This window comes from Scyliorhinus torazame, chromosome 15, assembly GCF_047496885.1.
Source record: "Scyliorhinus torazame isolate Kashiwa2021f chromosome 15, sScyTor2.1, whole genome shotgun sequence".
NCBI classification, from domain to species: domain Eukaryota; kingdom Metazoa; phylum Chordata; class Chondrichthyes; order Carcharhiniformes; family Scyliorhinidae; genus Scyliorhinus; species Scyliorhinus torazame.
The window spans coordinates 204,665,456-204,912,918 of NC_092721.1; the positions used below are offsets into that span (position 1 = coordinate 204,665,456).

Below are 247,463 nucleotides of genomic sequence, written 5' to 3' on the forward strand. Positions count from 1 at the left end.
TATACCACTGTGCCACCACCTCTGCTGGGTCTGTCCTGTACCCCACTGTGCCATCACCTCTGCTGGTTCTGTCCTGTATACCACTGTGCCATCACCTCTGCTGGGTCTGTCCTGTATACCACTGTGCCAGCCCCTCTGCTGGGTCTGTCCTGTATACCACTGTGCCACCACCTCTGCTGGTTCTGTCCTGTATACCACTGCGCAGCCACCTCTGCTGGGTCTGTCCTGTATACCACTGTGCAGCCACCTCTGCTGGGTCTGTCCTGTATACCACTGTGCCACCACCTCTGCTGGTTCTGTCCTGTATACCACTGTGCCACCACCTCTGCTGGGTCTGTCCTGTACCCCACTGTGCCATCACCTCTGCTGGTTCTGTCCTGTATACCACTGTGCCATCACCTCTGCTGGGTCTGTCCTGTATACCACTGTGCCATCACCTCTGCTGGGTCTGTCCTGTATACCACTGTGCCACCACCTCTGCTGGTTCTGTCCTGTATACCACTGCGCAGCCACCTCTGCTGGGTCTGTCCTGTATACCACTGTGCTGGCCCCTCTGCTGGGTCTGTCCTGTATACCACTGTGCCACCACCTCTGCTGGTTCTGTCCTGTATACCACTGCGCAGCCACCTCTGCTGGGTCTGTCCTGTATACCACTGTGCTGGCCCCTCTGCTGGGTCTGTCCTGTATACCACTATGCCACCTCTGCTGGGTCTGTCCTGTATACCACTGTGCCGGCCCCCTCTGCTGGGTCTGTCCTGTATACCACTGCGCAGCCACCTCTGCTGGGTCTGTCCTGTATACCACTGTGCCGGCCCCCTCTGCTGGGTCTGTCCTGTATACCACTGCGCAGCCACCTCTGCTGGGTCTATCCTGTACCCCACTGTGCCACCACCTCTGCTGGGTCTGTCCTGTATACCACTGTGCCGGCCCCTCTGCTGGGTCTGTCCTGTATACCACTGTGCCGGTCCCTCTGCTGGGTCGGTCCTGTATACCACTGTGCAGCCACCTCTGCTGGGTCTGTCCTGTATACCACTATGCCGGTCCCTCTGCTGGGTATGTCCTGTATACCACTGTGCAGCCACCTCTGCTGGGTCTGTCCTGTATACCACTGTGCAGCCACCTCTGCTGGGTATGTCCTGTATACCACTGTGCAGCCACCTCTGCTGGGTATGTCCTGTATACCAGTGCTGCCACCTGCTGGGTCTGTACTGTACCCCACTCTGCCACCTCTGCTGGGTCTGTCCTGTACCCCACTGTGCCGCCACCTCTGCTGGGTCTGTCCTGTACCCCACTGTGCCGCCACCTCTGCTGGGTCTGTCCTGTATACCACTGTGCCACCACCTCTGCTGGGTCTGTCCTGTATACCACTCTGCCACCTCTGCTGGGTCTGTCCTGTATACCACTGTGCTGCCACGTCTGCTGGGTCTGTCCTGTCAATGGGACAGGACATGCCCAGGAATTGTGATAGTGCCGTCCGGGACGTATGACGATGTCAGGTTGCAGCTTGACTAGTCTGTGAGACAGCTCTCCCAACTTTTGCACAATTCCCCAGATGTTAACAAGGTGGACTTTTCAGGTCAACAGGGCTGCATTTGCTGTTATTGTGGCCGATGCTTCGGTCGTTGCCAGATGATCCATCCGGTTTCATTACTTTTAGACATTTTGCGGTTTGATACCGCCTGAGTGGCTTGCTACTTGCTGGCTTTGAGGGAAGTTGAGAGTCAACCACATTGCTGTGGGTCTGGAGTCACATGTAGGCCAGACCGGGTCAGGCCAGATTTCCTTCCCTAAAGGACATTAGTGAATAAGGTGGGCTTTTACGACAATCGATTCATGGTCATTGTACTTTCCCTCACTTCCTAACTAAATTCAGATTCCACAATCTGGGCCGGTGGAATTAAAACCCGGGCCCCCTTGGTCTCTGGATTACTATTCCAGTGGCAATACCTCAACACCATCAGCTCCCCACTTTGAATATTCATCCAATTCCATGTTAAAAAGTTACTGATGAATCTACGTCCACCACCGTCAGTGACTACCTTATATTTGTGGACTCCGGTCTGGTCTCCCAGATAGGTGGAAATATTTTCCCGAAATCTACCCCATCAAAACCCCCTCCATATCGCGTCACCTCAACCGTCTCTTTTCCAAGGAAGAGAACCTCAGCCTGTTCCATTGAGCTACTATGATTTTCTGGATCATTAGCGGAACGCGGCTCTCCCTCAGTCCGGCATGAAACAAGAGGCCGATACAAAAACTAGCTCTGAGAAAGTGAATACAAACTCAATCTGTGATGTTAAAAAGAGCTTTAGTTTTCAATACTATTATACAGACATAATTAAGTCATTAAAAATACAAAACCTTACTAAACAAAAGGAACACACACAACACACACGCGCGCACACACAGAAGCACGTGTCCTTGTCACCTGATTTTGCTGTTCTTGCCAGGAATGTGCAAGTAAAACAGCAACTCAGTTTCTCACCAATGCACATCGCAGCAAGAGACAAGGCGCAGGAACGGAGCAAACAGGGAAGGCGATAAAAAAACTTGGCATAATGGCATTAAATATCACAGATTAAAGCAAATACACAAACTCCAAATTAGCCAGTTACAATACAGTAAAAGCAACAAAAAAAGATTAAACAAAGACTTGACACACAAGCTCTCGGCTTCTGGCAGTTCACACATTTTAATCCATAATTATTCGTTTTTTGTTCAAAACAAACACCTGGAGAAAAAACTTGGGGGCGGGGGGGGGGGGGGTGGGAAGCAACATTGAACTGGACTCAGCACCTCTGAATGAGGGAATGTCAAAACAGAATGAATGTCACTGTATTCTTGGCACCGGACAGTTTCAACAAGACAAAAGTGCAAATAGCTCAGTCCCTGCCCCTGATGTGTTCCACATTCCTACTACCTGTGTGTTTTTCTCACACAAAGGGTGTTGCCACTCTTTCCTCCTGACCCCAGAAAACACTGTTGGGAGCTAACAGGAGCCTTCAAGGCCGCGATCGATAAGAGGTTTGTTGGGGAAGGGAAGGGTTTCCAGGGATGTGAAACAATGGCGGGAAAATGGGAGTTGTAAATCAGCCGGGTTCTACCCAACTGTGGGAAGATACGAGGGTCTGAATGCCTGCTTCCTATTCCTAATCTAACTGTGGTCTGTCCAACCTTTCCAGGCTGCGAATTGAGAACTGTGCAGAAGCTGACCAGGCCACACAATGCTACCTTGGACAGAATTACCTCAAACCATCCAGGGCGAGAGATACACATTGTCAAAGAGAAGCCCGGGAACTAATTAATCTCCCTGAAAGGACTTCTGCAGAGTCCCTGTGTTGTGAAGAGGGGTTGAAACCACAGCCTCTTTCCAGGAACAATGAGATTTTCCTCATATAGGAGCTCCCAGTAGCTGCAAAGCATTTCTAACAACTCTGCATCGTCAACCATTCAGTACTAAAACACTGCATACCATGGAGGTGTTCGTAGAGGACATGGCAAATTATATTAAACAGCAAAAGTGGGTGTGGATTTTCCTTCAGTTCCTTTCTTTCTTAAATTGGGGTTGACATAGAACCCACATTCAGGTCACTTATGGCACTTTGGTTAATCTGGGAAGAGGAGAATGCGAGCTGTGGGAGACAAGAGAGAGGCAATGAGGGCTAGATAGTAAGGATAAAGGGGAAAGAAATAAAAACTTACATTTCTTTAGCGCCTTCATGACTTCCGTGTCTCGAGGTGCTCGACAACCATTGAAGTACCAAGAAATGCATTCACTGTTGCAATGTAAGAAGCAGGGCACACAGATTGACTGCTGTAATCAGGAAAGCTGATCGCGAGTCAGAGTGTCTTAGATGTTGGTTATGGGAGAAATATTGGCCAGGACACACGGGAGAACTCCACTGCTCTTCCTCCAATACTGCCAGGAGATCCTGTACATCTATTCGACAGGGCTTAACACCTCATGCAAAAAGGCAGCACTTCTGGGCCGGGGGGGGCGGTCAGTCTACACAGTGCACTGAGGTCCCTGCGATCAGGCTGGAACCGATGAACTTCAGGTTCAGAGGTGAGAGTGGACTTCCCACTCAGCCAAGTTTGGGGGGGGTGGGTTTGATTGAGTGACGCTGGTATAGAATCTAGACAGGACACCATTAACTCCCAGCAAGCAAAAATAACCAGAGATTGTGCAACAGAGCCAGCTGTTCCAGATTTCAGTTGTATCCAGTAAATGCGAATTAATCAAGATATTTCGCACAACAAGGAAACAAACTTGTGGGAATCCTCACCCGTTCTGCTTTCCAGGAACAACTTTCCCTTCATCCTGCTGCTGTTACAGCTAACACCGCAGACTGGTGCTCAGCCTGGCAGAGTGCAGAGAGGTTTGCTGAACGGCCAAACCAGTGACGTGACCGAGTTCCAGACTCCTGCCGCGCTTTGCTTTTCTGCACAAACTGCAGTGGGAATCCGGCATTCTTAGATCAGTAAACTGAAAATGTTGCCTGATCCAGAATGATAGGAACCGCACAGGCCTGGGAGACCCAATCTGGGTGATGGAGGTTCCTGGGAGCAGCCAAAACTGGGGCTGACTGACCTTGAAATAACGAAGGGGGGGGGGGGGGGGGGGGGTCATTTCTCATGTTGTGGCTTGGGAGATTCATGTCAAATTTACATTGCAGGTGCAAATCCAACACCATAGAGAACAATCAAACTCATTTCACCGTGGCAACTTCTGAATTGCGTCCAGTCCCACCAGGTGACTCGGTGTGTCTGACCCAGATTATTTTATCCACACGAGGGCTTCGGGTAGAGGAGAGGGAGCTCCGATAAACAGGTAGAAACACAGTGTGACTGAGCCAACTCCCATTTCCATTCGCTCATAGGCAGCCACTGTATAAAGGGTGTATGTGACCACTTGCAGGGTCAGCTACAGGCCGTGAGCAGGTTCAGGCCTTTCCTCACTCCCTCTCTCAGCAGGATGACCAGGACGTGAGGACGAGGAAAAAAAAAAAGCTGAAGAAATGCAGAACATTTCCTGACTTCCTTCTGCCTCTGGCAGGGTGAAGCTGATTGTCATCCATCCCAGTCCTCACTGTGCTGTCAAGAGAATTAAACATTTCCTTTATTGGTGAAAGGGGGGGGGGGGGGGAAACAGATATCTCAGCACATTCTAAACTCAATTTCTCACCCATCTGGTCTCTCTTTCTTTCACCCTCCCGCCCCCACCCTGCCCCATAACAGATCACCCACAACGCCCCCAACCCTCCCACACCCCGGGGCCTACTGACCACAATCCAAACAAAGCGGTCCCATTACGATAAACACGAGATTCAGGCCCTGAACGTCTGCAATATTCAGACTGAGTTCCGCACTCTCGCGACCTGCCCTTCTTTCCTACATTCTGGTTCAGCACACAGGTGCACAAGTTCTATCGATGAACGTCTCGATGTCCCAGCATCAAGCTGGAATGATTGCCTCCCCCGCGCTACAGGAAGTCAAAGGCAATTGCTGGACGCCCAGATGACGACATCATCGCCCCTCTTCTCTTGGGCAGACAGACCCAATGACAGGCTGTACTTCAAGCGGCAGCAGACTGCGCACTGTTCCTGGAGCTATCACTGCCCACCTCTCGTCTACAAGCTACAGGAGTCACATTAAGATGACCCGTGGTTTTCGAGGGATTGGCTTCATTTGATTGCTTTTCTGTGACCCGGCAGAGAACATGATGGAGATGGATTTGACTTAATGTTTTCATACAAAATAAAACAAAATGCACTGAATACCCCTGCGCTAATTGCAAGGGCGAAGGCACCCATTGGTGCGAAGGGAGGAGTGGATAAACAGGAGAGAGAGGAAGAAATGGCAGGTTCTGTACTCCACAGTATGGTTAGTCCTACAATCAGTGCTCGGAGCAGTAAATGCCCTCCTCATTCGGACAGGTCAGTTTATGTTTTTCCTTTTTAATATTGCATCTGGAGTTTCAGAGCTACTGTTTATGAAGTGAAAAAAAGTCTTCCTAAGGCACTTAAAAAAACAACACAAAGCCCCAGTTGGTTATTTTCCAAGTTGCTGCAAACTTGCCAGCAGAATGTTCTGATGACTGGAATCTGTAACTCCAGCTTCTTCCAGGTCATCCTTTGTTATGTCGCTGTCGATGGACCAAAAAAGAAAACGGGACAAGAGTCAGTTGGAGGCGCAGCAAGTAATTAAGAAACGAATAGAACAGTTTAATGCGATGGAAATTAATAATAATCTTTAGTATTGTCGCAGGTAGGCTTACATTAACACTGCAATGAAGTTACTGTGAAAAGCCCCTAGTCACCACACTCCGGCGCCTGTTCGGGTACACGGAGGAAGAATTCAGAATGTCCAATTCACCCAACAGCATGTCTTTTGGGACTTGTGGGAGGAAACCGGAGCACCCGGAGGAAACCCACGCAGACACGGGCAGAACGTGCAGACTCCGCACAGACTGTGACCCAAGCCGGGCATCGAACCTGGGACCCTGGCGCTGTGAAGCAACTGTGCTAACCAGCGTGCTGCCATGAGTAGGGCGGTTACGCTTCATTAACACAAAGCACTACTGAGGCCACATTTGGAGTACGGAGTATGGTCTCCGTGTTTAAGGGAAGATGTAAATGCATTGGAAGCAGTTCAGAGGAGGTTCATTGGTCGAGTACCAGGAATGGGCGAGTTATAAGGAAAGGTTGGACAGGTCAGACTTGTATTCACTGGAGTTTAGAATAGTAAGAAGTGACTTGATGGAAACCTTTAGGATCCTGAGGGGTCTTGACAGGGTGAATGTGAAGAGGATGTTTCTTGTGGGAGAGTAGGGGTGACTGGGGTCACTCATTTAAGGCAGAGAGGAGAATTTATTTTCTCGGAGGGTGGTGAGTCTCTGAAACTCTTCCGTCAGAAGGCAGTGGGAGCAGAGACTTTGAATGTTTTTTAAAGCAGAGCGATATAGATTCTTGATTAACAAGGGGGTGAAAGGTTATTGGGGGCGGGCAGGAATGTGGGGTTGAGGTTACAGTCAGATCGGCCATGATCCTTATTGAATGGCGGAGCAGCCTTGAGGGGCTGAGGAGGGAGAGGGAAAGGAAGATGCAATAGGCCAGTCAACCTAACTTTTATCATTAGGAAAATGCTAGAATCCATTTTTAAGGAGGCAGGGCATTTAAAAAAAATCATGATAAAATCGGGCAGAGTCAACATGGCTTTGTGAAAGGGTACTTGTGTTTGACTAACTTAAGAGCTCTTTGAGAATGTAACAAGCAGAATGGATAACAGGGAACCAGTAGATGTGTATTTGGATTTCCAAAAGACATTCAATACAAAAGTAAAATACTGTGGACACTGGAAATTTGGGGGAAAAAACAGAAAGAGCTGGAAAAAACTCAGCAGATCTGGCAGCATTTGTGGAGAGGAAAACAGAGTTAAGGTTGTGGGTCCAACATGATTTCTTCAGAACACTTCAGCCATTACTAAACAAGAGCTCATGATGTTAGGGGTGATACATCATGGATACAGGATTGGTTAACGAACAGGAAACAGAGTCAGGATAAATGAGTCATTTTCCGGATGGTAAACTGTAACTAACTGCAGTACCACAGGGATCATGTGGGGGAGGGGAACTCAACTATTTACAATCTATATTAATATCCTGGATGAAGGAACAACTGCAAACTTGGTTACAATACAAAGATAGGTAGAATGCAAATTATGAGGAAGACACAAAGTGTCTGCAAAGGGGTGGCATGGTGGTTAGCACTGCTGCCTCACAGCTCCAGGGACCGGGGTTCAATTCCAGCCTTGGGTGACTGTGTGGAGTTTGCACTCTTTCCCCCGTGTCTGTGTGAGTTCCCTCCCCCAATCCAAAGATGTGCAGGTGAGGTGGAATGGCCGTGCTAACTTGCCGCTTAGTGTCCAGGGATTTGCAGGTTAGATGGGGTTACAGGGGTAGGCTGGGGGAGTGGGCCTGGGTAGGGTGCTCTTTCGGAGGGTCGGTGCAGACTCGATGGGCCGAATGGCCTCATTCTGCATAGTAGGGATTCTATGAATATAATAAATGGGTGAGTCAATGATTAAAAAGTTGCCAAATGGAACTTAATGCAGGAAAATGACAGATTGTCCATTCTGGCAAGAAGAATAGGAAATCAGATTATTTAATGGAGAGACTGCAGAATGCTATGGTACAGAGAGATCAGAGTGTCCTCGTACATGAATCATCAGCATTTAGATACAGCGAGTCATTAATGCAAACAGAATGTTGGGTCTTTATTGTAAAGGCGATGGAGAATAATAGTAGGGAGTCTTGTTACAACAGCACTGGTAAGCCTGCACCAAGACTGCGGTTACAGTCTTGATCTCCTTACTTGATGCGCATACTTTCATTAGAGGTAGTCAGAAACAATTCACTAGGCTGATCCCTGGGATGAAGGGGGCGCCTCATGAGGGAAGCTTGAGAAAGTTGAACCTATACCCATTAGAGTTTAGAAGAATGAGGGGTGATCTTATTGAAACATACAAGGTTCTGAGGGGGCCTGTCACGGTGGGTGCTGAGATGATGCTTCCCCTTATGGGTGATTCTGGAACTAAGGGGCACAGTTTAAAAACTCTCCCATTTAAGATGGAGCCGGTTAGTCTTTGGAATTCCCTTCCCTAGACAGCAGTGGAGGCTGGGTCATGGAATATGTTCAAGGGCGAGTTACGCGGGTGTTTAGGAAGTGGAGGATTTATGGGGTACAGGCATTACGGGCAGCACGGTAGCATGGTGGTTAGCACAATTGTTTCACAACTCCAGGGCCCCAGGTTCGATTCCCGGCTTGGGTCACTGTGCGCAGTCTGCACGTTCTCCCCGTGTCTGCGTGGGTTTCCTCCGGGTGCTCCGGTTTCCTCCCAGTCCAAAGATGTGCAGGTTAGGTGGATTGGCCATACTAAATTGCCTTATCGTCCAAAATTGCCCTTAGTGTTGGGTGGGGTTACTGGGTTATGGGGATAGGGTGGAGGTGTGGGCTTGGGTAGGGTGCTCTTTCCAAGAGCCGATGCAGACTCGATGGGCCGAATGACAGCCTCATGAACTGTAACGACTATGATTCTATGAATAAGATCAGGCAGGATCTGAACAGGCTCGAGGGGCCTAGTGGCCCACTCCTGCTCCTATTTCTTATATTCAGATTGTTAATGAGCTGGGGGTGTGGCCAGGGAGAGGTGGTGGTAATGAAGGGACAGTGAACACTGAAGCAAAGTGGAGCTGTTTACTTTCCCTCACCTATATCCCTGTGGACTGTCCTCGACAAGGTGGGAAGGGGGAAGGCACATAATCGCTGATAACCCCAAAGATCTGCTGGCGCAAATAAATAGAATTGAACAGTGCTGTTCTGATCGGCATATGCAGCTGAATGTTGTGCGAAAAAGGATTTGTTTGGATATGTATAAGGATTCCTGTCCCCAGCATTGCACAGATACCTACCTGAGAAACTCCAAATCATCCCAGCCGTTATGGACCAGCCCGCCTTCATACCTGTCCAAGCCCAGGCGACGCAACCAGTTTCCTACACTGGAGTCATAAGACAGGCTGGAGCTGGTGCTGTTTGCTTGGCACGAAGCCTATAGGGAGGAAAGAGACAAGGTTACCGACACCATGAAATGGCGAAGCTCCCTTCCCGGTGATCTCAGCCGAAGGGCTGCCACTATCTTCTCTGTAATAAATCTCACAGCACGAGCATGGTAGACAGCGGTGAACGGCCTTCTCACTTTCCTACAAAGGTCTAAACACACATGAAACAAATGGACCCAAGTGGATTTGGGATACAAATCAGCCATGATCTAACAGCAGAAATGGCTTTGCGGGTCAAATGGCCACTTATGATTTTAGAATCGGGGCTAAACATGCAGGTTCTTTATATCTGGGTATCTTGGAGAATCTGCGTACTTGGAACCAATTATCGCCCACATCCCTTGATTGACTCATTTGCATACTCTGAAGGTATCACTCAAGGTTTAAAAAGACACTGACTGTTATTGCGATTCTGGCACCAGAAAGCCCCAACGCTCCCCTAACGCTTACCTCTTCGGCCATGTCCTCTTCGATACTCTCCTTTATAGAGCGTGAGGGGAAGTTGGTGGGCCTGCTGTAGTCTGGCAGCAGCCCTCGGGGAGGCTGGCCTTTCACCGGCAGTGGAGGGTTCCTCTGCAGGGGCTCGGTCCTGCCTGCCTGGTAGTCCACCTCGCTGAGACTCTTGGCCATCTGGAGGGCGGAGTAAGACCGGTCGTCGACGATGCCTTGGTACGAAGTGCTGCATTGATCAGCCAGGAATGGGCTGGCCAAGTGAGGTGCGCCGGAGACCAGCTGCGGCTTGGGATGGGCTTTTGGTGGAAGTGAGGCCTTGCCTTCCGGAGGGTCCGAGGGAGTCCGCTGTTTGGCACCAAGGTTCCTCAAGTCGGGCTCGTCCATGGCCGGCCCAGCTTTGAGTCGCTGGAGCTCCTTTGAGGAGGCGTAGAAAGGATTATCGATCATATCCATGTCCACCGCCTTGGGGAGAGGAGGAGGGGGGTAGTCAGGTGGCGGCCGGTTAAGGGTCAAACCTTCATCATCCGAAAGCGACCCCTCCTCACTTGCCAATGGAAGGCGCCCCGAATGATGGTGTTTCCTGTCATGTAGGCCAAGTGTTGCCTGGCCTTTGTTTTTCTGCATTGTCTTGGGAAATGCAGAGGCCTGGTGATCTGGTGACAGGAGTGCTGCGTGCTGATGTGGGACACCCTCCAGGATATAGTAAGCCGGGTTGTTGAAGCTGTTCTTGGTACATAGAGCATCTGCATCGGAGTAAATCTCTTGTTGCTTTGACCTGAGAAAAACACACGCAAGATTGGCTGTACCAGTCAACATATAAAGGAAAAATAATATTTCAATTTAAAATATCCACTGATTCTCATTGGTGTACAGGAATCAGTAGGTACTGGCCTGCTCCCATTACCTCCTCAGTGTATCAGTCAGGGCTCAGTGGCAGCACAGAGTCAGAAAGTTGTGGATTCAAACACCACTCCAGAAACTGTGTGCTCCTAGGGTGGTACATAAGTAATGTCTTTCAAATGATAGAGTAATTCAAGGTTCCACTTGTCATGATATACATCAGCATATCATGGTGCAATCACACACACACTGATGGACATACAGCAGAACCAACCAGCATACACAACATCGCAGCCAATCACCAGTGAGAGCACACGCACTATAAAGACAGGGGACACCAGAGTTCCCGCTCATTCTAGCAGCAGCCAGCTCAGAGCACAGAGCTCACAGCCTGCATCACAGACATTCATCATGTGCCGAGTGCCTCACCTAGATAGTGATAGGACAGGGTCCACAGATAAGCTGGTAATGCACGTACCCAAGCTGACAGTATGTTATTACAGTTGAGTTGTTAATAAAATAGTTACACCATCTCCAGCTATGTTGACCTGTTTGTAGACCAGAACACCCAACATGGTTTCAGGAGTGGACGCATACTAGCCCGTGAGACCTACCTGCAACTTATCAGCAATCCGCCATCCTGTAGCATGGAGAACATCAGCCCGCCGCCGCCGCTACGCATCGCTGGCAATCTCGGGGTGAATTGGAAGCTTTTTAAACAGCGCTTCCAGCTCTTCCTCGAGGCCACAGACAGGGAGAATGCATCGGACACCAGGAAGATTGCCCTTCTTCTCTCCACGGCAGGGCAACACGCCATCCACATCTTTAACTCCCTTACATTCGCGGATGGTGAGGACAAAACCAAATACAAGACGGTGCTCCTAAAATTTGATGAACACTTCAGTGTTGAAGTCAATGAAAGCTTCGAAAGGTACCTGTTCCTGCAGCGCCTGCAGGGTAAGGACGAACCTTTCCAGTCTTATTTAACGCACCTCCGCATCCTCGCGCAGTCCTGCGGCTATGGGCCCACCTCTGACTCCATGATACGCGACCAGATAGTTTTCGGGGTCATGTCGGACACCCTGCGCCAGCAGCTCCTTAAAATCAAGCAACTCACCCAGGTGACAGCCATCGAGACCTGCGTCCTGCATGGGAACGCCACCAGCCGGTACTCACGCATCCAGGCGGCTGAAATGGCGCGGCAGGGGCCCCACGAGGCGGAGCGGGTCCAGACGATAGAGTATCTCCCGGCCCGCGGCCAGAGGAGGGCGGCCGTTTCGCGCGCTTTCCAAGGCCTCCCGCGCTTGTACGCGCCAAAAGAGGGGACGTTGACGCGGAGGAACGTGATGCGCAGGCGCGCACTACGCAAAACCGCACCGCGCATGCGCGGTGGCGCAACGAACGCACTGACGTCATGACCTGCGGCAACTGTGGCTTCGCCCATTTAAAGCGACAATGTCCGGCCAAAGCGCGACAATGCCTACGCTGTGGCAGGCTTGGCCACTATGCTGCCTGCTGTCGAGCACCTCAGCCTGCCAACTCGCAACAGTTTAACCAGCCTCGCAGAAATGTTCGGGCAATTCTACCCACGTTTACCGAGTCCAATCCTGACATCATACAGACCAGTGACACGGAGGACAGGGAGCCTTTCCGCATTGCAGTCATCAACAAGAATAAGCTGTCCCGAGTCGAACGCACCAGCCGCTGTCGGTGGACAGCATTGATCCGGACGAGTGGTGTGCCACCCTGACGGTCAACCGATCCCAGATCACATTCGCCTGGACACGGGTGCTTCCGCAAATCTCCTCGCATGGTCAGCACTTCAAATCCTGAGGGTCAAGCCAGCAATTCTTCCATCCATCTGTCAACGATCGACCATAATAGCAACGTCATCCCCGCCACGGGGTCGTGCCAACTCGAAGTGACGCACAATTCGCGCAAAGCCTTCATACCCTTCGAGATCGTGGGCTCTTCAAAGGACTCTCTGCTAGGCGCACAGGCGTGCAAACTCCTCCACCTCGTTCAGCGAGTACACTCTCTCTCTCTCCAGAAGGCACATCTGACTTCCAAGATGCGGAATTCAGGGCGCAACTAAACTCAATCCTCTCTCACAACCAGGATGCTTTTGAGGGCATGGGTACACTGACCTACACATACAAAATCCTGCTCAAACAGGATGCCACCCCGGTAGTTCATGCACCTCGCTCCCAGCGCCCCTCAAGGACCGCCTCGCGCAGCAGCTGCAGGACCTTCAGGACCAAGGAGTGCTTTCCCGGGTGACAGAGCCAACTGCATGGGTCAGCTCCATGGTGTGTGTCAAGAAGCCTTCCGGTGAGCTCCGGATCTGTATTGACCCAAAAGACTTAAATCGCAATATAATGAGGGAACATTACCCGATACCCAAACGTGAGGAGATCACGTGCGAGATGGCTCGGGCAAAAATATTCACCAAGCTTGATGCCTCAAAGGGCTTCTGGCAGATTCAATTGGATCAGTCCAGCAGGAAGTTGTGTACCTTCAACACTCCATTTGGCAGATACTGCTACAATAGGATGCCATTTGGAATCATATCCCTCTGAAGTTTTCCATCGCATCATGGAACAGATGATGGAGGGCACCGAAGGCGTGCGCGTCTATGTGGACAATATCATTATTTGGTCTACCACACCGCAGGAGCATATCAGTCGCCTCCAACGCGTCTTTCAACGGATACGGGACCAGGGCCTGCGCCTTAACAGAACCAAATGTTCTTTTCGCCAAACCGAGCTCAAGTTCTTGGGGGACCACATCTCCAGGTTGGGTGTGCGGCCGGATGCCGACAAGGTGGCAGCCATCACGGCCATGCAGAAGCCCACAGACAAGAAGGCGGTGCTACGCTTCCTAGGAATGGTCAACTTCCTGGGAAAATTCATCCCTAACCTCGCTTCCCACACCACAGCTCTCCGGCACCTTGTCAGGAAGACAACTGAATACCAGCGTGAATGGGAGGAGCTCAAGGTCAAGCTCACCACCGCCCCGGTACTGGCGTTCTTCGATCCTGCAAGGGAGACGAAGATCTCGACTGACGCCAGCCAATCCGGCATTGGGGCGGTCCTCCTGCAACGAGATGACGCCTCATCATGGGCCCCTGTCGCCTAAGCGTCACGTGCCATGACCCCCCCCAGAGCAGCGCTATGTGCAAATTGAGAAGGAGTGCCTAGGCCTGTTGACTGGCGTTGACAAGTTCCACGACTATGTGTATGGCCTTCCCCAGTTCACTGTGGAGACCGACCATCGCCCACTGGTTGGCATCATCCAAAAGGACCTTAATAACATGACCCCTCGCGTCCAGCGCATTCTGCTCAAATTCCGGAGGTACGACTTCCAACTTGTATACACCCCGGGTAAGGACCTGATCATAGCAGACACTCAGTTCAGGGCAATCAACACTCCGTCCGACCCAGAGGGGTTAGTTGGCCAAGTCGACGCACATGTAGCCTTCACTTCTGCCAATCAGCCGGCCACTGACGAACGCCTTGCCCACATTCGCCGTGGGGCTGACCCCCTTCTACAACGTGTAATGCGCCACATGACGGACGGGTGGCTCAAGGGACAATGCCCACAGTTTTACAAAATTCGGGCCAACTTGGCAGTCGTGGATGGTGTCCTCCTGAAGCTGGACCGCATTGTGATCCCACACAGCATGCACCGGCTTGTTTTAGAACAGCTGCACGAAGGCCATCTCGGCGTTGGGATGTGCCGACGGAGGGTCCGAGAGGCTGTATACTGGCTGGGAATAAATGAGGACATTGCCAACACTGTGCTCAATTGCCCCACCTGTCAGCAGTTCCAGCCAGCACAACGACGCGAGACCCTTCAGCCCCATGAGTTGGTCACGTCTCCCTGGTCAAAAGTGGGCGTGGATCTGTTCCATGCGCTCGGCAGGGACTACATCATCATCATTGACTACTTTTACAGCTATCCTGAGGTCATACGCCTGCACGACACCATGTCATCGGCTGTTATCCGGGCCTGTAAGGAGACCTTTGCTCGCCACGGCATTCCGCTCATCGTGATGTCAGACAATGGCCCCTGCTTCGCGAGTCAGGAATGGTCTTCCTTCGCTAGTGCATACAACTTTGCACACGTGACGTCCAGTCCCCTGCACCGTCAGTCAAATGGGAAAGCAGAGAAGGGCGTCCACATTGTAAAAAGGCTCCTCTGCAAGGCTGCTGATGCAGGATCTGACTTCTGCCTCACCTTGCTGGCCTATCGCTCGGCCCCACTGTCCACGGGCCTATCGCCGGCCCAACTGCTTATAGGTCGCACCCTCAGGACCATTGTGCTGTCCATTCACGTCCCAGACCTCGACCATGCTCCGGTACTTCGGCGGATGCAACAAGAGCGTGAGCAACACAAGGCAGTTCATGATGCTCGGGCGACTGATCTTCCTGCCCTGGTGCCTGGAGATCATGTCCGCATACATCTTCCGGAGGGTGGCTGGTCGGCAACTGCTGAGGTTCTTAGAAAGGTGGCTCCCCGCTCGTTTCTGGTTTGTTTGCCTGATGGCTCCATTCGCCTCCGCAATCGGCGTGCCCTTCGTCTGGTTCCACGCTCGCTACGAAATTCTGCACCGGTGCCATGCCCTCCTGTTGTTCCTGACATGGACTTTGTTGAGCTTCCGGATACCCTGCCTCCTCCTCACTCGACCGTGGCCCGGCCCATTCCTCAGCCGGTGGATCCTGAACCACCCTTGAGGCGGTCAAACCAAATTCGTCGCCCACCCCAAAGACTTGATTTATAAACCTTGCACTATTGGACTCACTGACTTGTACTGCCGTACTGTTTAAGAGTTTATCATCGTTTGTTAATAGCATTTGTTTCGTTCTTGGTGTAACATAGTTTTCCTCTGCACCTGGCACCTTCCCGTGTATATCGCACAGCCACATGTACATATTGATGTAAATAATGCACACACATGATCAGGCACACTCACTACACTTTATTCATTCTCATGTAGGCACATATTCTTTTCAAAAAGGGGGGGGATGTCATGACATACATCAGCATATCATGGTGCAATCACACACACACTGACGGACATACAGCAGAACCAACCAGCATACACAACATCGCAGCCAATCACCAGTGAGAGCACACGCACTATAAAGACAGGGGACACCAGAGTTCCCGCTCATTCTAGCAGCAGCCAGCTCAGAGCACAGAGCTCACAGCCTGCCTCTCAGACATTCACCATGTGCTGAGTGCCTCACCTAGATAGTGATAGGACAGGGTCCACAGATAAGCTGGTAATGCACGTACCCAAGCTGACAGTATGTTATTACAGTTGAGTTGTTAATAAAATAGCGATACACCATTTCCAGCAGTGTTGACCTGTTTGTAGACCAGAACACCCAACACGACACCACTCTCTCAGGCGTATGTTAAATATCCTAAGGCACCATTTTTAAGAGAAAGGGAGTTCTCACTGTGTCCTGGTTTTTTTTTGGGGGGGGGGGGGGCACTATTTATTCCTCAACCAACATCCCCAGAACAGACCCGTTCATGGTCTGATTACTGTTTGAAAGGGCTTGTGCACGTGAATTAGCAGCTGCGGTTCCTAAACTAAGGCAGGCGCAAGAGCAAAGAGAGCTCTTCTCTGACACTGAGAAATTAAGCTGACAGATGGTCTGAAAAATCAAGTCACATCTTTCAAGGAAGAGCTGCTGCTCACGTTTGGTCAAGGCAACTCTAGATGGGCAATGAATGCGATCTAGGTTTTCTGGTGTCGGATGACAAACTGAGGGAATACATAATAGCTTGGGGAGACACGTGGCAGCAATTGAAGTTGAAGCAAGGGTCAGGTACCAGCTGAGAAACTGCGACAAGGTGATTCAAATTAAATTACAAATAGAGAACACTATCCCCAGTCAGCACGGTGATTGGGTAATTGCTTCATCATTTATTCCTGGATACCACACTGTTGGAAAGTTTTTGACTCATTCATGAGACGTGGGTGTGGCTGTATAGGCTAACCATCTGTTGCCCATCCCGAATTGCCCTAGAGGAGGTGTTGGCTGCAGTCCATGTGGTGTAGGTACACCCACTGTGCTGTTAGGGAGGGAGTTCCAAGATTTTGACCCAGTGACAGTGAAGGAACGGCGATGTATTTCCAAATCAGGATGGTGTGTGGCTTGGAGAGGAACTTGCAAGTGATGGCATTCCCATGACTGTCCTTGTCCTTTTGGGTGGTGGAGGTCACAGGTTTGGAAGGTGTTGTCAAAGGGGTCTTGGCATGTTACTTGCAGCGCATCTTGTAGTTGGCAAACACTGCTGCCACTGTGTTTTTGGTGGAGGGAGTGACTGTTCATGGGGTGCCAAGCAAATGGGTTGCTTTACCACAGATGGTATTGAGCTTCGAACGTATTTGACGTTGCACTCATTCAAGCAAGTGGAAAGTACTCCATCACACTTCTGATTTGTCCGCTCCCAGTAGGTGGTGGTGGTGGGGGGTGTCGGTCAGGAGGTGAGTTACTCCACCTGGAGTGGTGGATGACACCACCTAGTGGGTCGGATTTCAAACAATGACGAGACAGAGTATAGGAATGAGATAATCTGGTGAACTGGTGCGGTGACAATAATCTCTCCCTCAATGTCAACAAAAAAAGGAGATTGTCATCGACTTCAGGAAGCGTAGCGGAGGACATGACCCTGTCTACATCAATGGGAACGAAGTAGAAAGGGTCGAGAGCTTCAAGTTTTTAGGTGTACAGATCACCAACAGCCTGTCCTGGTCCCCCCATGCCGACATATAGTTAAGAAAGCCCACCAACGACTCTACTTTCTCAGAAGGCGAAGGAAATTTGGCATGTCAGCTACGACCTTCACCAACTTCTACAGATGCACCATCGAAAGCATTCTTTCTGGTTGTATCACAGCTTGGTATGGAGCCTGCTCTGCCCAAGACCGCAGGAAACTACAAAAGGTTGTGAATGTAGCCCAGTCCATCACGCAAACCAGCCTCCCATCCATTGACTCGGTCTATAATTCCCGCTGCCTCAGAAAGGCAGCCAGCCTAATTAAGGACCCCACGCACCCCGGACATACTCTCTTCCACCTTCTTCCGTCAGGAAAAAGATACCAAAGTTTGAGGTCACGTACCAACCGACTCAGAAACAGATTCTTCCCTACTGCCATCAGACTTTTGAATGGACCTACCTCGTATTAAGTTGATCTTTTCTCTACACCTTGCTATAACTGTAACATTATATTCTGCAGTCTCTCCATCCTTCCCTATGTACGGTGTGCATTGTTTGTACAGCAGGCAAGAAACAATACTTTTCACTGTATACTGATACATGTAACAATAATAAATCAAATCAAATCAATACTCCCTGCAGAATTCCCACCTCTGACCTACTCTTGTAGCCACAGTATTTATATGGCTAGTCCAGTTCAGTTTCTGGTCAATGGTAACCCCCAGGATGTTGACAGTGGGGGATTCAGTGATGATAATGCCATTGAATGTCAAGGGGTGATGGTCATTCATGGAATCCATACAATGCAGAAAGAGACCATTCGGCTCATAGAGTCTGCACCAACCCTCCAAAGGAGCACCCTACCTGGATCCACTCCCCCAGCCCAACCCGTAACCTAATCTGCGCATCCCTGGACATTAAGGGGCAATTTAGCATGGTCAATCCATCTAACTCACACATATTAGTGAAACCAGAGCTCTCAAAAGAAACCCACGTAGACATGGGTAAAACGTACAAACTCCACACAGACAAGGCCGGATTAGAATCCCTGGAGCTGTGAGGCAGCAATGCTAACCACTGTGCCGATTAGATAATAATACTAATCTTTATTACTGTCACAAGTAGCCTTACATTAACACTGCAATGAAGTTATTGTGAAAATCCCCTAGTCGCCACATTCCGGCGCCTGTTTGGACACACAGAAGGAGAATTCAGATTGCCCAATTCACTTAACAAACACATCTTTCGGGACTTGTGGGAGGAAACCGGAGCACCCAGAGGAAACCCACGCTGACACGGGGAGAACGTGCAGACTCCACACAGACAGTGTCCCAAGCTGGAATCGAACATGGGACCCTGGCACTGTGAAGCAACAATGCTAATCACTGTGTTACCGTGCCGCCCGATGCTCTCTTGTTGGAGATGGTCATTGCCTGGCACATCTGTGGCGTGAATGTTACTGATCACTTATCAACCCAAGCCTAGATACTGTCCTGGTCTTGCTGCAGATAGACAGACTATCAGTGTCTGAGGAGTCAGGAATGGTACTGAACATTCTGCAATAATCAGTGAACATCCCCACTCTGATGTTACGATGGAGGGAAAGTTATTGATGAAACAGTTGAAGATCGTTGGGCCTAGGACACTCCCCAGAGGAACTCCTGCAGTAATATCACAGGACTGAGGTGATTGACTTCCAACAACTCCTACCATCTTCCTTTGTGCCGAGTATGACTCCAACTAGTGGAGAGTTTCCCTCCTTTCCCCCGACTTTGATTTTGCTAGGGTTCCTAGATGCCACATTTCAAATGCTGCCTTGATGTCAAGGGCAGTCACTCTCACTTCACCTCCAGTGTCCGTGTTAGGTCCAAGGCTGTAAATAGGCTAAGGAGCTTAATGGCCTTGGAGGAACCCAAATTGATGATGGGTGCACAGGTTAGTGGTAAGTGCCACTTGACAGTACTGTTGACCACAACGTTAATGGGAGATAGTGGTGTAATGGTAATGACACTGGACTCGTAATGCAGAGGCCCGGGCTAATATTCAAATGACATGGGTTCAAATCTCACCACGGCAACTGGTGGAATTTAAATTAAATTATTAAAGCTGGAATATAAAGCTAATCTCAGTACTATGAGAACTTGTTGTAAAAACCCATCTGGTTTGCTAGTGTCCTTTAGAGAAGTAAATCTGCCATCCTCATCTGGCCTGGCCTATACGTGCCTCCTGAGGCAACGCAATGTGGTCGACTCTGAAATGCCCTCTGAATTCATCCTGTGTTTTGTGGACAGGGCGTATCTGGGAAACTTTCCACATTGCCAGGTAGCTTGGCAAAGGGAGTTCTGGAGCCCAATCTCAGTTGTTTTTTTTTGTCAGGGCTTACAGCCTTTGCAGTATCTAATGCCTTCAGCTGTTTATTGAGTTTGATTGGTTGAAGACTGGCATCTGCAGTGACCTCTAGTTTCTCAAGGTGTCAAGGGGTATGGGGAGAGTACAAGAGTATAATGTTGAGATAGAGGATCAGCCATGATCATACTGAATGGCGGAGCAGACTAAAAGGGCCAACTGGCCTACTCCTACTTTTAATGTTTCTATGACCTCAGGAGGAGGCCAACATGGATCATCCATTCAGCACTTCTGTCTGAAGGTGATTGCGAATACGTCCACCTTATCTTTTGAACTGACATGCTCAGCTCTCTCCCTCTCCCATCCCTGAATCATAGAATTTACAGGGCAGGAGGACATTCAGCCCATCACGTCTGCACCGGCCCTTGGAAAGAGCACCTGACTCAAGCCCACACCTCCACCCTATCCCCGTAACCCAACTTAATCTTTTTGGACACCAAGGGGCAATTTAGCATGGCCAATCCGCCTAACCCGCACATCTTTGGACTGTGGGAGGAAACCGGAGCACCCGGAGGAAACCCACGCACACACGGGGAGAACGTGCAGACTCCGCACAGACAGTGACCCAAGCCGGGAATCAAACCTGGGACCCTGGAGCTGTGAAGCAACTGTGCTAACCACTGAGCTACCATGCTGAAAATGGGTGTGTTTGTGGAGCCTCCTCTTCTCCTTAGTTTAATTGTTTACCACTATTTTTAACAGGATGTGGCAGGGCTGCAGAACTTTGATCTAATGGGATCGTTCAGCACGGTCTGCAGCATTGTCCCGTATGCAGGTAGTCCTATTTTGCAGCTTCATCAGTTTGGGGCCTCATATCTGGGTATACCCGCAATCCCATTCAAACAGCTGGTTCGCTCACTTGATGCTAAGTGCGGGATATGTTGGGCTACGAGGTTGTAGACTGCAGTGGAATAAAATTCTCCTCTTGCTAATGGCCCACAGTGCTTCTGTAAAAGTGATTCTCCCTCAACCCCATAGCACCTACCTGTCTTCAGCAGCCACTCCAGGAAGTAGAGCTGGTGCACGCCCCGTGGCGATACAGCTGGCTTTCTCAGTCTCGTCACAGTGCTTCCCAAACTGCATTCCCACGTTCTCCACAGAGGCCAGCTTCTTCGAAGTTGTCCTGAAAGGTCACAAACTAAATGTTAATGCTAAAACCATTCAACCACGCCACAACCACCTCTGTGCCAGGCCACCACGGTACTGCTGCTGTGCTCCCAGTGCAAAGCAGTGAGGAAGAAAAGAAAGTTCGGCACAAAGCTTGCAAAGCAACGGGAAAGAAAATGACATTAAATTCAGTTTATTAATTGCGCTTACACACTGGCCCATCCATAGGAGATTTTTTTTCTTGCAAAAAAGGTCGAGGAGAGGGTGCTGAAATTTACGAGAATGACATTAGGGATTTGAGATACGTGGAGGCGTTGGCATTGCCCCCTTTAGAGCAGAGCAGGTCTAGGGGAAAGTCATGAAGGGTTTTAATTGAGTAAATAAGCAGAAACTGTTTCCATTGGCAAGAAGATCAATAACCAGAGGGCACAGATTTCAGATAATTGCCAAAAGAGCCACAGATGGGGCAGCACGGTAGCATTGTGGATAGCACAATTGCGTCACAGCTCCAGGGTACCAGGTTCGATTCCCGGCTTGGGTCACTGTCTTTGCGGAGTCTGCACGTCCTCCCCGTGTGTGCGTGGATTTCCTCCGGGTGCTCTGGTTTCCTCCCACAGTCCAAAGATGTGCAGGTTAGGTGGATTGGCCATGATAAATTGCCCTTGGTGTCCAAAATTGCCCTTAGTGTTGGGTGGAGTTACTGGGTTACGGGGATAGAGTGGAGGTGTTGACCTTGGGTAGGGTGCTCTTTCCGAGGGCCGGTGCAGACCCGATGGGCCGAATGGCCTCCTTCTGCACTGTAAATTCTATGATTCTATGACTTTTTTTTAATGTTTGAGAGGACGGTGGCACAGTGGTAATGTCACTGGAACAGTGATCCAGAGGCCTAGTCCACTGCTCAGGGCCAGATGCCCAGTAATTTAAATTCCATTAAAAAAATCTGGGACATAAAGTTAATCTCCGTGATGGTGACCCCAAAACTATCAATTGTTGTAAAAACCCATCTGGTTCACTCGTGGCCTTTCGGGAAGGAAATCTGCTGTCTTTACCCGGTCTGGCCTACATGTGACTCCAGACCCACAACGATGTGGTTGACTTTCAAGTACTCACAAGAGCAACAAACCCTGGCCCCGCCAGCCATGTCCACATCCCATGAACAAATTTTGCAATAGTTAGGCTGATCTGCTTGAAAGGGCGGTGGCAACAGCTTCAATAGTAACTTTGAAAAGGGAACCGGATAAATACACATAGTAAATACTTGCAGGGCCTACGGAGAAAGGCCAGAGGGAGTGGGACTAATTGAACCTCTTACAAAAAGCTGGCACATGCTAGACAGGCTGAATGGCCTCCCTTCTGTGCTGCATGATTCTATATACAAGTATCACAGAATTTACAGTCTGCACTGGCCCTTGGAAAGAGCACCCTATCCCCATAACCCAGTAACCCCAACCTTTTTTGGACACGAAGGGCAATTTATCATGTCCAATCCACCTGACCTGCACATCTTTGGACTGTGGGGGGAAACCGGAGCACCCGGAGGAAACCCACGTAGACCCGGGGAGAACGTGCAGACTCCACACAGTGGCCCAAGGTGGGAATCGAACCTGGGACCCTGGAGCTGTGAAGCAACTGTGCTAACCACTGTGCTACCGAGCTGTGAGTGAGTAAGTTGCCGTGAGTGAGTAAGTTGGCCCATTGATCAAGAACGGTTGAGTTATCCCCTGATGCAGCATCTAAAATTGATAGATTTTTTTTGTTGCCACCATCACGATATTAAAGTCCATTTCATATCCTGATTTCTGGTGTCAACTGTTTCCGATCTTTAACTGAAACTGCTACAAGTTCTCCATCGATAAAGGAACTTCATTGAACTCAATCGAGTCTCCAGCAAATATACACACAGATCTGCTTTCCAGTCAGAATTATTGGATATTGATCAGCGGCTAGAACATCAACGGATTTTCTCCTTCCTTAACCAAACAATCACACCTAATGTTTAACTTCGTAAACAAGGGCAAGGTGTCGGAAATACACCAGGAGTTGAAAGAAGAGGGGGAAGCGCTGGTAGAAGAGTTGAAGGGTAAATGGGAGGAGGAGCTGGGGGAGGAGATCGAGGAAGGTCTGTGGGCGGATGCCCTAGATAGGGTTAATTCCTCCTCCTCGTGTGCCAGGCTCAGCCTGATACAATTTAAGGTGGTCCACAGAGCGCACTTGACGGGGGAGAGGTTGAGTAGGTTCTTTGGGGTAGAGGACAGATGTGGAAGGTGCTCAGGGAGCCCGGCGAACCATGTCCATATGTTTTGGTCATGCCCGGCACTGGAGGGGTTCTGGAGAGGAGTGGCGGGAGCAATATCTCAGGTGGTGAAAGTCCGGGTCAAGCCAAGCTGGGGGCGAGCAATATTTGGAGTAGTGGACGAACCGGGAGTGCAGGAGGCGAAAGAGGCCGGCATTCTGGCCTTTGCGTCCCTAGTAGCCCGGCGAAGGATCTTGCTAATGTGGAAGGAGGCGAAGCCCCCCAGCCTGGAGGCCTGGATAAATGATATGGCTGGGTTCATAAAGTTGGAGAGGATTAAGTTTGCCTTGAGAGGGTCTGCGCAGGGGTTCTACAGGCGGTGGCAACCGTTCCTAGACTATCTCGCGGAGTGTTAGAGGGAGGTCGGTCAGCAGCAGCAGCAACCTTGGGGGAGGGGGGGGAGGGGAGGGGGGACTGCCTGGGAGGGTGGATGAGCAAGAGATAACATGAAGGGTTGGGGAAACTGGCACGTACGGGTGAGGGCCAGTGTACAAAGCTATGTAAATATATCATTTTGCCATGTATATATCTTGCTCTGCGCGATTTCTCGTTTTTTTTTGTTATGAGGGGGAGGGGGGGTTATTGTTTGTAAGGGAGAAAAATGGTGTTAAAAAACTTTAATAAATATATATTTTTTTAAAAATAAAAAAAACTTCGTAAACTGTCCAAAGGTGCATCACAGAGGCAATTATTTCACACCTAGCCCCAGAGGGAATTACTAAAGCAGGAAACCCTTGGTGAAAAAGGTAGACGGTACACTCTCTCCTCTTAAAGAGACTTAGAAAGGAATCTCAAAGGTTCAGCACCCAGGCAGCTGAAGGTACGGCTACCAATGATGGGGCAATTAAAATCAGGGATGCCCCAGAATGGGGGAAGTGCAGGGATCTCGGACGGTTGTAGGGCTCAGAGGTTGCTGCGACAGGGAAAAGTGAGGCCACAGACAGAGTTGAAGACAAGGGAGGAGAATATAGAATTTGAGGCATTGCTGAACTGGAAGCCAATGTAGTTCAGTGACCACTGGGGTGATGGGTGGATGGGACTTAGCATGCGAGCAAATGTTTGAATGACCGGTGGTTAGCACTGTTGCGTCACAGAGCCAGGGATCCGTGTTCGATTCACAGCATGGCAACTGTTTGTGTGGAGTCTGCACGTTCTCCCAGTGTCTGCGAACAGGCGCCGGAATGTGGTGACTAGGGGCTTTTCACAGTAACCTCATTGCAGTGTTAATGTAAGCCTACCTGTGACACTAATAAAGATTATTATGAGTAGTTTATGGAAAGTGGACGTCAGTCAGCGCAGTATCGGAAGAGTCAGGTCTGGAAGTACCAAAGGCAGGGATCAGAACCTATCGCAGCGGATGGGCCGAGACAACAGTAATTAACATTTTGGTTTTGAATAAAGTTAAAGGATAGTAAATATCCTATTGATTCTTCTCTAAAAGCAGCACAGCCAATCGCTTACATTCTATCACAAGCTTCTCCATCATTGCTCTGCGAAACACCAGCATCCACCTGGATGTTTCCCAAGGCTGCTGTTGCCTCCCCTCAGCTATGGAGGAAGAGGCAATACAAACGGCAGGCAAGACGGTCAAAGCAAAAAAGGATCAGACAAACAGTGACCTTACTTTAAGTCCTGACTCGATCTGGACGCTGGCTTCCCCTTGGCCGCTCCAGTTTCATCTTTGTCGACTCTAATCCATTCTGTGGGACACAAAACAAAAGGGGAGAGATTCAGCTGTGCTGTGATCAGTGCAATATTCTGTCCAGTCAGGATAAATAGACTTAATGAACTACAAATGTGTGCTTAAAAATCTAAACCATTGAACAAGGCAGTGTGGGAATAATGTGGAATTTGGTGGAGATGTTGTACTTCATTGGCACCACCAGATGGTGCTGGAACACAGTAACCAGCACAAAATAATATTTTTCAATAGTATCAGGCAGTGAATCAGCCCACTTGACAAATCAGTGCTTTTCAAGTTCAACGACCTATGCAGCCAAAAGCAGAAAGCAATCTACAAGATTCCACAAACAACATCGAGAGACACTGCCAGCAAATCGAAGGTCCAAAATTAGTGACCTCTTCCTTTCCCTCGACTCTCCGGCCCTCCACAGGAGGTCTCGGAACTCACAGAACTGCATTATTATTCTCATCTGGCCCAAGTCAGAAGGTTGGGCGAGAAAGATGTGGCTGCATTTCAGAGTAAGTAACTAGATGCAGGGAGAGAATCCGACTGGGAACACCACTCCACGGAGATTACAGCATTATGCTGCACGATATCGTCAAGGTGTCAGCCATAGCTCAGTGGTGGCATTCTCACCTGTTAGGAAATTGTCAGTTTAAGCCCCACTCGAGAGATGTGGCGGCAAAATTCTAGGCTGACATTCAGTGCAGTACTGAGAGTCCCAATGATGCGGGTAATTCTCCCAATGCCCCAGCCAGCATTTAATCAAAGTCAGACACATCGAATGATCATTCCACCAAAATGCTGGAAAATTTTAATGCATGCAAATTGACTACCAAATGCCAACACAAAAATTAATGGATTTCACAGCAATTAATTTGATACAAAATGTTCTGAGAATCTTTGAAGGACACAATCAGGCACTTTGTGCTTTGTACTGTATTCCAGCTACTCGATATCTTACGGTGACATATTGATAACGTTACTGGACCAGTAATCCAGAGATCATGGTTCGGGTTTTCACAGCAGGGTCGGGAACCCAAAGTCCAGATGGTTTCCAGCTTGTGATCCCATGCTGTAATTACCCCTGCCTTGACGAAGAGAGGAAGCAGTTTCTGCGAGAGTCAGCAGAACAAATGCTCATAGAAGTGGCCATACAGCCAGAAGGGTAAGAAGCACGATCCAGCATGAGATCCCAGGCCCCGATAACTTTCACTGCATAAAAACTTTCACCTCTCCCTGCTTTGAACCCAACACTATGCTCTAACATCACCATACTGTGGATTCATCAAATTCACATTTAAAAACTGTGTTCTTACCCTCTCCAGCCTGTTAACAAGCTCAAGGAGCTTAATGAGCCATTGATTGGAAGCAAATGGGTTCCACAAACTATCCCTTCCTACCCTCCATTTGAAAGTCGAAGCCCGTTCCAGAGCTCTCAGGAGATAGAGACGTCCTCCTGTAATGCAATTTTGAAAACACACACGCACCCATTCCCAACCTGCTGACAAGGAAAGTTCCCGCCCCACGAGTTCAAATCCTGTCCTGCCATTTCCAAAAAAATTGGAAATGAAAAGCTGGCATCATCTATAAGCAATGTTAAAATAATCGAACTATTCACAAATGTCCTCGCGGAAAGGAAATCCCCCGCCTTTCCTGTGTGTGTAAACTCCAGCCCCACACTAACTTGGTTGGTCCAGCAAGCCCCTCAGATGCAACTAGGGTTGGTTAAAAGTGCCAGGTTTCCCAGCAACTTCCACAACCATAGAACACATTGAAACACCGAAACATGTAACACATGTCCATACATCTATAACATGAGCACAGGCGAGAACTGCTCACTCAATTCCGGGGCTGGTTTAGCACAGGGCTAAATCGCTGGCTTTGAAAGCAGACCAAGGCAGGCCAGCAGCCCGGTTCAATTCTCGTACCAGCCTCCCCGAACAGGCGCCAGAATGTGGCGACTAGGGGCTTTTCACAGTAACTTCATTTGAAGCCTACTTGTGACAATAAGCGAATTTCATTTCATTCTTTACCTCCAATCTTGTTTCACAACTGTGTTCTTCTCTTGAAATAATACAATGAAAAGCTCCAAAGCTCTGCATTTGCAACAAATGTCAGCCTGTTTTATTGTTTTTTTTATGCATTAAATATAAATATTAAAAGTCTGCATATATTTCCTATCAATTTTTCCACTATAAAGCTATGTTCACATTCATAATGAAAACTGCTATGTAAACCTGTCACACTGCTCTGCTGTGGTGATGTGACAAGTTTACATAGGTAGTTTTCATTATAAATCTAGCCAAAGGAAATTCCAATGACAATGAGGGACAGAATGAGGCAGTGTTATTTTTAAAAGCCCCCAGAGAATTTTAAAGTCAATCAAGAGGGGGTAGTTTTCATTATAAATGTGGCCCAAGGAATTTCTAATGATAAGGAAGGACAGCATGAGGCCATATTATAGTTCCCTAGTCCCCTAGTTCCCAAGTCCCTAAAGAGCTTTTAAGTCAATTCTGAGGGGCCAGTAACTCATTGTGTGCGGCTCTCGTCGACGTTTATTCATTAGAAAATGCTGCATAGATGCAGGAGTTTCAAGAGAGACAACGCAACGCTGGTGAAACATAAAACTTATAAAACTGACATGGACAGAGCCAACTGAGACAGAGCATTTTTAAACAGAGTTCAAAGTGATGCCACATCACGAGTCTTTCAATCATGGTTGGCTGGTTTCCCAGAACTTGGGGGGGGGGGAATAACTGCCAGGAAGTGTCCTCTGCTTCTCCTGTGGGAGTGGGAAAGTGACACTTGAACTCATTCATTCACAATAAAAAATCCACAGAATGCAAAGAAAACCAGGGTTGGTTCCAATGCCATAGAATTTCACAGCATTGGAATGGCCCATTAGACTTAGTTGGTCCATGCAGTTTGTTTAGGTTTCAAATGAGGCTGCGCCCACCCCGTATCCTCTACCTATCAGCATACGCTTATGGTTTGGCCTACTTTCTCCAACCTGGTAGTTTACCCCATACATCCCGTAACCTGAAGGTACAAACTGATGCAAGGGCAGTTCTCCAGTCGCTGGCCACCTTCCTATTAACTCTCACCGCCAGTCCCGCCAACCCCCCCAACCGAATGGCGACTCGAGCCTGTGAGCCGTGACAGAAAAGCAACTGCAGAGTATTGGAGCCTTGTCCTCGCCTGTCAGGACAGGCAGCTGCCAGAATAGAAGCACAACTTCGACTGGTTAATCCTAGATGTTGAAAAAGAGAACGTCACACAAACCACTCTGCCCTTTACAAACAAAAAGGACAAACACCTGAAACCATTCAGAATCAACACACAGCTGACAGTCAGCTATAACCACAGTCTTCCTTTTAAATAGGGCAGCTTCAGGCCCACTCAGACAACAGAGCCTACAGACTCATCAAAAGCTGTATTAAACACGGGCTTCTAAACCAAACCACACAGATTGCTGGGGCTGTTGCACTACGCACCGTAAAGGCGCTCCCGAGTTCCAATTCTCTCTGCGGGCACTCGAACCTTCATGGACCCGCGGATGTTGCCCGTTTCCTCGCCCCTGTGTGACAGTGAGGTCAGGAACTGTTGGGCGGTGCTGCCAATCATTGACTTCAGTGCAATACAGCATTCTCCTGCGGGGGAACAAAAGGCACCAGGAGATGGTATTAAAATGAGGGACATGGCATCAAATAGAAGAACGTAATTGAACATCAATCACACCTTCAGCTGGGGCTCAGGCTGCTACCGCTCTCTGCTCACAGTAAGAAACTCTTGGGTTCTAATCTGGGCTGGCACTTATCTGCAGTACGGAGAAAGTGGAACAGAAGGCATGCCACATGGTTGGGGGGTTAGTACGGAGGGTGCGCCACACGATCGGAGGGTTAGTTTGGGGGGGGGGGGGGGGGGGGGGGGGGGGAGGTGCGCACTGCACTATAGAATTAGCCATCTTTCGGGTCTGACAATAAACAGAAACACTGTTTGCCTTTTCTGGTGAATGTAAAAGATGCCATGACACTATTTAGATAAACAGGAAGCAGTTCTCCTGGTACGTGACAGAATCTACCCCTCAAACAACCTCATCAGAATGAGATTAGCATGGGGACAACCATGCAGTTGAATAGTGTGCTTAACATTGAAGAACACAAGGTACTTCGCAAGGGAAATAGCAACCAAGGTAGAGAAGGCGACTGTGTACAGGTGACTAAAAGTTTAATCAGAGACAAATCCCGAAGGGTTCGAGTAAATTCTAGTCAAGAGATCCTAGGTAACAGAAGGTATGGTTGCCAATGGTGGACTGAGAGGTGGGACATTACAAAGAGGTGAGAGTTATTGAGCAGAGTTTACAGGTATAAAAGGAGGTTACAGATATTACACAGGATATACCAAACAGAAATAGGCCACTTGGCCGAAACAATCCTTGTTGACGTTTGCTCTCCACTTGAGCCTCCTCTCCTTCCTCATTTAATTCCATCAGCAATATTCTGGACCCTCTCTTCCCTCATATGGTTGTCCAGCTTCCCCGTAAATGCAAACTATTCCCTGTGGTAATGAATTCCACATTCTCCCGGTAAGGACGTTTCCTTTGATTTACCTATTGGATTTCTTGGTAACTATTGGTGGCCTCTCATATCAACTGATGCCCAGAAGAAGGGTTTTTCTCCACAAGGGACAAGGTACAAGAAAGCAAGGCGGAGAGTTATGCTCTTGTCGTAGCATAAGCTGCTTCCTTGATGTGCACTCTGACAAAGGAAGGTTCAGACTTGGAGATAGCTTTAACACATTTATTAAACTATCAACAATTCTCCTACTTGGATTCAATGCTACAGTTAACAGCCTGATTTGGAAACCCTCTGGAGTAGCCCAGCAAGCCACTCAGTTCAAGGGCAATTAGGGATGGGCAATAAGTGCTGGCCAAGCCAGCGCGCCCACATCAGTGATTGAATAAAACAAAAAAGTGAACCACGTAGTGTGGGACTGGAGTCACATGGAGGCCAGATTGGGTCGGGCTGGCAGATTCCCTTCACCCACATTCCGAGCAGCACTGTAAAGGGGTGAAGCAGAATGCCTCCAGTTTGCCCCAGTGCACCCTCCAACACTGGCACCACTCACCGTAAGATTCGTAACCATCCACGGATTTGACTGTGAGGAGGAGGTGCTGGTCCTGAAGGTACTCGATATCCGACAGAATTGGCTTCAGCTTTAAAACAAAATAGATGCATCATTCCTGTTCTGAATGATAACTTGGCCATATGTTCCATGATATATTATAATTCTGCCCTGTCACTAGATATAGTTAGTACGCTGGCATCTATATCTTTCAGGGAAGACAATGGCATTTCAAGTCAGTATAGTTTAATGATGGAATATACTCAGAGTCAGAAGGCTGTGGGTTCCAGTCCCGCCCCAGCGACTCGAGCACAAAATCCAGGCTGCTCTCCAGCGAATTACTGAGGGAGTGCTGCACTGTCAGAGGTGTACCGTCTCATCCAAAACACGATATCCAGGTACTGGATGGAACATATCCCATGACCATAATTACGAACAAGAGCAAGGGAGCTCCCCCAACATTCTGGCCAACATTTATCCCTCAATCAACAGCACAAAAAACAGATGGTCCGGGTCATTGTCACATGCTAATAGGGAGCATGCTGTGTGCAAATTGGCTACTGCATTTCCCACATTGCAACAATGACTACAATTAATAAATTACGACATTGTAAATCGTTTTGGGTCGCTGCAAGGGGTTTATGTAAAAGCAAGTCATTTCCTTCTCAACCCCATCTACCCATCTTCTCATCATAAATCTCAAATCCCACCTACCCACTTTCTTCCCATATCTTGCTGCTGTTTGTGGAAGCTTTCAGATGCACATCAGTGCTACTGATGTGAGCTGCAGCAGTGACAACACTCCCAAGATCATGAAAGGCATTGTTACAAAGGTAATTCTTTTTTCTGCCGTAAACAAGCATTAGATACAGCAAGACAGCACATGGCCTGCAGAAAGAGAAGCTGCCTGTTTGAGTTACCGTTGGGAGTTGCCTTGAAGACCAGCCAACCTTCAGAAACTTGATGTTGTCACTGCTCTGTGTATCGTTTTCTGAACTTTTCCTGAATTCTGCAACGGAACAAGGGAACCAGGTGGTAAGTTATTTTCCTCCACTCCTGATCTTGTGGACCTTTCATCCTAGCTAGCAAGCAACGTGAGCCTGAATAGTGAATGTTGGCAGGATATTCTACTTGGGTGGGAGGAAAGGTGAGCCGGAGGGAGCTGGTGGAGGAAAATGGAGTGGGGGGTTAAGGGAAGTGGAGAGGAGCAAGCACACATCAAAGCAGTTCCCACCCTCTCCAGTCTTCTTCCAACATCCGGGCCCTCTATGCTCTGGCAAAGAGCCTGTCATTCCAGATGTCAAGCCTCATTTCGCTGCTGCTTCATTGGTATCAAGGTCAACCACGGTTAGGAGCCAAAAATTACATTCTACAGGACCAGAGGGTTGCAGTGTGCCTAGCAGCAAGATGGGATACTGCTTTGAGAATTTGTTATTGAGCAACAAAAGAACAAGTATGGGGGCCAACGATAAGATGGGTCACACTGTGATTGGGATGAGGGAGTTAAGATGATCAGCTACAGTAAGGTCAGGGTCACATGTAGAGATAGAAATGGAGTTAAATTGGTCACCTCACATTTGTTTAGAGAAGGGGGACTACAAGGTGGTAAGTTATTTTCCTCCCCTCCTGATCCCAACTGGTTGGAGTGTTTTGTGCAGGTGGGGGAACTGGACAGGGCTCGTGTTTCCTACGGCTGAACAAGAAAGGACAGCTGAAAGGAGGGACATTGGAAGAGTAGTTGCAGCTATATCGTAATGACTGAAGTTCTCTCCGAAACATACAACCTCTGCATACAAACAATATAACAGGCACAGCATGGTATTTATGAATAACGCAGCAAAGTTGGTTCGACCAAGATATTAAGCACGGTAGCACAGTGGTTAGCACTGTTGCATCACAGCGCCAGGGTCCCGGGTCGATTCCCAGCTTGGGTCACTTTGCGGAGTCTGCACGTTCTCCCCGTGTCTGCCTGGGTTTCCTCCCACAAGTCCCAAAACAGACACTCTGTTAGGTGAATTGGACATTCTGAATTCTCCCTCTGTGTACCTGAATAGGCGCCGTAGTGTGGCGACTAGGGGATCTTCACAGTGACTTCATTGCAGTGTTAATATAATCACAGAATCATTGAATTTACAGTGCAGAAGGAGGCCATTCGGCCCATCGTGACTGCACCGGCCCTTGGAAAGAGCACCCTACCCAAGCCGACACCATCACTCTATCCCCATAACCCAGTAACCCCACCCAACCTTTTTGGACACAAAGGTCAATTTAGCATAGCCGATCCACCAAACCTGCACATCTTTGGACTACTTGTGACACTAATAAAAAATATTATCATGCTTACGCTGATTGCTATTCAAGTGTGAGTGATGCTTACGTGAACATAGAACAATACAGCACAGAACAGGCCCTTAGGCCCACGATGTTGTGCCGAACTTTTGTCCTAGATTAAGAACAAATCAATCTACACCCCAGCATTCTACCGTAATCCATGTACCTATCCAATAGCCGCTTGAAGGTCCCTAATGTTTCCGACTCAACTACTTCCACAGGCAGTGCATTCCATGCCCCCACTACTCTCTGGGTAAAGAACCTACCTCTGACATCCCCCCTATATCTTCCACCATTCACCTTAAATTTATGTCCCCTTGTAATGGTTTGTTCTACCTGAGGAAAAAGTCTCTGACTGTCTACTTATCTATTCCCCTGATCATCTTATAAACCTCCATCAAGTCGCCCCTCATCCTTCTCCGTTCTAATGAGAAAAGGCCTAGCACCCTCAACCTTTCCTCGTAAGACCTACTCTCCATTCCAGGCAACAAGACTTGCTGTTATCAGATTTAGAAACCTCAAGTTCACAAAGAAAAGTACACTTAATGAAACAAATCACCAAATTGCAGTTCCAATTCAAAAGCAGCTTTCAGGTCACAGAGCAGACAGGATTTGGCTCCAACTCTCAGTTGCACTTCAAAGGCATCATTTTACATCCCCTTCACTCCTCAGCCATCCCACCAGAGTAAATTACTGTGTCAGCCAGTTTTCTTCTTCTAAAAAAAAATTCAGTGTACCCAATTCATTTTTCCAATTAAGGGGCAATTTAGTGTGGCCAATCCACCTACCCTGCACATCTTTGGGTTGTGAAGGCGAAACCCACGCAACCACAGGGAGAATGTGCAAACTCCACACGGACAGTGACCCAGAGCCGGGATCGAACCTGGGACCTCGGCGCCGTGAGGCAGCAGGGCTAACCCACTGTGCCACCGTGCTGCCTCAGCCAGCTTTCTATCCATCTCAAGACACTTGTAGTTTTAATTTACGCGAATTATGGCAGACAGAGTTTTACATGTAACATCAAAAACAATTGCAATCTCTGAACTTCGCATCAAACTACGTTAGTCTCCTTAGCCCAGCAGGACCATCTCCAGCAACAATAAAGTAATTATAGAATACACATTATGTGCATGCCACGATCCAAGTTATTTACAGCGATTAACAGGGAAATGCCCCAATCATCTCCATTATGGCACGGTCTAACCTTGTAACTTTGGTTATATTATTCATTTTCAGAAACATTGGCATTGTTGGTATTAATGGTCCAATCCCTAGCTACCCTAACAAGGTGAGAGTGGGCCACTGCTGTCTTGAGCTGAGCAGCGATTTGATACAACTCAGGTATTCCGCTAGAGCAGTTCATAGGGAGGGGTGGTTAAGAGTCAACTATGTTGTTGTGGGGCTGAATTCACGTGGCTCGGATCAGATATAAACAACACGTCAAAGGTCCAGTGAACCACTTGAGGTTTTTATGGCCTCAGTCCAGCAGCTTCATGGCCACTTTCACTTTGAAGATTGAGGACTTTTGATATAAAACGCATCATCGGTTTCAAAGATCTGCACCTGGGCCTCCGTATTCGCTGATTTGGCGTTTTTAATGTGGAACCTGGAACTCGGGGAGACACCTGACTAAATAATAAGAGGATCGGTAAAAATAGGTTAAAAAAGGAGGGCGACCTGAAATACATAGAAACATACATCGGAAAAAAGGACGGGGCCATTCAGCCCTTCGAGCCTGCTCCGCCGTTCATTATGATCATGGCTGATCAAGTTCAATACCCTGATCTCGCCTTGCCCTCCATATCCCTTTAGTCCCAAGAGCAATATTTAATTCCTTCTTGAAATTACACAACATTTTGGTCTCTACTTTCTGCAGTAGTGAATTCCACAGATTCACCACTCTCTGGGTGAAGAAATTTCTCCTCACCTCAGTCCTAAAATGTTTAAACTCCAATGAATATAACCCTAACAACTTAGTCTCTTCCTCATACGAGGCTCGTTTAGCACAGTGGGCTAAACAGCTGGCTTGTAATGTAGAACAAGGCAGCAGCATGGGTTCAATTCCCGTACCAGCCTCCCCGAACAGGCACCGGAATGTGGGGACTAGGGGCTTTTCACAGTAACTTCATTGAAGCCTACTTGTGACAATAAGCAATTATTATTATCCCAGGAATCAGCCTGGTCAACTTTCGCTGCCCTCCCTCCATAGCAAGAACATCCTTCCTCAGGTAAGGACACCAAAACTACACACAATACTCCAGGTGTGGCCGCACCAATGCCCTACACAATTGCAGTAAAACATCCCTATTCCTATACTGAAACCCTCTCGCTACGAGGGCCAACATACTATTTTTGCCTTCTTTATTGCCTGCTGTACCTGCTCGCTTACTTTCAGCGACTGATGCATGAGGACACCAAGGTCTCACTGAGTGTCCACCTCTCTCAATTTACAACCATTCAAATAATAATCTGCCTTCCTATTTTTGCTACCGAAGTGAATAATCTCACATTTATTCACAGTATACTGCATCTGCCATGCATGTGCCCCCTCATTCAGCCTATCCAAATCAGGCTGAAGTATCTCTACATCCTCCTTGCAACTCACCCTCCCACCTGACTTTGTATCATCTGCAAATTTGGAGATTATACAGTTAGTTCCCTCGTCCAAATCATTAACATATAATGTGAACAGCTGGGGTCTCAGCACAGATCCCTGCGGTACCCCACTAGTCACTGCCTGCCAGAAAAAGTTCCATTTATTCCAACTCTTCGCTTCCGGTCTGCTAACCAGCTTTCTATCCATCTGAAGGCACCATCCGCAATCCCATATGCTTTAACTTTACATAGTAATCTGCTATGAGACCTTGTCAAAAGCCTTCTGAAAGTCTAAATAAACCACATACACCTGTTCTCCCTGGTCAACTTTATGAGTTACATCTTCAAAGAATTCTATTAGATTTGTCAAGCATGATTTCCTTTTCATAAATCCATACTGACTTAGTCTGATTCCAAGACTGCTTTCCAAATGCTCTGCAATGAAATCCTTGAGAATGGACTGTAGCAACGCAACGTCCCTACTTCCGACGTTAGGCTCACTGGTCTATTGTTCCCAGTTTTCTCTCTACCTCCTTTTTGAATAGCGGGGTTACATTCTCTACCCTCCAATCTGTAGGAACCATTCCAGAGTCCAAAGAAATTTGGAAAATGACCACCAACGAATCTACTATTTCTTTTTAAAAATAAATTTGGCGTACGCAATTAATTTTTTCCAATTAAGGGGCAATTTACCTGCACATCTTTGGGTTGTGGGAGCGAAACCCACGCAAACACAGGGAGAATGTGCAAACTCCACACGGATGGATCTACTATTTCTAGGGCCACTTCCTTAAGTACTCTGGGATGAAGATGATAAGGCCCTGGAGATATATCCGCATTCAATCCCCCATTAATTTCCCCAAAACCATTCCTCTACTAATACTGATTTCCTTCAGCTCCTCACTAAAATTTGTGTTTCTCAGAACTTCCAGTACATTATTAGTTTCTTCCTTTGTGAAGACAGAAGCAAAGTATGAATTTAGTTCCTCAGCCATTTCGTTCCCCTTTTGAATTCCCCCGTTTTTGACTGTGATTATTTTTTGTCAATCCTTTTCTCTTTGCACACTTCTATAGTCAGTTTTTATGTCCCCGCTAATTTACTTACATATTGTATTTTCCCCTTCTTAAACAATCCCTTGGTCTGCCTTTGCTGAATTTTAAACTGTGTCTAATCTTCAGGCCCAATGCTTTTTCTTGCTAATTTGTATGCTTCTTCTTTGAAGTATAGCCATCTGGGATGGCCACTTCCAGAATACAAAATGGACGCTCGCAAATAATGTAGGGAACTGTGAACAATGTTAGGAAAACAAGCAGGCACAGAGCCTATATCCATAGTGGAGATCCGAACAATGGCCATTGTTCCTCTGACTGAGTGGGCACCCAAAGCTAAGTATAGGCGTTAGCATTAGAGATAGTTTAGTTTGTAGTATTTTGTGTATGAGTAGATATTACTGTGTGTGTAAATAAATAGTATTGACTTTGAACTAACTAACTGGTGTATTGGCTCTTTGATCAGTATTCGGGTTTGAACCTTGTGGCGGTATCGAGAGATACCTGGCGACTCTAAAGCAAACATAATTAGGGTTAAGGAAGGCGACCATATTGACCGCCATATTCAGAACCAGAGAAACAGAGCAACAGAAGCAAATAGTATCGCCAACTTCCCTTGTAAGCCATGGTTTGGCCACAGTTCTCTTTCTACTCTTGCGCCAATAACCAATAAACAACTTTTGGAGTTCACCTGTTCGTTGCTTGAATTCCTGCCATTGCCTGTCCACTGTCCCTCCTTTCAGTAATGTTTCCCAAACCATCATACCCAACATCATCCTAGTTACTTTTATTGAGATTCAGGACCCTGGTCTCAGAATCAACCAACTCACTGTCCACCTTGATAAAGGATCCTATCATATGGTCACTCATCCCAAGGGTTCTCTCACAACGAGATTGCCAACTAATCCTTTCTCATTGCACAATGCCCAACCCAAGATTGGCTCCTCCAATAAACCAGGGAGACCATTTTTGGCACATTTCAAAAGTGGCTGTTACTTTTCGAAATGTATTTTTTCATGGGGTGCGAGTGTCAGTATCAAGGCCAGCATTGTTACCCATCCTTAAGTTCCTCCGAATTGAGTTGTCTGCCAAACCGTTTCAGGAGGGCAGTTAAGATTCAACCACACTGCTGTGGAGCTGGAGAGATCTAGGCTAGACCAGGTAAGGACGGCAGATTTCCTTCCTGGAAATACATTAGGGAACGAGATTGGTTTTATGACAATTAATGATAGTTCCCGCAGTCTTCATTACCGAGGCTAGCTTTCAATTCCGGATTTATTAATTGAATTTAAATTCCATCAGCTGCCTTGTTGGGATTTGAACCCATGTCCCCAGAGCATTAGTCTGAAGAGTCTTTGGGTGATAGCGCAGGGACATTATCATTATGCCACTTGTGGGTCATGGGAGCAAGAGCTTCCATTCACTGTTACTCACCTTCCAGACAGGTGGAGTAGAACTCAATGAAGAACTTCGTCCTGCTAGCAGTTTTCACGATGGCTTCGATGTTCTCAAAGTCAATGTAGGCCTGGTCAGACGTCTTGGAGAGACCTGCATTTAAGCATGAGGCGGGAGTAAGTAATAAGCAGCCAGATTTTGTCAATTTCTTGCCTTGTTAATAAAATCACTGGAGTCAGGGGTCAGGCCAGCTCAGAGTGTTTTCATTAAACAGCTCGCTGGATAGGACAACTGGCGTAAGAACCTAAGAAACATAAGCTTAGTCTGTGTGGCCCCTCAAACGTGTCCGACCATTCATGATCATGATCATAGCTGAATCTCTAGCTCCAGTCCAATTCCCTTCATGCTCAAAAGTCAATTAAATCTCAGTCTGGCAGCAACTGTCCCCGTCAGTGCTGACTGGAGCTGAGCAGAAAGAATATCCAACCTAAAATCACTCACTCACACATTCATATACCCCACCAATGCACAATGGATAAATAAATGCATTACTACAATGTCCAGACCACCTTCCACCTTTTTAAGACAATCCCTCGGGATCGAGGATGACCTGGTTCCACGGGTTCGGAGACAGCTGATAAAGTACGATTCGCAGACTCTGCCACATGCGGGCAGGTGGCGATTGAAGAGTTGGGCAGATGAGTTGCTTGGAGGTTTGTGCGTGCTCTCCGACTCCTCGACTTCACCTCTGCCTGTTACTGATAAAGTGTCTCCATGTGTTTGGTGCCTGCCCAAATGAGCCTCGCCTATTTAGGTTGGTCAAAGGTCAGGGTCTCCTATGAGTCCACCGAGAAGTTTGACTTCTCAGGGATCCATAGAATCCCAGAAATGCAGAAGGAGCCCATTCAGCCCATTGAGTCTGCACCTACTCTCCGAAAGAGTACCCTACCTAAGTCCTTTCCCCTGCCCGATCGCTGCAACCCCACACAATTGACTATGGCCAATCTACCCAAACTGCACAACCCTGGACACTAAACGGCAATATAGCATGCCCAATTCACCTAACCTGCACATCTTTGGACTGTGGGAGGAAACCCACAGAGTCACAGGGAGAACGTGCAAACTTCACACAGACTGTTACCTAAGGCCAGAATTGAACCCAGAATTCAGTCCAAGATGTCCGGGGTAGGTGGTTTGGCCATGCTAAATTAGTGTCCTGGGATGTGAAGGTTAGGTAATGGAGTTGCAGGGGCAGGGTGGATCGGTGCAGTCTCGATGGGCAGAATAGCCCCCTTCCGCACTGTCGGGATTCTATGAACCCCGGTCCCTGGCGCTGTGAAGCAGCAGTGCTAACCATGGTGCGGAGGTCATCCCGAAAACATTTCCAAAGTCCTGCTGGGAATCTCCTGCTGTGGCCAAGTCCCAAGTTAAATCGTTGCTTTGGGAGTCCGGTGTCAGGCGCGACATACGAGCGACATGCCCTGCCCAATGGTGCAGGTTATTTAAAGCAATTACTGCCTTGATGCTGGGCATGTTGGTTTGGGAGAAGCATCTCCGAAAACCAGACCTTTCCCAAGTGTGATCCCTCATCCATCCATAGTTTGCAGATCCCAGCCAGGGCAATGGGAGATGAATGTCACAATTGGCCTCCATGGGAGAAAATAGAGAAGCAGAAAGTCAGGGACAATGATTTAGGATTTGCTACTCCTGATAATTCAGAATGACACTACAGTCCTGTCTGTGCGTGTTTGACAATAGCAAAGTCAGGTTCAGTTCAACCGTTTCCCTGTTACTGAAGCAACTTTTTAATCCAGTTTGTCACTTTGCCCTGTATCCCAGGAACTTTCACTTTCTTGACCAATCTATCAAGTGGGACCTTGTCAAACGCCTTGCTAAAATCCATGTACACCACATCCACTGCACTACCTTCATCTACCCTTCTTGCCACTTCCTCAAAGTATTCAATCAAATTTGTGAGGCAAGAGCTTCCTTTAACAAATCCATGCTGACTATCCCGGGCAGCACGGTAGCACAAGTGATTAGCACTGTTGCTTCACAGCACCAGGGTCCCAGGTTCGATTCCCTGCTGGGTCACTGTCTGTGCAGAGTCTGCACGTTCTCCCCGTGTCTGTGTGGGTTTCCTCCGGGTGCTCCGGTTTCCTCCCCCCAGTCCAAAGACGTGCAGGTTAGGTGGATTGGCCATGATAAAACACTCTTAGTGACCAAAAAAATGATGGGGATAGGGTGGAAGTGAGGGTTTAAGTGGGTCGGTGCAGACTCGATGGGCCGAATGGCCTCCTTCTGCACTGTATGTTCTATGTATCCCTGACTATCTATGTGACAGTTAATCCTTTCTCAGGATTCATTCTACTAATTTGCCAAGGTGGGTTATGATGGCAATCCAATAGTTTCAGGGTCACCATTACTGATGTCAACTTCTTATTGCTGTATCTTGTTTGACTGAACTTCATTTAAATTCCCAGATGGTATGGTGGGATTGAATTCATATCTTCTGGTCATTTGTCTTCTGGGTTACTAGTTGGGTAAGATAACCATTATGTTGCCATACTCCTTCATTGCAATGGCGATCATATTCTGATAAAGCCTGGGAGACCATGCGATGCTGATCAAGTCCAGAGTCCAACCTATTTTCAGTGACCAGCTTCATTATTCACCGTCTACAGTAGCCTCGAGTGTAGCACTCGCCAGAAGCACCTTTAATAGACATCGGAAGCATGAAGGGCAAAGGGTCGCATTCACAATCACTGCTGCTGTTGATTTCTGTACTCACATCGGCTATGACCCCAGAAAACACTCCTAACTGCTTCAAGTTACACAAAACAGGTCACAAAGAACAGGCCCCTCACATTCATAATGACTGACAAAGTTACTGTATAATTGCGTGCAACACACGTAATCACAACCTTGAGCAACGTGTGCAGCTAGGGATACGAGAGACATCAACTAACCACTCAGCTGAACCGGTCTCTCTCTCAGGCTGCTGAACGGTCAGAAGTTTATTGTTGCCTCTTCACTTCTTTGCATTTCGACAGTCCATTTGGCTCAACAGGGTTATGTCAGTGTTTGTTCTTCACATTCCTCCTGTCCCTCCTCAGCTCTCACATTCAACATAGCCCTCTATTTCTCCGACATTCACGTATTAATCTATGCAATATGCCTCAACCGCATGGTGGCGAATTTCACTTTCTCACCATTCGCTGGGTGAGCAGGTACCGAAGTAGTCATTTTTATAACATACGGAATGGTGACAGTAAACTTACACAGAGCAAGGTTCCACAAATAGCAATGTGAATGACCAGAGTCTTGGTTTTTTTTAAACAGATGTTGATTAAGTTATAGATATCAGCCAGGACACTAGTGTACAGTCCCATGGGATCTTTTGGCATTCATCGTAGAAATAATGCAGTGCGCCTTGGTTTGAATTCTCATTCGATAGATTGACCCACTGACAGTAAGGCGCTCCCCCAGCCTTACCCTGCTGACAGTCCAGTATGACCCCAATCTTGACCCTCTGACAGTGTAGCACGCCATCAGTACTGACCCTCTGACAGTGCAGCACTCCCTCATGACTGAGCCTCTGACAGTGCAGTGCTCCCCCAGTACTGACCTCCGACAGTGCAGCCCTCCATCAGCACTGACCCTCTGACAGTGCAGCACTCCCTCAGTACTGAACCTCTGACAGTGCAGCACTCCCTCAGTACTGACCCTCTGACAGTGCAGCACTCCCTCAGTAATGCAGTAGAGTTCTGCCTGGATAATGAGACTGAAATCTGTACCCGGAGGCTTGCTCGTTTACCTTTGAACCGACTAGAGTCACCAGCCACGCTGAGCAATGATATTACATTATCCAGTGTGCGACAAGTCACACAGAGCAGACTCTATCCGTGGGTTAGTGGATGTATGCAGTTGCGACAAGTAAGTTTACTATAACTGGTGTTAGGCTTTGGAACCAAGAGCGAAAAATATCTTGCGTTTATTTATGCCCCTGCACCCCCCCCCCCCCCCCCCCCCCCCAAAAAAAATAAGCACCGAGTTGGACAGGGGTATCAAAATATCTGGATCAGCCCAGGTAAATGGATTTGAATGACAGAACAGCAACGAGGGGTTGAACGGCCTCTTTCTTGCACCAATGCTCCCGGTTGAAACACTATGTGAAAGCACTCACCTTTTTTAGATACAAACTGCGATGTCACACCAACTTCGAAAGTACCAAAAGCTGGTGAGTGGTCACTCGTCACAATATCGTCCGTGCAGCCTGAGGGAGTGGAAAAAAAAATGTTTTTTATTGATTCGGGGGATGTGGGCGACACTGGTTTGGCCAGCATCTAATGTCCACCCCCAATTGCCATCGCCTTGTTCTGCCATTTCATAGGGCATTTAAGCTCATCGCTATCTGCCTGGAGTCAGAGGTAGGCCAGACTGGGTAAGGGTGACAGATACCCGTCCCTAAAGAACATTAGTGACCCAAATGTTTTTTTAATATGAATTTAGAGTACCCAATTCATTTTTTTCCAAATAAGGTGCAATTTAGCGTGGCCAATCCACCTACCCTGCACATCTTTGGGTTGTGGGGGCGAAATCCACGCAAACACAGGGAGAATGTGCAAACTCCACAAGACAGTGACCCAGAGCCGGGATCGAACCTGGGACCTCGACGCCGTGAGGCAACAGTGCTAACCGCTGTGCCGTGTTGCCCGATGGGTTTTTTAAACAATAAACAATGGTTGCCTGGTCATCATTCGACTTTTAATTCAAAATTTTTATTGAATTCAAATTTCACCATCTGCCATGGTTGGATTTGAATCCAGAGAATTACCCTGGATCTCTGGATTACTAGCCCAGTGACAATACACTATGCCATCACCCTCCCTACTTCACTAATGGGTGTGGTCTACATCCATGATCAACAGAAGAAACACACTTGATGGGCCGAATAGCCTTATTTTGATCTGTGCATTATTTAACTTGTGTTCCGATGATTTGTTTTGAAGTTGGCTTCTGCAATTCCAATCTTGGAGACATCTGGCAGGGCAGTTGAATAAAGGTAACCCATCGTCCCATAATGCGAATGTCCACTATTTGTTCCCGATTGCAGTCGGCAAAGTTTACATTTGAGAAAAACAGAGGAACGTGGCTCAGGAGTAGGTCATTGGGCCTTGAGTCAGCTCCGTCATTTAATAATATCATGGCCGATCTGGCTATGGACTCATGACAGCTCAAGGGAGATATTCAAGATCATACAAACACAACTTTGATAATTGTCTGGTATCATAAAATCTACAAACGAGGTCCTGACTCAAGATTAGATTAATTAACATTCAACTTGGCTTCTGACTGAACCAGTTCAAATGACCATATTTCCAAGGAAAGTGTGCTGGAGCTGTGAGGGGAAACCACACAGGAAGATGACCCGTGTCTAAATGCAGCAGATAGACAATATCCAGGCTTGGGCTGACAAGTGGCAAGCACATTCACAACACACAAGCGCCAAGCAATTACCACTGCCAACAACAGAGTCAACTATCGTCCCTTAACATTCAATGACATTAACATCACTGAATACACCACTATCATCAGCACCCTGGAAAATGAACCAGCTGTATTCTTTATAAATACTGTGACTAAAAGAGGTCAGCAGTTGGGAATCCTGTGGCAAGTAACTCCCCTCATGACTCCCCAAAGCCTGTCCGCTATCTGAAAGGTACAAGTCAGGAATGTGATGGAATACTCTCCACTTGCCTGGATGAGTGCAGCTCCAACAACGCTCAAGAAACTCAACACCATCCAGGACAAGCCATCACCATCGCACAGTGGCAGTAGTGTATATCACCTGCCACATGCAGAGCAGCAGCTCTTCCCAGACTCGTTCGACGACACTTTCCAAACCAACAACCTCTACCACCTAGAATGACAAGGGCAGCAGATGCACAGGAACACTACCATCTGGAGGTCCCCCTGACTTGGAAATATAATCGCTTTTCGTTCACTATTGCTGGGTTAAAATCCCAGAACTCCTTCCCTAATAGCACACTGGATGTACCTGCACCACAAGGATTACAGCGGTTCAAGAAGGCAGCTCATCACCAATTTCTCGAGGGCAATTAGCGATGTGCACTAAATGCTGGCCTAGCCAGCGACACCCACATCCCATGAACAAAAAAACAGATTGTGTCAGAAAATTCAAGAGAACTGCAGAGATGGTTGGCAGAAGAAGTCTTTGAGGAAGAGGGAAAGAACGAGTTTAACATGGTTTCGAACTGCAATTAACGCTGTGCCGTGTCAACTAGGCTACATGCTGGCCTGCTCACCTCTGATTCACAAGGTTGTGGGTTCAAACTCTGCTCTGGGACTTCACCACATAAATTAGGCTGACATTCCCATGCAGTACCGTGCATATCAGGTGTTAAAACAAGGCACCATCTGCCCATTCTGCCAATGTCAACAATTACATGTGTGAAGAAAGATGGGATTGTATTTAATATTTGTGGGGTTGGTGATACTCTGTGAAGCAAGTTTGCATGTCTGTGTGCGTGACTAATTTCATTAATCTGAAGACAATTGGGCTGTAAGGTTAGGACATCAAAGGCGTGTAGGTGAGGAAAGCAAACACATGAAGTAAATATGGCTAAGTTGACTTTTCTACAAGGAAATAAGTCATGGGTAGAAAGCTGCTTTAGAGACAAAGGAGGTTTGTTGTGTTCAGTTGTATTATTTCAGAGGGAAGTAAAAAAAAAAGGTTTACAACTTGGACAATTTCATAAATAAATAAGGCACGGTTCATAGAATCATAGAATTAGAATCATAGAATTTACAGTGCGGGAGGCCATTCACCCCATCAAGTCTGCATCGGCCCTTGGAAAGAACACCCTACCCAAGCCCACTCCCCCGTCCTATCCCCGTAACCCATTAACCCCACCTACCTACAGACCTTTGGATACTAAAAGGGGCAATTTAGGATAACCAATCCACCTAACCTGCACATCTTTGGACTGTGGGAGGAAACCGGAGCACCCGGAGAAAACCCGCGCACACACGGGGAGGATGTGCAGACTCCGCACAGACAGTGACCCAAGCCGGGAATCGAACCTGGGACCCTGAGCTGTGAAGGAATGGTGATAACCACTGTGCTACCATGCTGCCCATTAGCACAGTAGATAGCACTGTTGCTTCACAGCACCAGGGTCCCTGGTTCGATTCCCGGCTTGGGTCACTGTCTGTGCAGAGTCTGCACGCTCTCCCCGTGTCTGCGTGGATTTCCTCCGGGTGCTCCGGTTTCCTCCCACAAGTCCCGAAAGACGTGCTGTTAGGTAATTTGGACATTCTGAATTCTCCCTCTGGGCATCCGAACAGACGCCAGAATTTGGCGATTCGGGGCTTTTCACAGTAATTTCATTGCACTGTTAATGTAAGCCTACTTGTGATAATAAAGATTATTATTACATTTTAATTTACCCAAAAGTGGGGGCAGGAGGAAGAACAAAGATTTTCATGTTCTGGGAAAGGGGTGTTTCAAAGAAAGAAAAGGTTAATAGAATCAAAGTGCAGGAGAAAAAAATTACTTGTGGAGAGAGGCAAGAGCTGTGTTGGGAACAGCCATACACTCCTCTTGGGAGTGTCGCTCTGTGCTGGAAAAAGGACTGTGAAGAGGCAAAGTGAGGCAACTTTAAAACTAACTCAGAAAAGTGTCTGTTTTTTACAAAGCAGGATTTGGTTTTAAAACTTCTTGAATTTTCACAGCGAAGTGGGAAAAAGAGAGACGCCGCGTGACATACCTTCCCAGAGAAACAGTGCGTTTGCCTTGTAGTAATATCCTGGAATTTATAGATTATACATCGATAAGGAACTGTTGCCTAAATGCTTCTTTACTTATTAGTCTAACCAAATAGGGAATAGTTTTGGGGGCATTATTCTGTAAGACTACTTTTAACTGTGTAAATGTAATCTTGTTTACAAGTTTTCTTGTCTTATCCTACTAAATGTTTTAATGTAATAATTAAAATCCCCAGAAGTGTTAATGGAATTTGTGGCTTCTGACTTCAGTATCTTCTCATAATCAAAATACAAAAAGAAAGATATGTGATAAGCTTGCCACGTTTGTGGGGCGGCACGGTAGCACAGTGGTTTGCATGATTGCTTCACAGCCCCAGGATCCCGGGTTCGATTCCCGGCTTGGGTCACTTGTCTGTGCGGAGTCTGCACGTTCGCCCCGTGTCTGCGTGGGTTTCCTCCGGGTGCTCAGGTTTCCTCCCACAGTCCAAAGATGTGCAGGTTATGTGGATTGGCCGTGATAAATTGTGTCCAAAAGGTTAGGTGGGGTTACGGGTATAGGACGGAGGTCTAGGCTTAAGTAGGGTGCTCTTTCCAAGGGCCAGTGCAGACTCGATGGGCCGAATGGCCTCCTGATGTACTGTAAATTCTATGATTCTATGAATTACCACTTGCCAGACCATAACACACGGCAGTACTCAGAGAGGAAAGGGAGTTCTCCCATCAACACTCGCCTTTCAATCAAGGTCAATGACAGCTTTATTAGACAGTCATTCTATTGATGCTAGTGGTATCCTACGGCGTATAAATGACAATATTTGCTTCCAAGTCAGCAGTAACCCCACTTCAATGGTAGCTGATGATTGTGAAATGCTATGGAACATAAGAAGGATGAGTATGGTGCCATAGAAATGCAAGTTCTCTCTTCCTTCTTTATCTCAAAAACAACAGAAAGTTATCTTGGAGTGCCGCCAAAGTGGCAATGAGGAAAGATTGTGTTTTTTTTAAATGAAAGAAATACACAAGGAGGGAAATCAGAACAGTTCCTGCAACGATCGACATTACAATGGATGCGAGGACCAGAAAACCCACATCCAAGCTGTGTGACCACACACCCGAGGCAAGATAATGTTCGATTCCAAGGAGTGGAAGGGAGCAAGCAACAAAATAAATGAACCTCTATCCTTCACCATTTTTGAGAACACGGGCTGAGACACACAGACATGCATCGATTGTCTCAGATTGTGCACGCGGAGATTCCAGCAGGCTCCTGTTTGAAGGCGCAGGGAAAATGGTGAGGGAGGGGTCACTTGGCCACACATGCTATCCACGAGACATACAAATTGAAGCGTCAGCTTTGAGAGCAGTTCTGAGTCGCTGAAATTCCAATGCTGAATTGCAACAGCTGGCTCCTTGTGGTGTTTTGGATCTGATCCCTTGATTACTGGGTATCTGATTTCATGGAGACACTGATGAAGACCACATGTTCTTCTTCTTTGCTGTGGTTTGTGATCGAGTTGAGATGGATTTAGAAGGGGGGTAGGGAGGGGGCGCAAAAGAGAGGGGAATCATATATATGAAAAACAAAAGTAAAAGAAACATCAGTGTAAAAGAAACTGAACAATAGGCTTGAATTTATACCTTGCTCCTCTCAAGCATTTATATCACCTTTCCCTCATGTTCCACATGCAATCATGTGGTGGCTGGTTTAGGTGATTTTAGGCAAAGATGATAGCGATTTGGACACAGCAATATCCCAGAAAGAAAACCCCAAGACAAATAACCAAAGACAGGGGAAGGATAGTTAGCTCGGGCACTCTGGCTCTTTGAGACGATCTCAGGGGTCTTTCACATCACAGGCAGATGGAATTTCAGTTCAACTTGTGGAATACTGAAGCCTCCATCATTTTAATATCCTCCAATTGTCTGATTTACAAATCAATTCTGCTATTCAGATAATTTGGCGAAATCCCACATCTGCGACATGCAGATATCTGTTCCCTTCAATATTCTTCCCCAAAAACTCTTCAGCTTTAAACGAAAGGAGATTTTGTAGACTAGGAATGGGCAAACTGCAGTCACATCCAGCTGGTGGGACCTTTCGATATGACCCACAGCTGTGCTGAGGATCCAATAAACACAGGAAGCAACATTTGGTAAGTTAACCATACAGTAAATTAGCCAATTATCGGTGGTCAGAGGTTGTCGTTATTCAAGGAATATATGGCCACCCACAAAAGAGAGGAATGCACTCTGAGAAGCACGCAGAGCAGTACAAACAACTGGATGCTTGCAACAATGTTTGTAGTCCAGCTAAGGACGGTGGACGAAAGAAGTCATGCTGATTGATTCAAGTCTAATGTTTGGACTTCAGGATTCCAAGGCAGACTGGCACAAGTGAAACATCAGTGAAAGGCAGAGATAACGGAGATGTTGGGGTCATGGTGTTTAGAGTGGTTTCACAGGTCGGCGCAACATCGAGGGCCGAAGGGCCTGTACTGCGCTGTAATGTTCTATGTTCTAGTGGTTATTATACAACCTCTATTAACCTTTAGCCCAGCTCATGGAAACAAGACTTTACTCATTGGAGTGTAGAAGGGAAAGGGAGTTATCAAAGAACAAACAAAGAACAAAGAAATGTACAGCACAGGAACAGGCCCTTCGGCCCTACAAGCCCGTGCCGACCATGCTGCCCGACTAAACTACAATCTTCTACACTTCCTGGGTCCATATCCCTCTATTCCCATCCTATTCATGTATTTGTCAAGATGCCCCTTAAATGTTACTATCGTCCCTGCTTCCACCACCTCCTCCGGTAGCGAGTTCCAGGCACCCACTACCCTCTGCGTAAAAAACTTGCCTCGTACATCTACTCTAAACCTTGCCCCTCTCACCTTAAACCTATGCCCCCTAGTAATTGACCCCTCTACCCTGGGGAAAAGCCTCTGACTATCCACTCTGTCAATGCCCCTCATAATTTTGTAGACCTCTATCAGGTCTCCCCTCAACCTCCTTCGTTCCAGTGAGAACAAACCGAGTTTATTCAACCGCTCCTCATAGCTAATGCTCTCCATACCAGGCAACATTCTGGTAAACCTCTTCTGCACCCTCTCTAAAGCCTCCACATCCTTCTGGTAGTGTGGCGACCAGAATTGAACACTATACTCTCCTCATACAACAATCTTGCCGTCCCAGAAACCAGTTTGGTGAACCTTCATTGCACTACATCCATGGCTAGTATATCCTTTCTTTGAGAAGGAGACCAAAACTACATACGATATTCCAGGTGTGGCCTTTATCAAGGCCCTGTACAGCTGCAGTAAGACATCCTTTCTCCTATACTCATGTTTCTGGGGGACGGTGGCATAGTGATATTGTCACTGGACTAGTTAGGTGATTTGCCACGTGCTGCTCTATTAGACCGTCTCATGATTAGCTCAACAGGAATTGGAAGAGGCTGAGATCGCCAATCATCATAGAATTTACAGTGCAGAAAGAGGCCATTCGGCCCATCGGGTCTGCACCGGCTCTTGGAAAGAGCTCCCTACCCAAGGTCAACACCTCCACCCTATCCCCATAACCCAGTAACCCACCCAGTAATATCCATTATAACATGTCCTTTTACAATCCTTGGTTTCATTATTGTACTGCATCATTAGGACACTGCAGGGATGGGGCAGCGCGGTGACGCACTCCTGCCTCACGGCACCAAGGACACCGGATCGATCCCGACTCCGGGTCACTGTCCGTCTGGAGTTTGCCCATTCTCCCTGTGTCTGTGTGGGTCTCACCCCCACAACCCAAAGATGTGCAGGGTAGGTGGATTGGCCACTCTAAATTGCCCCTTAATTGGAAATGTTTTTTTTGAAAAAAGGAACGGCCTATTTTAGATTATCGTGTAATGTAATAAGAAAGGGATTAATTATAATTTTATAAAGGAGCCTTCGGGAAATAGTGACCATAATATGATGGAATTTTACATTAAGTTTGAAGGTGGTACAGTTCATTCCGAAACTAGGGTCTTAACTTGAACAAAGGAAACTACGAAGAGATGAGGGGCAAGTTGGCTATGGTGATTGAGGAAAACATTAAAATATTTGACAGTAGACAGACAACGGCTAAAGAAGCATTGCATGATCTACAACAAATATACATTCCTCTTTTACACAAACACCCACCAGGAAAGGGGAACCATCCATGGCTAACAAAAGAAGCCAAAGATTGCATTCGATCAGAAGAAGTGGAACATATGGATGGCAGAAATGGTGGTAAGCCCGAGGATTGGGAGCATCTTACAATCCAGCAAAGGAGGAGCAAGAAACCGAAAAGGAGAGAATATGAACACAAGCTAGCGAGATACATAAAAGCAAAGTCCAAAAGTTTCTCCAAGTATGTAAAAAGGAAAAGAGAAGCAAAGACAAATGTGGGTCCATTGCAGGCAAAGGCAGGAGAATTTATAATGGAGAATAGAGAAATGACAGAAAAACTAAACAATTACTTTGTGTCTGTCTTCACAGAGGAAGATACGAACAAATACTAGGGAACCAAGGGTCGTGTGAAAATGAGAAACTGAAAGAAATTAGTAAAAATAAAACGGTAGTACTTGAAGAATTAATGGGATTGAAGGTTGATAAATCCCCTGGATCAGACCTACCATCCCAGAGTGTTGAAAGAGGTTACTATAGAGATAGTGGGTGCACTGGTGACTATCTTTTAAATTCTAGCTTTTCTGGAAAGGTCCCTGCAGACTGGGAACTGGGAAATGTAGCCCCATTATTTAAGAAATGAGGCAGTGTGAAAATAGAAAATGAGAGAACTGTTAGTTCGATGTCAGTAGTGAGAAAAATGTTATGATATCTGGACATTTAGAAAATATGACTGGGTAGAGTCAACATGGATTTACGAAAGGGAAATCACGTTTGTAGGAATTTGTTTTGAGGATCTTACTTACAGGTTAAATAAAGGAAAACCAGTGGGTGCGGTCTATTTGGATTTTCAGGAGGCTTTAGATAAGGTCCCATAAAGAGGTTAGTAAATAAAATTAGAGCACATGGGATTGGGGGTAATATACTGGCATGGATTGAGAATTGGTTAAGACAATACAGAGTAGGAATAAATGGGCCATAATCAGGGTGGCAGGCTGGGACTAGTGGGGTACTGCAAGAATCGGGGCTTGGGCTACAGCTGCTCACAATCTACATAAATCATTTGGATATGGGGATCAAATGTAACATTTCTAAATTTGCTGATGACAAAACTAGGTGGGAACGTAAATTGTGAGGCTTCAAGGGGATTTGGGCAGGCTAAGTGAATGGGAAAGAAAATGGCAGATGGCAAATGTGAATAAGCGTGTAGTGATTCACTTTGATAGGGGATAAAAAGGCAGAGCATGTCTTAAATGGTGAGAGACTGAGAAATGTTGATATCCAAAGGGACCCGAGTATCCTTGTTCATGAGTCACGAAGAGCTGGCATGCAGGTGCAGCAAGCAATTAGGAAGGCAAATTGTATGTTAGCCTTAATCACAAGGAGTACAGGAGCAAAGATATCTTGCTGCAATTATATAGTCTTAGTGAGACCACACCTGGAGAATCGTGCACAGTTTTGGACATAGAGGGAGTGGAATGGAGGTTCACCAGGCTAATCCCTGGGATGGCAGCATTATGGTATGAGGAGGCTGGGCCTGATCTCCAGAGTTTCAAAGAATGAGAAGTGATCACATTGAAACTTCCAACTTTTTACAGGGTTTGAGAAGGTGTAATGTTGTTCTCTCTGCCATGTAAAGACTATCTCTTGATCATTTGGTGAATTCAGAGTGATAACTGTTCTCAGTAGTGAATTTAAACCTGATGTGCTTCTGTTAAAAGTTTTTTTTAATGTCTTATGGGTGTTAAAGGAAAGTTTAAGGATTACTTAGTGTTGTATTCTTTGGGGGTTGTATTTGAATCGATGGTTGCTAAGGTGTTCACTGTATATTTAAAAAAGGTTAACTTGAGTTCATAGAATAAACATTGTTTTCCTTTAAAAAATACTTGTAGATTTCTGCTGTACCACCTGTAGAGTGGGCCGTGTGCTCCCCATACAACAATCTAGTAAAGGTTGTGGGTCAGGTGAACTCCATGATACACTTTGGGGTTCTCTAAACCCTGGCCCATAACAATATTGAGAGGCCTCTATGTTCCACTCAGCTGCTAACATATAAAGGATGATGCCTGCACAATTACCAGATTACGTACGATTGCATTCAATTCGATGGTGCAGAGCTTAGAAAAGATAGTTGAAAGCTGTGGCGCACAAAGACTCCGTGAGACAAACAGAGTGAAGTCGATGAGGCTTTATTAAGCGTGTCTGTTCCCCAGCAGCCCGATAGTAAACTGGCATGCGGGGGAAGGCACCGGCTTCTTATACTTCGCCTTCAGGGCGGAGTATGAGGTCAACGGCCAACCAGGACCCGGGATCTGTCAGCCAATGACATTAGGGCTTCCAGTCCCACATGACCCCCAATACATACTACCACATTCACCCCTTGTCAAAAATGAACCCGGCGGGGTGATGCTTCGTATGGTGGTAAGGGTTTACAGTACTGGTCCTGGGAGGAGAGAACAGTTACATGGTAGGACCGTATTGGACAGTATCGTCCTGTTACAACTATTTACAGAGGATATAGGAAAACAAAATGTTCATTGGACAGTCCATCTTTGTTTTACATCGACGCCACGAGTCGGTCGGGCGGTCTGGTCGTCCGTGTCGATCGCCTCGGCCCCGGCGGTGGTGGTAGTGCTTGTACCAGCGTTGTCGCCTCCGGGAACCGCACGGTTTTAGCTGTCGGTGCAAAGGGGAGGGGGACTGATCCTCCTGGGAAGGGGGCGGTCGCGGGGTGCGGCGGTGGCAGGAAGGGGGGCGGTTGGGTTGATGGTGCCGGGGGGGTGTGCGTGGTGCCGGCGGGCGCCAGATCCCGCAGGGAGACCGTGTCCTGTCGGCCGTCGGGGTACTCCACGTAGGCGTACTGGGGGTTTGCGTGGAGGAGGTGAACCCTTTCGACCAACGGGTCCGCCTTATGTGCCCGCACGTGCTTTCGGAGCAGGATGGGTCCTGGGGCCGCCAGCCAGGTCGGCAGCGACGTTCCAGAGGAGGACCTCCTAGGGAAGACAAGGAGACGCTCGTGAGGCGTTTGATTAGTGCTCGTACATAGTAACGACCGGATGGAATGGAGAGCGTCCGGGAGGACCTCCTGCCACCGTGAAACTGGGAGGTCCCTGGACCGTAGGGCAAGTAGGACGGCCTTCCAGACCGTGCCGTTCTCCCTTTCTACTTGCCCGTTCCCCCGGGGGTTGTAGCTGGTCGTCCTGCTTGAAGCTATACCCTTGCTGAGCAGGAACTGGCGCAACTCGTCACTCATGAAAGAGGACCCCCTGTCACTGTGGACGTATGCGGGGTAATCGAACAGTGTGAATATGCTGTTCAGGGCTTTAATGACTGTGGCCGCGGTCATGTCGGAGCAGGGAATGGCAAAAGGGAAGCGGGAGTATTCGTCCACTACATTAAGGAAATACGCGTTGCGGTCGGTGGAGGGGAGGGGCCCTTTGAAATCGAGACTGAGGCGTTCAAAGGGACGGGAAGCCTTAATCAGGTGCGCTCCATCTGGCCTGAAAAAATGCGGTTTGCATTCTGCGCAGATGTGGCAGTCTCTTGTGACTGTACGGACCTCCTCTAAGGAGTAGGGGAGATTGCGGGACTTGATGAAGTGGTAAAACCGAGTGACCCCCGGGTGGCAGAGGTCCTCGTGGAGGGCTTGGAGGCGGTCAATTTGTGCGTTGGCACATGTCCCGCGGGATAGGGCATCAGACGGCTCGTTCAGCTTTCCGGGCCGGTACAAGATCTCATAGTTGAAGGTGGAGAGTTCGATCCTCCACCGCAAGATCTTGTCGTTCTTGATCTTGCCCCGCTGTGCATTATCGAACATGAAGGCAACCGACCGTTGGTCAGTGAGGAGAGTGAATCTCCTGCCGGCCAGGTAATGCCTCCAATGTCGCACAGCCTCCACTATGGCTTGGGCTTCCTTTTCCCCTGAGGAGTGGCGGATTTCTGAGGCGTGGAGGGTTCGGGAGAAAAAGGCCACGGGTCTGCCCGCTTGGTTAAGGGTAGCCGCGAGAGCTACGTCAGAGGCGTCGCTCTCAACCTGGAAGGGGAGGGACTCGTCGATGGCGCGCATCGTGGCCTTTGCGATGTCCGCTTTGATGCGGCTGAAAGCCTGGCAAGCCTCTGTCGACAGCGGGAAAGTCGTGGTCTGTATTAGGGGGCGGGCCTTGTCTGCGTACTGGGGGACCCACTGGGCGTAGTATGAAAAGAACCCCAGGCAGCGTTTCAGGGCTTTTGGGCAGTGCGGGAGGGGAAATTCCATGAATGCGCGCATACGTTCGGGGTCGGGGCCTATTATCCCATTGCGCACTATGTAGCCCAGAATGGCTAGCCGATCGGTGCTAAAAACGCACTTGTCCTCATTGTACGTGAGGTTCAAGGCTTTGGCAGTCTGGAGGAATTTTTGGAGGTTGGCGTCGTGGTCCTGCTGATCGTGGCCGCAGATGGTTACATTGTCGAGGTACGGGAACGTGGCCCGTAACCCATGTTGATCAACCATTCGGTCCATTTCCCGTTGGAAGACCGAGACGCCGTTTGTGACGCCAAAAGGGACCCTTAGGAAGTGGTAAAATCGCCCGTCTGCCTCAAAGGCTGTGTACTTGCGGTCACTTGGGCGGATGGGGAGCTGATGGTAGGCGGACTTGAGGTCCACGGTGGAGAAGACTTTATACTGGGCAATCCGATTGACCATGTCGGATATGCGGGGGAGAGGGTACGCGTCTAGTTGTGTGTACCTGTTGATGGTCTGGCTATAGTCAATGACCATCCTTTGTTTCTCCCCTGTCTTCACTACTACCACCTGCGCTCTCCAGGGACTATTGCTGGCCTGGATTATGCCCTCCTTTAGTAGCCGCTGGACTTCGGAGCGAATGAAGGTCCGGTCCTGGGCGCTGTACCGTCTGCTCCTAGTGGCGACGGGTTTGCAATCCGGGGTGAGGTTCGCAAACAAGGACGGGGGTTGCACCTTGAGGGTGGCGAGGCCGCAGATAGTGAGTGGGGGTATGGGGCCGCCGAATTTAAACGTAAGGCTCTGTAGGTTACATTGAAAATCTAAGCCCAGCAAGGTGGGGGCACAGAGTTGGGGAAGGACGTTAAGTTTGTAGTTTTTGAATTCCCTCCCCTGTACCGTTAGGGTAACTATGCAGAATCCCTGGATCTGTACGGAGTGGGATCCTGCGGCTAGGCAAATCTTTTGTGCGCTGGGGTAGGTAGTTAAGGAACAGCGTCTTACCGTGTCGGGATGTATAAAACTTTCCGTGCTCCCGGAGTCGACTAGGCATGGCGTCTCGTGGCCGTTAATTAGGACCGTTGTCGTCGTCGTCTGGAGAGTCCGGGGCCGAGCCTGATCGAGCGTAACCGAAGCGAGCCGTGGTTGTAGTAGTGGGGTGGGGTCCGTTGTTGCCGTCCAAGAGGACGTCGGGGATGGATAAAATGGCCGCCCCCATACCTCGCCCGTAGATGAGGGGTCACAAGATGGCGTCGGGGGTGGACAAAATGGCCGCCCCCATGCGTCGTACAGGTCGGGGGCGGTCCAAGATGGCGGGGCCCCTCCTCCCCTCGTGGTGGTCGGGACCCAAAATGGCGGCGTCTGCGGGTCGCACATTGAGTGCTGGGGGGCGCTAGGACCGCGCGGAGTCCCCGGGCCGCGGGCGCTAGGACCGCGCGGAGTTCCCGGGCCGCGGGCGCTAGGACCGCGCGGAGTTCCTTTGGTGCGAGCGCCAGGGCCGCGGGCGCTAGGACCGCGCGGAGCTCCCTCGCTGGGGACCGGCAGGTCAGTAGTGCGAGCGCTGGGACAGTGAGGAGGTCCCTCGCCGGGGACGGAGATCGGGGTCCAGGTAAGTTGTATTGCCGGCGGGTCAGGCGTGGGGCGCGGGACGGGGGTGAGGGACCAGGTCGGCGGCGTTGGCGGGTCAGGCGTGGGGCGCGGGACGGGGGCGAGGGCCCAGGTCGGCGGCTCCGGCGGGTCAGGCGTGGGGCGCGGGACGGGGGCGAGGGCCCAGGTCGGCGGCTCCGGCGGGTCAGGCGTGGGGCGCGGGACGGGGGCGAGGGCCCAGGTCGGCGGCTCCGGCGGGTCAGGCGTGGGGCGCGGGACGGGGGCGAGGGCCCAGGTCGGCGGCTCCGGCGGGTCAGGCGTGGGGCGCGGGACGGGGGCGAGGGCCCAGGTCGGCGGCGCTGGCGGGTCAGGCGTGGGGCCGCGAGCGCTGGCACCGCGCGGAGCTCCCTCGCCGGGGACAGCGGTGGTCAGGGTCAAGGTAGGTGGCGCCGGCGGGTCAGGCGTGGGGCGCGGGACAGGGGTGAGGGTGGCGTTCGGGATACGGAAAACCCCTTCCTCTCCGTGGAGAGTGTTGGCCGGCACCCAAATCGGGAGCGCCGGCGGCGGGTCATACATGGGCTGCGGGGAGGGGGGTTGGGGAGCGTAGGCGGCGTGCAGGGCTCCCAGTTCTCCCGGGGCCGCGGTGGTCGGGACCCAAAATGGCGGCGCCTGGGGGTCGCACATGGCGTGCTGGGGGGGTTGGGAGGCATAGACTGCCTGTAGGGCTCCCTGTTCTCCCGGGACGGCGGCGACCACGCGGGACCGGCACACCACCGCATAGTGGCCCTTTTTCCCGCAGCTTTTGCAGATGGCTGCGCGGGCCAGACAGCGTTGTCGGGGGTGCTTCGCCTGGCCGCAGAAATAACAGCGGGCGCCCCCGGTGCGACTCGGCGTTTGGACTGCGCAAGCCTGTGGGGTGTCCGGGGGGGGGGGGGTAGGGGGTTTGCCGCAGCGGGTACGTACGGGGCCCAATGGCCTGCCGCGCGGTCGGGGCCGTAGGCGCGGGTATTACGCGCGGCTACGTCCAGCGAGGCTGCCAGGGCCCGTGCCTCTGAGAGTCCTAGTGACTCTTTTTCTAGAAGTCTTTGGCGGATTTGGGAGGATTGTATACCTGCAACAAAAGCATCGCGCATTAACATGTCCGTGTGTTCGTTTGCGTTCACCGACGGGCAGCTGCAGGCTCGTCCCAAAATCAGCAGCGCGGCGTAGAACTCGTCCATCGATTCTCCGGGAGCTTGCCGTCTCGTCGCGAGCTGGTAGCGAGCGTAGATTTAGTTAACTGGGCGAACGTAGAGACTTCTCAGTGCTGCGAACGCCGTCTGGAAATCGCGGGTGTCTTCAATGAGGGTGAAAATCTCCGTGCTCACCCTCGAGTGCAGGACCTGCAGTTTTTGTTCATCTGAGACTCGGCCTGTGGTCGATGTGATGTAGGCCTCAAAGCAAGTCTGCCAGTGTTTGAAGGCTGCTGCTGCATTCACTGCGTGGGGGCTGATCCTCAGGCATTCTGGAATGATCCTGAGCTCCATAGTCCTTTTTAGGCACGCTTAATAAATTGTGGCGCACAAAGACTCCGTGAGACAAACAGAGTGAAGTCGATGAGGCTTTATTAAGCGTGTCTGTTCCCCAGCAGCCCGATAGTAAACTGGCATGCGGGGGAAGGCACCGGCTTCTTATACTTCGCCTTCAGGGCGGAGTATGAGGTCAACGGCCAACCAGGACCCGGGATCTGTCAGCCAATGACATTAGGGCTTCCAGTCCCACATGACCCCCAATACATACTACCACAAAAGCATAGCACTAAGCTTCCTCAAATTTATATCTCCCTATAGCGTGGAACAGGGACAAAAGAGGCAAATGGCTTACTCCTGTCAATGTTGAAAATATTTCAAAACTATTTGTGAACTGCACTGTTTGTAACATTCATGTCAATAGAAGAGAACGCGCGCTAACAAAGCAGTGTTATCAAAGTGGAGGGGTCAAGGCCACGATACTCACCGTATGAATTACAAATGATGTGAGTCTCAGGGTACGATTTCCACAAAATTCTGTCACACCACGACGGAACATTTGTGCGGACCTGTCGGCAGAAAGAACACCTACATTCACACTGCCATCACATGTATTCTGGTAGGGTCTTAGGCTGCTTCGTCCTGCTCCATTTAGCCGGTTTTATCTACTTTAGTTCTACCTGCCTTCCCGTCACCTCTCAGCATCTTTCAGAGAGCCGGCACATAAACGATGGTCCGAATGCCCTCGGCCTGTGCTGAGAATCGTAGCATTTACAGTGCAGAAGGAGGCCATTCGGCCCATCGAGTCTGCACCAGCCCTTGGAAAGAGCACCTTACCTAAGCCCACACCTCCACCCTATACCCGTAACCCAGTAACCGGACCCAACCTTTTTTGGACACTAAGGGCAATTTAGCATGGCCAATCCACCTAACCTGCACAGTTTTGGACTATGGAAGGAAACCAGAGCACCCGGAGGAAACCCACGCAGACACAGGGAGAACGTGTAGACTCCGCACAGACAGTGACCCAAGCCGGGAATTGAACCTTGGACCCTGGAACTGTGAGGCAACAGTGCTAACCACTGTGCTACCATGCCGCCCACGTTTATATGTAGGCTGTGAAATATTGATATTCTATAAGGTTAAGGGGGATACAGGTGTCTGCATGTGCGTGATTTTACCTCTTCTTATATTTTTGTTCCATTTTAACGGCTGGACATTGGAAATAGCTTGCAGTTCTGAGGAAGCGAGCCATTCAGTCGCATTAAAAAGCTGCTCATATCCCCCGAATTTAAAAAAAAAAGTCCCTTTGCACGAGGCAAGGCTCATGACCAGCAAGCTGAACAGCCAGCTGTGGCATCGGGAGAAATGTTGGTCAGAATTTAAGTATTTTTCCCCTGAGGTGGTGGGGAGGGAGAAGTGAAAAGGAACAGTTGTCAAACTTCCTGAAAGCTGAGCCTGACTCAAAGAAAGGTCACTTGCATTTCTTTGAGTGCAAGGAGGAAACGACTAAACGAGCATTCGGACAAAAGAACCGTCAGCCATTTCCCTCCCCACAGATGCTGCCTGACCTGCCACGGGTTTGCCAGCATTTACTGTTTTTATTTCAAATTTCCAACATATTTGCATTCAAATACGGACCTTGTTTCTCGAGCGTCAGCTGTGTGGTATAAATAGGAAATGACAATTCAAAAGCTTTTCTTGATGGGGTGTTGAAAGTTCGAATTTAAATGGACATTAGTTGCTATAACCCAATTCAAATGTCAACGTTACTCAGTTCCCTTTTCTTGAGCAGAACTAATGGAACCATGGAATCTGATCCCAAATAACGGATTAAAAGCATTTGAGGATGCCATCACAGAACGCAACTTGATTTATTCAGTTACCACTAATCACTGCCCCCGATTAAAGAGCAATCCCAGGTCTCAAAGCAAGGCTACCGGCTTCCCATGGAAAAAACAGGCAGGGGTGTGGAATGGCACCCTCCAACCACAAGTCACAACCCAAAGCAACCCAAAGCACGGTAGCACTGTGGATAGCACAATTGCTTCACAGCTCCAGGGTCCCAGGTTCGATTCCGGCTTGGGTCACTGACTGTGCGGAGTCTGCACGTCCTCCCAGTGTGTGCGTGGGTTTCCTCCGGGTGCTCCGGTTCCATTCCACAGTCCAAAGATGTGCAGGTTAGGTGGATTGGCCATGATAAATTGCCCTTAGTGTCCAAGGTTGCCCTTAGTGTTGGGTGGGGTTGCTGGGTTATGGGGATAGGGTGGAGGTGTTGACCTTGGGTGGGGTGCTCTTTCCAAGAGCCGGTGCAGACTCGATGGGCCGAATGGCCTCCTTCTGCACTGTAAATGCTATGATAATCTATGATAACTTCTGGAATGGGCTGTTCAGCACAGGGCTAAATTGCTGGCTTTGAAAGCAGACCAAGGCAGGCCAGCAGCACGGTTCAACTCCCGTAACAGCCTCCCCGAACAGGCGCCGGAATGTGGCGGCTAGGTGCTTTTCACAGTAACTTCATTTGAAGCCTACTCGTGACAATAAGCGATTTTCATTTCATTTCATGAACCGTCTGATAGAGCGACGGAAGCAGTTTGAAAAGTAATTTTCAAAGGAGAACACAGAACAATACAGCACAGGAACAGGCCATTCGGCCCACCAATCCTGTACCAGTCATACCACCCTTGGCCAAACCCTCAGCACTGCCTTGCGCCGTATCCCTCGATACCCATCCTATCCATGTGTTTGTCAAGATACTTTTTGAACTGGGCAGCACGATGGCGCAGTGGGTTAGCCCTGCTGCCTCACGGCGCCGAGGTCCCAGGTTCGATCCCGGCTCTGGGTCACTGTCCGTGTGGAGTTTGCACATTCTCCCTGTGTTTGCGGGGGTCTCGCCCCCACAACCCAAAGATGTGCAGGGTAGGTGGATTAGCCACGCTAAATTGCCCGTTAATTGGAAAAAATGAATTGGGTACTCTAAATTTATTTTTAAAAGATGCATTTTGAACGTAATGTATCTGCTTCCACAACCTCCCCTGGCAACGCGTTCCAGGCACTCACCACCCTCTGTGTAAAAAACCTGCCTCGCACATCTCCTCTAAACTTTGCCCCACAGACCTTAAACCTATGCCACTTGATTTATTCAGTTACCACTAATCACTGCCCCCGATTAAAGAGCAATCCCAGGTCTCAAAGCAAGGCTACCGGCTTCCCATGGAAAAAACAGGCAGGGGTGTGGAATGTCACCCTCCAACCACAAGTCACAACCCAAAGCACGGTAGCATTGTGGATAGCACAATTGCTTCACAGCGCCAAGGTCCCAAGTTCGATTCCGGCTTGGGTCACTGACTGTGCGGAGTCTAACCTAATCTGGGAAAGAGTGCACATCCACTGTATCCATGCCACTCAATCTTGTAGATTTAAAACTGGAACCGGATAAATCCTTCAAAAAGGGAACATTTTCAGATCTCTGGAGGAAAGAGTTTGAGGGGTAGGATGGTGGGGGGTTAGGACTAATTAGGTCGCACTATCAAAGAGTCGGTGCAGCCACAATGGGCACGGTAGCCGCATCCTCTTCTGAAGAACTTATGATAAAAAGGAGTAGACCGAGCCTGCTCCATCACTTGATATCATGGCTAATCGTTCTCTTTTCCACTCTAATCCCATCTCCCTCAATTCCACGAATACCCCAAATCCTTTTGATCGCTGAGTATCCACAGTTTCTTGGGGTAGAGCATTCATAAGATTCGCAGCCGTTTTTAGGGGCTCTAGTTCCAGTCTCTATGGTTCCAAGACTTAAAATGTGCACGGAGCTACTCATTAATTGCAAACCAATGGCCGTAATAATGCCATTACAGCAGCTTTATTGTGGGTGGTGACAAGAGGAGTGGGAGAAATGACGAGCAGTCTGCAAGATTAGTAACGTGTAAAAGACTAGGAAAGCTGTTACATACCCCAGTAGGCTTCTGCTTGTGGCAAACGTAGACATCCCGGGAACCTCGCTCATATCGATACGTTGGAGGGAATGTGATTTCCTCTTCATCTACCGGTAGACCAAATATGAAACAAATGAATCAAACCTTCTGGACCCAGCCTTGGTCATGAGCAACGGATAATATAACACGAGTACTTACAAAATCGAAGAAATATTTTACTTTTCTCTTTCTCCAGGTTTAGTTGGTCAACTTTCTGAAGAGGTTCAAACTCCTTCCTGTTAATGTAATTGAGTATGTCCTGAGTGGAGAAACACAGAATGAAAAGGGAGCAAAAGCAAACGAGGTATTGAGAAATGATGCCAATGAGGCCAAGTTAGCCGATGTCAGCTTGGGATTAAAGATGGGACAAAGGGGGGCTGCTACTGTTCACCTCACTGACATTGGATACAGAAGGGGGATACCTGTGTAACTGTGGCTGTAACCGAGGGAACAGTTGGCACGGAGACGGTTACAAGTCAGTCTATTTGGTTTACCTCATCAAGACCGAGCGTGCCTTTGGCTCTTTTCTTTAATATAAACTCTTTCATAATAAAAGATGACAACAGGGCATCAGTGAGAAAGGATCCTGGTTCAGAAGATCATGAAGTAGAATCACTAAGTTTGGAGATTAGAAATAGCAAGATTCAGAAAGCTCCGGTGGGAGTAGGTTGTAGGCTCCCGAACAGTAGTTACACCATTGGACGGAGAATTAAAGAATAAATTATTAGAGCTTCTAACAAAGGCAATGCAATAGTTGTGGGGGGCTTTAATCTTCATATAGATTGATCAATCAAATTGGCAAAGGTGGTGTAGACAATGAGTCTATGGAGTGCTCTCTTGACAGTTTCCTGGAGGAATATGTTGCGGAAACAACTAGGGATAAAGGTAAAGAGATAATTAATGTGTTGGCTGTTATTTTCCAAAATTCCCTATATTCTGGAATGGGGTGACAAATGTAGGAATTTCAGATGTATATTATATGTATTTGGTACAGTAAGGGTTAAAAGTCTGGGTTAGCGTGTGACTGCTGCACTCGTGTGTTTTAAAATCCTGGTTTGAGTGGCAGCAGACACATTTTGGAGAGAGGTGCAATTAAAGCATCGTAAAGGAAAGATCATAATTCATCCAGCCAAGGATATTGTTTGCTGAAGTTAGGCTAATGGACTTTTGTTTAAATTAAGAGGGCACCATGGAGAGTAGATAATTAGAGATACTGTGTTTTGTTTTAGTCAAGTGATGTAGTTAATGGGAGGAGCCAGGGGCTGAGGCAGTCGGGTGTTGAGATTGTAGTTGAAGAAATTCAATTTTAGATTGGGATGTGAACAGAGAAGCAGCTGCTCTCAATACAGAGAGTTTAGTTCCGTCTGTGGACAGACTAGCAGTTTCTGGGGGAAAAAACAGTTCAGTTAAAGATTTGACTGGGACCAGACCAGACAAGCATCTGTTCTCAAGACAGTGAGTTAGGGTTTGCCTGTGTACAGGACAGAAGCAGTGTCTCAGGCTGGTGGTTTAAACAGTAGCTTGAGACAGGCAAGGACATGCAAGCTGTTTCCAGGAGGATCTCTTTCTCAAAGTGGTTTATCCAAGACATCCCTTTACAGCGAGTTGGCCAACTGTATTTAAAAGTGGATTGTGACCGGAGATGGGTTTTGCTTGTGTGGAGATAAAAGAAAACAGTTAGGAACTGATGCTTCGTTGTCATTGTTAAGCATTGTTTAACAGGTAATTGTAAGCTATTTCTCGTGGGATGTTTAAATTATTTTAATTCTGTGTTAGTAATATATTATCCCTATTTGTGCGTTGAATCACTCCTGGAGCGAAGTATCCATTCCTCACAGTCTTACAAATGAAACAAAATATTGGAGTTCTGTCCAGTATCCTAGCAACAGTTGAGGTCCGGGATTGTAAGAATGGTACCAAGAGATTAGAAGTTAGCAAATGTGACACTACTATTCAAGAAAGGAGGGAGAGGAAACAAATTAGCCTGACATATTATTGATGCCAGAATCTATTATTAAGTCTTAACAATGCACTTGGAAAAGCAAAGAATGATTAGAACAAGTTAACATGGTTTTACAAAAGGGAAATCCTAGAGTTTTTTGTTTTTTTTATTAAAGGTGCATTTCGTCAGATAGGTAGAGGAACCAGTAGATGTTGTGTGCTTGGATTTCAAAAGACATTTGATAAGGTGTCACACAAAAGGTTAATACACAATATAGGGCACATGGAGTCAGGTGGTAGATCAGCATGGGTGGAGGACTGGTTAACAACAGGGAGCAGAAAGTAGGGCCAAATGGGGCATTTCCAAGTTGGCAGGGTGGGACTGGTGAAGTGCCCCGAGGATCGATGCTGGGGTCTCAGCTATTTACAATCTATATTAATGTCTTAGATCAGGGGTTCACAACTAGTGTAACCATGAAGGCCTCACATGTGGCGTAAAATAAGGTTCAAAATGATTACACATTAATGTAAATAAACTAAATTGAATCTTAATTTTCAGCTCCGTGGTCAGCATCTCCAAGTCCCGATGAAGCTCGGGCCTCCCACACATACATCGGCTGGGAATGGGCCACATATGCATGGTTCGGATTGTTTTATGTTGGTAATCTGAACCGTGCATGTGCTGGTCGGGAATTGGCCACACTTACACAATTCGGAATTTTTAACAGCAGTTCGGCCCATGCGTACGACCAATGTAAAAAAATCAGAACTGCGCAAAAGTGGCCCTTTCCGGCTGGCACAGGCATGGTTCGGGTTACCAATATAAAATATCCCGAACCTCGCACACTCAGTTCTTCCCTGGCTGATGCATGCACACGAGTTCCTAAGTTCTTTGGGAATTGGAGATGTCGACCACGGAGTTGAAGGCAAAGGCCTTGTAGCGCCTGCGCAAAAATTCAAAAGCCTGGATGAAGCGAGGGAGACAGGGAGGGGTAGAAAACAGGAGAGAAATATTCCCAGTAAGGAAAGAAGACAGAGGAAAGAAACAGGAACCAATAAAGTTAAGAGAAGGAGAAATAGGCTCCAATATTATATTTGACTTGCAAATGGCTTTAATTATAAACTTCTTAAACTTGTGAAAATTGTATTAAATGGTGGCTTTACACGTTTTTAAGAAGTTTTAGAGATACATAGTTTTCGTGAGAGGGCAGTTCAGTTGGAGAAAAGTGGTGTGCCTCAAAATGTTTAATAGGATAAAAGTGCACCATGACATAAAAAAGGTTGGGAACCACTGACTTAGAAGAATCGGAGAGTAACGTATCTAAGCATTCTGATGGGAAAATAAGCTGTGAGGAGGCTGAGCTTGACGGGCGGCATGGTGGGTTTCCTCCGGGTGCTCCAGTTTCCTCCCAGTCCAAAGATGTGCAGGTTAGGTGGATTGGCCGTGCTAAATTGCCCCTTAATGTCCAAAGTTAGGTGGGGATATGGGGTTACGGAGATAGGGTGGGGAGTGCGCTTAGGTAGGATGCTCTTTCAGAGGGTTGGCGCAGACTCTGGCTGAATGGCCTCCTTCTGCACTGTAGGAATTCTATGGGTCTATGGAGACAGAGGCTGCAACGAGATATATATATATATAAATGAGTGGACAACAAGATGGCAGATGGAGTATAACATGGGAAAGTGTGATGTTTGGTCGCAAGAATAGAAAAGCAGAATTTTCTTTTTAAGAGGAGTGAAACTTGAAAATGTTGATATTCAAAGAGACTTGCTTGTACACGCAGGCACAGCAAGCAATTAGGAAAGCAAATGCTGTGTTGGGCTTTATTGCAAGAGGATTGAAGTACAAGAATTATACAGGCTTCACAGCCCCAGGGACCCAGGTTCAATTCCTGGCTTGGCTCACTGTCTGTGCGGAGTCTGCACGTTCTCCCTATGAATGCGTGGGTTTCCTCCGGGTGCTCCGGTTTCCTCCCACAAGTCCCGAAAGATGTGCTGTTAGGTAATTTGGACATTCTGAATTCTCCCTCTGTGTACCCGAACAGGCGCCGGAGTGTGGCAACTAGGTGCTTTTCACAGTAACGTCATTGCAGTATTAATGTAAGCCTACTTGTGTTATTAATAAAGATTTTTTTTTTTTTTAAATGCAATTATACAGACTAATAACAACATCTGGAATACTGGGTGCAGTTTTAGTCTCCATATTGAAGGAAGGATATGAATGTATTAGAGGTGGTGCAGCAAAGGTTCACTAAAGTGGTCCCCTAGGCTGACAGGGTTGTCCGATGATGAGATGCTGACTAAATTGGTTTGATATTCTTAGGCGTTTAGAAGAATGAGAGATGATCTCATTGAAATATTCAAGATTCTGAAGAGGCTGAACAGAATCGATACCGAGACATTGCTCCCCCTCGCTGGGGAATCTAGCGCAAGGATAAAGGGGCTAGTTTTTAAAAACTGGGATAAGGAGAAACTTCTTCATTCAAAAGGGTTGTGAAGTTTTGGAATTCTCTACCACAAAGGATTGTGAGGGTGCTCCATCACTCCATACATTTATGGTTGAGACACCCTGATTTTTCTTGTCTCAGGAAACCAAATGGGTTATGAGGAGTGGGCAGGAAAGTGGAGTTGAAGACCAAGATCCGCCATGATCACACAATGGCAGAGCAGGCTTGACAGGCCATATAGTCTACTCATCCTCCTATTTCTTACGAAATTGGAGCGTTGCTGGAAAGGACAGAATTTGTTGCCCATTTGGAATTTCTCTCGAGCAGCTGGTGGTGGAGCTCTCACTTTGAACTGCTGCTGCAGTTCATCTGGTCTGGACACACTCACTGCTGTTTGCAGTTATAGGTTTTTGACCCAAGGGAAGTGAAGGAACAGTGATATTGTCCCCAATCAGGATGGCGTGCATCCCGAGAGTAAGCTTACAGGTAGTGATGTCCCAATGTGTCTGCTGCCCCTCCAGGTGGTAGCAGTTGGTGGTTTGGAAGGTTATGTTGAGGATCCTTGGAGATTGGCTGTAGCACATTTCTGCCTGAAGAGTGAAGAGGCTTGGGTGCTTGAACCCTACTCCAGACAGCCCGTTGAGTGTCGACTGGAGCCACAACTTGGGATTCCAATTGAATCCAGCAGGATTCCCGTGCCCAGTGGCTGTGGGTGACACCTCCTCCCAATTGTATGGGATGGGAATTCCCGATTGTCAAATAGGACTAACGTCTTGCTATTGGCTGGTTTTGGCCATGGAGGACAGCATTCACCTTGCCTCAGCCTGGTAATCAGCCTAATAATCCTTCCATTGTTCTCCATGAGCGGAATGTGAAGGTGTGAAAACAGCCTCATCAGCAGCACTCTACGTGCGGCTATCACCCATGTTGTTCCATTTCAAAATAAATAATTTGGTGTGGAGGAAGGCTGTGCAGAACCGTTGATGAGCTGCTTAATCCCTGCCGATGAGGTGAGTTACTCAGCCAGAGAACATCACTGCAGGATTTCCTCGGTCTAACCAAACCTTCTTCAGCAGCTGCTTCAACAATAACCTTTCCTCCATCATTTTTTTAAAATATAAATTTAGAGTACCCAATTCATCTTTTCCAATTAAGGGGCAATTTAGCGTGGCCAGTCCACCTACCCTACACATCTTTGGGTTGTGGGGGTGGGACCCACGCAAACACAGGGAGAATGTGCAAACTCCCCACGGACAGTGACCCGGCACCAGGATCGAACTCAGGTCCCCAGCGCCATGAGGCAGCAGTGTTAACCACTGCGCCACCCACCCCTTTCCTCCATCATAAGCGCAGTGCTCAACTCCTCACATATTTCGGCATTCTAGGGCCACATGCAGCAATATCTGGACAACATACAGGCTTGGGCTGAGAAGTGGCAAATATCATTTGCACTGCACATATGCCAGGCAATGACCATCTCCAATGAAAGAGAATCTAAACATTGTCCCTTGATGTTCAATGGCATTACCACACTGTTGAAACTCCCACCACTAACATTTATTGGACCAGAATATAATTACTGTGCTAACAAGAGCAGGTCAGAGGCTGGGAATTCTGCGGTAAGTAACCCACTTTCTGACTCCACAAAGCCTGTCCACTATCTACAAATCACAGATCAGGAGTACGATGGAATACTCTCCATTTGCCTGGATGAGTGCAGCTCCAATAACACACAAGCTCAACGCCATCCAGTACAAAGCAGCCTGCCTACTGAGCACCCCATCACCACCTTCAATATTCGCGCCCTGCACACCCAGCGCATACAGCAGTGTTTACCATTTACAAGAGGCACTGCAGCAACTCTCCAAGACGCCTTTGACAGCACCTTCCAAAGCCGTGACCTCCCATCACCCAGAAGGACAAGAGAAGGAGACACATGGAAACACAATCACCACCTCCAAACTCCCCTCCAAGTCACACACCTTCTCGACTTGGAACTATATCGCCATTCCTTCACTGTCGCTGGGTCAAAATCCTGAAACATCCTTCGGAGCAGCATTGTGGGTATACCTACACCGCATGGACTGCAGAGACTCCTCTCAAGGACAAATAGGGATGGGCAATAAATGCTGGTTTTGTCAACGATACCCACATCCCATGGGAAATAATTTAAAAGAATAAGCCCAGATTCCCGATGACTGGAAAGCTAACTGTCTCAGCTGTGCAGACAGTACCCAACATCGAGACAACGACTTGCCCGGCTGGCTCAAGAGCCTGTGGAAAATCAATTAAGGACACTTGATTGCATTTCTGTTGGCTGATGCAAAAGCCTGGGTGCCTGCAACCAGCCTTTAGGATAACAGATTTTACTGCAAGTACATCAAAGGAATCTCCCTCATCTCCCTCTCCCCCCTCACCCCCAATTTTACTTAATGCCACCAACAGTGAATGTGACAATGAAGGTTGCTCTCCCTTCCACCTAGATAATGTGACACAATTCCATTTTGACATAGTTTATTAATAATAGTGTATTTTATTGTTGCAAGTTAAGATCACCTGAATAAGGCCAATCCAACCTCTGTATCTATCACAGTAATTGGACCACATACTGGCTGCAACAGAAAGTTGAGTAAATCAAAGGGCCTACAATTTATTTCTCAAGACAACCAGCACGTGCTCCGTGCAATGACATTGTCACGTACGAAACGGTACCATCCCGGGCAGGAAGGCCCCATGCTTGAGCCTGGGCCAGGACAGGTGACTGAAGGTGTGCTGATTGGGTTGTGTCATTAGCGTCAGCAGTTCTGGGCTACAGAGAGAATGGCAAAAAATGGCAGAAAAATCAGGCAGGTATCCCCAGCAGAAAGTACAGGCAACATAGAAAGGTACCGACACCATGTCTCACCTGATCAAATTGTGCAAAGATAGGCAGCAATGCTTCCTTGGGTCTAATAGTCAGCCAATGCTCTCTGCCTAGGCTTGGATGAATCAGTGAAAGGGCTGTTCGGGGAAGACAGGATGAGTGCCCAATGCCTGTGGATCTGCACCCCTGGACGAGACCGCATGCTAAGAGGCAATGTCACCTACCTGCAGCTCCATGTCCAGCCGATAATTGAGGTCCCCAAACCAAAAGAGATGCGTGAAACGTAACGAGATGTCAAAGGAGCTCAATTGCTTGTCACCAAGAGAAAGTAACCGCAGGATATCCAAGTAATTCTGATTCCGCCTGAGTGTGACAAACAGGATTGGAAGAAGACGCATTTCAATCTGGTTCCCTGCTTCACTTCACTCTTAATTTATCTCTTGCTTGGTTTCACTTGCCCAAATTAGGAAAGTCTCTTTACCCTTTGAATGGAACCACTTGCTCCCACAACTAAAGGCCACAAGATTTCCCCAGCATCACCGCCAAATATGTTACATATAACAATAGATCAAAGCTTTGCTGTGGGGCAAGCTGCAGAGAAGGAACACAAGACCCTGAAGGAGGCTGCTGGCTCAGCATTATCAAAACAAACCAGCTAGGTTACAGCTCTGCTCCTTACCCCACCCCCACCGATGGTAAAACAGCCAGGAGAGTCAACGACATCGCTGTGGTCCTGGAGTCGCTCGCAGGCCAATTAAATGATTTCCCTCCAAAAAGAAAATGCTGGAAAATCTCAGCAGGTCTGGCAGCATCTATAGGGAGAGAAAAGAGCTAACGTTTCGAGTCCAATGACTCCTTGTCAAAGCTTTGTAAATGATTTCCCTCTCTGCAGGATATCAGAGTGATAGTTTTTAAATATGGATTTATACAACAATTGATGATGAGATTCATGGTCACGAAGAGTAGCGTTCAATTCCAGGTTTTTTTAATCATGAATTGAATTGAAATGCCACCATGGTGAGATTTGAACCCATGCCCCCAGAACACGTGCCAGGGCCTTTGGATTACTAGGTTGAGTGACATTACCACTTCCACCCACTTTCTAGGGAAAGTGATCCTTCTGAATATTGGTTCAGGCTTAAGGGGCAATATGCTTTTGCTCCTATTTATGTTATTCATCCCTCATTCTTGGGAGTCAACAGAATATCAATTATTCATCCTGCAATCAGATTCTGTTTCAAATCCATTTGAATCGCTTAGTAGTCCCACTTACTGCAGAAGTCCTGAAGCATTTCCTAGTAATGTCTTGCCTCCAACAGTTGGATTCTATTTCTAGGTCCCTCTGCTCCTCTCATCTTTAGCATGCTTCAACATATTCCTATATTTTCCCCGCTGAACCCTTTCCCCTTTCTTCCCGCAGGTTTGTAGAGAACTACAAAATTATAGTATGTCTACAACATTTTGGTATCATTTCAGCTTGGCTGTGACGGTGCCTGGATTTTCCTCGATTACAACTTTTGATCAGCTTGTTAGTCATTCCAGGCATCATGGAACAAAATCCAGAAAATGACTTCTGTGACACTAACCCAGGATATGCAGGCCTACTGAAAAAATAAGGAAAACTTGATTTGCCATGGCCAGAGGCAGCTTTCCTCCCGAATCACATATTTCCGAATGCTTCTCTTAAGCGAACACCAAAAAAAGGCTGAGGGGTGACCGAATGGAGGTCTTTAAAATTCTGAAAAGCTTTGATAGAGTGAATACAAGAAAAATGTTTCCTCCTGTGGGAACGAGCATAACTAGAGGCCCTCAATGTAAGATCGCCACCTTGAAATTCCCACAGGAAATTCCCAGGAATAGCTTTACCCAGCGAGTGGTGAGAACGTGAAACTCACTACCAAGGAAGAGGTTGAAGCAAACAGTGCAGATGAATTTAAAGGGGAGATCGACATGCATTTGAGGGGAAAGGGAAGGAACGATTACAACCATAAGGAGGAGGCTCGAGTGGAGCACAAACCCCAGCATGGACTGGCTGGGACAAATGACCTGTTTCTGTGCTGCATATCCCATGTAATTGTCACATTTGTTTAGCCTGCATTTGTTAATTGTAAATATGTATATGTCCTGCATACTCAGCATTATGTCTTTAAAGGTGTTTCACCTGACATAAGGTATATAGATGTGTAGATGTTCGCTGACGACTTCACAATGTTCAGCACCATTCGCATCTCCTCAGACACTGAATCAGTCCATGTACATTTGCAGCAAGACCTGGACAATGTCCAGGCTCGGGCAGACAATTGACAAGTAACATTCACGCCACACAAGTGCTAGACAATGACTATCTCCTACAAGAGAGGATCTAACCATTGCTCCATGACATGCAATAGCATTACCATTGCTGAATCCCCACTAACTACACCCCGGGGGGTTACCGTTAACAGAAAATGAACTGAACTGGGCGGCACGGTAGCACAGTGGTTAGCACTGTTGCTTCACAGCACCAGGGTCCTAGGTTCGATTCCGAGCTTGGCTCACTGTCTGTGCGGAGTCTGCACGTTCTCCCCATGTCTGCGTGGGTTTCCTCCGGGTGCTCCGGTTTCCTCCCATAAGTCCTGAAAAAAGTGTTCGGTAATTTGGACATTTTGAATTCTCCTCTGGGAGATCAGGCACCGGAGTGTGGCAACTAAGGGTTTTTACAGTAAGTTCATTGCAGTGTTAATGTAATCCTACTTGTGAAATGAAAATTGCTTATTGTCACAAGTAGGCTTCAATGAAGTTACTGTGAAAAGCCCCTAGTCGCCACATTCCGGCGCCTGTTCGGGGAGGCTGTTACGGGAATTGAACCGTGCTGCTGGCCTGCCTTGGTCTGCTTTCAAAGCCAGTGATTTAGCCCTGTGCTAAACAGCCCCTATAAAGATTATGATTATTAATACTGTGGCTGCAAGAGCAGGCCAGGGGCTGGGAATCCTGCGGTGTGCACTCACCTCCCCCCCACTCCCCAAAGCCTGTCCACCACCTAAAAGGCACAAGTAATACTCTCCTCTTGCCTGGATGAGTGTAACTCCGACAACACTGAAAAAGCTCAACACCATCCAGGACACAGCATCTCGCTTGATTGACACCCTATCCACATTCGCTCCCTCCACCTTCAACAGACAGTGACAGCCGTATTTTCCATCTACAAGATGCACTGCAGGAACTCTCTAAGCTTCTTTAGACAGCACCATCCAAACCCATAACCACTAACATCTAGAAGGAAAAGGGCAGCAGGAACTTGGGAAAAACACCAACTGCAAGATCCCCATCAAGCCACTCACCATCCTGACTTGGAAATATATCACCGTTCCTTCAGTGACTAGGTCAAAATCATGGGACTGCCTTCCTAACAGCACTGTGGGTGTACCCACACCACATGGACTGCAGCGGTTCAAGAAGGCAGCTCACCACCACCTTCTCAAGGTATGGGCAACAAATGCTGGCCTAACCAGTGAAGCCCCCATCCTGTAAAAATGAATTAAAAAATTTACTCCCACAGTTTAAGTGTTGCTGAAAGTCCTCAACAATTTGCTCCAATCGGTCTCCGATGCTGTGCAGGACATTCACATGGTCTGACACTTCTCGAAGGAATGCTGCACAAGTCATTAAACAAATTGGCAAGTCATGTTGCAGCTGTATAGAACCTTAGTTAGGCCACACTTGGAGTATAGTGTTCAATTCTGGTCGCCACACTACCAGAAGGATGTGGAGGCTTTAGAGAGGGTGCAGAAGAGATTTACCAGAATGTTGCCTGGTATGGAGGGCATAAGCTATGAGGAGCGATTGAATAAACTCGGTTTGTTCTCACTGGAACGAAGGAGGTTGAGGGGCGACCTGATAGAGGTATACAAAATTATGAGGGGCATAGACAGAGTGGATAGTCAGAGGCTTTTCCCCAGGGTAGAGGGGTCAATTACTAGGGGGCATAGGTTTAAGGTGAGAGGGGCAAGGTTTAGAGTAGATGTACGAGGCAAGTTTTTTTACGCAGAGGGTAGTGGGTACCTGGAACTCGCTACCGGAGGAGGTAGTGGAAGCAGGGACGATCGGGACATTTAAGGGGCATCTTGACAAATATATGAATAGGATGGGAATAGAAGGATACGGACCCAGGAAGTGTAGAAGATTGTAGTTTAGTCGGGCAGTATGGTCGGCACGGGCTTGGAGGGCCGAAGGGCCTGTTCCTGTGCTGTACATTTCTTTGTTCTTTGTTCTTTGTTCAAAGGGCCCGACTACCTCGTCTGGTGGAAGTTGAAGATTCCCAGACACAACTCCAAGAGGAGCAGAGGTGTTCCTCCTGATATTCTAGTAAACATTTCTCCCTTCAATTAGCAACTAAACCAGATTAACTGCATGGGATTTTCCAAGCACAAAATGCCTCTCTTTAAAAAATCTACATGTAATCTCGTTTTGAATGTAATTTACTGTGCACAGAATTCTCAAGGGCAACGGGGTAAGGGGTGAGTGTACACGTTTTTGCCTCTTGCTTCAGCCCACATTTGCACACTGAGCATCTAATTCATAAGGGCTGTACATCAATCTTTGTATTGTAGAAAGAATCTGCATTTCTATTAACAGGATGTCTCCAAATGTTTCACCCAGTCAATGAACTACTTCGTATAGTCCAGTCACTGCTGTAATGTTGGAAACATTGCAGCCCTGTTGCGCACACCAAGCTCCCACTATCAGCAATATGATGAATGACCAGATTCTGTGATATTAATTGAGAGATGAATGGCAGGCAGGATTTTGTGGAACAGTGCCATGGGATCTTTTATGACAGCTGGGGGCAGATATGTCCTTGGTTTACTATCCTACCCCTTAGATAATGCACCACGGCACTGGATGATCAGCTTAGATTTTGAACTTGTGAGAAATTTTACAGATACAAATGGAGGTACAACCCGGCTGAAATAAAGGCAGAAAATGTTGGCAATGCACAGTAGACCTGGCAGCAGCAGAAAAGGAGATGATTACATTTCAGATGGGCACCCTCCATTGATCAAACTGTAGGTGGACCTAATGCACATTTCTACCAGTTTTGGCTTTTTTACTACTTCATGTATAGCAGTAATTTTCTCTTTTCGATTGCAGCCAGACCTCGGGAGCAACATCCTCTAAGCGCTGAGCATCGTTGACACAATAAGCATAGTTAGAACACATTCTTCTTGTGAAAGCTTGATCTTGCGGAATACTTTCTGGAAAACTGAGATACAGCAGCCTTGGAAGCACCCTGTGATCCCCAAAAATAAAGACTAGAAGTAGCAAAAACAGAAAGTGCTGGCAATACTTAGCAGGTCTGGCAGCATCTGTGATGAGAGAAATACAGTTAAGGTTTTGAGTGGAATATTACTTTTCTTCAGAACCTTCTGCGCCAATTTTTTTTTTTTTTTTAAATTTAGGCTATCCCATTTTTTTTTCTCCCCAATTAAGGGGCAATTTAGCGTGGCCAATCAACCTACCCTGCACATCTCTGGGTTGTGGGGGTGAGACCCACACACACACGGGGAGAATGCGCAAACTCCATATGGACAGTGACCCAGGGCCGAATTTGAACCTGGGACCTCAGCGCCGTGATGCAGCAGTGCTAACCATTGCGCCACCATGCCGCCCTTTGAAGAGTCATTTTCAACTTGAAACATTAAATATTTTTCTCTCTGCAGCTGCAGTCGGATCTGCTGAGTACTTCCAGCATTCTGCTTTCATTTCTGATTTCCAGAATCTGCTTTTAATGTATTTGCTTTTATTTTAATGATTAGAAGCACCTTTGTCTCAGCTTGCTCCACGTTAAACAACTTTCTATTTACACCCACCTCGCAGACTTCTCATTACCAGATGTTAAGTGACAGTTAACGAATCCAAATGAAGTTCCATTAAACATAAAAGAAACACCAACAGCGCCTTTGTTACCTATGGATAATGAAGAAATACTTTTATAAACATCATATGAAAGGATGTGCATTTTACAGTGTCTTTAACGTAGTGAAATGTCCCACGGGATTTCCCATAATCAGACAAAATCTGACACTGAGTCAGGCAAGCAGATATTAGGGCGGGTTGGTTAAAGAGGCAAGTTGCAAAGGGTGCAGTAAAGTAGAGAAAGGTAAAAAGAGGGAGCGGTTTTGGGAGAGAATTCCAGAGCTTAAAGATTCAGCAGTCAAAGGCACAGCCGCTAATGGTGGAGCGATTGAAATCAGGAATATTGCAAGAGGTCAGAATGAGAGGAACCCAGAGAAGGAAGATTAGGTGGTGCTGGGCAGGAACAAAAGATGCAGGGGAGGTGGAAATAAGCAATAGACGAGTTTCAAGAGCATTCTGAAGACATGAAGTGAGCATTGCAGGCGAAGCAATTTTGGGTGGAGACTCCAGAGGAACAGACTGATTGAGGCATCATCCTCCAGTGACAGAATGGAGGAACGGCGGTTAGCAGGATCTGGAAGAGCAAGAGGCCATGTCCAAGGAGGTACAGCCACAGAGAACCGCTCAAAAACACAATGAAGATAATGGAAATAAGTACCACATGCTTGTAAGCAATGCTAGAGGACTATGAAAATTGGTATGGATGTAAGCCACAAAATTGGGACTGAAGAGTTTGGGATAAGCAAACTTCAAAGTTAATTCTGTAGCAGAAATATTCCAACACTTTGAGCCTTGCTTGCGATTTGATTGTCGTAACTACTTCTTGCACCCAAGGGCTCTGCATTACTCCAATCCCAAATTGGTTTTTAAAAAACTCATTTATAGGATGTGGCATCGCTGCTTGGGTCAGCAATTATAGCCCATCTCAAATTGTCCTTGAACTGAGTGACTTGCTAGGCCATTGAAAGGACAGTGTCAACCACATTTCTGTGAGTCTGGATCACATGTAGGTCAGACCATGCAAGGATGGCAGCTTTCCTTCCCTAACGGGCATTAGTGAACCAGATGGGTGTTTACGACAATCGACAATGGTTCCATGGTCATGGACTTTTAATTCCACATTTTTATTGGATTCAAATTTCACCATCTGGCATGGGGGGATTTGAACCCGGGTCCCCAGAGCATGACCCCCAGGTCTCTGGATTACTAGTCAAGTGACAATACCACTATGCCCGCCTCCCAATTTTCAGCACTCCAGTGTTCCATAAGCCCTAAATTACAGAATTCCTAGCCTAAACCTCTCTTTCTTCCTTCGAGATGCTCCTTCTAAACTACCTCACCTGTCTAAATATTGGCTGGCGTGGTTCAATGTCCAATTGAGTTTGATAATGCTGCTCGTCAAGCAACTCGAGATGGGTTACAACGTTAAGGTGCTACATCAATTAAAATGGTTGTCTTAATCACTAATGGGTGATCAATGACCCTCAGACTAGCATGCCGCAATAGCTGGTGACCAATGACCCTCAGACAATAGCTGGTGATCAATGACCCTCAGGCTAGCATGCCGCAATAGCTGGTGTTATCTGGCTACTTACCCAACGTATTGGCGATTCCGGTTTTCACACTCGAGGTACTGATATGGCTGATCCGGTTCTCATGCTCCGGTTTAACCAGGACTACAATTTTAATGTTCCAAAGTGTCTGCATTGCAATCTGCAAACAAACAAAAATATTTGCTGCACAAACAAAATTGATTCTCTTCAAGCGCCCTGCGAATTTAAACGCAGACCTTGATTATGTAGATTGGGAACATCTGACTGAGGAGCAGGAGTCGGCCATCGAGCGCTTTGAGCCTGGTCCCAACTCCATTTTGCCATCTGTCCCCAATAATCGTTGGCTCCCTCGTCTATCAAAAATCTGTCTAAATTTGCCTTGAATAAATTCAACGACCCAGTCTCCACAGCTTTCTGGGGCACAGAATGCCACATACCAACGACCCTTCAAGACAACCACAAACTGAGCGACACACAGTACATCTTACCGGTTTGAAATCTAGGTCAGTGCACTCTTTCAAACTGCCCCGTACAAAGTCCACCCACTCCTTGTCTGCGACAGAGTTTTCCTGCGTCCCGATGACATAGATGTCGTGTGGAATGGTGACTGTGGTTTCATCCAGTGTTTTCCCGAGGCCCTTGGATATCAGCCAGGACGCCATGATTTTTGGAGGGGGTGCACTTCCTATTCAGATTATTTTTTTTTAAGAAGAAAGAGAGAAACATGATTGAGAATTGCACTCGAACACTTAAAATTCTTCGTCTTACTAGTTCGTGGAATATGGGAGAAGCATTCGAGTCCAGCGTTTACTGCCCATTCCTAAATATTCTGGAGACGGTGGTGGAGAGCCGCCTTCTTGAACCCTGCAGAATGTGTGGTAAAGGTGCGCCCAGTGTTGTGAGGGAGGAGGACCCCAATAACGGCCAATAGGTCGGAACGCTACCTTGCAACTCAAACAAGGTGGTCATTCGGCCTATTGCGGCTGTGCCAGGGTGGCAAGGTCCCATCTTCACATTTGGGGTGGAACTCAGGAGGTGATGCAGTTCCCATGTACCCGCTATCCTTATTGGAATGTGCAATGTCATCAGATAGTATGCTCCCCCCCTCATCACCAAGGCACTGACTCGATAGCTGGGGATCAGGTTCCATGGTCAAATGCGCCTACAGCAGATCACCCAACTCCCCTTCTTTGCAGCAGGAAAGGAATTAACATTTGTAGGAATTTTGGGCAAGGACAAGAGAAGCTCCTGGCAGGAGTCACCAGCTAAGGGCCAAGGGAGGGGACTCTGGTCGAATTCCCCATCATCCCACCTCAGCCGAGGGAGAAAATGAGGCCAATTGTGGAAGTCCGAGTTGCTGCCAGGCTGAGACCAGCTAACTGAACACAGGTCAAGGACTGAACTGGAGTCTTCCTGGCCTTTATGACCAAATTCATGACTGAGTCAAGGAGAGAGCTAGTGCTTCGGAACGATCAGTATTATTTATCAGTACTTTATTGTTCGACTTCCTGGGAGAGATGTTTATTTTTTAGAAAACATTTTATTAAAGCATTTGTCATTTTAAGTTTAACAAATTAACATTCTAAACAGCCTAGCGGCCCAACACACTCAACAATATGACAATATCATAACCAACTACCCCCGCCCTAGCTCCTAACTACCCGTATATTAGATTCCCTGTCTATTATTTTACACTGCCATGCCTCTCATTTTTCTCCCCCCCCCACTCTCTTTATGCTGACGTTCAATTTTCCTTAAAATAATCGATGAATGGCTGCCACCTCCGAGCAAACTCCTGAATTGAACCTCTCAAGGCGAACTTAATCTTTTCCAGCCTGAGAAACCCTGCCATGTCACTAACCCACACTCCTGACTTGAGGCTCGGAGTCCCTCCATCCCAGCAAAATCCGTCTCCGGGCCACCAGGGAGGTAAAGGCCAAAACATCGGCTTCTCTCCCGCCCTGGGCCCCCGCATCCTCCGAGACCCCAAATATTGCCATTTCAGGACTCGGCTTCACCCTCCCTTCCAGGACCTCTGACATGATGTCTGCAAATCCCTACCAGAATCCCCTCAACTTCGGACATGCCCAGAATATGTGTACGAAGTTCGCTGGGTTACCCCCACACCAACCTCCACTTCCTCAAAAAACCTACTCATCCAGGCCACAGTCATACGAGCCTATGGACCACCTTGAATTGGATCTGGGAGAGATGTTTGACATACGAGTGCAGATTTTCGAAATATTTAAAACCATAAGCAGGGAAAACAACAAAATCTACACACTACCTAGTAACACAAAAAACTTATTTTACATAATGGATTAACGTTATAAAGATAAAACAAACAGCTTCTCCTCTCATCACTTGACCAAACGTTTACTGCGATAAGGACAGATTGTGAAAACCCGAACTTTATAATTGCAGTCCCTGCTGGAACCAATTTTATTTTGACAGCCATCCCATAACTCAAAGCAATCTCAGTCTTTTTTATTAATAATAATTTTTATTAGTGTCACAAGTAGGCTTACATTAACACTGCAATGAAGTTACTGTGAAAAGCCCCAAGTCGCCACATTGCTGCGCCTGTTCAGGTACACTGAGGGAGAATTCAGAATGTCCAAATTACCTAACAAGCACGTCTTTCGGGACTTGTGGGAGGAAACCGGAGCACCCGGAGAAAGCCCACGCAGACACGGGGAGAACGTGCAGACTCTGCACAGACAGTGACCCAAGCCGGGAATCGAAAGCGTGGTGACAGAATGAAGTAAATGTTTCAAAAGTAAACATTTTAAGGCCCGAAGGCAAAGAGCAGGGCTGAGTGGGTAGCTCCTTCAAAGAGTCAGCACGGCGCAATTGGCTAAAAGGCCTTGTTTTGTGCTGTGGGATTCCACTGCAGGATTCTGCTTTAGAGGAGGGAGAATTATCAAATGAGCCAAGCTGTCACAGCTAACAGCATCTAGGGGGTCACACTGACCAGAAACTGAAGTGGACTAGCCATATAGATACCGTGGCTACAAGATCAGGTGAGAGTCGAGGAACCTTGTGGCAAATAACTCACCACTGGACTCCCCAAAGCCTGTTCACTATCTACAAGATGAGGAGTGCGATGGAATACTTGCCACTTGCCTGGGTAAGAGCAGCTCCAACAACACACACCATCTACAACAAAGCAGCCCACTTGATGGGAGTCCCTTCCACAAACATTCACTCCCTCCACCACTGATGCACAGTAGCAGTCGTGTGTACCGTCTACAAGATGCATTGCAGGAAGCTCCTTAGACAGCATCTTCCAAACCCACGACTGCTACCATCTAGAAGGACAAGAGCAGCAGATACCAGGGAACCCCACCACCTGGAGGTTCCCTTACCAGTCACTCACCATCCTGACTTGGAAATATATCGCTACTGTGGGTGTACCTACAACGCAGGGATTGCAGTGGTTCAAGAAGGCAGCTTACCACTACTTTCTCAAGGGCAATTAGGGATGGGCAAAATATGTTGGCCTGGCCAGCGATGCCCACATCCCAGCAATAAATAAATAAATAAGCGAAGAAAGAAGTGAGCAGCTGGCCTGCGTGCAACATCAGATAATTTCACTCTCGTTTTTACCCATGTTCCAGGTGCCGATGAAGATAGAGATCATGTCCGGTTCATCCTGCTTGGAATGTTTGTTCTTCATTAACTGTAGGAGTTGGCAAAATGCCTCTCGCTTCTGAAGGAGGAAGAAAAGGAGAAACAAAAGTTTCAAGGATGACAGGGTCACTGCTAAAACTGCTTCAAAGATTTTTTACATAAAGACTGATTAATCGTAACCTCATTCCCAGCTGTTTTAGTTTAGGTTCGGTTTGTTGCTGAAATGAAGATTAATTGCTAATTTTATTTAAATAAACATCCCCAACTTGCAATTATTAGATTTTATTGATCCATTCTCCAGAAACATCACTGTGCTAATAAATTCTGAATGGAAGCTCAGGCACATGTATTTTTAAAAAATAAATTTCGAGTACCCAATTCATTTCCAATTATGGGACAATTTAGCGTGGCCAATCCACCTACCCTGCACATATTTGCGGTTGTGGGGGCGAAATCCACGCAAACACAGGGAGAATGTGCAAACTTCTCACAGCCAGTGACCCAGGGCCCGGATCAAACCTGGGACCTCGGCGCAGTGAGGCAGCAGTGCTAACCACTGTGCCACCGTGCTGCCCATCTCAGGCACATGTATACAACTGCCAGAAGCCCTAGAACATAGAACATAACAGCACAGTACAGGCCCTTCGGCCCTCGATGTTGCGCCGACCTGTGAAACCACTCTAAAGCCCATCTACACTATTCCCTTATCATCCATATGTCTATCCAACGACCATTTGAATGACCTTAATGTTGGCGAGTTCACTACTGTTGCAGGCAGGGCATTCCACGCCCTTACTACTCTCTGAGTAAAGAACCTACCTCTGACATCTGTCCTATATCTATCGCCCTTCAATTTAAAGCTATGTCCCCTCGTGCTAGACATCACCATCCGAGGAAAAAGGCTCTCACTGTCCACCCTATCTAATCCTCTGATCATCTCGTATTCCTCAATTAAGTCACCTCTTAACCTTCTTCTCTCGAACGAAAACAGCCTTAAGTCCCTCAGCCTTTCCTCATAAGATCTTTCCTCATAAGATCTTCCCCCCGCATACCAGGCAACATCCTGGGAAATCTCCTCTGCACCCTTTCCAATGCTTCCACATCCTTCCTATAATGCGGCGACCAGAACTGCACGCAATACTCCAAATGCGGCCGCACCAGAGTTTTGTACAGCTGCAACATGACCTCATGGCTCCGAAACTCAATCCCTCTACCAATAAAAGCTAACACACCGTACGCCTTCTTAACAGGCCTATCAACCTGGGAGGCAACTTTCAGGGATCTATGTACATGGACACCGAGATATCTCTGCTCATCCACACTACCAAGAATCTTACCATTAGCCCAGTACTCTGTATTCCTGTTACTCCTTCCAAAATGAATCACCTTACACTTTTCTGCGTTAAACTCCATTTGCCACCTCTCAGCCCAGCTCTGCAGCTTATCTATGTCCCTCTGTAACCTACAACATCCTTCCGCATTGTCCACAACTCCACCGGCTTTAGTGTCATCTGCAAATTTACTCACCCATCCTTCTACGCCCTCCTCCAGGTAATTTATAAAAATGACAAACAGCAGTGGCCCCAAAACAGATCCTTGTGGTACACCACTAGTAACTGAATTCCAGGCTGAACATTTCCCATCAACCACCACCTTCTGTCTTCTTACAGCCAGTCAATTTCTGATCCAAACTGCTAAATCACCCTGAATCCCATGCCTCTGTATTTTCTGCAATAGCCTACCTTGGGGAACCTTATCAAACGCTTTACTGACATCCAAATACACCACATAAACTGCTTTACCCTCGTCCCCCTGTTTGGTCACCTTCTCAAAGAACTCAATAAGGTTTGTGAGGCACGACCTACCCTTCAAAAAACCGTGTTGACTATCCCTAATCAAATTATTCCTTTCTAGATGATTATAAATCCTATCTCTTATAAACCTTTCCAAGACTTTGCCCACAACAGAAGTAAGGCTCACTGGTCTATAGTTACCGGGGTTGTCTCTACTCCCCTTCTTGAACAAGGGGACAACATTTGCTATCCTCCAGTCTTCTGGCACTATTCCTGTAGACAACGACGACATAAAGATCAAAGCCAAAGGCTCAGCAATCACCTCCCTAGCTTCCCAGAGAATTCTAGGATAAATCCCATCCGGCCCAGGGGGCTTATCTATTTTCACACTTTTCAGAATTGCTAACACCTCCTCCTTATGAACCTCAAGCCCTTCTAGTCTTGTAGCCTGAATCTCAGTGTTCTCCTCAACAACACTGTCTTTTTCCTGTGTGAATACTGACGAAAAATATTCATTTAGCACCTCTCCTATCTCCTCGGACTCCTCGCACAACTTCCCACTACTGTCCTTGACTGGCCCTACTCTTACCCAAGTCATTCTTTTATTCCTGACATACCTATGGAAAGCTTTAGGGTTACCCTTGATCCTACCTGCTAAAGACTTCTCATGTCCCCTCCTGGCTCTTCTTAGCTCTTTCTTTATGTCCTTCCAAGCTAACTTGTAACTCTCGAGCGCCCTAACTGAACCTTCACGTCTCATCTTTACATAACCCTCGTTCTTCCTCTTGACAAGTGATTCAACTACTTTAGTAAACCACGGTTCCCTCGCTCGACCACTTCCTCCCTACCTGACAGGTACATACTTATCAAGGACACGCAGTAGCTGTTCCTTGATAAAGCTCCATATTTCAATTGTGCCCATCCCATGCAGTTTCCTTCCCCATCCTATGCATCCTAAGTCTTGCCTCATCGCATCATAATTGCCTTTCCCCCAGCTATAATCTTGCCCTGTGGTATATACCTATCCCTTTCCATCGCTAAAGTAAACGTAACCGAATTGTGGTCACGATCACCAAAGTGCGCACCTACCTCCAAATCTAACACCTGACCTGGTTCATTACCCAGTACCAAATCCAATGTGGCCTCGCCTCTTGTTGGCCTATCTACATACTGTGTCAGAAAACAGCAGCAGCCAGAGCAGTGGCACCACGGCTGGCTCTGATGTTCAGAAGGGAGGGTCAAAGCGCAGAAGAGTAATAGTAATAGGGGACTCAATAGTCAGGGGCACAGATAGGCGCTTCTGTGGACGTGAAAGAGACTCCAGGATGGTATGTTGCCTCCCTGGTGCCAGGGTCCAGGATGTCTCCGAACGGGTAGAGGGAATCCTGAAGGGGGACGGCAAACAGGCAGAGGTCGTTGTACATATTGGTACTAACGACATAGGCAGGAAGGGGCATGAGGTCCTGCAGCAGGAGTTCAGGGAGCTAGGCAGAAAGTTAAAAGACAGGACCTCGAGGGTTGTAATCTCGGGATTACTCCCTGTGCCACATGCCAGTGAGGCTAGAAATAGGAAGATAGAGCAGATAAACACGTGGCTAAACAGCTGGTGTAGGAGGGAGGGTTTCCATTATCTGGACCACTGGGAGCTCTTCCGGGGCAGGTGTGACCTGTATAAGAAGGACGGGTTGCATCTAAACCGGAGAGGCATAAATATCCTGGCCGCGAGGTTTGCTAGTGTCACACGGGAGGGTTTAAACTAGTATGGCAGGGGGGTGGGCACGGGAGCAATAGGTCAGAAGGTGAGAGCATTGAGGGAGAACTAGGGAATAGGGACAGTGTGGCTCTGAGGCAGAGCAGACGGGGAGAAGTTGCTGAACACAGCGGGTCTGGTGGCCTGAAGTGCATATGTCTTAATGCAAGGAGCATTACGGGTAAGGCAGATGAACTTAGAGCTTGGATTAGTACTTGGAACTATGATGTTGTTGCCATTACAGAGACCTGGTTGAGGGAAGGGCAGGATTGGCAGCTAAACGTTCCAGGATTTAGATGTTTCAGGCGGGATAGAGGGGGATGTAAAAGGGAAGGCGGAGTTGCGCTACTTGTTCGGGAGAATATCACAGCTGTACTGCGAGAGGACACCTCAGAGGGCAGTGAGGCTATATGGGTAGAGATCAGGAATAAGAAGGGTGCAGTCACAATGTTGGGGGTATACTACAGGCCTCCCAACAGCCAGCGGGAGATAGAGGAGCAGATAGGTAGACAGATTTTGGAAAAGAGTAAAAACAACAGGGTTGTGGTGATGGGAGACTTCAACTTCCCCAATATTGACTGGGACTCACTTAGTGCCAGGGGCTTAGATGGGGCGGAGTTTGTAAGGAGCATCCAGGAGGGCTTCTTAAAACAATATGTAGACAGTCCAACTAGGGAAGGGGCGGTACTGGACCTGGTATTGGGGAATGAGCCCGGCCAGGTGGTAGATGTTTCAGTAGGGGAGCATTTCGGTAACAGTGACCACAATTCAGTAAGTTTTAAAGTACTGGTGGACAAGGATAAGAGTGGTCCGAGGATGAATGTGCTAAATTGGGGGAAGGCTAATTATAACAATATTAGGCGGGAACTGAAGAACATAGATTGGGGGCGGATGTTTGAGGGCAAATCAACATCTGACATGTGGGAGGCTTTCAAGTGGCAGTTGAAAGGAATACAGGACCGGCATGTTCCTGTGAGGAAGAAAGATAAATACGGCAATTTTCGGGAACCTTGGATGACGAGTGATATTGTAGGCCTCGTCAAAAAGAAAAAGGAGGCATTTGTCAGGGCTAAAAGGCTGGGAACAGACGAAGCCTGCGTGGAATATAAGGAAAGTAGGAAGGAACTTAAGCAAGGAGTCAGGAGGGCTAGAAGGGGTCACAAAAAGTCATTGGCAAATAGGGTTAAGGAAAATCCCAAGGCTTTTTACACGTACATAAAAAGCAAGAGGGTAGCTAGGGAAAGGGTTGGCCCACTGAAGGATAGGCAAGGGAATCTATGTGTGGAGCCAAAGGAAATGGGCGAGGTACTAAATGAATACTTTGCATCAGTATTCACCAAAGAGAAGGAATTGGTAGATGTTGAGTCTGGAGAAGGGGGTGTAGATAGCCTGGGTCACATTGTGATCCAAAAAGACGAGGTGTTGGGTGTCTTAAAAAATATTAAGGTAGATAAGTCCCCAGGGCCTGATGGGATCTACCCCAGAATACTGAAGGAGGCTGGAGAGGAAATTGCTGAGGCCTTGACAGAAATCTTTGGATCCTCGCTGTCTTCAGGGGATGTCCCGGAGGACTGGAGAATAGCCAATGTTGTTCCTCTGTTTAAGAAGGGTAGCAAGGATAATCCCGGGAACTACAGGCCGGTGAGCCTTACTTCAGTGGTAGGGAAATTACTGGAGAGAATTCTTCGAGACAGGATATACTCCCATTTGGAAGCAAATGGACGTATTAGTGAGAGGCAGCACGGTTTTGTGAAGGGGAGGTCGTGTCTCACTAACTTTATAGAGTTTTTCGAGGAGGTCACTAAGATGATTGATGCAGGTAGGGCAGTAGATGTTGTCTATATGGACTTCAGTAAGGCCTTTGACAAGGTCCCTCATGGTAGACTAGTACAAAAGGTGAAGTCACACGGGATCAGGGGTGAACTGGCAAGGTGGATACAGAACTGGCTAGGCCATAGAAGGCAGAGGGTAGCAATGGAGGGATGCTTTTCTAATTGGAGGGCTGTGACCAGTGGTGTTCCACAGGGATCAGTGTTGGGACCTTTGCTGTTTGTAGTATATATAAATGATTGAGGAGAAAATGTAACTGGTCTGATTAGTAAGTTTGCAGACGACACAAAGGTTGGTGGAATTGCGGATAGCGATGAGGACTGTCTGAGGATACAGCAGGATTTAGATTGTCTGGAGACTTGGGCGGAGAGATGGCAGATGGAGTTTAATCCGGACAAATGTGAGGTAATGCATTTTGGAAGGGCTAATGCAGGTAGGGAATATACAGTGAATGGTAGAACCCTCAAGAGTATTGAAAGTCAAAGAGATCTAGGAGTACAGGTCCACAGGTCATTGAAAGGGGCAACACAGGTGGAGAAGGTAGTCAAGAAGGCATACGGCATGCTTGCCTTCATTGGCCGGGTCATTGAGTATAAGAATTGGCAAGTCATGTTGCAGCTGTATAGAACCTTAGTTAGGCCACACTTGGAGTATAGTGTTCAATTCTGGTCGCCACACTACCAGAAGGATGTGGAGGCTTTAGAGAGGGTGCAGAAGAGATTTACCAGAATGTTGCCTGGTATGGAGGGCATAAGCTATGAGGAGCGATTGAATAAACTCGGTTTGTTCTCACTGGAACGAAGGAGGTTGAGGGGCGACCTGATAGAGGTATACAAAATTATGAGGGGCATAGACAGAGTGGATAGTCAGAGGCTTTTCCCCAGGGTAGAGGGGTCAATTACTAGGGGGCATAGGTTTAAGGTGAGAGGGGCAAGGTTTAGAGTAGATGTACGAGGCAAGTTTTTTACGCAGAGGGTAGTGGGTGCCTGGAACTCACTACCGGAGGAGGTAGTGGAAGCAGGGACGATAGGGACATTTAAGGGGCATCTTGACAAATATATGAATAGGATGGGAATAGAAGGATACGGACCCAGGAAGTGTAGAAGATTGTAGTTTAGTCGGGCAGTATGGTCGGCACGGGCTTGGAGGGCCGAAGGGCCTGTTCCTGTGCTGTACATTTCTTTGTTCTTTGTTCTTTGATGCATTATAATGTGGATGAATCTGACGTTATCCGCTTCGGTAGCAAAATAGGAAGGCAGATTATTTGAATGGGTGTAAATTGAAAGAGGTGGATGCCAGTGAGACCTTGGTGTCCTCATGCATCAGTCGCTGAAAGTAAGCGAGCAGGTACAGCAGGCAGTAAAGGCAAATGGTATGTTGGCCTTCATAGCGAGAGGATTTGAGTATAGGACTAGGGATGTTTTACTGCAATTGTATAGGGCATTGGTGAGACCACACCTGGAGTATTGTGTGCAGTTTTGGTGTCCTTATCCGAGGAAGAATGTTCTTGCTGTGGATGTAGGGCAGCGAAGGTTTACCAGGCTGATTCCTGGGATGGCGGGACTGTCATATGAGGAAGTTAGGATTATATTCATTGGAGTTTAGAAGAGCGAGAGGGGATCTCATAGACACTTATAAAATTCTAACAGGATTAGGCAGGGTAGATTCAGAAAGGATGTTCCCGATGGCTGGGGAGTCCAGAACCAGGGGCCATAGTTTGAGAATAAGGGGTAAACCTTTTAGGACTGAGGTGAGGAGAAATGTCTTCACCTAGAGAGTGGTGAATCCGTGGAATTCACTACCACAGAAAGTAGTTGAGGTCAACATGTGTGATTTCAAGAAGGGATTTGATATAACTCTCGGGGCAAAAGAAATCAAGGGATCGAGAGAGAAGGCGGCAGATCAGGGTATTGAATTTGATAATCAGCCATGATGAATGGCAGAGCAGGCCCAAAGGGCCGAATGGCCTATTCCTGCTTCTATTTTCTATGTATGTTTCTATGTACGCCACCAGTGGCGTAGCAGAGTCAAGGAGCAGAGTAGAGTGCAGCGGCCATCACGAAGGAAAAAGTACTGGGGAAGATCTGACGGTAGTTAAATCACCTGGACCAGATGGACTACACCCCAGGATTCTGAAGGAGATAGCGGAGATTGTGGATCATTGGTGGTGATCCTTCAGGATGACTGGAGTCAGGGAGGGTCCCAGAGGACTGGAAAGTGGCTAATGTAACACCCCTGTTTAAGAAGGGAGGGAGGCAGAAGACGGGAAATTATAGGCCGGTTAGCCTGACTTCGGTCAGGAAGGAGGAAATAGCGGGGCACCTGGAGGGAAATTGTCCCATTGGGCAGACGCAGCATGGGTTCACAAAGGGTAGGTCATGTCTGACTAATTTGGTAGAATTTTTTGAGGACGTTACCAGTGCAGTAGATAACGGGGAGCCAATGGATGTGGTATATCTGGATTTCCAGAAAGCTTTTGACAAGGTGCCACACAAAAGGCTGCTGCATAAACTAAAGATGCATGGCATTGAGGGTAAAGTGGTAGCATGGGTAGAGGATTGGTTAACTAACAGAAAGCAGAGAGTGGGGATAAATGGGTGTTTCTCTGGTTGGCAACCTGTAACTAGTGGGGTCCCTCAAGGATCAGTGTTGGGCCCGCAGTTGTTCACAATTTACATAGACGATTCGGAGTTGGGGACCAAGTGCAATGTGTCAAAGTTTGCAGACGACACTAAGATGAGTGGTAAAGCAAAAAGTGCAGAGGATACCGGAAGTCTGCAGAAGGATTTGGATAGGTTAGGTGAATGGGCTAGGGTCTGGCAGATGGAATTCAATGTTGCCAAGTGTGAGGCTATCCATTTTGGGAGGAATAACATCAGAATGGATTATTATTTAAACGGTAAGATGTTAAAACATGCTGCTGTGCAGAGGGACCTGGGTGTGCTAGTGCACGAGTCGCAAAAAGTTGGCGTGCAGGTGCAACAGGTGATTAAGAAGGCTAATCGAGTTTTGTCTTTCATTGCTAGAGGGATGGAGTTCAAGACTAGGGAGGTTATGCTGCAATTGTATAGGGTGTTGGTGAGGCCGCATCTGGAGTATTGTGTTCAGTTTTGGTCTCCTTACCTGAGAAAGGACATATTGGCACTGGAGGGAGTGCAGAGGAGATTCACTAGGTTGATCCCAGAGTTGAGGGGATTAGATTATGACGAGAGGTTGAGTAGACTGGGACTGTACTCGTTGGAGTTTAGAAGGATGCGGGGGGATCTTATTGAGACATATAAAATTATGAAGGGAATAGATAGGATAGATGCGGGCAGGTTGTTTCCACTGGTCGGGGAAAGCAGAACTAGGGGGCATAGCCTCAAAATAAGGGGAGGTAGATTTAGGACGGAGTGTAGGAGGAATTTCTTCACCCAAAGGGTTGTGAATCTCTGGAATTCCTTGCCCAGTGAAGCAGTTGAGGCTCCTTCTTTAAACGTTTTTAAGAAAAAGATAGATACCTTTCTAAAGAATAAAGGGATTCGGGGATATGGTGTACGGTCCAGAGAGTGGAGCTGAGTCCACAAAGATCAGCCATGATCTCATTAAATGGCGGAGCAGCCTCGAGGGGCCAGATGGCCTACTCCTGTTCCTCGTTCTTATGGGTATGATTTTATTTATTTATTAAAAAATTTAGAGTATCCAATTATTTTATTTTTTTCCAATTAAGGGGCAATTTAATATGGCCAATTCACCTAACCTACGCATATTTGGGTTGAGAGGGTGAAACCCACACAGACATGGGGAGAATGTGCAAACTCCACACGGACAATGACCCAGGGCCGGGATTCAAACCCGGGTGCACAGCGCCACAGTCTCAGTGCTAACCACTGCGTCACGTGTCGACCCCGTTGGTAGGATTTTAGAGTTCATTATTAAGGATGAGATTGCAGAGTACTTAGAAGTGCATGATAAAATAGGACTGAGTCAGCATGGCTTTGTCAAGGAGAGATCATACTTGACAAAGCTGTTAGAATTCTATGAGGTGGTAACGAGGAAGTCAGGCAATGAGGGTGATCTATTTGGATTTCTAAAAGGCCATTGGCAAGGTGCCATACAAGAAGCTGCTAAATAAGAAGAGCCCATGGCTTTCGGGACAAGGTACTGCTATGGATAGAGGATTGGCTGACAGGCAGAAGGCAGAGAGTGGGGATAAAAAGGTATTTGTCAGGATGGCAGCCAGTGACTAGTGGTGAGCCTCAGGGGTCAGTGCTGGGACCACAGTGATTCACAATATACATTAATGATCCGAAAGAATGAACTGAAGGCACTGTTGCTAAGTTTGCAGATGATCTGTAGAGCGACAGGTAGCATTGAGGAAGCAGGGGGACCGCAGAAGGACTTGGACAGGCTAGGAGAGTGGGCAAAGAAGTGGCAGATGGAATACAATGTGGAAAAGTGTGAGGTTTTGCACTTTGGTAAAGAATATAGGCATAGACCATTTTCTAAATTGTGAAAGGCTTTAGAAATCTGAAGCACAAAGGGACTTAAGAGTTCTAGTTCAGGATTCTCTTACGGTTCAGTTGGTAGTTAGGCAAGCAAATGCAATGTTAGCATTCATACCGAGGGCTAGAATACAAGAGCAGTGATGTACTTCTGTCATAGAGTCATAGTCATAGATGTTTACAATATTGTGACCAATAAAACCTAGCATGCTGAATGCCTTCTACACCACCCTACCCACCTATGATTCCACTTTAAAGGAGCTATGAACCTGTACCCCTGGATTTCTTTGTTTCTGAGGCTGTATAAGGCTCTGATCAGACCCCATTTGGAGAATTGTGAGCCATATCTAAGGAAGGATGTGCTGGCCTTGGAAAGGGTCCAGAGGAGGTTCACAAGAATGATCCTGGGAATGAGGGTTTGGATATGAGGAGAGGTTGGGGCTGTACTCGAAGGAGTTTAGAAGGATATGGGGGGAATCTCAGTGAAGCTTATAGAATACCGAGAGGCCTGGACAGAGTGGACGTGGAGAAGATGTTTCCACTGGTAGGAGAGACTAGAACCCGGGGTCAGTGCCTCAGACTAAAGGGACGATCCTTTAAAACAGAGATGAGGAGGAATTTCTTCAGCTAGAGGGTGGTGAATCTGTGGAACCCACAGAAGGCTGTGGAGGCCAAGTCACAGTGTCTTTAAGACATAGTGTCTTTAAAAGATAGATATGTTCTCGATTAATAAGGGAATCAGGGGTTATAGAGAGAAGGCAGGCGAATGGGGATAAGAAACATATAAGCCATTTAAAAAAATTTTTTTTTAGAGTACCCAATTCTTTTTTTCCAATTAAGGGGCAATTTAGCGTGGCCAATCCACCTACCCTGCACATCTTTGGGTCGTGGGGGCGAAACCCACGCAAACACGGGGAGAACGTGCCAACTCCACACGGCCAGTGACCCAGAGCCGGGATCGTACCTGGGACCTCGGCGCCGTGAGATAGCAGGGCTGACCCACTGCGCCACCGTGCTGCCCACTTCCCTCCCTACTTTAAGCTGTGGGCGTAACTTCACCACGAGGGCTGCAGTGGTTCGAGAAGTTGGCTCACCAGCTTCTCAATCCAGATGGGCGACAAATTATTCGCTCTATGTTTATTGATCTGACCTGTCAGTCATCAATCTTAATTGTTCCATTAGCAGTTTTGCTTGGCCGCAGGCTCTGGATGTTCTCTCTTAATCTCTCTACCTCTCTCTCCTCCTCTCTTTCGTCCTTGAAAGAGGTTCCTTAAAATCTCTCTTTGACCAAACTTTTAGTCACCTGTCCTATTATCTCTTTATGTGGTTGGTTTCAAATTCTGTTTAATAATCACTCTTTAGGAACATTTCACAATGTCAAAGGTAATGCACTAAAGGCACTACATACATCTAAACTCTAGTCACCAATTTGCCCTCATGTGCATTGCACTCAGGGTAGACTGAAACTCAGAAAGGAGGAGGACAGCTTCTAGTTGGAGAACTCACCCTTGTAGTTTCGAAGATGAAATCTTTCCTCTGTGTTTTGTCTTTCTCTTTCTCGAACACTATTCCCAGCTTGCTGTGGACACGCAGTGACTTTATCAACTGCCGAACTGACGGGAAAAGAAAAGAAGAACCCACTGATGACCACAGGGCTGTATTGTTTTTAAACTGATGTTCATTTGATCAGAGTAGGCCAGGCCCAAACCTCCAGGGCCCAAAAGTTAGCAGACATGCTGCGCCAGCAGGACTGGAAAATAAAGAGCCCGATATCAAACTTAAAATCTACATTCTCACTACATCAAAGATAATGTTGAGTTGCTGATACGCACTGGAGCTCCCCTACTCCTCTTCTGGGGATCTTTAACATCCACCTGTAACAGGGACTAGGGGAGGCAGTGGCTTGGTGGTATTGTTGCTGGGCAAGTAATCCGGAGACCCAGGGTAATGCCCTGGGAACCCAGATTCAAATCCCACCATTCAATAGAATTCTGGAATTATAAGTCTAATGATGACCATGAAACCATTGCCAATTGTCGTAAAAACCCATCTGGTTCACCAATGTCCTTCAGGGAACGGAATCTGTTGCCCTCACCTAGTCTGGCCCACATGTGACTCCAGAACCTTAGAAATGTGGTTGTCACTTAAATGCCGTCCGGGATGGGCAATAAATGCTGGCCCAGCCAGCGACGCCAACATCCCATGAACGAGAAAAAAATAAATCGAATCCATCTTGCACAGAGCTGGCCATAATCATACAAGTGGTGTATGCCAAATCGCCTCATCATCGCTATGGGTGGAGGACAGTAGGGCAGAGATTCTGATACTGAGCTACCAACCACAGAAATGGAATGCAATCAATCTGGTAAATGCCAGTGTTTAGTTTGGCCAACATCTGACTCTAGCTCACACTTAACGGCGGCTCAGCACATCAAACCTGGGCAATAAACACAGCCTGGCTTCAATTACCCACATTCTGAGAACACAGCATGATTTCCATCAGTGACTGTCGAGCAGTAATCTGATGCAACACAACGTTGGCATCCTTCAATTAGCAACACAAGCCTCCCCACAGGGCGCTGAGCATTGATCTCATCCATTTTCCTTACAATCTTTGCAACTAAAGAAAAGTGATAGAAATGCTTACACTGCACCATCTGCACAAGCCCCCTCTGTACAAACGCAGCTCTCCTCCCCTCAACCATTTACAGTTCTGTTTCCAATTACTTTTTTTTTTAATTTAGAATTCATTTTTTCCAATTAAGGGGCAATTTAGCGTGGCCAATCCACCTACATCTTTGGGGTGGGGGGGGCGAAACCCACGCAAACACGGGGAGAATGTGCAAACTCCACACGGACAGTGACCCAGAGCCGGGATCGAACCTGGGGCCTCAGCGCCGTGAGGCTGCAGTGCTAACCCACTGCGCTGCCCCCAACTGTTTCCAATTACAAACTGCAAACATCAACACAGTGTTGCTGAGATGGCAATAAAAGTCCTCCCATCAAAAGGGCAGCACACTGGGGTTAGAGGAGAAAACGCAAGCAAATACTAAAGGAGGATTCAGAACTCTCCAGTAACATTGAAAGAAAACTACTTCCTCTGGTGGAGGAAAGAGCAAGAGGGGACACAAGTTTTTAAAAATGCATTCTTTCATAGGATACGGGTGTCACAGGCAAGACCAGTATTTGTTGCCCATCCCTAATTACACTCGAGTAGTTTGCTAGACCATTTCACAGGGCAGTTAAGAGTCAACCACATCGCTGTGGGCCTGGAGTCACGTGTAGGCCAAGTAAGGACGGCAAACCTGCTTCCCGAAAAAACAGATGTTTTTTTTAAACTGCAATCTGGGGCTGTTTAGCACAGGGCTAAATCGCTGGCTTTGAAAGCAGACCAACAGCACGGTTCGATTCCCGTACCAGCCTCCCCGAACAGGCGCCGGAATGTGGCGACTAGCGGCTTTTCACAGTAACTTCATTTGAAGCCTACTTGTGACAATAAGCGATTTTCATTTCATTTCAATCAGTGATTCGGACTAATTTCAATCCCAGATTTATCAATTGAATTTAAATTCCACCAGCTGCCGTGGTGGGATTTGAACCCTTGCCCCCATCACCCCGGAGAATTAGCCTGGGCCTCCGGATTACTAGTCTGGTGACATCACCATGTCAAAGCTAGGTCAAACCAGGAAGCATAGATTCAAAAAAAATGGGAAGTGGAAGTCTGGAGCACTTTCCCCCCGAACGTCTGTAGATGCTGAGGATTAATTCAAATTTTCACGCCCGGGCGGCATGGTGGCCAGTGGTTGACATTGCTGCCTCGTGGCACCGAGGTCCCGGGTTCGGTCCTGGCTCTGGGTCGCTGCCCTGTGGGGTTTGCACGTTCTCAACATGTTTGCGTGGGTTTCGCCCCCACGACCCGGGGATGTGCAGGGTGGGTGGATTGGCCACGCTAAATTGCCCCTTAATTGGAAAAAATGAAAAGGGTACCCTAAATTTATTTTTAAAAATTTCACGCCTTAAATTGTCAAGTTGAGGTATGGATATTGGGGGGGGGGTACATTAGGACATGGAGTAGCCGGGCAGCACGGTGGCGCAGTGGATAGCACTGCTGCCTCACGGCGCCGAGGTCCCAGGTTCGATCCCGGCTCTAGGTCACTGTCAGTGTGGAGTTTGCACATTCTCTCTGTGTTTGCGTGGGTTTCGCCCCCACAACCCAAAGATATGCAGAGTAGGCAGATTGGCAACTCTAAATTGCCTCTTAATTGGATAAAATTAATTGGGTACTCTAAATGTATTTTTAAAAAAGGGACATGGAGTAGCCATGATGTTTTTATACCTGAACAATTTTGAAAGATTGAGCAGCCTCCTCCCTTAACTAAGGGGTTGGATGGTGTTGAATCCCATGATCTGGGCTCAGTCATCCATTAAGCAGTGGATGGAAGATGGCTTACTCTCAATCGAACCCTGTGCTCTATCTGCACTGGGAGTCTTTGATGGGACAGTGTAGACTGAGCTATATCTAGTTTGTGCTGTAACATTTGAAGAGAATATATTAAATTTATAAAGAACATACAGAACATAGCAAACATTGAGCATGCTGTTCATTTAAGCAACCCAAGGTAGGTTAGCATTCCCAAACCATACAGCACAATATCTCGCTTCTTCCTTACTCTTATCATGTGTAAATGTGTTCCAGTCCTCATGTGGGTCCTTGGATTTCTTCTGTACCACCAGTTTTCCTCCTTCCACATCCACACTAAGTAAATACTTCTGTGATTTACCAATCTTCGTTAAATCGGTCAGGTTCACATCCAGTTTCACCTAAGGAACATAAGAACAAGTGTTCAGATCGTTGTCTCAGAGAAATGGTCATCATTGTATTTATGTATCAGCATGGGTAGCACGAGTCAAATGATTAAATGGGCAGGATGGTGGCACAGTGTTTAGCGCTGCTGCCTCACAGCGCCAGGGACCCATGTTCAATTCCGGCCTTGGGTGACTGCGTAGAGTTTGCAAGTCCAAAGATGTGAAGGTTAGGTGCATTGGCCATGCTAAATTGCCCCTTAGTGTTCAACGGTGTACAGGTTAGATTACAGGGATAGGGTGGGGGAGTGGGCCTAGGCAGAGTACTCTTTCAGAGGGTCGGTGCAGATGCAATGGTCCGAATGGCTTTCTTCTGCATTGTAGGGATTCTATTCTTTCAGGAGTTCAAATCCCACTCCGGAGACTTGAGCACACAACTCTGGCTGACAACCTCAGTGCAAGACTGAAGGAAAGCCACACTACCAGAGTTGCCATTTTTCAGTTGCAATGTATGCCCTCTGAGGCAGATGTAAAATAATAATATAATCTTTATTATTGTCACACGTAGGCTTACATTAACACTGCAATGAAGTTACTGTGAAAAGCCCCTAGTCGCCACACACCGGTGCCTGTTCGGGTACACTGGGGGAGAATCAGCATGTCCAATTCACCTAACAAGCACGTCTTTTGGGACTTGTGGGAGGAAACCGGAGCACCCGGAGGAAACCCACGCAGACACGGGGAGAACGTGCAGACTCCGCACAGACAGTGACCAAAGCCGGGAATTGAACCTGGGACCCTGGCGCTGTGAAGCAACAGTGCCAACCACTGCTCAGGCTGTTTAGCACAGGGCGAAATCACTGGCTTTGAAAGCAGACCAAGGCAGGCCAGCAGCACGGTTCAATTCCCGTACCAACCCCCCCGAACAGGCACCGGAATGTGGCGACTAGGGGCTTTTCACAGTAACTTCATTTGAAGCCTACTTGTGACAATAAGCGATTTTCATTCATTTTCATTTTCACAGTAACTTCATTGAAGCCTACTTGTGACAATAAGCAATTTTAATTTCATTCACTGTGTGGCCCACGGGCCACAGGTAACATTCGAAGCACTTTCGGGTTCCCCAAGGTCTTGACAGGCGCTATATAAATGCAAATCTTTTATTTATTTCCAGCTGAATGGGTTGCGTAGTCCCACTCACTGTTCACTAGCTAGTTTCAGGAGACTTGAGGCAAAAGATGTGAGCAACAGCAGGAATTCATGGCCATGAAGTTCACACTTACTCCCCCAACTCTCCAACCAGCAGCAAGCTACACACAAAGCTACCATTATTATTCTAAAAATACACAGAACTGGTGGAGAGCCCTGCCAGCTAACACCAATTTCAACAGCGTTAACACGCTGAAAATGAGTGTCATGATGAGTTGAGACAACTATTAACTATTTATGCATAAAGTAACATGGTCTTTAAACTTCAAAACCGATGAAGCAGCACATAATAAAAAAAATTTTGTACAATCTTAATCGAGGTGACGTCAATTTTAATCAGTTTGGTGTAACTAGTTTGGGTATCGGGTTTATTCTTGTTTAGAAGCAAAACCTCTTATAATAATAATCTTTATTAGTGTCACAAGTAGGCTTACATTAACACTGCAATGAAGTTACTGTGAAAAGCCCCTAGTCACCACATTCCGGCGCCTGTTTGGGTACACAGAGGGAGAATTCAGAATGTCCAAATTACCTAACAAGCACGTCTTTCGGGACCTGTGGGAGGAAACCGGTGCACCCGGTGGAAACCCACGCAGACTACGGGGAGAACGTGCAGACTCCGCACAGAGTGACCCAAGCCGGGAATCGAACCTGGGACCCTGGCACTGTGAAGCAACAGTGCTAACCCACTGTGCTACCGTGTTGCGATACACACTTCAAATTCATTAATTTAAGTAACTGAAATCAATCTGGTCTATTTGCCATGCTGCACACTGTTCCTTAGTCGAAGGTAATGACAACCACCTCCAGTTGGTTTGGAGGCAAATTCATCACCAGCTGCTATGTTAAGGCCTAACCTTAAACACCACCCATGTCTGAAAGCACTTTACAGCAAGGTGGCCATTCAGCCCATCGTGCTTTCCACAGCACCTTGAAAGCTGTCCAATTATCCCATTTCCTTGGTCTTCGCACTTGCCCATCGCCCTTGCACAATTCCCCCTTTCAATTACTTTGCCAATTCTTTGTTGAAACTGACAATTGAGAGGGCAGCATGATGGCACAGTGGTTAGCCCCTTAATTGGAAAAATGAATTGGACACTCTTATTTTATTTTAAAAAAAGAAACTGACAATTGAATCTGCTTCTATCATCCTTTCAGGCAGAGTTATCCAGATCATAACTTGCTAAAAAATATCTCATCTCCCCTCTAGTTGTTCACCAATTGCCTTCAACCAAATTTTTTTTTAAATTCATTTACGGGCTGTGGGCGTCGCTGGTTAGGCCAGCATTTATTGCCCATCCAGAATTGTCCTTTAGCAGGTGGTAGTGATCTGCCTCCTTGAACCGCTGCACTCAGAGGTGTAGATGCACCCACTGTGCTGTTAGAGAGGGAGCTCCAGGATTTTGACCCAGCAACAGTGAAGGAGCAGCGATATATTTCCAAGTCGGGGTGGTGAGTGACTTGGAGGGGAACCTCCAGGTGGTGGGGTTCCCAGGTATCTGCTGCTCTTGTCATTCTAGATGGTAGAGGTTGGAGCTTTGGAACCCACGTTTGGTATCTTCTGCCACTGGAAATAGTTTCTCCACATCCACTCGATCAAAAACCCTCATCACGTGGTAAACTCACTTAAATATTCCACTCGCCTTCCCTGCTCTTAAGGTGAGTTACTCTGGACTCTCCACGTAACTAAAATCATTCACCGTAGCCACTAACCTAGCAATAAAATGCTGGAAATACAGATGCTGCTCGACTTGCTGTGTGCCTGCAGCATTTTCTATTTAAATTTCAAATTCCAGCATCCGCAGTGTTTTAGTTTTGTGCTAATCTAGCAAATCTTCAGCAGGCAGAAATCATCCTTATGTTGACGGACAGAGGACGATGAATCTAGCATGCCTTCTCTTCATCCTCTCATAGTCTTTACATCTTTGAGTGCCCATAATTGGACACAGTACTCCAGCTTGGGCATAACCAACGCTTCAAAAAGGTCACCATCATTTCCCTTAACCCCACCCCCAATTCTACCTCCCCAAAAATATATCTTCGGGTAAATGTTCTCCAAGGCAGCCTTCAGGACGCGCAACAACGCAGAATCACCAAGCAGAAACGTATAGCCAAGTTCCGCACACATGAGTACGGCCTGAATCGGGACTTTGGATTCATGTTGCATTACATTCACCCCCCCACCATCTGGCCTGGGTTTGAGAAATCCTACCAACTGTCCTGGCTTGAGACAATTCACACCTCTTTAACCTGGGATTAACCTCTCTCTGGATCTGTAAAGACTTAATTACCTGCAAGACTCACATTCAAAGTATCGTCTTGCATCTTTGACTTTGTCTATATATATATGTTTCTGGAACCTACCTCTTCATTCACCTGAGGAAGGAGCAGTGCTCCGAAAGCTAGTGATTTGAAACAAACCTGTTGGACTTTAACCTGGTGTTGTAAGACTTCTTACTGTGTTCACCCCAGTCCAATGCCGGCATCTCCACATCAAAAATATATTAGTGGGGAGATGGGAAAACAGAATAGACTGTCCCCAGGGATGGAAGGCGCATCAATCTCCCAGTGAAGAAAGCAGGTCATTACCTCAAAAGCTTGCACTGGAATGCTCTTCGCCTTGCGAGGCACAGAGTGAGAGAACATTGAAGACTGCGACGTGAAGCTGGGGCAGGAGCTCATTTCCTGCAGTGCTTTCAATGCCTAAAGAAAAGAAAATTAGTGTAATGAGATTAACTTACGGTACATTTCTATTGAACACAAAGAATTGCAAGTAATCGACTGAGGCTCACAGTGCCAGGTACCACCAGACCTGGAGACCCAAGTTGGCAATGTAAACCAAGAGCCAAATGTGGGTTTTAAAAACTAGCAGGAAAGCCAGAGGGAAATAAAACAGCTCCTTGCCTCAGCATCCTAGAAAAGTGGTGTAGGATACAGTGCAACAAGGCCTGAACTCTGCACACCGAGGATACAGCAAGCAATAGAAACAGTGCCCAATGGTGAATGTCAAGTTCAGAAGGGACGAGTGAGCAAGAGTGAGCAATAACCAAAGTGTGAACAAATCAAGAAAGGATGAATGGGGTAAGCAAACAAAGAGGTGTAAACTGAACAAGATGAAAAAGTACACATTTTAGCTGTGAGGAGGATTGAAAAAACTGGGATTTTTCACCCTAGAGAGACGGAGGCTGAGGGGCGACCTGATAGAAGTTTATAAAATCATAGATAGGGTGAACAGTTGGAGGCTTTTTCCCAGGGCGGAAATGACAATTACAAGGAGGCACAAGTTCAAGGTAAGGGGGGATAGGTTGAGCGGAGATGTGTGGGGGAAGATTTATTTTTTTTACATAGAGGGTCGTGATGGCGTGGAATGCTCTGCCAAGTGAGGCGGTCGAGACAGATACATTAGAGACCTTTAAGACTTATCTGGGTAGACACATGAACAGACGGCGTATAGAAGGATACAGGCGGTTGGTCGAGATAGGACACGTGATCGGCTTAGGCTTGGAGGGCCGAAGGGCCTGTTCATGTGCTGTGCTGCTATTTTGTATAAAAGAATGAGAGCGCGCAAGAATTATTAGAAAACGGGACAAGATGGGGAACAAGTGAGAGAGAATGAACAAAAAATAAAGAGACAGAGAGAGGGGTAAAGACGACAAAAAAGGAAAAGGCTGCCCATCCAAAAAGCTTGCCCTTGTAGCCCTGCCAGAAGTGCCACAGCAGCCTCCTAGGGTGGAATCGCTGAATAATGCAACACAGGAGGCCATTTAAAACCCGAAACTTCAACTCAGTTTCTCTCTACATATGCTGGCTGACCTGCTGAGCTTTCCAGCATCTCTTGCTTTTATTTCCGATTTCAAGCACTCGCCATATTTTACTTTTGTGTTAGTTGTATAACCTCAGTGGCGGGAAAGCTAATAGTAACAATATTTCAGGACAAAGTTAATAGTCACTTGGGAAAACATTGGTTAATCAATGAAAGCCAGCATGGATTTGTTACAGCAAAATTGTGTTGAATTAACTTGGGAGTTTTTTGATGAGGTAACAGAAAGGATTGATGAGGGTAATGCTGTTGCTGTGCATGAACTTCCAAAAGGCATTCAATACAGTGCCGCACAACAGACTTGTCAACGTGGTTATAGCTTATGGAATAAAACAGGCAGAGCAACATGGATATGAATTGGCTAGTGACAGGAAACAGAGAGAAGTGGTGAACAGCTGTTTTTCGAGCTGGAGGGAGATTTTGTAGTAGTATTCCCCAGAGATCCCCCAGGGTAGCATAGTGGTTAGCACAATTGCTTCACAGCTCCAGGGTCCCAGGTTCGATTCCCGGCTTGGGTCACTGTCTGTGCGGAGTCTGCACGTTCTCCCCGTGTGTGCGTGGGTTTACTCCGGGTGCTCAGGTTTCCTCCCACAGTCCAACGATGTGCAGGTTAGGTGGATTGGCAATGCTAAATTTCCCTTAAGTGTCCAAAATTGCCCTTCGTGTTGGGTGGGGTTACTGGGTTATGGGGATAGGGTGGAGGTGTGGGCTTGGGTGGGGTGCTCTTTCAAAGAGCCGGTGCAGACTCGATGGGCCGAATGGCCTCCTTCTGCACTGTAAATTCTATGATTCTATGAGATCGATGCGAAGGCACCAGCTCTCCCCGATACATACCGAACCTTGTTGGACAGGGCACAATTTCAAAATTTTCAAAAGATATGAAACTTGAAAGCATTGTGACCCACGAGGAATGCAGTGGAGAACTCTAAAGGACATAGAACAAAGAAAGGTACAGCACAGGAACAGGCCCTTCGGCCCTCCAAGCCCGTGCCGACCATGCTGCCCAACTAAACTACAATCTTCTACACTTCCTGGGTCCGTATCCCTCTATTCCCATCCTATTCATGTATTTGTCAAGATGCCCCTTAAATGTCACTATCGTCCCTGCTTCCACCACCTCCTCCGGCACCGAGTTCCAGGCACCCACTACCCTCTGTGCAAAAAAAACTTGCCTCGTACATCTACTCTAAACCTTGCCCCTCGCACTTTAAACCTATGCCCCCTAGTAATAGCTTGGTGGAACAGGAGGACAAGCGGCAGATGAAATCAAAGGCATGAAAGTGTGAAATGATTCATTTTGGTTAGAAGGACACTGCGTGAGGGAATTTGTGTCTTTAAATGTAATTTTTTTTTTTTAAAAGGCAGATCCTAACTAAAATAGAAACTGAACTGAAAGGGGAAACAGACCATGTATACACAGAAAGGAAAATGACCCTCGCAGTTTTGAAGAAAACAAAAACAAACTGAGGTTTGGAAACCAAACCTCCTGAGTAACCTGGACCCTGGCTAGGATATTCGGGGACACTTGGTCCAAGGTGGGGAATAGCAGTTGATGAGGCAAAACGGAGGATGACAGAATCCAGTTCCAGAAGCTGAGCTAAGAAGCGGGCGGTACGGTAGCACAGTGGTTAGCACCACTGCCTCACCTGGAGGAAGCCCACACAGACACGGGGAGAATGTGCAGACTCCGCACAGTGACCCAAGCCGGGAATCGAACCTGGGACTCTGGCGCTGTGAAGCAACAAGTGCTAACCACTGTGCTACCGTGCCGCCCGGTATCAGTCATCCTTACCCGGTGTGGCCTACATGTGACTCCAGAACCACACCAATATGGCTGATTCTTAAATGCCCTCTGAAATGCCTTACAAACTACTCAGTTGAAGGGTAATTAGGGATGGACAATAAATGCTGGCCCAGCCACATCCCCTCAATGAATACAAAATAATTCAGTTTATATTCAACCACAATTTTCTTATTAATTCAAGTTGAAGTTAATTCTAGATGTTAAAGAGTACAGAATAGATGATATTTACTGTTTGCTCTGTTGACTCTTGTATAGTATTTTTTTCTGTTTTAAACCATGGAATCGTGTGGCTTTATTCTTTTAGTAAAGAACTAGGATTTAAAGTTTTGCCAATTTTCAAAAAAGTTCCTGGTATCTAATAGTCATTTGGTAATATAGAACTTGGGAGTGTTGCTGGAAAAAGAGAGACATGTCAAAGCTTTTTGCTTTGCACTCATCAGGACACTTCACAAGGATACCAGTATAAGGGGACAACAACAATTTATACCATGAGAAGAGAATGCTGACTGGTTATACGGGGTACTGAGGCAGAGGGACCTGGGTGCATACGTGTATAAATCATTGAAAGCTGCAAGACAGGTTGAGGGCGTCATCAACAGGGTCAGAGTAAAATAGCAACAAAGTTAAATCTATATAAAGTGCTATTTTAAAGTTAAATCTGTGTAGAGCTCTGGTTTCGCCTCAACTGAAGCATTGTGTCCATCGCTGGGCAGAATGTCAAGGAATTAGAGAGGGTACAGAAAAAATGGATGAGAATAGTTCCAGGGGTGAATGATAGTGGAGAAGCTGGGACTGTCTTCCTTGGAGAAGGGCAGGCTGAGAGGAGAATTGATACAGGTATTAAAAGCCATGAGGGATATGGACAGACTGGATAGGGAGAAACTAGTCTCAATCGAGAACAAGGCTGCACAGATTCAAGGAAATAGAAACAATGGTGACACGAAGAAAAACGATTTCACACTGAGATGGAGGCAGGGTCACTTAAAAACAAAACTGGATCATTGTCTGAAAAGAAAAGAAAAGAATTGCAGAGCTACATGGATAAAGCAGGGGAGCACCAGTGGGTGAACCGCTCCTCCACACAGTCAGTATGGACAAGGCAGGCTAAATGGCCTGCTTCTTATTCTATAACCTTCTCTGGGCTAACAACCCAGTTTCTCGAGTCACTCCATATAACTGAGGGCCCTCGTTCCTGGTACCATTCTAGTAAATCTTTGAACTCGCTCCAAAGCCTCGACAATCTCCCTGGAGTATGCTTAAAGTTCATGCCTTGAGCAGAGGAGGAATCTGAAGCGAGTCTTTTCCTTAACACAGGTTTATTCATAAAACCAGTGCACGGGCACAGACTCTGCTTTTCCTCCCCCAACGTTGGTATAAACCAGTTCTTATATACTTAAGATTAATTCTCTAATCTTTCCCCAATTAGTAACAACTGCACTCACATACAAACTAAAGCTCGCACTTCACTGTAACAGGATTCCAACATTAACAATGGTGACCAGAATAGAACTCCATAATCCAGCTGGAGCCTAACCAGTGTTGAATAAAGGGTGAGCATAATTCCCTGCTTTTGTACTCGATGCCTCTATTTATGAAGCTAAAGATCCTGTGTGCCTTTTCTTTTTTTAATCGTCTCAACTTGTCTTGCCACTTTTGAAAAGGCTGGTCTACATCGGCTTCTGTTGCAGCAACCTCTTTCAAAATCAGCTGGTTTAGTTTGTATTGTCTATCCTTATTTTTCCTCCCAGATTTGTCTGCTTTTTTTCACCCTGCATTACATTTTATCCACGCGAGTCTGACTAGTCTATCCCTTCTGAAACCTGTAACTGTCTCATTTGTCTGAACCACACTTCAAAATGTTGTTAATTGCAAATGTTGAAGTTCCTCAATACTGATCCCCGGGGGACACCACTGCCTATTCCCCCAATTCTAAAAACTGTTCACTGCTTTCTGCTCCTTATTCAATTATATATCCACGCATTCACTGCCCGTTCACTTCCATTGGCTTCAATTGTGTAGTTTATTATATGGTACTTTGTCAAATGCCTTCTGAAAGCCAACACATTCATCCACACTACCCTCCCCAACATTTTACTTCAACAATTACTTTCTCAAAAAGAACACAAACTGGTTGAAAACAAAACAAAAAGCAAAATACTGCAGATGCTGGCGATCTGGAACAGAAACAGAAGGTGCTCGAAAGACTCGGCAGGTCTGACAACCTCCGTGGATGGAGAAACATAGTTAATGGTTCCAGCCAAATAGGACTCTTCTTTGGAAGAGTCGTCGTATTGGAGTCGAAATGTTAACTCTGGGTTCTCTCTCCAGGCCTGCTGCGTTTTTCCAGCAGCTTTGTTTTCATTCGGTCAAACGCAATTTGTCTCAAACTAATCCATGCTGGCTTTCATTTATTATTCCCAAATTTTTCCAACTGTGAACTCATTTTCTCCCAAATTAATCACAGAATGATAGAGCACAGGAAACAACCATTCGGCCCTCATGCCAGCGCCGGCTCTTTGAAAGAGTTGCCCAATTTTAATTTTTATAGCTAGAGTTATTGCTCTTTGAGGAAATGGGCAAGACGATAGGAAAGGATACAGTTTTGTTGTTAACGCTATTGTACTAATGGTCCTGGGAACCCAAAGATCACCACCACCAAGGAGAATTTGTATTCAGTTGAAACAAAATCAGGAAAAGTGACTGTGAAGCTATCGGGCTGTCATTAAAATCCAACTAGTTCATCAATGCCCTTTAGGGAAGGAAATCTGTTGTCTTACTTGATCTGGGCCGAGAAACAACTCCAGTCCCACCATGTGCCTGACCCTCAACTTGCTCCCTGAATTGACCCAGCAACGTAAGAGAAGGTTCAACATCACCTCCTTAGAGGCAACTCAGGCAATAAATGCAGGTCTGGCAAGGATCAACTTAAAATTAATTAACTATTAATACATTACGATAAACAGGAGTGATTGCCTGCCATTACATCCAATGTTATTCCTCCATCCAAACCTCATGAAGCTTGGCTCTGGCTTTCTCTCTTTCCCCTCAAACACTTGTACGTTTCTGCTCCATGGAAACCTGGTGTCCAGTTTCTCCACCTTTGGGGTAATTGATCTAAAATCGATGGGTTTATCCCCTTCCCCTTATTTGCACGGAATTGCTACGTTAACAGTGCTCCGGTCCTCTGGCACCAGCCCCACTGGATCCAGCACATTCCCTGTCACTGGGTCAAAACGCTGGAATATCCTTCCTAACAGCAGTGCAGGTATACCTACACCAGAGGCACTGCAGCGGTTCGAGGAGGCAGCCCACCAGCTTCTCAAGGGCAATTGGGCAGACAAAGATGCTGACCTAGCCACTGAAGCCCCCATTCTGTGAAAGAGCCTGTGCAATTTCCATCTTTACTGCCCTCAGCAACCAAGGACCCATCCCATTCGGACCACATTACCTGTCAAGTTTTGAAAATTCTTTCCTGGGATGTGGATGTTGCCTTGTTGCCCGTTCCCAATTGCCCTTGAACTGAGTGGCTCGCTTGGCCATTTCAGGGGGGTTGTCAAGAGTCAACCACATTGCCATGGGTCTGAAGTCACGTGTTGGCCAGACCGGGCAAACACAGCAGATTTCCCTCATTAGTGAACCAGATTTTACAACTGGGTTTTTACAACAACCGATGGTAGCCGCAATGGTCACCTTACTAAGGCTATCTTCATGTTCCAGATTTATTAATGTTCCCAGAAACATGCAGGAACATGACCATCACGCCACAATCTCCCTGCGAACAATCTGTTAAGTGCCTCCCCGTTACTGATTTTACCCTACGCAATTTCTCTACTACCTCTTCCTTTACAGGGACAATGATATTGCATTTAAGTGAAAACAGATGTAAAATACTTCTCTGGTCCCTCAACCGTGGCCTCACCCTTCACAATTTCTTTTTAGGATCTCCGTTTTAGCCCCTAGTCAGCCTTACCCCTCCTTTGTGAACCATTTTACAATTTATGGTCAAGGTCACTTCATCACAGGAGTCGGCTATTTGACCCATTAAGTTTATGCTGGTTCTGTGTAGAGCAACCTAGTCAGTTTAATTGCCCCGCTGTGTCTGTTTATACGCGATATAGGGAGCAGAATTCAGATTATCAAATACAGTGGGGGGGAAACGCTTTCAGGCTGATCAATGCCCACTATCCTCTAAACAGACATCCTCATGCACTATCTTCATCAACCATCAGCAGAGCCTCCTGCAGGAAGACTGACTTGTGTTATTTCTAGCTTCCTCTGCGAAGATCAAAAACAACATTGAGATCTTTATTTGTGCCGATGAACAAGATAATACAACCGAGTGTGTAATCATCATACCCAGCCAGTGAGAGCTCATGATTCGGGGAGAAGGCAGAGTGCCTGAGAGGCAAGGGTGTTTGTGCTCTCCACAACACAGCAGGCACGCAATGTGAGCCTTCTTGGGTTGCACTCACAGGCACCATTCATTACATGGCAGAAAGTCCTCAGTCTCTCACCTTCCTCTCCATGGACGACAGGAGGTCCTTCAGGACGGACAGCTTCACAACCAGGTTCTCCAGTTCCTGATCACCACCTTGACTGCTGGCCTGCAAAACAACCACCACCCGGATCAATCCGATAAATACACCGCCCCGAACCCATCTGATCAATTCACATCCGGATCAATCATACATAAACTGCCCGGATCCCGGATAAATCCAGTACCCACACCGCCCAGATCAATCCAATAAAATTTCAACATTTCTAAACGTTCCTATAGGCAGGGAAGTTGATCTTGGAGAAATTTTCTTAGTTTTGTCAATTCTGGAACTCTTGCGCATTCCTGATTTGAATCCACCATGAGTGGCTGTGCAGTCAGCTGCCTGGGCCATAAGAATGGGAATTCCCTTCCTAAACCTCCCCCACTTCACTTTCGGCCACTAGGACACTCCTGAAAACCCCTCTGACCGAGCCTTTGGTCACCAGTTCTAATAATACGTTAATATTTTGTCAACACCTTTCAACATATTAATATACGGGCATATATGTCATACAAGGTCATGTACGTCTAATGGGGATTCATCTCAAGTTCCCCACTCCTGTATTTCTGTACCAAATTAGAGCAGAACTCCATAATTTAAAAAAAATATTTCTGGAAGGGGATAGCTTGGGGGCAGAGTTTCTCGATTTTGCCCCACGGATTCCCAGTAGTAATAAATGAGAAAGTGGGTTTGCATGTCTGTGCATAACCTAGGCTGACACTCCCAATGCAGAACTGAGGGACGTGCCGCACTGTCGGAGGCACCATCTTTCAGATCAGATATTAAATAGATACTCAGCTTGCCAACTTCCCGAATGGTAAAAGATCCCATGGCCAAAATGAAGGAAAATAGAGTTATTCATGGTATCCTGGGTCATTATGTACCCCAACAAAAGTCACTAAAACAGATTATCTCAGTTGCTCCCTTGAATTGCCCTGCAGAAAAGAAGTGCCGCAGCTTCCAAATTCCAGCACTGACCGCACTTCCAAAGTATTTCACTGGTTGCAAAGCGTTTTGAGATGTGCAGAGATTGGGAAGACGCTGGACAACTGTAATAACCTTTCTTTACAAGGGTCTAACATGTACTGTTTTCACTTGGCCCAGGGAAAAATAATCCTGCCTCTCTGGTAGCTGTAGAAGGGAAACAGCATCTGGTGGGCACCGGCCACAGCCACAAAACTGTCCCTAATTAGGGGGCTATTAGCAATCTTGATTATAGAAACCACAAAAACGGTTTCCATGAGGAACAGAACAATATTATAGCGGCTCAATAGGTGTGTGCTCCTGTGAGAAAATTTCATAGCTAAGCACTGCTTCCATATACATGTTTTACCTGTCCTGGGAGTGTTTGATGGGGACAGTGTCGAGGGAGTTTTACTCTGTATCTAACCCCATGCTGTACCTGTCCTGGGAGTGTTTGATGGGGACTGTGTAGAGGGAGCTTTACTCTGTATCTCACCATGTGCTGTACCTGTCCTGGGAGTGTTTGATGGGGACAGTGTAGAGGGAGTTTTACTCTGTATCTAACCCTGTGCTGTACCTGTCCTGGGAGTGTTTGATGGGGACAGTGTCGAGGGAGTTTTACTCTGTATCTAACCCCATGCTGTACCTGTCCTGGGAGTGTTTGATGGGGACAGTGTAGAGGGAGTTTTACTCTGTATCTAACCCTGTGCTGTACCTGTCCTGGGAGTGTTTGATGGGGACAGTGTAGAGGGAGTTTTACTCTGTATCTAACCCCGTGCTGTACCTGTCCTGGGACTGTTTGATGGGGACAGTGTAGAGGGAGTTTTACTCTGCATCTAACCCGTGCTGTACCTGTCCTGGGAGTGTTTGATGGGGACAGTGTGGAAGGAGCTTTACTCTGCATCTAACCCCGTGCTGTACCTGTCCTGGGAGTGTTTGATGGGGACAGTGTGGAAGGAGCTTTACTGGGCAGCATAGTGGTTAGCACAATTGCTTCACAGCTCCAGGGTCCCAGGTTCGATTCCCGGCTTGGGTCACTGTCTGTGCGGAGTCTGCACGTTCTCCCAGTGTCTGCGTGGATTTCCTCCGGGTGCTCCAGTTTCCTCCCACAGTCCAAAGATGTGCAGGTTAGGTGGACTGGCCATGCTAAATTGCCCTTAGTGTCCAAAATTGCCCTCAGTGTTGGGTGGGGTTACTGGGTCATGGGGATAGGGTGGAGATGTGGGCCTGGGTAGGGTGCTCTTTCTAAGACTCGATGGGCCGAATGGCCTCCTTCTGTACTGTAAATTCTATGATTACTCTGTACCTAATCCCCGAATAAATGAATGTGGAATTTTAAAGTAGTGGTGTTATCAGATCAGGAACCCAAGAAGCAATAGGCAAAAAAGATTTGGTCCAGTATCAGAAGAAGACCAATAGGCAGATTCTGGGTGTCTCAAGGAATTAAAGGAGAGATCGGGAAAGTGAAGATCTGCCATGATTATACTGAATGGGCCGTGTGGCCTACTCATAAGAAAATAAGAACTAGGAGCAGGGGTAGGCCATCTGGCCCCTCGAGCCTGCTCCACCATTCAATGAGATCATGGCTGATCTTTTGTGGACTCAGCGCCACTTTCCGGCCCGAACACCGAACCCTTAATCCCGTCATTCTTGAAAAAAACTATCTATCTTTATCTTAAAAACATTTAATGAAGGAACCTCAACTGCTTCACTGGGCAAGGAATTCCATAGATTCACAACCCTTTGGGTGAAGAAGTTCCTCCTAAACTCAGTCCTAAATCTACTTCTCCTTATTTTGAGGCTATGCCCCCTAGTTCTGCTTTTACCCGTCAGTGGAAACACCCTGCCTGCATCTATCCTATCTATTCCCTTCATACTTTTATATGTTTCTATAAGATCCCCCCATATCCTTCTAAATTCCAACGAGTACAGTCCCAGTCTACTCAACCTCTCCTCGTAATCCAACCCCTTCAGCTCTGGGATTAACCTAGTGAATCTCCTCTGCACACCCTCCAGCGCCAATTGTCCTTTCTCAGGTAAGGAGACCAAAACTGATCACAATACTCCAGGTGTGGCCTCACTAACACCTTATACATTGCAGCATAACCTCCCTAGTCTTAAACTCCATCCCTCGAACAATGAAAGACAAAATTCCATTTGCCTTCTTAATCACCTGTTGCACCTGAAAACCAACTTTTTGCAACTCATGCACTAGCACACCCAGGTCTCTGCACAGCAGCTGTTTTAATATTTTCTCATTTAAATAATAATCCCTTTTGCTGTTATTCCTACCAAAATGGATAACCTCACATTTGTCAACATTGTATTCCATCTGCCAGATCCTAGCCCATTCACTTAACCTATCCAAATCCCTCTGCAGACTTCCAGTATCCTCTGCACTTTTTGCTTTACCACTCATCTTAAGTGTCGTCTGCAAACTTGGACACATTGCCCTTGGTCCCCAACTCCAAATCATCTATGTAAATTGTGAACAATTGTGGGCCCAACACTGATCCCTGAGGGACACCACTAGCTACTGATTGCCAACCAGAGAAACACCCATTAATCCCCACTCTTTGCTTTCTATTAAGTAACCCATTCTCTATCCATGCTACCACTTTACCCTTAATGCCATGCATCTTTATCTTATGCAGCAACCTTTTGTGTGGCACCTTGTCAAAGGCTTTCTGGAAATCCAGATATACCACATCCATTGGCTCCCCGTTATCTACCGCACTGGTAATGTCCTCAAAAAATTCCACTAAATTAGTTAGGCACGACCTGCCCTTTATGAACCCATGCTACGTCTGCCCAATGGGACAATTTCCATCCAGATGCCTCGCTATTTCTTCCTTGATGATAGATACCAGCATCTTCCCTACTACCGAAGTTAAGCTCACTGGCCTATAATTACCCGCTTTCTGCCTACCTCCTTTTTTAAACAGTGGTGTCACGTTTGCTCATTTCCAATCCACCAGGGCCACTCCAGAGTCTAGTGAATTTTGGTAAATTATCACTAGTGCATTTGCAATTTCCCTAGCCATCTCTTTTAGCACTCTGGGATGCATTCCATCAGGTCCAGGAGACTTGTCTACCTTTAGCCCCATTAGCTTGCCCATCACTACCTCCTCAGTGATAACAATCATCTCAAGGTCTTCACCTGTCATAGACTCCTGTCTTTTCTTATGTTTTCATGAAGGGATGTAAGACAGAGATGAGGAGAATCTCCGAGAGCCATTAGCCTGGGGAATTCTGTTCCCCGAAAAGCAGCGGAAGCTGGGACTTTGAATTTACTCAAAACTGAGCCAGATAGATTTATGATCAAAAAGGGAGAAGGGGAGCAGGAAAGAATGTGGTGATTTGGTCACAATCAAATCAGGCATGACCTTATTAAAACGTGCAGCAGGCTCAAGGAGCCAAGCCGCCTACTCCTGCTCCTAATTCTGGTGTCTGTTGGGAGGTTCAATCATGCTGATCGCGCTAACAGGGTGTGAAATAACAAGGTAGGAAACAAGACAAGAATCACAGGTTTAAGATTAGAGCATACGCATGTTAAAACAGAAAGTGTCAGTACCTGCTGGATAAGCCGTGTCAGCAATGGGGAGCTCTGCTGGTCAAATATCTTTGATAATATTTCCAGGCCAGCCAGGACTTTATCAACCTCACTGCAGGGAGAAAGACATCTTGTATAAAGAATAGGCAGGTTAGGCAGAACATTTAGCCGCGATCACCAAGTAATATTTAACGGATAAAAGCAAATTACTGCAGATGCTGGAATCTGAAACCAAAAAAGAAAATGCTGGAAAATCTCAGCAGGTCTGGCAGCATCTGTAGGGGGAGAAAAGAGCTACGATTCGAGTCCTTGATGTGGAGATGCCTGCGTTGGACTCGGGTGAGCACAATAAGAAGTCTTACAACACCAGGTTAATCAGGTGATTCACCTGAGGAAGGAGCAGTGCTCCGAAAGCTAGTGATTTGAAACAAACCTGTTGGACTTTAACCTGGTGTTGTAAGACTTCTTACTGTTTCGAGTCCAGATGAACCTTTGTCAAAGCCTTATTAAATGGATGTAGTGGTGTCATGATTACATTGCTGGACTAGGGTGCAAATTATAACATGGTGGTCGAATCCAGCTTCAAAAATTGTCCCTCCCAATGGCTTTTTCATGCCTGGTTTAGCACAGGGCTAAATCGCTGGCTTTTAAAGCAGACCAAGGCAGGCCAGCAGCACGGTTCAATTCCCAGACCAGCCTCCCCGAACAGGTGCCGGAATGTGGCGACTAGGGGCTTTTCACAGTAACATCATTCGCAGCCTACTTGTGACAATATGCGATTTATTTCATTTCAATTTATTATCAAACCTTTTGTTAATCACTTTAAATCTGTCCCCACTGGTTGTTGACCCATCATCCAATCAGAACAGTCTTCTCCACTGATTTTGTCGAGACCCCACTTGATTTTGCACACTGTCAAATCTGCTCTCAAGAAAATAAATACGCACAGCATGTGATGTCAGTGCTAGAGATCCCATGTCAGTATTAAATCCTTGTAGGCAAGTTATAACTGAGTCCAATATCAAGGGAAAACAATCTCTTCAATTTGCTTTAATCGCTAACCACCTTGGGTGTAATCGCCTCTACGCTGCACCAAACATGCACATAAGTGACAAATGCTTTGCTAAGAAAAAAATCTGTTCTATTCATAAGGGTGATTTTTCGCTTCTCATTTCCCTTCTGATCATCAAACCTTTGAATTTGTTGCACTTCTAAAACCAGGCTCAACATAAACTACAGGAAGAGCGGGTAAACCATCCCAGGTGTGGAAGGGGTGTGCAGCTTTGCAGGTAGGCCATTGGAAACATAAGAAATAGGAGCAAGAGTAAGTTATTCAGCACTTCAAACCCACTCTGCCATTCTAGTGGCCGACCTTCTACTTCAACACCATTTTCCCGCACTAACCCCATTATTTAATACGTAGGAATCAATCAGTCTTGAACATACTCAACGACCAGGCCTTCACAGCCCTCTGGGGCAGAGGGGGCCTGTGATCACCAAATCTTCTGATGGATAATTTTGGTGCTGAGAACATAGCACATTACAGCGCAGTACAGGCCCTTCAGCCCTCGATGTTGCGCCGACCTGTGAAACCACTCTAAAGCCCATTTACACTATTCCCTTATCGTCCATATGTCTATCCAATGACCATTTGAATGCCCTTAGTGTTGGCGAGTCCACTACGGTTGCAGGCAGGGCATTCTACGCCCTTACTACTCTGAGTAAAGAACCTACCTCTGACGTCTGTCTTATATCTATCTCCCCTCAATTTAAAGTTATGTCTCCTCGTGCTAGACATCACCATCCGAGGAAAAAGGCTCTCACTGTCCACCCTATCCAATCCTCTGATCATCTTGTATGCCTCAATTAAGTCACCTCTTAACCTTCTTCTCTCTAACGAAAACAGCCTCAAGTCCCTCAGCCTTTCCTCATAAGATCGTCCCTCCATACCAGGCAACATTCTGGTAAATCTCCTCTGCACCCTTTCCAATGCTTCCACATCCTTCCTATAATGCGGCGACCAGAATTGCACGCAATACTCCAAATGCGGCCGCACCACAGTTTTGTACAGCTGCAACATGACCTCATAGCTCCGAAACTCAATCCCTCTACCAATAAAAGCTAACACACCATATGCCTTCTTAACAACCCTCTCAACCTGGGTGGCAACTTTCAAGGATCTATGTACATGGACACCGAGATCTCTCTGATCATCCACACTGCCAAGAATCTTACCATTAGCCCAGTACTCTGTCTTCCTGTTATTCCTTCCAAAATGAATCACCTCACACCTTTCTGCATTAAACTCCATTTGCCACCTCTCAGCCCAGCGCTGCAGCTTATCTATGTCTCTCTGTAACTTGTAACATCCTTCCGCACTGTCCACAACTCCACCGACTTTAGTGTCATCTGCAAATTTACTCACCCATCCTTCTACGCCCTCCTCCAGGTCATTTATAAAAATGACAAACAGCAGTGGCCCCAAAACAGATTCTTGTGGTACACCACTAGTAACTGGACTCTAGTCTGAACATTTCCCATCAACCACCACCCTTTGTCTTCTTCCAGCTAGCCAATTTCTGATCCAAACTGCTAAATCACGCTGAATCCCATGCCTCCGTATTTTCTGCAGTAGCCTACCGTGGGGAACCTTATCAAACGTTTTACTGAAATCCATATACACCACATCAACTGCTTTACCCTCATCCACCTGTTTGGTCACCTTATCAAAGAACTCAATAAGGTTTGTGAGGCATGACCTACCCTTCACAAAACAGTGTTGACTATCTCTAATCAAATTCATATTCCCATGCATGCCACACGTTAACTATTTATTTAAATTCCACCCCTCATTTGAATTTCAACAACCAGCCAAGAGATGCCCACCATGCTGCTCACCCAGTTAAAATGAGGGTACTGGGAATCATGGGGCCGGTTTCGCTGAAACAGATCTCTTATGTTGGGACCATTTGTTCACATATTCAAAATTTTAATTTGTATATATGATTTTTTGCTGGGAACCCTGCAATTTATACATTTTACTGTTCATTTTAAAAACTGTTAATAGCTACACTAACAACCAATAATCAGTCAAACTTATAACGTGGCTCACTTACATTGGGTGCAACATATATTCAAATGCAAGGACCCTTTCTCTGCAAACAAAAGGAACATGTTCAAGCCTCGTGCCTTTTTTGAATGGCCCGGGAGCTTGGGAATTCTATCGTTCCCGTTGTTTCGGCAATGCCTCTGTCAGAGTCAATTTGCCAACCAATCCACACACTTTTATTACTTCCACTATAAATTGTTATGATTTGAAATTTGGCATTCTTGTGTTTGTGCAGGTGACTGCAAGATGAAAAGTTTTAGCAACGCGTCTCTCTTTCCAGAAATAATCAAAAATGCTTTTCTTCAATAATATGGTTGCTCTCGGCATAGAATGGAACTGGTCAAGTGGTTTCTAAGGACATTCCTTGAGCATTTCCAAATAAGCTGGATAAAAACCAAACGTATTAGAACATAGAAAAATACAGCACAGAACAGGCCCTTCGGCCCACGATGTTGTGCCGAACCTTTGTCCTAGATTAATCATAGATTATCATTGAATTTACAGTGCAGAAGGAGGCCATTCGGCCCATTGAGTCTGCACCGGCTCTTGGAAAGAGCACCCTACCCAAAGTCAACACCTGAAATGAAATGAAATGAAAATCGCTTATTGTCACAAGTAGGCTTCAAATGAAGTTACTGTGAAAAGCCCCTAGTCGCCACATTCCGGCGCCTGTTCGGGGAGGCTGTTACGGGAATCGAACCGTGCTGCTGGCCTGCCTTGGTCTGCTTTCAAAGCCAGCGATTTAGCCCTGTGCTAAACAGCCCCACCTCCAGCTAAACACCTCCACCCGACACTAAGGGTAATTTATCATGGCCAATCCACCTAACCTGCACATCTTTGGACTGTGGGAGGAAACCGGAGCACCCGGAGGAAACCCACGCAGACACGGGGAGGATTTGCAGACTCCGCACAGACAGTGACCCAAGCCGGAATCGAACCTGGGACCCTGGAGCTGTGAAGCAATTGTGCTATCCACAATGCTACCGTGCTGCCCTTATTCTTTGCAAATTTCAATTCCAGGGTCCCTCCACATGTTTTTTCTGATGTGTTCGAAGAGATGATTTACTACTCCATTTCAAGAAGCAGATTGCAGACATCTCGATCAGGAACTGGCTTTCCTCGTAGAAGTGTCCGAGTTTTACAGCACAGAAAGAGGCCATTCAGCCCATCGTGATCCCAGTATCCGAACCAGAATGTCCAATTCACCTAACAGCACGTCTTTCGGACTTGTGGAAGGAAACCGGAGTACCCGGAGGAAACCCACGCAGACAGTGGAAACCGTACAGACTACACACAGACAGTGACCCAAGCCAGGAATTATACCCGGGCCCTTGGCGCTGTGAAGCAACAGTGCTAACCACTGTGCGACTGATATCAGAGGGTTGGACGAGGTTATGGAGTTGGGGAGGGGGAGGGCAAGTCATGGATGGTGGGCGCAGTGAGGGCGGGGAGGAATTTGATAAACAGGATGAAAATTTGAAAACAGATCTTGCTCAGCTGCAAATAGTTCCCATGGGGATAGATGGCGTTGGTGGCTAGGAAATGGAGTTTGGAACACGAACTAGAATCCCAAAATGTAACTGGGGGAAATTTCTGCTCATCCAGTTCCTAGTCTGAGAAGCTGAGTGACCATGTAGGGACAGCAGGAGGATTGAAAGAGGTAGAATTGGGTGTGTTAACCTACACGTGAAAACTGATACTGTTTTCAGATGATGGTGAGAAGATGAGAGATAGGAGGCGCGATTCTCCTAGCCCCGGCCGGGCCAGAGAATTGCCGCAACCACGCCACGCCGCCCCGACGCGCGATTCTCCGAGGTGCAGAGAATCGGCGCCATTTGCGCCGGCACGTTTTGCCAGGCCGTCGATTCTCCGGCCTGGATGGGCCGCCACGGGGAAACGGCAGAGTCCCGCTGGCGCCGTACACCCCTGGTCGCTGCCGGCGGGAACTCTGCGTGAAGGGTCGGGGGGGGGGGGGGGGGGGCGGCCTGTGGTGCGGGTGAAAGCACTCCTTCACCAGGGAGGGGGGCACCAATGGGGTCTGGCCCGCAATCGGGGCCCACCGATTGGCGGGCCGGCTTCTCCCCCCGCCAGGCCTACTTTGTTGCGCGACCGGCTCCAGAACCCTCACGCTATGTTGCGTCGGGGCCGGAGCATTCCGTGAGTCTACCGCGCATGTGTCGGTTGGCGTTTCACCACTGTGCATGTGCGGGTTGGCGCCGCCCCCAGCCCGCGCCAGGATATAAGGCTGGAGCGGCGTGAACCGCTCCAGCGCTGTGCTGGCCCCATGGGGGCCAGAATCCCTGCCCGTGCCCGTTTTGCGCTGTCATGAAACGCGACGGCGTTCACGGCGGCGCGGAGACTTAGTCCCGCGATCGGTGAATCACGCCCAGGAGATCCGTAAAAGCCTGTTAGCTGATCCCACGGTGCCACAAGGAGAAAAGTCAGCCTTGGATCCCACCACATCCCCCACCCCATCCCATCCTGACCCCCGCAGGGAACAAATGTTGCCAAATCCACCATTGGAACCAGAAAATAGCGAATTGGAAGCAGCATTCCTGTGTCAGGTGGAACCCATCATGGGAGTGTCCCTTTAAGAAAGGTTTTTGTCTCATCACATGGCTTCAATGATGCCATTGTGTGGGTGGAGCTGGGCTGTGGCTGTGTGAGCTGATTTTTGGTTTCGCTTTCACATTTGGCTGCTGTGGGCTCAGACAGAGAACAGAAGTGGTTTGGCCTGTCTCTTTATTTTCATTTTAAATATCTGTTCCAGTAAAAAAAACATTGATTATAGGTACCCGCTTAAAAGATATAGTTTGCTTTCCGGAAGGGTTTAAACCTGATGAGACGGGGGCAGAATCTCAGCAAAAGCTAGTCCTATTGAAGTGAGAATGCAGACTGCTGGGCCACGCCCTTGAAAAGGGGTTTTTGTTTTTGAATTGGAACAGTGGAGGGAGAATTCATTAAGTGTTATACGTGGATTACTGTAGCTGTGGGGTATTGTTGTCCGCAATTGATAAAAATTCTTGCTGTCTGTTTATATAAATACTAACGAAGTTCTTGGAATAAAGCTTATTTTGATTGAAGTGGCAAGGAAAATTCACCTCAACTGCTCTTTTGCTCATTCTAGCCAAATTCAACAAAAGGTTATAGGTCAGGTGAACGCTATAATACACCTTGGAGTTTTTAAACCCTGGCCCATGACAAACCGCACACCTCAGTAATAATCACATCTTCAAATGACCGGGGTACAAATCCCAATTGGTCACGTTGTGAAACTGAATTGAATAAATCAGGTGATTAAAGGACCAGCTGCCAGATTGCCATAAATACTGAAACGATTCACTCCAGCCCTGCAGGAAGGGGAACTCATTACCCCCTACCTGTCCTGGTCTACTGGTGGTCTATTCTGCCGCTGACTCTTTAGCCCTCACGGCAGTTAGGGATGGGTCATAAAATATAGCTACTAATAAATCCAACAGGAATTTCAGAGACACTTAGTTATTAAAGACTGGGTGGAATGTGGGACTTGCTACCATACAGGTTGTAATTGCGGCAAAAGCAGAGGTGAATTTCAGAGAATGGTAACAGCACAGGAGACCATTCAGCCAGTACATTTCTCACCAAGAGTCTTTGCTCAATAGTCCTGCAATTATTTTTCCTCTGCAGATTATCCAGTTCTCAATTGAAAGCCACAATTGAAACTGTTTCCACCACACTCTCAGAGAAGTGTATTCCCATTCCTGCTTAGAACTAGTTTTCATGCCGGCATTGCTTCTTTTGTCAATCACCTTAAATTGGTGTTTCTTGGTTACCGATCCTTCCACCAATGGAAATAGTTTCTCCTCCATCTACTCTATCCGGACCCTTCATGATTTTGAACACCTCCATCAAATCTCCTCTTAAATTTCCCTTCTCCAAAGAAAACTGTTGGGTGGGGTTACTGGGTTATGGGGATAGGGTGGAGGTGTGCGGCTGGGTTGGGTGCTCTTTCAGAGAGCCAGTGCAGACTCGATGGGCCGAATGGCCTCCTTCTGCACTGTAAATCCTATGATAATAATGTCTCAACTTCCTCAATCTATTCTCATAACTGAAACTGCTCATCCCTTGAACCATACTTATGAAGCTTCTGAGCACCCTCTCTAATATCTTCACATGCTTCCTGAGGTGTGATGCACAGAACTGCACACAATACTCCAGTCGAGGTTGAACCATTGTTCTATACACATTAATCATAGCCGTCTTAGGGCAGCACGGTGGCACGGTGGGTTAGCACTGCTGCCTCACGACGCCGAGGTCCCAGGTTCGATCCCGGCTCTGGGTCACTGTCCGCGTGGAGTTTGCACATTCTCCCCATGTTTGCGGGAGTTTCGCCCCCACAACCCAAAGATGTGCAGGTTTGGTGGATTGGCCATGCTAATTGCCCCTTAATTGGAAAAAATGAATTGGGTGCTCTTAAATTTTTTTTATTTTTTTTATAAATCAGCTGTCTTGACTTTTCATTCTTATTGATGAAGTCCAAAATGCAATCTTCTTTATTCAGCAGACTCTTAACCTGCCTTGCCACATTCAATGATTTATGCCCATGGACTCCCAGGTCCCTCTGCTCTTGCTCCCTTTTATTTTGTCTCGTGTTCTTCACTTCACAAATCACATTTTATGGGAAAGGAAACCTAGATATACACACGGGAGCAAGAAATAGGAGATGCTGATAGGTCGAGATGAAAAGGGCGATAGGAGGTTTGGCATAGATCAGGTGGACCAAATGGCCTGTTTGCATGTTGCAGCTTCTATATATACTGGACTTTCTGAGCCCGTTGGAAAATAAATGTGGGGGAGGGAAGGGGGAGTAGTGGGGGAAATTGAAGGTAGCTTGTGTAAAGAGGATGTTGGACAGAGGGCATGATACCAGCTCGCAGTTCCGCCCGAGCCAAGAATCACAAGGACTGTGAGAGGTGTTTGGTTTGTATGAAGCACGGCTGTGTGTTGGTATTCCTCGTGACCTGCCTGCAGCTGCAACAACACATGAATCATTTCCTCTCCTCGGACTGCGGCTGAAACCAGGAAACACTGGGCCTTTTCTCCTCACCTCACCCCAGCAGTTTTAAGGCTTCACACAGCAGACAAATGTGGAGCAGCAAAGGGAAAAACTGCCTCCTCCACCAAGAGTCTTGGGAAGCAAATCCATCCATCACATGCCACTTTTCTTCTCTGAAGTTAGCTCTTGATGTGGAGCGACCAAGCAGCATGGCAACATCTATCCCCTCCCCACCACATTCCTCCCTCCTCTTCAAAAATGGAATGTTAAACCAAGACTTCATCTGCCGTGTTTCTGCTCTGGCCACCCAACCTCAGGAAAGGTATCTTCGCCTTGGAGAAAATACAGTAAAAATTCACGAGAATGATACTGGGCCTACAAGGGTTAAATTAAGTTTGTAGTAACTAGGCTTGTACTCCGGTGAATGTAGACGCTTAAGGGGTGATCTAACACAGGTGTTTAAGGGCATCATAGTGATCATCTTATTGGGCGAGCACTCCAGAGGCCTGGACTGTTGATTCAGAGACTTGAGTTCAAATCCCACCAGTAAATCCATCAATTAAATCTGCATTTTTTTTTAAAAAGCCAGCACCAGTAATGGCGACTAATGAGTCTACCAGGTTATCATGAAATCCATCTTGCTCACTCCAGGCGTCTCCAAAGTCATGTCAATGCGGTTGACTCTGAAATGTTCCAGCAAACACCCCAGAGTGACTGCAAGATCTCAAGAATCCAGCTCACCACCACCTTCACGAAGGATGGCAATAAATACTGTCCTTACCATTGAAGTCCTCATGCCGAGAAACAATTGAAAATAGATTCATGCTGTTGTTGGGATAAATAGAGAGAATCTCTCTTCTGATGGGAGGAGACGGGGCTGGTTTAGCACAGTGGGCTAAACAGCTGGCTTGTAATGCAGAACAAGGCCAGCAGCGTGGGTTCAATTCCCGTACCGGCCTCCCCGAACAGGCGCCGGAATGTGGTGACTAGGGGCTTTTCACAGCCTACTTGAGACAATAAGCGATGATTATTATTACAGAACAAGCAGTAATGAAAATTGTGAACACTTCTCTTCCCCCCCCACGTCAGGAAAACTGCTGAGTCTGGAGGCCATTTGAACATTTCAACACCGCCAACATCATTCAACTTTTGTTTGGTAAAGCTATTATTTGGGCGGCACAGTGTCACAGTGCCACTGTTGCTTCACTGCGCCAGGGACCCGAGTTCAATTCCTGGCTTGGGTCACTGTCTTTGCGGAGTCTGCACGTTCTCCCTGTGGCTGTGTGGGTTTCCTCCGGGTGCTCCGGTTTCCGTCCACAAGTCCCAAAAGACGTGCTTGCTCGGTGAATTGGACATTCTGAATTCTCCTTCCATGTACCCGAACAGGCGCCAGAGTGTGGCGACTCGGGGAATTTCACAGTAACTTCATTGCTGTGTTAATGTAAGCGTGCTTGTGACACTCAAAGATTATTACGGACAGGAGAGGGTTTAGATTCAACAGCACCAATCTCCTCCCTCGCTCGTCCAGAAACAAAAGTGTTTTTCTTTGCTTCCCTTTTTTTACAAGTGGTGGCGTATTTCCAAACCCCCCAGTTGTGGTGTTCCAATTTTCTATTTGAAACCCCACAGCAAATAAGGGTTTGGTTATTTGCAGAATGAGTTGCAACATTGCCTCCTTTGCATTCAGACAGTAAAAGAGGGACAGAGAAAAGCACAATTTACAGTGCAGAGACCACAGAGAAAACAAATATTGTTTCATGTGAATTTCAGAGTCCAAAATCAAATCCAATGATGTACTCCTTCACGGAGGTCAGTGAGCTACAAACCGAGCCTGGATCATTCACTTTTCCGATGATGTTAACTTCACACGATAAGATGAATCAGTTTTGTAGGCAATGGTAGAGATGTCTTGGTAGAAGCAGTGTAGATGCAGTTAGGTATTCAACCTGGGCCGAGCTCCTGTTCTGCGAGGCTGCTTGTAGGATGGTAAACAGCAGACTGACTTTGTAGCTCCGCAAGCTAAGGGTCCACGTCACATGACTCCCACCCCTCCGATCTGGCTTTAACCAGGGATGTGTGCCCCTCGTCTGGGTCCCAGAGATGGTTAAATGGCTCGGCCATTAAGAATCGAAAGGAAGGTCACAGGTTCCTTTGTCCTGCCAGACAATTAGATTCTGGTTGGCCTACCTGGGTTAGGAAATGCAGACAGCTTTTTACAGCTCTCTTTGAATCCGTTCTGTGCAACCCACAGGGAAGGTGTCGTTCGCATCTTGAGAATAACGAGGTGCAAGCTTCTTCGATGCCGCCACACATAGCTCCTTTTGTTTGAGGGTCAAAGACCCTCCACCATTTTAAAAGGTCTTTGTCCAGTTTTTTTAAATTTAGAAATATCTAGGAGGTATCTATACGTACATATTAAAAATATATAGGATGAGGCAGGTCCTGACAGAACCACGGTGGGTAAACAAAGCCGAGTTACTCTCAGCCATGATTTATCTAAATGGTGCAAAAAGGCTCAAGAAGCTGAATGTTTTAATGTCCTATATACATCCCATATGGATGCTAAAGATCCAACTGCATGATTCCAAGAGCAGCAAGTGTGCTCTCCCTGGCGTTCTGTCAGTCAGCCAACATCACAATAAGGTTATTTCATCTCCTGTGCCTTGGGACGATTAATTGCATTACAAGTGCCACACAAATGTAAGTTGTTGCTGTGTAAAGATTTGCTCTGGGCAAACTGCATGTCATGTTTCGTACATTAACAATATTCACTGCAGAACAGTACATCACTGGCCTTGGGGCATCCAGAGGTCATGAAAGGAGCTGTATAAATGTGAATTATTTAGGCAAAGGCGTCGAACAATAGGCAGGTAAATAGAGTGGGGGTATAGATCCACCAAGTCCCTTGGTGGCACAGAGCTTGAAAATGGCTGAAAAGAGAAGGACATGTTGCTGAAGCTTTCTGTCTTGCACTCATCAGGGAAAAAAGGCAAGAGTGCCCAAATTTGTGCGGCAGGAGAAAAGCACAGATTGTTTGGCAAGTCGACTCTGATTAGCCAAGGCATTCTGAGGAGAAAGCAACAGGGAACTGTCGGCTTCCGAAATGTCCTTGTAATTCAAAGAAGGGGCAAGGCTGGAGCACATTCGTTTTGTTGAGAAAACAGGCCCCTTTGGATGCAGGTCTTTTGAATTCATTGGATGGGCGTTGCAGGCTGTGCCAGCATTTCTTGGGTCTGGAGTCACATGTAGGCCAGATCGGGTAAGGACGGCAGATTTCTTTCCCTAAAGGGATATTAGTGAACCAGATTTTTTTTACGACAATCGACAATTAAACAATTTTATACTTTTCAATGAGATTAATGAGTGAAAAGACAAGAGCCTCACTGGCCTCCATTAGACAAAAGTCACCTGTTCAGTCGCTTGCAGGACGTCACTAATGCTTTGTTGAGGTGCGGGAGGCTGGTTGCACCTGCCTTCACTGCCTCCAGGTCTAACACATAGCTCGCCTTCAAATATTCATGGGACATGGTGGTCATCCCATTGGTTGCACTGTGTGGAGAAGGAAACAAAAAAAAGATGTAAAGACCAAACCAATTAGAATCCTAAATCTGTCCATTCATAGTCGGACAGGATAAAAACACCAATCAAAAGGTTCGGAACCACTTGTCTCACAGTCGCGAGTGAGATAATAGCATTGCAGTTTAGATAGCATTGTGGTTTAAGATGCCTCCTTCATACAGGTGCCCAAATACAGTAATCCCGGCTTCTTCATGATGAGCACATTTCTGCCCTGCCCATTGCTTAGTCTGCAACACACGAGAGCCACTAAGTCCCAAAACAGGCACAAACAGCCATTTAACCCCTCCAGCCTATCCCATCAATGAGACCATGGCGGATCTGTGATCCAACTCTTTTCTCCGATATCCAGTAACGATTTTGATAAACAAAAACAAAAATCAGTCTTAGATTTAAAATTAATAAATGGCCGAGCATTAACCGCCGCTTCAGAAGAGGGGTCCAAATTTTCACCACCATGTGTGAGAAAAAGTGTTTGCTAATTTTAATTTCACTCCTTAAAAAATCAAATGTTTTTAGACTTTTAAAAAGCCTTCATAGGATGCAGATATTGCTGGCTAGGCCGGCATTTACTGCCCACCCCCAATTGCCCATGAGTAGATGGTGGTGAGCTGCCATGTTGAACACTTCCTCAGGAAATTCAGCATGCCCACATTGACTCTTGACAATTTTTACAGATGCACCACAGAAAGCATCCTATCGGGCTGCATCACAGCCTGGTATAGCAACTGCTCAGCCCAGGAACGCAAGAAACTTCAGAGAATCGTGAACACAGCCCAGTCCTCCCATCCATTGACTCGGTCTACACCTCCCGCTGTCTGGGGAAAGCGGGCAGCATAATCAAAGATCCCTCCCACCCGGCTTCATCACTCTTCCAACTTCTTCCATCAGGCAGGAGATACAAAAGTCTGAGAACACGCTCTAACAGATTTAAAAGCAGCTTCTTCCCCGCTGTTACCAGACTCCTGAATGACTCTTACAGACTGAGCTGATCTCCCTATGCATCATCTCTACTGAGACGTACTATACTCCGTATGCTTCATCCGATGTCTGCGTCTATGTATTTACATTGTGTATTTATCATATGTCCTATGTTTTTTCATGTATGGAACAATCTGTCTGGACTGGACACAAAACAATACTTTTCACTGTACCTCGGTACACGTGACAATAAACCCAAATCCAACAAGAGAAATTCTCCATTCCCACATGATATTCAATGGCATCAATCTCCCATCAACATCCTGGGGGTTACCATCGACCAGGAATGAACTTGACCTGGCATATGAATATTGTGGCTACAAGCGCAGGTCAGAGGCTACAAATTCAATGGCGAGGAGCTCCTGGCTCTTGAAAGCCTGTCCAGCATCTACAAGGCACAACGCAGGTGCATGATTGAATTTTCTCCACTTGACTGGATGAGTGCACCTCCAACAACACTCAAGAAGCTCAACATCATCCAGGACAAAGCATCCCGCTTGATTGGCATCCCATCCACAAACAGTGGCAGCCGTGTGTACCATCTGCAAGACACACTTCAGCAACTCACCAAGGCCCATTCAACAGCACCTTCTAAACTTGTGAACTCTAGCTCCTAGAAGGACAATGGCAGCAGATGTACAGGAACAGCATCACCTGGAAGTACCCCTCTAAGCCACACTCCGTCCTGACTGAGAACTGCAGCCATTCCTTCAGGGTCACTGGGTAAAAATCGTGGAATTCACTCCCTAAGAGCACTGTGGCTGTACATCCACCACATGGACCACAGAGATTGAAGAAGGTAACTTACCACCACTTTTTCAAGGGCAACAGGGGTGGCCTCACCAATGAAGCCCACATCCTGTCAACAAATAAACCCAACCCTAGGGCCCAGGAAAAGATCTGGATAATCTACGCTGCACTCCACAGTAAATAAAGTGAATCACCTCACACTTGCCTAACTGAAATTACTTGCCGGTTTTTCCCATTCACTTAATCTATCAATATCTCTATATCTCGCTGCTGCCTATGTTTGTATCATTGGCAAACTTGAAAAATGTGGCGCTCAATCATCTAAGCTATTAATAAAGACAGTAAATAGTTGAGGCCCCAAGAGAGATCCCAGACTCCCATCATCCTCTGGGTGGAAGGGTTTTCCTCACCTCCCCTCGAAACCTCCTGCCCCTTACCTCAAATCTATGCCCCACTGGTCATTCATCCCTCCACCAAGAGGGAAAGTCATGATTTTATTGGATGGTAGATCAGGATCGAGGGGCTGATTGGCCTAATCCCCTAATGTTGTGCAATGGGACTTCAATCCAAGACCCCATGAATTTGCTTTGAGCATAACTCTCAGAAGGAGGGGGGGGGGTAAGAGAACGGTCAGATTATTTCTCAGCTGTAATACCGATGCTTGAATCATCAACAATGCTACTCTGAAGTGTCAAGTGATTACAGTTGCCATTTGTAATAATTTTGAAAAATTTCACCCAAAAGCCTCGAGGGTGAAACGCTGTGTTCCTGTCCAGAAACTCACATTACATGTTACGCGTTTGAAGCCATCCACAAAGTTTGATTATCTCATTTGTGTGGGCTTTAGGGGCTCACCAACGTTGCACCATCATCTAACTGTGACAGTAAGTGTGACTTGCAGGCCGAGCTCAGTTTTGCTTTTCTCCGTTTAGTTTCAGAGCTGCTACTGGTCTCCCCGAACACACAAAGCCCTGTGCGTTTGGCAGAAAGCTGGACAAACTCGGTTTAATTTATTCTTTCGGGCAGCACGGTGGCGTAGTGGTTAGCACTGCTGCCTCAAGGCACCGAGGTCCCAGGTTCGATCCTGTCTCTGGGTCACTGTCCGTGTGGAGTTTGCACATTCTCCCCGTGTTTCGCCCCCACAACCTAAAGATGTGCAGGGTAGGTGGATTAGCCACGCTAAATTGCCCCTTCATTGGAAAAAATGAATTGGGTACTCTAAATTTATTTTTTTAAATATATTCTTTTACGGGGTCTAAGCATCGCTGGCTAGACCAGCCTTTATTGCTCGTCCCTAACTGCCCCCAAGAAGATGATGGTGAACCAACTTCTTGAAGTCCCTATGATGCAGGTTTACCCAGGGTGCTGTTTGGGATTTATAACTATTACAAACTATTTGTTCGCTGCTCCACGCTCAGTCATATTATACACTCACTGTGGAAATCCACTCCGCTGACATGCTAATCTTGAATAGAATCAATTCCATTTACCTGTCTGCTGCTCCGTCTTGTGCCACTGGTGAAAGGCAAGTGCCAGCACTGCCGCTGAAGCTGGTGGAGGCAGAGCGAGGGGGCAATGGCGGTTTCTCATCTTCCCCATCTACAAAAGAAAGGAAAAAAACACCTACTTTGATTGGGGGGGCAATTGTACAAGAGCTTCAGACGTCAAGGCTGAGGATGGATCTGCTGCATCCCCAGTTGGGAAGTGGGGTAAAATGAAATGGAGGGGTTTATGGAGGGCATTCCATACTGGCAGCTGAACAACAACCAATGCTGGTGCAATGGGGAGGTGATGGCGTAGTGTATTGTCACTGGACTAGTAAACTAGAGACCCAGAGTAATGCTCTGGGGTGCCAGGTTCAAATCCTGCCAAAGCAGATAGTGAAATTTGAATTCAATATAAACCTGAAATCAAAAAAGGCTAATGGTGACCATGAAACCATTAGTGATTGTTGTAAAAGCCCATCTGGTTAAGTAATGCCCTTTAGGGAGGGAAATCTGCCGCCCTTACCCGGTCTGACCTACACATGACTCCAGACCCACAGCAATGTGGGTGACTCTTAACTGCCCCCTCAAGGTCAATTAGGGATGGGCAATAAATGCTTGGCCCCAGCCAGCAACACCCACGTCCCATGAACAAATAAAAAAGATAAATAAATAACCAAAATAGGAATGCAGAAGAAACCGGAATTGGAAGATTTGTGGGGATCTTGGAAGATTGTGTGGCTGGAGGAGATTGCAGATATGAGATGGGGAGAGACCACTGTTGCTCTTTTTAGCCTTAGTTTTATTAGCTCTGATTATGTCACCTTTGCTCACAAGTCGCCAGGTATCTTTCTGATACCGCCACGTGGTTCAAGCTCAAGTTATGATTAATAAGTCAGCACACCGCTTAGTAAGATTGAAATCAACGGTCATTTATTATATACAACAATTAATGCTTACACCATAATCCTACTATCTATATCGAAACATACCATTACTGGCCAATACTTAACTTTAGGAAGGGCCCACCAGGTCAGGGAAACGAATGGCTTATCGAATTAGATCTGGCCTGCGGGATTCAAAAAGGCTGATACGGGTCGGTGGCTAGGAATCTCTATCGGGTAGCGATCGCTGGAGTCAAACTTACGGTTCTTTGCTGAAGGTTCTTGCGAAGGCTGCGAGCAGGTGAAGAAGGGAGAGAGAGAGAGATCTGAACTTGGCCCCTCACTTTATAGGGCCCAGGGGCTTCCCGCCTCTCGGGGCGGCCCTTGACCCTGAGTCCCAAGTGATTGGACTTGTTCCCAACCACTGGGTTTGATATGTCCAACAACGGGGCGATTCCTCGATCGGGGGGTGGTCGTTCACCTGTCTTTGTTTCGGCCACTGCAGGCGCCGACAGGTCTGGCCCGGCATTCAATTGCTAATATGTTCCAATTGTTCCCAGGGATAGCCGATAAAACTGCAGATGTCTCGGTTGATGTGCTGCTAATAGTCTTGAGTATCGATCTGGGCCGACTTCCCCAGAGCCGAATACGCTATTCTGTCTGCAGCTGTCCGTTTGTGTCCTGTTGGCTGCTTTTCCCATCAGCCTTTTCGGTTAGCCGTTTTAAAATCGGGTTTTGGCCAAATTAATAGGGAATCAGCCATTTTAGGTGGCTACACCACGGAGGGATTTGAAAACAAAGATGAGAATCTTAAAATCTACACTGGTTTGGGTACTGATCAGTGGGCACAGGGGGCGATGGGAAATAGGAGTTTGTACCGTTTGGACACAGGCTGCAGAGGTTTGGGCGAGTTCAAGTTTATGGATGCCAGCCAAGAGGGCACTGGAATTGTCAAGATTAAAAATAACAAAGGTACAGATGAGGGGTCCAGTCGCTGGTGAGTTGAGGGAAGGACAGAAGTGGCAAGGATGCGGAGATGGAAGCAGACGATCTTGGTGATCGTGCCAATAGATGGTTGGAAGCGCTACTGCAGGGTTAAATACAAAACCAACAATGCTAACAGACAATCGTTAGGATGAGGGAGGGAGTCTGTCCTGAGGAAATGGAGTTCATGGCAGGGACTGGAGACAATGACTTCGGTCTTCCCAATATTCAGTCAGAGGAAATTATTGCTCGTCACAGACTTTAATAATAATAATCGTTATTAGTGTCACAAGTAGGCTTACATTAACACTGCAATGAAGTTACTGTGAAAAGCCCAGAGTCGCCACATTCTGGCACCTGTTCGGGTACACAGAGCGAGAATTCAGAAAGTCCAATTCATCTAACAAGCACGTCTTTCGGGACTTGTGGGAGGGAACCGCAGCACCCGGAGGAAACCCACGCAGACACGGGGAGAACGTGTAGACTCCACACAGACAGTGGCCCAAGCCGGGAATCGAATCGGAGACCCTGGCGCTGTGAAGCAACAATGCTAACTACTGTGCTACTGCGCCGCCCTTACTGTGCTGGTGAATGTATTTGTGACTGCACGCCGGGCACATCAAGCGGTTGAGTGCGTGCGCAAAGGAGGCAGCATCACTCCTCACACTGAGTGCGACTGGAAGGTGGGCCGCCAGATTCCAATGATAATGTTTTATTGGTGATGCATGCATAGATGATATAGCTAGAACAGACTTGTTTGGAATAGAATGGAATCCCTACAGTGCAGAAGGAGGCCATTCAGCCAGCACCGACCCTTTGAAAGACCACCCTGCCTAGGCCCAATACCCACCCGATTCCTGCAACCGCACCCGACGGGGCAATTTAGTGTGGCCAATCCACCTAACCTCCACATCTTTGGACTGTGGGAGGAAACCGGAACAACCAGAGGAAACCCACGCAGACAGGGGGAGAAGGTAGAAACTCCACAGACAGTGACCCAAGGTCGGAATGGAACCTGGGTCCCTGGCGCTGAGGCAGCAGTGCGAACTACCGTGCCGCCATTTGATTTCTGTGTTTGCAACTATTTCACAACAAAAAAAGGGGTGTCGACATTATGGAAAGGTTTGGGGTTCCCAGATGCTATTGGGAGGTAACTAACAGTTCCGTGGCTAGCAGTCTGGGAAACCCTGTGCTAATAGATTGACTAAATTACCAGTGAATCGAAGAGCAATTTGCGAACTTTGTAATTGCAAATTTTTTTTAAATCCCAAAGGCTGAAAGAGAAAAGGCAAGTCAGGGATTCACTTCATCAGCGTGTTGACTAAGGGCAGCACATTTGAAAGGAGTTGTGGCGGTTTTCGTTTTTGAGGAAGAATGACAACAGAAGTTTTGAAACGAGGGGTGACAGAGCCAGAGGAAAGGGAACCATGTACGTCAGACAGTGGAGGAAGCAGGAAGGGAAGTTGGGTAATCAGCAATTCAGTTAGAATGGGATCAATGAGTGGAGACAGCCCACGCCGGGCAGGTGCAGAGAGGCAGCAATCCTATTTGAAGACACACATAACTGGAGCTTGACGAATTTTAGACACAGAATGATGCTTTTTAAATGTAGAGTATTTGTTATTTAGACAAGAGTCAGTCTGAAAAAGCTAGAAAATCATACCGGGGAGGCAATTATCAGTCTCGAAACATCATCTTCAAATCAGTTGAGGAATCAGTACTCATAAATAACCTTCTGACCTCCCAAAGATAAGTTACCTGAGTAATCCTTATCCTCGGCTGTCTCCTTCTTGTCCTCTCTCTCCACGGGATAGAGCAGTGTACTGACCAGACCCTGGTTCGGCTGCAGGTAGGATTTGATGAGCTCAGTCAGTGTTTTGAAGCGTCTCACCTGCACCCCTTGAGAAGTCTGGATTAATGGAAATCACACGGTTAACACCAATGCCTGTCCTCCCATTTCACTCCAAACCAACATCCACATTCTTTGTTCTGCCGTGTTTCCATCAACCCCTCCTCTAGTTTTTTTTTTCTGGTGCACAGACGACGTGACGTGCGCAGGGCGTTAAATTTGTTTTGCATGACGGCTCAAAAGGACCTACATGGGTGCAGCCTGCACAGGAACATCCTTGTTGCTGCACAGCACACAGCTCAAGAGGAAACATTGCTCACCACTCCCTAAAGCACAGGATGGTCAGCTATAATGCCAAGTAGCCATCCTTCCTAGTTTGGTCCTTCATGTAAGTTTCTCAACGAATATAATATAAGCAGGTCACTAAAGCACCGGCTAAATGTTTTGTATTTTTCCTGCAAAATTAAAAGTCATCAGCACAGCTGATTCTAGCTTCTCTGATTCTAGAGTCCCCCAATGTTTTTATGTATGTTGGCAAAGGGTGAATGGCCAAACAGTCCTTTTTGTGCTGCAAGTTTCTATGAACCAATATTCTTTGTTGGTTCAGCTAGATTTATTGCCCACTTAAGTGTCCCGAGATGACCATAGTGGGACTTCTTGAAGCATTGCAATCCTTGTGATTACATAGTATTTTACAGCACCAGAACAGGCCATTCAACCCAACTGATCTATACTGGTGTTCATACACCACCTGAGCCTCCGCTCACCCCAATTCATCCACTCCCATCTAGATATTCTTGTTTATTTCTCCCTGATGTTTATTTAGCTTTTCCCTTCAGTGCATCTCCAACTATGGTGTTCTCACAAGGTTGGAAATTCTGCGGCGAGTAACTCATCTCCTGACTCCCAAAGCCTCTCCACCATCGACACGGCTCAAGTCAGGAGTGCGATGGAATATTCTCCCCTTGCCTTGATAAGTGAAGTTCCAACACTGCTCAAGCACTTCAACACAATCCAGGAGAAAAGAGCCCACTTAAGTGGCACCCCATCCACCACCTTAAGCATTCGCAATCTCCACCACCGATGCACAATGGCAGCCATGTGTACAATATAAAGGATGCACTGCAGCAACTCGCTAACCTTTCTTTGACAGCACTTTCCAAAGCTGGACCTCTACCACCATGGAGGGGAAAGGCAGAAGACACTTGAAGACACCACCTGGAATGATTACTTGTTGCTTGTGCAGTTTGGCACACAAGTAATAGACAGAGCTAAGCAATTCCACAACAAATGTATCAGATCTAAGCTCTGCAGTCCTGCCACATCCAGCCGTGAATGGTGGTGGAAAATTAAACAACTCACTGGAGGAGGAGGCTCCACAAATATCCCCATCCTCAATGATGGAGGAGTACAGCACATCTGTGCAAAAGACAAGGCTGAAGCATTCACAACAATCTTCAGCCAGAAGTGCCGAGTGGATGATCCATCTCGGTCTCCTACCGAGGTCCCCAGCACCACAGATGCCAGACTTCAGCCAATACGATTCACTCCACGTGATATCAGGAAACGGCTGAAGACACTGGATACTGCAACGGCTATGGGCCCAGACAATATTCCGGCAATTGTACTGAAGACTTGAGCTCCGGAATTTGCCGCACCCCTGGCCAAGCTATTCCAGTACAGCTACAATACTGGCATCTACCCGGTGATGTGGAAAATTGTCCAGGTGTGTCCTGTGCACAAGAAACAAGACAAATACAACCCGGCCAATTACTGCCCTATCATCAGTGAAGTGCTGGAAAGAGTCATCAACAGTTATCAAAGAATTATCAAACGGCACTTACTCAGCAATAACCTGCTCACGGACGCTCAGTTTGGGTTCCACCAGGGTCACTCAGCTCCTGACCTCATTACAGCCTTGGTTCAAACATTGGACAAAAGAGCTGAATGCCAGAGGAGAGGTGAATGACTGCCCTTGACATCAAGGCACCATTTGACCGCGTATGGCATCAAGGAGCCCTAGCTAAACTGAAGTCAATGGGAATCAGGGAAAACTCTCCGCTTGTTGGAGTCATACCCGGCACAAAAGAAGATGGCTGTGTTGTTGGGGGTCAATCATCTCAACTTCAGGACATAACTGCAGGAGTTCCTCAGGGTAGTGTCCTTGCCCCAACCATCTGCAGCTGCTTCATCAACGACCTGCCTTCCATCATGAGGTCAGAAGAGGAGGTGTTTGCGGATGACTGCACAATGTTCAGCACCATTTACGACTCAGATAATGAAGCAGTCCATGTCTAAATGCAGCAAGACCTGGACAGTATCCAGGCTTGGGCTGACAAGTGGCAAGTTACATTCATGCCACACAAGTGCCTAGCAATGACCATCTCCTACAAGAGAGGATCTAACCAACGCCACTTGACATTCAATAATATTACCATCGCTGAACCTCCCACAATCAACATCCTGGGGTTATCATTGATGAGAAACTGAACTGGGCTAGCCATATTAATACTGTGGCAGGGCAGCACAGCGACATAGTGGTTAGCACTGCTGTCTCACGGCGCCGAGGGCCCGCATTCGATCTCGGCCCCGGGTCACTGTCCGTGTAGAGTTTGTCCATTCTCCCCGTGTCTGTGTGGGTCTCACCCCTACAACGCTGAGTAAGTGCTGCTTGATGGCACTGTTGATGACCCCTTCCATCACTTTGCTGATGGAGAGTAGTCTGACAGGGTGGCAATTGGCTGGGTTTTATTTGTTGTGTTTTTTGTTTAGAGGACGCACCTGGGCAATTTTCCACATTGCTGAGTAGATTCCAGTGGTGTAGCTGTACTGGAACAGCTTGGCTAGGTGTGTGGCAAGTTCTGAAGCACAAGTCTTCAGTACTGTTGCCGGAATATTATCAGGGCCCATGGCCTTTGCAGTATCCAGTCCCTTCTGTCGTTTATTGATATCACAAGGAGCGAATCGTATTGGCTGAAGACTGACATCTGTGATGTTGGGGACCTCTGGAGGAGACCGAGATGGATCATCCACTTGGCATGTCTGGTTGAAGATTGTTGTGTCTTTTGCACATATGTGCTGGGCTCCTCCATCATTGAGGATGGGGATATTTGTGGAGCCTCCTCCTCCAGCGTGTTGCCCAATTGTCCACCTCCATTCACGGCTGGATGTGGCAGGACTGCAGAGCTTAGATCTGATGTGTTTGTTGTGGAATCTCTTAGCTCTGTCTATTACTTGCTGCTTATGCTGTTTGGCACACAAGTAGTCCTTTGTTGTAGCTCCACCAAGTTGACACCTCATTTATCGGTATGCCTGATGTTGCTCCTAGCACGCTCATTGAACCTGGGTGATCCCTGGCTTGGTGGTAATGGTAGAGTGGGGGATATGCCAGGCCATGAGATTGCAGATTGTGGTTGAATACAGTGCCTCATTGATGTCAGTCTTGAGTTGCTAGGTCTGTTCGAAGTCTATCCCATTTAGCACGGTGGTAGTGCTGCACAACACAATGGAGGGTATCCTCAATGTGAAGATGGGACAGTCTCCACAAGGATTGAGTGGTGGTCACTTCTATCGATACTGTCATGGACCGATGCAACTGCAGCAGGCAGATTGGTGAGGGTGAGGTCAATTATGTTTCTCTGCCCCCACCCCTGGCAGCACGGTGGCGCAGTGATTAGCACAGCTGCCTTACGGCGCCGAGGTTCCAGGTTCGATCCCAGCTCTGGGTCACTGTCCGTGTGGAGTTTGCACATTCTCCCCGTGTTCGCGTGGGTTTCGCCCCTACAACCCAAAGATGTGCAGGGTAGGTGGATTGGCCACGCTGAATTGCCCCTTAATTGGAAAAAAATGAACTGGGTACTCCAAATGTAAAAAAGATTTTTTACAAGAAAACAAAAATTATGTTTTCCCCTCTTGTTGGTTCCCTCACCACGTGTGCAGTCCCAGTCTAGCAGTTATGTCCTTTAGGACCCGGCCCGCTCAGTCTGTGGTGGTACTACCGAGTCACTCTTGGTGATGGACATTGAAGTCCCCCACCCAGAGCATATTCTGCCCCCTTGCCCCCTCTGTACTTCCTCTAACTGGTGCTCAACATGGAGGAGTACTGATTCATCAGCTCATGGTGGACGGTGTGTGGTAATCAGAAGGAGGTTTCCTTGCCCATGTTTATCCTGAAGCCATCAGACTTCATGGGGTCCAGAGTCAACGTTGAGGACTCCCAGGGCAACCCCTTGCCGACTGTATACCACTGTGCCGCCACCTCTCTGGTGAGACAGGACATGCCCAGGAATGGTGATAGTGCTGCCTGGGGCATTGTCTGTAAGGTATGATTCTGTGAGTATGACTATGTTAGGCTGTTGCTTGACAAGTGTGTGAGACAGCTCTCCCAACTTTGGCACAAGCCCCCAGATGTTAGTACGGAGGACCTTGCAGGGTCGACAGGGCTGGGTTTGCCCTTGTTGTTTCCGGTGCCTTGTTTGATGCTGGGCAATCAGTCCAGTTTCATTCGTTTTTTGTGCTTATGCAGCGGTTGGATACAAATTTGTGCCAGGCCATTTCAGAGGGAAATTAAGAGTTGACCCGGTCTTGTATCACCTGTCGACCAGACCAGATAAGGACGGCAGATTTCCTTCCCTAAAGGACATTAGTGAATCAGATGGGCTTTTAACCAGCTGGTTTCGTGGTCATCGTTCCGACTTTTAATTCCAGATATTTTATTGAGTTCAAATTCAATCACCTGCCATGGTGAGATTCGAACCCGGGTCCCCAGATCATAATAATAATCTTTGTCACAAGTAGGCTTTACTTTAACACTGCAATGAAGTTACGGTGAAAAGCCCCTAGTCCCCACATTATCCTGCGTCTCTGGATTACCCGTCCAGCGACAATACCACTATGCCAGTGCTTGCCCTACAATCATTGCAAAGAACCTGTAAATCAGCCATATCAGCCTGTTGCCTTCTCTTACCTGTACTGCCAGAAAATCATCTTCATCGGGTAATACTCTGTAAGTGTGCACATGCTTCTGAAATCTGAAAGGGAGAGAAAATGATTTGTTCATTCTTTTTTATTTAAGCTGGATGAAGTTCAACGCTAGGACAGTCACAATCCCTGTTACGTGAATGAGTGTTCCTGGTTATTTTGCATATTAAAAGCAGAGATAATTTCAGCAAGTTTCAAACAGAGACAAAAGACAATGTTTCATCCTAAAGGGGGGGGGGGTTCTGCTGTAGACATTCCAACAGGCCAAAATTTGCCTCTACCACCATGACAAATAACTGGTTCATCAAAAATAAATCATGGCAGAAGGTGCTGAATTGTGATGACGATACAAATAAAACAAGTAATTACAATTCATAAAATAGTTGCAGACAATCATTATTAAAATATAATAAAGGGGACTGGACAATTACAAACATTTGAGTAAACAAACAATTACAATACATTACCTGGATGAATGCAGTTCTACACTCAAGAAGCCTGACACTAACCAGGACAAAGCAGTTTGCTTGATTGGCACCGCTTCCACAAACATTCACTCCCTCCACCACCGACACAGTGGTTGCTGTGTGTACAATCTAAGAGATGCACTGCAGGAACTCATCAAGACCGGCTTTAAAATAGAGAATACCGACAGGCTTTTAAATGGAACGATGCAGTCTTCCGACCAGAGGCGGCAGCAGAGAGCAGGGCAGCACGGTAGCATTGTGGATAGCACAATTGATTCACAGCTCCAGGGTCCCAGGTTAGATTCCGGCTTGGGTCACTGTCTGTGCAGAGTCTGCACATCCTCCCAGTGTGTGCGTGGGTTTCTTCCGGATGCTCCGGTTTCCTCCCACAGTCAAAAGATGTGCAGGTTAGGTGGATTGGCCATGGTAAATTGCCCTTAGTGTCCAAAATTGCCCTTAGTGTTGGGTGGGGTTACTGGGTTATGGGGATAGGGTGGAGGTGTTGACCTTGGGTAGGGTGCTCTTTCCAAGAGCCGGTGCAGATTCGATGGGCCGAATGGCCTCCTTCTGCACTGTAAATTCTATGATAATCTATGACATGCTTGGCATGCACACTGACATTGGGGCTGGTTTAGCACACAGGGCTAAATCGCTGGCTTTTAAAGCAGACCAAGGCAGGCCAGCAGCACGGTTTAATTCCTGTACCAGCCTCCCTGAACAGGCACCGGAATGTGCCGACTAGGGGCTTTTCAGTAACTTCATTGAAGCCTACTCGTGACAATAAGCGATTTTCATTTCATTACGCGGCTTGTACGGGGGCTGATGTGGTGTTCCTGCAAGAGACTCAAGTTCAGGTGCAGGACCAGATCTGGCTGCAGAAACCTTGGGTGAGCCAAGTTCTCCATTCAGGGTTTGACAGTAGGTCAAAGGGTTTCACGATTTTGGTTAGGATGCCGGTTCGGTTTCAGGCGGTGGTTGATCAGGGTGGTCACTATGTAATGGTTACACTAGAGGGGAAGATAGTGGCGTTAGTGAACGTGTATGGCCCGAATTAGGATGATGGTAATTTTATGGAATGACTGTTGGCGGCCAAGGGCGCTGGCCCTTTCGGGGATGGCAAAGGCATTGGCTGCATTCATGGATGAGGTAGGAGGGGTGACCTGTGACAGTTTATGAATCCGGGAGCAAGGAGTTTTTATTATTTTCGCTGGAGCACAAGGGGTAGTGAAAGATTGATTTGTGATGGGTAAGACTTTGCTCCCTGGGACAAATGGTGCTGAGTATTCGGCAGTGGTCGTTTTGGACAAATGCGCCACATTGGGTGGATTTGAAACTGGAGGTGAGTCGGACGCAGCGCTGGGGGTTGGATGTCCACAGGCTCCATGTCAAGATCTCCAGGGCCATAAGGGATTATGTGGCATCAAATGAAAACTGGGGGGGGGGGGGGGGGGGGGGGGGGGGGGGGGGGGGGGGTCTCGCCCTCTACATTGTGGGACATGTTAATGCCGTGATCAGGAGGGAGGTAATTTTGTACAAGGTTCAGATGGATAGAGAGGCAGGGCAAAAGTGCCTGGAGTTGGTGAGTGAGATCTTGGTTATGGATAGAGAGTATGAGTGTGATCCTATGCCAGAGCTTTGGGCACACAGGAAGTACCTGCAAATGCAGTTTGGTGTGTAATCCACAGGCCGGGTGGTGCGTCCGCTTGGGCGGGTAAAGGGGACGGTGTACGAGTATGGGGCGAAGACTAGTCTCCTTTTTGCCCATCAGTTACATTGGCAAGAAGCTGCTAGAGATATTGTGCAGGTATGGGAGCCGGGGGTATTCCTGCCTTGTAGACAAGTTCACGTTTCCCACATTATAATAATAATAATTTTTATTGTCACAAGTAGGCTTACATTAACACTGCAATGAAGTTCCTGTGAAAAGCCCCTAGTCGCCACACTCCAGCACCTGTTCGGGTACACAGAGGGAGAATTCAGAATGTCCAATCCACCGAACAAGCACGTCTTTCGGGACTTGTGGGAGGAAACCGGAGCCCCCGGAGGAAACCCACGCAGACACGGGGAAAACGTGCAGTCTCCGCACAAACAGTGACCCAAGCCAGGAATCGAACCTGGGACCCTGGAGCCGTGGAGCAACTGTGCTACCCCAATACTCCATCAGCTATTTGCCCACTCATTTAACCCGTTTCGCTTCATATGTCCACTTTATGTCCTCTTCACTAAATTTCCTATCTATTGTTGTATCATCAGCAAATTTGAATATCCAAGTCATTAAAAGAGATTTTAAATAGCTGAGGTCCAAACACTGATTCCTGTGACCAATTTTAGCCTGACTGTTTCCTGTTAGTTAGCCAATCCTCTATCCATGCTAATATACCACCCCCAACACCATGAGCTCTTACCTTGTGCAGTAACCTTTTCTATGGTACTTTATCAAATGCTTCTTTGAAATGCAAGTACATTGCATCTACTAACTCCCCTTAACTCAGCTCACTTGTTACATCCTCAAAGAGCTCTAATAAACTTGTCAAACATGAATTCCCTTCCACAAAATCATGTTTACTTTGCCTAATTGCATTATGATCTCCTAAATGTCCTATTACCTCCTTAATAATGGATTCCAGCATTTCCCAATGACGGATGTTAAGCTAACTGGCCTATAATTTCCTACTTTGTCTTCCTGCTTTCTTGAATAGTGGTGTTACAAAGAACAGTACAAAGAACAACTACGTCATCTTCTTCACAGCCTTCAACACGTCATTGATGACGATGAACATCTTGCCAAGGTCATCCCCACACCCCCACTACTTGCCTTCAAACAACCGCGCAACCTCAAACAAACCATTGTTTGCAGCAAACTACCCAGTCTTCAGAACAGTGACCACGACACCACACAACCCTGCCATGGCAATCTCTGCAAGACGTGCCAGATCATCGACATGGATACCACTATTACACGTGAGAACACAACCCACCAGGTACGCGGTACATACTCGTGCGACTCGGCCAATGTTGTCTACCTCATACACTGCAGGAAAGGATGTCCCGAAGCGTGGTACATTGGCGAGACCATGCAGACGCTGCGACAACGAGTGAACGGCCATCGCGCAACAATCACCAGGCAGGAATGTTCCCTTCCAGTCGGGGAACACTTCAGCAGTCAAGGGCATTCAGCCTCTGATCTCCGGGTAAGCGTTCTCCAAGGCGGCCTTCAGGACGCGCGACAACGCAGAATCGCTGAGCAGAAACTTATAGCCAAGTTCCGCACACATGAGTGCGGCCTCAACCGGGACCTGGGATTCATGTCGCATTACATTCATCCCCCACCATCTGGCCTGCGAAATCCTACCAACTGTCCTGGCTTGATACAATTCACACCTCTTTAACCTGGGGTTACCCCATCTCTGGATCTGTAAAGATTTAATCACCTGCTAATGCTCACATTCCAAGCATTGTTTGGCATCTTTGAATCTGTCTATATATGTGTTTCTGGAACAGACCTCTTCATTCACCTGAGGAAGGAGCAGCGCTCCGAAAGCTAGTGACATTGAAACAAACCTGTTGGACTTTAACCTGGTGTTGTAAGACTTCGTACTGTGCTCACCCCAGTCCAACGCCGGCATCTCCACATCAAAGAACAGTAAAGCACAGGAACAGGCCCTTCAAGCCTGCGCCGATCATGCCCGTCTAAACTAAAACTTTTTGCACTTCTGGGGTCCGTATCCCTCTATTCCCATCCTATTCATATATTTGTCAAGATGCCTCTTGAACGTCACCATCATACCTACTTCCACCACTTCCCCCAGCAGCGAGTACCAGGCACCCACTACCCTTGGTGTAAAAAGCTTCCCTCGTACATCTCCTCTAAACTTTGCCCCTCGCACCTTAAACCTATGTCCCCTAGTAATTGACTTTTCCACCCTGGGGAAAAGCTTCTGACTGTCCACACTGTCCATTAACCTTCACAATTTTGTAGACCTCTATCAGGTCGCCCTCAACCTCCGTCATTCCAGTGAGAACAGACCGAGTTTATCAAACCTCTCCTCATAGCCAATGCCCTCCACAGGAAGGACAGGCTTAAAAGAAAAGGTGGTGGCGTGGCACTGCTGGTTAAAGAGGAAATTAACACAATAGTGAGAAAGGACATTAGCTCTGACAATGTGGAATCTGTCTGGGTAGAGTTGAGAAATACCATGGGGCAAAAAACATGAGTGGGTGTCATATATAGACACCCAAACTGCAGTGGTGAGGTTGGGAATGGCATTAAACAAGAAATTAGAGATGCATGTAATAAGGGAATATCGGTGATCATGGGTGATTTTAATCTTCACATAGATTGGGCAAATCAAATTAGCCACAATGCCGTAGAGGAGGAATTCCAGGAGTGTATACGGGATGGTTTTCTTAACCAATATGTGGAGGAACCAACCAGAGAGCAGGCCATCTTAGACTGGATACTGTGTAATGAGAAGGAAATCATTGCCAATCTGGCTGCACGAGACCCCTTGGGGATGAGCGACCATAACATGATTGAATTTTTTATCAAGATGGGAGAGTGAAGTAGTTGATTCAGAGACTAGGGTGCTGAATCTTAATAACGGGAACTATGAGGATATGAGGCGTGAGTTGGCCTTGATAGATTGGGGAGAGTTACTTAAAGTGATGACAGTGGATAGACAATGGCAATCATTCAATGAACGCATGGGGGAACTACAGCAACTGTTCATTCCTGTCTGGCACAAAAGCAAAGGGGGTAAGAGGACCAATCCATGGCTTACAAAGGAAATTAGAAATAGTATCCAATCCAAGGAAGAAACATACAGATTGGCCAAGAAAAATAATAGGTCTGAGGATTGGGAGCAGTTTAGAATTCAGCAAAGAAGGACGAAGGGATTGATTAAGAAGGGGAAAGTACAGTACTTTGGTTCAGTCTTCACAAATGAGGACTCAAATCAGATCCCAGAAATGTTGGAGAATGAAAGGCTTAGTGAGAGGGAAGAACGGAGGGAGATCAACATTAGTAGAGAAATGGTGCTGGGAAAACTGATGGGATTGAAGGTGGATAAATCCCCAGGGCCTGATAATCTGCATCCCAGATTGCTTCAGGTGGCGGCTCTGGAAATAGTGGATGCAATGGTGGTCATCTTCGGGGATTCTATAGACTCTGGAACTGTCCCTGCAGATTGGAAGGTAGCTCACGTCACTCCGATATTCAAAAAGGGAGGTAGAGAGAAAGCAGGGAATAATAGACCAGTAAGCCTAACATCGGTAGAGGGGAAAATGCTTGAATCCATTATCAAGGACTTTATAGTGGAACATTTAGAAAGCAGTGGCAGGATCAGTCAGAGTCAGCATGGATTTATGAAGGGAAAATCATGCTTGACAAATCTGTTGGAATTCTTTGAAGAGGTAACCGGTACAGTCAACAAGGGGGAGCCAGTCGATGTGGTATATTTGGACTTTCAGAAGGCGTTTGACAAAGTCCGGCATAAGAGATTATTGTGCAAAATTAAAGCGCATGGGATTGGTGGAAATGTATTGTGGTGGATAGAAAACTGGTTGGCGGAGAGAAAACAAAGAGTAGGGATTAATGGGTCCTTTTCAAATTGGCAGGCAGTAACCAGTGGGGTACCACAGGGATCGGTGCTGGGACCCCAGCTCTTCACAATATATATTAAGGATTTGGATGAGGGAACAAAATGTAACATTTCAAAGTTTGCAGATGATACCAAATTAGGTGGGAGGGTGAATTGTGACGAGAATGCAGGGGTCCTACAGCAAGATCTGGACATGTTGGGTGAATGGGCAAACCAATGGCAGATGCAGTATAATTTGGATAAGTGTGAGGTTGTTCATTTTGGAAGCAAAAACAGGAAGACAGATTACTACCTGAATAGTTGTAAATTGGGAGAGGGAGTGTGCAGTGGGACCTGGGTGTCCTTGTGCACCATTCACTGAAGGTGAGCATGCAGATGCAGCAGGCAGTAAAGAAAGCTAATGGTATGTTGGCCTCCACTGCAAGAGGTTTTGAGTATAGAAGCAGGGATGTGTTGCTGCAATTGTACAGGATCTTGGCGAGGCCACACTTCAGAGTATTGTGTGCAGTTTTGGTCTGCTTCTCAGAGGAAGGATGTTCTTGCTCTCGAGGGAGTGCAGCGAAGGTTTACTAGATGGATTCCAGGGGTGGTGGGACTGTCATATAAGGAGAGATTGACGTGGTTGGGATTGTTCTTGCTGGAGTTCAGAAGAATGAGGGGGGATCTCAGAGACTCATAAAATTCTAACAGGACAAGACAGGGTAGATGCAGGGAAGATGTTACCAATGATGGGTGTGTCCAGAACCAGGGGTCACAGCCTGAGGATTCAGGGTAAATAATTTCGGACAGAGATAAGGAGACATTTCTTCACACAAAGAGTGGTGAGCCTGTGGAATTCATTACCACGGGAAGTAGTTGATGCTAAAACTTTGAATATAGTCAAGAGGCGGCTGGATATAGCACTTGGGGGGAATGGGACCAAAGGGGTATGGGGAGAGAGTTGGCTGATCAGCCATGATCGTGATGAATGGTGCAGCAGGCTCGAAGGGCCAAAAGGCCTCCTCCTGCTCCTATCTTCCATGTATCTATGTATGTATCTATGTATACCAGGCAACATCCTGGCAAACCTCTTCTGTACCCTCTTCAAAGCCCCCACATCCTTCTGGTAGTGTGGCGACCAGAATTGAAGGCTATATTCCAAGTATGGCCTAACTAAGGTTCAGTGCAGCTGCACCATGACTCGCCAATTTTTAAGCTCAATGCCCGGCAGATGAAGGCATGCAGACCGTATGCCTTCTTGACTACCTTCTCCAGCTGCATTGCCACTTTCTGTGGACCTGTACGCCCAGATCTCTCTGCCTGTCAATACTCCTAAGGGGTCTGCCAATTACTGTATACTTCCCACCTGTATTAAACGTGCCAAAGTGTCCAGATTAAACTCCATCTGACATTTTCCACCCAAGTCTCCAACCGAGATAAATCCTGCTGTGTCCTCTAACAATCCTCATCACTGTTTGCAATTCCACCAACCTTTGCCTCGTCCATAAACTTATTAATCAAACCAGTTACATTTTCCTCCAAATCATTTATATATACTGCAAACAACAAAGGTCCCAGCACTGATCTCTGCGAACACCACTAGTCCATTCCGAAAAGCATCCTTCAACTGCTACCCTCTGTCTTCTGTGACTGAGCCAGTTCTGTATCCACCTTGCCAGCTCTCCGCTGATCCCGTGTGACTTCACCTTTTGTACCAATCTGCCATGAGGGACCGTGTCAAAGGCTTTACTGAAGTCTGTGGATAACATCCACTGTCCTACCCTCATCAATCATTTCCGTCACTTCCAAAAAACCTGACCAAGTTAGTGAGATACAACCTCCCCTTCACAAAACCATACTGCCTCTCGCTAATAAGACACAAGACAATGATTCACGTCGTGGTGGTCAACTCTCGTGTTAAGCATTGCCTGATGTGGCTCGGGAGGCACTCTGAGCTCTGCCATATTTACTGCAGAGAAAGACAGCGGGCTGAGTAGGTGCACGATTCACTGGCCACTCTTTTCTCTGGTCCCTCTCCTTGGTCAGCTGAGCTTTCCAAGATAGCAAGGGTGGAAATTGTTCCGCCTTTTCTGCTACCTAGTTCAAACTTTGTTTTCCCCCCACTTTTACCAACTGGCCGACCTTTGAGACCCATGCCGGCCGGCCTTTTCACTTGTTTTGTCATTCAATGTTACATTTCTGCTAAGGACTTCAACTGATGATTTAAGTTCTCGCTGCATCCTTTGAAACAAAATCAAGGAGTTTGTCCTCGAACTCGCCATGCTTGGTCTTCAAATGCCTTTGAAGTCTTGAGAGTTTTAAACTTTTATTTGCCAGTACTTTCCTGCATATAACACACATAGGCTTTGCATCGTGATTTGCATTGGCACAATTAACAAAGCTATAGCTCAAGAAATAGTCTTTATACTGCTTTGTTTCAGTTTCTTCTTAGTGAGCCCTGGAACTCTGGATACAGCTCACACCAGCACTACTTTGTCCTATCAAGGACTCTCCTGCCAAGGACCCTCCTGACCAGCTCTCTCCAGCAGGTTCAGTTGCGAGATCCCGGCATGTTTGGGTCTCTGGTCCTCTCTTCCTTATAATAAAATGATCCATCTTCAGTTACTCACAGTCCTGTTGCCTTTCTTGCGCGTAGCTAGAAAATGGAGGAATCTCGCCTCCAGGATTTTGCACCAAAAATCACAGCATGATGTCAGTGTACATGCCGGCCGCGTGACCTGCTTTCTGCCGCTGGGGAGACTGCATTGTTCACATTTAAAAGCCAGTCGAGGTTGGCACTCTCAATTTAAAAGCCGGGCGCTTCTCCCGCTCTTGGGAATGCTGTGACTGATCACTCCGCAACCTTTCCAAAACTCGCCCGTAAGTTGCAACCTGCAGTTTAAAAAACCCTGGCCTAGCAGATATTGTCCATGTCTCACCACTTTTTACCGGAACAACCGTTTGTTAGATTCGCAGTTGCTTTTCTGTCAGGTTACTGTTGCTCCACATGCTCTTATTCAGTTTGGACTATACCATTGTAGCTTTTGCAATGCTGCACGTTGATTTCAGTATCAAGTGACAGATTGCCAGTGATTGTGCAGCCAAGATATGTGGAGTTATCCACAACCTCCACCATCAAACTCTCAATGCTGAGGGAGGCGATATGGCAAAATTCTTGACCATAACACGTGTCTCTTCCTGATGGTCAAACCAAACTCTGTTCATTTTCTGCTGAAGGTGTTGCTCAATATGAACGTTAGTGTGACATCACCAACATAGAGTAACTCTATGATCGCGGCATGACGCATCTTTGCCTTGGAGATCCGGCGAGCAAGGCTGAACAGCTTTCTGCTAGTTCTGGTACGCAGGTAGACACTCGCTGTAGATGTCCTGAAGGCCCATGTCAACAGCAAAGATAAGAATATGCCAAAGAATGTCAGTGCCAAAATACAACCGTTAGGCAACACTGCAGATCTCGAAGAGTTTCATAGATTATCATAGAATTTACAGTGCAGAAGGAGGCCATTCGGCCCGAGTCTGCACCGGTTCTTGGAAAGAGCACCTTACCCAAGGTCAACACCTCCACCCTATCCCCATAACCCAGTAACCCCACCCAACACTGAGGGCAATTTTGGACACTAAGGGCAATTTATCATGGCCAATCCACCTAACCCGCACATCTTTGGACTGTGGGAGGAAACCGGAGCACCCGGAGGAAACCCACGCAGACACGGGTAGGAGGTGCAGACTCCGCACAGACAGTGACCCAAGCCAGAATCGAACCTGGGACCCTGGAGCTGTGAAGCAATTGTGCTATCCAAAATGCTACCGTGCTGCCCCATCTCCCTGATGTTGTTCAACGATGGCTGACCTTGCGCATCGTGCTGCTCCAGCAATTTTTTTAAAACACCTCTGCTCATACAGTCTAATGCCTTAGTGAGATCGATGAAGGCGATATAAAGAGGTCTCTTTTATTCATAATAATAATCTTTATTGTCACAAGTAGGCTTACATTAACACTGCAATGAAGTTACTGTGAAAAGCCCCTGGGCGCCACATTCCGGCGCTAGCTCGGGTACACAGGGGAGAATTCAGAATATCCCAATTACCTAATAGCACGTCTTTTGGGGCTTGTTGGAGGAAACCGGAGCACCCGGAGGAAACCCACGCAGAAACGGGGAGAACGTGCAGACTCTGCACAGACAACGACCCAAGCTGGGAATCTGATGTTGTGAAGCAACAGTGCTAACCACTGTGCTACCGTGCCGCCCACATGGCATTTCTCTTGCAGCTTCTGATCTTCCAGTTCTGAAATCACTGGGATTATAAGTAGAGGTTCAGGTAAGGTCTACAGTCTGACAAAGGCAATATGGGCAACTATATTTCCCACAAGGTTCAGCAGGGAGATGGCTCAACAGCTGTTGCAATCACTATAGGTGCCCTTGTTCTTGTAGAGTGTCATAAGCTTTGCATCATGCATGCCCTGGGCACCAACCCCTCTCTCCAGCAGAGAGAGGTTTATTTAGATGCTGCAGGTATGCTGGTTTCCTGTGCTTGATGAGTTCAGTGGTTGCAACCAACACATCAATCATCTCTGCAGTCAAAAGACCCTAGGATGCAGGTCATCAAGTGTAGGGGACTTGTCAGCCTTTAGTCCTTTTGGGGGAGTCAGTAGCGCAGTGATATTGCCATTGCACGAGTAATCCTGAGACCTTGGGTAATGCTCTGGGGACCGGGTTTGAATCCCATCATGGCAGATTGTGAAATCTGAATTCAATAAAAATCTGGAATTAAAAATCTAGTGATGACTATGAGACCATTGTCAATTGTCCTAAAAACACATCTGGTTCATGAATATCCTTTAGGGAAGGAAATCTGCCATCCTCACCTGGGCTGGCCTACATGTGGCTCCAGATGCACAGCAATGTAGTTGACTATTAAAATGCCCTCTGAAATAGCCTACCAAGCTACTCAATTAAAGGGCATCTAGGGATAGGCAATGAACGCTGGCCCACTTAGCAACGCCCCATGAATGAATTTTTTAAAAAAGTAGAGTCTCATGAGTTTTCCTCGTACTTTCTCCTCTAGTGACCAAGACTGTTTCCTCACTCTCTTTTGCCCTGTGCTTTTCTACTATTTCTGGAATGCTTTGGGTCTTCCACTGTAAACGCGGACAAAATACTTATTCAAATTCTGTCATTTCCTTGTTTTCCCATTATAAAATCCCCAGTCTCTCTCCCTAAGGGACCATTACTTATTTTAGCTACTCTCTTCCTTTTTATATATTTGTCAAAGCTTTTACTGTCTTCATTTCGCTTGTTCTCTCTCATACTCCAATTCTACTTTTTTTTGGGTCATCCAATGCTAGATTATGCATTTTTCCCAATCCTCTGGGCTATCACTAATCTTTCCAGCATTGTAAATCTTTCCTTTCAATTTGACATCATCCATAACTTCCTCAGTTAGCCACTGATGCATCCTTCTAATAGAGTCTTTCCCAAGGGAATGTATCTTTGTTCTGAGGTATGAAATATCACCGTAAGCCTCTGCCACGGCTTCTCGACCATTTACATTTTAAACTTATATTCCCATGGCCCATTAGTTGACCAACATCCTCAGAGGGAAGATCATGAGGGTGAGGGCTTAAATTAATAGGGGTGGGGGAAGGGAAGGGAACAGAGTAGATAAATTAAGTAAAGTCAGCTTTGGATTTGGAGTGATTAAGGAGGTGGAAAGGTGAACAGGACAATATAGTAAATGGGAAACCAGGATGTGGTTGTCAAAGAATGTCAAACCAAGAGAATCCAAAGGAGTCATCATTGATTCATTGGTAGTTTCTTTAGAGTCAGGTGGTTTGGATTCCAGTCCCAGTCCAGAGATTTGAGCACATAGCCCTGGCTGAGGGAATGCTACAAGGTGCCAGGAAGGTACCATAGCCAAAAAAGTGTGACAGACGCTGTATAACTACAAGTTATTTCTTTGTTTAAAGTGTGTATATATAGAACAAGTCATTCTGGGGAACAGATCAAAATATTCCATTTAAAACTGAAAACTGCAAATGGGTGAGGATTCACAAGTAAATATTCCTTTCAGAGGGATTAGGGGAGGAGGGAAGGATTGCATTAACAATGTCATAATGGCAGCATTAAAGCTCAAAGATGTGAAAAACATGCTCCAAACAAAGGCTTGCATTTATGTAGCACCTTTCACAATGTCCCAAAGAGCTTCTCAGCCAATTTCAAGTGTAATCACTGTTGTAATGTATGATAAATGGTAACCAATTTGCACACAATCTCCCACAGAAGGCTCTCCTCCTCTTCCTCTTGGGCTGTCCCTCAGTGTTGAGGATGACTTGCTTCCACTCCGGGGAGGTGGGTTCTGCAGTGGCTGAATAGCCCAATCCTGGATCCGCCGACTCTGCCATCGGTTTGGCAGGTGGTGTTTGATGAGGTGGGCGGCTCAGGATTCTGCGTGCTCTTTCCTCGGTTTACGCTTGGCCTCCATCTGCTCCACACTGTGACCCTCGAGGTGATTCAACGCCTTCGTGGATACTTCTTCTCCAGTTAGCGTTCCAAGGCTAGCGATTCCCATTTGTCAATGGGGGTGTTGCATTTAATTAAGGAGCCTTTCAGAGTATCCTTGTAGCATTTCCTCTGCTCTCCTTGTGATCGCTTTTCATCATGGAGCTCAGAGTAGAGCATTTGTTTCAGGAGCGCATGACCAGTACCTTGATAATGGGCATATTGGCCTGGGGAGGTCACTCACTTTGGCACGCCTATCCTGCACGGCCTATCCTGCCAGTAGATTTGCAGGATTTTGCGGAGGCAACATTGGTGATACCTCTCCAACAATTTGAGGTGTCTGCTATACATTGTCCATGTTTCCAATGCATACAGGAGCATAGGGACCATAGCTGCTCTGTAGACTATGAGCTTGGTGCTGGGTTTGAGGTCTCGGTCTTCGGACATCGTCCCTCAGGAGTCCAAAGACTGCGCTGGCGTATTGGGGTCAATGCTGGATTTCATCATCGATGTCTGCTCACGGCACGAGAAGTCGACAGAGTATGGGAAATGATCCACATGGAGCCTCTGGCCATTGGTGGTTGGTGGGGGGGCCAGTTCTGTCTGGCAGGAGCACTGGAGCAGACAAGGTACAGAACCCTTGTTCTCCGGATGTTTAGCCTGAGGCCCATTCTCTCATATGCCTCGGTGAATGTGTCGCCAATGCTCTGTAGCTCGGCCTCGAGTGTGTGCACACATAGGCGTCGCTTGCACACTGCAGCACAATGACAAGAGGTTGGAGTGGTCTTGGTTCTGGCCTGGAGCATCGGCGGTTGAACAGTTTCCGGCTTGTCCGGTAGGTTAGCTCCATTCCAACGAGGAGCTTCAGGATGATGGGGTGGAGTGTTGCTGTGAGGAAGATGGAGAAGAGCGTGGTGTCATGACGCAGCCCTGCTTGACCCCAGTTTGCACACGTACTGGGTCTGTGGTGGCTCCACTGGGGAGGATCACGGCTTGCATGCCATCGTGGCGCAGGTGGGGAATGGTGATGCATTTCTGCGGGCAGCCGAATTTGAGGAGGATGTCCCACAAGCCCCCACAGTTGACAGAGTCGAAGGTCTCTGCGAGATCGAAGATCATGTACAGAGGTTGATGCTGCTCCGTGCACTTTTTCTGGATTTGTCGCGTGCTGATGATCACGTCCATTGAGCCTCTTAATGGCCGGAAGAAGCACTGAGACTCAGGCAGTCGCTCTCAGCCACTAGGAGGAGGCATTTGAGGAGGATTCTCGCAATGACCTTTCCTGAGGCCAAGTAGGGAAATTTCTTTGCAATATCTGCAGTCTGACCCATCAGCTTTCTTGAAGATCATAATTAAGGCGTCTCCAAGATCACACCGCATACTCGTCCTTCCAGACAAGGTGATGGGGTTATGGATTCTTGTCAAAAGTGCTCCCTGCTGTATTTTAATCCTACTGCGGGGATTCCATCTGCGCCAGAGGCCTTGTTTTTCATCTGTCAGAAGGCTTTTTCGACCTCGCGGCAGGCTGGGGTTGCGCTGAGATGGTGGCGGGTAGCGTGTTGCGGGATGGTGTCAAGTAGACTTGCGTCATAGGTTATGTCTTGGTTGAGGAGGTCCTCGAAGTGCTCTCTCCAGCGGGTGTTGGCTGCTTCTGTCTTTGATGAGCTCCTCTCCGTTTTCGACTCTCAATGGGGTGGGTCCCTGGGTAGTTGAACCGTAGATGGTTTTAATTGCACAGAAGCCGCACACATTGAGGTTGTTGGCAAGTTGCTGAGTCCCCTGCACTCCTTCCACCCGCCATCTGCTCTGCGTGTTCTTTGCTATACCTCAGCCTCCAGTTGCCTGTAGGCTCGTTTCCTCTCACTCCAGTCTTGGTGGAGCTGCCAGTTCAGGAACGCCTTGCATTTGCAGTCAAGGAGGTCCTGGATCGCCTGATCGTTCTTGTCGAACCAGTCTTGGTGTTTCCTGCTCGAGAGCCCGAGTGTCTCCTCGCAGGTGCAGACTATAGTGGCTTTTAAGGCGGACCCGGCGCTGTGTGCATTCTGCGGCACTGGCCCGTTGGTCTTCGCCAGGTTAGGTGCCAGGAACCGACTGTGCAGCTCTTTCTTCTCAGCGTTTTTGAATCCAGCAACATTGAGTCTCCTGCGGCAGAGCTTTTCTGCCTGTGCCGGTTTGTGCAACATGATAAGAAAATCTGTTTCAGTGATGCCGGTGGAAGGATAAATAAGACCAAGACAGGAGGAAGAACTTCCCTGACCTCCTCACAAACATACACAGAATCTTTTGCATCTACTGGAGCAAACAAACAGGACCTCAATTTTAAAGTCACATCTGAAAAATGGCACTTCCAACAGTGCATAATCCTCAAATATAATCCTTCTCGTCTCAACTGGAGAATTGGCAAAGATTGGTCCCATTCTGGAGTGTAAAATAAAGCCCAAACTGCAAAAAGTATCGGAAAATATTGTTTTATGGCTGTAGATTTTAGTTCCCTAAAATAGTCTGGGATGGGAAAAATGCTTCTGGTGAGACCGACAGGATTTATTTCCTGCATTTCTTTCCCCGATTGTTTTCTCAGGCATGATGTTGCGGCTCCATTAAGGTCAAAATGCTCACTTGCTCTGACTCAGGCACGGAGCAAGCCAAGTAAGCCGCCTAAAAAGTAGCAGATTTGGAAACTGGTGACTGTGATATTAGGTTTAGTGTCAAGATTAAATGGAAGGTAAATAAAACTATAGATCAGCGATTAGGACTACCTAGAAAGGAGACGGAAACGATGCAACTTAGTCAAGGGGGAAGCAAGGAAAAGGATTCCATGAATTAGTGCAACAATCAAATCAAACATGAAACTCAAAGTTAGCAATTCAAGAACAGCAGCTTGGAAATTTACAAAATGAAAAGTTGAGAATGTCCAGAAAGCAAGAGAATAAAAATGACCACAAACATCAAATGGCTCGCTTTTGGCACATTTGTGTTGAGGGAATAATCAATGTAAGCCTAGAGCCACTCAAAGATAAATGAAACAAGTTTGCAACGTAATGAGGGATTAGAGGATACAAACCAAGTATTTTGTTTCAGCTTTTGCAGAGGAACTGAAGATTGGCACTGGTGGCCCACCAGAGAAATGGTTGTGAAGCAGTTACTAGAGACTATTGTCAATAATAATAATCTTTATTGTCACAAGTAGGCTTACATTAACACTGCAGTGAGGTTACTGTGAAAATCCCCTAATCGCCACACGCCTGTTCGGGTACACTGAGGGAGATTTCAGAATGTCCAAATTACTTAACAAGCACGTCTTTCGGGACTTGTGGGAGGAAACCGGAGCACCCAAAGGAAACCTACGCCCACACGGGAAGAACGTGCAGACTCCACACAGACAGTGACTCAAGCCAGGAATCGAACCTGGGACCCTGGAGCTGTGAAGCAACTGTGTTAACCACTGTGCTACCGTGCCAGATGATTAATTTAACAAAATATTAACACTGAAGTTTTGAAAAATTCTTCACAGAGAAAGTATGAAAATGTATAAAGTGGAACTCTTATTACAAACCATTGATACAGAAAAGTTTAACTGATCCACAAATTCAGGGGTGCTCACAATCTAGCGGGTGGACAACGCAGGAGGCTCAGGGTGAACAACAGTATAGCTGAGACCTCAAGTGAAAGGGCGATGGAGCAAATAGCCTCGTTCTGTGCTACACCTTCTATGAAACCATCATTCCGTTTGATTCTGGCCCTCTAACATGTTGACCACCCTGTTGTGCATTTCCAATATTGCCTGAATATTTCAGCTTGATAGCAATTGTGTTTTTATACCTTTCTATTTCAACTTGAAAATTGGCTTGGCAAAATCACAAATAAATACTATGTGGAGAGGCCATTCCACCCCTCTAGTCCATGTGAGTCTTTACATTCCACATTTCTGCCTATCCGTTTTCATCTTACCCCACTAACTGAACAGGCGCCGTAATGTGGCGACGAGGGGCTTTTCACAGTAACTTCATACTTGTGACAATAAAAGGTTATTATTATTACATATCGCTCTAATCCTTTCTCCTTAGTGTGCTTATCCTAGCTCTTCCCTTAAATAGTGTTTTTTTTGAAGGGGAAAAGGCTATATACATGCCTGGAATCATTATAACCCCACATCTCGGGAACTGCAGTGAGGGGCTTCCAGTCATTTTCCCCTCTGATGAAAGGATGGATGACGGTGGCTATTTATGAAGTGTATTTCCCAATCAAACTTAGTAGCTATTTACAAACTGCTCAAACTGACTGCTGTCTTTCTGACATGTGTGTCTCAGACAGCTTCCTCCAATCGAGCAGATTCTCCGGGGCTGTAGCAAGCAGAAGCTGTAAAGCTTCATGTTGTGTTGCACAGTGTGCCCTGCCTGGCCTCCAACATTTGGGAAATTAGAAATTGCATGGGGCAGGGAGCTCCTCCTTCCCCCTCCATCCTCACTGCGTCGTAATGTCATCTCTCTCCCATACGGAAGCTAAAGAAATTCGGCATGTCTTCATTGACTCTCTCAAACTTCGACAGATATGTTCTATGTGCCATAGAGAGCATCCTATCCGGCTGCATTACAGCCTGGTATGGCAACTGCTGGGTCCAAGATCGCAAGAAACTGCAGAGTGTGGTGAACTCAGCCCAATGCATCACATAAGCTTGCCACCCCCACATTGATTCTGTCTACACCTCCCGCTGCCTCAGGAAGGCAGGCAGCATTGTCAGAGATCCCTCACACCCAGGCATTGCCCTCTTCCAGACTCTTCCATCAGGCAGAAGATACAGAAGTCTGAAGACCCGCACATCCAGACATAGGGACAACTTCTTCCCCACAGCTACGAGACTCGACTCTCCCTCAGACCGATCTGTTCCTTGTAAGAACACTATTCACGACGCCCTATGCTGCTCTTGTTCATGAATTTGCTTTGTTTGGCCCCTTGTTCCACACTAACCAATCACTGTTTGTCAATGTCCTCTGTCGATCATTCCTTTTTGTCTACTACGTACGTACTGTGTATGTTCCCTCGGCCGCAGAAAAATACTTTTCACTGTATTTCAGTACGTGACAATAAATCAAATCAAGCATTCTTCCTCAAGGACTCTTCACACTTCCCTCACTCTGTTCCTCCCTTCTGCAGCACAGTCTGAATCTTCAGCTATTGTAGCCCTGCTCTCCAAAATCCCTCACTAACCTCTCCTGCGATGCCTCCCCCTGCCTTCAGTCAAGTTTTCTCAGTTTGTCTATCACTGCTGGCTGCCCATTTCACCTCACCTCATTTCAGGTGCTATACAAGTACAAACTCCAGCTTTAAAAGCAGAGTTTGGAATAAGGTAGTGTCTTTAGCCACAATGAGGGGGGAAAGGGGAACATGTGTTCTCCAGCTTGTCAAAACTTTCTTGCAGCTATCAGTTCCTCTCCAGCTTTCAAATGTTAACGCATGCAACAATAGTCTCTATTACAACAATGACTACATTTCAAAAGTTTCATTAGTTGTGAAGCACTTGTGACAGCTGAAATTGTGAAGACGGGCCACATAAATGCAAGTCTTTTTCTGTGCAGACTGGAGGGGGGGGAAAATGTCAAACACTGAAAATTGTGGTATCACTGGTGCAGCACTTAGTCATATTTTGTGTAGAAGTACAAAAGTATTTGTAAAAGTCTAATTACCAGTGTTCGTAACAGTCTGCCCACTGCGATTTCTTTACATGGTGTTTCTTTACTCTGAAACCATTTATCGAGCCAGGGTTTAACAAACTCTTTTTAGCCCAGACCTGTTTCCAGCCTCTGCAAGTTTCTGATCAGTCAAAATGGAAAACAGAAACCTAACATTCCAGACAAACCGTACTTCTGTGACAAACAGAGACAACTGCCAGCACAGCAGGCACAACCAGACTTCCAACTCATTCATCTTAATCCAGCGCACAATTGTATCTATCAATTAGCTGAGGTTTGTGCAGGCACGATTACTCGTTATGAACAGGATGCTTAATTAATCTATGGGCACAATATCTGGTCATCATATTGCTGTTTGTGGGAGCTTGCTGTGTGAAAATGGTCTGCTGTGCTTCCTACACGAGAACTATGCTTAAAAAAAAAAGACATGAATTGCTTTGACATCTCAAGGTGGTTGAAAAGTGTTAAGTAAATATGCACGTGTTACTCTTTTCCTTTTTATTACAGAAAAGGTTTTTTTTTGGTCAGGTTAGTGTCTGGTCATGCAAAAGAAACCAGCCACCAAGTTAGAGTTTCCCAACATCAAGTGCACAAGCTCTCCCTAACACAAGTCCAGGAACTTGGCATCTGGATAAATTAGCCTTGAAGAAGCAGCATACATTCACCCCAAGGTGTAAAGAACTAAATCATCAGGATAGGTTGCATAGACCAGTTTTGCATTCCCTCGAGTATGGGAGATTATGGAGTGATTAAATTGAGGTAATTGAAGGATTTGATAGGATAGAGAGAGAGAATTTATTTCCTCTGGTGGAAAGAGTCTAGAGCAAGGGGCACAACCTTAGTAAGAACAAAGAGAAGAACAAAGAAAAATTACAGCACAGGAACAGGCCCTTCGGCCCTCCAAGCCTGCGCCGATCCAGATTCTCTATCTAAAACTGTCGCCTATTTTCTAAGGATCTGCATCCCTCTGCTCCCTGCCCATTCATGTATCTGTCTAGATACATCTTAAATGACGCTATCGTGCCCGCCTCTACCACCTCTGCCAGCAATGCGTTCCAGGCACCCACCACCCTCTGCGTAAAGAACTTTCCACACATATCTCCCTTAAAATTTTTCCCCCCTCACCTTGAACTCGTGACCCCTAATAATTGAGGCCCCCACTTTGGGAAAAAGCTTCTTGCTATCCACCCTGTCTATGCCTCTCATGATTTTGTAGACCTCAATGAGGTCCCCCCTCAACCTCCGTCTTTCTAATGAAAATAATCCTAATGTACTCAACCTCTCTTCATAGCTAGCGCCCTCCATACCAGGCAACATCCTGGTGAATCTCCTCTGCACCTTCTCCAAAGCACCCACATCCTTTTGGCAATGTGGCGACCAGAACTGTACGCAGTATTCCAAATGTGGCCGAACCAAAGTCTTATACAACTGTAACATGACCTGCCAACTCTTGTACTCAATACCCCCTCCGATGAAGGAGAGCATGTTGTATGCCTTCTTGACCACTATATCGACCTGCGCAGCCACCTTCAGGGTACAATGGACCTGAACACCCAGATCTCTCTGTACATCAATGTTCCCCAGGGCTTTTTAATTTACCATACAGTTCGCTCTCGAATTGGATCTTCCAAAATGCATCACCTCGCATTTGCCCGGCAAATGTAGTGCCAAGGTTTTCCGCGGTGATGTCAGGAAGCACTTTTGGTGGAAATCTGGCACCACCTTCCGCAGAATACTTGAGGCCGAGGAAACTGAAATTTTCAAAACAGATTTACAAATTTCTTAGGTAAGAATATGAAGGGATGCGGAACCAAGATAGAGCTACAATACAGAGCAACCATAATCAAATTAAACTAAATGGTGGACTAGGCTCAAGGATCTGAATGGCCTTCAGCTGCCCTTCAGTGAAAGGCCAACATAGGCTCAGGAACCGTGCCAATGTGGGCAGCCGCCTGTTTAATTTCAACCAGCTAAAACCAGGCACACAGAACAAGCAAGCTTCCTGCAATCTGCTCAAACCACTCGTGTGTTGCTCTTAAATTAGTGTCTCAAATTCCTCTGTCTATGACACAAATATCAGGTCCACATTCCACTCAATAGCATTGCAAGGTTCTGGAATATCGAAAGACGAGTTGGATTTCCTACCCTTGTTTAGTGCGTGAAGAACACTACATTGGTTGGAATGGAAAATACAGAACAGAAGGTCCCAGACACAATCCATGATCAGCATTCCACTAGATGGCTTAGATTTGGGAGGGGTGGGGGGACCTAATGGAAATTAAATTCGAGTAATAAAATCTGGAATCCTAGTCTCAGTAATGGCACCATTAAGCTATTAATTGTCATAAAACCTACCTGGTTCACTAATATCCTTTATGGAAGGAAATATGCATGGGTTCTATTAAGGATTGTAGACAAAATGCAGATCAGATCAGCCATGATCTGGTTGATAATGTGAACAGGTTGGAGTGGCTGAATTGTTTCCCTCCTGTTAATATGTTCCATTAGATTGGGCAGTACTGCTGTCTCCATAATTCCAAAACTGAACCTGAACGTAAAGAGGAGGTGGGGGAGGGCAAGCGAATCTGAAAACCCTCACATGGAATTCAGTTACTCCTGTGTGGCGGTCGGATGTACATTTCAAGGCCCTCACTATGTGGATTAGTTCACCACCCACTGTTTTGAAAATAAATTGAATTCACATAGCACCATGAATGAACACACCAATACACACCAAACGTGAAAAATGGAGAGATGTCAGGTGACACACAAACTGCCACAAGTCTGTACCTGGATTTGGATTTGTTTATTGTCACGTGTACCGAGGTACAGTGGAAAGTATTTTTCTGCGTGCAGCTCAAACAGATCATTTAGTACATGAAAAGAAAATACGTAATACCTCCAGAAGAACAAATTAAAATCAGCAGCTCTACTCAATCCACCGAGTAGATTTGCATTTAAACTCAATCTTAAAGCCAGATACAGGGAACCAGACCATGTGAAGCTAGTGTGGAAAAGATATGCATGAGCAGAGCATGTAATTGCCATTTTGATTCTTTCAACAGCAAACACTCCACTGCACAGCCTTGGCCTCAGAATTACCTTTAATGCAGATCCATCTCTTGGATCGTGCTGAAGCAACCTAGTCTCCAAATCTGGTCTAATAAAAACCACCCTAGACGGCAAACAGCTGCTGCTTCTTTCTCAATGCCAGACCCGACAGAGTGCCATTCTAGTAGCCATCTAATTCCTGAACTGGACCCTCAAAACATTTTCAATTTTTAACAAAACAAGCACCACTGGCTTTACGAGTAAGCAGTTTGCCTGCTGCAGTACCGACCCAAACAGACTAGGAAGGAAGCTCCATGCACAGCCTCAGGCTTTTCCAAAGTACTTCAGAGCCAAAGAAGCAATTGTGTAAAGTCATCATTTAAAATGCAGGAAACACAGCAGCTGATTTCCACAGGGATGTTTATTGATAAATATTGGCCGAGGCTCCTCCTCGAATAGATTGCAGATTCCAGAGAGCACAAAGGGCCTCAATTGAACACCTATTCCAAAGGACACACCTACAACAGTGCAGCACTCCTCAGGATAGCCATCCCTCGTTGAGGGCTCCTAAAGCGTTCCTAAAAAATGGCATGCTAAATGTTTTTCCAAAACAAACCATATAATATGGGTGGCAGACATTCCTGATCTCTTAAATCAAAAACATTTTGGTTGCCTTGAACCTAACTGGCCCAAAAATCCTCTTACGAACTCTTGGTTTAAAAAAATAATTTTTATTAAGGTTTTCATAAAATATCAACAACAAAATGAAAAAGGAACCCAACAGGGTTAAGTACAAAACACGGTCTAGAAAAGCAACCCTCCCTACCCCCCTACCCCCGGTACATAAATAATAAATTAACATTAACACCCCGACTTAACACAACTGGTATATATACCCCCTCAGTGTAAATAACAGAAACGGAAATAAAGTAAAGTTACCCCCCACCCCGCCCGCCCCCGAGCTGCTGCTGCCATTGACCAATGTCTATTGTTCTGCCAGGAAGTCGAAGAACGGTTGCCACCGCCTAAAGAACCCTTGTACCGACCCTCTCAAGGCGAATTTCACCCTCTCCAATTTAATGAACCCCGCCATATCGCTGATCCAGGATTACACGCTTGGGGGCCTCGCATCCTTCCACTGAAGAAGAATCCTTCGCCGGGCTACCAGGGACGCAAAGGCCAGAATACCGGCCTCTTTCGCCTCCTGCACTCCCAGCTCCTCTGCCACCCCAAATATTATGAGCCCCCAGCCCGGTTTGACCCTGGATCCTACCACCCTCGACACCGTCCTCGCTACGCCCTTCCAGAATTCCTCCAGCGCTGGGCATGCCCAGAACATATGGGTGTGATTTGCTGGGCTCCTTGAGCACCTAACACACCTGTCCTCACCCCCAAAAAAATGGCTCATCCTTGTCCCGGTCATGTGTGCCCTGTGCAGCAGCTTAAACTGTATGAGGCTGAGCCTCACGCACGATGAGGAAGAGTTCACCCTCCCTAGGGCATCTGCCCACGTCCCTTCCTCAATCTCCTCTCCCAACTCCTCCTCCCACTTACCTTTCACCTCCACCACCGAGGCCTCCTCCTCCTGCATCACCTAGTAAGTTTCCGAGATCTTCCCCCCCCCCCCCCCCCCCCCCCCCCAGAGCACCCTGTCCTGTACTGTGTGTGGCAGCAGCCGCGGGAATTCCACCACCTGCCGTCTGGCAAACGCCCTTACCTGAAGGTGTTCCCCGGGGGAGCCCGTACTTCTCCTCCAGCTCACCCAGGCTCACGAACTTCCCATCCACAAACAGGTCCCCCAACTTTCGTATCCCTGCCCTGTGCCACCCCGAAAACCCTCCACCTGTTCTCCCTGGTGGGAACCAGGTTTCCCCGTATTGGGGTCCACGCCGAGGTCCCAACTTCCCCCCTATGCCGCCTCCACTGCCCCCAGATTTTGATGGCAGCCGCCACCGGGCACGTGGTATACCTCCTTGGAGGGAGCGGCAGCGGCGCCGTTGCCAGCGCCCCCAGACTCGTACCCACACAAGACGCCATCTCCAGCCTCTTCCGTGTAGCCCCCTCCCCCTCCATCACCCACTTGCGCACCATTGTCGCAATGGCGACCCAGTAGGACCCACAGAGGTTGGGCAGCGCCAGTTCCCCCCTATCTGTACTCCGCTCCAGGAACACCCTTCGCACCCTCGGAGTCCCTCGCGCCCACACAAACCCCATTATGTTCCTGTTAACCCGCCTAAAAAAAGCCTTCGGGATAAACACGGGGAGGCACTGGAACAGGAACAAAAACCTTGGGAGCACCGTCATTTTGATTGACTGCACCCTACCCGCCAAGGACAGCGGCAACGCGTCCCACCTCTTGAACTCCCCCTCCATTTGCTCCACCAGCCTCGTAAAATTAAGCCTATGCAGGGCCCCCCAGCTCCTGGCCACCTGGACCCCCAAATACCTGAAGCTCCTCTCCGCCCTTTTTAGTGGGAGCTCGCCAATCCCCCTCTCCTGGTCCCCTGGGTGAACCACGAACAGCTCGCTCTTACCCATGTTGAGCTTGTACCCCAAAAAGTCCCCGAATTCCCTAAGAATCCTCATTACCTCCGGCATTCCCCCCACCGGGTCCGCCACATATAGCAGCAGGTCATCCGCACAGAGCGACACCCTATGCTCCTCCCCCCCGGTTCGATCCCGGCTTGGGTCACTATCTGTGCGATCCCGGCTTGGGTCACTATCTGTGCAGAATTGGCATGTTCTCCGTGTCTGCGTGGGTTTCCTCTGGATGCTTCGGTTTCCTCCCACAAGTCCCAAAAGACGTGCTTGTTAGGTGAATTGGACATTCTGAATTCTCCCTCAGTGTACCCGAACAGGCGCAGAGTGTGGCGACTAGGGGATTTTCACAGTAACTTCATTGCAATGCTAATATAACTTGTGACATTAATAAAGATTATAACCGTGCTAAAACAAAAATGGAGATTTATGAACCGCATTTAAACAAAAATGTGCTATTATTTACATGCTTTAAATAGGGGATACCTCTGTTGCAATGGGAATGCCTGCCTGAATTACATGTTCAAATCTCTGCATTGTGACTTAGTCATAATCTCAAGGGGCGAGAGTGCTATCTAGAATGACAGGTAAACTATCACATGGCACAATTTAATTCCTGAACTCAGCAGCTTTGCTGGGTCCCAGCCAGAGCATTGTGTGGAGGCTGCAGTGGGAGAAATGTCACAAAGCTCCCGTTCAGAATTACTGTTCAATGTCCCACCAGAATAACGGTTGATCAGACGTTGCTGTGAGGTCACTCTTCAAACTTTCTAGACTCTATCTAACTCCCCAAAACTTCCCCGAAACCAGAGCCCTGAATCAAAGTTCTGGGTAAAGGGTCCACACCCAAAACCTTACTATGTTTCCACATGCCAACAGGTTGCTTTATTCTCAGCACTTGGTCATCACATTTTCAGCATACTCGTTATTAAAGTTAGAGTCTCTCTTCAACACTGCTCTTCAGCCCTTACGGCAATACTTGTATCTATATTGCACCCTTCACGAAACAAAATATCCCAAGGTGCTTCACAGGTGTCTTAATTAAGCCAAATTTGACACCGACGCGAAGATATTAGGGAAGGTGAATAAAACATCTTAAAAGGGACAGCAGCGGAGGAGTTTCGGGAGCAGAATCCAGACTTTAAAGCCTCCACAGCTGAAAAAACTGGGAAAGGCGGAGCCAAGAAAATTAGGCAGAGCCAAGAAAATTAGAGTTAGACAATAGGTTGGAACTTGAGAAGAAGATGCAGAGCTAGTGGAAGGTTACAGGCCTGGAGAAGGTGCAGAGATAGTAGAATTGATTGATTAATTTGATTTGATTTATTGTCTCATGTACCGAGGTACAGTGAAAAGTACTGATCGGAGTACAGTCCAGACAGATTGTTCCATGCATGAAAAAACATAGTACATAAATACACAATGTAAATACATAGACACATGTATCGGGTGAAGCATACGGAATGTAGTACTTACTACTCAGTAGATAAGATGTGTGAAGAGATCAGTTCAGTCCATAAGAGGGTCATTCAGGAGTCTGGTACCAGCGGGGAAGACACTGTTTTAGAATCTGTTATTGGGTGTTCTCAAGCTTTTGTATCTCCTGCCCGATGGAAGAAGTTAGAAGAGAGAATAAACTGGTTGGGAGGGATCTTTGATTATGCTGCCTGCTTTCCCAAGGCAGCGGGAGGTGTAGACAGAGTCAATGGATGGGAGGCGGGTTCATGTGATGGACTGGGCTGTGTTCACGACACTCTAGTTTCTTACGGTCTTGGGTCGAGCAGCTGCCATACCAGGCTGTGAAGCAGCCAGATAGGATGCTTTCTATGGTGCATCTGTAACAATTGGGAAGAATCAATGTGGACATGCCAAATTCCCTTAGTTTCCTGAAGAGGTACAGGCGCTGTTGTGCTTTCTTGGTCGTAGCGTCAACGTGGGTGGACCAAGATTTGTCGTCACACCACAAGGTTCTCTATCTCCCTCCTGTATTCTGACTCATTGTTGTTCGAGATCCAACCACCTACAGTCGTGTCATCAGCTAACTTGCAGATGAAGTTGGGAGCCAAATTTTGCCATGCAGTCGTGTGTGTATGGGGAGTGTAGGAGTATAGTAGAGCATAGAAGGTTATAGGCTTGGAGATGGTGCAGAGATAGTGAACGGTTATAGACCTGGGGAAGATGCAGAGATTGTTTAGAGGGGATGGCACAAAGCCATGGAAGATTTGGAAACAAGATAAATAATTTTTAAATGCAATAAATTCAAAGGAGGAGAGCCACTGAGGCAATTATGTCTTGTGTAGCACTCTTCCAGCCCCGAAAACATCCCAAACCTTTTGATCAAGCATTCGGACCACAATTCTAGGACTGCGAGTTAACTCTTGACATTTAAGTTGCTCAACAGGAAGTTCAGTGGCTTGAAGTCTGCTCAACAGTGTTTAAATCATCAAATCCATTTCCGTTATACGCTGCTTCAGCACATGGCTTTTCCTTCCCCATCCTCTTATCTTCACAGCACCACCACAAGGTTTGCAGCTTCTCGAGAATCCAGCTCATTGAGAGCGGACCTTGTGCACAGTCAATAGAATCTCGACATTCAATTCTACATCTCTTCAACAAACTCAGCCCCGAAATATCTGACAGCACAAAAGTTCAGTATTTGAGATCAAGTGCAAATTTAGATTAAGAAAAAGCAATGAAAAATTACTTATGCCAGTCTTTTAGTTCAGGAGCAAACAAACAATTCTTTACACTTACTGAAACTTTCAAATGGACTTGAGGTTCAGATCAGCAGCCATGATTGAAATGCAAAATGGAACCAGTTTGAGAGACTAAGTTTCCTTCCTTCCCCTTCTGAACATGACAACTTTTGCTAGGATACAGCTCCACATATATCACTGCCTTCACTCCCTTTTCTAAAGTTGCCTGTCTTCACCTACTAACCTAGAAAGTGCATGTGGGGAAGGGGGGAGGGGGTTCTGTGAAGAGATTGGAATTGCGTAATCAGGAGTCAATGGCTCATAGATGATCAACAAGTCAGGAATATGCAAAATAAATACACAAGTTACAAAGGGAAACAGGCCATCCAGCCCACCAACTCATGTCAGGGGTTATTCTGGCATAGTGGAAACAATCTGCTTCTGTCAACCCTGCCAGGCTTGTGACTTGTCTGGTCAGAGTACACAGTCCAACTTAACAGTATGATCAAAACGCAATACCATTGCTGTCTGAAGCATCAAGATTGATTTCTGGTGAAGGGGGGGGGGGGGGGGGGGGGGGGGGGGGTGATGAGTAGTCCAGGTGGCTATCCTCGATAAGACAATAAAATAGGCACTTTTGGCTGAATTTAGCCCGCAAAATCTTAAACAGCCCCTCTCCCAGCTCGAGAAGCCACAGGGACACCAGGAATTGCGGCAACGGGACAGGAGCAGCGAGCAAGCGGGTCAGCAGACCCACAAGGTGAGGGGCCGCTGGCCACCTCCCAAGAGAGGGAGACTGGTGACCCGGAACGCGAGCTCACTAAAATGGCCAACTGTTTACCTTCACTACCCGGGATAAAAGATTTTAACCAGGCTTCTTTCATCAAACTCAGAACAATTGATTGATTATAAAACAAACCCTTCATTTCAACAGGCTGGTTAACATGGAATGGTAACCCATAAGTACAACTATCCATCTCTTACTAAAACTTGCCCACCGCGCGCGCGCACACACCACACACAAGCAAAGGACACAAAAGTCGTCACCGCAGAGATCAACAGTTTGGGATAAAAGTTCAGTCTCCAAATGCAGACAAGTTACACTCAGGTGACGACTGATAACCACACGGAATTTCAGGCAAGGCAGAGAGTGGGTCTGTTAGGGTACGCAGCCTTCCTCCTGAGCTTATTTCCAAAAAACACTATTTTTGAAAAAGGCACCGTCGGTCCCAGTGCAAAAAGTGAATTTATGACCTTTTGTGAAAAAAATAATCCAAGTATCCAAATATGAAATGCCCTCCCAAATTTTAAATGAAAAATGCAGTTTGCAAAGATATGGTTTTCCCAACAACACTGGCTGAATCAGCAGTTAACAGTGCAGTGACACATTTTGGATTTTTGAGACAATGTAGGGGAAAAAACAGAAATTACAGTAAATTGCTCTGTCAGTCTTTTTTTTTTAATAAACAATTTTATTGAGGTATTTTTGGCATTGTAAACAGTTGCAGCGAACAGTAATGTGCAAATATCAACAAAAACATAGTGCAAATAACCAATCCTCTCTCATAAACAGTACCTGCCTATTTATCCACCCTATTCTACTCTAATCTACCCCCTCCCGCTGACGTTGAATTCCCCGTGAAGAAGTCGATGAATGGTTGCCACCTTTAGGCGAACCCTAATAAAGATCCTCTCAAGGCGAACTTAATTTTTTCCAGACCAAGAAAGCTCGACATGTCCGAGAGCCATACTTCGGTCTTCGGGGGCTTGGAGTCCCTCCATGCCAGCAGTATGCGTCGCCGGGCTACCAGGGAAGCAAAGGCCAAGACGTCGGCCTCCCTCTCCTCCTGGACCCCCGGGTCTTCCGAGGCCCCAAAAATTGCCACTACTGAACTCATCACCACCCTCGCTTTCAGCACCTGGGACATGACGTCCGCAAATCCCTCCCAGTATCTCCCACGTTTTGGACTTGCCCAAAACATGTGGACGGGATTCACTGGTCCCCCCGCGCATCTAGCACACGTCTTCCACCCCAAAAAATTTACTCATCCGGGCCACCGTCACGTGGGCCCGGTGGACGACCTTGAACTGAATCAGGCTGAGCCTAGCACATGTTGCAGTTACCCTACTCAGTGCTTCAGCCCATACCCCATCCTCCATCTCCTCGCCGAGCTCCTCCTCCCACTTGAGCTTCAGTTCCTCTGTCTGGGACTCCTCCCCTTTCATGAGTTCTTGGTAAATATCCGAGACTTTCCCCTCTCCTACCTCTCCCCTGGATCCCATTTGGTGGGAGGTGTGGGAAGGATGGGACCCGTCTGCGTATGAAGTCACGCACTTGCAAGTACCTAAAGTCATTCCCCCTTACTAGTCCGAATTTCTCCTCCAAGGCCCTCATGCTCGCAAAGCTCCCCTCCAAGAACATATCGCCCATCCTCCCCACCCCGCCCGCCGCCATGCTCGGAATCCACCGTCCATGCTCCCGGGGGGCGAATCGGTGGTTGTCGCATAATGGAGGCCAGACCGATGCTCCCATCTTCCCTACAAGTTTCCTCCACTGGCCCCAGATCCACAGGGCTCCCACCACTACCAGGCTGGTGGAGTACCTGGCTGGCGGGAGCGTTAGGGGGGCCGTGACCAGGGCTGCCAAACCGGTGCTCCTGCGCGAAGCCGCCTCCTCCCGCTCCCAAATAGACCCCGTACCCACCATCCAACTCCTTACCATGGCAATGTTGGTCGCCCAGTAGTAGTTGCTAAGGTTCGGCAGCACCAGCCCCCCCCCTCGCTACGGTTCCTCTCAAGCATCGCTTTCTTCACCCGCGGGGACTTTCCCGCCCATAATAATCTTGTTGACCGGACTTCCGGTGGCGCCCTCGAGGAAGCAGGTCGCAGGTCGGATCGCTCCCGCCCGCGATGGGCAAACGGACCTGTTTCACAGGATTTGTTCGGGACCGGACGACCTGAATCGGTGGATGAGACGAAAGGAAGACGTTTTCCCCCCGGGGTATGGACAGTTGGACCAGAAGTGGTCGAGTGGAGCGGCAAAGATCGAAGCAGGAGCAGCGGGGACCCCAGACCGGGCGGTGAAGCAAGGCGGACGGCAGGGACCAGGGAGCAGAGGCTCACTGGCCAAGGGAGCAACAGATGGAGTTTTTAGGAACTGCTTCACCGAACTGAAGAGGGACACGTTGGACCCGATGAAGGCGGTGATGGACTGAATGGTCGAGGCGCAGACGGTGCAAGAGAAGGCGCTAAGGGAGGTCGAGGTGAAGCTCTCCAGCCAGGCGGACATGGTAACGGAGCTGGAGCACGAGGTGGAGGAGCTGAACTCCCGCCAGAGGAGGATGCAGGAGCAGCTTGAAGAGCTGGGGAATAGAGCTGATGAATGTGATATAAAATAGTTACTTTAAAGATATTAGTTACTGTAATGTAGATATAGGCCAGTCTAATTCATGTTAGTTCACAGACAAAGGATTTCAGAGAGCATGGCAAAGGAGGGGGGGGGGGGTGTTTAGAGTATGAGGAGAAAAGGATGCTGGGTAATAAGAGGCCAGGGGAAGGGATGAGATGTGAGCCAATTAGGATGTATGGCCAGGTTAGGAGGGGTATAGGATGATCTATGGGAATCGTGTATGTGAAACTTGATGCCATTTGAATGTGTTGGTAGAGATTTCTTTGTTCTACAGAATCACTCTATTCGGGAGACCCAGGAGGCAACTTGCGTTCTGGGTTTGAGTGAAACGAGTCAGACTTGCAAGTCAAATAAAAATAACTAATGCTCTGCTTCCAGGAGGCAGAACCTGAGGATCGTTGGCCTCCCCGAGGGCTGTGAGGGATCGGATGCGGGTGCATACGTGATGGGTATGCTCGGGGCGCTGATGGGTCCGGAGGCCGTCCCTCGACCCCTGGAGTTGGATGGAGCGCATAGAGCCCCCGCAAGGAAGCCCAGGACGGGCGACCGACCGAGGGCCTTGGTGGTTCGCTTTCACCGGCTTGCTGACATGGATCATGTGCTGCGATGGACCAAGACGGAGAGGAGCAGCAGATGAGAGAACTGCGAGGTGCGCATCTACCAGGACTTGGGAACGGAGCTGGCCAAGAGGCGTGCAGGATTCATCAAGATAAAGGCAGCCCTCTACAAAAAGCAGGTGAGGTTTGGAATGCTGTATCCTGCGAAGCTTTGGGTTACGTTTGAGGAACTCCATCACTACTTCGAGACACCAGAACAGGTTTGGGCCTTCATTAAAGAGAAGCTGGACTTGAACTAACGGGCACTTAGTTTTTTCAGTGCTCTACAGTGGCGGCGGTCTGTTAACCTAACTTGCTTTGACTAGGAATGGACTTTTATTAAAAGAAGCTGGACTTGAACTAAAGGACTCTGGGGCTCTCAGAGCTTTTGTGTGGCGGCGGTCTGTTAAATTATCCTGTACTGTAATGTTTTATCTAAGATTGTTTTCAGCCTGGACAGAGAGCGGAGGCTGGAGGGCGCACTGCTTAGGGTGTTTTTGGGCGATTGCAACGAGGGGGGGGGCCTGCACTTGGTATCTTTTGGCGGGAGATCGGGGCCTCTGATTGGGGGGGGGGGGGGCTAGGGGCTGGTTAAGGGACTTGAAAGGGCACGGGGAGATACAATCAGGTTACTGGGTCCTTGGTGTGTGGGGGGAGAGCCCGAGCACTTGGGCGGGAGACAGTCAGGTGCCAAGGGCAGGGGTCAGCGTAGCTAGCGTAGGTCAGGGGGCACCAGGGAGAGTAGGAGAGGGGACGGGCTAGGGCCAAGCGCAGGGCGGACCTGGCAGGGCAAACCTCGGGGGGGCGGGTGGGGGGGCAGATCAGGGATCCCCTGGGGGAGAAAGTCGCTTGCAGGGAACAGCGTAGGAAACCGACAGCAGCAGCACCGGGGGGGGGTTAGAGCCACATTTGCTTAGTTGAACACGTGGGGCAGGGCAAACAGAGCTGATAGGGGAAGTGCCTTATTAATATGTTTATTCTTTCCCACTGTTCGTTTTAAATATGTTAAGCCTTTTGTATATGGCCTTCGGTTTTCTCTGTAAATGTTACAAGTCTGTTTTAAATAAATAAAAATCCAAAAAAAAAAAAAAAAAAAAAAAAATCTTATTGACCCTTTTGAAGAAGGTATGAAAGTCGGGACGCACTGAAAAATAAACAGGAATCTTGGGAGGATTGTCACCTTTACCATCTGCACTCTCCCCGCAAGTGATAGCGGGAGTGCATCCCATCTCCAAAACTCGCTCTTCATTTGTTCCACCACTCTAGTCAAATTTAGCTTATGCAGCCTGCCCGAGTCTCGCGCCAACTGTATCCCCAAGTATCGGAAACATTCTCCGACCATCCTAAATGGCAGCCCCTTCAACCTATTCTCCTGGCCCCTCGCCTGTACTACAAACATCTCACTCTTAGTCATGTTCAGTTTGTACCCTGAGAACCGGCCAAATTCTCTCAATATTCCCAGTATACTGTCCATCCCGGCCAGTGGGTCCGATACATACAGGAGCAGGTCGTCCGTGTAAAGCGAGACCCTGGGTTCCACCCCTCCCCTAATCATTCCCTTCCACCCCCTCGCAGCTCTCAGGGCAATCGCCAGAGGTTCTATAGCCAGTGCGAACAGCAACAGGGAGAGTGGACATCCCTGTCTGATCCCTCGTTGTAGTCTAAAATAGTCCGATGTTGTCCTATTCGCCGTTACGCTAGCTTTTCGGGCCTGGTACAATAGTCTGACCCAGTCGACAAAGCCCTCTTCGAACCCAAACCGTGCAAGTACCTCCCACAAATAGTCCCACTCCAACCGGTCAAAGGCCTTCTCGGCATCCATTGCCACCACTGCCTATACCTCTCTGCCCTCCGGGGGCATCATGATCATGTTGAGTAGTCTTCTTAAGTTGGCTACCAGCTGTCTGCCTTTAACAAACCCCGTTTGGTCTTCCCCGATCACCTCCAGGACACAGTCCTCAATTCTAAGCGCCAAGACCTTAGCCAGGAGCTTGACGTCGAGGTTGATCAGGGAGATTGGTCTGTATGACCCACACGCTTCCGGGTCTTTATCCCGTTTTAATATCAGCAAGATGGTAGCCTGTGACATCGTCGGGGGTAGAATCCCTCTGTCCCTCGCCTCGTTAAATACCCTAGTCAGCACCGGCCCCACTATCTCCGAGAACATTTTGTAGAACTCCACTGGGTATCCATCCGGCCCTGGGGATTTACCCGACTGCATGGCCTTCAAGCCCCCCAGTACTTCCTCAGCTCTAATCGGGGCCCCCAGTCTGTCTATTAGCCCAGTGTCCACTTTTGGGAAGGTCAGTCCATCTACGAAGTGCTTCATCCCCTCCGGCTCCCCAGGGGGTTCCCAGGTATAGAGCTTGCTATAGAACTCCTGAAACACCCTGTTCAGTCCTGACGGGTCATCCACTCTGCTCCCCATATCGTCAATACCCTGCCTATTTCTCTGGCCGCTTCCTTCCCTGAGTTGCTGCACAAGCATTCTACTAGCTTTCTCCCATGCTCATATACCACACCCTTGGCCTTCCTAAGTTGTTCAACGGCTTTGCTCATGGACAACACTCCCAGCTCGTCTATCTCTAAGTAGGTTCTCCCTCGGGGCCTCTGCGTATTCCCCGTCTGTCCGGTGAATCTCCTTGACCAGTCTGTCCATTTCCGCTCTGTCCGTTCTATCTCTGTGGGCCCGGATTGAAATCAGCTCCCCCTTCAGCGCCTCCCACAGGGTCACTGCTAAGACATCCTGTGTGTCATTAACCTGCAGGTAGTTCTGTATGCACTTACGCAATCTCTCGCACACCCCCTCATCTGCTAGCAATCCTACGTCTAACCTCCATTGCGGGCGTTGGTAACTCCCTTTGCAGACCTGCAGGTCAACCCAGTGTGGGGCATGATCCGAGATGGTGATCGCCGAGTACTCTGTATTTTTTACACCACCTACACAGTCCCTGCTCATGATGAAGAAATCAATTCTGGAATATACTTTGTGAACATGCGAGTAGAACGAATATTCTCTTCCCATCGGCCGGAAGGAGTTAGCCCCCATCAGCTGCAGCAACAGGTCTGCCACAAACATCGTGGCGTCCGTTCCTTCGGCCCCCTCCGGGAGGCCAACAATTCTCAGATTTTGTCTGCGGGCTCTGTTTTCCAGGTCTTCGAGTCTGTCAAGCAGCCTTCTCTGTCGCTCCTTTAACCCATCTATCTCTATTGCAGCGGTCGTTTGTGTGTCTGCCTGTTCCTCCACCGCTTGCTCCAGCTCCTTGACCTTTCTGTCCTGGGCCTCTAGTCTTTGGTTCACTTGCTCCACTGCTTTCTGAAGCGGTTCTAAGTTATCCCGCTTCATTGCTTCAAAACTTCTTTTTAAGACCCGCAGCATATTGTCCAGCGCTGCTTGGATCGTCTGGTCCGCGGTCCGTACGTCAGCCATCTTTGATCCCGGGTCAGCTCCCATACCACTTTGTCTCTGCCCTTTCTTTTCCTGCTTTCTGCTCTTCTTTGTTTCCATGCAGCTCCGCACATTTAAATCAGCAACTTTGTGGCCGTCTTTTCTAGCGCGCAAAAGTCGGGAAGCCAGGTCCAAAAATCCGGCCGGAGTGAGAGCCACCGAATGTAGGCTCACTCCCTCATCGCCGCCACCGGAAAACTGCTCTGTCAGTCTTGATCAGTCAAAGGCTTCATACAAATAATACCCAATATCAGAATTATCTGCTTCCTCTATTAGTGATTGCTCATCAAGATTAGCAGACTCTCTGTCAAATCTTGAGTCAAAAAGTAACCAAGTGAACATGCGACCTGGGACTTAAATTTTTATTTCCTCCTCTCCCAACTCGTTGCAAGAGAGAACACTCACCGAGGTTATTATGTCAGGAAAGTCTGCGCCCGAGGAACTGGGCAACAACACTTTTGGGAACAGGAGCGGAGAGGGAACAGTATTGGTTCACACACTGAGCTTTATTTCACTGAACAAGCTTTGCTGTGTTTGCTAGTAAGGCGGAAGCAGCTGGTCATTAAATTCTCAGGAGTGACAAGTGACTAAAACTGAAAACGCGGTGAGATTTGTATGTGCATATGGACATAAAATATATAAAAATATATGAACAGGCACACAAATATATAAAAATCTATGAACAGACACAAATATGTAGCTTTTAATGCATAAATTCCAATCTCTTATTCTTAATTTTATGCTGACACTAATATGGTTCTTATGAATTGTCCTCTTGTTCCTCCAAAGTGCCATAGACATCATGCTTCATGTGCTGACATCTGCATGTATTGCTGAGAGCACAGAAAGAACAGGCCCACACAAGCCTCCTCCCTACCCTATCAGTGTACCATAAAAATTAAATCTTACAGCACAGAAGAATGCCATTCGGCCCCTCAAACATGCGCTGGCTCTTTTAAGAGGCAGTCACGCACGCTTCCTATTTTGTCCAGGGCATTTTCTATTACCTCCTATTCCTTTCTCCTTCACGTTTATTCAGATTTCCTTCAATCTATCCCTGCTACCCACCTCGACCACTATGTGGTAGCAAGTTTCACAGTCTCACCACTCTGGGTAAAGGATTTTCTCCTGGGTTCCCTGGTGGATTTACTCGTATATAATGATGACTAGTTTGTGTCCTCCACAAGTGGAAATCTTTCTCCATTCTATCAAACCCTTTTCAAAATCTTGCAGATCTATTATCCAATATACAATTCTAACTCATTCACCAGCTTTTCATCCCCACGGCCCTCCCTTCCTCTTTGAAACCTCTGCCTTTTAAAACCCAAGAACAGCATCATCAACCACTGCTCCACATCTCAGCTTTTGAGCCTTGATGGTGTCATAGAACATAGAACAATACAGCGCAGTACAGGCCCTTCGGCCCACGATGTTGCACCGAAACAAAAGCCATCTAACCTACACTATGCCAGTGTCCTACCCTCGTGGGCCAAATGTCCCTTCACATAAGATTTGGAGACATATTTTAATACAAACAAAAATGAATTATTAAGCAATAATTATTTGAACTGGTCAGTCCTAACCACACAGTCGATGGTTAGCATCACTCATTGATCAGGCCTGGAGTCTCACTCCACCATGAACAGAACAGAATGGTTACACTGGACAACCCGTCAACAGGTTAGTTTTCTGATCAGCTGCAGAGTTGGAATGAGCGCTTCGTTCGTTTAAGAATTAGTCCCATCACCACTCATCCGTTCCCCAGGAGCAGGCTGGCTTTATATCCCAATGACTTTTCTGTGAGCAAGTCCTTTCTATCGCCACAAACATTGAGGCGGGTTTTCATCACAAGCTCAATCCTGGAGCTGCTTTCATAGATCGATCCTCAACCCTCAATACGGTGTGGAAACATGAACTGATGCTCCAACTGTCCCTGCTGCTACCCACATGTCAAACCGTTCCAGCTGCGCCACGGTAGCACAGTGGTTAGCACTGTCGCTTCACAGCAGCAGGCTCCCAGGTTCGATTCCCGGCTTGGGTGACTGTCTGTGCAGAGTCTGCACATTCTCCCCGTGCCTCCATGGGTTTCCTCCGGGTGCTCCGGTTTCCTCCCCCACATCCCGAAAGACGTGCTTGTTAGGTGAATTGGACACTCTGAATTCTCCTTAATGTACTCGAACAGGCGCCGGAATGTGACGACTTGGGGCTTTTCACAGTAACTTCATTGCAGTGTTAATGTAAGCCTAGTTGTGACACTAATAAAGATTACTATGCTGCAGACATTTTGGGGGAATAGATAACAAGTTTGCCCGACGAGACAAGATCAGAATCGCAAGAACACCCAGCAATGGCACCCCACTAGGCAGTGTCCTGGCACCGATACGTTTTAACATCTATATGGGTGACACACTCACCACATCATGAAACGGTATTGACCCTGACAATATTTCCTTGAAAACGCAGGCAAAATATTTCCAGGACATGGAAGTCACATTAACCTCTGACCTGTCAAAAATGGGTGAATATCTCTACCAGTGGAGATTGCAACCAAACCGAGTTAAGTCCATCGTCTCTGCATTCCACCTTGAAAATCACCAGGCACACAACTTGTGGAAGTGCAGCATGACCTGACACCTACCTATTTTAGAGTGACCTTTGACCTCTCCGAGTTACCATCACCACCTCTAAAAGTCTCAACACAAGTGAGCATTATCCATAATCTCACCAGCACAGGTTGGGGTGCAAAAAAAAAAAAACCCACTCTCCACACTTCTGCCGTAACTCTGGACTTCTCAACAGCTGAGAAGCGTGCACCCATATGGGCCTCAAATTGTCACACCAAACTCATCAACACACAACTGAACTCAATAATGAGGATAATCTCTAAAACCTCAAGAGGTCAACTCCAGTTCAGTGGTTACCAGTCCTCTCAAATATCACCAGTCACTCCATTCGACAGGGCACAGCAACACGCAGGACAAGAACTCCTATTCAAAGCTACTTGGTCCTCCCTATCCATAGAGGCCTTCCAAGACCAGAACTGGTTTGGGGCTGGTTTAGCACACTGGGCTAAATAGCTGGCTTTTAAAGCAGACCAAGGCAGGCCAGCAGCATGGTTCAATTCCCGTACCAGCCTCCCCAAACAGGCGCCGGAATGTGGTGACTAGGGGCTTTGCACAGTAACTTCATTTGAAGCCTATGTGTGACAATAAGCAATTTTCATTTTTTCATTTTCGTCACATGACTCGACCAAACCCCTCTAGATACAAATCAACATCTCCAACGCCATGATACTGGAGGAAAGCTCGAGCAGAAAACACCCTCCCAAATTAACATATTGTTGAGATGCTGGATTTGAGGTTTCAGTCTCCCCCAAATCTTGTGGGCAAGCCGGAATAGAATACGAACTGGACGAGTAATGTGGTCTCCTAATGTACAAGTGCTACCTCAAAACTTTACCTAGCTGCAACTGCGGAAACCCTGACCAAACCATGAAGCACATAAAATCATATGGGGCTGGTTTAGCAAAGGGCTAAATCACTGGCTTTTAAAGCAGACCCTGGCAGGCCAGCAGCGCGAGTTCAATTCCTGTACCAGCCTCCCCGAACAGGTGCTGGAATTTGGTGACTCGGGGCTTTTCACAGTAACTTCATTTGAAGCCTACTTGTGACAATAAGCGATTTTCATTTTCATTTCATTTATGGGCAACACATTAATCTGTGGCACTAGCTTCTACTCAAACCATATTTAAAAAGTTGGCAGTGGCTAAATCTTATACATGTTAAACCTTTAAAAAGCATGATAAGGGGCAGCACGATGGCACAGTGGGTTAGCCCTGCAGCCTCACGGCGCCGAGGTCCCAGGTTCGATGCCGGCTTTGGGTCACTGTCCGTGCGAAGTTTGCACATTCTCCCAGTGTTTGCATGGGTTTCGCCCCCACAACCCAAAGATGTGCAAGGTAGGTGGATTGGCCACGCTAAATTGCCCCCGAATTGGATAAAATCAATTGGGTACTCTAAATTTATTTTAAAAAGAAAAGTATTATAAGCATGCTTGTATCTGAAATTAGGCTGGTTAAACTACCCTCCTGAAAATCTTGACAGGTATAAAAGGGCCACAGATAATAGAACACAGACTATTGAGTCCAAATGATCATTGCCAATGCTTTTGCTCCACACCAGCTTCCTCCCACCCTGCTTCATCTAACCACATCTTCCTGTTCCTTTCTCCCTTGTGTTTATCTAGCTCTCTCAAATGCATCTCTAACTGGGATGTTCCCACCCGGCTGGAAAGTTAAGCAAGTAGCTTATCTCGACTTAACTGGATTGGCCAAATAAATACTCATAAGATCAGAAGAAACAGGAGCAGGAATCGGTCGGCCATTCAGCCCTTTGAACTTTTCAATAAGATCATGGCTGATCGGATGTGGCCTTAACTCCATTTTCCCATCTGCCTCCCCGGTAAGCCTGCTTCCCTTGTCAAAAAATCAAAAAATAAATTCAATGAGCCAACCTCCATTGCCAGCTGTCGTAGAGAATTCCGAAGATCAATGGTCCTCCGAGGGAAGAGATTTCTCCACATCAGAGTGTTAAATAGGAAACTATGCCCCTATTCTAGTTTCCCCAATGAAGGGAAATATCCTCTCAAAAACAGGGAAGACTGGGAATTCTGCAGAGCAACTCACCTCTCAGCTCCCTGGAGTCAGTCCACCATCTACAAGACAAGTCAGGGGCGTGATGGAATACGCTCCATTTGTTGGTGCTGCACTGATCCAGGCAACAATCAAGAAGCACAACAACATCCCGACAAAGTAGCCCATTTGAATGGCTCTCCATCCACCACCAACATTTGCTTCTTCCTCCACCTGCTCACAGCAGCTACAATGTGTACCATCTACAAGATGCAGCGTAGCAACACGCCACAACGCCCCCAACTCACCCTCCACAACTTCTGTCATCTAGAAGGACAAGGGCAGCAGGCAACAGGAGCACCACCACCTTAATTTCCCCTCCAAGCGACACAGTATCAGGGGCTGGTTTAGCACAGTGGGCTAAGACAGCTGGCTTGTAATGCAGAACAAGACCAGCAGCGCAGGTGCAATTCCCGTCCAGCCTCCCCAAACAGGCGCCGGAATGTGGCGTCTAGGGGCTTTTCACAATAACTTAATTGAAGCCTACTTGTGACAGTAAGCGATTATTATCTTGACTTGTCACTATATCGCTGTTCCTTCACATCCTGGCACACTCTTCCTAACAGCACAGTGGGTGTACTATACTGCATGAACTGCAGCGGTTCAAGAGGCAGCTCACCACCACCTTCACAAGGCAATTAGGGATGGGCAACCAATACTGCTGGCCTTGCAAGAAATGCACATATATGAACTAATTAAAAAATATGCAAAACTGAAGCAACTTTGCACAAAAAAGAAGCAAAATATAGTGTAACGATAATGGAGTTGTCAATCTGTCTTGCGGAGGTCTTGGGTACAGCGAGTAGCATCCTTACCTCTGGGCCAGATGTTACGGGTTAAAATCTCACCCCAGGACTTGATGTCATTCATAATGTGCCCAAAAAAGTTAATTATTAGCCTGTAAATCCTTCCAATACGCCCGATGGTAGGCGGAAGGTGGACAGTTTCTCGGTCAGCCATATTACAGAAGGCAACAGCAAACCACTGCAATACTTTATACCAAGCATTAATCCAATGGAAGTCCATGGTCATCATACCCTGTAGCGAATGGTACCTGAAGGAGGAAGAGGGGATTGCTCAAAGGAAGAATGTTGGTCAGGACACTTGAACCGTCTCTTCTTCCAGCATATGCCACAAGGATTTTAACATTCAGCCCGAATCACTTGCAACCTCGGTTTAATATAAGAGTCATAGAATTTACAGTGCAGAAGGAAGCCATTTCGCCTCTCGGGACTGCATCGGCCGTTGGAGAGAGCTCCCTACTTCAGCCCACAGCTCCACCGTATCCTCGTAACCCCAACTAAACCTTTTTACACTAAGGGGCAATTTAGCATGGCCAATCCACCTAACCTGCACATCTTTGGATTGTGGGAGGAAACCGGAGCACCCGGGGGAAACCCACGCACACACGGGGAGAAAGTGCAGACTCCGCACAGTCACCAGAGGCCGGAATTGTACCCGGGTCCCTGGAGCTGTGAAACAGCAGTGCTACCACTGTGCCACCCTCATCTCATGAGTAGGACATTTCCAACATAAATTAAGAAATAAAAGGCTACATAGTCCTCAGAAACATAGGAACAGGAGTAGGCCATTCAGCCCCTCGTGCCTGTTCCGCAATTTAATGAGCTTAAGGCTGATCTGTGGCCTAACTCACTCCATATACCCGCCCTTTGTCCTATATTCCTCAATACCTTTGCTTAACAAAAATGTATCCATCTCGGATTTAAAATTAACTGATCTAGCATCAATTAATTGTCATTTGTGAAGGAAAGTTCCTCGAGTCTACTCCACCATTTAGTCAAATGTTTCCTCTCAACCTTTCAACTCCACTTGCCTTGCCCACACCTCACATCTGAAGTGACATGCAGGAGGACTAACATACTGGTTTTGCGTCTCTAGCTCCAGTCTGTGCAGAGATCAAGCAGTTTTTCTGTGATTCTATATGTGTGACTCCAGACCCACAGCAATGTGGTTGTCTCTTAACTACCCCCTCAAGGGCAATTAGGGATGGGCAATAAATGATGGTCCAGCCTGCGACACTCACGTCCATGAACACATTTTTTAAAATCAGAAAAGGAGAATGAGGGAGTGGGAAGGTTGAATAAAGATAGAGAGATAGAAAATTCAGAAGTGAACAATACTCCAATCCAATCTTAAATCTGCCTCAATTACAGAGCATGGCACTTGATTAACAACCTATGGGTTATAGAACATAGAACATACAGTGCAGAAGGAGGCCATTTGGTCCATCGAGTCTGCACCGACCCACTTGAGCCCTCACCCACCCTATCCCGGTAACCCACTAACCCCTCTTAACCTTTTTTGGTAACTAAGGGCAATTTATTATGGCCAATCCACCTAATCTGTACATCTTTGGACTGTGGGAGGAAACCGGAGCACCCGGAGGAAACCCCGGAGACACGGGGAGAACGTGCAAACTCCGCACAGACAGTGACCCAGCAGGGAATCGAACCTGGGACCCTGGCGCTGTGAAGCCACAGTGCTAATCACGCGTGCTACTGTGCCGCCCCATTCTGTATCCCATCCTGATTGGTCGTGAGACTGCATTCAATAAATCTGCTTATTGGAGGATTGTATCAACGTACATCATTGATTCATACTAACATGCAGCTTCTCGGGGGGAAAAAACTATTGAGGGGCAATAAATGCAGAATGTGCCACACCACAGGAGCAAATGTTAAATGAGGTTACAAAGTGGGATCGAGTCACCTTGATACGGGTTCAGCATGGAACGGAAAAGGTGCAAAAGCAAAGGGGATCGGAAGACAAACCTAAACAGTACGAAATGGGTGGTGGAACAAACTTTTTTTAATGACTAAACATGACAGATTGATGTGAATACACAACAGAAAAAAGGTGTTTAGTATATTCTTACTTCTTTTCAATCATGTAAAGCCAACACACTAGAATTGAACTGCTGGACATAAAATGACAGCACCTGTGGTCTCCACCCACATGCTTATTGCAGCTGTTAACTGACACTGAAGGTGAATCAGTCAGCGATGGTGCTCCAAAGGCACAGCCAGTAAAAGCAGCGCTGGGCAGTGCAGGGAAAGCCAAATTTCCAGTGAGTGGTTGCATTTATAGAACACTTTTTTTTCACAACCTCAGGACATGCACAAGCACATTATACCCGAAGTACAATTAACGCGTAATATCGTAAACATGGCAGTAAATGTGCACATCGCAAAGCAATGGCATAGTGGGCAATTCGAACTGATGTTGATTGAGGGATAAATATTGGCCTAGGCACTGGAGAAAATTCCCCTCTTCCTCCAAATATTTTATGCAAACCTGAGGGGGCAGATGGTTTAATCTCTCATCGGAAAGGAAGCCCCTGCAACCGTGCAGCACTCCTTCAGTAACGCACTTGACTTCGGATGAAACTTAGCAGATATCTGCCTGGGTAGTAACTGCAATGCCACAATTGGTCACAGCACCCTCAGCACTTTTGAGGAAGAGAGAGACTGGGCCAGGTTTTACAGATCTGGTCGCTATCCAGTGGTCCCATGACGGAAAATGAGATCAGAGTTGGATTCAATTACGATGGTTTGTTTGGAGGAAGGAGAGATGTTCAGAACTACTGAGAACCTGGGAAAGGGGCCATGCCCGAGTGCAGCTCAAAGTTGTGAGGAGTCAGAAAATAATAAATCAAGAAGTAGTGAATACATCAATTAAATTTTAGATGCCCAAATTGCACAATCCCAGATGGCTCCAACCAAAGTTACAATGACATCCTCTGTGAATGTGACAGGGGCAAACTATCTCTCATCCTTTTTGACTTTGCAGCCCTCCACACAGTTGACCACACTTTCCTCCTCCAACACCTCACCACTGTCACCCAGCCTGATGGGGGGTTTCCGATTCCCGGCTTGGGTCACTGTCTGTGAGGTGTCTGCACGACTTTCTTCCCGGTGCTACGTGTTCCTCCCACAAGTCCCGCAGGGCTAAATCGCTGGCTTTGAAAGCAGACTAAGGCAGGCCAGCAGCACAGTTCGATTCCCGTAACAGCCTCCCCGAACAGGCGCCGGAATGTGGCGACTAGGGGCGTTTCACAGTAACTTCATTTGAAGCCTACTTGTGACAATAAGCGATTTTCATTTTCATTTCATGTTAGATGAATTGGACATTCTGAATTCTCCCTGTGTGTACCCGAACAGGCGCTGGAGTTTGGCGACTAGGGGCTTTTCACAGTAACTTCATTGCAGTGCTAATGTAAGCCTATCTGTGACGCTAATAAAGATTATTATTATTAGAATGGCGCAGCAGACCGAGCTCATATCAGGGTTCTTGCTGGGTCTTTTATTCCTTGTTGGGAAGAAAAGTGACTCTTTTTCCAGGTGTTACCAAGAAATTGCATTCAGCAAAATCATTCACTACAGCCTTCAGCTTTTTTGTGGAACAAACAACTTCTCTCAAACCTCAAAAATCAACTCCACCCTCACTTCAGCTTGGCAGTAATCAATCTCAGTTCTCTTCCTTGAAGCCTACAGGGATCTGGAAATCCACTCGCCATAATATATTACAGCAGAAATTAATTTAAAAATTAAAGTTTCAGACTCCAAGAGTTTTTTTTGGATTTGGTTTGTTTATTGTCACTCGTACAGAGGTACAGTGAAAAGTATTTTTCTGCGAGCAGCTCAACAGATCAATAAGCACATGGGAAGAAAAGGGAATAAAAGAAAATACGTAATAGGGCAACACAAGGTAAACAATGTAACTACATAAGCACCGGCATCGGATGAAGCATACAGGGTGTAGTGTTAATGAGGTCAATCCATAAGAGGGTAACAGCGGGGAAGAAGCTGTCTGGTAACACGGTAGCCTTGTGGATAGCACAATTGCTTCACAGCTCCAGGGTCCCAGGTTCGATTCCGGCTTGGGTCACTGTCTGTGCGGAGTCTGCACATCCTCCCAGTGTATGCGTGGGTTTCCTCCGGGTGCTCCGGTTTCCTCCCACAGTCCAAAGATGTGCAGGTTAGGTGGATTGGCCATGATAAATTGCCCTTAGTGTCCAGAATTGCCCTTAGTGTTGGGTGGGGTTACTGGGTTATGGGAATGGGGTGGCAGTGTTGACCTTGGGTAGGGTGCTCGTTCTAAGAGCCGGTGCAGACTCGATGGGCCGAATGGCCTCCTTCTGCACTGTAAATTCTATGATAATCTATGATAAACAGCGGGGAAGAAGCTGCTTTGGAGTCTGTTCCTGCGTGTTCTCAGACTTCTGTATCTCCTGCCCGATGGAAGAAGTTGGAAGAGTGAGTAAGCTGGGTGGGAGGGGTCTTTGATTATGCTGCCCGCTTTCCCCAGGCAGCGGGAGGTGTAGATGGAGTCAATGGATGGGAGGCAGGTTCGTGTGATGGACTGGGCTGTGTTCACGACTCTCTGAAGTTTCTTGCGGTCCTGGGCCAAGCAGTTGCCATACCAGGCTGTGATGCAGCCAGATAGGATGCTTTCTATGGTGCATCTGTAAAAGTTGGTACGGGTTAATGTGGACATGCCGAATTTCCTTAAGTTTCCTGAGGAAGTATAGGCACTGTTGTGCTTTCTTGGTGGTAGCGTCGACGTGGGTGGACCAGGACAGATTTTGAGATGTGCACCCCTAGGAATTTGAAACTGCTAACCATCTCCACCTCAGCCCCATTGATGCTGACAGGGGTGTGCTCAGTACTTTGCTTCCTGAAGTTAATGACCAGCTCTTTAGTTTTGCTGGCATTGAGGGAGAGATTGTTGTTGCTGCACCACTCCACTAGGTTCTCTATGGTTTTCCCCAAGTTGGTTTCTATGCAATTACTTCCCAATTGAGACTCTACACAAGTTAATGACTCTCAGGAGGAGGATGGGAGCTTGGTTGTGATCTTCAACACATGGGCCCCGACAACACCAGCCACCTTGGGCTCACAAGATAAGAATGACTAATTGGGTATGGTTACAGGAAAAGGTTGCTGACTGTGGAAAGACTCATGGTGGTTCCACTAACCCAGTGCCAAAAGAGATCAATATAAAACTAATTTACCATTCAGGAAAAGGAAAACTAGGATTATTGGTGAGGGGACCTGGCCGGACAGGAGATCTATATAGTGTACAGAGGGGCCTATGGGGTTCTTGCTCCAAATAAGGAAGCAGATAGGCTCGTTCATATGTCCCAAATCTTAATTCCCCCTGCAATGTGTGTTTCCCCAACAAATGTTTACTGTGTTATGCAACTGGTAATCTCCCATCCACTCGATGTCATTATCCCTGCCTAGTTGGTCAGCACATTCAAATGTCATGCTTAGGATCAACAAAGACCAGAAACACTTTACAAACTTAATATAAAACAGATGTAGCCAAGTCCAAGCAGGCAGCTATCATGCTCCAGTGAAGCGCAACAGCAATTTTGCAAGGTGTGAGAAATGTAAAACTTTTTACTATATTCAGCCTAGTTCTGTTGCATGAAGGCAGCCAAAATTGTCATTACCCTCTGGGCCTCTTTATTTTTTCTTCAAGTGTCAGCTTGGCTCAATGAGAAGCACTCAAACTCTTAAGTAGGGAGTTTGTGGGCTCAAGTCCCATTCCCGGACTACAGCGGATAGGCGACAGCTCAGCGCAGCTCTGTGAAAGCGCTGCACTGTTGGAAGAGCCAATATTCAAACGACTTTTAATTGGATCTGTATCAGTAGTGCAGGTAGGTTTTAAAAGTTTCCACACCGCTACTGAAGGCAATTTTTCCATTGTCGAAGCTAGCATTTCACTCCTTGAACCATCACCGCCAAGGGCAGAATTGGTCCGTCATTCAATGCTGGAAGCAAAATGGCTGGCAGATTTGTCTATATAGAGTAAGCGACTTGCAAAGTTTGGAAAACAATAAGGGAAAAAATAATTTGAGAACATGGCACAGGGAGCCACAACTATCACCAATGAAGAACAGTTCAAATTCAAGTTTGCATTCTCTCCACCACGTTCTCCAAGTGATTTGTGTTAATTGGGAATAAATGTTGCACCAAGGAAGGACATGCTGAAGTCCAGCTAAACAAGTGTCTGCAGACATCGCTGAACATATTGAAAGAGATGCAGTGCAAGAATTTCAAAACTGGCGCCAATAACTGGCCTTCACTGTACCAGAGCAACTCGAAGCACATGTAAAACTTTGGAACTTCACGGCATTAGAACACGAAAAGATGGAAGAATGTTAGATGCATCAGCTTAGATTCAGAAACGCTAACCGTTTAATCTCCCTTGGCATTGCTGGCAGAAAGTTAGGATAAAGCAAATTTCCCCGAATAGTGATGCAGGGACAGTGTGGGGAGCCTCTAGCATCTGGTGGTATAAGTGTATAGGCTTGGGAGGTAGCACGATGGCACAGTGGTTAGCCCTGCTGCCTCATGGCGTTGAGGTCCCAGGTTCGATCCCGGCTCTGGGTCACTGTCCGTGTAGAGTTTGCACATTCTCCCCGTGTTGGCGTGGGTTTCGCCCCCACAACCCAAAGATGTGCAGGCTAGGTGGATTGGGCATGCTGAATTGCCCCTTAATTGGAAAAAATGAATTGGGTACTCTAAAATTTTTTTTTTTTATGTATAAGCTTGGTGTGAATATGACCGGAAGCTTTAGACAAGAGGACAGGATAAGATTAATGCTGGTAATCTAGAATATCAGATCGCTGATTAGCAATCAGACAAATCACATGGGATATACATTTTTGCATTTGTTCACAGGGTGTGGGCAGCGGCAGAAATAACCAGCCCTCAAATGTGGTAAGCATTAAAAGTCAACCATTCAGCATGGGCTGGAGCCATGTGGTCCAGACTGAATAAGGAGATTAGCAGACATATTCACTTTTTAAAGGACAATCCAGCAGCGACGAATAGAGGTTTTTTTTTTTTTTTTTTTTTTGCAGATGCCTGCTCTTAAATTAGCATTTTTTTTAAAAAACTTTATTTCAGAACTTGTCTCTGGGATGGCAGCCAGTATCGGAACGCATTACAAAGGATTTGGAGGAAAATGTAGCCAGTCTGATCAGTAAATTTGCGGATGACACCAAGATTGGTGGAGTAGCAGATAGTGTTGAGGATTGTCAGAAGATACAGCAGGACATCGGTAGGTTGGAGACTTGGGCAGAGAAATGGCAAATGGAGTTTAATCCGGACAAACGTGAGGTAATGCAGTTTGGTAGGTCTAACATAGAGGGGAAATATACAGTCAATGGTAAAACTCTTAGGAATATAGAAAGTCAGAGAGATCTGGGTGTGCAGATTCACAGATCTTTGAAGGTGGCAACACAAGTGGACAAGGTAGTCAAGAAAGCATACGGAATGCTTGCCTTCATTGGACGGAGCTCGGAGTATAAAAACTGGAAAGTCATGCTACAGTTGTATAGAACCTTGGTATAGCCGCACTTGGAATATTGCGCATAATTCTGGTCGCCACACTACCAGAAGGATGTGGAAGCTTTGGAGAGGGTGCAGAGGATGTTTACCAGGATGTTTCCTGGTCTGGAGGGTGTTAGCTATGTGGAGAGGCTGAATAGACTCGGACTGTTTTCATTAGAAAGACGGAGGTTGAGGACTGACCTGATAGAGGTCTACAAGATTATGAGGGGCATGGATAGAATGGATGGGCAGGCAGTCTTTCCCAGGTTGGAGGGCAGAGGTTTAAGATCCGTGGGGCAAAGTTTAGAGGAGATGTGCGAGGCAGATTTTTTTTACACAAAGAACAAAGAACAAAGAAATGTACAGCACAGGAACAGGCCCTTCGGCCCTCCAAGCCCGTGCCGACCATGCTGCCCCACTAAACTACAATCTTCTACACTTCCTGGGTCCGTATCCCTCTATTCCCATCCTATTCATGTATTTGTCAAGATGCCCCTTAAATGTCCCTATCGTCCCTGCTTCCACTACCTCCTCCGGTAGCGAGTTCCAGGCACCCACTACCCTCTGCGTAAAAAACTTGCCTCGTACATCTACTCTAAACCTTGCCACTCTCACCTTAAACCTATGCCCCCTAGTAATTGACCCCTCTACCCTGGGGAAAAGCCTCTGATTATCCACTCTGTCTGTGCCCCTCATAATTTTATATACCTCTATCAGGTCTCCCCTCAACCTCCTTCGTTCCAGTGAGAACAAACCGAGTTTATTCAATCGCTCCTCATAGCTAATGCCCTCCATACCAGGCAACATTCTGGTAAATCTCTTCTGCACCCTCTCTAAAGCCTCCACATCCTTCTGGTAGTGTGGCGACCAGAATTGAACACTATACGCCAAGTGTGGCCTAACTAAGATTCTATACAGCTGCAACATGACTTGCCAATTCTTATACTCAATGCCCCGGCCAATGAAGGCAAGCATGCCGTATGCCTTCTTGACTACCTTCTCCACCTGTGTTGCCTCTTTCAATGACCTGTGGACCTGTACTCCTAGATCTCTTTGACTTTCAATACTCTTGAGGGTTCTACCATTCACTGTATATTCCCTACCTGCATTAGACCTTCCAAAATGCATTACCTCACATTTGTCCGGATTAAACTCCATCTGCCATCTCTCCGCCCAAGTCTCCAGACAATCTAAATCCTGCTGTATCCTCCGACAGTCCTCATCGCTATCCGCAATTCCACCAACCTTTGTGTCGTCTGCAAACTTACTAATCAGACCAGTTACATTTTCCTCCAAATCATTTATATATACTACAAAGAGCAAAGGTCCCAGCACTGATCCCTGTGGAACACCACTGGTCACAGCCCTCCAATTAGAAAAGCATCCCTCCATTGCTACTCTCTGCCTTCTATGGCCTAGCCAGTTCTGTATCCACCTTGCCAGCTCACCCCTGATCCCGTGTGACTTCACCTTTTGTACTAGTCTACCATGAGGGACCTTGTCAAAGGCCTTACTGAAGTCCATATAGACAACATCTACTGCCCTACCTGCATCAATCATCTTAGTGACCTCCTCGAAAAACTCTATCAAGTTAGTGAGACACGACCTCCCCTTCGCAAAACCGTGCTGCCTCTCACTAATACGTCCATTTGCTTCCAAATGGGAGTAGATCCCGTCTCGAAGAATTCTCTCCAGTAATTTCCCTACCACTGAAGTAAGGCTCACCGGCCTGTAGTTCCCGGGATTATCCTTGCTACCCTTCTTAAACAGAGGAACAACATTGGCTATTCTCCAGTCCTCCGGGACATCCCCTGAAGACAGCGAGGATCCAAAGATTTCTGTCAAGGCCTCAGCAATTTCCTCTCCAGCCTCCTTCAGTATTCTGGGGTAGATCCCATCAGGCCCTGGGGACTTATCTACCTTAATATTTTTTAAGACAGCCAACACCTCGTCTTTTTGGATCACAATGTGACCCAGGCTATCTACACCCCCTTCTCCAGACTCAACATCTACCAATTCCTTCTCTTTGGTGAATACTGATGCAAAGTATTCATTTAGTACCTCGCCCATTTCCTCTGGCTCCACACATAGATTCCCTTGCCTATCCTTCAGTGGGCCAACCCTTTCCCTGGCTACCCTCTTGCACACAAAAGGTGGTGTGTGCCTGCAACATGTTGCCGGGGAGGTTGTGGAAGCAGATACATTAACAGCGTTCAAAAGGCATCTCGACAAACACATGGATAGGATGGGTATAGAGGGATACGGCACAAGGAAGTGCTGAGGGTTTTGGTAAAGGTTGGTATCATGACCGGTACAGGCTTGGAGGGCCGAAGGGCCTGTTCCTGTGCTGTATTGCTCTTTGTTCTTTATACCCTTGGCCAATTTTCATCTAATGAATACGACCCTGTCAACTTCTCCAAAAACTGAGGTCCCTTTTCATTAGACTAATACAGGTTATGGACAACGATGGAGAAGAAATTCAAATTAAGAAATGACGAGACAGTGAGCTAGAAGCAGGCAGCTTCTAGTACTTGAGGTTCTAGAATGAGGGGCTGCAAGATTAAATGCTGCAAAATTAAATGCAAGAGATTTGGAAAAGACACCAGGAGAAAATTCTTCACCCAAGTCTTTGTGAATAATTCTGTTACATACAAACATACTAATTAGGAACAGAAGCCAGAGCTCCAGGAGGGCTTAAACAAAACAGTAAGAGGACAGAGTGAGAGTTAATTAACTTTATTGTTTTTACTTCACTTCCAAATTCAGGGCAGTAAATAAATAATTCAAGGTACGGCAGGGGTGCTCACACCTGTCGAGTACATACACTGTACCAGATGGGCTCTCCAGGATACTACCCATGTCCTGGACAACTACATGTGGAGAAAGTGCCACCAAACGCAAAAACAGAGCGTCATATCTTGGAACTCGAGGAACAGCTGGTGTCACTGAGGTAATAATAATAATATTTATTGTCACAAGTAACATTACAATGAAGTTACTGTGAAAAGCCCATAATCACCACATTCCGGCGCCTGTTCTGGGACAGAGAGGGAGAATTCAAAATGTCCAATTCGCCCAACAGCACGTCTTTCGGGACTTGTGGGAGGAAACCGGAGTACCCGGAGGAAACCCATGCACACACGGGGAGAATGTGCAGACTTCGCACAGACAGTGACCCAGCCACAAATCGAATCTGGGACCCTGGTGCTGTGAAGCCACAGTGCTAGCTACTGTGCTGCCCAGGTGATTCCGTGAGGGTGATAGCTACGTAGACAGCACATTTCAGAAGATGGTCACTCCGCAGCTCAAGAAATTTCAGGCAGGGACAGCACTGGGTGGCTGTCAGGTAGACGAGAAAGACAAGGTAGGTAACACAGAGGTCCAGACATCCCACTTTCTAACAGATACTCAGTTCTGAGGAAGTTCCGCTGAAGGAAATAGTCATGAGCACCATGGGTGGCTCAGCTGTTCAGGGAGGGAGAAAAGGCAGGATAGTAATAATGGCAGGGGCAGCATGGTAGCACAGTGGTTAGCACAGTTGCTTCACAGCGCCAGGACCCGGGTTCGATTCCCGGCTTGGGTCACAGTTTGTGCAGAGTCTGCACATTCTCCCTGTGTCTGCGTGAGTTTCCTCCGGGTGCTCCGGTTTCCTCCCACAAGTCCCGAAAGACGTGCTGTTAGGTGAATTGGGCATTCTGAATTCTCCCTCTGTGTACCTGAACAGGCACCGGAATGTGGCGACGAGAGGCTTTTCACAGTAACTTCCTTGCAGTGTTAATGTATGCCTACCTGTGACAATAATAAAGATCATTAATAAAGACTGGCGGAAATTGCTCAACTGAACAGTGTTTGTTTCTCCACATCTACAAAAGGTTGGGAGGAGGGAATGAAAAAGTAGAATTGAAAGCAAGTCAATAGAGTCCTCACAGTTTTTACATTTTTGAAATGTAAAAACATCTTCTGTTAAAATGGAATGCAAATATCTATGTAAATGCTATCCTGCTGAACTAACTGAACAATTACCTGCCATGTAAGTTTGACTACAGGTGCTTAACAATAATTTTTTTTAAACAAATAACTATGCAAATAAAATAGGCTGTGGTGTCACATCTCTGAAAGAGTCTCTTTCAACCTTTCTGACTTCCAAGAGGCAATATGCAGAGTGACAATGAACATTCACCAGTCTCAAATTAAAAACAACACAATGCAACATAAACAGTCCATCCCAGGAAACAGACGGTCAAGTTGAGGAAGAACCTGTTACGCACACTAATAAATCACATAATCGTCTGTCAGCAGGAAACCGGGCGACATTCCTCAATGGATCTGGGCAATCAGGACAATGGGAAAAAGTAGTGGTTCTGACTCAATGAAAATAGGCACAGGGAGATGTATACGTCTACCGCCCTTGATGTGGGCTGATGACAGACAAACTCACAAGTTAACAGGAGTGGGCCAACCGGCCCCTCGAGCCTGCTCCGCCATTTAATAAGGTCATGGCTGATGTGATTGTAACCTCGACGCCACATTCCTGCATAACCCCGATTTAGGGCTCGTTTAGCTCAGTGGGCTAGACAGCTGGTTTGTGATGCAGAACTAGGCCAGCAGCGCGGGTTCAATTCCCATACCAGCTTTCCCGAACAGGTGCAGCAATGTGGCGACTAGGGGCTTTTCCCAGTAATGTCATACTTGTGACAATAAAAAAAATGGTAGGGTTATAACCTTTCAATCCCCCCTTGTTAATCAAGAATCTATCTGGCTCGGTCTTAAAAATATCAATCGAAGATTACGCTTGCACTGCCTTTTCAGGGAGAGTTCCAGGGGATTATGACTCTCAGAAAACATTTCTTCCCATTTCAGTCTTAAACGAGTGACCTCTAGTTCTAGATTATCCCACAAGAACCATAGAATCCCTTCAGTGCAGGGATCCTACCTCGGCCCACTACCCCACAACCCCATCTAACCTTTGGATACTAAGCAGCAACTTAGCATGACCAATCCATCTGCCCTACACATCTTTGGACAGTGGGAGGAAACCCACAAAGACACAGAGAGAATGCACAAACTCTATACTGTCATCCAAGGTCGTAATCGAACCTGGGTCCCTGATGTAGTGAGGCAGCAGTTCTAACCACTGTGCCACCGTGCCGCCCCATTCTTAGTTTTCCTAATTACTTGTTGTACTTGCATACTAGTCTTTTGTGATTCATGTACTAGGACACACACATCTCCGGATCCCTCTGCAATTTCTCACCATTTAGATAATATGCTTCTTTTTTATTTTTCCTACCAAAATGGACAATTTCACACTTGCCCACATTATGCTCCATTTGCCAAGTCTTTTCCCACTCACTTATCCCATCTATATCCCTTTGCTTCCTTACATCCTCGTCACAATTTACTTTCCCTCCTGTCTCGTCAGCAAATTTAGCAACTGTATCTTCAGTCCCTGCATCCAAGTCATTGATATCAATTGTAAAATGTTGAGGCCCCAGCACTGATCTCTCTCGCACACCACTTGTCACACCACGGAGCTAACAAGATTTTGATTCATCAATTTGGCTGCAGTACCTAGACTTGTTGTTTCAGACTAGGCCTAAACAACTCCCCCCTCTTCCAATTGTTTACTCATTATATTTATATTGGAATATAGAGAAACTGATCCTCTTTCTGGAGAATATTGTACTGGGGTTATGATCTCAGGATAAGAGATCAGTCACTTTGGACTGAAGTGAAGAGAAATTTCTTCACTCAAGAGTTGTAAATCTATGGAATTATATATTGGATGCTCAATCGCTCAGTACATACAAGACAAAGGATACCCAGGAAAGTAAGGGATGTGGTGATAGTGCAGGAAGGTGGAGTTGGGGTAGATGATCAGCTATGATTTTATTGCCTGATGGAGCAGGCTCAAGGGGCCCTGTAGCCCACTCCTATTTGCAATATCAAATAGGCTTTTCTTAGGTTAATTGTTTTAAACAGCAATTGAAGGCACCAGTGCAGGCAAAGTAGACAACATCTTCATTATACAGAAATAGTGTTTAATCACTCACCTCACCCACTTCCTGCTCGGTGCTCTGCGATCCCAGTGACAAGGCTCTCTTAACAGTAGGCTGCTGTGCACAGCTAACTCTCAATGTGAATAATAGTTTGCTGATCTCAGCAATGAGACAGTACTGTATTTAGCTTCAGAACAACAGGATTATGAAAGTGGGGGTGGTGGGGTAAATAAAATCCAGGACACTTGGTGACTATCCACCAAATTCCAGACAGGAAGGGCGGCGCGTGACACAGTGGTTAGCACTGCGACTGCGGCGCTGAGGACCCGGGTTCAAATCCTGTCCCTGGGTCACTGTCCGTGTGGAGTTTGCACATTCTCCCTGTGTTTGCGTGAGTTTCACCCCCACAACCCAAAGATGTGCTGGTTAGGTGGATTGACCACGCTAAATTGCCCCTTAATTGGATAAAGAAATAATTGGGTACTCTAAATTTATTAATTCTTTTAATAATTCCTGGCAGGAAGCATACAAGATCCAACTCAGTTGTGATGAATTCCTCTATCTCAGCACAGATTCCTCACACAAACTTGTTTTTAATTCACTCTTGGGGTATCAGTGTTGCTGACGGGGTTAATAATTAATGCTGAATTCCGAGCAGCATTGGTTAGAGCTGGTTCCAACCGAGTACCTTCCTGGGCCACTTTAGACAGCAATTAAAGTCAACCAAAGCAGTGTGGGACTGGTAGGCCCAGACCAGGTAAGGACCACAAATTATGTTCCCTGAAGTACATTAGCAAGTCAGTTGGGACTTTTTTAAAAATAAATTTAGAGTACCCAGTTCATTTCTTTCCAATTAAGGGGCAATTCAGCGTGGCCAATCCATCTACCCTGCACATCTTTGGGTTGTGGGGGCGAAACCCACGCGAACACGGGGAGAATGTGCAAACTCCACACAGACAGTGACCCAGAGCCGGGATCGAACCCGGGACCTCGGCGCCGTGAGGCTGCAGGGCTAACCCACTGTGCCACCGTGCTGCCCTAGCCAGTTGGAACTTTACAACAATCCAGCAGCTCCTAGCTTTCTATTTCCAGGCGCATTTTAAAATCTGAATTCAAATCTTTGAACAGCTGAAGCAGATGGGAAATCTCTTTCTTTGGAACATTTATCTAGACTTCTGGAGCACTCACCCAGATGCACAACCGCGTTCTCTACTTTAGAAGGGAACAAATAGTAACATAGGAAATGGGGATAGGCCATTTGGCCCCTCTGCCTTTAATAAGGTCATGGCTGATTTTTGTACATCAACATCACTTTCCCGCATGATTCCCATAATCCATTCCTTATTATCTAGAAATCTATTGATCTCGTTCCTGAACATACTCTCAATGATTGAGTTTCCGTCGCCTTCTCGCATAGCGAATTCCAAAGACATACCTCCCTCTCAGAGAAGAAATTCCATCCTAAATGGCTTTCCCCTTATTCGGAGACTGTCTCTCTTGGTTCTAGACCACTCCCCCAGTGAGGGGAAACATCCTTTCTGCATCTAACCCGGTCAAGCCCTTAAGAATTTGTCTGAGATCACCATTCATTCTTCTAAACCCCGAGAGAAAACAGGTCCAGTCTCCCCAAACTCTACTCACAAGACAATCCCACCCTCCCAAGCATTAGTCTGGAGAACCTCTGCTGCATTCCCTCTATGGCAAGTACATCCACCCTTCCTTAGGATGTTCCAGGTGCAGTCTTACCAAGGTTCAACACATTTGCAGCAAGACTTCCTGCACTAAAATCTTCTTGCAATAAAGCTCCTATCCGTTTGCTGTATCGACACACTAACTTTCAGCGACTCATGAACAAGGACACCCAGATCCCTATTGATATCAACACTTCATAATTTCTTTTTAATAAATTAAAAGTGTCTAATTCAATTTTTTTTTTCCAATTGAGTAATTTAGCGTGGCCAATCCACCTACCCGAACCTGGGTCCTCTGCGCCATGAGGCAAGAGTGCTAAGCCGTCCAACACTTCATAATATCTTACCATTTAGAAAATACACATTTGGTTTGCCTACCAACGTGGATTACTTCATATTTTCCCACGTTACATTCCACTTTGTCCAACTCTCCTTGAAGCCTTTTTGCATCCTCCTCACAGTTCACATTCTCACCTAATTGTGTCATCAGCAAACTTGGATTGGTCCCCACATCCAAATCATTGGTATATTGTGAATAGCTGGGGCCCAAGCACCGATTGTGTGGCAACCTGCTGATTGTGTGGCAACTTGTCACAATCTGCTACCTTTATTCCTGCTGTGCTTTCTGTCCAATCCATGCCACTATATTGTCCCCGATCCCACATGGTCCAATTTTGATTACTAAGCTCCTGTGTGGGATCTTATTGAAAGCCTTCTGAAAATCCAAGTACACCACACCCACTGCTTTTCGATTCTGCTAGTTACATCCTCAAAAAAACTCCAACTGGTTTGTCAAACATGATTTCCCTTTCATAAATCCATGTTGATTCTGCCCAATTCTACCGTTATTTTGGAAGTGTTCAGTTGTCACATTATTTCTAACAGATTCTAGTATTTTACATGCTACGGATGTCAGGTTATTAGGTCTGTCGTTCCACATTTTCCCTCTCCTGCCTTTCTTAGACAATTACAACCTTTCAATCTGCTGGAACCATTCCAGAATCCATAGAATTTGCAAGATTTTTTTAAAATTTAGAGTACCCAATTTTTTTTTTCCAATTAAGGGGCCAATTTAGTGTGGCCAATCCACCTACCCTGCACATCTTGGTGTTATGGGGGTGAGACCCACGCAGACATGAGGAGAATGTGCAAACTACATACAGACAGTGACCCGGGGCCGGGATCGAACCCAGGTCCTCAACGCTGTGAGGCAGCAGTGCTAACCAAGGTGTTACTATGCCGCTCTAGAATTTGAAAGATGACCGATAATGCATCCACTATCTCTAGAGCCACCTTTCGCCACACTCTTGGATGTCAATTAACAGGTCCAGGGGATTTATCAAATTTCACTCACACTCGTTTCACCAGTACTACTTTTTTGATTAATATTAATTTATTTCAGGTCCTCGATCTCACTAGTCCCTTGGTTCTCTAGAATTTCTGGGAGTTTACTTAGATCGCCTCTGTGAAGAGAAGATACAAAATATTTGTTTAGTTTCTCTGCCATTTCTTTATTCCCCAATAGAAATTCTCTCGTCTCTGCCTGTAACACACCCACATTAGTCTTTGCTAATCTTCTCCTTTTTACACACCTTTAGGAGCTTTTACAGTCTGTTTTTATTTTTCTTGCCATTTTACTCTCACATTCTATTCTACTTTCATCATTTTCTTGGTCCTCCTTTGCTGAATTCTAAAAAGCTCCCACTCAAGGAAGGAGCCTCTTCCTTTTTAATTTTTATTTTAAATAATCTTTATTGTCACAAGTAGGCTTACATTAACACCGCAATGAAGTTACTGTGAAAACCCCCTAGTCGCCACATTCCGGCACCTGTTCGGGTACACAGAGGGAGAATTCAGAATGTCCAGTTCACCTGACAGCACGTCTTTCGGGACTTGTGGGAGGAAACTGGAGCACCCGGAGGAAACCCACGCAGACACGGGGAGAACGTGCAGACTCGGCACAATTAGTGACCCAAGCCGGAATCGAACCTGGGACCTTGGCGTTGTGAAGCAGCAGCGCTAGCCACTGTGCTACCATGCCGCCCATCTAATATAGTTCCTTTGATCTAATATAAATCTTGAACGGCTCGTTAACCACGGTTGGATCACTTTTCCTGTTGGGTTTTTGGACCTCAAAAGGAGCTTAAATTGACAAATTATTTATTAATTCTTTAAATGCTAGTCATTGCCTGTCTACCACCTTCTAATGTAGTTTCCCAATCTACCACTGCTAACTTGACCCTCAAAACTTCATTGTTTCCTTTGCTTATCATTTATACCTTAGTTTCAGACTGATATCACTTTCAAACTCAATGTAAAAAATCCTTCATATTATTGTCACTCTTCCCTAAAGACTCATTTACATTATTAATTAGCCCTTTCTCAATACACAATTTGGGTTACTCACTCCGTACTCAGTGGGGAGATGGTGGAGCAGTGGTATTGTCATTGGACTTGTAATCCAGAGACCAAGCATAATGTTAAAGGGAACTAGGTTTGAATTTAAACTCAATAAAATATCTAGAATTAAAACTCTAATGATGACCATGAAACCATTGTTGATTGTCGTAAAAGCCCATCTGGTTCACTGAGGTCCTTAAAGGAAGGAAATCTGCCACCTGATCTGGCCTACATGTGACTGCAGACCCACAGGTGCATCTGTCCATGACAGTATTGGCAGAAGTGACCACCACACAGTCCTTGTGGAGACAATGTCCCGCCTTCACATTGAGGATACCCTCCATCGTGTTGTGTGGCACTACCACCGTGCTAAATGGGATAGACTTCGAACAGATCTAGCAACTCAAGACTGGGCCTCCAGGAGGCGCTGTGGGCCATCAGCAGCAGCAGAATTGTATTCAACCACAATCTGCAATCTCATGGCCCAGCATATCCCTCACTCTACCATTACTACCAAGCCAGGGGATCAACCTTAGTTCAATGAAGAGTACAGGAGAGCATGAAAGGAGCAACATCAGGCATACCGAAAAATTAGGTGTCAACCTGGTGAAGCTACCACATAGGACTTGTGTGTAAAACAGCGGGAGCAGCAAGTAACACAGCCAAGCGATTCCACAACCAACACATCAGATTCAAGCTCTGCAGTCCTGCCACATCCAGCTGTGAATGGTGGTGGACAATCAAACAACTCACTGGAAGAGGGGGGTCCACAAATATCACTACCCTCAATAATGGAGGAGCCCAGCACCTAAGTGCAAAAGACAAGGCTAAGGCATTCACAACAATCTTCAGCCAAAAGTGCCGAGTGGATGATCCATCTCGGTCTCCTCCGGAGGTCCCCAGAATCAGTGTCAATCTTCAGCCAATACTGTTCACTCCACGTAATACCAAAAATCGGCTGAAGGCACTGGATATTGCAAAGGCTATGGGTCCTGGCAATATTTTGGCAAAAGTACTGAAGACTTGTGCTCCAGAACTTGCCGCACCTCTAGCCAAGCTGTTCCAGTACAGCGACCGGAAATTGCCCGGGTACCTCCTGTACATAAGAAACAGGACCAACCACCTTTTCAGTCTACTCTCCATCATAAGTGATGGAAGGAGACATCAACAGTGCTTTCAAATGGCACTTACTCAGTAATACCCTGTTCATAGACGCTCAGTTTAGGTTGCACCAGCTCCTGACCACATTACAGCCTTGGTTCAAACATGGACAAAAGCACTGAATGCCAGGAGGCGAGGGGACAGTGGCTGCTCTTGACATCAAGACAGCACTTGACCAAGTATGGCATCAAGGAGACCTAGCAAAGCTGTAGTCAGTGGAAAAACTCTCCGCTGGTTGGAGTCATAGCTGGCACAAAGGAAGATGGCTGTGGTGGTTGGAGATCAATCATCTCAACTCCAGGACATCACTGCAGGAGTTCCTCAGGGTAGTGTCCTAAGCCCAACCATCTTCAGTTGCTTCATCAATGACCTCCTTTCCATCATAAGGTCAGATGTGGGGATGTTCGCAGTTTACTGCACAATGTTCAGCGACTCCTCAGATAATGAAGCTGTCCATGTCCAAATGCAACAAGACCGGGACAATATCCAGGCTTGGGCTGACAGGTGGCAAGTTACATTCACACCACACAAATGCCAGGCATAGACCATCCCCTGCAAGAGAGAATCTAACCATCACCCCCTGACATTCAACGGCATTACCATCACTGAATTCCCCCCATTAACATCTTAGGGGTTGATCAGAAACTGAACTGGACTAAGCATATTAATACTGTGGCTACCAGGTCAGGTCAAAGGCTAGGAATCCAATGGCGAAAAACTCACCTCCTGACCCCCCAAAGCCTGTCCACCATCTGCAAGGCACAAGTCAGGAGTGTAATGGACAACTCTCCGCTTGCCTGGATGAGTGCAGCTCCAACAACACTCAAACTCCATATCATCCCGGGCAAAGCAGCCGCTCGATTGGCACCCCTTCCATAAACATTCAACCCCTCCACCACCGATGAACAATGACAGCCATGTGTACCATCTACAAGATGCACTGCAGTAACTCACCAAGGTTCCTCAGACAGCACCTTCCAAACTCACTATCACTACTATCATAGGCAGCAGGTACCCAGAACCCCACCTCCCTAACAGCACTGTGTGGGTGCACCTAAACCTCAAGGACTGCAGAGGTTCAAGAAGGCAACTCACCACCACCTTCTGAAGGGCAACTAGGGATGGGCAATAAAGGTTGGCCTAAACCAGTAACGCCCACATCCTGTAAGTGAAGAAAAATGTAGACTAAAGTCCTCCATGATTACTGTACATGTCTAATTTCCTGATTTATATCATGACTACTGTTTGGTGGCCTATAGAAAACTCCCACCAATATTTGCTGCCTCTTACTTTTTCTTAGCTCCACCCAAACTGACTCTACATCTTAATCGCCTGACCGAAGATCTTCGCTCACTGATGTACTGATCACATTCTTTATTAACGGTGCAACCACGCCTCCTTTTCCTTTCTGTCCATCCTTCTGAAATATTGAATACCCTTGGGCATTCAGTTCCCAGCCTTTGTCACCCTGCAATGTCTCCAAAATGGCAATTAGATCATTCCCATTTACTACTGTTTGCGCCATCAATTCATCAACCTTATTGTGAATGCTGCCTGCATTCAAATAGAACAATTTTAATTTTGCCTTTTTAAACAGTTTTCTGTACTTTGACCTTACTTAATGCTGCCCTTTGTTTCCATTGCCTTGCAATTCCACTTAATACTTTTCCTCCCATCATTTCCAGCTTTGTTTCTCTCCTATCGAAATTCCCATCGCCCTGCTGAAGCTAGTTTAAACCCTTCCCAAGAACACTAGAAAATCTCCCACATGTATCTATGCCACAAGTCAGTTCATTGAGAAAAAAAAAATCAGGTTTTAAAGTGCATTTCCAGCACCATAAATCTAGACAATGGTCTCTGAAAACAACTGCTAGCATTGTAAAACAAGAATAAAAACCATAGCAAGAGCACTGGAAGATAAAGGAATCAAAACCCTGTTCACTGGTATCCTTGGATACTAAAACCTCCTGCAGCAAGGAACAGGTTAACACTCTTGAATACAAAAAAATAAAACAAACACTTGTCAAGGAGCTCAAACTTCATTATCAAGTCTGTAGCCAGTTTTCAAAGTGCGTATTGTATCCGTTTCCTTTATGTACATTTTCAGCCAACAGGAATGAAAGATCAGGAAATGCGTTCACCAATTTTCAAACAGTGTAAGTAGGACTGCCAGAGATAACTAGCAAACACAATTTCCCAGGAGTGCAGAATCAAGCTTCAGAGAACACACTCAAACACACGCACGTTATGCATCCATAATATACATACACATACGCACACATCGCAATGTTATACATTATATATACACACAGGCGGTGTTATTCCTCGCAAGACACAATGAAAGCCCCATACGATTGCTGTCCTGGTTACATGGTACACAACCATTTCTGCTCCAATCTCATAAGCCAAAGTCAGACACTCGTCCACCCACCATTGTGGTTGGTGGCACCCTAACCAGCAAAAGGAAACGTAGAAATCTTAAACACGAGCTTTGCATAAATACAAGGACATGCTGCAAGGCACTAACATTTATAGCAATATGGTGATGTTGAGAAGACACAAAAACTGAAAATGAGAGACACAACAGGTGTAGGCTGGACATAGAAGATTCCATGGCATTATTCAGAGCTCTCCCCAATGTTCTGGTCACCTTTTCATAGAATTTACAGTGCAGAAGGAGGCCATTTGGCCCATCTTGGAAAGAGCACCCTACCAAAGGTCCACACCTCCACCCTATCCCCATAACCCAGTAACCCCACCCAACACCAAGGGCAATTTTGGACACCAAGGGCAATTTTGGACACCAAGGGCAATTTTGGACACCAAGGGCAATTTTGGACACCAAGGGCAATTTTGGACACCAAGGGCAATTTTGGACACCAAGGGCAATTTTGGACACCAAGGGCAATTTTGGACACCAAGGGCAATTTTGGACACCAAGGGCAATTTTGGACACCAAGGGCAATTTTGGACACCAAGGGCAATTTTGGACACCAAGGGCAATTTTGGACACCAAGGGCAATTTTGGACACCAAGGGCAATTTTGGACACCAAGGGCAATTTTGGACACCAAGGGCAATTTTGGACACCAAGGGCAATTTTGGACACCAAGGGCAATTTTGGACACCAAGGGCAATTTTGGACACCAAGGGCAATTTTGGACACCAAGGGCAATTTTGGACACCAAGGGCAATTTTGGACACCAAGGGCAATTTTGGACACCAAGGGCAATTTTGGACACCAAGGGCAATTTTGGACACCAAGGGCAATTTTGGACACCAAGGGCAATTTTGGACACCAAGGGCAATTTTGGACACCAAGGGCAATTTTGGACACCAAGGGCAATTTTGGACACCAAGGGCAATTTTGGACACCAAGGGCAATTTTGGACACCAAGGGCAATTTTGGACACCAAGGGCAATTTTGGACACCAAGGGCAATTTTGGACACCAAGGGCAATTTTGGACACCAAGGGCAATTTTGGACACCAAGGGCAATTTTGGACACCAAGGGCAATTTTGGACACCAAGGGCAATTTTGGACACCAAGGGCAATTTTGGACACCAAGGGCAATTTTGGACACCAAGGGCAATTTTGGACACCAAGGGCAATTTTGGACACCAAGGGCAATTTTGGACACCAAGGGCAATTTTGGACACCAAGGGCAATTTTGGACACCAAGGGCAATTTTGGACACCAAGGGCAATTTTGGACACCAAGGGCAATTTTGGACACCAAGGGCAATTTTGGACACCAAGGGCAATTTTGGACACCAAGGGCAATTTTGGACACCAAGGGCAATTTTGGACACCAAGGGCAATTTTGGACACCAAGGGCAATTTTGGACACCAAGGGCAATTTTGGACACCAAGGGCAATTTTGGACACCAAGGGCAATTTAGCATGGCCACTCCACCTAACCTGCACATCTTTGGACTGTGGGAGGGAACCGGGGCACCCGGAGGAAACCCACACAGACACGGGGAGAATGTGCAGACTCCACACAGACAGTGACCCAAGCTGGGAATCGAACATGGGACCCAGGAGCTGTGAAGCAATTGTGCTAACCACAATGCTACCGTGCCGACCCTTTTATCCCTCAACACACTCCAAAAACAGGTTATCTGGTCATTATCTCATTGTACTTAGTGGGAGCTTGCTGTGCCCAAACTGGCTGCCACATTCCCTACGTTACAACAGAGATTATACTTCAAAAGCACTGCACTAGTTGTGGAGCGCTTTGGGACAGCCAAACGTTAATAAAAGGTGCTACAGAAATCCAAGTACTTTACTTTTTCCTCTTAAAAATAATAAAACTCCGTTACATTTTGCATGGAAAATCTGAGGAAGGATGCTCTTGCTCCAGAGGGAGTGCAGCAAAGGTTCACCAGGTCAATTCCTGGGATGGTGAGACTGTCATACGAGGAGAGACAGGGTCAGTTAGGATCATCTTCATTGGAGTTTAGAAGAGTGAGGGGGAATCTCACAGAAACTTATAAAATTCTAACAGGATTGGAAAGAGTAGATACAGAAATTTTAATTTATTTAATTTAAATAGTTTAATTTATTTTTTAAAAGAATATATATCAAGGAATAATGGGCTTTTAAGAAAGATACAGCAATATCGTGGGGAATTTTAATCTTCAGTTAACAATCAATTTGGCAAAATCGGCCTGGAGGATAAGGATGAGTGCAGGATGTATTCAGGGCAGTTTTTTTAAGAATGTTCTGGAACCAACCAGAGAATAGGTATTTTATTCCTGGCAATGTGCGAGGATTATTTAATTGCCTCAGAGTAAGGGATCCTCTAGGTAAGAGTGCTCATAACATGATCACATTCAGTTTGTGAATGAGAAATTTGGGTCGGAAACTGGTGTTTCAACCAAACTTAAATAAAGACATTTCCAAGAGTATGAAGACAAAGTTATCATAGACGTTACAGTGCAGGAGGCTGCCATTCGGCCCATCGAGTCTGTTCCCGATGGTACGGGAGTCCAGAACTAGGGGTCATAGTTTGAGGTGAATCTGTGGAATTCACTACCACAGAAAGTAAAGACCAAAACATTATTTAATTTCAAGAAGGAATTAGATATAGAATCATAGAATTTACAGTGTAGAACTTGAGACTAAAGGGATCAAGGGATAGGGGGGCACAGTGAGTTCAGGGTATTGAACTTGATGATCAGCCATGATCATAATGAATGGCGGAGCAGGCTCAAAGGGCCGAATAGCCTTCTCCTGCTTCTATTTTCTATTTATGTTTCTATGTCAGTCAACTCCCACTATTAGGCTGCGTCAAAGTCCAGCACGTTCCGAGCCAGTCATTCCGTGTTTAAAGTTGGAATGATTTTCCCCCAATAGTCAGCATGTAAACATGCAAACCTGGTGCTGAGCATAATCAAACATTTTAGGAACCTCCCATTCAACTGTCAGCTTGCACGGAGTTCACTAAACTCAAGATGGAGTTAGAGAGATTGCAATTGACTACAGTCTCCTAGAGTAGCCTATTGATCCCTAATCAAAAACTCCCCCTTCCTCTCTTACCTCCTGTGTTATCTTTCCTATAGCATCTTACCCTGGAACATTGAGCTGCCTGCCAGTCTTGCCCCTCCCTTAGCCATGCTTCGCTCACGTTGGGGGGGGGGGGGGGGGGGGATTTCTGAGGAGACATCCACAAACACTTACTTGGGGTTCAGAGTGGAGGGTGTATTGGCCCACAATAATCTTGCTTGCTTATAAGGGACTTTGTGTTAACGAGATCATTCGGGATGAAGATGTACATTGTAATCCATGTTAGATTTAAAAACAAAGGAAATCCCTTCCCTCTGGAAAGTGGACCCCTATTGCTAAGCAACGCCTTATCCTTCTTGAGGCTCTTATCCTTCACACCGCAACCCTCTCTAAGCACAATAGAAACACAATTGGAACTTAGCCAACCAACCCCCCACACACCCAAACACCTTTCCCCAACATGAATCTAACAATAGATTTTACACTTCCAGGCACAGAAACATTAAATTAAAATACACTTAAAACTGAAACTTATTTCTAATGTTTCCCAATACAAATAAATGCCTTAAAACTACCCGCGTTTTCCTGAGTGCACCAATAAATATGGTCAGAGTGAAATGAAATGAAAATCGCTTGTCACAAGTAGGCTTCAAATGAAGTTACTGTGAAAAACCCCGAGAGTGGGGAGAAATGGTAAAAATTCTTAATTAACGGCTTGTTATTTGAATGCATGCATCGCACAAACAGAAATAAATGAGTATGATATGGTAGGCATTGGAGGCATGGTTGCAAAGTGATTATGGCTGGGACCTGAATACTCAAGGGTACTTGACATTTCAGAAGGACGAAGAAAGGAAAAGGGGTGAGTTAATACGGGGAGATCAGTACAGTGGTGAGAAATGATTTTGGCTCATGGATCAAATGTAGAATCAGTTTGGGTGGAGATGAGACAAAACAAAAGTAAAAAAGTCACTGCTTGGAATAGTTAATAGGGCCCCAAACTTAGGACAGAATATAAATCAAGGGGGCAGCACGGTGGTGCAGTGGGTTAGCCCTGCAGCCTCACGGCGCCGAGGTCCCAGGTTCGAACCCGGTTCTGGGTCACTGTCCGTGTGGAGTTTGCACGTTCTCCCCGTGTTTGCGTGGGTTTCGCCCCCACAACCCAAAGATGTGCAGGCTAGGCGGATTGGCCACGCTAAATTGCCCCTTAATTGAAAAAAATGAATTGGGTACTCTAAATTTATTTTAAAAAAGAATATATATCAAGGAATAATGGGCTTTAAGAAAGATACAGCAATATCGTGGGGAATTTTAATCTTCAGATAGCAATCAATTTGGCAAAATCGGCCTGGAGGATAAGGATGAGTGCAGGATGTATTCAGGGCAGTTTTTTTAAGAATGTTCTGGAACCAACCAGAGAATAGGTATTTTATTCCTGGTGATGTGCGAGGATTATTTAATTGCCTCAGAGTAAGGGATCCTCTAGGTAAGAGTGCTCATAACATGATCACATTCAGTTTGTGAATGAGAAATTTGGGTCGGAAACTGGTGTTTCAACCAAACTTAAATAAAGACAATTCCAAGAGTATGAAGACAAAGTTATCATAGACGTTACAGTGCAGGAGGCTGCCATTCGGCCCATCGAGTCTGCATCGGCTCTTGGAAAGAGCACCCTACCCAAGTCCATACCTCCACCCTATCCCCACAACCCAGCACCCCAAACAACACTAAGGCCAATTTTGGACACTAAGGGCAATTTATCATCGCCAATCCACCTAACCTGCACATCTTTGGACTGTGGGAGGAAACCGGAGCACCCGGAGGAAACCCAGCCACACACGGGGAGGATGTGCAGACTCCGCACAGACAATGACCCAAGCCGGAATCGAACCTGGGACCCTGGAGCTGTGAAGCAATTGTGCTATCCACAATGCTACCGTGCTGCCCTGAAGTGGACTGGGAAACTAAGCTAAAAAGAAAGACGGTAGAGAAGTAATGGCAGACATACAAGGAGATATGTCATAATTTCTTAATTAAAATTAGAACTGGGGAATTATTATTGGGAAACAAGGAATTGGCAGAGACTTTGAACAAGCAGGGTTTGTGTGGGTGTTTGTGTGTCTCTCTCTCAAAGAGTGTGGGGGAATCTCGTTCTCCCATTAGTACGTGGAATTCTCTTCCCCAGATCATAGAATCCCTACAGTGCAGGAGGTGACCATTTGGCCCATCAAGTTTGCAACGACCCTCTGAAAGAACACAAAACCCTATCCTTTCGGACACATGGGGGGCAATTTTAGCATGGCCAATTCCACCTAACCTGCACAGACGGCGAGAGGGAGAGAAAGAGGGACACACAGACACCCACACAGAGCAGTGCACTCATCCTGCCCAAAGTTCAAATACAGCAGCTCAGGCAAAGAAAGCATGCCATGAATTTGAATTTTGATGGGATACGAATAATGAAATATTATGTAGATTTGCATTGTTATAGCACCTTTCATGACTCAGGATGTGCCAGTGCACTTTTGAACCAAAGAAGTACTTTTCAAGTGTTGCAGGAAATGCAACAGCAAATTTGAGCACCACAAACAGCAATGTGATAATGACCAGATAATCTGTTTTAGTGATACTGGCTGAAATTTAAATGCCGGGGAGAAAACGAGAGAGAATTCCCCTGCTCTTCCTCCAAATGTAGACATTGGACTTTTTATATCAGATGGGGCAGGTTCGGGCTCAGTTTAACACCACCTCCAAAAGATGACACCTCTTTATCCAACATTCATTATCAATTTGTGTTGCCCATGTCAACGATAGGAGTGATACCTCTTCCTTAGTGTCATCTGAGGGAAGATGTATTTGTCCAAGTATTTGGTGAGGTAGGATTAAATAACTCTGAAAATTCACCCTTTCTACCCCCATCCTGCGAAACAATCACAGGACTTTCACCAAAGCTAATACATCCTTCAGATGCACAGCCAAAACAATATTTCAGACATGTCCAGTGTCCCACGGTTTCAGAGGCATTTTCTTGCTTTAAAAATTAAGGAAACACAGTATCACATCAAACTCTGATGTAAAATTTTCATCCACGTGATCAAGTCTCTCCATGGCCTTGCTCTTCTCCATTTCCATAACCCGCTTCTGCTTTCCATCCCTAAGAGATGTCGGTGTTCCTCCACTCTGGACTCGTGTATCCCCTCACTTCCTGTGTCACATCATTGATGGTTATATCTTCTGATACTGTTCTCTCTTCTCCTTATCCCTCCCCTCCTCCCTCCCATCTACAATTTCAGGAGTTAACATCCTGCCTTGTTTCTGTTAATTCTTAACTCGCCGCGTTTCTCACCAGCAGTGGCAGAGAAGCAACGTATCTGTAGCTAAGTAATGCTCCAATGCAATAAGGCTCAAAGTACAACTCTCCAGACACCGGCCAAGTCTGAAAGGGCACATTCGATAAATGTTGCTGCTGGGCGCTCATTCGAGTTTAAGTGGGTACAGTACAGGCCGCCAAGACACGGAGCTCAATGCCATGTTAGCACTGCCAGCAGCAGAATAAGTAAAAAGTGGTGAATTCACGGCAGGGGTGATAATTCTTGACCTTTGGTTCAGCTACCCAGTAAGGAGAGCCCCATAAGCTTCATGAACCAAGCCCAGCGCAGGGAGAGTTCTGCTCGCCCTCAATTAAACCACACAAAAGTCAGCACTCTATCTCCCAATAACATGGGGAACAGCACAGAACACAGAATAAAACCCCACAAGGATTGGTCTGCATTGGTGGCTGATTTCCAGAGAAATTAAATCAGCACCATCATTTCAATTATTCATTTCAGAAAATCACCAGTTGATGGAATTCTCATACTCTGCAGTGTAGGAAGCAGAGGTCGTCATTCAGCCCCTCTAGCCTGTTCTGCCATTCAATTACATCATGGCTGATCCACATCTTCAACACCTTTTACTCACCGAGGGTTGAAAGCAGGGGATTGAATCAGAACAGGGCGAAAGGGAATGGGGCAAGGGAAGGAAAAGATATGCCTTATCCACAAGATCTCACTTTTGAAACTTTTCAATTGACCCCCACTCTGATCAGCCTTTTGCGGAAGCAAGATTTCAACAGCTGTGTGTAAAGTGTAGGCTATTCAGCCCATCGAATACGCTCCACCATGCACTGATCTAATATAATCCTCAACTCCACTTTCCCACCTTATCTCCATAACCCTTGATTAAAAATCTGTCTCAGCCTTGAACATACTTAACGACCCAGCTTCTACAGCTCTCTGTGGTAAATAATTCCACAGATTCACTACCCTCAGACAAGAAATTCCTCTGCATTTTGGTCTTAAATGGACAATCCCGTATTCTTTGATTCTGGCCCTAGAATCTGCCACAAGAGGAAACATCCTCTCAGCATCTATCCTGTCAAGCTCCCTGAGAATCCGATATGTCTCAATAAGGTAACCTCTCATTCTTCTAAAATCCAATTACAGGCCCAACCTACTCAATCTCCTCATAAGAAAATCCCTCCATACCCAGGATCAACCTAATGAACCTTCTCTGGACTGCCTCCAATGCCAGTATATCTTTCCTAAAACAAAAACAGAAACAGGCCATTCGACCCAACAAGGCCATGGTGGAGGCAGTGGCATTGTCACTGGACTACTTATCCAGAGACCCAGGATAATCCTTTGGGGACCTGGGTTAGAATCCCACCACAGCAGATGGCGGAATTTAAACTCAATAAAATATTTCTATTAAAAGTCAAATGGCGATGCGTTCAGTGACGTTATCACTACACCAGCATCTCCCTGCAACTACCTCTCATCAATCGGCGTTGAAATTCTTCAAATTGAATTTCTTCCAGTAATTTCTCTCATTCGGCGATCCCACTTTCACACCCCCAATCTGGTGTCATCTACAAATTTGCATTCAAACTCCCAAATTAGAAACTGTAGTAGCAGTTCTTTCAGTGTACCCTTCTGACACTTGCCTCGGAGTCCACTTTCTCTGACATTATTCATCAGTCTATTATCGTTTGAAAATTCAGACACAGTTAGCACTGTCTGTTATTTTCTCAAATAAATTCATACGGTCGGTCAGTCAAGCAAGATTTTCCTTTCATAAATTCATGCCAACTATTCATCATTATATTTTTCATTCCTCAACACTTTGTTCTCTTGGGATTCCACTTAATTTTTCTTACCATTGATTTTAAGCTATCTGGTGTATAACTCCCCGGATATGTATTCCCCACCCCAACTGCCTCCATTAGCCATCCGGCAGTGTTCTGGCACTGTATCTTTTTCAAAACAATTATCAAATATGTCAAAACAAGGGACGGACATGTTGTCGAAAGAGAGCGAGAGAGAGCAATGTAGTCGTAATTGGGGATAATATAGATATGGGCATTGACACTTTCTCTGTGACCAGGATCAAGAATCCAGAACGTTGTGTTGCCTGCCAGGTGGTCGAGTTCAGGATATCTCATCTGGGCTACAGAGGAACTTGGGAGTGGGAGTGTAAAGATCTAGTTGTCGTGGTCCACCTAGGTACCAACGACATAGGAAGAAGGACAGAGGTTCTGCTAAGGGAGTATGAACAGCTCGGAGCTCAATTAAAAATAGAGATCCAAAGAGGTAATGATCTCTGGATTACTGCCTGAGCCACGAGCTAATTGGCACAGGGTAAATAAGATTAAGGAGGTAAATATGTGGCTCAAAGATTGGTGTGGGTAGAATGGGTTTGAATTCATGGAACAATGGCACCAGCACTGGGGAAAGAGGGAATTGTTCCGATGGGATGGTCTTCATCTGAATCATGCTGGGACCAGAGTCCTAGCGAATCGCGTAACTAGGGCTGTAGATAGGGCTTTAAACTGAATTGGGAGGAGGGGGTTCAGTTTAAAAATTAGAAAACTCAAATTAAAAGAGGTGGTAAGCGTATAAGTTAGCGATGTGGCGGGGGTTTCCAGAAAATAAAGGTCAGGGACAGTACAGCTGAATGTCTTTATGCACCAAGAAATTATAGGAGAGTAGGGAAATTTAACAGTGGATCAAATGTACCTAATTACACAAAGCATTCAGAACAAACTCAGTGAATTATCAGCGCAAATAGAAAGGTGTGATTTGGTGGCGATTACTGAAACACGGATACAGGGAGACCAGGTCTGGGAGTTGAATATCTACAGATACGCAATATTTTGGAAAGATAGACTGAAAGAAAAAGGAGGTGGCGTAGCCCTAGTGAGCAAAGGGATCGGTGCTGTAACGAGAAGTGACATAAGCACTGGAGATCAAGATGTCGGATCAGCCTGGGTAGCAGTAAGAAATAGCAAAGGGAAAAAGTTCTTGGTAGGAGTAATCTATAGGTCCCCAAACAGTAGTTCAACAGTGGAGCACAGTATAAACCAGGAAATACTGGGGGCTTGCAAGAAAGGTACAGCAATAATCATGGGTGACTTTAATATGCACACACTGGAATAATAAATTTGACACGGGTAGCCTGGAGGCAGAGTTCCTTGAATGCATTAGAGACGGTTTCTTGGAACAGTTTGTTGTGGAACGAACCAGGGAGGAGGCTACTCTGAATTTGGTATTGAGTAATGAGGAGGGATTATAGTTAAGGATCCTCTAGAGAGTAGTGACCATAGTATGGTAGAATTCAAGATTCAGTTTGGGGGTGAGAAAGTAGAGTCCTACACTTGCATTATGGAATTAAACAAAGAAAATTACATAGGCTTGAGGACAGATATGGCCCGTATAGACTGGGCAAGAAGGCTAAAAGGTAGGACAGCTGATGAGCAGTGGTAGTTGTTTTGCTTTTTAATTTAGAGTACCCAATTCATTTTTTCCAATTAAGGGGCAATTTAGTGTGGCCGATCCACCTTTCTGCACATCTTTGGGTTGTGGGGACGAAACCCACGCAATCACAGGGAGAATGTGCAAACTCCACACGGACAGTGACCCAGAGTCGGAATCGAACCTGGGATCTCGGTGCCGTGGAGCAGCAGTGCTAACCAGTGCTCCACCGTGCTGCTCCCAGTGGGTAGTTGCTTAAGGAGATACTCAATTCCTCACAACTAAAATATAAGCCAATGAGGAAGAAAGATGGTAAGAGGGGTCAAACAAGGCTAAACAAGGTGGTCAACAACAATAAAAAGGCAAAAACTAATGTATAGCATATTGTAAAGGACTTGACTTTCCAAACGTCCTGTTATTGTGGCAGGCTAGAAGATTGTGAAACTTTCAAACATAAACAAAGGGATGCTAAAAAAGTAATAAAAAGAGTTACAGTAAATTACAAAAGAAAACTAGTGCAGAATATCAAAACGGCTAGCGAAAGCTTATATAGTACATTAAAGGGAAGTGAGTCACTAAAGTGAATGTTGGTCCCTTGGAAGATGAAACTGGTGAGTTAATAGTGGGGAACACAGAAATGGCAAAGATGCTAAATCAATACTTTGCCTCAGTTTTCACAGTGGAGGACACGAATACCATTCCTATAGCAATGGGTAATTCAGAGGTAATAGAAAGGGAGGAATTTAGAACAAACAACATTAATAGGGAAACAGTACTCAACAAATTATTGGGATTGAGGGCAGGCAAGCCCCAGGGCCTGATGGCCTACATCCTAGGGTGTCAAAGGAAGTGACAGAGGAGATAGTGGATCCATTCGTTATAATATTCCAAAATTCCCTGGACACAGGAAAGGTTCCAGTGGATTTGAAAATGCTAATGTAACACTCTTATTCAAAAAGGGAGAAGGCAGAATGCGGGAAATTACAGACCAGTTAGTTTAACGTTTGTTAGGAAATTGTTAGAATCAATTATCAATCAGAGTCAGCATGGTTTTATGAAGGGTAAATCATGTTTGACTAATTTTCTAGAGTTCTTCGAAGATGTAACAAGCCAAGTGGATAATGGGGATCCTGTAGATGTAGAGTATATCTGGACTTCCGGAAGGCGTTTGATAAGGTGTCGCACAGAAGGTTAATTCACAAGGTTAGATCACTTGGGATTAGGGGTAATTTATTAGCTTGGATAGAAGGCTGGCTGACGGATAGAAGACAATTAGTTGGGATAAATGGGTGTTTTTCTGGATGGCAAGATGTAACTAGTGGGGTGCCACAGAGTTCGGTCCTTGGGCCCCAACCATTTATAATCTATATTAACGACTTGGTTAGTTGGATAGGAGGTTCTATAGTCAAATTTGCAAATGGCACAAAAATAGGAGGGACAGTAATTTGCAATGAGAAATAAGAACCTTACAAATGGATATAGATAGGTTAAGAGAGTGGGCCAAAATGTGGCAGATAGAGTTTAACGTGAATAAATGCGAGGTCATGCATTTTGGTCGGAAAAATGGGAAGGCAACTTATTATTTAAATGGAGAGAGACTTCAGGGTGCTCCGATGCAGAGGGATCTGGGTGTCCTTGTGCATGAGTCAAAGAAAGCGAGCATGCAAGTACCACAGGTAATAAAGAAAGCAAAGGAATACTGGCATTTATAGCTAAAGGATTGGGGAAAAAAGGTAAGGAAGTGTTGTTCCAACTATACAAGATGACACCTGGAGTATTGTGCATGGTGGTGGTCTCCTTATTTGAGGAAAGATGTAGTGGCATTGGAGGCTGCTCAGAGGAGGTTCACTAGGTTGATTCCAGAGATATGGGGTTGTCGTCCGAAGAGAGATTGAATAGTTGGCCTATACTCTCCAGAGTTTCGAGAATGTGGGGTGATCAATAAGATGATAAAAGGAATGGATAAAGTAGACGTGGAGCGGATTGCTTCCTCTTGTGGGCCATTCTAGAATGAGAGGTCATAGTCTTATGATAAGAGGTAGCTAATTTAAAACGGAGTTGAGGAGAAACTTCTTCTCCCAAAGGGTTGTGAATCTGTGGAATCTGCTATCCCAGAGCGTGGTGGATGCTGGGAATAAATTTGAGGAGTTAGACAGACGTCTAATTGGTAATGGGTTGAAGGATTATGGAGAACAGGTAGGACAGTGGAGTTAAGGCCAGGATGAGATCAACCATGATCGAATGGCAGAGCAGACTCGATGGGCCAAATGGCTAATTCTGCTCCTATATTTTATGAACTTATGAAAAGCTTCCGGGCATTTCGAAAGGGGGCAAGGCTTGAGCATATCCCTTCTGTTTGCAAAAATTGAGTCCCTATGTATGGATATACATCACTTCTACTAAGTGTAAATGAGCCACATTACAGCTCAACTGATCATCTTAAATTAGTTATAGTGAAGAGATTAGCACACTAAGGTTTATCTGTAGCATAATGTTTATCACGTTCGTCTCACCCGTGAAAGGTCCCCAGTTGAAAGCAGACATATTTCTGAAGGTGTGTGGAAGTACCAAACAAACAATAGATTTAGCAAGAACTTCCTAATTGCAGAATCACATCTAATTTTTTACCAACCACATAATTGGGCAATGCAGTGCATGGATTTCCATGAAGTACATCGGCCGTGGATCCCAGTGACTGACTGATCAAATCAGCATGTTCCTTCGCTTGTTCACAATAAGCACAGACCGTACTCAACCAGCCCACACTTGTAAAACGAAAACAGAACGTTTGTTAGACATTATGGTGATGCTGAACAGAGTTGGTCACCAGTCACAAGACTGAAGGCTGCCGGCCTACCAACACCGTGGGACGCACAGTGGCTAGCACTGCTGCCTCACAGCGCCAGTGACCCAGATTCAAGCCTGACCTCGGGCGACTGTCTGTGTGGAGTCTGCACTTCTCCCCGTGGCTGCGTGGGTTTCCTCCGGGTGTTCAGGTTTCCTCCCACAGTCCAAAGATGTGCAGGTGAGATTTTGTTTGCACTGAGTGCTGAATTTGGTGCATTTGAGTGTGATAGTGAGAGTTTGGTGACCAAGGGAGTTAGGTGAGGAGGGAGTAAGGCGCTCCTTTCATTTTGTTTCCGACATTTCCGCAAAGAGTGCGAAGAGAGCCAGGAGTTTACAGAAAGTGTAGCTGACTGGGAGCAGGGTCGGTGGGCGGAGATCTAGTTAGTCCACAGGGCAGCTATATTCTGTCAGGTAAGAGGGGATGGAGGCTAGGCCAGTTACATGCTCCTCCTGTAGGATGTGGGTGGTGAGGGATACCACCGGTGTCCCCGCTGACTATACCTGCGGGAAGTGCACCCAACTTCAGCTCCTCAAAGACCGTGTTAGGGAACTGGAGCTGAAGCTGGATGAACTTCGGATCATCCGGGAGGCAGAGGGGGTGATTGAGAAGAGTTACAAGGAGGTAACCACACCCAAGGTACAGGACAAGAATAGCTGGGTTACAGTCAGGGGGAAAAAAACAAACAGGCAGAAAGTGCAGGGATCCCTCGTGGCCGTTCCCCTTCAAAACAAGTATACCGTTTTGGATGCTGTTGGGGGGGATGACCTACCGGGGGAAGGCCCTAGCGGCCAGGTCTCTGGCACTGAGTCTGGCTCTGGGGCTCAGAAGGGAAGGGGGGAGAATAGTAAAGCAATAGTTGTAGGAGATTCAATGGTTAGGGGAATAGATAGGAGATTCTGTGGTCGCGAGCGAGACTCCCGGAAGGTATGTTGCCTCCCGGGTGCCAGGGCCAGGGATGTCTCGGATCGTGTCTTCAGGATCCTTAAGGGGGAGGGTGAGCAGCCAGAAGTCGTGGTGCACATTGGTACCAACGACATTGGTAGGAAAAGGGGTGTGGAGGTAATAAACAAGTTTAGGGAGTTAGGCTGGAAGTTAAAAGCCAGGACAGACAGAGTTGTCATCTCTGGTTTGTTGCCGGTGCCACGTGATAGCGAGGCTAGGAATAGGGAGAGAGTGCAGTTGAACACGTGGCTGCAGGAATGGTGTAGGAGGGAGGGCTTCAGGTATTTGGATAATTGGAGCGCATTCTGGGGAAGGTGGGACCTGTACAAGCAGGACGGGTTGCATCTGAACCAGAGGGGCACCAATATCCTGGGAGGGAGGTTTTCTAGTACTCTTCGGGAGGGTTTAAACTAATTTGGCAGGGGAATGGGAAACCAGCAACTAAGGTAGCCGATATTCAGGACGCGAAAGCGTGTAATGAGGCAGTGGGGAAGGGAACACTGACAAAGGAGAGTACTTGCAGGCACGGAGAGGGGTTGAAGTGTGTATACTTCAACGCAAGAAGCATCAGGAATAAGGTGGGTGAACTTAAGGCATGGATCGGTACTTGGGACTACGATGTGGTGGCCATCACGGAAACTTGGATAGAAGAGGGGCAGAAATGGTTGTTGGAGGTCCCTGGTTATAGATGTTTCAATAAGATTAGGGAGGGTGGTAAAAGAGGTGGGGGGGTGGCATTATTAATTAGAGATAGTATAACAGCTGCAGAAAGGCAGTTCGAGGAGTATCAGCCTACTGAGGTAGTATGGGTTGAAGTCAGAAATAGGAAAGGAGCAGTCACCTTGTTAGGAGTTTTCTATACGCCCCCCAATAGTAGCAGAGATGTGGAGGAACAGATTGGGAAACAGATTTTGGAAAGGTGCAGAAGTCATAGGGTAGTAGTCATGGGCGACTTTAACTTCCCAAATATTGAGTGGAAACTCTTTAGATCAAATAGTTTGGATGGGGTGGTGTTTGTGCAGTGTGTCCAGGAAGCTTTTCTAACGCAGTATGTAGATTGTCCGACCAGAGGAGGGGCAATATTGGATTTAGTACTGGGTAATGAGCCAGGGCAAGTGATAGATTTGTTAGTGGGGGAGCATTTTGGAGATAGTGACCACAATTCTGTGACTTTCACTTTAGTAATGGAGAGGGATAGGTACGTGCAACAGGGCAAGGTTTACAATTGGGGGAAGGGTAAATACGATGTTGTCAGACAAGAATTGAAGTGCATAAGTTGGGAACATAGGCTGGCAGGGAAGGACACAAATGAAATGTGGAACTTGTTCAAGGAACAGGTGCTACGTGTCCTTGATATGTATGTCCCTGTCAGGCAGGGAAGAGATGGTCGAGTGAGGGAACCATGGTTGACAAGAGAGGTTGAATGTCTTGTTAAGAGGAAAAAGGTGACTTATGTAAGGCTGAGGAAACAAGGTTCAGACAGGGCATTGGAGGGATACAAGATAGCCAGGAGGGAACTGAAGAAAGGGATTAGGAGAGCTAAGAGAGGGCATGAACAATCTTTGGCGGGTAGGATCAAGGAAAACCCCAAGGCCTTTTACACATATGTGAGAAATATGAGAATGACTAGAGCGAGGGTAGGTCCGATCAAGGACAGTAGCGGGAGATTGTGTATTGAGTCTGAAGAGATAGGAGAGGTCTTGAACGAGTACTTTTCTTCTGTATTTACAAATGAGAGGGGCGATATTGTTGGAGAGGACAGTGTGAAACAGATTGGTAAGCTCGAGGAAATACTTGTTAGGAAGGAAGATGTGTTGGGCATTTTGAAAAACTTGAGGATAGACAAGTCCCCCGGGCCTGACGGGATATATCCAAGGATTCTATGGGAAGCAAGAGATGAAATTGCAGAGCCGTTGGCAATGATCTTTTCGTCCTCACTGTCAACAGGGGTGGTACCAGGGGATTGGAGAGTGGCGAATGTCGTGCCCCTGTTCAAAAAAGGGACTAGGGATAACCCTGGGAATTACAGGCCAGTTAGTCTTACTTCGGTGGTAGGCAAAGTAATGGAAAGGGTACTGAAGGATAGGATTTCTGAGCATCTGGAAAGACACTGCTTGATTAGGGATAGTCAGCACGGATTTGTGAGGGGTAGGTCTTGCCTTACAAATCTTATTGAATTCTTTGAGGAGGTGACCAAGCATGTGGATGAAGGTAAAGCAGTGGATGTAGTGTACATGGATTTTAGTAAGGCATTTGATAAAGTTCCCCATGGTAGGCTTATGCAGAAAGTAAGGAGGCATGGGATAGTGGGAAATTTGGCCAGTTGGATAACGAACTGGCTAACCGATAGAAGTCAGAGAGTGGTGGTGGATGGCAAATATTCAGCCTGGATCCCAGTTACCAGTGGCGTACCGCAGGGATCAGTTCTGGGTCCTCTGCTGTTTGTGATTTTCATTAATGACTTGGATGAGGGAGTTGAAGGGTGGGTCAGTAAATTTGCAGATGATACGAAGATTGGTGGAGTTGTGGATAGTAAGGAGGGCTGTTGTCGGCTGCAAAGAGACATAGATAGGATGCAGAGCTGGGCTGAGAAGTGGCAGATGGAATTTAACCCTGAAAAGTGTGAGGTTGTCCATTTTGGAAGGACAAATATGAATGCGGAATACAGGGTTAACGGTAGAGTTCTTGGCAATGTGGAGGAGCAGAGAGATCTTGGGGTCTATGTTCATACATCTTTGAAAGTTGCCACTCAAGTGGATAGAGCTGTGAAGAAGGCCTATGGTGTGCTCGCGTTCATTAACAGAGGGATTGAATTTAAGAGCCGTGAGGTGATGATGCAGCTGTACAAAACTTTGGTAAGGCCACATTTGGAGTACTGTGTACAGTTCTGGTCGCCTCATTTTAGGAAGGATGTGGAAGCTTTGGAAAAGGTGCAAAGAAGATTTACCAGGATGTTGCCTGGAATGGAGAGTAGGTCTTACCAGGAAAGGTTGAGGGTGCTAGGCCTTTTCTCATTAGAACGGAGAAGGATGAGGGGCGACTTGATAGAGGTTTATAAGATGATCAGGGGAATAGATAGAGTAGACAGTCAGAGACTTTTTCCCCGGGTGGAACAAACCATTACAAGGGGACATAAATTTAAGGTGAAAGGTGGAAGATATAGGAGGGATATCAGAGGTAGGTTCTTTACCCAGAGAGTAGTGGGGGCATGGAATGCAGTGCCTGTGGAAGTAGTTGAGTCGGAAACATTAGGGACCTTCAAGCAGCTATTGGATAGGTACATGGATTACGGTTAAATGATATAGTGTAGATTTATTTGTTCTCAAGGGCAGCACGGTAGCATTGTGGATAGCACAATTGCTTCACAGCTCCAGGGTCCCAGGTTCGATTCCGGCTTGGGTCACTGACTGTGCGGAGTCTGCACGTCCTCCCCGTGTCTGCGTGGGTTTCCTCCGGGTGCTCCGGTTTCCTCCCACAATCCAAAGATGTGCAGGTTAGGTGAATTGGCCAATGATAAATTGCCCTTAATGTCCAAATTGCCCTTGGTGTTGGGTGAAGGTGTTGAGTTTGGGTGGGGTGCTCTTTCCAAGAGCCGGTGCAGACTCAAAGGGCCGGGTGGCCTCCTTCTGCACTGTGGATTCGATGATAATCTATGATTAATCTAGGACAAAGGTTCGGCACAACATCGTGGGCCGAAGGGCCTGTTCTGTGCTGTATTTTCTATGTTCTATGTTCTATGAGATGGATTGGCCATGCTAGATTTCCCCTTAGTGTCCAATGGCTGGGTGAGGTTGTGAGGATACAGCGAGGGAGAGGGCCTGGGTGGGGTGCTGTTGCAGAGGGTTAGTGCAGACTCGACAGGCCAAATGGCCTTCTTCTGCATTGTAGTGATTCTATATTTAAAAAAACACTAGCCCCAATATGAACAGCTGGATACTCAGGTACTTGTGGAATGGCAGTTTTTTCCCCACAGAGCTTGTTTTAGATTTAGGAGAGTCATTTATTACGTTGTTTATTATTAATTTATTATGGACAGTAAAATGACACGAGCATAGTTCAAACTCAAAAGTTACTCTCACCATCTGACATAGTTACAAATAGTGTTACTTTGCCCACTCCAGTTAAGCTGCGTTTGACTGGAAGCACTACAAACTTGGCTTGAAACCAGACTGCCATTTCTTTGTTTACATAAGATAAGGAGCTCCAGCTTTTTCTTTCCTCCTCTGTCACACGTACAGACGGAGAGAATTCAATCACACAATTGCAATTCCTGACTTAGACATAAAAATAAGAGCAGGAGGAGGCCATTCAGCCCTTCGAGCCTGCTCCGCTATTCATTCTGATCATCAAGTTTAATACCGCTGATCCCGCCTTCCCCCCATATCCCTCGATCCCTTTAGCCCCAAGAGCTATATCTAATCCCTTCTTGAAATCACACAATGTTTTGGCCTCAACTACTTTCTGTGGCGTGAATTCCACAGATTCACCACTCTCTGGATGAAGAAATTTCTCCTCATCTCCGTCCTAAAATGTTTACCCTGTATCCTCAGACTATGACCCCTAGTTCTGGACAACCCCGCCATCGGGAATATTCTGTCTGGTCTAATCCTGTTAAAGTTTTATACATTTTTACAAGATCTCCCCTCACACTTCTAACTCAAATTAATATAATCCTAAGCGATTTAGTCTCTCCTCCCGACTTCATTGGTTGTTCACATTTGTGCATTTTCAAGAGGTCACTGGATAACAACCAGGGGTTTAAGAGACTTGGCTGGTTTTTCATTGGTTACCAGCGGGGTGGTGTGGGGGGGGGGGGGGGGAAGAGAGAGAGAGAGAGAGAGAAGGGACACAAAAGGAGGTTGTGGCAACTCAACACCCCCTCGACCATACCACAGCTTATTCAGCAGAGATCTGAGCTGGAGAAAATCTTCCTGCATCAAAAGATTCATCTCCACAACGGGAAAGGGTTTCAGGTTGCTGTTTTTCATCTCAGGCCTGTAAAGCTGAAGAATACCAAAGAACCTGAAATCAGAAGGAAGGCGTATGGCTAAATTGTCTTGGGGAAAGGAGGCACCTGTTAAAGCTCAACAAGCAGCATGCGGGATGCCGACAGGTGTGGAGTAGCCGCACGAGGCCTCACTGAATGAAGGGGTCAAATGTCTATTGTTGACTTTCCCCAGCCTGGAGAATACATCAGCAGCTGATCATTTTTTCTTTTGCATAAAGACTGCATTAACCAGATTCAGCTGTTACACATTTCAGAGCACATCAGGAATTCAAACCTCGTGAGCTCTTTATCGCATTGGGAGTGCTCTACAAAGTATATATACCCCATTACACAGACTGAAAGCATAATGCATTAAAATTGCATATCTCAACAGATAAGAAACGGATGGAGAGTTCACTAACACTTGGGCACGGTGAAAAGAAGTGATCTTGCAAACTTTATTCTCGACATACCCATGTGGCTTCAGAGGGTTTGCCAAAATAGAAGGTGGGGGGGGGGGGGGGGGGGAAGAGTAAAGATCAGGAGTCTTCCATGGCACTTCTTGTTTTTAAATTTAGATTACCCAATTCATTTTTTCCAATTATGGGGCAATTTAGCGTAGGGCCAATCCACCTACCCTGCACATCTTTGGGTTGTGGGGGCAAAACTCACACAAACACGGGGAGAATGTGTGCAAACTGCACACAGACAGCGACCCGGGTACAGGATTGAACCTGGGACCTCGGCGCCGTGAGGCAGCAGTGCTACTGCCATGACAACTTACACCAAACACCACCAGATGTCCACTCTCTCCTGCTTCTATGCTAGGACCCCAACTGTTCACGTTAAATATTAATGATTTGGACGAGGGAACTGAACTCATCTCTTCACACATCTTCTCTACGGAGTAGTACTACACTCTGTATGCTTCACCCGATGCCCGTGTCTATGTGTTTACATTGTGTATTTATGTATGCCCTATGTTTTTTTTCATGTATGGAATGATCTGTCTGGACTGTACGCAGAACAATATTTTTCACTGTACCTCGGTACACATGAAAATAAAACAAATCCAATCCAGTGCATTTTCTCCAAATCTGCAGTTGATACAAAATGAGGTGGGTGGGTGAGCTGTGAGGAGGATGCAGAGATGCTTCAGTGGGATTTGGACAGGCTGAGTGAGTGAGCACATGCATGGCAGATGTAGTATAATGTGGATAAATGTGGGGTAATCCGCTTCGGTAGCAAAAAAAGGAGGCCATTTTAATGGGTGTAAATTGAGAGAGGTGGACACTCAGCGAGACTTTGGTGTCCTTGTGCATCAGTTGCTGAAAATAAGTGTGCAGGTACAGCAGGCAGTAAAGAAGGTAAATGGTATGCTGGCCTTCATAGGGAGAGGTTTTGAGTATAGGAATAGGAATGTTTTACTACAAGTTTATAGGGCATTGGTGAGGCCACACCTGCAGTCGTGTGAAGTTCGGATGTCTTTATCTGAGGAAGGATGTTCTTGCTAAGGAGAGAGTGCAGCGAAAGTTGAACAGGCTGATTCCTGGGATGGTGGGACTGTCATATGAGGAGGTTCTAAATCGGTTAGGATTCTATTCATTGGAGTTTAGAAGAGTGAGAGGGGACCTCATCGAAACTTATAAAACTCTAACATGATTAGACAGGGTAGATTCAGAAATAATGTTCCCGATGGTGGGGGAGTACAGAACCTGGGATTTCTCAAGTGACTAACCATACATAGTACATGTTAAACAAACATATAATTTAAAACTGATGGGGTATGTCACAATGTTTTATTGACATGAAAAAGCAGGCTAGTAATTATCTGCTCTGGGAACAACCCTCAATGAAAGCTTCAACTGGGGAATGATACTCATTGGAACCATTTCCATTCCTTAAGACCACAATAAGTTTATAAACAGATATAGGCAAGTGAAATCCGATACCAAGTCCAATAATTACACTTCGGAGATTGCTCTTTCCATTTGATTCACAAGGCAACCTATTCCAGGACAGGAAATAAGGTATTAAAGACTCCTCAAGCAAATTGAACTGCAATGCTCAGCCGGCGTTTACACCACATTGACACCCGGTTAAGCTCAGTCCCCATTTTAAAATGATCTTCACTATTCTCATATTCCCCCCGGCATCACGGTGCCGCAGTGGTTAGCACTGCGGCCTCACGGTGTCGCGGTCCCAAGTTCTATCCCGGCCCTGGATCACTGTCCGTGTGGAGTTTGCACATTCTCCCCTCGTCTGCGTGGCATCGCCCCCACAAACCCAAAAGATGTGCGGGGTAGGTGGATTGGTCATGCTAAATTGCCCCTTAATTGGAAAAAAAAGAAGTGGATCCTCTAACTTTATTTTTTTTAAAGTTCTCAAATCCACCTCTGACCTCGCCCCGCCCTATCTCAGTCATCACCTCCAGCCCTAGAACCCTCAAGATCTCTGCGCTCTTCCAATCTGATCTTTTCAGAATCCCCGGTTTTACTTGTAGACATATCAGCTGCTCTGTAATCTCAAGAATTCCCTCATTCTCTCCGCCTCGCTCCTCCTTTACAATGCTCTTCAAAATCTGTCTCTTTGACCAAGGTTCAGATCACCCGACCAGGTCGTTCACGGATTTGGTTGATGATCTCTCCTGTGAAGCACCTTGAGATTTCATTCTTCTTCTTACGCAGTCCCTCAGGATCGAGTATGACTTGCTTTCATTCCGACTCGATGGGTTCGGAGATGGCTGATTATGCACGATCTGCAGACTCTGCCACATGCTGGGCAGGCGGTGCTGGAGGACACCTCGACTTTGCCTCTGCAGTTCACCGACAAAGTCTCTCGTATGTGTTCCTGAATGAGCCTTCTCTATTTTTGGTCAGTCACAAAGTCAGGGGCTCCCATGAGGCAGTGGGTAAATTTGCCCTCTTCATCAATGCTTTGAGGACATCCCTGAAGGATTGCCCCGTCCTCCTAAGAGCTTCCTGCTGCTGCCGAGCTCAGAGTAAAGCAGTTGCTTTGGGAGTCCAGTGTCAAACACGTGAACGACATGTCCCACGGTGCAGCTGATTTTGAGTGATCACCATCTCAATGATGGCTTGGAAAAGGGTGCTGTTGTTATACCATCTTTCCTGTGACTGGATCTGAAGGATCTGATGAAGGCACCGCTGGTAGCACTTATCAAGTGCTTGTTTACTGTAGGTTGTCCATGTCTCCAAAGCATCCAAGAGCATGAGGATGACTACTGGCCAGTAAACTATAACCAAGTCCAAGGTTTGAGATTCTGGTCCTCAAATACTCTTTTCGTCAGTCAGTCAAAAGGCTTGCACATGAGAGGTGATGAAGAATTTCAGCACTTCATGCAGAGGAGACTCCCAAAGATATGGAAAATAGTCCACATTTTCCAGGATCTCTATTGTTCTTAATCAATTCATAGAGTCGATAGAATCTTTAAAGTGCAGACCATTAGGTCCATCAAATCTGCACGGACCCTCTGAAAGAGCACTCTACCTTGGCCCACACCCTCACACTACCCCCGTACCCCACCTAGCCTGCGCATCATGGGATTGGAAACTGGAACACCTGGAGGAAACCCACGCAGACACAGAGAAAACATGCAAACTGCACGCAGACTGTCACCCAAGGTTGGACCTGAACCCGGGTCCCTGGTCCCTGGTGCTCAGGCAGCAGTGCTAACCACTGTGAAAAATGAAACTGTGCCATCTTGGGTGGACTTTACTTTACATTAAAAAGCTGTTCAGTTATTCTCAGGTCACACACCAACTCAAAATGGATGACGCAGCTTCAAGATCCTGTGAGTCAAGGGAAAACTGCAGAGGTGAATGGCTCTAGAACCTGCAACCAGTCACCCCACTGCTGCTGGTTTCCACTCAGTACAGCCAAAATCAGAATGTCCAAACTGAACATGCAGGGGAGGCACAGTAGCACAGTGGTTAGCACAGTGGCTTCACAGCTCCAGGGTCCCAGGTTCGAATCCCGGCTTGGGTCACTGTCTGTGCGGAGTCTGCACGCTCTCCCCGTGTCTGCGTGGGTTTCCTCCGGGTGCTCCGATTTCCTCCCACAGTCCAAAGATGTGCACGTTAGGTGGATTGGCCATGCTAAACTGCCCTTGGGTTAGGTGGGGTTATTGGGTTACAGGGAGAGGGTGGAGGTATGAGCTTAAGTGGGGTACTCTTACCAAGGGCCGGTGCAGACTCAATGGGCTGAGTGGCCTCTTTCTGCACTGTAAATTCTATGAATTCAAACACACATTTTCCTTCTGCAACCACAGCGCAATGGATTACCAACCAGTCCCCACTCCTTGATTAAATCATACTTTCCGTGCCGTGTCCTGAAGAGATTTTGCACTATTTTCTCTAAAACAATGCACAAGAATAAAAGGTGGCCATTCAGCCCCTCAAGCCTGCTCAACATTCAAATTAGATCATGGTTACATATCTTTTAATTTCATCTTGGTTACATTCCTCGGAATATCCTTCTCCAACAAAAACATCTGTCCCGTCTGACAAAAAAACATCCACACGGAATTGTTTCCCTCTTCACAAATACTGTCTAACCTGCTGAGTATATCCAGCACTTTGTTTTAATTCAGATTTCCAGAATCACAGTATTTTGCTTTTCTTAAAATCTATCACCTTCAGTTTAGAACCCAACTGGCTCCCAGTCTGAGCAGTTTCTCGGGGAAAGAATTCCAGATTTCCACCACCCATAACGGTCTGCGCTGCCAGAGAACGTTCTAGCTCTGATTTTAAGGTTATGTCCCCTGGTTCTGGACTCTCCTATAGGAGGAAATTGTTTCTCTCCATCTCCTCTCATCAAATCCTTTAAATGGCTCAATTCGATCAGCCTTTAATCTTCTTTACTTGAGAGAATTCAAGCCTTGCAACCCATTCCAGTAATCAAACCCCCTTAGCACCAGAATTATTCTCGTGAACCTGCATTGCGCTCTCTGAAAGGCAAATCTCCCCTTCCGGGGTGTGGTACCCAGTACTTAACACAATTACTCCAGGTGAGTTCTAATTTTAATAAGCCGGTTCCAAAAGGGAAAGTGAAATGACTACAAAATATATATGTGATTATTCCGGAGATGTTCCAATGTCGTTCCACATTACGGAATCAGTCCAATAATTGTGCTGGCTCCTCCATCACTTGGAGCAGCCACTGAACAGTCAAAGTTGATTTTAAACGTGGAGGATGTTTAAATCCTGGTGAGAACTGCACACAATCTTCTGGCAAAGGAACGGAGAACAGCACATTGAATCAAAATGGCAGATCTAATGTGCAGTGTATGATGGGGGGCACTTAGCTCTTTCAGGGGGAGTTTTCCCATCAGCGTTAGCAGCGCATCTCACCCAACATCAGCTCCTCCTCAACACTACAGACTGAGGGGGTTCTGGTGTTAATTCATTGACATTAAGCCGCAGATGAAAGTAAAGACTGGTCTAGATTTCTGCTGCAATCTGCAGGGCTACAAACCAAATGCTGACAAGTAGGATTAGGTGGTTTGGCCCATTTCCGGCCAGCACAGACACGATGAGCCAAGTGGCTTCTTTCTATGAAATACCTCCCCTCAAATTGCTCCCACGTCCAGTGGCAGACCAGTGCTTAATGTTAGTGATAAACAGCAGAAAAATGCCACTCCAGAGACAATGCAGGAAAAGAGGACAATATCTGCCTGGCGTTTCTCCACGATTCGAGGGGATATTGTTTTGAATATTTCAGCCGTCACAAATGGTCTTTGTTAAATTCAACTCAATTCCATCAGTCCTGCAGGAGTTGTATTTTCAGCACATCCCAAAACACTACGCAAATGCAGCAGCCTACTTGCACACAGCAAGACAACAATTAGTTAATCCTTTTCACTGCTGCTGTCTGACGGTTAAATGCCAAGCTCAACCTCTGGAGGAACTCTCTGTCCCAGGCAGGATTTGTGCCACTGGGTCTTAAAGTGCACCTGAGCAGATAGAGGAGGTCCAGGAATAACACCGCATCAGAAAGATGGTACTAGAAATAAAGTAGGACTCCTGCACTGAAACAAAACTTAGCAATGGACTGCAACCAACTATTAGCCCTGAAAATCTATTTACTATACCTCCTACATATGCTCGGGTTTGCTGGAATCAATTTGAAGAAATCAAGACAAGGAACCTCCTGTATGGGGGAGCTGGGAGCACTAGGCGTCATCCAAGCCAGCCAAGCTTGCACTTCAAATCACCCTCATGGACAAAACAAAGCCCTCCATTTTCAGGTTTTCAGTGCTCGCAGGTTTTCAGTGTTCACAGGTAGTTACAAAGTATGAAGCTAAATACAGAGCAAGAGATTTTGAAACTTTACTCAACAGAATTACCACATCACACCCACAGAGGTGTGTGTGGGGGAGGTGTGTGGGGGGGGAGAACAACCGAATTGTACGAATAAGCAAGTTTTGATGCATTTCCTTCCTTTTTGATCATTTGGAACCACAACAACGGTGTCAAACCCACAGTTCTTCATCACAAACCTAAAGCGGAGAAAAAAAAACAAGGTGCTTGCGATTTCTTTTTTATTCATTCACGGATTTATTGCTCAAGGATGGTGAATGAGCAATTGTGACAACAGCGTGGCTCACTCACCACGCAGGCCTCTTTATGAGGCAGCTAAGTGCAGGGCTGGTCTCGTGTTTAGGTCCAGGCCAGGAAAGGACAGCGATCTTCCTTTACTCAATGATGTTGATGAACCAGTTGAATTTTTACAACCATGGGACAGCTCCCCAGCACTTTTACTGATCACACATTTCTATTCCATGTATTCAAACTTCTCAACTGGCACAGTTGACTTTCAACTTGTGTCCTTTAGGTTACTAGTCCAGTAATTTAATCCCTACATTACTTTACTTTTCTAAAAGAAAACAGAGCTGAGTATGCAGAAAGAAAAAAAACCTTTCAAACTGCATAAATAAATGTTGTCCTCCCTTGTGCCTCTTTACCCAAAAAGGAAAAACTTGCATTCGTAGAGTGACCTTTACAATCTCTGAACATCCCCAAAATGCTTTGCAACCAAAAAAAGTATTTTCTGAAGTGTGGCACTGCTGTAATGCAGGGAGACCATGTTCACTATACATCGTTATGATCCCAGTTGATGTCGTAACTGAACGGGAAGATCCCAGATTGGAATCCTGGCTCAAAAGGCCGCAACTTGTACTTTGAGTCATTGGACCACAATAATTTTAACATGACAAAAAATTAAGCATGAAAGAATGGATTCTAATACAACACGCCTTTACTCCCCCCTCCCCCCTTAGGTTAACAATTATACACAGGCTTTAAGATTAACACGGATGACACAGTCCATTTGACGCCACAATGGTCTCAGCAGCACACAAAGTCCTGTTTTTAAAACACAGATTGGTCAAACACACACTGCACTCTGAACCCAAGTTTGTGTCTGTGAATTCCCCCAGATGATTGTCATACCAGTGTCCAAGCCCCACTCCCAAAAACATGCGTTAACACCTTCTCCTGCAATGAGGCTTTCCATTACCAGGTTGCATTCAGAAATCCATTCCACGTTTTCCAAAGAACTCTTTTGAACAGAGGTTCCGCTCCACTCACTCCACAGCCCGAGAGGAGTAGCAAGTTAGGTGGATTAGCCATGCTAAATTGCCCCCTAGTGTCCAGAGATGTGCAAGTTGGTGGGTTGCAGGGATAGGGCGGGGGGTGGGCCTGGGTGGAGTGCTCATTCAGAGAGTCGGTGAAGACTTGATGGGATGAATAGTCTCCTGCACGGCAGGGATTCTATGATTCTACCAGTGAATCCATTCCAGGTTTTACACCAACACTTAAAATTTTTGTCTTGACTGGTTTTACACAAATTCCGATAAGCAGCAACTGATTGCTCTGCAATTATTTCACTTAACGTCTCACTAACCTTAAAACCACTTCAGGTATCTTTCTGCCTTCTCAATAGTCAGCTCCTTTACAGTTCTGAGACTTGAAATGAAGAATACCCCGTCTTGCTCTCTCTCTCACACACGCGCACATTACCAATACAAATATAAATCTCTTAAAACTACCTTTGTACCCATGTCAGCTATTCCACTTGCAAATTGCTTAAAAGGCATTGACTCTCTCAGCATCAATATTTGACATGATGATTCCAGCCATTTACCAACATAAACCAATGAACAGCAATGCAACAATCAGATGATCTGTTTTTATAGAATTACTACAGTGCAGGAGGCCATTTGGCCCATCGAGTCTGCACTAACCGTCTGAAAGAACACCCTACCGAGGTCCATGCCCCCATCCCATCCCCGTAACCCCACCTAACCTCTTGGACACAAAGGGCCAATTATTTTTTTTTAAGCACGGCTTATCCATCTAACCTGCACAGCTTTGAACTGTGGGGGGAAACCGGAGCACATTAAAATTATGCTGGAGGGTTAAATGTTGGCCCGGGCACAGGGGAAAAAAAGCACCATTTTGAATTAGGAGCAGGGGCAATGGCGTTTAATCGACCCGAGTGGTCAGACAGGGATCAGCTGAACATCGCATCCAAAAAACAGCATCTCCGATAATGCAGCATTCCCTCAATTTCACCCTTTTCATATCAACGCTGTAAATGCCACTAAAGTAAATTTACATGAAAAAGGCCCCATGACAATGTAGGATGCAGCTTTATTATATTCTGTCCACTACATCCTCTGACACCAAGCAACACCTATCTTCTTGGCTAGAAAGCTGAACGCATGGCTGCCAACGCTGGGGTAAAGTGAGTGGGAGAGAATTGCACAAGAGACCAAAATCAGAATAAGAGTTTGATGAATGGGAGTTGAGCTATGAACTGATTTCAACATGAAGATAAGAACTTAAGTGGAGGCATTAGGAAACCAGATGTAGATCAGTGAGAATAGGGGTGATGGATAACTAGTTAGGATCAGTACACCTCCCAAATATTTGGTAGGGGTTTCTGCCATTAAATTTTGAAACTCAGGCATGTCCATCATTTAGTTGGATGCGTCAGGTTTTTAATCTTCTGTGGAGGCAAGATGTTTTGTTACCTCCTGTTGAATGTGCGCTGTGCATTTCCCTTTGCGCTCCCTCACCCACCCCACTCAATTTTACTTCCCTCCCTTTTTTGTAGAGACCAACTTTCCAGGGGTTTCACGGCATCATTTACCCTCTTACCCAAGTAGGCACGCTTCATTTGAAAGTATTGGCCAGGAAGATAACGGTCAGCTGGATTAGGATGTCGAGGCCTTGCAGAAGGTGCATAGGACATTTACTACAATTACACCAAGGATGAGGCACTTCACTTATGTAGAGTCTGGAGAAGCTGCAATTGCTCGTCTAACAGCAGAGTTAAGAAGAGGTATTTAAAATTATGAGGGGTTCTGACAGAATAGATAAAGGACTGTCTGCACTGACTACTTCACTGCACAAACTTGACATAGTTGCGAAAATATAATCTTTATTAGTGTCACAAGTAGGCTTACATTAACACTGCAATGAAGTTACTGTGAAAAGTCCCCTAGTCACCACACTCTGGCGCCTGTTCGGATACACTGAGGGAGGATCCAGAATGTCCAATTCATCCAACAAGCACGTCTTTCGGACTTGTGGGAGAAAACTGGAGCACCCGGAGGAAACCCACGCAGACACGGGGAGAACATGCAAGAACTCGACGCAACAGGACAAAACTATTTATTTAAAGGGGGGGAAGACAGTGATGTAATGGTAATAACTAGTAATCCAGAGACCAGGCAACTGCTCAGCGAGGATTCAAATCCCATCCCGGCAGCTGGTGGAATTTAAATTGAATTAATAAATCTGGAATATAAAGCTGGTCTCAGTCATGGTGAGCACAGAACTATCATCTTTGCTTTTACTATCATCGATCGTCGTAAAAGTCCATCTGGTTCACAACCTGTGTGGCCTGCGTTTGACTCCAGCAATGTGATTGACTTAACCACTGGTAAGGGCAATACCGATGTCAGCAATGCCCAAATCCCACAAAAGAATTTAGAAAATGGCGTTATGGTGATCTGGAATGCGCTGCCTGAAAGGGCGATGAAAGCTGATACAATAGTAAATTGCAGAAGCGAATTGGGTAAAGATGTAAAGGTGGAAAATTTGCAGGGGTTAAAGAACAGATCTTTCAAAGAGCCAGCACAGGCATAATGGACCAAATGGTCTACTTGCATGCTGCAAGATTCTATCACAGACCAACAATTTTGATCCATGTAGAAGTTATTGAATTTGAATAGCAGGTTGATTGTGTCGGTCACAATAGCAAAAGGATGCCGAGGCTGATTGTTGCACTCACAGGAACATAAATAGGGGCAACTTCGATTGTTGCCTCAAATAACTCAGTACAAAGACAGGATATCAAACCAGGAACTGCCATATCCGCTTAAAATAAACTGCTTTTAAATTGCCCCTTTTATTTGGGTTTCACAAGATTCTGACCGATTTAGTTTTGTTCTCCGAATTCAGGCCAATTGTTACCATCGCAGCAATCAGCTACTTCAACCATGACTGGGAAGCAGGTCCAGGTATTAGGGAAGAGTCCACACCAGGCTAACAGAAATCATGCGCTTCGATCATTGATAGCCAGATTCACCATGTTGCCCGGCTTCCTCATGAAAGAAAGGCCGAGGGGTGACTTTTGGGGTCTTTAAAATTCTGAAAGGTTTTGGCAGATTGGATGCACAGAGAATGTTTTCTCGTGGAGAAGAGCATCATCAATATAATGTAGTCAGCGAGAAATCGAATAGGGAATTCTGGTTAAACCTCGGGGGAGAATGTGGAACCCGTTACCACAGAGTGTTGAAGAAAACCCTATAAATTCATTTCTCCCTCATGTTTGTCCAGCTTCCTCATACCTCCAAATTTTGGAGTTGGGCTCAGCACCCTGGGGCTTGGGGGAAAGACGATTAATGGTCCCCATCCCAAATCACTATCTATTAACCCCTGGATTGCGCACAAGATCTGACCTAGGTGTGTGTCACCCTCATGGTAGAATAGCTCACTGCCATTCAGTGTCTCCGCTCAAATGAAGAGTGGACACTTGGGCCAAGATTACATGTGGAAGCTGGCACTGGAATGAAGCAGTTCCTTCAGCAGGAGAGATGATTGAGGGAGAAGAGGTGGAGAAGTGACTATAACTTGCTAATCTCAGAAAACCTCTTTAGCTCACTTAGCTAGACAGCTGGTTCTTGATGCAGAGCGAGGCCAGCAGCGCAGGTTCAATACCAGCTGATGTTATTCATGTTTTCTCGACCTTGCCCCTCACCGGAGGTGTGGTAGCCCTCAGGTTAAATCACCACCAGTCAGCTCTCCCCCTCGAAGGGGAAAGCAGCCTATGGTCATCTGGGACAATGGCGACTTTAACTTTAGCTTAATTACAAACAGCTGAAGTGCTAAAAATAAATGCCACAAACATCACAACTAGTGTTTATTGAGCATTCTGCTTAGGTGTGAAACCACAGCTTCATCATTATGGTCTCCTATTCACATCTAACGCAGGTTTCTTTTGGCATACATCAAATTTTCCTCACCACTCTGGAAGGTTCCGATACCTTACCAAACTACATTTACATAGTGCCATTAATGTAGGAAAATCATAAAACGTTTCCAAGTCAATTGCCTTCTACACCTTAGAACAGGCATTGTCAAATTTGGGGGCGTGACCGGGTGTCGGGAGGATCGCGGAGCTGTCCGTCGTGACGCTTCCGAATGCGCAAATCTGCGCGCAACAGCCGGCTTTTTAAAAACGCCAGCTGCAAGCGGCCTTCAAGATGGCCGCGAACATGTAAAAGCGATGCGCATGCGCGCCGATGATCGGGCACATATGGGCAGTGCGGCTGCTTCTTTTTTAAAACAGTCGCAGCTTTTTGTTTTACAAGTTCGGGGGGGGTTTATTCATTTTATTTTATTCATTCAATTTTATTTTTTCATTTATTTTATTCTTTTTTTTTTAAACAGGTTCGGGGGGGCTTATTTGATTTCATAGATTTCATAGACTTTACAGTGCAGGAGGCCATTCGGCCCATCGAGTCTGCGCCGGCTCTTGGAAAGAGCACCCTATCCCCATAACCCAGTAACCCCACCCAACACTATGGGCAATTTTTGACACTAAGGGCAATTTAGCATAGCCAATCCACCTAACCTGTACATCTTTGGACTGTGGGAGGAAACCGGAGCACCCAGAGGAAACCCACGCAGACACGGGGAGGATATGCAGACTCCGCACAGACAGTGACCCAAGCCGGAATCGAACCTGGGACCCTGCAACTGTGAAGCAATTGTGCTATCCACAATACTATCGTGCTGCCACTTGATGAAATTTTACCGGAAACAAAGCAGAACTTGGGACAGATGGAGACTCCATACTTTCCGACTCCGGAAGGCTTCACCTTCATCCAACAGGTTCCATTGGAGGAGCATGTACGAGGGCCAAAGGGACCCAAAACCATTTCCTCCATTTTTGTCAGCAGCAAACAAGGGAAGAGAAAATGGTGGGTCGCGCCGGCCGGCCGGCCGGGGTCGCCAAGGCCGGCCGGCCGGCCGGGGTCGCCAAGGCCGGCCGGCCGGCCGGGGTCGCCAAGGCCGGCCGGCCGGCCGGGGTCGCCAAGGCCGGCCGGCCGGCCGGGGTCGCCAAGGCCGGCCGGCCGGCCGGGGTCGCCAAGGCCGGCCGGCCGGCCGGGGTCGCCAAGGCCGGCCGGCCGGCCGGGGTCGCCAAGGCCGGCCGGCCGGCCGGGGTCGCCAAGGCCGGCCGGCCGGCCGGGGTCGCCAAGGCCGGCCGGCCGGCCGGGGTCGCCAAGGCCGGCCGGCCGGCCGGGGTCGCCAAGGCCGGCCGGCCGGCCGGGGTCGCCAAGGCCGGCCGGCCGGCCGGGGTCGCCAAGGCCGGCCGGCCGGCCGGGGTCGCCAAGGCCGGCCGGCCGGCCGGGGTCGCCAAGGCCGGCCGGCCGGCCGGGGTCGCCAAGGCCGGCCGGCCGGCCGGGGTCGCCAAGGCCGGCCGGCCGGCCGGGGTCGCCAAGGCCGGCCGGCCGGCACGGGTCGCCAAGGCCGGCCGGCCGGCACGGGTCGCCAAGGCCGGCCGGCCGGCACGGGTCGCCAAGGCCGGCCGGCCGGCCGGGGTCGCCAAGGCCGGCCGGCCGGCACGGGTCGCCAAGGCCGGCCGGCCGGCACGGGTCGCCAAGGCCGGCCGGCCGGCACGGGTCGCCAAGGCCGGCCGGCCGGCACGGGTCGCCAAGGCCGGCCGGCCGGCACGGGTCGCCAAGGCCGGCCGGCCGGCACGGGTCGCCAAGGCCGGCCGGCCGGCACGGGTCGCCAAGGCCGGCCGGCCGGCACGGGTCGCCAAGGCCGGCCGGCCGGCACGGGTCGCCAAGGCCGGCCGGCCGGCACGGGTCGCCAAGGCCGGCCGGCCGGCACGGGTCGCCAAGGCCGGCCGGCCGGCACGGGTCGCCAAGGCCGGCCGGCCGGCACGGGTCGCCAAGGCCGGCCGGCCGGCACGGGTCGCCAAGGCCGGCCGGCCGGCACGGGTCGCCAAGGCCGGCCGGCCGGCACGGGTCGCCAAGGCCGGCCGGCCGGCACGGGTCGCCAAGGCCGGCCGGCCGGCACGGGTCGCCAAGGCCGGCCGGCCGGCACGGGTCGCCAAGGCCGGCCGGCCGGCACGGGTCGCCAAGGCCGGCCGGCCGGCACGGGTCGCCAAGGCCGGCCGGCCGGCACGGGTCGCCAAGGCCGGCCGGCCGGCACGGGTCGCCAAGGCCGGCCGGCCGGCACGGGTCGCCAAGGCCGGCCGGCCGGCACGGGTCGCCAAGGCCGGCCGGCCGGCACGGGTCGCCAAGGCCGGCCGGCCGGCACGGGTCGCCAAGGCCGGCCGGCCGGCACGGGTCGCCAAGGCCGGCCGGCCGGCACGGGTCGCCAAGGCCGGCCGGCCGGCACGGGTCGCCAAGGCCGGCCGGCCGGCACGGGTCGCCAAGGCCGGCCGGCCGGCACGGGTCGCCAAGGCCGGCCGGCCGGCACGGGTCGCCAAGGCCGGCCGGCCGGCACGGGTCGCCAAGGCCGGCCGGCCGGCACGGGTCGCCAAGGCCGGCCGGCCGGCACGGGTCGCCAAGGCCGGCCGGCCGGCACGGGTCGCCAAGGCCGGCCGGCCGGCACGGGTCGCCAAGGCCGGCCGGCCGGCACGGGTCGCCAAGGCCGGCCGGCCGGCACGGGTCGCCAAGGCCGGCCGGCCGGCACGGGTCGCCAAGGCCGGCCGGCCGGCACGGGTCGCCAAGGCCGGCCGGCCGGCACGGGTCGCCAAGGCCGGCCGGCCGGCACGGGTCGCCAAGGCCGGCCGGCCGGCACGGGTCGCCAAGGCCGGCCGGCCGGCACGGGTCGCCAAGGCCGGCCGGCCGGCACGGGTCGCCAAGGCCGGCCGGCCGGCACGGGTCGCCAAGGCCGGCCGGCCGGCACGGGTCGCCAAGGCCGGCCGGCCGGCACGGGTCGCCAAGGCCGGCCGGCCGGCACGGGTCGCCAAGGCCGGCCGGCCGGCACGGGTCGCCAAGGCCGGCCGGCCGGCACGGGTCGCCAAGGCCGGCCGGCCGGCACGGGTCGCCAGGGCCGGCCGGCACGGGTCGCGAGGGCCGGCCGGCACGGGTCGCGAGGGCCGGCCGGCACGGGTCGCGAGGGCCGGCCGGCACGGGTCGCGAAGGCCGGCCGGCACGGGTCGCGAGGGTCGGCCGGCACGGGTCGCGAGGGCCGGCCGGCACGGGTCGCGAGGGCCGGCCGGCACGGGTCGCGAGGGTCGGCCGGCACGGGTCGCGAGGGTCGGCCGGCACGGGTCGCGAGGGTCGGCCGGCACGGGTCGCGAGGGTCGGCCGGCACGGGTCGCGAGGGTCGGCCGGCACGGGTCGCGAGGGTCGGCCGGCACGGGTCGCGAGGGTCGGCCGGCACGGGTCGCGAGGGTCGGCCGGCACGGGTCGCGAGGGTCGGCCGGCACGGGTCGCGAGGGTCGCCCGGCACGGGTCGCGAGGGTCGCCCGGCACGGGTCGCGAGGGTCGGCCGGCACGGGTCGCGAGGGTCGGCCGGCACGGGTCGCGAGGGTCGGCCGGCACGGGTCGCGAGGGTCGGCCGGCACGGGTCGCGAGGGTCGGCCGGCACGGGTCGCGAGGGTCGGCCGGCACGGGTCGCGAGGGTCGGCCGGCACGGGTCGCGAGGGTCGGCCGGCACGGGTCGCGAGGGTCGGCCGGCACGGGTCGCGAGGGTCGGCCGGCACGGGTCGCGAAGGTCGGCCGGCACGGGTCGCGAAGGTCGGCCGGCACGGGTCGCGAAGGTCGGCCGGCACGGGTCGCGAAGGTCGGCCGGCACGGGTCGCGAAGGTCGGCCGGCACGGGTCGCGAAGGTCGGCCGGCACGGGTCGCGAAGGTCGGCCGGCACGGGTCGCGAAGGTCGGCCGGCACGGGTCGCGAAGGTCGGCCGGCACGGGTCGCGAAGGTCGGCCGGCACGGGTCGCGAAGGTCGGCCGGCACGGGTCGCGAAGGTCGGCCGGCACGGGTCGCGAAGGTCGGCCGGCACGGGTCGCGAAGGTCGGCCGGCACGGGTCGCGAAGGTCGGCCGGCACGGGTCGCGAAGGTCGGCCGGCACGGGTCGCGAAGGTCGGCCGGCACGGGTCGCGAAGGTCGGCCGGCACGGGTCGCGAAGGTCGGCCGGCACGGGTCGCGAAGGTCGGCCGGCACGGGTCGCGAAGGTCGGCCGGCACGGGTCGCGAAGGTCGGCCGGCACGGGTCGCGAAGGTCGGCCGGCACGGGTCGCGAAGGTCGGCCGGCACGGGTCGCGAAGGTCGGCCGGCACGGGTCGCGAAGGTCGGCCGGCACGGGTCGCGAAGGTCGGCCGGCACGGGTCGCGAAGGTCGGCCGGCACGGGTCGCGAAGGTCGGCCGGCACGGGTCGCGAAGGTCGGCCGGCACGGGTCGCGAAGGTCGGCCGGCACGGGTCGCGAAGGTCGGCCGGCACGGGTCGCGAAGGTCGGCCGGCACGGGTCGCGAAGGTCGGCCGGCACGGGTCGCGAAGGTCGGCCGGCACGGGTCGCGAAGGTCGGCCTGCACGGGTCCCGAAGGTCGGCCTGCACGGGTCGCGAAAGTCGGCCTGCACGGGTCCCGAAGGTCGGCCTGCACGGGTCCCGAAGGTCGGCCGGCACGGGTCCCGAAGGTCGGCCGGCACGGGTCCTGAAGGTTGGCCAGTTGGTAAAAATGGGTCCCCGTAAAAAAAGTTTGAAGAACACTGCCTTAGAACATTGCAAAAAGAGTCCAAGACTGTAAATTTCCCATCTACTTTTCTGGTATTCAACAAAAGTGTAATCAGGCAAAACCTGGCATCAGGCTGCAGGAATTCTGGCAGTGTGACTCAAATGTGAGTCAGTGAGCTAGACAGACTTGGTGATGGGAGAGGAGAGGGGGAACTCAGCTCAGGGTCAAATAGGAACCATGCCCTTGTGAACAGTCTGGTCCAACACATGACAACGGCCATGGAGGGGGCTGTGTTCACTGACCAGGACAAGGAGATTCACACAGGAAGTACAAGTTTCAGCTGTCTCTGTAACCCCAGCAGGTATCATAACCATGCCAACTTCTCTCTTCTTTTTTAAAAATAAATTTAGAGTACCCAATTGTTTTTTTTTCCAATTAAGGGGCAATTTAGCATGGCCAATCCATCTAGCCTGCACATCTTTGGGTTGTGGGGATGAAACCCACGCAAACACGGGGAGAATGTGCAAACTCCACACTGACAGTGACCCAGGGTTGGGATTCGAATCCGGGTCTTCAGTGCCATAGGCAGCAGTGCTAGCCACTGTGCCGCATGCCGCCTCAACTTCTCTCTTCACCTGATCTCCTCACACATGTATTTGCAACAAGGGTTAGTAAATAGCAAAAAAGAATTCAGAATCAGTATGCTATAAAAGATTACTGGTCCCATTGTTCAATAATGTATCACAATCCTCAATCCCCAGTACAGAATGACAGTTTGCAGATTACGAGGCAAACCCAATCGAGGGACACTCGCATTATAAACAGAACTAAAACTGACAGTGCCTTCTTTCTGGGCACTCAACTTTGCCTCATTTCTGCTCTACTTGTCTCTCTGTTCCTGTTTAAAGAACAGAAAACATAGCAAAACAGGCTACACTGTCAAATGCTCCTTCCTTTAGACCACAAAATTCTTAATGTCAGACTCCACTCAGCTCATTAATTTTGTTACTTTAGTTGTTCTTTTACGGGATGTGGACTTTTCTGGCTAGGCCATCATTTGTTGATCAACCTAAATTCCATTGGACAGGTCTTGGTGAGCTGCCTTCTTGAACTACTGCAGTCCATGTGGTGTAGGTACACCCCCAGTGCTGTTAGGGAGGGAGTTCCAGGATTTTGACCCAGCGACAGTGATGGAACGGCGATATATTTCCAAGTCAGGGTGGTGAGTGGCTTGGGAGGGGAACCTCCAGGTGGTGAGGTTCCCGTGTATCTACTGCCCTTGTCCTTCTAGATGGTAGTGGTCATGGGTTTGGAAGGTGCTGTCTAAGGAGCCTCAGTGAGTTACTGCAGTGCATCTTGTAGATGGTACACACAGCTCCTGTTAGTAGAGGCCAACAATTAAACAATATTTAGATTGCATCAGTCTTTTTTAAAGTATTTGCACAGGTAATCCTGCAACGTTCCTCACCACACTTGGACAGCTCTTCACCAAACTTGTACAAAGTACAAAATCAAAGCCTGTCTCACGAGCTGACCCATTCATTTGGGAGAAACACAACCAAATCCAAATGGTGCGATTTCATCCTCAAAGTCAAACCCTCAATGGTCTTTCCATTGTCCTGCCTCCAGAACCACCACCTGTTCTACAATCCTCCAAGGTAACTTTACTATTCCAATTGTTTTTAAAATTTAGAGTACCCAAGTATTTTTTTCCAATTAAGGGGCAATTCAGCGTGGCCAATCCACCTAACCTGCACATCTTTGGGTTGTGAGGGCAGAACCCACGCAGACACGGGGAGAATGCGCAAACTCCACACGGACAGTGACCCAGGGTCCTCAGCACCATCGGCAGCAGTGCTAACCACTGCGCCACCGAGCCGCCCTGCTCTTCCAATTCCGACCTTTTGTGCTTTCTGATTTACTTTTGCCATTGGTGGGCTGTGCCTTCAGTTGCCGAGAGCAAAACTCCGGAATTCCCTCCATAACCCTCTGTGCTCTCCTCCTTAAAAACTGTCTCGGGCCAAGTTTTCAGCCTCTTTTTTTATGTATTCAATTTTGTTCAATAAGGCCCCTGTGAAACACCTTACTGCAGTAAAGGTCGACATACAAGCATGGTTTCTCCTCCCTGATCCAGGAACCAAAGATTAATTGTAGCAGCGACCCCCAGATTCCGATCAGGTGTTTTAACACCGGCCTGATCTCTTACTGGCCCACATGGTGCTGTTTGCATGGTAACATGCTGCATTCACCAGCACATGACCAGGCATGCAGACTTGGCCCCCCAACAGTGTGAACCAGTGCTTGCTGCACCTGTCTGGGCAGCCATTTAATTCTACCACCAAAATGATGGGTCAACAGAAGTGGTCAAATCAAAAAAGAAACAATTTGCCCAAAAATGCACCAAGCCTCAATAACACAAAAAGGTGGCGTTTTGTTCAGAATCCTTCTTTGCAAAAAGGTGAATTTATCACCAGTTTGCTGCTCTGCTGAATCATATTCAGATAGATGTGAAAAGGTTGCTGGCTATCTGCAATCTTTGATCTGCAACCAAACTCTTAGTCACCTAGTCGAACATCCCACGCGGCACATTGTCAGATTTTGTTTGAATATCATAATATGAAGTGCCTTGGGATGTTCAGTTACATTAAAGGTGCTATATAAATGAAAGTTGATGCTGTCTGAGTTATTGCACAGTGCCTGCTGTGCTTGGGGCGGGATGCCCGTGAAGGGAAACACTCACAATCCAAAACCAGCGGATGGTGCCAGGCTTTTTAATTTTTGCGACATGACATGGTGAGGATCAGCATCCAGGACTGGGAAAGACTCCAACTACTCATCGGGACAGCCAGGAGGAGATACTCAGTGTATAAAACACCCAAATGAGCACCAGGCACGGCACAGTTGCTGCTCGGTGTTGAAAGAGTTATTCCCACTGAGAAACACGGAACGTTCAGGTTGAATTTTTTAGACGCATCGCGCCTGTGCTGGCTCTCTGAAAAGATCTCACTTACCGAACTCTCTCCCCTGTAGCTTTTGTTCCAAGTTTTTACCCAATTCCTTCTGGAAAGTTATTATTGAATCTGCTTCCACTGCCCTTTCAGGCAGCACCTTCCGAACATAGTAACTCGTTGCTTCATGAAAAATTGTATCTCACCTCTGCCACTCTGGTCAATTTTCTTAAACCTGAGTCCTCCTGGTTACTGGCCATTGGAAGCAGTCCCTCCTTCCCTCTCAAAACCCCCAGAGAATGAAAGAGATTTTCATCACTTTCACCAGCCAAAAATTGGGTTTCTCCTTCAAAGGCTTGCTCCAGTGACATTAATCCTTTTACACAACACAGCTAAAAACAGCCACTCCTTCCAAGTGAGCCATCAATCTGTGACACTGGTCAGAATGCAATCACGGACTATAAATACATTTCAAATAAAATTCCCAATGTGCTCCTGACTCGACCCGTTACACTTTCACCTGTAATTAATGAGACATTAGCTGTAAATAGAACAGCCTTGGCTCCAACTTCCCCATTCCTGAAAGCACAGTTAAGTGGAGACTGGCACGTCCCCCACCCTATCCCATCACCCCCTCTGGTAATGAAATGAAAATCGCTTATTGTCACAAGTAGGCTTCAAATGAAGTTACTGTGAAAAGTCCCTAGTCGCCACATTCCGGCGCCTGTTTGGGGAGACTGTAGCACAACCAAGTAACTAAAACTAGCAAGGCACAACCAGCAAGATTTCAGCAATAGGTTAGCGGGTGTACCATAGCCATGTGGTGCACCATGTCTGTCAGAGGGGTCAGTATGGAGGCAGCGCGACGCTGTCGGAGGGGTCAGTAATAATAATCTTTATTAGTGTCACAAGTAGGCTTACATTAACACTGCAATGAAGTTACTGTGAAAATCCCCTAGTCGCCACACTCCGCTGCCTGTTCGGGTACACAGAGGGAGAATTTAGAATGTCCAACTCACCTAACAGCACGTCTTTCGGGACTTGTGGGAGCAAACCTGTAGAGGGAGTGCGGCACTGTCGGCGGCCCAGTACAGAGGGTGCGCACGTTGTCAGAGGGGCCAGTACAGAGGAAACGCGGCGCTGTGGGAGGGGCCAGTACAGAGGGAGCACGGCGCTGTCGGAGGGAGGGCACGTTGTTGGAGGGGGCCAGTACGGAGGGAGCGCGGCGCTGTCGGAGCGAGGGCACGTTGTCGGTGGGGCCAGTATGGAGGGAGCACGGCGCTGTCGGAGGGAGGACACGTTGTCGGTGGGGACAGTATGGAGGGAGCACGGCGCTGTCGGAGGGAGGACACGTTGTCGGAGGGGCCAGTACGGAGGGTGCGCACGTTGTCGGTGGGGCTAGTACGGAGGGAGCACGCCGCTGTCGGAGGGAGGGCACCTTGTCGGTGGGGCCAGTACAGAGGCAGTGTATAGGTGGGGTCAGTACGAAGAAAGTGCGGCACTTTTGGAGGGCATATCTTTTGGACGAGGTATTAAATCAAAGCCTCACCATGCTATTGGAAGATGATCAACAGTTCTTTGTGCTGTTCCCACCACCACCGTTCGAACATCACGAATCTCAGATTACCTCATTGCAGTTTGTGGGAACTTGCTGTGCGTAAATTGGCTGCTGCATTACCTACATTAGTGAGTGCCCTGCAAAAACTACTTCATTGGCTGTCAAGTCCGTTGTGATTTTCTGAGGTCAATAAAGACACGATAAAAGCAGGTCTTTCCTTATCCTTTAGTAATTTATTCAACTTCACAACCAAACCCATCCGTGGCATCCATGCATACAGTGCACATTGCAGCATAAACCATGGTTACAATCCCAATTGCTGCCAATGATCATGGTCCTCGACTGTAATTAGTATTGAGAGAACCACCAACGATTCTAGTTTTAATCAGAATTGCGCCTGAATGACAGGCAGCTTAATTTGGTTCATCGCAGTCTATGGAATGAAAGAAAATAGCCAGCAACTACTTCAACCATGAAAATGTTGGCATCCAAGGATTAAATCAATCTGTGGCGTATTAATAGCCTTGCTTGGATTACAGGTGACATTGATGCTCAAACACCCACATAAAAACTAACTCCAAACATCCCAAAGCAAACACATCAGATCACATTATCAACCTCAAATGAAGCTCCCACATCACACAAGGTGTCAGTGCCCAAACACCTCAGAAATGTCACTCCCTCAAGATGCAATTGACCAAGTTGATCTCCTAAATTCTATAAAGGTAAAAGCTGAGATTGTCAGACAGGCAATGAGAAAACTAATGTTTTTGGATTTTATCTCCCCTGGTACAGCGAGAAGCTAGAACCAGGGGACAGCGTTTAAAAATAAGGTGGCTCCCATTTAAGATGGCAATTTCTTTTCTCTTGGAGGGTTGTAAGCCTGTGGAACACTTTGCCAAGAGAGTGGTGGAGGTAGGGTCACTGAATATTTTTACGGTTTAGGTAGATTATGGGTTGACAAGGGAATCAAAGGGTCAAGGGTAGAAAGGAAAGTGGAGTTGAGGCCACAATCAGTTCAGCAAATGGCAGAGCAGGCTCCGTGGACCAAACGGTCCGCTCCTGTCCCATGTTTGTTTGTACGCAAGTCTACTGAAGATTTAAAAAGATGCCGTCCCAAATTGGTGAAGCAGGGAGAGAAGAAAGGAAAATTGGCATTGCTTGCACGATTGTGTGTGCTCCCTTCCTCAGGTATTGTAGATCCTTGGTGGACCAGTCTTTGTCCAACTTGGAGCAATTAAAAAGACGAGGTCAATGCTCTTGGTCAATGCAGCCATTAACACATGCAAAGAACAAGATTAGGCCAAGTATCCTATGCAAAAGATCTTCAGTAAATATACATCCTGTTTCCCCAAATTATTTTCAATGAGTGCATACCATGTTTCCCCTCGAGATTTGTAATATGCCACAGAGGATTTCTCACTTCAAGTGACTACACACAAAAAAAAACCACATCCATAGAGAAAGGAAACTGCACAAATCGGCAAGGAAGCTTGCCAACTCAGTCAGTCCCCTCCGGGATGACAGAATGCAAATCTATTTGCCCTCCCCTTCAGATTTGCCATACTGAATACAAACATGTTGTGTGTACTCACAAACACACAAATGCAAACATTTACTCTGCAAAAATACTGGGCTGTATCTAAAAACAACACAACTGGCATTTCCTGAAAACTGAAGGGCTGGGATTACTGAGAGAGGAAGGAGGTGGATTGAACCGCAACATATTCAGGGACACCTCGAGCCTCCTTGGGAAGGGAGGAATGAGCAACAATTAAACAGAAATCCCCCAAACTCGGAGCGGGGCCGCCCGTACGGAGCGGGGCCGCCCGTACGGAGCGCTGCCGCCCGTACGGAGCGGGGCCGCCCGTACGGAGCGGGGCCGCCCGTACGGAGCGAGGCCGCCCGTACGGAGCGAGGCCGCCCGTACGGAGCGAGGCCGTCCGTACGGAGCGAGGCCGCCCGTACGGAGAGACAGCATATATAGACAGCATATAGATATAACAGATCCATAGGCAGTATATAAATAGCACAGTATATAGTACAGTACATATACTTTATATTGTACAGTATATAGCATAAAGATATGACAAATACATAAATATCTATAGACAGTATTTAAATATATATTTTTAAGTTTGCAAATAATGCAGAACAGAGATTTAGAAGTTTAGCCAATATCAGTTGCTTGAAGGTATGTAATGTGTAAAGTATGAGATATAATGTGTAATGTGTGAGGTATGTGTACAGTGAGGTATATAATATGTACAGTGAGGTATATAATGTGTAAGGTGTGAGGTATGTGTAATGTGAGAGGTATGTGTACGGTGAGGTATATAATGTGTATGGGGTGAGGTACATAATGTGTAAGGTGTGAGGTATATAATGTGTAAGGTGTGAGGTATATAATGTGTATGGGGTGAGGTATATGATGTGTATGGGGTGAGGTATATGTGTATGGTGTGAGGTATATAATGTGTAAGGTGAGGTATATAATGTGTAAGCCGAGGTATATTCATAGTATTCATAGAATTTACAGTGCACAAGGTATATGATGTGTGAGGTATATAATATATAATGTGTATGAAGTATATAATGTGTAAAGTAAGGTATATAATGTGTATGGTGAGGTATATAAGGTGTACAGTGAGGTGTGAGGTATATAGTGTACAGTGGGAGATATATAGTGTGTACGGTGAGATATATAAGGTGAGGTACATAGTGTAAGGTGAGGTATATAATGTGTACGGTGATATGTGTACGGTGAGGTATACAAGGTGTACAGTGAGGTGAGGTATATAACGTGTACGGTGAGGTGTACAGTGAGAGGTATGTGTATGGTGAGGTATATAAGGTGTAAGGTGAGGTATGTAATGTGTATGGGGAGGTATGTAATGTGTACGGTGAGGTATATAAGGTGTACAGTGAGGTGAGGTATCGAAGGTGTAGTGAGGTGTGTACAGAGAGAGGTATACAATGTGCAAGGTGAGGTATAAAAGGTGTAAGGTGAGGTATGTAATGTGCAAGGTGAGGTATGTAATGTGCAAGGTGAGGTATATAATGTGCAAGGTGAGGTATATAATGTGTACGGTGAGGTATATAATGTGTATGGTGAGGTATATAGGTGCAAGGTGAGGTATATAGGTGTAAGGTGAAGTATATAATGTGTAAGATGAGATATATAAGGTGAGGTATATAAGGTGCACGGTGAGGTATATGTGTACGGTGAGGTATATAATGTGTAAGGTGAGTATATATAGGGTGTGGGTTTGCAGTGCCGGGTTGCCGCTCCGGGCGGTGAGGGCGAGTTGCCGAGTGCAGAGCACAAGTTGTGAAGCTTTGCAAAGGGGAGAGAGGCGGGTACTCACAGGACACACAGCGCATAGGCCCCGCTCACACTCTCGCTGTCCCGCACCAAGAAGCTGCCGTCCCTGCCCGCCCGGGCCAGCAGCTCCTCGGCCGCCGCTCGGCTCAGGTCCCGGTGATACCACAGAGCGGGGCCGGGTCCGGGGCTGGGGCAGCCGGCCGCCATGGCTGGACGGGGTGCAGTGAGGGTGCTGAGGCCGGGCCGGACGGACAGGCGGCGGCCCCGCTCCCGCCGACTATCACCTCACAGCCCGCCGGGCCGCCAGCGCACTTCTGATCGGGGGCGGGGCAGGAGGCGGGGCCGCAATGCCGGGGGCGGGCCCGGATCGCGGGGGCGGGGCCGGGCCGCGGGTGCGTGCCGCTATGCATGGGGCGGGGCCGGGCCGCGGGGGCGGGGCCGGATCGCGGGGGCGGGCCGCAGTGCAGGGGGCGGGGCCGGAGCGCGGGGGCGGGCCGCAGTGCAGGGGGCGGGGCCGGATCGCGGGGGCGGGCCGCAGTGCAGGGGGCGGGGCCGGATCGCGGGGGCGGGCCGCAGTGCAGGGGGCGGGGCCGGAGCGCGGGGATAGGGTGGGGGTGTAGGGATCGGTAGGGTGCTCTTTCCAAGGGCCGGTGCAGACTCGATGGGCTGAATGGCCTCCTTCTGTACTGTGTCTATGATTCTAAGCATCTAACAGCCACTACCCGAGAATGGTGGCTGCTGATGAAATAAATCAGGTTAAAGTCCACTGGACTTTAATCTGGTGTTGTAAAAATTCTTACTCAGCCCAACACCAGCATCTCCAAAATAAATGAGTCTGTGTGGAGTCTTCCGGCCTAAGCGAGAGCATAGAACAGGTCACGCGCCTTGCACGTACACTTGACATTAAGCGTCCTCCATGTACATGCTTTTGGTGCCAAATAACATAGAACATACAGTGCAGAGGGAGGCCATTCGGCCCATCAAGTCTGCACCGACCCACTTAAGCCCTCACTTCCACTCTACCACTCTACCCCCGTAACCCAATAACCCCTCCAAACCTTTTTGGTCACTAAGGCCAATTTATCATGGGCAATTCACCGAACCTGCACATCTTTGGACTGCGGGAGGGAACCGGAGCACCCGGAGGAAACCCACGCAGACACGGGGAGAGAGTGCAAACTCCGCACAGACAGTGACCCAGCGGGGAAATCGAACCTGGGACCCTGGTGCTGTTAAGCCACAGTGCTATCCACTTGTGCTACCGTGCTGCCCAACAGATATGAGATGGCCACAGACTGAAATTGGCAGTTTACCTATTGGACATGATGTTCCAACAGAATCTACTGGAGACAGCTGCTTTGGAGAATCCATGGCAGGACAGGGCAGAGCATGTATAAGTCGCTGAAGGTGAGCATGCAGATGCAGCAGGCAGTAAAGAAAGCTAATGGTACGTTGGCCTTCATTGCGAGAGGTTTTGAGTATAGAAGCAGGGATGTGGTGCTGCAATTGTACAGGGCCTTGGTGAGGCCACACTTGGAGTATTGTGTGCAGTTTTGGTCTCCTTCTCTGAGGAAGGATGTTCTTGCTCTCGAGGAAGTGCAGCAAAGGTTTACTGCACTCCAGGGATGGCGGGACTGTCATATGAGGAGAGATTGACGAGGTTGGGATTGTTCTCGCTGGAGTTCAGAAGAATGAGGGGGAATCTCAGAGACTCATAAAATTCTAACAGGGCTAGACAGGGTAGATGCTACCAATGATGGGTGTGTCCAGAACCAGGGGTCACAGCCTGAGGATTCAGGGTAAACCATTTCGGACAGAGATAAGGAGACACTTCTTCACACAAAGAGTGGTGAGCCAGTGGAATTCATTACCACAGGAATATAGCACTTGGAGAGAATGGAATCAAAGGCTATGGGGAGAAAGCAGGATTAGGCTATTGAGTTGGATGATCAGCCATGATCGTGATGAATGGCGGAGCAGGTCTCCTCCTGCTCCAATCTTCTATGTATCTATGTATCTATGTGCTAGTGTTAGCTCTGACAGAGTTTCTGATCCTCTGGAGCTCAGCCGACAAAGAAGGAACTTAACTCGGAAACAAAGCCGTATAAAGAACATGCAGACTCTGCAGAGACAGTGACCCAAGCCGGGATTCAAACGTGGGACCCTGATGCTGTGAAGCAACAGTGCTAACCACTATGCTACTTTGCCACCCCAATAGATAATATGTCCCATCCATTAGCTGATTGAATGAACCAGCACGTTACAAAGCAAATCATCTACTGCTAAGATGCGATTCCACAATTGGGCAGCACTTGCTGAACAATCCCAAGTGCACTAATAGCTCCACTAATGACCAATTTAAGAAAACCAGCGATCTCGGAATGTGGCTCATTTACACTTGCGATAAGTGGCATATGTTCATACACAGGAACCTATTCTCTGCAAACAGAAGGAATATGTTCAGATTTTGTGTCTTTTATGAAATACCTTGGAGCTCAGGAAGCCTATCGATCCCTATTGATTTCTCCATGGCAACCTTCTCACCCTTTTCTCTTGTCGTGTAAATTTGATTGTTTGAAATTTGGTATTCTTGTGCTTGTCCTGTTAAGTGAAGTTGGAGTTCTGCGGAAAGGTTTTCAAAAGTATGAAACGTTTAGGGAAGATGGTATCTAACAGCACAGAAAGAGGCCAGCACTTGGTCCCAATCCCCTGTTCTTACCGCATGGCCCTACAGCTTTCCTTTCAAGTATTTTTCCAATTCCCTTTTGTAAGTTACGACTGAACCTGTTTCCATCGCCCTTCAGGGCAGTATGTTAAAGAACACAACTCAGAAAATAAATACTTATCTTACCCATCTCTCTTGATGATTTTCTTAAATCTGTGTCCATGGTTATTGCTCCTTCTACCACTAGAAAGGTCTTTCTTATTTTTCCAATTCTACTCAATTTGCAACTCATCATTTGCCAATGAGTACTGTTGGGAAAAGGAGACATGCCGTCAAAGCTTTTCACCTTGCACTCATCAGAACAAATTCACCAGGAATGTAGGCCATGCATCCCAACAATTGGTGGATGCTATCAAATAGCACATCACTTCAGCTATTCTCTACAGGCACAGTATGACAGTGACCAACCATTAAGACGCTCAAACAGTGTTCTACATTAAATGTAGAATTGGAGAACACTTGCTAAACAATCCTGATTGTGTCAAGAATTACACTGACACCAATTTAAGATTACCAGTCAGGTTCACAGTGTGGCTCACATGTGCTGAAAGCCACGTTTATTCACACACAGAGCTCTGTCCTTTGCAGACAGAAGGAGCATATCCACACATTGCACCTTTTCCAACTGAACAAAAACTTGGGGGGGGAACAACCATTCCCTAGTTCATTCCCCACGGCAATGCCCTGACCAGAGTTGACCGGCCTGGTTTAAATTTAAACAAAAGCAGTCAAACTTTTCCTGGTACATTCTCCATGGCCGCACCTCTACCAATCAATATTCAGATTTGCAGGTCTGATAACCTATTCTGCTCGAAGGAAAACAATCCCAACTATCAAACAAAATTTGACACCAAGCCACCAGAGGAGATATTAGGGCTGACAACCAAACGATTGGTCAAAGTGATGGGCTTTAGAGATAGAAAATGAACTTGCGTTGTGAGGATATTTACCAGGATCCTTTGGCTCAAAGCACGGCTTCCAATCAGCACAATCATTGTTACACACAACTAGCCCTTGTCAATTAGCCCACCTTTCTCCAAGTCAAAATTAGTTGTGTCCTCTACAAAGTTCCTGAGAAATTTCTAACACTGATTTGAAGGCAGACTAGCCTGGAGTTATCAAGTCTTTTCATCCCTTCTGTTTTGACCAGGAACTTGACACCACTCCCAAATAAAAATAATTTTTATAGTAATAATCACAAGTAGGCTTACGTTAACACTGAAATGAAGTCACTGTGAAAAGCCCCTAGTCGCCACATTCCAACACCTGTTCGGGTACACAGAGGCAGAATTCAGAATGTCCAAATTACCCAACAGCACGTCTTTCGGGACCTGTGGGAGGAAACCGGAGCACCCGGAGGAAACCCACGCAGACACGGGGAGAACGTGCAGACTCCGCACAGACAGTGACCCAAGCCGGGAATCGAATCTGGGACCCTGGTGCTGTAAAGCAAAAGTGCTAACCACTGTGCTACCGTGCCGTCCATCTAATGAGGTTTGATAGATTGTGGCCAGACACTCTGCAATTTTTACCCTCGTCTCCTTCAGAAATCAAGGATAAATCCCACCTGGAACAGGTGGCCTTTCTATTTGAATGTTGCCAGCTGATTAAGTAACTCATCTTTACCTCTTTGTATTTTAGCCAATTGTTCTCACTGAGCACCCTTTACAGCTGAATTCGTCTGGTTTTGTTTGCAGGCCGATGCAACATATGTTATTCAGTACCTCAGCTCCATCCACTCTCTTGCAAAAAGATCTCCCATTTAGTCCCGAATGCTAATTGTACATTAATTATGTTATTAGGGTGCACAGGTAAAGGGTATTATTAAATGCCTAGACCACTTATAAAGAGAGATTTGCTCCTTGAAGATGCTGTCAATTTGGTTAATTTAGTTAACTTGTTTAATTGCTCTTAGTTCATAGATATTCAAAAGTGTATATAGAGACATGGCTGTCAATTCAGTTACTTTGATTCATTAGTCTGGTAAAAGCAATTACTGCGGATGCTGGAATCTGAAACCAAAGAGAAAATGCTGGAAAATCTCAGCAGGTCTGGCAGCATCTGTAGGGAGAGAAAAGAGCTAATATGTCGAGTCCAGATGACCCGTTGTCAAAATCTGGTTGTCTTCACAGAGTCTCGATACAGAGATTGCTGCTAACCAGGGCTGGTGGGTCAAAGGTAGACACTTACAATGCTGTACTCTGTAAATAAACCTACTCCAAATTCATATGTATGTTCATAAAGTAATTCGTTTCTAGCTTCATTCGTTACCATCTGGCTCAGGATCCACTTAACACCTAATTGATCCTCTCTATACCCACAAACAATCCTTTTGTTCATTATATATTTATAAAATATTTTAGAGTTTCATTTTCTGTCTTCCATTAATGATGCTTCCCACACACTCTTTATCTCTCATTCCCTGCTTCAATTCTCCTCTGCATTTTCTGTACATTCTTTGATTCTCTAACATATTTTCCAGTACTTTAGATGGGTCCGCTTTGAGTACATTAGATGGGTCCATTTTTGTCCAATGTGTGCAGGAGGGTTTCCTGACACAGTATGTAGATAGGCCAACGAAAAGCGAGGCCGTATTGGATTTGGTACTGGGTAATGAACCAGGCCAGGTGTTAGATTTGGAGGTAGGTGAGCACTTTGGTGATAGTGACCACAATTCGATTACATTTACTTTAGTGATGGAAAGGGATAGGTATATACCGAAGGGCAAGAGTTATATCTGGGGGAAAGGAAAATACTAAGGCAGTCAAAACACTTGTCAAGAGGAAAAAGGAGGCTTATGTAAAGATGAGACATGAAGGTTCAGTAAGGCGCTCTAGAGTTACAAGTTAGCTAGGAAGGACCTAAAGAGGGAGCTAAGAAGAGCCAGGAGGGGACATGAGAAGTCTTTGGCGGGTAGCATCAAGGATAACCCTAAAGCTTTCTATAGATATATCAGGAATAAAAGAATGACTAGGGTAAGAGTAGGGCCAGTCAAGGACAGTAGTGGGAAGTTGTGCTTGGAGTCCGAGGAGATAGGAGAGGTGCTAAATGAATATTTTTCGTCAGTATTCACACAGGAAAAAGACAATGTTGTCGAGGAGAATACTGAGATTCAGGCTACTACAGTAGAAGGGCTTGAGGTTCATAAGGAGGAGGTGTTAGCAATTCTGGAAAGTGTGAAAATGGATAAGTCCCCTGGGCCGGATGGGATTTATCCTAGGATTCTCTGGGAAGCTAGGGAGGAGATTGCTGAGCCTTTGGCTTTGATCTTTAAGTCATCTTTGTCTACAGGAATAGTGCCAGAAGACTGGAGGATGGCAAATGTTGTCCCCTTGTTGAAGAAGGGGAGTAGAGACAACCCCGGTAACTATAGACCAGTGAGCCTTACTTCTGTTGTGGGCAAAATCTTGGAAAGGTTTATAAGAGATACGGTGTATAATCATCTGGAAAGGAATAATTTGATTAGACATAGTCAACACGGTTTTGTGAAGGGTAGGTCGTGCCTCACAAACCTTATTGAGTTCTTTGAGAAGGTGACCAAACAGGTGGATGAGGGTAAAGCAGTTGATGTGGTGTATATGGATTTCAGTAAAGCGTTTGATAATGTTCCGCACGGTAGGCTACTGCAGAAAATACGGAAGCATGGGAATCAGGGAGATTTAGCAGTTTGGATCAGAAATTGGCGAGCTGGAAGAAGACAAAGGTTGGTGGTTGATGGGAAGTGTTCTGACTGGAGTCCAGTTACTAGTGGTGTACCACAAGGATCTGTTTTGGGGCCACTGCTGTTTGTCATTTTTATAAATGACCTGGAGGTGGGCGTAGAAGGATGGGTGAGTAAATTTGCAGATGACACTAAAGTCAGTGGAGTTGTGGACTGTGTGGAAGGATGTTACAAGTTACAGAGGGACATAGATAAGCTGCAGCGCTGGGCTGAGAGGTGGCAAATGGAGTTTAATGCTGAAAAGTGTGAGGTGATTCATTTTGGAAGGAATAACAGGAAGACAGAGTACTGGGCTAATGGTAAGATTCTTGGCAGTGTGGATGAGCAGAGAGATCTCGGTGTCCATGTACATAGATCCCTGAAAGTTGGCACTCAGGTTGAGAGGGTTGTTAAGAAGGCGTACGGTGTGTTAGCTTTTATTGGTAGAGGGATTGAGTTTCGGAGCCATGAGGTCATGTTGCAGCTGTACATTTGGAGTATTGCGTGCAATTCTGGTCGCCGCATTATAGGAAGGATGTGGAAGCATTGGAAAGGGTGCAGAGGATATTTACCAGAATGTTGCCTGGTATGGAGGGAAGATCTTATTAGGAAAGGCTGAGGGACTTGAGGCTGTTTTCGTTAGAGAGAAGATTAAGAGGTGACTTAATTGAGGCATACAAGATGATCAGAGGATTGGATAGGGTGGACAGTGAGAGCCTTTTTCCTCGGATGGTGATGTCTAGCACGAGGGGACATAGCTTTAAATTGAGGGGAGATAGATAGAGGACAGATGTCAGAGGTAGGTTCTTTACTCAGAGAGTAGTAAGGGGGTGGAATGCCCTGCCTGCAACAGTAGTGGACTCGCCAACATGAAGGATATTCAAATGGTCATTGGATAGACATATGGACAATAAGGGAATAGTGTAGATGGGCTTTCGAGTGGTTTCACAGGTCGGCGCAACATCGAGGGCCGAAGGGCCTGTACTGCGCTGTAATGTTCTATATTTAATGAAGAGTGCAGGAGAGCGTGCTAAGGGCAGCACCACACACACTTAAACATTTGGAACATGCTGATTTATTTATTTATTTAATACATTTAGAATTTCTTCCAAATAAGGGGCAATTTAGTGTGGCCAATCCACCTACCCTGCACATTTTTGGGTTGTGGGGGCGAAACGCACTCAGACACGGGGAGAATGTGCAAACTCCACACGGACAGTGACCCAGAGCCAGGATCAAACCTGGGACCTCGGCGCCGTGAGGCTGCAGGGCTAACCCACTGCGCCACCCTGTTGCCGAACATGCTGATTTATACTGCCAGTGAATCGTTGATCACCGATGGTGTGAATTGGGATCGGCCAATTAATCCATCTCATCTAATAGTTCGGTGTAGTTCCCGGCAGTGTTGGAAGAGGAAGCGGACCTCCCAGCATTAGTCTTCAGCCAATTCGATTCACCCCATGTGACATCAAGGAACAGCTGAAGGCACTGGATCGGGGCAGCACGGTAGCGTTGTGGATAGCACAATCGCTTCACAGTTCCAGGGTCCCAGGTTTGATTCCGGCTTGGGTCATTGTCTGTGTGCAGTCTGCACGTTCTCCCCGTGTGTGCGTGGGTTTCCTCCGGGTACTCCGGTTTCCTCCCTCAGTCCAAAGATGTGCAGGTTAGGTGGATTGGCCATGATCAATTGCCCTTAGTGTCCAAAATTGCCCTTAGTATTGGGTGGGGTTACTGGGTTATGGGGATAGGGTGGAGGTGTTGACCTTGGGTGGGGTGCTCTTTCCAAGAGCCGGTGCAGACTCGATGGGCCGAATGGCCTCCTTCTGCACTGTAAATTCTATGATGATATTGGTTTGGGTTCCATCAGGGTCACTCAGCTCCTGACCTCATTACAGCCTTGGTTCAAACATGGATTAAAGCGCTGAACTCCAGAGATGAGGTGAAAGTGACTGCCCTTGACATCAAGGCAGCGTTTGGCCGAGTGTGACATCAAGGAGCCCGAGCTAAACTGGAGTCAGTGAGAATCAGGGGAAAACTCTCCGCTAGTTGGAGTCATACCTGGCACAAAGGAAGATGGTTGTGGAGGTTGGAGATTAATCACTGCAGTCCCAGGACATCTCTGCAGGAGTTGCTCAGGGTAGTGTCCGAGGCCCAACCATCTTCAGCTGCTTCATCAACAACCTCCCTTCCATCAGAAGGTCAGAAGCGGGGATGTTTGCGGATGACTGCACAATGCTCAGCACCATTCACAACTCCTCAGATATTGAAGCAGTCCCTGTCCAAATGCAGCAAGACCTGGACAATATCCGGGCTCGGGGCTGACAGGTGGCAAGTTACATTTGTGCCACACAAGTCCAGGCAATGACCATCTCCTACAAGAGAGGATCTAACCACCACCCCTTGACATTCAATGGTATTACCATCGCTGAATCCCCCACAATCAACATCCTGGGGGTTACCATTGATCAGAAACTGAACTGGACCAGCCATATAAATAATGTGGCTACCAGGGCAGGTTAAAGGCTGGGAATCCTGTGGCGAGGAACTCACCTCCTGACTCCCCAAAGCCTGTCCACCATCCACAAGGCACAAGTCAGGAGTGTGATGGAATACTCTCCACTTGCCTGGATGAGTGCAGCTCCAACAACACTCAAGGACCTTGACACCATCCAGGACAAAGCAGTTCTGCTTGTTGGCGCCCCAATGGGGGCCCCATACGGAGAGGTGACTGTTGCCGTGGCAACACCAATCAGAGCCTTGGTAGCTCTAACATTGCTGGTGGGCTCATTCTAATTTCTTGCGCCTATCAGCAGGCAATACAGGAGAACATGGGGCTCTGATTGGTGGACTCCCCTTTAGAACAGGCAAACAGTTTGCCAGAGGTTGCGAGTGGTGGAGATTTGGAGCAGACAAGGATCTCCTGAATTGGTGGGAAGTTCCTGACCTTCCATCGAGTAAAGGTGCAAAGCAGCAGCCACGTTTCCGGCACTCGGTCCGGCGGACAGCCGGAGGCAAAGGGCAGCTCGCCGAACTAACATCGGCCAATGGCCAGCGAGGGGAGCAGCGAGGCGACTCCCAACCTCCAGGCCGGGGCTGAGGAGGGTGGCCACCAAAATGAAAAGAGGCCACTCAGCCAGATAGCCAGCAGCAGCAACTAGGCAGCCAACCAGGAGCACACGCGATCGTCAAGACCCAGCCACCCCAGTGAGCAGAGGGGGATGGCTGCTCGACCTGAGCCAGAGGCCAGCCAGGCAGTAGGGATGTGAGTGAGAGGGCTGGGCTGGACGCCACATTGTGACCTTTCTTTCGACTAGAAAATAAACCTTTGTTTGGATCAACTTCTCGGATCTCCAGAAGACTTTGCACTGGCGACGAGGAAGAACTATGGCTGTGATTCTGGACGGCCAGACCGCACTTGAATTCCCCAGCGTGGTCGGAGGGAATTTAAGAGTGGCGCTTTCCGGAAGGCCTTTGGCGCAGGCGTGGAAAATTGGGCCCAGTATACCGAGTGGAGGCGGTTTCTTCCAGGCAAATGGTATTGTCGGGGAGGACCGGGAAAAGGTAATACTCCTGACCACCTGCGGGTCCCCAACCTTCAGTGTGATCAAGCCTCACCTACCTGGCAGCCCCAGATTCAAAGACCTTTAATAAACCTGGGAAGCGTGTTTCAGACCCTTACCACCCTAAACCATCAGTGATCGTGCAGATCGCCATGGACATGGCGTTGGCCACGGCCCCATTCCAGCGAGTAACTACCCCCCCACCCCCCCTACCCCCAAGAGGAGGAGCTATGGGAACCAGTCGCCACCTGAGCAACATCGTGGTCAGACCCATTGGCCAAGGACCACGGCAGCCCGGGGAGACACCTCCCCGAGATCCAGGCAGGAGACTCACAGCGGTGCTGCCCTTGTGGCCGCCGGAACCGTGGGAACGCCAGGATCGACAGTCAACCTTTCGCCCGGGTCGAGTGAGAAAACTACCCCAAACTAGGGCTCTACCTATTGCCCTGTCTGGTGAGGATGATTCCATGCAACTAAGTTGCATTACGGCACCAAAAGTAGCCCCAATTGAGACATCCATCCAGGTGAATGGCCACCCCTTGGACATGAAAATAGATACAAGGGCTGATGTCTCTGTCAATGGACACCCATAACCATCATGGGGACAATGACGACTCCAGTTACCTATGGGCAACAATCAGTTCAACTGATAGTCGTGCAGGAGCCGCACCCGGACCTCTGGG

General features: G+C 47.3%; 1 protein-coding gene across 1 annotated transcript; it reads right to left on the bottom strand.

Moving 5' to 3' along the window:
- Positions 1 to 2,291: 2,291 nt before the first annotated feature.
- On the bottom strand, positions 2,292 to 237,096 carry inppl1a (inositol polyphosphate phosphatase-like 1a). The gene is made up of 28 exons (XM_072477475.1): positions 236,839 to 237,096; positions 133,350 to 133,413; positions 128,293 to 128,443; positions 124,673 to 124,781; positions 121,284 to 121,424; positions 109,753 to 109,843; positions 105,192 to 105,281; positions 97,643 to 97,756; positions 93,712 to 93,862; positions 90,548 to 90,654; positions 79,161 to 79,263; positions 76,040 to 76,236; positions 75,594 to 75,711; positions 73,953 to 74,049; positions 68,328 to 68,466; positions 61,015 to 61,114; positions 60,835 to 60,923; positions 57,369 to 57,450; positions 41,821 to 41,910; positions 37,674 to 37,787; positions 31,184 to 31,272; positions 30,267 to 30,354; positions 28,634 to 28,789; positions 25,077 to 25,152; positions 21,038 to 21,175; positions 10,067 to 10,844; positions 9,470 to 9,606; positions 2,292 to 6,145 (listed from the first exon to the last, which is right to left on the bottom strand). Exons 1-28 carry the CDS (start codon positions 237,000 to 237,002, stop codon positions 6,052 to 6,054), a joined length of 3,867 nt encoding a protein of 1,288 aa, XP_072333576.1. The 5' UTR covers positions 237,003 to 237,096; the 3' UTR covers positions 2,292 to 6,051.
- Positions 237,097 to 247,463: the final 10,367 nt, after the last annotated feature.

Excerpts from the sequence above, each read along its gene's own strand:
- inppl1a (XM_072477475.1), bottom strand. The coding sequence starts at position 237,002 with ATGGCGGCCGGCTGCCCCAGCCCCGGACCCGGCCCCGCTCTGTGGTAT. Across the intron at positions 133,414-236,838 it reads GCCTATGCGCTGTGTGTCCT|ATTTCAGAAGCATGTGCACA; the intron begins GTGAGTACCCGC and ends TCTCCCTTTCAG. Across the intron at positions 37,788-41,820 it reads GCAGTTTGTATCTAAAAAAG|GTCTCTCCAAGACGTCTGAC; the intron begins GTGAGTGCTTTC and ends GCTTAAATGCAG.